General features: G+C 43.1%; 2 protein-coding genes across 4 annotated transcripts in view; both read right to left on the bottom strand.

Annotated features, from left to right (window-relative positions):
* Nucleotides 1–81,350: 81,350 nt before the first annotated feature.
* AUH (AU RNA binding methylglutaconyl-CoA hydratase) lies at nt 81,351–243,018 on the bottom strand. Of its 2 annotated transcripts, XM_055310429.1 has the most exons (10): nt 242,715–243,017; nt 233,070–233,137; nt 232,874–232,961; nt 204,309–204,395; nt 178,349–178,441; nt 176,688–176,744; nt 91,079–91,266; nt 87,626–87,676; nt 86,438–86,485; nt 81,351–81,971 (listed from the first exon to the last, which is right to left on the bottom strand). In XM_055310429.1, exons 1-10 carry the CDS (start codon nt 242,977–242,979, stop codon nt 81,894–81,896), a joined length of 1,023 nt encoding a protein of 340 aa, XP_055166404.1. In that variant the 5' UTR covers nt 242,980–243,017; the 3' UTR covers nt 81,351–81,893. The 2 variants fall into 2 exon arrangements, with proteins under 2 accessions (XP_055166404.1, XP_055166405.1); XM_055310430.1 differs by lacking the exon at nt 204,309–204,395 and having other exon boundaries at nt 242,715–243,018.
* Nucleotides 243,019–280,230: 37,212 nt separating this feature from the next.
* NFIL3 (nuclear factor, interleukin 3 regulated) overlaps nt 280,231–288,358 on the bottom strand; it is a 14,717-nt gene continuing 6,589 nt past the window's right edge. For both annotated transcript variants that reach the window (XM_055310932.1, XM_055310931.1), the window contains exon 2: nt 280,231–282,072. In XM_055310932.1, the coding sequence (XP_055166907.1) occupies nt 280,531–281,919 (1,389 nt within the window). In that variant the 5' untranslated portion in view covers nt 281,920–282,072 and the 3' untranslated portion in view covers nt 280,231–280,530. The remainder of the gene's footprint in view (nt 282,073–288,358) is intronic.

Below are 288,358 nucleotides of genomic sequence, written 5' to 3'. Positions count from 1 at the left end.
ACCGTGGGGTCTGCACACCGGGTCTTCCTCCACCGATTCCTGTCTGGTCCTGGCAGAGGAGCACAGGATGGAGGGATGTGTGGGTCTCACACAGCAGCCGTGACTGCCTGGAGGACAACTGTGCTGGAGGCGCCGGGAGCTGCCCAGAATCCAGAGGGTGGCGGAGGCTCTGAGCCAGCGCTGGTTCAACGCTGAGCAAGGAAGTTAACAGATATGAGAGAGGCCCTCCCAGCACAGGTAAGGAGGTGGCCCGGGCAGGATGCCAGGGACCCACACCCACGGCGGGGGGTGCATCCCAGCCGGTGTCCGTGGTCCCCCCACCTCTCAGCTTCACCCACAACCTTCAGATAATTCAGGATGCCTGGGTCGCTCAGCAGTTGAGCGTCTGCCTTTGGCTCGGGTCGTGATCCCAGGGTCCCAGGATCGAGTCGCATATCGGGCTCCCTGCAGGGAGCCAGCTTCTCCCCCTGCCTGTGTCTCTGCCTCTGTGTGTCTCTCATGAATAAATAAATAAAATATTTTTTTTTAAAAGAAAATTCATGACTCTGTTGTGTGGCAAGAAATGACACCCACTAGGGCAGATAAATATGCATGCTGAGGCTCCCAGGCACACCCGGCAGCGGAGTGTGGGGTGCAGAGGGCCCTAAAGAGGTAGCAGGACGGCAAAAGGCCCCAGGCAGCAGGAAAGGGGAACACGCAGTATTCCCCCAATCCAGAAAATGGAAAAGGAGGAGGGCTATGGAAAATGCCCTCTGCTCCGTCGGGCGGCTCAGCTGCCCTCCCAAAAGCAGAAATAAAAGCTCTTTGAAAAGGCAGTGATTTGCTTAGAAAACATTCATTTAAAAATGTCTTGCAATTATTGACAGTCTCCTTAGACCTGGGCAGGAGCAGGGTCCCCTCGCCTCCCATGTGTGCCTGCCTCGGACAGAGTCACCTCGATTTGGAGGGGAAATAAAACGAGAGTCCAAACACCGGGCTGGAAATGCACGTGACGGGAAGCGGATTGTCCCCAGATTGAGGAAACTCGGAGCCGTATGGTCACCCACCTCGGTGGCCTGCATCCTCCTCTCTCTCTCTCTGTCTCTCTCTCCGTCTCTCTCTCTCTCCCACGCCCCTCCCCATCCCTCGTACACTTGAGCTCAGCTGGGCAGCCGTCCAAATGATTCATATTAAATTCTGGCTATATTCAGCACAAAAGTCATCCAACATCAGAGGATCAAAGTTACATCAACCAACAAGCGCTGGGGAATTGATAAGCAGCTAAAATTAGGTCATCGCATAGCAGCAGCTTTTGATGGATGAAGTGAAATTTAGCCGCAGGTTTGCTATTTAAAGATCCGTTACAGATCTCTTCCTGTAGTGGCGATGAACTCACAACACAGAACCGGGCCTCTGATGAAATGTTTAATCATCCGCGTCCGCCCGCTGACCGTGGCACAGATTTACAGGTTCCTTAGGAGGAGGCTCGGCTCTCCGGCCGAGCGGCGTAAATAAGTGCATTTTCGTTCCCGTGTCCCGATCCTAACAGAGGCGAGGATTCTGCAACGTTATTTTAATCACTTTTAAAAGCCTTCCGTCAAACACTTCAGCCTGCACAGCCTGACCCGGCTCCACGCTTCAAAATTCTTCACCTACTTAAAGCAAACACGGGGCTCGCCGGCCGGCCTTCCTCAACCTGCCTCGGTGGCCTCATTTCTGTTCCCTGACACTTTATTTTTATATATTTATTTATTGCCAAAATGGAACCTTTATTTATTTTATTTTTGGTATTACTATTGTTGGTTTCAGGGGTAGAATTTAGTGATTCATCAGTTGCATGTAACACCCAGAGCTCATCACAAGTGCCCTCCTCCATGCCTGTCACCTGTTACCCCATCCCCCCCACCTCCTCCCCTCCAGCAGCCCTCAGTTTGTTTCCTATGATTAAGAGCCTCTTATGGTTTGCCTCCCTCTCTGATTTCATCTCGTTTTATTTTTCCCTCCCTTCCCCTATGATCCTCTGTTTTGTTTCTTAAATTCCACGAGTGAACTCATATGATATTTGTCTTTGTCTGATTGACTTATTTCACTCAACATAATATCCTTTGGTTTCATCCACGTTGTTGTTGCAAATGGCAAGATTGCATTCTTTTCGGGGTGCCTGGGTCAGTTAGTTGTCTGCCTTCAGCTCAGGTCATGATCTCAGGGTCCTGGGATCGAGCCCCACGTCGGGCTCCCTGCTCAGTGGGGAGTCTGCTTCTGCCTCTCCCTCTGCCCCTCACGCCTGCTCATGCTTTCTCTCCTGCTTGCTCACTCTGCTCTCTCTCAAATAAATAAATAAATAATCTTTTTAAAAAATATTTCATTCTTTCTGATGGCTGAGTAATATTCATATATATGTATATATATATCCCATATATATGGATATATATATATCCCCACATATATATGTCATATATATATATATATATATATATCCCACTTCTTCTTTAGCCATTCATCTCTCAAAACACATCTGGATTCTTTCCATATGTGGGCTATTGTGGACATTGCTGCTATAAACATTGGGGTGCAGGTGCCCCTTCGGGTCACTGTATGTGTATCCTTTGGATAAATACCCAATTGCTGGGTCATAGGGAAGCTCTATTTTTAACTTCTTGAGGAGCCTCCATACTGTTCTTCACAGTGACTGCACCATTTCACATTCCCACCAACAGTGTAAGAGGGTTCCCCTCTCTCCACAGCTTCTCCAACATTTGTTGTTTCCCGTCTTATTAATTTTCCCCATTCTCACTGGTGTGAGGTGGTATCTCATTGTGGTTTTTATGTGTATTTGCCTGATGCCAAGTGATGTAGAGCTTTTCCTCATGTGCTTGTTGGCCATGTGTGGGTCTTCTTTGGAGAAATGTCTGTTCATGTCTTCTGCCCATTTCTTGATTGGATTATTTGTTCTTTGGGTGCTGAGTTTGATAAGTTCTTTATAGATTTGGGATACCAGCCCTCTATCTGATAAGACATTTGGGGAGTCAGCCATTCACAACATGAACACCTGGACCTGGACCTCAGAGTGTTCACTCTTGGCTATGTTACTGTAACAGATTTAGCATGGGTTCCCCCAGAAGCCACCCTTGTATAACATTCTCCTGCAGGCCACATATGTGGAGGCTTGTTCCCAGAGCTGGGGTGGGGGAAGGGCGAGACAAGGAAATGAGAAGGACCAGGAAGGGAAGTATTACTTCCCCAGGATAACTGGACCTAATCCCAGTCAGGATGGGAGGTGGGTGCCAGGGTGGGATGTGGAGGCTGCCCAGGTGTGTACAGGAGATGCAGGTGTGGGAGGCTGGGCATTAGCAGGTACATGCTGCCTGGGAGTAGGGGCATGCAGGGGGCTTGCTGGCAGCCCGAGCCACTACATCCAAGAGTTCACATTAAGGAGTGCTTTTCCAAAGCTTAGAGCTGAGCCCCAGGTCAGGGGAGATGGGACCCCCCCCCCATGCTTGGAGTCTAGGTGGCAGGCACCTGCACACAGCAGGTGCCTCAGGGCATCCCACCAGAGATGGCTTGGCCGTGTGTGGGCCCATCAACCAGAGGGCCTATTGCTTGGGGCCAGTGAGCTGCCACCCTAAAAATTACACCAGGTGTCATTATTAATCACTGTTGCCCACCAGTTAGATTGTATCAGGATGGCTCTGGAAGTCATGGTGGCAGATCATATCTTCCAAAGAGGTGACCCACCCCACCAGCTCTTCCTACGGTGTGACGACAGCTTCCTCTCGAGAGGTGTGACCTAGACTCTCTTCTGGGGTGGGCTGTGTCCCTCCCAAATTCCTCTGTTGAAGCCCTAACTCCCAGGACCTCGGAACGTGACTGTGTTTAGAGACTGGGTCTTGTTTAGATGGGGCTGTTAGGATGAGCCCCAATCCAAGATGACTGGTGTCCTTATAAAGAAAGGAAATTGGGACACAGATAACACGTAGAGAAAAAACCACGTGCAAACACGGGGTGCAGAAGCCACCCACGTGCTGACCGATGAGCCTCAGAAGCAGCCAGCCCTGCTCACGGCCTGTGTCTAAACCTCCAGACTGCAGGCTGGGAGGCGCTGACCGTCCGTGGTTCAAGCTGTCGTCTGAGGCACCCTGACTCGGCCGCGCCAGCACACTCCTCCTCACCCTGGGCAGATCTGTCCCTGCCAGCAGAATGTAGTGCCAGTGACACTGTGTGACTGCAGGCTGTGGGTCAGGCTCTGACTCTCACAGATGCTTGCCTTCCACCCCTGGTCCCCCTGGCTGCATGGGGGACCCCAGCTGGCCAACATGGGGGGACAGCAGAGGGACCAGCTCCAAGCCCCCAGCCAACAGCTGGCACCAATCACCAGATTCACGGGGAGTGAGGCTTTGGGGGGACCCCCCAGGCCCCAGGCTCAGGGTCCTTCAGTTAAGGTTCCAGGCACGGTGGAACAGAGACTAGCCACCCCCCCTGCGCCTTGTCTGAGTCCCCAGCCCTCCTAATCCAGGAGCGTAATGAGCGGCTCCACACTCTATGTTTCTGGGTAACTGTGACAGTCTTGAACAGAAGCTAGTGTTGATCCTTGGTTTATCAATATGAAAACTAAGAGGAAGACAAAGTCAATGACTTCTCAAGGTCGCATCTTGAGAAAATGGTAGACATGGGCAAGTGGCCTCCCTGTGCTGAGCAGGTTACAGGGACAGAAACGCGCTCAGCCATCGGCGGCACAGACACAGCCCGCAGAGGCCCCTGGTGTGTGCACGCAGGGTGTCCACCTGCCACGACGACTTGCCCCCCCCCCCAGACCATGTAAGCAAATCCGTTGGATAAATTCCAAAGGTGTCGTGTTTACTGAAAACATTTCCCCCCAAAGAGATGGCCAGCACCGGTGCTCTGCTAACAGCATCAGACCCCTGTGCCAGCACAGTCTTGGCAATGTTCCGGGGTTTCTGATAACTGGCAACGCTTTTAGACCTTACACAATTATCTTTAAAACCTGATATAATATACTTAAATCAGTATATGCTGAATTATAACTTTGAAGCTTTATCTGTTGTCCTCATGCTGGGAAAGGCAAGAGAAGCAGCATAATTATACCCGTTTCCTTTTTCTTGCTCTCTCTGCATCTCTAAATTCTTGCTAATTATATAATTATCTCTAAATTGTCATGCTGGAGCATTTGCATCCTGCTCCCTATCTGGAATTTCCACACACACACACACACACACACACACACACACACACACGCCGCCTGTGCTTCTATATTTAAGCAGACTCAGTGCCCGCCGCCAGTTCTCAGGACCCAGCTTCCGAGCCCGGTGGCTTGCGCAGGGTCCACCTCCAGCTGCTGGTTGGCAGGGCCCTGGTGTGACATTTTCTCAGTCCTTGTTTGTTTGCTGTTTCCTTGCTACTGACCCGTTGGCAGCCTTGGTACCATCACACCTCGCCTTCGGGTGTTTCCTGCAAAGGACACACGTTTTCTTACCTCCGACTTTTATGGAGATGCACGGGTTGGGGATATTCTTTGGCTTCTAGCAGTTCTGAGTGTGGGTTGTACACCTGTTCTGGGTTTAGCAGAACCTTTGCGGGTTCTCTTTTGATCACTCCGAGTGGCTATGCGGGTGCTGTTGGTGGTGGCCCAGTCGCAGTGGAGGAAGGATGCCGGGAAGGGATGGGCAGTGAAGCAGGAATGTCTGAAGTCTAGGTTTGGCCCCGTGGCCACACACTGCACCCCGGGGTTACTTTACCCAGACGGCAGGGTCACCAGTGCACCGCAAACCTGAGCAGTCTGCTGTGCAGACTGTCCTTGCCTCTCCGTCTCTAGGTCATCCTGAAGTTGGACGGTCGACTCGGAGTCAGGGAAACCCTTCCTGCAGAGGGCCGTGGAGTGGACGGCAAGGACTCACCTGCCAGGCTCCACGTCTCGTGCTGTTTCTGCTCCTGCTGCTGGAACAGCTTGGCTGAAAGCTCTCCAGGGGAAAATCATGTCCTTGTTTCAGTTCTTGCCAGCGACCCACTTAAGGGTCACCGTTTGTCTCCTACGATATAGCAGCTTAGCTCATTAAAAAAGATTAACCTTGGATAGAAACAGACTGCGTGCGTGCAAATTATATGAAACAGTGACTTGTACTGTGGCACAGAGGGCGGCCTAAGGGACTGTGAACAGCTGCACAATCCCCAGGGCCATTCCACCGGGATGAGGCCACTGATGTCTGGGGTCCAGGGCATTTCTGTGGCTCTGGATGCACATTACTACCCCCTGAGCCAACTGCAACCCCAAACAGATCACAGCACGATCTTAGGGCGTGGGACTACTGCTGGAAGTTTCCATAGTTCCCAGAAGATCTCAGTGAGTGGCTCGGGTCTAGAGTCCGGGTCTGGACTGGAACATGTGGCCTTTGGTTGGTGATCAGAGCCTGCTTTCTCCTGGAGTAAATGTGACCATGAATTCAGATCAAGTCAAACATACTTGTCTTCTCTGGCCACAAGTGCTAACAAAAAGTAACAAATCAGGGGAAACATCTTATTTGGGAAGTCTTCAAAAAGCATGTTTTTTCCCCTCTGTGCCCCAGTTGTCTAGGCAATCTTGCATGTTGGCTACTTCTGGACTTACTCTGGGGGCATTAGAACTACACACAGCCCCCATGCCTCAGGCTGACCCAGGTGTGCAAGGACACCTCTGGGTTCCAAGCTGGTTCCAATGGCCCCACCACCCCTTGGTCAGAAGAAACTGTGCACAAGGACCACTCAAAATTCAAAATATTCGTTCATTCAAAGAGTCACTGAGATCATACTCTGTGCCTAGCACCACGTTAGGTACTTAGGACAGGGCTGTACATGTAAGGACATGGTCCTTGCCATCCCGGTCTTTGTTATATCACATCCCATTACACATGACCATTTTATATCTGCACTGTCATATGTTAGCATTATACACGACTATATTGTAGATGATCTTTTATTATATACAACTACCTTATAGTCCATATTATGTATTACATATGACTATATTACAGTCCTTATTATATTATATATGACTATATGAGTCCTTACCAATATCATACTATATTAATTTCATTATATGTGACTATATTATAGTCATTATGTTATATTATATTTGACTTTATAGTCCTTATATTACATTATATATTATATATGACTATATTATAGTCCTTATCATATATTATGTTTTATATGACTATATTCCAGTCCTTATATTATATATTATATATGTCTATATATTATATATGACTACATATGACTATAATAGTCCTTACTAATATTATACTATATTTGTATTATATATGACTATATTATAGTCCTGATTATGTTACATTATATTATATTTGACTGCATTATAGTCCTTATTATATTACATTATCCATTATATATAACTATATTATAGTTCTTATACATTATCCATGACTATATTATAGTCCTTATTAATTATATATTATATGTGATTGTATTACAGTCCTTATATTTTATATGAGACTATATTAGAGTCCTTACTAATATTACATTAGTTTTATCATATATGACTATATCGTAGTCCTCATTCTATTAGTCCTTACTAATTACATACATAGGCCTTACTACATTCTCATAAACATAATAATTGAAAAGAGTAGACATGTTATGAGTGAGACAAACAGGCGGCTAAGACACAAAATGGGGAGGTTACTTTAGAGGAAAGATGGGAGCGGGTGACCTCTGAGCTGACCTGGTAAATCGAAGGCGGCAGGTGACAGTGGTGAGAGGGAGGCTGCTCTCGGGCAGAAGCATCAAGAACAAAGGCGGTAACATCAGATCTTAGGGTAAACCCGACTGCCCCTTGGGGCACACCCCTCATTCTTCTCTGCTTGCCCCTCCACCCCGGGAGGCCAGGCCTGGACCACGAGGGGTCACAGACAGACCCACGTGGCAGGGACGGACGCCCCCAGGCAATGCCGGTGAGGACCTTCCAGGCACCACCACGCCAGCTTGGAAGGTCCCCCCCAACGCTGGCTGACCCTGAGCCTGGGAACCCCCTAAACCACACCTGGGGGCCCAGCCCACAAACTCTCTGAGGCAATAACCGTTCACGCTCAGGCTGCTGCATCTGCTGTTGTGTGCTCTTTGATTTCTGTGATTTGTCCTCCCTGTTCCCTGCAGCCTGGCCCCTCTGGCCCCTGCACGTGTCCCCATCACCTTCCGGGCCCTTGTTTCCTGGCACCACGAGATGCCCCAGCCCCCGGCCTGCACTGAGCCCTGCTGTGCTGGACGATGTGCAGGATGGGTGGCTGGGGCTGGGGTGCTCACTCCTTTGCGGGGGCCCTGCTTCCTGGGTTCCTGGCTTCCCGGGGACCTGCATCCCTGTCTGCTTTCATCCATCCATCTGCACGTGGACCAAAAGCAATGAGTTTTTGCTGACACCTGGGATCCCCTCCTTCACGCCTTGCTGTGTCTGCAAGCCCTCTGGGACCAGTACCCCTGTCCCCAGCTCATGGCCACTTCCTGGGTCCTGTGGTGTAATGGCCCATGGCCCCGGCTGGTGCTCTGGGACAGATGCTCAACCTGCCTGCACCTGCTTGCCCCCTGCCCCTCTTCCTGCCGTCCTGACCTCCTGGGTCCCCAGGCCAGCACATCACCTCAGCAGTGGCCTGTCCTACACAGTCAGTTGGAGAGTCCAGAGGGGCGATCCTGACCAGCCTGTTGGGTTTTCCTTTTTTTTTTTGGTTACTTGAGAAAAAGTATGCATAATATAAAATTCACCATTTTAAGAGAGAGATTGCAAGCAGGAAATGGGCAGAGGTAGAGGGAGAGAGAGAATCCCAAGCAGACTCCCCGCCAAGTGCAGAGCCAGACCTGAGGCTCCACCTCACGATCCTGAGATCATGGCCTGAACTGAAATCAAGAACTGGATCCTTAACCCCCTGAGTCCCCCAGGCACCCCAGTGTTAATTATTGTAAAGTGTACAATTCAGGGGCTTTGCATCTATTTACCATGTTGGGCAACCATCACCATCATCTGATTTCAGAATATTTTCATCACCCAGAAAGGAAAGTCCGTACGCCGTGAGCAGCCCTGCCGCCCTGGAGGTCGGGCTCCCGTGCTCACCCAGAGGCCTCGGGGTGGGGTGGGGCATACACTCAAGTGGGTGACGTGGACTGGCTGCCGTGTCCCACACACACCTGCTAGTCACCTGGGATTCCCCCGTAGCGGATCCTTAAATCTGTCCTTCTGTCCTTATCCACCCACACAGATGTCAATTCCATGGACTCTAGTTGTCAGTAGTTCATCACTGCCCACTTGTTTGAGGTGGGGGGGGGGTTGTAGGGATACCTTGTCACCTGGCTTTGCTGCCCATGCTGTCCACGGGACTCTGAGTTTCCCTGATTGCTCCGTTTTTGAGTCGTTGGGGTGGAGGTGGGTGGGGAGGAGAGGGTGGGAGAGAGCAGAGCCTGCCTTTATGAATCCTCAGTTAAGGCATTTCTGTGACTTTGCATGGTCCCTGAGCCACAGGGCTTGGAGTTCACCTGGCACCTCTCCTGGGAAGTGATTGAAGTCATTAGGAAAAGGTCAAGTTGTTTTTAAAAACTTTTTTCTCTTAAGATTTTATTATTTATTTGAGAGAGAGAGAGTAGGAGGAGGGGCAGAGGGAGAGGGATGAGCAGACTCTACACCGAGCACAGAGCCGGACACAGAGCTCAATCTCAGGCCCCTGAGATCATGACTTGAGCCAAAATCAAGAGCTGAATAACCAACTGAGCCACGCAGGCACTCCAGAAAACTCTTTTTAAGAAGGAAAGAAAAGGTATAATATGGCTCATAAATATTTGTTCTTAAAATGCTTAATTTTTAAAGGCGATGTAATGCTACCTGGAACCTTAATAAATGTGCAACTCTTCAGTATCCAATGACCCGAACAGATGTGGGTATGTGAGCGGGCATGGGTCTACAGCTCTTGGTAGCTCAAATACAGGGCTTGAGAGCTGCTTTTTAAGAATGTCATTTATCAAATAGGAAATTTTATGGTGAGTTGTGTCTTCCCTTGATTGTCAGGACAGAGCCAGCCCTCAGGTTTGTGTGCTAGCAGATAGACAGGCTTCCATGCTTGTAAACGGTTGCTGGCGTTTGAAGCAGAGGCAGTGCACACTTGTCCCAGCTCGCAGGTGACAGGGGGTGAGCGCAGAGCAGGGCTGTGGGCAGGGCAGTAGGTCAGGAACAAGCAGCGCCCCTCCTCTGCTGACAGGACCACAAGATCACCCAGAAAAATGCAGGGGCCCCTGCTCATGTTGTGTTTGGAGTATTGTTAAGATGCCCCCGCTTCTCCTTCCAGTGAGGCTGCATCTCACCTGCCCTTGGGCAGTCCTTCCGCAAACCTTTCTGGTAATGAGCTCTCTTAGCTCAATTAAAGTATGCCACCTTCCCACAAGAGCTTTCGGAGCGAGTACAAATGGATTGGCTCCAAACACTGGACTGTCAAGCCTCATGTTGCCCTCAAATTCTCAGGAGACCTACATTCTTCCTCACAGTTCTGAAATGTCACTGGGCAAAGAGCTCGGGACCTCCAGACAGACTGGACAGCTGATGCAGCCCTCTGTAAATGCAACAGCTCTGAAATCACACCAGAGCTAGTCAAGGGGTGTGTGCACACTGCCCAAGCACAGAGCAGATGGAGGATGTTGCATCTCAGAGAAACTGTGCGTAGAAGACCAGGAGTAAGAGCAGCACAGAGAATGAGGCAAAGCACTCTCAAAAACAGTGAGGTTAATTTTACAGTATGTATGCAGTTTTGGTGTTTACCTCTTTCCCTATTTACTTATATCTGAATTGGAGTGATTTGTGGTAAGGGAATATTTACCTACCGCAAAGAAACCTGTATCAGAGATGGATGACAACAGCCCAAAGAGGCAGACAGACAAGTCACTCCTCAGGGGGATGCAACAGGGTGGGATAGGGGCTTAATCTATGAGCCTGATGTTGTGTCTTATGCACTCACAAATATCTGCTGCCTACACACATTTTGCTAATTCATGGAAAATCAGAGATCTGAGCAGGAAGTATTTGTGAGTATAGTATACTGAAATCTGTAAGATGGATGGATAGATGGATGGATGGATGAATGGATGGATAGCAAGATGAATGAATGGATGAATGGGGATGAATAGAGAGATGGAAGGATGGATGGATGGAGTAATGGTGGATGGATGGGTGGATGGAGTAATGGTAGATGGATAAAGAGATGGATGGATGGATGGATGGATGGATGGATGGATGGACTGACATGTCATAAAGCAGTTGTAGCAAAATGTTAACTGCATAATCTGGGTGGTAAGGATATCAGTGGTCCCCACAGAGTTCTTTCAATTTTTCCATATGTTTGAAATTTTTCATAATGAAGTGTCAGAGAGAAAGCTTGTGGCCGAATGTTCTTCACAGCTTTGTCCTTACCAAACTCAAGGAGCTTGTTAAAAACACACTCCTGAACCCACCAGGCCCACATCTGAGTTTCTGGGAGGGAAGCCAGAGAGACTGCATTTGCACAGCTCTGCTGCAGATCTTGTGAACCTGGGGTGTTAAAAACACTGCAGAGAACTCTCCTCAGGAAAGCTCATCCCAACATAACCAGGCACAGCTCTGCCTCTCACCTCATGAACCTACAGTAGCTGGCTCGAAAGAGTGGCTGCAGGTCTGACACCCTGACTGTCATGCTGGCACCCAGATTGCCAGGATCCAGGACGGCAGAAGCATTCACCTTGAATATTTGGTGGTTTGATGGTGGGACGGCAAAGTAGACCTAAGTTAGCCCCATAGCCACGTGTGTGAATTAACACCATGACCTGGCCCCCAGAAAACATCCTGACAACGCTCAGGCCCCTCACCCAGATCCTGTGGCTGACCCTCCAGAAAAGATGCATAAAGAGACAAAATGCTGGTTTGGGTCTGTATTCAGGAATGTTATCCTGCATCACTCTGAGGATCAGCCGTCTCATGGGCAAGGCCAGGAGCAAAATGGAAATGTGGGGCCTGTTGCTCAAAAATCATTAAGAATTTCAAAATGGTAACAGCAGAATGTGAACACCAGCCTTGGCTGCTTCCAAGCCTAGGGCCCAGAGGCCAGCCCCCATGGTGTATTATGGGAGCTCCAGCCACTAGGCCAGTCACAAGGCTCATAAACGTTTTTGTTTTTGCAGTCAATTATCTGGTTCAAAGTGATCACATATCCCCACTACAATCTCCAGGAATACACCTATTTTTCCTAATTAAGTCTTCAGCTCCATGGAAAGCTTATTTTTCACATCACGTGCGATGAGTGATTTACTCGGGCACTGAAAACATATCTACTGACTATCAAGGATGCTTCTAGGTCCTGGAGCGACAGTGAGAAGAAGCAGAGTCTTCCAGGGAAGTGGACAGAGAAGGAAAGACACAAGTCTGATGAGCAGACAAGTCCTTGTGAGCCATGCAGGGACAGTGGGCGCCCCAGTGGCTGGACGATGGCAGTCTCGAGGGGCCGGCCCCAGGACTTCCCAGCATCTCATGATTCCTGAGCTCTTCCAGCTCATGATTACTGCTGTCACTGCGTTCATTTTATTTTGAAGAGGTTGATACCTGCAGGCAGCACAAAACTTCACGGTAAGCAGACGGTGTCAAGCCCTGGGCTGTAGGATGACCTGGGCGTCTGAGCCACTGTGGTCCCACTGTCATCCCTGTGCCTGAGGGTGCGCCCCATGGCTGAGCCTGGCAGGTTGCTAATCCCAGCTCCCTCTGTCCTCAGGAAGGACACCCCCGAGGTGCTGTCCTCCGCTAGGGTCAGGGATCCGAGGGCAGCGGGCTTCACATGCCCGCAGTGTGGCTGGGGGAGCATGGCCCTGTCTCAGCACCTCGCTGTCTCCCACCTCTCACACCACGGGGTGCTTCTGGAGTCGTTCCTTATGTGAGTACCTGACCAATTGTCATGTCAGGGTCCCCTTATGAGCAAAGTCAGAATCAGAGGGTGTGAGAACAGCACCTGCAGAAAGGAAGTGGGGAAGAGGCCAAGGAGGAACCAACAACAACAAAGGGAAAGCCAAGGGATGATGCCTGGAGGACACCAAGAAAGAGGTGGTCAGCGGTGAGGGGACAGCAGCGAGGGTGACAGTGAGGGTCCCCGTGATCCCTGCCTCAGGTTTATACTAGGGACACCATACGACTGGCAGCAATGAAGTTAAGAATGGGGTCCCGCTGGCCTTCAGAAGAACCCAGACTCCATGAGGACGAGCTCCCCTTGCACACACAAGTGCCAGGCTGCCCTAGAACCTGTGCGTTTCCTCATCAGTCACTGGGGCTGCAAGTGGTGTCACGGCATCTCACACTGTGCGTCTCCCACCTCAGAGTCCAGAGGATGGGAGAGAGCAGCCCCGCAGCCCACAAGCGGATCATGGTCATTTCCATCATCCCTCCCACCAGTGATGCCAACCCCACGGGAGAAGTTCTCCCCAGGACTTCGCAGATGCACCGGTGACCTTGAGCCTTCGTCCTTTCCTTAGACCAGTTTTAATGGGGTGGAGGGAGAGGGAGAAGAGGGATGGGGTGCATTTCTGGCACCAGTAGACAAGGCTGGTTTTCGGATCCTTTCCTTGGCCCGTGGTGCCACTCATCCCTCCGAATTAAGGTTCATGCCGACACCCCTCCCGCTAGCTCTCAGCCTAGAAATGACTTATCCTCACAACACTCAAAAACATATCATTCCACCTTCCCCACCCCGTGCCCCCCACACACTCATCAGGAACACCACAGGAGAGGAAGACAGCTGGATGCCCCCAGCTCACTCAGGATCTCCAGGAATTTAAACCACGTGGGGCAGGTGCGCAAGGTGTGCACTGGTGAGGAACACGGGAGGCACCAAGAGATCTGAATACACAAACCACGTCTGAAAGGCCGCACAATCCTCAGGTAAAGACCTAAGCGTAAGCAGATGAGCTACTGGCAGGTACGGGGGGCGGGAATTACCACCACCGCTGTTAGAAACGCAAAGTGGGGCTGCAGCTGGCTGTGCGCTGCCCACGGTCCATGCTTATCAGGCGGTTCAGGTGAGGTGGTGAGTTAGGGAGGACAGTGGGGGAGGCTGGGAGGCCGCCGGTGGCGTTAGGGAGGACGCGCGTGCTAAGTGACCTGCATTCCCTCTCTGCACCTGCCGCTCCTGGGAGGTGGGAGTGATGGCAACTGGGCAAGTGGGCTTGGCAAGATGCAAAGGGGTCACGTGGTTAACCCACGGTGGGCGGCAGGCCCGGCACCTGGACCAGCGAGGGACCGGCTCTGACCACTGGCTTATCCTCATCCCCGTCCTCCCCCGTCCACAGGAAACAAAGAAGAAAATCATCCATTGCTTTGTGTTCTTTGCAAACACCCACTGACCACGTACATGCTGGAGGAGACTCCCTGTCCGTGCCGGATGGAAAAAGCACTAGCCGTGGAGGCAAGCGTGGCCTCCGTGGAGGACAGAGCGAGTGAGGGAAGGCTCCTGGCACGCCAGCGGCGCCCTTGCTTCCCTGTAGATGCACAGAACCCCCGGCCTCCTTCTCCTCTTTCTAGAACTGCCGACCATCTGCTGCAGAGGAAAACTGCTCCCTCTGCGGATGGCAGAAGGGCATCGAGCTCACCGCAGTGGGTTTTGATAGAGCGTGGAGCCAATTCGTCCTGCAGAGAATCACGCCAAAGCTCCAGGTCGCTCAGCAAGGAGGCTAAACACCGGCAGGGAGCACCTGACACCTGATGACGTCTGTGGAGGGTTCACCCTTGGTTGAGCCCCGGGCTGTACACCTTCCACTTCCAGAAATGGGACTGCCGCTTCCCCTGGGTCACGCTAAGAAAATTGGGGTCTCCGGATGTGACCAACTAAGCCTTTTAGATTGGAGACCACGCCGCACCTGCGCAGCCACATTTCTCAAGACTGGGTGCTGCGCGGAGGTGAAGGGACAGCGGCGTCCCCGTGCAACGCAGACCTCACTGTGGCCCCGTGAGCACTAACACACAGCCCAGGAGCCACTTATTTTGATGCGTAGTCAATGCCTGACATTTTTAGCCCAAAGAAAAGCACTTCTAGTTATCTGGGGGCCGGGGGGGGGGGTAGCCCTCCCAAAGCCAGGCGTGCCGTGGGCAGCGAGTGCCAGGAGTGCCCACCTCCACGGCTCTCCGAGGTGTCCTAGCGAGGGCACGGCCAGGAAGGGCAGGGTGTTGACACCCCAGCCTGAGCCCTGCTCCAGAAAACCCGAAAGTCCCTCTCACCTTCCAGGGTGGTCGAGATTTTGCAAGCTGGAGGATGCGGCGGGGACTCAGGCAGCGGTAAAGTCCGAGGTCGAGACTGGACACACCGCATTTCAGAGCATCCTCCGTGGGAGATGTCCCCCATCTGGGGGCAGGGGGGTGCCGGTGGACACCCCTTACCGTGTGTGCAGCATCTACGTTGGTGAAAGACAAAACTCCACCATGTACATGTGAAAAATCTGATGGGGTTTTGTCAAAGCAAGTTCGCGAACCTGGCCGCATCCCATCCCACAAGCAGCGCGATGGTGTAATGAGTTGTAGGAAGTGAAGGTTTTTATAGGCAGGAGGGGGGTTGGGGGGTGGGGGGCCTGGAAGTTGTTAGCAGGAGTGGAGAAAGCATTGTTTGAGGCCAGGACATCTTTTGGGGGGCCTGGGGGACATGATGCAGAGCTCTTATCATTCAGGTGACCTCATCAGGGCCGCTGGGGCGGGGAAGGATGGATGTCTGATTGTTAAAAGGTCACGTTCCCGGGAGAGCTCGAAACTGTAATCAAGGCCGGGTTCGCCGTCCCAGGGAGCAAATGAGTCCGTTTGAGCTTGTTCCTTCTTGACAACGTGTGTGAGACAAGAGGAAGCTCCTGCCCCGGAAAGAAGGAGGCGTCCGCCAGCTTTGAGGACAGACACTGAGCAGAAAGAAGCGCCCCGACCGCCTCAGCCACGGCCACTGCCGCCTCCAGGCCTTGCCTGGGCAAGAAGCCTGGGAGCAGGTGCACGGGGGCGGGGGGGGGGCATGAGGGGGTCCGCAGATGCACATCCCAGAGACCCCGACCCTGAAGCTGGACTTCCAGCCAGGAGGGGACCCAGGACTGCCCTCCCTGCCAGCAGGAGGCTTCACGAATACAGCTAAAACCACAGCCAAGAACGAAGATCTGATTGTTCCAGTAAGTTCCATGTGTGCATCCTGAGTTCTCTCTCTCTCTCTCCCTCTATACTGTTTTAGACCAGATGGGGGTTCCGCTCTGAAAACAGAGGAGGTGAGGAACAGCGGGGAGGCTCTGGGCTCCGCTGTTCACACACAGTGCACCAGCCATGTCCCACGTGTGTCCGGGGAAGAAACCAGGGCTTTGCAGTGGGAACCTGAGAGCGCGGGACGGGCATGTGATCTCCAGGACACTTCTCACCCAGGGCCAGACACGGGACCATGCGTCAGCGTCCAGAGTCCTCCTGGATGGGGAGAGGCGGTCGCCGTTCCCGCAGACAGCCCTCGTTGGGACCTTCCCCTGCTGCTCGTCACTCGGTGGTGACATTGGCCACTTGTAGATGTAGAGTCTCATGTTCTCCTCCCAGCTGCAAAGATGACTTTCTTTTGTGATGCGCCCCACCTAGAATTCCTCCACGGGGCTCAGTTCACAGTAACACACCCCAGACCCAAGACGAGAAGGCAAATCTGCCGATCGGATTTTCCGACCCCCACGTCCACCTCTCCTCTGATTCGGTGGCTGGAAGGAAGGTGGGTCAGCTATTGCGCCGAGGGCGCTGAGGGCCCTGGGGTGGGGGTCCTTCTCCCTCCTCGAAGGGCACGGGGACGCGGACTCCAACCTCAGTTGCTAGACACCTGCTTCCCTTTCAAATGGGCCCGACGAAGCCCGCCCCCACCCCACCCCGGTGCCGAGAGTGGCTCCCCCGTTGCCACACCGTGTAGGACACCGGGGCCGTCCTGGTGGGGAGGGGGTAAGACCCTCTCGGGCCCCAGCGCTGGCAGCCTCTGCCGGGGCCTGGCTTTTCTAATCTAAATTCTCCTTTCTTATTCTATTTTGAGATGCTCTCTGGGATTTCAGGAATGCTAAGACGTGCCAGTTGTGAAAGGCCGAGTACACGCTGATCACACAGGCGCACGTGGGTGGAAGCCAGTCACGCGTTAGGCCCCCAGGCCTTGGGGCGGACGCCCGGGAGGCCCGGGACGGAGGGCGGTGCGCGGGCGCAGCAGATGGCTGGATGCGGGCTAGCGGGGGAGGCCTTGGGTGACCCGTCATGCCGAGGAAGGTCAGCCTTTAATGAGGGCAGGCCCCCAGGGGTGATAGTAAGTAGGACAAGCAGCCCCGCGAGTGGCAACCAGTGTGTGCTTGGCATCGCCGCAAAGCTACAAAGTGCCACCCTGAGATTTCACAGTCGCTAGTGGCAGCCCCAGGACTGGCCCAGCCGGGTCCCCTCACTAGGAAATTGGTCACAACTCCACACACCCTTACTCTCGAGCTTTTCCACACATTTAGAGATGTTTTGCGTGTTCTTCGGCCTCCCTCCCCGCCATGAGGTTGTGTAGTACATTTCTGGATTCTTCTTAACCTCTCAGCTTGTAGAAAGGCCCTTTCCACCTCTAGTGGCCCAGCCTGGCATGGCTTTGGCATCAGTTTGACTGGGGTGGGGGCAGATTATCAGATTAAAACTGAATTGAGCAACAAAGAAAATGGCATTTTGCGTTTTCTTGGCTTAAGGACAAACAATAAAGTCTGACTGGATAATGTTTGATGACGTTCCAGGTTTACTTGGTCAGACACCAAACAAAGAGGCATGATGGAAGTCCTATCCACGCTCCACTGCCACGAGGGCCACGCAGTGCCAGCCTGGTCCTCGGTGTCCACGTCACGGCGGCCACCCCCTGAGTCCCGGGACAGATAGAGGTGACAGCAGACCGGCCATGTGGCCGCCTGGACTCCCTCGGGCAAGCGGTTAAGAGGGTTTCTCTTCAAAACGTTCGCATGTTGATGAGACAATGAGTCAGGAAGCGATCGGATTCAACTTGCCTGAAGATAAGCTGCTGGAGATTTTCAAATTGGAGTCTGGCACCCTGCGTATATAAAAAAGTCACTGACTTGCGTCTATTCAGAGCTATGAATTTCCATGTTACTAGAGTTTCTTCTTTCTTGACAGAGAAAGTGCTAAATATTTAAAGGCTTAAAGTGGCCAGGAAATTCATAAGCTCACATTCAAAAATAATTTCATTCCGTTCTAAAATTAGAGGTGGAGAAAGTCAAGAGAATCAAAACAAGTTGTTACAATGAGGACTTAACGTTGGATCGAGCCTTGGTGCCCTTTCCTTCCAAATTCGTTTTCATTGATTCTTGATAAGCCCCAGCTTCCCGCCAGAACACAGGTCATAAAGGGGGTCCCAGAGGTGGGACCACTTTCCCAGAATACTTCTCACCGCAGCGGCGGGGAAGGGGCCTGGGCCTCGGAGCCTCTTCCCCCATCGGAATGCAAATTGCCATTCTGGGAATGTCAATTGCTGCGTGGCTGATAATTTTATGCTTTTGCCATTGGAAGAAGCATTCAGGAAATGTGCCTCAGGCATATTTAGTTTGTTGAAAAACTAAGAATGTCACATATATATGGTTTGGCCACCTACTTGGCACTGGGAACTTGATATAGCATTGTTATTTTTCTGCAGAGCCAGAATGCTAAAGAGTTGATAGCTGAATGGTTCTTGGGTATGTTTCAGAAAGAAACAGCTACATTTGATGCTGAACAGCTCTCTAAAGGAACAGCAAAAGCAGAGGAGTTTTCATTTTCTAGAAGGCATAGAAGACCACTCAAAAACAAAACAAAACAAAACACAACTTATAAATAGACCATCATGTCCCAAATTCAAGTAATATACCAGTGTCCTGAGCAAATTTAAAAGGTGTGGTTCCCGGCCCGCCCCGCTGGCCTCTGAGCCATAGTTAGCAACCAGGCGTGTCTGGGCTGGACTGGGCCGGGCTGGGCATTGGCGTGAATCGATGCACGGACTTTATCCATCATGTTCCTCGTGCTTTCTTCACCATGTGTCTTGGAGCTCACTACATGTGTGCACGTATGTTTTTCCTTATGCGAAAGAAATATAATTGATTTAATAATTTTCTCTAGTTGACAAATATTTTGGTTGTTTCCGATCCAAAGGCCCCCAAAACCCAAACTCTCATTTGAATTTGCAATTCCCTGAGACCTGGACATTTTCATACGTGTTTATTATCCACCGGTATTTCAGTGTCTGTGGATCACCTACTTATCTTGCCCATTTTTAAAATTTCACTGCTTGCATTGTTCTGATGATTTTGCAGGCACTCTTTTTGTATTCTGGATACTATTCCTTTGCTTGCTAAATATTTTCTTCCTATCGGTTACTTGTCTTCTCCAAACTTTCCAGAATGTTTCTTCTGCATTTTCCTTTGCACATGGTAGACTTGATATTCAGCTTGCCAATACCAACTCAAAAAATATCTTATCTGGATTCTGGCTGAAACAAGTTTGTGTTATTTGGGAAGAACTGAAATGTTTATGATATTGAGGTATCTCTTCAGAAGAGTCTGTCTCATTATTCAAATTTTTAATGTTTTTCTTCAAGGCTTGCATGTAGACTTCTGATTGATGGCCTCTACCAAGTTAAGGAAATATTTTCTGTTAACTCAATTGCTTACTTAATTAGGAGAGAGTGTTGAATATGTTTTTAAAGATTTATTTATTTATTTGAGAGAGAAGGAGGGAGGGAGGGAGGGTGGGAGGGAGGGAATGCATGTGTGTGCTCGGTGGGGAAGGGTAGAGGAAGAAGGAGAGGGAGAGTCTCAAGCAGACTCTGCACTGAACACAAAGCCTGATTCCAGGCTCGATCTCAGCACCCTGAGATCACAACCTGAGTCAAAACAAAGAGTTGGATGCTCAGCTGATTACACCACCCAGGTGCTTTGGGAGTGTTGAACACTTTTAAGTATTTTTCATATCCATTGAGAGAATAAATGAGTCTGTGATTTTTTTTTCTTGTCTTGTCTCTATCTAGTATGGGATAAAGATTATACTGGCTACCTGCAGTTAGGATGTATGTCTCATTCTCTGTTTGCTGGAGAAAGATACATAAGGTAGGAGTCATCTATTCCTTGAAAGTTTGGCAAAACCCACATGTACCATCTAGGCTTTTGTGTCTTGGTCCGTTTGGGCACCTGTAACATAATAATGCAAATGGGTGGCTTATAAACAGTAGAAATTTGTTGCTTATAGTTCACAGGGCTCAAAGTGGGTGATCAGCCTACCAGCATGTCCAGTGACAGTCTTCTTCTCATTGTATGAACCTCTCATTGTATCTGCACATGGAGGAAGAGGTGAAAGAATTCTGTGGGCTCTCTTCTATAGGGACACTAATCCCTCATGGGGGCTCCACCCTTGCAACCTGATCACCTCCCAAGGCCCCACCTCCTGATACCATTACTTTGGAGGGTAGGATTCCAACATGCAAATCTTGTGGGGATACAAACATCCAGACCATAGCAAGGGGTGCTTTTGAAAGGAGGGTTCTCACAATAAGTGGGGGGCTCTAATAGGCTACTGACTCTGTACTGTCTCCTGCTCTTTTGATTTAAAGTAAAGTTGCCCCTTTAAGAGGACCAGACAAAGTGGAGTCACTAAGATAATGGTTTAGATTTAAATGGGCTTATACGATGGGGGATGATGGGAGATGATGGGCGGGGGCAGAAGTCACACACAGATCCTCAGGACTCAGTGTGGTTCATAGGCCAGTAACACCAGCATCACCTGCAAACCCCTTAGAAATGCTGAGTATCGGGCCCACTCAGACCTACTGAGTCACACTCTGCATTTGAGCAAGATCCTCAACAGATGCTCAGACCCATTAAAGTCTGAGGAGCTCAGATGGGAAAGGTTCCATAGTCAGATCACATGAGCTGTGAACATTCTCACTCTGTACTTTACAAATCGAAACTGGAAAATGTCAATAGAATGATAGGTGTGGTTTATGTACGACAAGATGTAGGCATCCACTCAGCAGACCCATTTTTCAAAGAAAAGACTTTGACCTACATTAAGAGCTGGGTGAGTGAATATACGTTTTTATGTCTTTGATTCAAGTAAAAATGTTTGAGGTCTGTAATGACATTATTTGACGATTCCCAGCTTTGACACACTTCGCCAAACCAACTGCCTACAATCTGGACTGTATCGGGTAAAAGGGATCCTACTCTAATTTATGTTTTCCCAGATTACCATCCTATTTCATCCAGACTCTCAAGAATGTTGACCTAGAGTGGTATTCCATTATAATCTTTTTCAAGACGACAGTAATGGACATGTTACACTTCTGATGTTTTCAGTTGTGTCTTGTTTTTGCGGTTTTGTTTGCTCATTCAGAATAGCCAGACATTTTCTTTCTTTTTTTCTTTTTAAAAAGATTTTATTTATTTATTCATAGAGACACAGAGAGAGAGAGAGGCAGAGACACAGGCAGAGGGAGAAGGAGGCCCCATGCAGGGAGCCCAACATGGGACTCAATCCCCGGTCTCCAGGATCACACCCTGGACCGAAGGCAGCGCTAAACCACTGAGCCACCAGGGCTGCCCTAGCCAGACATTTTCAAAGCACTTTTTCATTTTGATTTTTTTATTTTTTTCTTTCTTTCACTAATATTTAGTTTAGTTTTCATTATTTTCTTACTTCCATTATCTAACCCTTCCAAGGGTTTTTTTTTTTATCCTTGTTCTGTGTTTCCTGTCTTCTGACACTGGCATTGAGAGCTACAAATTTTCCCCTGACAATTGTTTGATATGGTACTCTCACTAACACTCATTCCTAAGTCCATTAAACTTATAAATTTAGTTTTATTTTCTTTTAATTTTAAAGGGTGTTTTTAGATCCTGAAAGAACCACTTTACCAAACTTTCAATGTCAAAGCTAATCTTTATTGTGGCCCATTCCGAGGATGTGGCCTATATAATTTCTGCATTTTGGAATTTGTTAAGATATTCTTTGTGTTCTGCTTCAGCAATAATTTCTGTGAATGTTCTATTTGTGTTTGAAAAGGAGGTGTGGACTCTGTTGGCATAAAAGAAAAATATCTGAGTGCACAGATTTATATCCATATATAATCAGGGCTCTTAATTATGCTACTCCAATCTTCTCTGCCCTTTCTTATTTTGGTCTATGCTGGAATAAATGGGCTCACACAGCCATTTGCCTCCACTTATACTTACTTGTCCACACACCTGAGTTTTGTAGGGCATAGCAATATGGCCAGGCTAGCAGATGAGTCATGATTAAGTCTAGACCAGCACTGGTCAACAGAGGCTTTGACGACATCTTTGCTTCTTCTTGGGATGTTGGTTTAAGAACATAAGATCTAGAGCCATGGCAGCCATTTTTGTGACCATTGGCATCTTTATTCATTTTATAGTTTGTTTGCTCACAACATGTTGTGTCATCTTTATGGTTCTCTCATATTTATTTCTATTTTTCTGATGTATATTTCTTTTTTCAAGAATCCCTCATAGTTGGTCCATGGGTAGGACATTTCTGAGTCCCTGGTGCCCATGCAATGTCTCTTGTTTGCCCATGTTTCACACTGACCTTGGGCCTGAGCTCCCCAAGCCTTTCTGCCTTCACAGCAACTTCTGCCTTTATTTTCCTCCAATTCTGTTTCTCCAGAGGATCTGATCTGTCTGCCCACATTCTGTCTTCCACAAATTGTTCAAAAGCTCTCCTCTGCTTGTGGCACTCTTGCTTTCCTATATTACTAAGGGCCTATTCTTTTAAAAATATCTTTTTTGGTCATTTTATGGGAATTAAGGCTGAAATAAAGGTAGATGCATGAGCTCAGTTATAGTAATTCAGTATCAAAAACTTTAACACGGACATCAATAATTCATTCTTTACAAATTTATAGGCAAATACTGGTCTTGGAATGATCCCATTTGGACCAAGGGATATACTGATTGCAGTTTTGTTTTCCCTTCCCTGGGCTATGTTTTATATTCCTTATGCTGCTGACTCTCCTGTACTATTTAAAATACATGCTTACTTCTAAGTAGATGCCCAACCCCAAACTAAGGAGTCAAGCTTGAATACACATCACATCGAATACACTTGACAGCAGGGCACCCTCGCATCAGCAGCTCTTGGGTGTAGATTTGACTGCAACCCATTGGACACTTGTGTCGATTCTCAGGCAACAGACAAGACTTTGAGGGTCAGGACCCTGAAGAAGCCTCGCTACATGACTTAGGGGCTGGAGTCCACCCTTTCTGTGTCGGCCAGAGCACATTACAAGGCCTCCCCAAGCCTCGTGTCCTTCAATGATGAGGTGACTGGGTAGTGGCATCCACTTCATGGAACTACTATGATGCTTGCACATGCAGTGCTCAGAGCTGTGGCCGTACTCACTGCCTGTCCTCATGACCAGCCTCACAGTCCAAACTAAAGCCTAGAAACTTCCGTGGTCAGCATTCACCAGCCAACCACCTGAGCACCTATGTGAACATAAGTCTTAAAAGCAGCCAAACACAAAAGATACACAAAAGACAGGCAAACACTCATCAAAATACACAAGGGTGTATGCGCATGTGTTCGTGTCTTCATTTATATGTGCTCATGTGTGTGTGTTCATGCGTGTAGATGAAAGTGGATGTGGATGTGTGTATACATGCATGGTCATCTTCTGTGTTGAGGTGCTGGTATATCTGTGCATGTACGTGGGTATGTGTGTACACGGGTGCATGTAAGGGTGCAGCTTGAGCACATGATCCCGTCTGTGCACGCGCACATGTATGTGTTTTTGGAGGACAGTGCACGGACAGCATAGAGCACCTCATTCCTACAGCCCAACCTCAGCCTCACGGAGTTGCTCGGCTTACAGAAATCACTAAAACCCTCTGTCAAGTGCAGCTTTGCTGGCTGGTGCTCACTCACCCAGTGTCCAAAGGGATGCTCCAGCTGCCTTTACAGGGCTCGCATTAGCATAAATATTACATTAGTAGGACCGGTTAGAGTGTGCTTATCTCTCAAGAGACTCTGCAATATGATCTTGAGACACTTAAGTCTGACATGTGTGTCCCACATTTAAATAAAGCCCTAAGACAATTTGGTCATGTGACTGACAGCTGGCAGGGGAGGGGGGATTGGAGGCACAAACAAACATTTCTTCTTAAATAAAAAATTTATCCCTGAAGTATTTATGGATCAGTTTCCTAAATTGCTTTACAGTCGATAGAGGAAATTGTCCTTTTGCCATCTCCCATGATATCAGCATCCTTTTGAAGCCATGATTAACCTTCTTTCCATTCATCTTCCACCAATTTTTCAAGTTGGCATGAGTTATGGATTGTCCCTTCAGATCTCCTCTCTCCTGAAATTATTATAAAATTGAATTATGGTCTCATATTCAGTACTTTCTGTAATTGGAGGAGCTACCCATAGGAAGTCAGACAAAATCCGAGCATTGTGTTTATCGTGTGCTTAGTGGCGTGGGCTTGCTCAGCCAGTGGGCACATCTTCATTCCAAGTGCAACCCAGAGCACCAACAAAGCAGGAAGGCTTACCTGAGATGCTCTCTCTTGTCCGTGTTTCAGTGAAACTGTGTACCTGGTATGCAGACATAGGCTTTCATGCCGATAGAAGGTTCTGGCTTCGTTATCTGGGGCTGTTACAACAAGATGCATCAGATGGGTGGCTTATGTCTCCCAGTTCTGGAGGCTGGAGGTCCAAGCTCACGCAGAGGGGCAAGCAACCACCCTCCTGGCTCTTGGCAGGCGCAGTCCCATCATGGGGGGGTCAAAGCCCCATGACCTCATCTAAGCTAATGACCTCTCAAGCCCCCCCATCCCCATCACTCCGTGTGGGTAGTGTTTCACCACCTGAATTCTGGAGGACACCAGCCTTTGGCCTGTAACAGTTTCCACGTCTGTCGTGGTGTCTGTCCATGTTGCAAAGAGTAGGCTTCGCTGAAGCCCCCTCACATAGGCATGGATGTATGGCAGGGTGGATGGGGAGCCTTCCAGAAGCAAGCTACCTAACCCAGCCTACAAGGGTCTGCTGTCCCCTCCACAGTAGGAACCAGAGCCCCTACCTTATCTGGGAGCCCCAACTGTGGCTCAGGATGCACCACACACATTTGCACAGCAGCAAGACAGACGGCACTCGGCCCATGACCCCGCCACAAGCCAGCGCTGAGCAGGCCGACCTTCACCAACATCACAAGACAGAAGCCTTCCCTGCTGGCCGGCACAACTGAGGGCCGCCTTCACGTCAGCTCCAGCCCTGCAAGGAAGCCCCTGGCATGCTAGGTGTGTGGGCATCTAGGCAAAGTGGGTGGTGGCCTCCCAGCCTCTGCCCTCATGGGGAAGATGATGTGGAGGCCCATGCAAAGCCATCCTACAGACCTGGGTGGCAGCTCGAAGCCACACAGAGGTGCTGCCCCGCAGGGACCACACATGCCTACATGGCTACTAGTGTAACTTCCAGGGCATGGGGCTCACAGCCCTTGGGAACCTGGACTCACAGCCCCATGCAGCAGCTGGTAGCCACAGGTTGCCGGGTGCACCTGAATGGGATGTGCTTTGGGGGGAAATACAGCAGACCCCAAAGCCAGCATGAAACAAAGGGTGCGTAATATCTCAAAAGTAACGTTACAAGTTAAAATGATCATATGTGGGCAACGTGGGGTTACATAGGGTATATATTATTAAAATCGATTTCAAACTGAGGCATAAGAGGTTGGAGAAAATGTAGGGTGGATTCACACAAAGGAAGGAGAGCCTGCTGCACACTGTGACCTGGGTGAGCCTTGAGGACAGTCCACGCGGCGAGACAAGCCATCCATCCCGGGCGGGCGGGTACTGGGTGGGGGCTTTCTCCGGAGGGACTAGAGTCGTCAGCCTCAGAGGCAGGCAGCGGGATGGAGGTTAGTGGGTACAGTGGGGAGATGGGGACTTATCGCTCAGTAGGGACAGAGTTCCGCTTCGGGAAGGTAAAAAGTTCCGGGAACGGCCGGTGGCCGTGTGAAAGCACTTAGGGCCACTGAGCTACACACTGAAAACGGCTCAAATGGTAAATTTTATGTGATGTGTATTTCACCGCAACAAAGCTTTTTAAATCAATTTCACCTGTTTCTTCTATTCACTTGTATGTCTTATCTACTAGAACCCTTTATACATGGAAGTTTACTTAAGATTTTATGGATTTTCTGCTAGAACATTGAAAACGATCAATGTGGCAGCTTATGTGTATCCGACAGCACGGGGCCAGAGGGAACCAGTTATTTAATCAGCAAACATTCAGTGACCAGCTCTGCACAAGTCAGGGTGGCAGGTCTCAATATGTTAAAAAATGAACATAAGGTGCAATCCTAACATAGCTGCAAGGGGCTTACGGTGAGACGGGGAGAGCCGCGTGTGTGCGTGCACACGGGTGTGCATCAGATGTGCGTAGGAAGACTAGAGTTGGCACAACAGAGTGTCCAGTGGCAGAGGCACCCACCAAGTGAGAGAAGAGACCCGCCGCCTGCCCTGAGGCCCCACCGGCCCAGCGGGCGCTCAGCACCTGTGTGTGCGGAGTGGGCGTGGGAGCAGGACAGGTGCAGAGGCCTGTTAGATGTTTGTTGGCCTATGACCTCGAATAGATTTCATCAGAAGGGATAGGATGGTATGTGTGATGCACCCTATATTATGACATGGACTTTTTTTATAATTATAAAGCTATTCTTGTAAAATTTTTAAAAGATTTTATTTATGTATTCATGAGACACAGAGAGAGACGCAGAGACACAGGCAGAGGGAGAAGCAGGCTCCATGCAGGAAGCCCAATGTGGGACTTGATCCCAGGTCTCCAGAATCACGCCCTGGGCTGAAGGCGGCGCTAAACCGCTGAGCCACCCGGGCTGCCCATATACATGGATTTTTATCCATATAACTAAAATAAATAACAGAACACATAAGTAAACAGGGGAGAAGAGATAGGTCGTCTGACAGGAGATTTCTACTTATAAATACAGAAAGAATAAGGAGAATATAAACTTATTATCGAACACCAAAATAATCACATGTTTGTGGAGAACACAGGTATGTGCAGTTTCAAAGTATCTCCCCCCCAGTATTTATTAATTACAAGGGCAAAGAAAGTAATTTTATTCTTTCTTATTTACCTTATATTCTCTAATATTTCTTACGAATATTTATTTACCTTTTAACACTTACTTTATAATACTTGCATTTTTTTTTCTAATTAGGAATTCCAGCAGACACCACCTGAGCCCGATGCTCAAGGTTAACAGCACCAGGAATCATGTATGGTGACATCACGTGCAACTGCCAGGCGGCACCGAGGACACACATCACCTCCCAATCTAATCATCCCGGCAGGCTGACCCAAACTCAGGGACATTTTACCCAATACCAGGCCCAGGCTCTTCAAAGCGTAAAGTTCTGAGGGACAAGGAAATACTGAGGAATTATCACGGCTTGGAGAGAATTAAGAAGAAAAAGCTAGGTGTTTTGTGGGGGAGCGGGGTGCTCGGACAGAAGTTCTGGGACTAGCTCATGCCAGCGTTAGTTCTTACTCCTGACAAAGGCACTGTGTCATGCGAGGTGCAGGGTCACCCTCAGGTATTTCTGCAACGTTTCTGTAAGTCTAAAGTTGTATCAAAATGTAAAAGTTGAGTCAAATACAGAGGCCCGGGCCAGACGCGCCCAGGCCTGCTCTCTGGTCACCTGCTCAAAGCCCGTCGTCATCTGGTCCCTGCATCCCCTGCCCGCCCCCAGGTTGCTGCCCGACGCGGGCCAGAGTCAGGAGCCCGCAGCCACCTCTGGCCCACTGTCAGGAGGGTTGAAAACCTTTGTTTACTTGAGGGCCATCCAGAGAGGTCCTGACTCGGTTTTATTAAATGACAAAAGTAGGGAGTCCTCATTCTAAAAAGTCAAAGAAAGCACGTGAATGAGAGAAACAATAACAAACAGTTCACCTCCACATAAGTCCATCCCAACCCAGAGGCAACCAGGTCCCGATGGGCCGGCAGCTTCTCCACGCTTCTCCGCTAATGTGGTTTTCTTTCCTACCTTTACGAAGAAACAAGGGTCATCCCACAAGTGCAATCTTGAAACTGGCTTTCCTCATTTCACAACTCCTTGTGGGTATTTCTTAGATATATGGCTGTATAACTCGTCCCCAGTGCGCCCAGAGCTGCAGACCATTCCAGCATCCGATCTTATTATGGTTGTACTAGAGTTTACCAGCCCTTCTCCTATGGATAGATTCAGGTCATTTCCAGGGTCCTGCCACATAAGCAATAACTACCTCCTTATCTATCAGCACTCTTGTTTCTGAAGAAGAGTCCCTAAGAGGGATGGCTAGGACGAAGGATACAAGCATTTTTAGTTTAATAAATATCCTTCTATGGATGGTTCTTCCTAGTGGGTTTAGCAGTCCCATCCCCACCAGCCAAGGAGGGGGACTCCATGTGTCAAACCCGCACCTGCATCCATTCATTCAGCAGGAGTTTAGCCCAAGGCCAATATGACCCACTCCATTAAAATGTTTATTTTATTATACATTGTTTATATATATATAAATATGTATATATATGCATATATATGATCTCTCTCGTGTATATATATACAAACACACACACACACACACACACACATATATATATACACACACACACACAGATTTCTGGTCTATTGATTTTTTTTAAGATTTTATTTATTTATTCATGAGAGACACACAGAGAGAGGCAGAGACACAGGCAGAGGGAGAAGCAGGGTCCCTACAGGAAGCCAGATGTGGGACTCGATACCAGGACCCCAGGATCACGACCTGAACCAAAGGCAGACGCTCAACCACTGAGCTACCCAGGTGTCCCCCGTCTATTCATTTATTTCATGTTTTTCCCCCATCACTTCTATTCTGTTTTGGTCCTAGTAGCTTTTTACAAAGCCCTATGGGCAGGGAGAGCACGCAGCCAAAGCCATACTTCCTCCTAAAGTTTTCCTGGCAAGTCTCTCACATTCGTTGCTCTTTAGGAGATTTAAAATAACTTCTGCTAATTCAAATAAAATTCATCTGGAACTGTGTCACATCTATAAAATAAATACATGAAATGCATTAGTGTTTACAGTAGATTAACATATAAATAATGTATACCTACAGAATCTAGCTTTGTGTTAAAATATGTACAGATACACACACACGTATATTTGCTAGAGATTTGTACTTCTGAGTTTTAGACATGCCTCTCCAGAAATATGGGCTGGATATCTCCCTTTATCTGAGAATGAATTTACATTTTACAAAAGGTTTTACAGTTTTCTGCAGGTGTATCTTGAACATTCATAACTTTTTTTTTTTGTCCAGGGATTTTACGTTTTGGGTAATGTTTTATCTCACTCCCAGGAGAACACCAGTCGCTACTTAAAAAAGAGAAGATTTTGTTGATCTTTGTGAGTTAATTTTGCTCCCAGTCACCTCTTTAAATTTTCTGCCATTTATTTTAGCAAAAGCCCTTAGGTTTTCTGAATATAGAATCTCATCATCTGTAATTAAAGATTCAAGTGATTTTTTTAAATGTTTATTTCACTAGGTATAAGCTCCATAAGGGCAAGAATTAGTGTTTTTGTTTTTACATTATATCCACTCTCGGCACACAGTAAGGTCTCAGTAAGTATGATTCACAGGGATGGAAGGGAGGAGGGAGGAAGGGCGAGGGAGAGAGGGTTTAGCATTTCATTGCCAGATGTGATGCTTGCTGTTCTAACAAGTTGTCTTAACAGGATATAGACACTTTATCATTGAGCCATCTCTGGTGTGTGACCTGCGGCTTCAAACCTGGGGGAGCCACGCGACACCTCTGTCACCTGGTTCCTCTGACAGAACTGGATGCTGCCTCCCGATTCCCAGGTGGCATTGCCCCTCTGCAGGGATGAGACAGGAGGGGAGCTGGCACCTGCTGAGCTGCCCCTCTGGGCCCGGCACTGTGCTGAGTTTTCTACCGTGTTCATTCAAGTCTCCCACAAACCAGTGAGGTAGATGCTCAGGTTCTCGGGTATTTCTCACTCTTGCCTCCGGAGACTATTTTTATCAGAATCCACAATCTCTTGTTGGACCCTGGCTCACGGGTGCCAACGTGTCCCTGTGGACGCCCCAGAGACCCAGACCCCAGACAGGCAGATGCAATTAGCAAAAATTCATTGAACGTTTGCGCAAACGGGCTCTCCGCCTCCGAGGAGGAAAAGAGCCCCGATTAGCAATTACAGGTGTCTTTTAAAAGGCAAAAGGAAAGAAACTGCCTAAAGACAAAAGAACCGCGGGAGTCGCGAAGCATCCAGGTTGATTTTGGGGAGGGTCAACATGAACCTATTCAGGGACATTCCAATCAGGGTGTGGGGGGAAATGGTTTTCTTATTGTGAACAGAATGCTTTTAGTTGCTAAAATTTCAGGAAGGCGCTGGATGGGCTGCCTCTGGGTTAGGGCTGGCCCTACTTACAAGGGGGGAGGTTTCTTCACTCTAAAAAGTAAACATCGCTCACTGCCCTGGGGAGCACACACAAAAAAAGAAATCTCATACCTATATGTTACTTTATGAATCATACCCTCCAAATTATCCTTCATTTTATTCACCAGATTTCTTTCGAATGAGGAGTTTATTATTTTTTAAATATTTTATTTATTTATTCATGAGAGACACAGGGAGAGGCAGAGACACAGGCAGAGGGAGAAGCAGGCTCCCTGCGGGGGAGCCCAATGCAGGACTCGATCTCAGGACCCCGGGGTCATAACCTGAGCCAAAGGCAGATGTGCAACCGCTGAGCCACCCAGGTGTTCCAAAAGTAGCATTTTAAAACTGAACATTCCCTCAAAAATCAAACATGGAATTACCATACAATCCAGCAATTCCACTTGTGAGTCTATTTCCCCAAAGAATGAAAAGCAGGGATGCAAACAGGTGCTTGCACACCTGTGTTCATAGCAGCAATATTCACAACAGCTGAAAGGGGGAAGGAGCCTTGGCTGAATGGATGAACAAAACGAGGTCTATCCATACGGTGGAATGTTACTCAGCTCTAAGAAGGAAGGAAATGCTGGCCCTTGCTACAAGGATGAACCACAAGGACATTCTGCTAAATGCAATGAGACAGAAACAAAAGAACAAATACTGTATGACTTGTGAGCATCTATGAGCCACCTGGGGGAGTCAAATACCTAGAGATAGAAAGTAAAGGGGGTTGCCAGGAATGGTGGGTGGGGGAGGGGCATCAGTGTTTAATGGGTTCAGTTTGGGAAGATGGAAAAGCTCGCAGATGGACAGTGGTGCTGGCTGCACAACATGTGAGTGTACTTAATGTCTCTGAACTGTACACTTAAAAATGACATGAATGGTAAATTTAATGTTATATACATTTCATGACAATAAAAAACATTTTAACTGTTTTTTAAAGGTGGCGTGTTGTCTTGCCTCTCCCAATGACTGCTGAAGCTCAGTCCTCATCCATGGGAAAGAAGTACAGAAGAGTACAGTTTCTAGAGGCAGATAGACAGATAGACAGACAGGCTTCCTGTTCTGGCCTTACTGTTTCTCAGCTGTGTGACCTACAAGAAGCTGTCCCCCATTCACAGCACTTTTGACGTCAAATGTGTGGGTTTTCCACACCAAGAAATCCTCCAATTTTCCACGGACACCTGCTGGGTATCCTATAATTTAATTCTGTTCTGACACTAACCACAAAGACTGAATGTTGACCCCATGGGTTAAAGGCTCAGACTCCCAGGACTGCTCCCACTTCAGATGCCACTTGTAAATAGTGGGTCCCTGGTTCACTCACACTTCTACCCAACGTGGCTACAAATTGGGGGTTACCATGACTCCCTCCTTAGGTTTAAGAATTTGCCATGATAGTTGACAAAGAACTCAGGGAAACACTTATGTTTACCAATGTATTATAAATACTATTGCCAATAATACAAATGAACAGCCAGACAAAGGGGTATCGAGGCAAGGTCCAAAAGGTCCTAAGCACAGGAACTTCTATTCCCCTTGGAGTTGGGTGCATCACTCTCCTGTCATGTGGATATGTTTACCAACCCAGCAGCTCCCAGAATCCCACACTTCAGAGATTTTTATGGAGGCTTTATCATGTAGGCATGATAGATCATTAACTCAATCTCCAGCCTCTCTCCTCTCCCCAGAGCTTCGGATGGGGTTGCCAATTCCAAGCTTCTAACCATGACTTGGTCATTCTGGTGACCAGACTCCACCCTGAGGCTATCCAGGAGCCCACTGGGAGTCACCTCATTAGAATAATACTTTTACCACCCATGAAATTTCAAGGGATTTAGGAACTGGGGGCAGAAACCAAATATAGATTTCAAAGGATGTCACAGAACTTAGGAAAGTTACTTCACCTTCTGAATCTTAGGACTGTTGTGTGGAATTTATAAACCAAGGTTTGCAGCAGTTCCTAGCACTATGCCCACCATGTGACAGTCCAATAATAAAGGTAATGAATGCCTGCTGTTGCTGCAGTGAAGACATATATGATAACCACTGGAACTGCAAGTCTGTGGGGGATTACTGCCATTTAATTCTCTAGATAGGAAAAAACTCACTCATCTGATTGTTCTGTAACTAATTTTCTTTATATTTTTAGATACAGTGTCCAAAACAATCTTGGAGGATTCACATTTCTCTTTCATAATGTACTACAAAGCCACTGCAGCCAAGAGACCAAGGTGCTGGCAAAGGCTTGACATACAGGTTCAAGAAATTGAATTTAATCTAGAAATAAATTCTTCCATTTATGTTCAATTCATTTTGACAAGTATGCCAAGACAACTCAGTGGTGGGAAGAATGCTCTTTTCCACAGATGGTGCTGGGACCACCGGATATTCACACGCAAAAGAATGAAGCTGGATCCCTACCTCACATCATACACAAAAATTAACACAAAATGGATCATGGATACAAGTGTAACAACGAAACCCATAAAACTCTCCAGAGAAAAAAAGGCATGAAATCTTTGTGACCTAGGGTTATGCAATAGTTTGTTAAATACAATACTAAAAGCAGAAGTAACAAAAGAGAATATTACAAATTTGGACTTCGTCCAACTGAACATTTCTGTGCTGCAAATAAGACTATCAAGAAAATAAAAAGATGACCCACAGAATGGGGCATGATCATATACATTTATGACTTTTATCCAGAATATATAAAGAACTCTTACAACTCAACAATAAAAAGACAAGTAATCTAATTGGAAAATGAGCAAAGATTTTAATTATACACTCCCCCCCCTCCAAAAACAATACACAATCAGCCAGTAAGCCCATGAAAAAGTGCTCAACATTGCCAATCATTGGGAAAATGCATATATCAAACCCACACCCTTAGTGTGGGCAATAGCAAAGCATTGGTAAGGGACATGGAGAAGTTGGAACCTGCATATATTGAATGTGCTTTAAAGAATGTGAAGTGGTGTAGTCACTTTTTAAAATGACTTGGCAGTTCCTCAGAATGTTAAATATAGGGTGGTCATATGACCCAGCAATTCCACTCCTACATATCTACTCAAGAGAAATGAAAACATCCACAAAAAAACTGCTCATACAGCAATGATTCATAATAGCTAGGAAGGAGATATAATCCAAATCTCCATCACCTGATGAATGGATAAATAAGATATGATATACCTATTCAGGAGGATATATATACACACACACACACATATATATATATATATATGTATGTATGTATATATATATAATCTACATTTATTTGACAATAAAAAGGAATGAGGTACAGGTGCATAAAAAAACATGGATGAATTCTGAGGACATGATGCTAAGTGGAAGCAGCCAATCACAAGGGACTATCTAGTGCATGATTCCATTTATACGACGTGTCTGGAACAGGCAAATCTATAGAGACAGGAACTAGATTAGTGTTAGTGGTGGGAGGGATGGGAAGTGCCTGCTGGTAGAAAGGATACAGGGTTTCTTTTGCAAGGGAACAAAAAGGCAGCACCTTGGTGGGTATTTGACTGAATAGCTGGTACTACCTCGAGCCCGGGGGATGCAGGAAACTACCCATCACAGCCTCTAACCACTTCTCCTGCTTGCTCCCTAAGCCCCAGCCCATCGGATGTTCCAGCCTTCCCTTATGAAGCCTCCTCTTCCTGTCCTTGCTGTCCACACGTGACCAACGCCCCTCCCCATCCTTGGAAACACTTCGCCGCTGCCCCCCCCCGCCCCCCGAGCCTCCTCTCCATCCCTACTCCTGCCAAGTACCCTTGGATGGGCCACGGCAGTGCCAGCCAGGTCAACTGTCCGGTCCTCAGCCCCTGTGACCTGGCTCTGTCCCCACCATGAGGGAAACTGTGGAATCAGCCTCACCTTCAGGTTCCTGTGCCTACAGCTGGACACTTATCATCAGATATTCGTTGCTGCACAAGCATGACCCTCAGGTGGTGAGCTAGGACAAACCTGGTCATTCCCACAAGCCAAACCTCTGACACTTCAGAAGCAAAGATTCTGAAGCTAAAGCAACAATAATCTCCAATGCAATGACTTCATTGTTGAGCCACAAAAACCCCAAAAGGGGAACTCTGGAGACATGCCTGAGCTTAAGCCATTATGAAATGGCATCTGAGCAAAATAATTATCTTTAGAAAGCCAGGTGATTTTTGGACACCCGACATTTAGAAGGCTGAGACCAAGTCAGTAGGTAAGGTATCCTATCATTGCATAGAAACCAACATAACCAGCATTAATACACACAGATCTGTATCCATACGTACATATACCCCCTCCTCCATCTTTGTAGCCATCCCTGCCCTCACTCATCCATTTACCTGCCCATCCATCTATCCTTGCACTCATCTTTCCTTCCATCCATCTATCCATCCATCATCATCCATCCTTCTATCCATCTATCATTATCCACCTATGTACTCCCTCATCCTCTATTCACTCATCCATCCATCTATCCATGCATTCACCCATCCTCTTGTCCATCCGTCCATCCATCCATCCATCCTCACACTCATACCCATCCATCCATCTATCCAGCGGGCCAGCCAGCTAGCCTTCCAGCCAGCCAGCCAGCCATCCATCCATTCATCTATCCATCCATCCATCCTTTTATTTATCTATCATCATCCATCCATGCACTCATCCATTCTGTATCAATCCATCTATCCGTCATCCTTCTGTCTCCCTATCTATGCACAAACATGTCCTTCAGCTCCAGTGTTGTCTTCCCTGCTTGCCAATATAAATAAGGTCTTGATATCCTACTTTGTTGACATACCAGATAAAAACTGTCTGAAGAATCCACATGGTCTGTCCCACAGGCTGGATTTGTCTGTTTTCCTTGGCATCATTTGGTTTGTTTCTTTATTCCCTGAATTTCCTATAAACTGAAAAGTAATTTGGAGTCTCCATGAAATTGAGGTTAAATATTTTTGTTGAGACCACTTCACAGGCAGGCTTTGTATCTCTTCTTCCCAGGGGTACCTGATGCTGATGCTGCTCTCAGTGGCACTAACTTGATCACCTGGACAAGGTGGGGCCTCAAGACCCTTGCCGCAGAGCAGGGCATGCCCTCACAAGTTACAACAGTGGTGGATGTGATTCTGGGCACTGGGTGACCACCAATCTACGTCATTTTTACGAATGGCCTGACACTGATGGTCAAGTTTGCATCGAGGAGGACGAGTGTTCTGCAGTGTGACAGGATGGTGACATGGGTGGAAGCCCCAGGGCCTTCCATCTGATGTGGGACCCTGGTCCAAGCCAGAGTGGGGCAGGGACAGAATGAGGAGGGACAGTACAGAGGCAGAAATGACAGGATCTGGTGAGGGTTTCATGGAAATGGAGGAGTCTGGGTTTGGGTGTGGGCAACCTGCTGGACGGCATGGGCTTCTCTCTGAACCTGAAAGTGCAGGGGGCAAGCAGGAGGACCAGGGGGAGGTGGGCTCAGGTGCAGCCCCTGGGGCATCCGTGGGGCATGTGCGAGGCCGTGCACAGAGGGGCTGGGGCTGGGGGCTCCAGGACTCAGCTGCGGGCCAGGATCAGAGGAGCCTGGAAGGGGAAGGCGGCTCCAGAAGGCACCCAGGAAGCTGGACAGGAGGACTAGGAACTCCAAACATGCTCATTTTTGAAACTGGGAAGGAGACATTTGAGAGAGGGTGAGGCATTAGAGAAAGCGAGACAAGAGCATGTCAGGTAGGCAAAGCCTTGAGACGACGTCCTCCTGAAGTAGGCTTTTTGATGCCATATGACAGGTCCGATGACAGAAAGTGGTAACATTTTAAGACAAAAAAGCTTACCATTAGGTAGTCTGGTTTATTCGTTTGTTTTTTTAAATTCTGCTTTATCTTTTTTCTTCCAAATTGAGATAACATGGACATGCATCGCTGTAGGGGTTCCAGGTGCACAGAGCAATGGCTTCACTTACATACACTGTGGGGTGGCCCCCGTAAGTGTGGTGAACAACCATCAACTCATAGACACAGAGGAAAGAAAAAGAAAAAAAAGTTCCCCCGTGATGACAACACTTAGGATCTACTGTCCTGTGACAGCTTTCCCGGGGAGTCACAGCCGGGGTGCCTGTCGCCTCGGTGCCACCTATCGCATCCCTAGCTCTCGCTCACCTTATACCCGTAGGTCTGTACCTTCTGACCACCGTCCCCCGGTGTCCCCTCCCCACCGCCCCTGCTCCTGAGAACCACACATCTGATCTCTTTTCTATGAATTTGGTTGGTTTTGTTGTAGGGGCTTTGTTTGTTGTTTGAGGCCCCCCAACAAGAGATCACGTGGTCTCCGTCTTCCTCTGACTTATTCACTTAGCATCACGCCCTCAAGCTCCATCCACGGTGTCCCAAATGCCAGAAATTCCCCGTTTTTCCATGGCTGGATAACCCCCAACACGTACATACACTACAACTTCTTTATCCAGCCACCCGTTAGCAGACTTGTTCGTGTCCCCGTCTTGGCTGTGGGAAATAATGCTGCTGCAAACACGGGGTGTAGCTACCTCTCCAAAATGCTGTTTTCTTTCTTTCTTTCTTTCTTTCTTTCTTTCTTTCTTTCTTTCTTTCTTTCTTTCTTTCTTTTCTTTCTTTCTTTCTTCTTTCTTTTTCTTTCTTTCTTCTTTCTTTCTTTCTTTCTTTCTTTCTTTCTTTCTTTCTTTCTTTCTTTCTTTCTTTCTTTCTTTCTTTCTTTTCTTTTTTAGCTGCATTCCCAGAACTGGGATTGCCAGATTGTAGGGGAGCTCCATTCTGAACTTTTGGAGGGGCCTCCACGCCCTCCTCCAGGGCGCCGCACCAGTTTGCATTCCCACCAACCGTGCCCTGCTCCCCCACCCCCTGCCAGGAACTGCTGTCCCGGTGACACTGTTCGAACAGGCACGAAGTGAGAGCTCACTGTGGTTTTGATCTGCGTTTCCCAAATGACTAGTAACATTGAGCGTCTTTTCATGTTCCCGTTGGCCATTCATATATAATCTTCTTTGGAAAAATGTCTACTCAGATCTTTTGCCCCCGCCCCCCCCCGCCTCTTTTTGAAAATGAAAGTCATAACTCATAAATTACTTTCATGGGTCATTAAAGGATCCCAATCCACACTGTGAAAGACTGCACAGTGCTATGTCTCCAGACCACCAGGGAAGGCTGCCTCTGCCCCCGAAGGTCTGTGAGCGTGTGCCCCACGAGGGCAAATCCGCAGAAACAGGCAGGTCAGGTCTCTGGCTGGGTCTGGTGGTGCAGGGAGGGGGCGGGGGACAGGTGCCCAGAGAAAGGGTAGATCCGCGGCCCCCTGCTGCTGTGATTCCAGCTGGCATCGCCAGGTTGTACTATTTCACAGTCAGCAGTGCTCCCCAAGTGGCCCCAACCCCGTCCCCAGTCACTGTGTGAGCCTGTCCACATAGCAGGGACCAGGCACCTGCTCACCGGCCCGAGCCTGACTCCCTTCTCCTGCCTCAGCCCGGCTCAGAGCAGGAGGGGCAGCAGTTTGCCCAAACCTCCTGATATTAAAAAAAAAAACAAAACAAAACAAAAAAAAACAACAACAACAAAAAAACAAGGGGCACTTAAGGGGTTCAGTGAGTTAAGTGTCTGCCTTTGGCTCAGGTCATGATCTCAGGGTCCTGGGATCGAGTCCTGTATCGGGCTCCCTGCTCAGTAGGACACCTGCTTCTCTCTCTCCTGCTCTCCCTGCTTGTGTTTTCTCTTTCTCTCTGTCAGACAAATAAAATCTTGAAACAAAACAAAACCAAAATGGGAGCCTGCATGCTCCTTAACCCCAAGCAAAAGGGGCTCCATCCCACACCGTGCGTAGCTCCCAGAGGCTGCACTGCCCTCCTGCAAAGAAGATCCAGCTGCCTTTGTACCTTTTTGTTTTTGTTTTTGTTTTCCTTTCAAGCTCAGCATTGCTCCACAAGAATGCTTCCGGGAAATGGAGCGCAGCATAGATGCTGGCCTGGTCGTTAACGAGCCCCCACGAGCAGCCTGGGAACCAGTTCAGACACCCTTGTCTCAGGCGAAGAATTGCTCACTGGGCAAGAGATGAATCATTGAGGACTAGAAATGATCACCGAGGATTTTCAGTTAAACTACTTTGCCTTCTGTGGAGGTAAGAGTGTCAGAAGGGTTTACATGTGAATGTACTCGGGCCATCTGGGACGTGTTTCAGCAAAATCCCAAGGATCTGCCCTCCCGACCCCTCTTTGGCTTTTGGGTCCTTTCAGGAAGGAGCATTTGATGCAACCAGGGGGAATGAGGAAGATCTTCTTGCAGGAAGGGGCATTTAGGTTGGGATTTGAAGAATCACCTTCAGTGTGGGGAGTGTCTCAGGCCCAGAGGAAATGTAGGAAGGCAGGAGGATTTAGGGTGACTCCTTTGGAAACCCAGAAGGGTCCTGGGTCACGGCAGGGTGCATGGGAGGGTGGGAAGGTGGCAGAGCCAGGACACAGGCGCTGGCACACAAGCCCCGGGGGAAGCCACAGTCTGCAGGTAGGGGGAGCCGTCGGGAGGTCACGGGGTGGGGTGGGGCGTCGGGAGGTCACCCACAGGGAGCCAGGTAACCGATCTGCTATAAATCACACACAGTGAGACGCTCTGGAGCAGCGGCAGCTGGAGGCGGCCCACGGGAGGCTTCCGCAATTCTGCGAGCAAGGGGTAGGGGCTGGAGTGCGCCCTGTGCCCAGAGACCCTCCGCCGTCTCGGAGCTCCCGTCCCCCGTCACTCGGACAGCCGGGCCCCCGAGGAACAGGGACTGCGGAGAAGGCAGGTGGCCAGGCAGCCCACCTGGGCCCCAGCGACGATGATGTCACCGTGGCCCAGTGGCTGCCACTTCTGACAGTAACTGTCTCATTGTGTTTCTCTTTCCCGCATCCCAGTCCCACGACAACCTGGGAGAGGAAGTGGCGGGGGAGACGGCGTCCTCACCATGACTCCTGCCATCAAAGGCCCTTTCACTCCTCTTGGTGGTGGCACAGTCACCAGGCACGAATCGAGGCCTCGAGATTTCACCCGGTCACCCCCCAGGTTGTGTAGACAGAGGCCTAGGGCCACGGCCTTGCTTCCAATATGATGCTGTTGCACCCTGACATCTCCTCGAAATCTGTCACCAACGTGGAACCTTCCTTCTCCCTCCCCGCAGGAGGACGGCATCTCCAGAGACGCCCAGAGCCCTGCCCCCAGCTGCCCTCTGTGGTCACCCTGGCTTCACCCAAGTAAGAGGGTGCTTTTGTGCTCTTAGGAGTCCTGGGTGACCACGCAGGATGGGGAATCACGGCCTTCCAACCAATCTGGCCCTCGTGCCTGTTTTTGTAAATACACTTTTATTGTAACAAGGCCGTGCCTGTTCATTTGTGGATTGTCTGCAGCTGCTCCTGTCTAGGACAGTAGAGCAGAGAGTGCCCGTGCGGCCACAAGGTGAAAAATGTTGGTGACCTGGCACTTTGCAGAAAAGTTTTCCAAACCCTGATCTAAGGAGTCCATCTCCACATGGAGAGGCCCCGAGGCCACAGCAGGGAGGCCCAGCTATTCCACGTAGCGGCCTTGGGGCCAGGCACGGCCATTTCCTGCCAGGGCGGAGGTCCTGAGGGACACGGGCAGAAGTGCCCCCCGGATCCCAGGTGACCCACAGAGCAGGGGTGAAGAATGACGGCTGTCAGGCAGTGCTGGTCATCTATTACCCAACACCAGATACCTCCTCACCCTCCTCCTCTCCCCCCTCCCCTCCCCCTCCTCTTCCCCCTCCTCCCCTTCCCCTCCTCCCCTCCTCCCCCTCCCTCCTCCCCTCCTCCCCCTCCTCCTCATCTCCCTCCTCCCCTCCCCCTCCTCCCCTCCCCTTCTTCCCCCTCCCCCCTCCTCCCCCTCTTCCTCCTCCTCCTCTCCCCCTCTCATCGCCAGAACAGGCTGCAGCTGGGAAGATGGAGCAAGCCGACAGGGTACCAGGGAAGATGAGATACGCAGCCGAGGCTGAAGCCGCTCCCGCCGCTGCCCAGTAGGAGGATGTCCCCGCAGGCAGAGCTGTTCTGGAGAAACAGCCCAAGTCATCGTGAAACCAGCTCTGCGACCACACACTTCTGTTTCCTCCACCGTGTACGTCACCCCTACACTCAGCAACAGTTTGACCACATTTGAGTTTGTGGGTTTCTGCCTTTTAAATGAATATTATCATTCTGACGGCACTGAGTGCCTGGAGGGTCCCCCGGAATGGGAGCCCCCTGCCCCCGAATATCCACTAGTGGGTTCTTTCAGAGGCACCGAATTCCAGAATGTCTTTTTAAAGAAATGAGCCTGTCATTGAGAGTATCTGGGGCTTCAAAGGGACGGGGAGCACTGTGAACCCTGCTGTGGCCCCCACGGCTCCTTGTCCATCTGTCCTGCACTTGAGCCAAGGTCTGTGTGTCACTAGTGCTCCACTGCATCTGGACAGAAGGCTCGGGGCCCTCTCGCTCTCAGGGTGGCAGCTGCTCCTCACAGGAGACAAAGGGCAGGGCTGTGGCAGGGGGTGCCCGCCCGGAGAGCAGGTCCCCTCCCCAGACAGCGGGTCGGGCAGGGGGCCCCCAAGACTCGTGCACCCCGAGGCTGGACCCACGTTCCCCGGCATGCTTGGCCAGGGCATCTGCAGGTGTGCCCAGGGTGAGAGGCTTTTAAATACAACTGACCTGGGCTTGGGGGCAGGAATGGGGGGGCAAGCCAATCACACCTGCCCCGGGGACCAGAACACCCTTTGTGGCTAGAGACACTGAGCTGGGCCAGGAGGTGGCTTTGGAGACAGCAAGCGAGAGAGGGCTTAGGTTGGGAGAGGCCAGGACAGCATCAGGTGGACAAGCAGGCAGGCGCTGGGCCATGGGGACTGGGGGAGCACTGTCCCTGGAGCACGGCCTGGTCAGCTCCTCTGCTGGCCGTCTCCCCACCCCTTGGTCGGGCTGCAGGAAGGTGCCGCGGCGCCTTCCGTTTCCCATCGTCCCGAGGGTCCCAGGACGTCACCCTGGCTCCGCAGGCACTCGTGCTTCTGGTCCTCACGACGCTGGCTCTGAGGAGTAAGTTAGTCCCCTGAAGGAAAAAGAAGGCACCAGCCCCCCCCTTTCTCTGCACACCTGTCCACCGAAGTGTTGCCTGTCCGCGCTCACCTGTGCTAGAAGTTTCCGTCCTACACCGAGCGTAAAGTTGCAGCGTTTGTTCAGCAGGGTGGCGGCCACACCACCACTGGAAGGCCTGGGCCCTTCGCGCTCCCGAGGTGCCGGCTGTTGTCCCCAGGCAGCCTCGAGCTCCCCGGTGTGTGCCAGTTCTCATCCTTGCAAAGGCCCAGGGAAGTGGGGGCAGGAGGCAACTGGGGCCACAGGACAGTGAACATGGGATTTTACTATTTTAGAAAGCTTTCTGATTTTCCTGAATACCGCACGCTCAGGAAAGGATCCATTCACGCAAGAAAGCCCTTGCACGGAGCAGCAGTGACGCCTAGGGCCGCCCTGCGTGGGCCCAGTCTGAAGCCAGCGGCTCCCATTTGCTCGAATGCAGTTGGTGTCAGGCCGTCTTAGCGCTGCTGGTCCCTGCCCCGCCTGGGGCTGCAGGTGCTCCCGGCCCGGGAGAGCTGGGGAGGAGCCTCCCACCCAGCGGCCCTGGCCTCGGGCGGCCACTGTGGGTGCGCGCACGCCCGGATCCCCCTCTGGGATGCACTGTGGCTTCTGGAGGACTGCTCTGCCCTCGGTGGCCATCACAGAGGTGTTTGGCAGGTGCCCCACGGGGCTGTGTTCCTACCAACAAACCTTGGCTCTCTGCCCACTGACCCCCCCACCCCACGCCCGTTATACCCCAGGTCAAGGCACCTGCTAGTTGGCCTCCCCACCCCACCTGCTGCGGGGATGCTGTAGCCACCTGAGGAATGGCAGGAACCCAGGCCAGGACGGGAGCCTGGCCACCAGGAGGGCCTCGGGCCTCCCTGAGGGTGGGGGTTAGAGTGTCGCCTGCTGGGAGCCGGGAGGGAACAGACTGGCCACAGCCAAACAGGCCCTGAAAGACACTGTGAAGTGCGGACACCCCCAGCCCCGCCGCCCACACACCCAATGAGGCCAGGCCAAGTCTGGGGGGGGGCGGGGCAAGTGGCCCCCAGGCTCAGGCATTGGCCCATCGCTGCCACCCAACGAGGCCCATCATCAGGCCAGGCCACCCAAGGACTGAGGGGGACAAGGGACTCCTTCGGGCACGAGTTCTCCCTATCTGAGCTGGAGGGAAGGGAGAAGGGGAGTGAGCTGGTCCATGCCCTCCCCTCCCCTCATGGGAACCCAGAGAGGACCGAGTCACCCACCCTCACGGGCGGGGGACAGACAGCGGGCCTGGGGTTGAGAGCAGACTCCTGGCCGGCTCCCCCTGGGCCTTTAGCGGCTTCTTGGCTGTGAAATTCAGAGCACAGGTAGGCCAGTAGAGCCTGAGGTCCTCGTCCTCCCCTGCACACTCGTGACACACGGGGACCCTCCAAACCCTCCCAGACCAAGAAACCAGACGTTCTGGGGTGGGGCCTGGGATGCAGAATTTTAAAAACTGCCCGGATGATTTCAAGATGCATAAAGGTGAAGAACACCTGACCAGTGACAGCTTCCAGATGCTGGTGCTGGTGCCTTCTTGGGGGTCCGGTTAATTGCAGGTTCAGATCTAGGGCATTGGCGGGGCCAGGGGCGGGGACGGCATAGGGAATGGGGTGCCGAGCATCCGCCTTTCTAGCTGGCTCCTGGTCCATGCAAGTAGGAGGCAGAGCCGTGTGTCCCAGTCTTTATTTATTTTTGACTCTAGCTCTCCAGTGCTTCATCACGTAAAAAAAATCACATGTCCTCCCTCAATGATACTTGAAAACTGTAGCAGGAAATTAAAAATGATTCTGAGACCAAGTGTCAGTTGCACAAGGACGAAGTCCTGCTGTGCTTTCACATGGACCTCTGTGGCCGGTCACAGGCAGGCCACCCACACCCATACCCACACCCAGGATCTGGGAAAACAGCCTGGTCAGAAGCGACACCAAGGCTCTTGCTCATGCTGGCACCCAGCAGTCGGGTGGCCTGCAGTCCTTGCCCGTCGTGGGGCTTCTGTCCCAGTCACCAAACAAGGGAGCAGCCAGGTGACCTCAAGGGCCTTTCCTATGTGATTGGGACTTTTGATCTCAACTCAGCTTTTGGCTTTCTTTATCACATAACCAAATGCTCTTCAGCTGCCTCTGTGACTTGCAGGAAAGAGGCAGGCCTCCAGCAGTACTCTGCACCCTGGGCATCCACGTGAGAGACTGTGCCACAGAGTTCCAGAAGGATCAATGGCCCAGACCAGGCATCAGAAACTCTACCGAAAAGGGCCTGGTGATAAGTATTTCAGGCCTCCAGGCCTGAAGCTCTCCACGGCCACATTCTCCACCACCAAAGCATAGACAATGTGTAACAAGAGGGTGTGGCTGTGTCCCAGTAAAACTTTATTCACACATCACAGCGGCTCCTGCCTGTCGGTACTGGGCCTGATGTGACTCAGACTTCAACCGCCACGGGTTATCCACGGAGGTGGCAAAACTGAAGATCCTGAGCAAGCAAGCATGAGTGCAAGTCTGTCCATTTATTTTTTTTAAAATGCACTTAAAAATGTCCTGGTAGCAACATTTTTTTTTTAGAAGTTAAAAGAAACAAGGGACATTTGTATGAATAGGATATTTTATTTGAACTAAAATACTCAAAATATTATCATTTCAATGCGGGGCACCGGTCACATTTCTAGTGCCCAACAGCCACATGTGGCCAGTGGCGGGGGTCACGAAGGGCAGAGTTTAGCGTGAGGCCTGAGACTCTGCATTTCCAACAGGCTCCCAGGTGCTGCTGCTGCTGCTGCTGCTGTTGCTGGTTCAGGGACCACGTTCTGCGGCAAGGGCCCGGGGAGCCCTACCTACTACGGACAAGATGACTGCATAGCTTTGGCACAATTCTGTGCAGAAGATTCGGCAAACTGCACACCCACCCTCAAGTGATACGAATGTTTAAGAGCCCATCTGAGGGAACATCCAGCTCCACGTTCACTCATCAGGTCTGTGAATCGCTATCTGTGCATCACTATCAGGTCATCTTCTTTCCAGTGCTCGCTCAGAATCTGCTGCTTTGACACAAAGCCCAGGAAGCGGAGGCCGGGTCTCCTCGTCCTCTGCAAACTGGAGAGCCACGGAAGCCGGTGGTGTGGTTCTCAGAACCGGAGGGTTGGTGGTGCATGTTCCTGCCCAAAGGCAGGAGGAGGATGTCCCGGCTTGGCAGATGAGCAGCGAGGAGCAGGTCCTGTGAGGAGGGCCCACGGAAGAGACCGGTGGAGGACTCCCAGGAGAGACCAGGCCAGGACGGGGAAGAACCACCCAGGGGCCAGGCGCTAGGGTGATGGGGGGACTTTCATCCTGGCCCTCGGGGGACCGCAACAGAGGCAGCACCTGCACAACTCTTGCTGGCCGAGGCCAAGGGCGAGGATGGGCTTGAAGACCAAAACCCCACCCCCTCCCCTGGTGCCTCCTGTGCTCCTTGCCTCCAGCTAATGGGCTTCAGCGGGGGGGGGGGGGGGGGGGGGGGGGGGGGGGGGGGCGCACTTGCGCTCCTCCAACCCCCATGCAGATCGCAGCAGCTGGTGGCTCGTTGGCCTCTGTGGATGTGGCTCCCCGGGGTGCTGATGCCCGCCTGGGCGCCGGGCCCCTTCAGGGGAACTCGGCTTCTCATCATCCGACATCTAACTCAGAGGAGGGGAGGAAAACTGTCCTCCTGGATGGTGGCTCCATGGAAGTAGCAGCAGCCGTGTGATGTCACCCAGAGGGGGGACGGCCATGCAGTCGGGCCGCCTCCCCTCCCCGGCTCTCCTGCAGCACAGGGCTGAAGCCGCAGAAAAGCCACTGTGTGCCCGGGGCTCAGAAGGCCCCGCTGTCCCCGAGGGTAGCCAGCACTGCACCTGCGCCCCATCCCCCCCACACCCCTGCCCTGCCGGGTGGCCGTGGTGACCCCCACCATGTAAATGTGTCACTGTGTTCCTGCCTGCGGGCGTCCTCCTTCCCTGTGCGCAGCTAAGCGGTGGGCCTCAGGGTGCTGGGCGGGACCAGGGGGAGGGGAGGGCACAGGCACAGGCCTACCCCACCTCCGCTGCCTGCAACCACGGGTTATTGAGGCAAAGGAGACGTCCCAAGTGCAGGCGTGGCGGGTGTCACACAGTGGTTCCTCCAGGGACGAACTGGATGGGGAACCTGTGCTGGGGGGGGGGGGGTCAGAACTCCTCTACCTCGTCTGCCTGCCCCCAAATGCTCCCTCCTGCAGGATTCCTAGAGCCCTGGGCTCTTCAGAGCGTCCTCTCCTCCTGCCTTCCTGCTGCGTAAGCAGAAACCACCCTGTGATTTGATCCCTGACCTTCTCCTTTGCCCATCTTGTCTGCGGCCCACCTGGTGTCTCTGTCTACAAGGGTGACAGGGACAGGGGCCTCGCTGGCCACTTCCTGGAGCTCAGGCTTACCCCCAGCCCACCCCCCACAACAGCACCCTCCCTCCCCGGGGCCCAGGCCTCTGGAGCCGTGTCATGGGAGGGCAGGCTTTTCCCTTCTGCCTGGGTCAGCTCCAAGTCCCCTCTCTGGCCACAGAGACCTGGCAGCAGAGTACACCCCGGGGGACCCTCTGCAAGAGGGGGAAGATGCTCAGCAAGCGGGCTGTGCCCAGCAGTGGGCACCTGACGTCCTGCGGGTCCTCCGCCCCTGGCCAAGTCCTCTATCAGACTCATCGGACCTCAGCCCGTCCTGCAGCTTCATGTCGTGCAGGCCGGCGCTGAGAGCGAGCCCACTCGCCTCCCCTAGTGCGCAGTGACCACAAGAGAGGGTACGCGGCACAACATGCCAGCACTGAGAACGGAGGGCAGAAGCCATGCTCTAAAACCACAGCCCTGTTCGAGGAGCTGGGTGGTATATTTAGCAAAGCAGGATGTTTGTGGGTAAATCAACATTTTGCTGTAAATAAAATTTTGAGCTGAGGATTGCAGAAACTTCTCTTGCCTGCATGTTGACAAGAGAGATGGTTTCCTAAAACAAGATCAGTATGACCTTTGTTTCAAAGACGCCCTTCTGGCTGAGGGCTGGGGTGCCTCTGTGATAAGCGGTGTTGTCAGGGGCCAGGGCCAGAGCCTGAGGAGCTTAGAGAAGCTTCTCCCCAGGTAGACCAGCAAGCCACCCCAACTCCAGCTCGTGCCTGTGTGCCATGGCCCCACTGGCTCACTGATGTCTTTTCCTAATAGGCTGCCGCTCCATACAGTTCCATGAATGGGGCTCACAGCTCTTTAAGTCAAGAACTGCCGTGGCCTGCTGACCCCACACTGAATGACTCTGCGTGCACCTCACGCCTTCCATGCACGCACAACATTCACACATCACATGGACAAGGCTACTTTGTCTCCAATCTTGCCTCTCCCCAACTTTTGCCGAATTGTATTTTGACTCATTCCCTCTGTGTCTGGTGGAGAACCATGGTGGGGAGGACATGGGGTCATGTGTCAGGGAGGAAACACCACCTCGCATTCTCTGTGGCTCCTGCCACTAAGAGGTGAGTCCAAACTGCTCCCTTGTATTTGGGCTGGCTGGCACGGCCTGTGTGACCCATGGAAACACAAGATCAGTGGCTTCTGGGAGCTCTACACTGGGTGACAACAAGATTTGAGGCTCCTGCTGTGTCTCCTAGAACTCTTGCCCTCAAGGCTCCAGGCATGGAGAGAGGCCAGGTGCAGGTATTCCAGCCGCAGCCCCACCGGAGCTTCCAGCCAGCCACCAGCACCACCAGCCGGGCGCCACCTTGGATGGCTGGCTCAGTCGAGCCTTCGGATGACCGCACCTGCAGGGCAGACCGTAAGGGAAAGCACCTCACAAGCCCTTCCCAAATTCCTGACCTGTGGAATTGGGAGCAAAACTAAATGGTTGCTCTAAGCCACTGCATTCTGAGTGATTTTGCATTGCAATGGATGACCAAAGTACTAAGGACATGAATCTCAGGGACGCTTCACTGGGAGTCCTGACGGGAAATTCCAAATAAGGCTTCCTGGAAGAAGTAGTATCTCCAGGGGTGAGATGGGGGGCAGTGATTTCTCAGAAAGAGAAACCAGCCCAAGTGCAAGCAGGCTGCCCCACCCCTGAATGCTCCCTCCTGCAGGACTCCTAGAGCCCTGGGCTCTTCAGACCGTCCTCCCCTCCCGCCTTCCTGTTGCATAAGCAGAAACCACCCTGTGATTTGATCCCTGACCTTCTCTTTTGCCCATCTTGCTCTGCGTTCCACCTGGTGTCTCTCTCTACAAGGGTGGGGGACAGGGGCCTGAGAGGCAGTGAGAGAGAGTTCCATTTCCCTGGGGATGAGCAGTCTGTGGGAGGACAGAGGGAAGATGGTGAAGATATTGGCAGAGATAAGCTTCTACCAGAGATGCCCCAGAATCCCCATTGGGCTGACTGCAGTGCGGAGGTGAAGGTGTGCCCAGCTATTGTCCGGGGCCTCTAGGGGGGAAGCAGAAGCACCCTCCATGGTCTCAGAGAAGTCACAGCAGATCTGCTGTCTCAGACTGACAGAGAGAACGGATGTCTACACCAGCAGCTGGCGACTAGTGGACATGCCACTCTCTTCCAAGGAGCTCCTTCGATGCTCATAGCTGCAAGCAGGCAACACTGGACTCCCCTGAGAAGGAGTAGTGAGAGTAGCTGGAGCACGCAGGTCCCACTCCAGTGATGACAAGTGGGCGCCTCAAGGCACAGGTGCTGCTCAGTGCCATGTCAGAGGCACGAGTCCCAGAGGCAGTTTGCAGGCCAAGAGGAGAGCCAACTGGAGTGGAAGTTCCTACATCTGAAACCAGAGACGCAGACTCCGAGGCAGGAGCAGGGCCACCACAATGGGGGAAGGTCTAGATGGCCGACCTGGCCACCTGGTGATACATTAGGTTTAGAACCCATAGGAGCCACACTTCAGGGCAAGGTGGGATACACTTCAGAACCTTCAGTGCCTGGCAGGGGGGTCTACCTGAAACATGCTTTCATGTTGGGGGGCCTGGGAGGCTCCCCAGGACTCTGAGTCCCTAACACGCTTCCAAGTGCTGCCAAGTGCACTGCCACTGGCCCAGGGGCCATACCCAGAGCTGCTGGGATTGACAGGACATCTCTAAGAAGATGAGCCATCATTTTCCCAAACACCAGCAAGAGCTTGGAAACTAGAGGTTTTCCATACCAAAAAAGGAGAGGAAAAAAAAAAAAACAGAAAAAAGAATAATACTCATTGTTTCAGGAAACAGCAATGAAACAGGAGCAAATTAAATGGTTTAGTGCCACAGTCACGGGACCGCCACATCCCTTAGTGTTCTCCCACTCATGACAGTCGCAGACACAGCAGCTTCAGACACTCGTTCACTAGCTCTCAGCTCTGCAGCCCACACGTCCAGGCGGGCGGGCCAGCTGCTCTGCTAGGTGCCTCATAAGGCAAAGTCCAGGTTCTGGTCAGGAGACCCTGGGAAGAACCATTTCCAGGCTCATCCCTGCCTTGCAGCTCTAGACTGGACTCCCTGTTTTCTTGCCAGCTGTCGGGAGGAGAAAGGGGAACTGCTCTAGGGAACTAGAAGCCACTCTCAGGTCCTTGTCCCAAAGCCAACAACAGATACCCCCACCCCCCTCACATCACATCTCTAACATCCCCTTCTGTGACCAGCCAGGGATCTTAAAAGATTGCGATGAGTTTAGGCTCACCCAGATAATCTCCCTATTTTTCAGGTCAACTGATGTAAATCCCTTTGCTGTGCAAAGTGACATAGCCCTGCGAGTGATGTCAGGGGGGATCCAGGCCATGGGACCCTCTTGGATTTCTGTACCACAAACTAAAAATGGTGCCTTAGGAAAAAACAGACAAATTGCAAAGACTTTCTTCAAGGAGTTTTACGTCTATGATCATTTCAAGTTAATTTTGTGTATACAGCAGGGGAAGGGTTGTTTTTCTCCCCCCTATATATATTCAATTGTTTAAAAAACTCATTTCCCTATTGAACTGAGTGGCTGTCTTTGTTAAAAATCGATTGACTCCTTATGTGTGGTTCTTGGTTATGTCCCCTTGATCCGTATATCCACACTTCTTGATTACTGTAGCTTTCAGGAATTCTGGAACTCAAGAAGTGTTTCCTCCAACTTTTTAAAAGTTGCTTTGACTATTCTAGATCCTTTATACAGTTGACCTTCAAACAATGTAGAAGTTGGGGATGCCACCCCCTTTTCAGAAATCCACATAGATAGAACTTTTGACTCCCCCAAAACTTAATTACTAATATCCAACTACTGATCAGAAGTCTTACCAATAACACCAATAAGATTAAGACAATATTGTGTAGGCTAGATGTATTAATACACCGTATTCTTACCATCAAGTAAGCTAAAGAAAAGAAAATGTTATTAAGGAAAATATAAGGAAGAGAAAATATATTTATAGGACTGTCCTGTATTTCTTGGAAAGTAATATGCATCTAAGCAGGCCCATGCAATTCAAACCTGTCTGTTCAAGGCTCAACTGTATTTTCAAAGTATGTTTTAGAACTAGCTTCTCAATTTCTACACAAAACCCTGCTGGAATTTTGATTGGGATTACACTGAATCTAGGACCCAGAGATGAATTTGAGGAGAGCTGGTGTCTCCATGACATTGGGTCTCTCAGTCCAGTAACATGGTACATCTCTCCACGTACTCAGGTCCTTTTAAATGTCTCTGTCAAAAATGTTCTATAGTTTTCCATGAACAGGACTTGAGCATCCTTTATTACATGTGTTTTTCATTATTTCATTTGGCATTATAAACAAAATTATTTAAAAAGTTTCATCTTTCAATTGTTTGCTGCTTCTATATATGTGTACAATTAATTTTTGTATATTAACCTTAAATCGTACAACTTATACTAGCGGCTTTATAGTAGCAGATTCCTTGAGATTTTCCGTGAAATCATGCCATGCTTAAATACGGACAGTTTAACTTCTCCCCTAACAATTTATATCTTTTTCTTGTTTTTAAAGACACAGGTTCTCTGTGAGATGACAGCAAGTGATAAGAGTGAGCATGCTTCCTTATCAGGTTCCTGATCTTAGAGAGAAAGTATTCAATATTTCAACAGTAGATACAGTATTGTGCTAGGTTTTTCACAGATGCCCTTTATCAGATGAAAGAAGTCACTTTTTTGCTTAGTTTTTTAAAAGAAAAAAACCAATTGCACAATCACAGTAAGAGACGTTAACCTTCCTCTCTCAGCAATTTATCAATTAGTTAGAAAAAATCAGTAGACATAGAGGAGCTGAACATCACCATTAACTTTAACCTGTTATTAATACATCATTACATATTCTTTTCAAGTACAAAGAAAAAATTACACATACAAGTCTCAAAAATGTAAAAGATTTGAAAATATATGAAGCAGATTTGCTGGCTGCAACAGAATTAAATTAGAAGTCAATAGCCAAGGATGAAGTGACTGGGTGATGGGCACTAAGGAGGGCACTAGGTGGGATGAGCACTGGGTGTTATACTATATGTTGACAAATTGAATTTAAGTAAAACATTGAAAAAAAAAGGAATCAATAGCCAAATGATATCCAGGAAAAACTCCAATATTTGGAAACTAAATGACACACTTCTAAATAACATATGTTTCAAAAAAGGAAGTTACAAATAATCTAGAAAATATTTCAAACCTAAGTGGGAGTGAAAATACATCATATCCAAATGTGTGGGGTGCAGCTAAGGCAGTGGCTAGAGGAAGAACCATAGCTTCAATGCTTATGATAGAAAAGGGGAATGGTCTGAGGTCAATGATCTCAGGGTCGTTCTCAAGATCCTACAAAAGAAAGTAAGAAAAGTAGGCACAAAGGAAGCAGAAGGAAAGAAATAATGATGAGCAGAAGTTAACAGCACAGAAAACAAACATTACCAAGAAATTCCAAAGCGAAATCCTAGCATTTTCAAAGCAACAAAGTAAGTAAAGTGATACCCAGACGAGTCAAGATCAAAAATCATGACAGGACATAAACCATTGATATCAAGCATGAAAGACTGGTTATCAGACCAGTCTGGGGGTATGAGAGATAGTAAAAGGGCAGCAAGCTAGTTTTATGAACAACTTTATGCCAACCAGCGTGGTTACTTCATGAACTGTACAGATTCCATGAAAAAGATAATTTACCAGTATTTGGACAAGCTGGAAGAGAAAATGTGGGGAGCCCTGTATTCGCTAAAGACCCTGGCTTCATCATCATAAAGCCTCCTACCAGGGAAACTCCAGGCCTACTCAGTTTCACTGGTAAACCCGTCAAATATTCAAAGAAATAATAAGACCAATAATATAGGCAAATCCCTTCAGGAAACAGAGACAGAGGAACACATCCCAACGTGTTTCTGAGACAAGCATAACATCAACACCAAAATATTATAAAACATTACTCCCCTCCCCTTAAAAAAGGGTTGTTTTTAAAGCAGTAAAGTCAACGGGGTAGCATTCATGAAAGTCTCAGAGTCTGCTGGCCCCATGGCAAGAAAAACAACGAACTTCAGCCAATGAGCATGAACTTCAACTCCTGACATCAGAACATTAAACTTCATTCCATGATGCCTCTTCAGAGCTTGCCATGTTTGGTAACAAATCATCTTTTTAAGAGAAAAAAAAATGAAAAACAAAGCTAATTCTGAGTGAAGAAACACAGAAAACCACATTATTGGCTTCGCAGAAATCCAAATATAGTAAGTAGGACCCCAGAAAAGCTGCGTGTCGGGAAGGAAACTGTAGGACGGCATGGAGGAGTTCAAGAGGGGAATGGGCCTGCGCTCCCCGTAACTGGCCTGCGGCGCAGAGTGTTTTTTTTAATGCGTGGAAGAGAACTCTGTGAAGAAAGCATTGCAAGTTCTATTTTGACAGACGCTCTCAGTGTGGTTTCCACTGTGTAGCTAAGCGACCTTCTGGCTCCGGAGATCCACGATAGTGACACACAAGAATCTTCTCCACCGGTTATTCAGAAGCAGGGTGTTACGTGGCACACAGGGCTCGGCTGCGCCAGAGACTTCCACTGCGTGAACGTTGTCCCTGCCTTCCTGGGAGTCACTGTGCCGAACCTCCCTGGGGTCACCCTCTTAGGAGCCTGCAGCCAGAGACAGGGACACGACGGTTGCCAAAAACCAATAGTGACCACATTTCTTTTTTTTTTTTTTTAATTTTTATTTATTTATGATAGTCACACAGAGAGAGAGAGAGAGGCAGAGACACAGGCAGAGGGAGAAGCAGGCTCCATGCACCGGGAGCCCGACGTGGGATTCGATCCCGGGTCTCCAGGATCGCGCCCTGGGCCAAAGGCAGGCGCTAAACCGCTGCGCCACCCAGGGTTCCGTGACCACATTTCTTATCGGGAATCTGGGACCCGGGCTCTGAGAGAGGACTGTGTGGCCGGCAGTGTGACAGCACCGGCGGCTCATGAGAACCTGACCAGGTCCGTCCACGCAGCGGGGAGCTGCCCACACCGTCACGGCGGGGTGCAGGGTTGGAGGCCCGGGTTGCCCACTGCGTGTCCTGAGTGTCCTGCGTGTCCTAGTGGAGATGAGGTTGGGAAGCCTGGCGGCCACCTGATGCCACTGCAACCACCCGGTGCAGGCACAGCTTTAGTAATTCAGGTTTAGGATGTTTTACCCGGATTCTAGTCCAAATGGGTCCCTCCGCACAGACCGAGTGCGATGCTCTGCTGTGGGACGGGTTCTGGGGGAAGAGTAGGTAACGGACTACCGATGACACGGGGGGTATCTAGAACAGACGTGAGTGGATGCGTCCCTGCGTGTGCACGCCCCACTGCCCACACCCCGTGCTCTCCCAGGACGCCGAGGGTCTGGGGTCTCAGGACGTCATGCCAGGTGTGGGGGCATGGGCAGGTGACCCACCGCCACCTCATCCCTGGAGTGATGACAGAGCAGCCCAAGTGTTCCACGGGTGATGAGGGAGAGTGGGGGAGCTCCCACAGCACCCGGCGTGGGGGGGGGTCGGGGGCAGTTGCGGGGTCCTCGGCGGGAGGCGGGAGCAGGGAGGCTCTGGCTCACCTCAAATCTTACAAGAGCACCTGGAGCTAGTTTGTTGTTCCCAGTCGGCCTCAAGCGCCACTTAAATGTGGTTGTGGGGACAACTGGATCTGACGTGGCTCTTTCTTCTCCACACCATCTCCGTGGGGAGCGCGGGGACACAGAGCCACGGGCAAGCGCCTCTGTTTTCCGCCTGCTGCGTGGTCTTGTTTTACAAAGGTAACAGACTGCCACCTGTGCCCGCTGCCCTGAGCCCCGGCGACCCTCTGTCCCTCTCATTTCCCAGGGTGACCCCATACCAGGCGGACTTCAGCGTGATGTTTGATCTCCTGATAGATAAGCAGTTCAGGGCTCGGCAAGGCTGGCTGCAGGTGTGTCTGCCAGGAAATGAGCCGGGTAGGATTTCTGTGGTTTGCAGGGAAATTTCCAAGCTGGGCAGATTGGGGAAGCAGGGAACCAAACTCGGGTGGAATGAGGAAGGACGCCAAAGGCCGACCTGGGCTCACGCAGGCCAGCAGAGCACGGGCAGTCACTGGGGCCCGGCCTGGGACGACCCTGGAGCCCGCTAGGTGGCCCCCTGGCCGAGGCCCCGGCTGCATGGCTCTGGCCTCAGTGGCCCCTGCTCCCTCCACCCTGGGCTAAACGGCCCCCAAGGAAGGGAGAACCAGGCCGTTCAGGGTGAAAGTGGACAGGACTGGGGGGCAGGGACACTGGCCTGTGTCCAGGGGACCCACACCAGCAACCTGCCCTTTAGCCCTCCATCATGCGATGGGCCTCTGGGACCTGCCGGGGCCTCAGGGGGGCATGGGGACACGCCACGGTGGCGTTTCAGGAGAGGCAGCCAGTCCCTGCCGCTGCCCAGGGTGTGTGGACGGCAGAGCTGTCCACAGGGCCGGCCTGTTTGCGACGGAGGGACGGCAGGGCGCATCGCTGTGAAATCTGCACTGTGGATGTAAAGCTACGCAGATCCAATGAGCCGCCGAGTGGACAATCCATGGTCACTCCCGTGTCCAGGCTGGGGCGTCTCCGGCCTCCTGGCACTGTCTGAGAAGCCCTGTGCTGTGCCCCGTGGCAGGGGCAGCCCCGTCCCTCACGCTGCCCCTCTGGCCGCTGCCTGCCTGCACCGAGCAGGTGGGGCAAGCCTGTGGCGGTGGGGACGCCGCAGGTGGACAGAGACAAGGGGGTGTCCAGCCGTGGTCCCCACGGAGCGTGGCAGGGAAACCATGTCCTGCCAGTGGACGCAGAGTGGGCGGGGAGGAAGGGCCGGGAGAGAAGACAGCCGGGCAGGCTGAGCCCCCATGGCCCGCTGGGGACTCGACACGGACTGGGGGTCCAGGGTCAGGCTGCTTCTGCGGAGCGTGAAGTGCACTCTGGAAGGAGCCGGGGCGACCTGGGCCGGGCCGGCCGTGGGTCAGGAGCTGGACTCGTGGGTGGTGAGTGCTGCGCTCTCCGCCTGGAGCACCCCGCCCCACCCAGCACCCGGCCCGGGGTGTCCTCGCAGGGGCTTCCGTCCTGCGGTCGGCCGGATAGGCCCCCGAAGACATCCACGTCCTAACCTCCGAGTCTGGCGGGGTCACCTCATCTGGCAAAGGGGGCTTTGCTGATGTGATGAGATTGAGGGTCATCTGAGGGGGCATCCTTACAGCGGGGAACTTACGGCGGAAAGCGAGAAGGGGGTGCGAGGAAGGTGGATCCTGGGAGCAGGGCCCACAGCCTGTGTGTAGATGACCGGGGGGCGGAGCCCCTGGCCGAGGACCAGGGCAGCCTCCGGGGTCTGGGGAAGGAAGGACGTGGATCCTGCCTCGCCCCCTCCAGAAGGAACTCGCCCTGCAGACACCTTGACTTCAACCCAGAGGGACTGACCCCAGGCTTCTGGCCACAAGACCAGCACCGTGCACCGCCTCCCTCAGAGGCCCAGGCACTCCCCCAGCAGCCCCAGCAGCACAGGCTCTGTGACAGAAGGACTGGGACTCGCCATGCCCAGGATTGGTGGCCCTATAGGCCACAGTGGCCACTGCTGTGCTGGGTATCGCTGGCACCTGTGCGTTTCTTTCATGTCTGGGGGGATGAGGGGAGGACGTCCCGAGGATGATCACGTCCCTTCCCCAGCCAATGTGTATGGCGACAGCTCCATAGGTTGAGATGGCCCTGCCCGTGACCAGAGGGCCCAGGGATGAGGGCCTTCTCCTGGCCACAGTGGCTGGGGGCAGAGGCGTGGGCCTCCGCCAGGGATGAGCCACCGCAGTCCTTTCCGCTGCGAGTCCAGAGCCCAGGGCCAGCCCTGGGTGGCTTGCGAACTTGCCAGCTAAGGCCCAGGTCCCCGGGGCGGCCTGCTCGCCCTGGTCACACTCAGTAGGCTAAAGGATGCTGGCTGCATGTGCACACCTTCAGACAAGCATGTGATGAGCGGGTGCCAGGCCAGGTGCCCCACACATCACCCTCAGAGCCGCCCTCAGCAAGGCCAGGGGGTCAGGGCAGGTGTGCATCAGGGCAGGTGTGCATCAGGAGCTGGGCAGCCCCTTCGGGCTACATTTCCCACCTGCGTGGAGAAGAGGTCGGGTGCCTTGAGACACGGTCAGCCCCATGGCCATCAGGAGGCCAGGTCCTTGGCCGGGTCTGAGGCCCAGCCCCGTGTGTCCTCCATTAGGGCCCCACCCCCATGGCCCATCCTCGGCTCCGGCCCAGAGTGGTCACCTTGGGCCCCACAGCCCTTATCCCAGCTTCCTCATCAGTCAGGATAGATCACCAACTCCACACAGCAGGATCGTTAAAAATTTGTTTTCTGATGTAATCACAAAGCGGAAAAACACCGGCCCTCCTGTGATAGGTGTTTGGTGACCGCTTGGTGGATGAATGACTTCATACTTGATTATTTGTCAACTGAGCACTTCACAAATATCACTGTTGGCAATGATATTAAGCTTCCAAGTTCAGACCTCTTCTTTACATCACGTGTGCTAATCTGGCAAATTTTAGGTTTGAGTAGGTTGTAGATCATCCATAGGTGGATTTTTTTTTCCTGTTTAAAAAAAAGGGGGGGGGGAACTGCTGTAAAAAAAAAACTGCGAAGGCCAAAGAATATGCTGACATTGCTCACAACAGTGCTCGCATGTTGCACAAGATAAAGGAGAGGCCGTCACACAAATAATAATTGCAGAAATGCAAAATAAAACCAGGGCAGCACCTTTCTCAATGACAAGGCTAGCAGAGGGCCGGGGCGCATCACCCCCCGTGGGGAGCTGGAGGAATCGATGCCCTACGGCCAGGGGGAAGGCGGCCTGGCACGAATCAGAGCAGGCCGTCGGCAGCATCCGGGAGATTCAGCAGTGTGCATCCTCCACCCGGGGCCAGCCACGTGCGGCCGCGAAACCTCGCAACAACCAACACGTCCCCCAGGAGAGCACCGGCTACGAGGAAGGGCAGCCCCGCGAGGAAGGCTATGTTGCCGACTGGGGAAAACGTGCATGATTATTCTGAGGTGCCGGGGAGCCAGCCACAGGCCCGTCTGGAGTGCACGACACTATTGTTTCTGGAGAAAAAGGTGTGTGTGTGAGTGTCCAAGTGCACACGTGTGGGTATGCGAGTGTGCGAGTCTGCCGCAGGTGGGCGTGCGCGTGTGTGCTCTGGGAGCACGGGGAGCAGTCGGGGGTGATCGTGAGGGTGACGCAGGTACATATCCGGACAGCACTGCTGGATGTGCTCCATCCTCACCACGCTCCTGCCAGGGGGTGACTGCTATTCTCTCTGCTCCTCGGATCAGGAAACCGAGGCAGCGAGTAGCCAAGCGACCTCCCCACCTAAGGTCCCTGGGCCAGGAGGCAGCAAATCCGAATCCAGAGGACCCGCTTCCGAAACCCACAGCGCCATCATCCTGGCCGGGCACCCAGCCCAAAACGCGAGGGGCAAGGCTGCCGTCCAACACTTCAAATGGCCGAGCATGGACGTTTCGGACTTTCTTTTTTGTCTTTTTAGAAGTAGTTCTACGTTTCAAGTGACTACTTCAGAAACTGGAGGAAGTGACGCCTTTCCCTCAAGGGTGAAGCCGGGGCTGTGGGAGGTCTCCTGCCCCCGTGTCCCCCCACCCCTGCCCTCCGAGGGGTGACGTAAGCGGGCCCTAGGGAGGAGCGGCGGGAACCTCGCCCTTACACAACCGGGCCGCCTTTCATACGAATTACAGCGCCCCCGGGGACACTGACAAAATCCTCGGCCAAGAGCTGTCAAACGCAGATTTCAAACGCAGAAGGAAGACACCCGGCCCATGCCCTGATTAAAATTAGGAAAAAGGCACATCTGCCTGGTTGCGCGGCGTCCGCTGTCCGCCTGGAGCCTATGGTCTGGCCTCTCTCCGGCTGCCTCTCCTCGTCCCTTGGGGCTCTGGCTCCCAGGATGTTGGGCCTCCTACTTTCCGGTGCTGCCACCAAAATGGGAATGCGAGTGCCTTCTGCATAATTCATGAGATTTACTGAGCGTCCAAGTGCTACTACGGTGTCAGAGCCACAAACGTAAGCACAGGCGTGGGGACAGCTGCTCCGCCTCGCCGCCCGGCCAGCCAACGGCGTCTCAAATTCAACCCAGAACACCTGCCCGCCCGCCGTCCCAGCCTCAGATGCTGCGTTACGTAATCGATTGGAGGAATGCACGCTTGTTCGTCTCGTGGCTAAATAAATGTGAACTGTCTGGGCCGGGGCAGGGGCCCTGGGACGCCCTCTGGTAGCGCCAGTTCCAGGGTGCTTGGCTCTTGCATCACCAGCAGTGGCCGAGAGCCCAGGTCGAGGGCTGCCTCCATATCGGGGAGCCCTGGGATGCGCCCACAGAAACAGAGGGCAGTGCTGGGGTGTGGGGGGTGGGTGTCAGGTCTTCAGGCAATCAACGGAAAGACAACGCTCCCTGCTCAGAAAATGAGGAGCACATGGGGGCCACAGCAAAGAGAAAGAGGTTAGCTCCCCCCTGGGGAGCCCTGGAGGCCATGTGGCCTCAGAACCTTTAAGAACTAGCAGGTGTACAGGTTCTGACATCAACCCCTACTCCAGCCGCTTGGAGGCCCTTGTGTTCTCAGGCGGGGGGGCAACCTTGGGTCCCAGCACGCCAGGGACACGGCACAAGGGTCACCCCCAGCAGCTACGCAGTGACAAGGCAGCCCTGCATCAGCCTAGACTGCACACCTGAGCAAGGTCACCTGTGCACACCTGTGGGGGGTGGGGCGGGGCAGGGAGCAGCCCACCTAGGCTGGACCCAGACAGCGGTCCATACAGACTGAACCTCTCTGGGGGAGTCGAGGGCCCTGAACAACTTAGGGGCGGGATCTGCCTTCTTCAGACTGTGGGGTGTGGCCTGGGTCGTTGTTTCTAGGTTTCAAAGGACCAAGGGGCCTGGCGCGCCTTGCACATGGTGCACGCCCTGCCTCTGCACCTGTCAGCATGCCAGGTGCAGGCTTCCCAGGCAGGCATACACGAGGGGGCCACCGAGGACCAGAGGCGGCCCCAGCTGGGGACACAGCCACCAGACCGTCAGCATGTGCTACGTCCAGGTGTGGTCTTGGCGAGTCCCTGGTCTGGCTCACAGGGCCTAGTGCCTACTTCCTCCCTGCTTCAAACTGGCTCTTCCGAGACTCTTGTGCCCGGTCCGTATGAGGCTCTGGGAATCTACCTTCCCCCACACCACCTGGAGGGCCGGGCTGGACATGTGACAGATCGGGGGCCCCCAGGGACAGGCCCTGGGGACGGCAGAGGACCCCATGGCCCCACTGAGCACCATCCAAGTCCTGATCCATAGAACCACAAGGAGAACAGGTGGTGGTGTCGTGAGCACCCAGTTTGGGGACAGCTTGTTACATGGCATTAACGGAACTGCACTCGGGCTACCTCATCCTACCCGGTCAATCGGGAAGATAGAAATGGAAAAACCACAGTATGAAATGACAGATAATGAGTGAATTGCTGTGCATTTAGAACGAACGCCAAGAACCAGACAATGGGTTATGGGAGTGAACGGGAGTCAGTAAAGCCGGAAGGAAAAAGCCAACACAGTGCCCAGAACTCTTCTTGGCTGGTTACGCGCAGAAGCACGTTGCTGTGAGAAGAATATCGGCCCCTTGAAGATGTCCGAGTCCTCACCCTCTGGAACCTGTCAATACACCAGGCTTCTGACCCGGGGGGGCTGGGGTAGCAGAGGAAGGTAATTAGGAGGAAGGGAAAACTGCTAATTGGCCTTAAAATGGAGAGAGGAATTTCAGAGAGCCTGAGTGCGTGCGGTGTGGCCACAGGTCCCTGCTGGGGGTGAGGGCAGAGGAGCAGGGTGGGCAGAGAGCTGGGGCTGTGGTTGCTGCTCTGCAGGTGGACATGCAGGTGAACATGGGGATGTGGGGACATGGGGATGTGGGGACATGGGGACGTGGGGACATGGGGACATGGTGCGGGGATGTGGGGACATGAGGATGTGGGGACATGGGGATGTAGGGACATGGGGACGTGGGGATGTGGGGACACGGGGCCATGGGGACATGGGGATGTGGGGACACAGGGACATGAGGATGTGGGGATGTGGAGACTTGGGGACATGGGGACATGGGGACATGGGGTCATGGGGATGCAAGGACATGGGAACATGGGGATGTGGGGATGTGGGGACATGGAGAAATGAGGATGTGGGTATGTGGGGACACAGGAACATGGGGACATGGGGACGTGGGGACATGGGGATGCAGGGACATGGGACACAGGACGCAGGAGGCCTCCAGCAGCTGGAAGGGCAGGGATGGGATCCTCCTCTGGTACCTCCAGGAGGCAACAGCCCTGCTGACACCCTGACTTAGCCCTGGGAGACCCAGGCCAGCCCCCCGAGTGCCCGAGCTGTAAGACAACAAGCCCGTGTCCTGCAGGCTACGGCGCTGTGGCTGACCCAACTGTAGGAAAATTCGAGACGACATATGTGTTCCAGGCACGCCCCTTGACAGCAGGGCGCCCCGCTTTTCCAGGCACACAGCACGTCTCCCTGCCAGCTCCATGCCCGCTGCGGACCGCGTGTCCCCCCGCCTTCCTCGGCCGTCTGTTTCGACGCGCGGGGTAGCTTCTCGGGGTGAATCGCTACGCCTGAAGGTGCTTTGCCGAAGGACAGAAGCTCCCTCTTCTCCTGTGGTTTTAACCTCTTCCGCCGGGTGCCCTGCACCCTCCTGGCGCGGGGCGGGCGCGCCGGCCTCACCACGTCCCGGCCTCTGTGCTCGGCGCCCGGCACTCCGTCTCGGGGTGCGGGGGCGCTGGCTGCGGGGCTGTGCGGACAGCCCGGGGAACCCGACCTCACCCGCCGCCCCCGGCACTCTCTCCCCTGCTCTATTCCGTTTTGTCTACTGTGTCCTTTGCGTTCAAGACTTCCTTTCCTTTAAGGGCCATGCACTTGGGAGCCTGACTGGTCGAGGGCATCCCTTTAAATTGTTTTGAAATATTTTAAGAGCTTTGATCCCTCGATGCGCCTTTGGCCGTAAGCACTGCTACGTGGGGTCAGGACACAAGCAGAAGCTCACCGTGGTCTTTTTCCAGGGTCACCTGCCGGAAGCGGGGGGCACAGGCTACCATCCCCCCCCAGAGCCTGGAGGCTCCCCGGGGTGGGCTTCTGTCCCAGCTCAGCCTCTGGGAAAGCCCGAGTGGCGAACCGAACACCCCCTCAGCACAAACAGGTTAAACTGAGTTCATTCACCAGCGAACGAGAGCCCGTGATTCACGGAGCCTCCGACCCTCCCGACGTGGGCCTGGTCGGCTGGCGGCACTACCTGACTCCACTTTGCAGGCCGCCTGGACTAGGCCCGGCCTTGCTCTGCCCCTGCCCTCCTGCCCCTGGGCGTCTCCCTCGTCCCTTTGTGTCTTCGTGTTACCCACCCCGTCCCAGGAGAAAGCACACTTCTCGGCACACTGTGTGTGTGCGCGTGTGGGTGGGTGTACGGGGTGTGTATGTGTGTACAGACATATGCGGCATGAGTATTTGGGGGTGTGGGGGATGTATGCATGTGTGGTGTGCATGCATGTGTGGTCTGTGTGGGGTGTATGTTATACGTGGATGGTGTGCGTTTGGGTGTGTATGTGGGAGGGAGTATGCGTGTGGGGTCTGTATGTGTGTGGTGTGTGGTATATGTGTGTGTGTGCTTGGTGTGTGTATGTGTGCATGGTGGGTGTTTGGGTGTGCGTGCGTGTGTGTGTGTGTGTGTGTGCATGGGGTGGCATGCCTGCATGGGGTGAGCCCTGGAGCAGTTTCCATTATTCCAAGACAGCACACAGGTTAGGCGCAGTAGGAACCGAGGGGAGTCCGTTTCTGAGAACCAGGCCAGCAGGTGAAAACCAGAGTTCGGGGTGCCCGATGCGGGGCAGGCTCGCCAGGCAGGCAGGGCTCGGGGAGGGCCCTTGTGCTGCGCTGGCCGGACCCTGTGCCACTCGGGGTCCGCTTCGCTTGCTTGTGGCCTAGATGGTCCCAGAGGGGCCAGGGCCTGCGCCCTGACACAGCCCCGAGAGGTTCCGTCCCCCAGACACAGAGTCCAGCCTCCTCAGACGGGTCCAGGGTCCACCCACCGGGAGCATGCAGGTCACCTCACAGACATCTGATGGCACCAGGTACCTTGGCCAGGAGGCCCTGTGCTCCCCAAAGCCCAGCCCGCGTCACAACAGGTGTCAGAGCAGGGGAGCCCCCCCAGCCGGGCCTCATGTCCCCTGCCGCGGAGGAGCAGGGTCTTCACAGGGCGGACCTGCCGCTGCTGCACCTGCCCCTGCCAGCCCCCCCCCCCCCCCCCCCCCCCCCCCCCCCGAGGCAAGGAGCGGCCTCATCACTTCGAGCCTCTAGAACAACAGATGGTAATGTGTTGACACTGAGAGATTTAAGGGGACTCAGTTACGGTCTTACTGAAAAAGCTTCCTCTAAAATAAGAAAGCACACAGATTCCTCAACTCCCAGAAATTGCTGACAGCTTTGTTTTCAGCCCAGCAGGAGTAAAAAGAAGCTGACAACTTATTTTTGCAGGTTATGCTCATTCAAGTCTATTTTTAGATCTTTTTCCTAAGTAAGTGCACCAGAATAGCACTCGGTTTGAGAATCACCATCTGTTCCGAGCGGCGAGCTCCGGCTCACAGGGTCCGGGGTGGGCGCGCCCAGCCGCCGCTGTCCCCCGCGGCCGGGAACAAAGGGGGCAGTCTGCGCCTCCCCCGTGTGACGGGGCGCCCCCGCGGCGTCACAGGCGGGGAGCACCCCGAGCGTCCATCAAACAACCGTTAGAATACATTTTATTTATAACCTGAGCACCACCGGCACATGCCCTTGGCTTTAAAACAAAACAAAACAAACAAAAAAAAAAAAAACCAAAAAAAAAAAGGAGCTCAAATAATCCGTTGTATTGAAATAGATTTCTTATAAAAAGGCCATCCGACCTTATCTTGGTTGTTAAGATAAAAATTAACCTATGGAAACAGAAAGCCACCACCGAAAGCTATAAAAGGCCTGCTCTCTTGCTTTCGGGTTTATGGCAGCCGCTCCTTCCCTCTGCAGCCCGCTCCTTCTCGAAGCTCAGAGGCCCCGCTGGCTGGTGACTCACACTCTTCTATGGAAATGCAGTTGGTGCATGACGTACCTTCTGAGAGAGGGGACCTGACATATGAGTAACGAGCTGCCCAGCACCTTCTGGAAACCAGTGCTCGCATGGGGGGCCCTGGGAGGCCCGGGTGCCACTGGCAGCCCTGAGCCCACAGACCTGACCCGCCCTGCTGCCCGGCTATTTTTAACCTCCACTAAACTTAGCTTGTTCCACCCTCTGGAATAACCTAGATCTAAATACCACCTTTCTCCTGCGGGTCCCAAGAACCTTTGCAAGGAAAACTGTGGGTTAGGTGGTCAGTGACAGGCATGCAAGATGCTACGGCTAAGATAATAAGCCTGTCCCGGTGGGGGGAGGACGTGGCAGGAGATTTGGGGACTGGGGGCACCAGGCACTGACTGAACTGCCCGTGTGCCTATCCCGGGGGTGGTGTCCATCTATTGAGACCATGTGACCCAGCCAGGGCACGGCAAGGAAGCCTCCCCACCCCATGGTCACTCTTTCCAGCCTCTCTGAGTGTTTTCTAAAATAATTACCAAAAGGAAATCACGCTTGCTCACATAGACACGCACACACTCTGTCTCTCCTTCCCCAGTACAGAGTCCTTGGGGACACGGGGGCTTGGGGACTCGCGGTGGAGTTCACTTAAAACCCAGTGCCAACACGCCCCCTCTCATCAGCGCCCCATCCCAGGAAGGAGCTCCACAGGGGTCAGTGCCCTTTCCAGAGCCGCCCGCACGTAAGCAGCATCAGCCAGCCTGGGGGCCTGCTTCCTGGGCCTCTGCACCGACTCCAGGACGGCTCCAAAGTCAATGTTTACCCACTGCACTGGCCTTCGGGGAAGCCAGAGTCTAGGAGGTGAGTGGGGACAGGATCCCGAACGCTGAGCAGTGAAGCCAAGACGAGAAGGGGCCGTCCTGGAAGAGGTCCCATCAGAGCACAGCAGTGGCCTGAATCACACCTGCCTGGAGGTGCGGTCACAGTAATCTAAAGTACCAAGGGAACCGGTCACTAGAAGGTCTCCTCTTCAGTGGGAGCCAGAACCCAGGGTGTTAGAAGATGGTGTGTCAGTGGTGGGGGGGTCCCACACCCCTCCTCTTCTCCTTTCTCCTTTTGCTGTTCAGGGCACCATCTGGTAGCGCTGTCGGTGAACTGATCCGGCCTCACTTACATACATATAGACCTATGTCATTCAGAGAAAAAGAAAACCAAGTGCCTCCTTCTTCAGAAGTGTCGTTTAGGGGATGGGATGCATTATTTAGGAAAGGTCCCCTTGTGTTAGTTACCTGGCCATCCAGCAGGAGAAAACTGTGGAGCTGCTCTGCGTGCAAGAGACACAGTGGCTCCTAAGTGGCCCTGCGTGAAAGTAACTGGACATTTCTTATCCTCTGAGTGAACAAATAAAATGATAAATAGCTAACATGGATTAGGAGGCTATCGAGGGGACCAGCACTATTAAACACAAGGTCAAGGGCAGCCCGGGTGGCTCAGCGGTTTAGCGTTGCCTTCAGTCCAGGGCGTGATCCTGGAGACCCAGGATCGAGTCCCATGTTGGGCTCCCTGCATGGAGCCTGCATCTCTGAGACACAGGCCTGTGTCTCTGCCTCTCTCTCTGTATCTCTCATGAATGAATAAATAAAATCTTTAAAAAAATAAACACAAGGTTGACAAAATTGGGAAAATCCAAGCCACACACATAGGGATACCTGCCCAGCGCTGTCTGTTGTCTTTACAAACTAAATGTAGAGGACTTGTCTTGCCTTGTCTCTCCACTCCAAGCATGGAGTCCTCTCCCCCAGCTCCAGGCCCAAGTCCTCCCCAGATACCTCCAGGTGGAGTGGAAGTCACATTACCCTGCTGCCTAGTGGCAAGGTTGGAAGATGGCAAGTGGGCCCTCCTGCACGGAGAAGCTGGCTGGCGGGGGAGAGGGGGTTGTGGGAGAAGACGGGACAACCGGGCTAGGTGTCCCAGAAGCTGGCTGCTCAGTCGATTCTCTCTTGTGGTCTAGTGTACTTCAAGTTGGGTGTGTGTTACTTGCCACATAAGAAGATCCAACACACACCTTGGAGTCTTGCCCTGACCACACCGCTCCATCAGATGATCCCCTTCCCTGTAAGTGTGTTGCATTCCCTACATCTCTGGCTAATGTAAGGTCCTTGCTGACAGGGCCACATGCTGGGGTGCATTAGGAACCTCTCTAAGCCCTCTATGTCCCGTTGCTCAAAGGCAGATGCCACTAAGCTGAGGTCTAAAGATTGCAAAGAGGTGAAGCCTGTAGATTCTTCCCAGTCCAGGTTCAAAACTGATTTGAATCATGGTATTGGTTGGACAATGCACCGCCTCCCCTACACTAGCCCCGTGAAAAGCCAAGTAGGGTTCTAAGGAGATCCTTAGCCCATGACAAGTTCCAGGACCCTCTACAACGGCACCAAGAAAAGTGAACCAATGAGGGATATGAAGATGCCCACAAACAGGTTCTCTCCACTGATCCTTTGGGGGAAACCCATCAGCAGGAGACTGGGTGGCTAGACTGGCAAAGGCAGATGGGTCAACCAAGGATATCTGACATCCACAGGTCCTGTCACATCCTTTTGCCTGACACAGAATATTTGGGAGCCAGAGAGCTCACTGTGCTTCATCTCCGTTTATAAACACTTCCCTCCCTTGTTGACACAGTGTGCTGAGATGGCTGAACAGCATGGAGGCCAGACCCTCCCTGACTGCGGAGTGATACTTGGCCTCAAGATCAGTGGATGAAACTGGAGGGATGGGGTTAGGGATGGGCGTGGCTGCTGGGCAGAACTCTGCAGTGTCTCCAAGCAAACATCTGCATCTGTGGACTGCAGGGATGGGTGCTGTAGGGCAAGCAAGTGGGCATCTGGGGGCAAGGATAACTGGTTGGGTCCAGGTTGGCCATCATGGCTGCCATGATTTTGGGGGCCAGAACAGCAGCCTGCCTTCTGTTAGAAAAGTCACCGTCCAGGCATAGCACCTACTCCCACAGCCACAGGGAGGACATGTGATCTACTTCAGCCCAGCAGAGGCCTCTCTGGGAAGGAAGTTCTGAGATGGAGCCAAGTGAGAAGAATCCCCCTTTTTCCCCAATGGGGAGCCCGGCGGCTGCGAGCTGCCACGGGGTGGAGCCAGTCTATAAGACCAGTCCCATGGATGAAGTTGCATGGCAGAGAACATGTCAAAGAGCGGATCGTGTCCCTGCAGCCCTGACACCCTAGCTCCAGTGGTGTCCAAGGATGCTGCTCCCCTGTCCCATCTGTGTTCCATGCTGAGAGTCACAAGGCTCCCTTTCACATAAGCTACTTAGCTTCATTTCCTGCCACTCACGACAAAAGTCCTACTGCACCAGCATTTCAGACTGCACTCAACTGGTAAGATTTGCAAATATTTAACATGACACAGAATTTTAATGTACCTTTTTAGTCATATGAAATCAGTAATAACTGTCACACTGTCCGTCCATCATGCATGGGAATATGACAGTTCTATCTCCATGGCCCCAAAAATGTTTAATACAACCAACAGCATCGTCAACATTTAGGTCATGAGACAGAGCACTGTAAAATAGATCTGCATTTTTGTCACAGCAAATTAGAATAAGGTAAAGGTAAGATTAAAATATGGTAGAAGAGTGTATGCGCATGAACCAATCTCAGAAATTCCTACTCCTAAAAAAAAAAAAAACAAAAAAAAAACAAAAAAAAAAACACACAAAACCCAAAACCAAAAAACAAACGAAAAACCTCTCACCTAGGTTTCTCTGTTTCACTCAGTGGCTTTAAAACAGTTGTTAATCACGTACACATAAAGAAGCCAAAACACATTTGGTTATTTCTGAAACACATTGTTTTGAAGCTCTGTTTTTATCTTTCATATTTGTGTGTCGAGAGTTATGTCACAAAGTTAATCATTCCCAGGATGCTTGCATTTGGGGTAATGAAAAACTTCTTGTGCAAGTGGCCATGAATCAGGGAGTGCAACATTGCATAATGTGCTCTGAAGCACATGTCAGGGGATCAGAGCCCAGCATTTCTGCCTCTTGCTGACCTTTTCTGAAGCAGAACTAGAGCCACGTGATGCATGCTTCCTGCCAACAGTCACTTATTGCCAATTATTAAGTTGGATAATGTGGAGAAATAGAAATAGAAATTTCAGTTCCTTCAGAGTTCTAAAAAGAACACTCTTTGAAGTCCCTGGCTTCTGGCACAGTGCTGTGGCTGACTTGAATGTGTTACTCTTGATCATTATGAGAACTACCCATTAAAATTGAAATAAAATATTTTGCTAAGTGGTTCCTGGCATTTGTGTTAGAAACAATAGCCATAGCCCCACAATAAGATTATTTTATACGTAAGAAAGGAGAAGCAAAAAATCAAAGACACTAGGAGCCAACGACGTACGCATAATACATCAAATCTCAGCCCGTCGTGTTTGATGTTCTTGAGCAAGAATGTTAGCGAGAAACTATTACTTAATCTTGCCAGTATTATCCAAAGAGAACACTTGCGAAATACTCAAGACAAATATGCTGTAATTATTACATGAATAAAGAGCTTGTGTAGCAGAAACTGCATTTGTAATATCCACACAGACTTGAGTGGAGCAGACTGGTAATTAGCCACATCAACAACAATGGCCACTGTGTCTGAGGAGCTCTGGGAGTGCACTGTGCCAACCTGCCGTTTTCAATGACACCTTAACCAGAAAACTCTTCTGAAACTTAACCAAGGGTTTATTATACATTCTAGTAGCCTATTAGAATATATCTGGTTCTCTGGCATATATTAGAAATAATAAATCATCAAATTGCATCTAGATTATTTTCATTTTATTTTTTTCTTTTTTGTTGTTGTTTTAGAAAAGGACTCTTTCTTTTAAAAATAAAAAGTTTTTAAAAAGAAAAGAAAAGAAAAGGACTCTTTCTTGGATTCCATCACTAGTGAACTCTTACTGTACTTGAAATCCTGTCCAAGATCTGACAAGTTCAAATTAATAAACTGTTTTGTCATCATAGCTTTAATGTCCAACAGTGGAACATGAATTTAATAGCATGGAAGGAAACTTTATACTCCTCCTAAAACACAAAACACGTAAATGCCAGGACTTCAATAATTAACTCTTGGGTTTTTTTTACTACGTGAATTCTGCATTTATGTATTGATTGGCTCTGATTTATGGCTATTAGCTTCACCACTGGTGGTTGAGTGAACACAAATCCTCCACAGACCAAGCCAACCTCATGACTAGGCAGGGGCAGCCACAGCTGGAACAGCAATTTTTTGTTTCCTGGGCCTATCCTCAGAGCACACGTTTAAAAGACAACACCACAGTAAACCTTACACTTCTTTGACTGTAATAGATTCAACATTTGGGGGATGCCTGGGTGGCTCAGGGGTTGAGCATCTATCTGCCTTTTGCTCAGGTTGTGATCCCAGGTCCGAGGATCGAGTCCCACACTGGGTTCCCTGAGAGGACCCTGCTTCTTCCTCTATGCCTCTGCCTCTCTCTCTGTGTCTCTCATGAATAAATCAAATTTTTAAAAAAATAAAAAAAAATTTAACATTTGGGCAATAAAGTATATTTAGTATTTAAGGCTATAATAACAGCAACAATAAATATGAATATGAATAATTAATATATATTAGTATTAATGATTAATATACTATTATAATTATATTATTATTCAATAAATATCAGTTTATTCAATAAACATCAGTTTTGGTGTACCAGAAGTCAGATGGCTACTCTGAACACCTTATTTATTAATAACATCCATGATCCACGTGGTTGCATTAGAATAGTCTGCATGGGAATTATGTAAGTGGGAATGGTGCAATGAGAATCTCCAAAAATCTGTTTCTCCGTATAAGCAGTAATTTTCAAGATCAACTTTTACAAGACCTGGAAATTAACCAAAAGCTTGCAATAACCTAATGAACATTTATTCCGGAAAAATGGCTGCATCTCAGTAAGAACATCAAGCTTTGTGGCATTTTAACTCGCCAAATATCCAGTCTGCTTTTCCTAACTCCTTGAAAACTAATGCCCTCAAGGTCAGGGTAGCTGTGACCTGACCACCATTGTGGCTGTAACCTACCCAAAGCTCTTTTCTTAAGAATCTGTCATTTTCTGACCTGTCTGCCTGCTCTCTGGAAGATCAATTACTGAGGAAAACCCCAACTCATAGGCCTTGCTTTTATTAGATCTGACTTGAAGCCCCTTCATTGTAAATAGTTTTTTCCATAGGGTATTTGTGGAGAAAAATCAGTGGCAACTGTTTAGCATCAAAGTTACCTAAGGCAATGACAGCCGCTGGGACAAATAAGAAACTGGCCAGAAAACTTAAAAGGAGAAAATGGGGAATGAGATATCCATTCAGGGCTGTAAAATGCTCTGACATGTTCCTAGGAATCTAGAAGGCAGTGTGCATGTGCAGGGCTGTGTGCACCCTCAGGAAAGACCTGAGAAGGCCCTAACTCTCATCCCTAGCCAACCTTGAGGCTCTGCACAGAAAGGAAGTGAAGGCTAAAGCAAGGTTCCTAATTACCTGGCAAAGCATTTAAGGCATGCCCCAACATGCACACAGTGCCCCTCTGCAAGACCTGGAGACTTACTGCTTCAAGGCATTTATAGGAATCCCAGCCGAATCATTAGCTGATCACTAAACTAAGTACAGACTCCAGGGACCACAGACAACAAACAACAGAATTATGTCAGATAAGTCAATACGCAAACAAACTGCAACATAACAAACAGCAACCACAAATATGGGGGAGGGGAGACAAGGACCCAATTTCCAAAGTTGCCATATTATATTATTTATTTTTTGACATAGTATATTATTTTAAATACCCATTTTCAACAACATATTGTAAGACATGTAAAGAAACAAGCAAGTGTGACCCCATACAAAGAAAAGAAGCAATCAACAGAAACTGTTTCTGAAAAAACCAAGGCACTGAATGTACTAGAAATGGTTTTTTTAAAAAAAAAGAAATGGTTTTAAGTCATTTTAAATATCTTTAAAAAACTAAAGAAAAGCATGAGAATAATGTCTCACCAAACAAGAAATATTAGTTAAAAAAAAATTGCAAAATAGATCCAAAGACCAATTCTAAAGTCAAAAATATAATAACTAAAACAAAAAAAAATCAGTAGTAGTATCAAGAGCAGATTTGACATGGTAGAGGAATCAATAAACTTGAACACATATCTATAGAAATCATCAAATCTGAAGAGCAGAGGAAAAAATGTTCAAAGGCCTCAGAGGCCTGTGGGATACTATCAAGTGTACTAACATATGCATAATGGGAGTTCTGAAAGAAGAGAGAAAGGAGTAGAAAGAGTATCTAAAGAGGTAATGGCCAAAGACTTCCAAAATTTGAAAAAAGATACGATCTACACATCCAAAAATCTCAGTGAAATCTAAGCAGAAAGAAGACAGTGACCCATACCAAGACACATCATAAACTGCCAAAAGCCAAAGCTGAAGAATCTTGAAAGCAGCAAGAGAGAAATGATTTGTCATTCACAAAGGGCCCCCAAAAGATTAGCAGCCTATTTCTCATCAGAAACCACACTGGCCAGAAGACAGTGAGATGACACATTCACAGTGCTGAAATAAAAAGACTCAACCAAGAAGCAGATATCTAACAAAAGTGTCCTTCAAAAATTAAGAAAAAATTGAGACATTTTAAGAGAAACAAAAACAGAGAATTTGTCACTAGCATTACTTCCCTACAATACATTCTATAAAGGGAGTCCTTTGGGTTGAAATGAAGGGACACTAGGCATTAATTCAAATCCACTAGAAAAAATTATGTGTACTGATAAAGATAACAACACACACATTAAAAAAAAGAAAGAAAGAAAAACCCAAAACAGTATAAACGTGTTTTTTATTCTTTAAGTTATTTTCCTTTAATAAGAATTAAAAGACAGCTGTGTAAAACAATAGTTATAAAGCTGTTCTCGTGGACTTATAATGCATATGGATTTAATTTATCTGACAATAGCACAGAGGAAGTGGAAAGGTACAAAACCACACTGGAGCAAAGTTTTCGTGTGCCACTGGAATTAGTTGGTATTAATCCAAAACAGACTTTATAAGTTAAGATGGTAGTTGTGATTCCCAAGAAAGCAAGTCAACAAAAATATAGCAAATGAGATGATAAGGAAATTAAAGTCATACACTATAAAATACCTATTAAACACAGAAAACCAGTAATACAGGAAGAGAGGGAATAAGAGACATGCCACAGAAAACAAAGAGTGAAGTGGCAGATGTAAATCTTACCTTATCAATAATTACATTAAATGTAAATGGTCAACCACTCTAATCAAAAGGCAGAATGGGAAGAATTAATTTAAAAATATGATCCTGCAACTCCTGGGTGGCTCAGCAGTTGAGCTTCTGCCTTTGGGTGTGATCCCAGATCCAGGGATCGAGTCCCACATTGGGCTCCCTGCAAGGAACCTGCTTCTCTCTCTGCCTATGTCTCTTCCTCTCTCTCTCTCTCATGAATAAATAAATAAATCCTTAAAAGTTTTTTAATAAAATAAAATAAAATAGAAATAAAAATATGATCCAACTTTATGCTGTCTACAAAAAATACACTTTAGATTCAAAAATGTAAATAGGTTGAAAACAAAAAGATAGACAAAATATATCATGAAAAAGCAACCAAGAGAACAGGAGTGGCTACACTAATATCAGACAAGACAGACTTTAAGATAAAAACAGCTACTATGGACAAAGAAGCACATTTTATAATGACAAAAGGATTAATTCATCAAGAAGACATAATAATAATGAATACATATGAATAACAACAGAGTCCCAAAATACATGAAGCAAAACCTGACAGAACTGAAGGGAGAAATAGACAATTCAACAATAGTGGTCTCAGACTTCACTATCTCACTTTAAATAATGGATAGAACAAGTAGAAGACCAATGAGGAAATAAAAGAATGAAACAAGACTATGAATGAACTAGACCTAATAGAACGCTGCATACAGCAAAAGAGGAATACATATTTTTCTCATATGCACATGGGATTTCTCCAGGACAGAGTCTATTTCAGGTCATAAATTCTCATTAAAATTTGCCAAGGACTGAAATTATACAATGACGGGATTGAGGTACATTTCTAACCACAATGGAATTAAATTCAAAATCAACAATATAAGGAAATTTGGGATAGTCACAAATATGTGTAAATTAAGGAACACAATCCTAAAAGACAAAAAGGACAAAGAAAAAAAACACAAGAGAAATTTAAAAATTCTTTGAGATGAATGAAAACAAAACCACATGCGTTGGGGTCCCCAAAACTCCTTCACGTTTGGTAATTCACTGGGAAGCCTCAGAGTACTAAGCATATAGTCTATTTATGACTATGACATAGTATATAATCAAAAGGACACCAAGCAAAAGCAGCAAAGGAAAAGGTATAGAGGCAAATATTGGAGGAGACCAGTTGCAAGCTTCCAAGTTCCTCTCCCAGTGGAGTTACACACAAGTTTAATTCCTCCAGTGACAAAGTATAACCGGATGTGTAAAATGCTGCCAACACCTTATCAGAGACTCAGAGCCCAGGGTTTCTGCTGGGGCTAGACATGCAGGCACACTCTGCTGACAGATACCAAATTCCATATCCCAAAAAGGAGAGCATAAACCATATTGTTTGTCTAGTGCAGGCATGATTCAATCAATTCTGGAAATGGTGGGAATGTCCCCAAGTATAAGTTTCCAAATGAAGGCCAAGGACCAGGAACTTCCCCAAATATAAGGCAAGGGACCAATCTTGCAGCCAGTCCTTCACAAGAACAATAGTCAGACCTGTTGTGTTAACTCTTTTCCACAAACATAGCAGAACTCATGGGATGCAAATAAAGCATACTTATAGAGATATGTATAGTTGTAAATGCCCATATTAAAAGGATCTCAAATCAAATAACCTAACATTCTACCTCAAGAAATTACAAAAATAAGAGCAAACTATAGACAAAGTAAGTAGAGGGAAGGAAATAATAAAGACTAGAATAGAAATAAATGAAAAAGAGGACAGAAAAAGAGAACAAAAAACCCCAACAAAATGAAAAGTTGACTCTTTGAAAAGCAACAAGACAGGCAAACCTAGCTGGATGGGCGAAGAAAAAAGAGAGAAGCCTGAAATACTAAAATCAGGAATGAAAGAGGGGAAAAGTATTGCTGATCTTATAGAAATAAGGACTGAATAATTGTATGTGAAATTACATAACCAAGATGAAACTTAAAATTCCTAAAAAGAAACAAAGTATTGACACTGACTCAAGAAGAAATAGAAGATCTGTACAGAGGTAAAATGAGAATGAATGAACAGAGTATTTCCAACACAAAAAAAAGCCCAGGTCCAAATGGTTTTACTGATAAATTTTATGAAATGATTATAGAATTTGCACCAATCCTACACAGACTTGTTTTCTTAAAAAAAAAAAAAAAAAGAAGGGAACACTTCCTACATCATTCTATGAAATCAGTATTATCAGTATTACCCTGATACCAAATCAAAGAAAGATATCACAAGAAAGGAAACTACATAGTAATATTCCTTTTAAATACAAACCTGTAAATCTGGAACATGATATTAGCAAGCCACAACCAGCAAAAAAAAAAAAAAAAAAAAAAAAAAAAAAATTATACACCACAACCAAAGCAATTTATCTCAGGAATTCAAGGTTGGTCTAATATCTGAGAATCAATTAATGTAATAACATATCGGAGGTATAAAAAATAACCACTGCATGATCAAATCAACAGATGCTGACAAAAGGTAGACAGTGGAGTAGAATTAAGAGTTTAGAAATTAACCTTTTTGACAAGGTTACCAAGACAATACAATAGAAGAAAGAATGGTCTTTTCAATAAATAGTGCTGGGACAACTGGGTATCAACATGCAAAAAGAAGTAAATTGATTATACCTTTCACCATATATAAAAATAAACCAAAATGAATAAAAAATCTAAATGTAAAAGTGAAACTATAGAACACTTGGACAAAGACACATCTTTATCACTTTGGGTTAGGCAATGGTTTCTTAGGTATGACACCAAAAGCACAATGGAAAAAAAAGATAAACTTCACCAAAATCTAAAACTTTAGTGCTTCAAGGGACACCATCAAAGAACTGAAAAGACAACTCACAGGAGAAAAGATTTATAAATCATATATCCAATAAGATACTCATAACCAGAATGACTTGTATCCAGAATATATAAGGAAGAGTTACAACTTGATAAATAATAATAGTAATAATAATAATAATAAATGGCAACCCAATTAAAAATGGGTTTAAAGAGTTTGAATGGGTATTTTTCAAAAAAAAAAAAAACAAAAAGATATACAAATGACTGACATGCGTATGTGAGGATCTTCAACATCATTCGTCATTAGGGAAATGCAAATTGAAAGCACAATAAGGTGCCACTTCACAACTACTGGACAGCTATAATCAAAATAAGAGTTAATGCAGGTGTTGGTGAGGATGTGGAGAAATTAGAACCTTCATATGCTGCTGATGGGATTGTAAAATGGTGCATCCCCTTTGGAAACCAGTTTTGCAGTTCCTCGAAAAGTTATACATAAAGTGGTTGTATGACCCAGTAAGTCCACTTCTGGGTGAACATCTGAGTGAAATGGTATATGTACCCACACAAATACTGCACGTGCATGTCCATAGCAGCATCATATATAAGAGCCCCAAAGTAGAAACCACCCAAAAGATGGCCAACTGATGAATAGGTAAATAAACGGGGTATGTACATACAATGGAATATTTTCGGCCATAAAAAGGATAACATGCTGATGTAAACTATACCATGGAGAACCCTGAAAACATTACAGTGAGTGGAAAAAGCCGGCCATAAAAGGTTACCTATTGTATAAACCTATTTACACAAAATGTCTAAAACAGGCAAGTCCAGAGATAGAAAGTAGATTAGTAGTTGCCAGCGGTCGGTAGGAAGGAGCAATTGGGAGAGACTGCTAATGACTACAGGGCTTCTTTTGGGGCTGATGAAAATATTGTAGAATTAAACGATGGTCATGGCTGTACAGCTCTGTGAATATGCTGAGACCACTGAACTGTAGAGTTTAACGGGTAACTTCTATGGTATGTAAATTATGTATTAAATAAATAAATAAAACAAAAATATCCACAAAAATCACAAAGGTAAGTCTTCTTCAATTCTGACGGTGGGGCTGCAAACTCAGAATCAATTCAAACATTATGAAATACAGCCTCAAAATGCATCCTAAACATAACTTCTCCAGGTGCCAGCAGCTTTGGGGAACTGTTCTCACGGGAGACAAATAGACAAGATGAGGTCTTTTTCCTTATGGATGTGGCCCTGGTTCTGCATCTGCTGGAGGCCACAGAGCAAGAGAGGTAGGACCTGTCCCAGGCCAGGACGTAGCTTCTCCTCTCAGCTCCCTTCACCAGGACACTCCTCTTCCTCATGTTCACTTTCCAAGACTGGCTTCTCCCTGGGGGAAACCAGATACAATAAAAAAAAAATGTTGGTTTTGTTGAGTTTCATGGGAAAGTCAACACAAATGTTCCTAGCTACATGTGCAAATGTGTTTAAATACGTGTGAGAGGTCACACGCTCTGCCTAGACTCAGGAGGACAGCACAGTGGACAGGCCAGTGGACAGGGTAAAACTGTCAGTCGTTTTATAAGAGTGGTTTGAGGGATGCCTGGGGGGGCTCAGTGGTTGAGTGTCTGCCTTCGGCTCAGGTTGTGATCCTGGGGTCCTGGGATCGAGTCCTGAATCTGGCTCCCCGCAGGAAGCCTGCTTCTCCCTCTGCCTATGTTTCTGCCTCTCCCTGTGTCTCTCGGGAATAAATAGATAAAATCTTAAAAAAAAAAAAAAATAGTGGTTTGATGGTCACAGGCCATGCACACGCTCCCACAAAGACCAGAGGGAGAAAGTACGTTTTCACGTTGGGTGCAGACCTGCCCTGCTGTGCCAGCATCCAGGAGGGCCACCCACCACTGCGGCAACTACAGCTCTCTGGTAATCCGGGGATCCTGCCACCAAGTCAGATGTGGGCTGTCACTTCCGGTCTTCTATGTTATGTCACCCAACTCTTGTATTTTCAAAACGCTCAAATTAGGGCCACTTGTGAGCGAGTGCTAAGCTTCATAAAAAGGGTGTGTTTCAGGAAAGTGTTAATAGACAACTCAAGAGAAATGTGACTCAATCCAAGAGAGGCTGAACTTCTCGGGCCTGCCAACCCGCTCTTCACTTTCTGTAAACGCACAAAGGTCTCATTCAACTCGGCTCCAGGGCTGGAAGTGAAAGTGATCTGACTATTTTTGAAAAGGTCAGGAGAGTACACTTGCCCATCTTCAGATTCCTGTGAATCCTCTGCCTGTAGACGTCACGGCGACGGGCGTCCAGCCCCGAGCTGCCAGGGATGCCACCGCGATCCCACTACTGCTCTCGTCAGCGGCGGACAATCCCACTCGGCGACATGGGCTCACCGCGTCCGAGGAGCGTGCCACAGGGCGGCTTCCGGGCCGCGCATCAGGGCTGCACCTCGGTCCCTGCAGGGAAGCCTGCCCCGCTCCCGGGCGGCCGGAGTCCCCGGCATCTCCTCTGTGGCAGCCACACGACAGCCACTGGGGCCCGGGAACGGGCTGCTCGTCTCAGGGCAACGCCCCTCCCCAGCCCCCCGGGCCGGTACTGTGGACCTGGCATTTGGGCATGAGGCTCAACTTTCTTGAGATCCCCCGGGGACTGCTGCTTGGGGGCCAGCGTAGTTCTGAACCACGCTCCGTTCGGGGGTACGGGGACATGTACCTGCGCTGACCGGGCCCACCAGCGCCCAGGCCCTGCCCTGACGGCCCACCTTCCACGTCAGCCTCAGCGGCTTCCCCTACTGACTGTCCTCAGGTGTGTGCGTGGACAGCGCAGGGCGGCCAGTGGCAGTGGCACCGGGCCAGGGGCAGGCCCCAGCACCACATGCGGATCTGCCTTGAGACAGCGCCCAGCTGCCCCACTCCCTTTCCCGGGGTCAAAGCCAGGTTTCTGAACGCACCCGAGCCACCTTCCCCCTGACAAACCAAGTGAACGCGGCACCACCACACCTGTGGAAGACGGTTCTCCTGCCCACAGAGCCCGTCTGCACGGACGTGTCCCCTCTGTCTTTGCAACTGATCATGAGCAACAGCCGGATTCCCTGACAGGGGCTCAAACAGGCTCAGAGGGGTGAGCTGCTTAGCCCGGGGTGGGTCTCATCACCGATTCCAGAAGAAATCTGGCCGAAGAACTCCTGTGTGCTTTCCAGAGCAGCAGAGCGAATCCCCGACCAAACTGGGACTGAAGGCAAGCCTCGGGCTGAGTCCGCCTCTGGCCGAAGAGAGCAAGGAGTTCCCAATGCGGCCCCCACAGGACAGGGTGCTCTCAGCCACATCGGCTTCCTTCTTCAATGAGTAGCACCACTGACCTCAAACTCACACTCTGGTAGTTGCTTATGGGAGGTGATGCGTGGCTCGCGGCTGCCAGGGTGGCCCTGCGGACCCCACGGTGCAGGGATGAGACACCGGGGCTCGGAACGCAACGCCTCCACGGTCCAGCCGCCGACAGACCCATTCACTGGCCTTTGAGTACTGGACGTGGGCAGGCGGCCCGGCTGCGGGGAGGCAGCGCTGGGCGGGCAGCCTGCGCCGTCAGACCGTTTGATAGGCACAGGTTCAGTATCTCCCCAGTCTCGAGGACACCATGGGCCCAATCAGGCAGGAGGACACACATGCACGCACACACACACACGCATGCACAAGCACGCACACCCCAGCCGCCTCGGGCTGTCGCTCGGCTGTTTGCAGTGACCAGTAACTGCTCGCCAAGCGCCAGAGCCTCTCCCTTTGCGGCGCTGGGAGGAGCACACACTACAGTGCGTGGGAACAGCCGGGGGTGTTTGGGGCCTCACACACGGTACAAGCCCCAGGTCTCTCATCGCATCCACATCCATACCTTCCGTGATCTCGTCAGTGTCCCCCTGAACCAAAATGGACTGCAGAATAGTGTTTTCTGTATATTTTAAAAGGGATAAAAAAAAGGGGGGGGATGGACGCGCTGCCTTGCGCAGCCCCCCAGGGAACAGTTGGCTGAGGACGGCTGCCCTCCTACCTTGCCTCCTTAGGCTGGCGCTGCGGGGGCGGGTGCCACGAGGGCTGGCCCCCACCACCCATGGTACGGGTCTTGGGCTGTCCTTGGCATCGATTCTCCCCATCAGGTGCCCTGCTCTCACACGGCCTTGAGCATCACCTGAACAATAAAGGCTGCACGCCAGGTGCTTGAGGACTGGGAGCCCTCCCTCTAAGGGGCAGCTGCATTTCGGAAGGCTCCCGAAGGACTCTGAAAGTCCAAAGGATGGTATGGGGGATGGTGGGTTTTTAGGGCCTGAGACCCACAGGTCTTTTAAGCAGAGGGTTCAATCCCCAACATGCCAAACACAATCTGTAGCCTGTGTCACCTATGCAGAAAAGTGGCTCTCTGACCCGGTAACTTTAAAATGCTGTTATTTTTTCGCTTGCTACAAATGTATAATTATTCTTTGATACAAGAAAACAATTTCTTCACCGTTTTGATAAAGCCCAATAATGTTGACAGACACAAACATTAAATATTTAACTCGGTGGGTGACGAAGAAATAGCAGCATGATTAAATATTAGAGTGCCTTCCTGTCAGGATTTCTGGACCCCAGATCAGACCAATGACAGGACCTACCACCAGAAGGGAGAGAGTTGTGGTCAAGTGAGATAAAAGATCAACGGCCGGGCCAGCGGGGGGCAAGCCCACGACAAACCTAAGTGTCTGCCGTTGAGCACAACACCTGCGAGTGATACCCTACTGTTTCAGGTCCACCTAGAGAGTTCTCATCTGAGTGTGGCCAGGAAAGTGACCCTTAGTGACAAGCCAAGTTTTTGACAGAAGAGAGGGGGATAAAAAAAAAGGACCAAGGAAAAACATCTTTTTTAAAGAAGATTTTATTTATTCATGAGAGACACACAGAGAGAGGCAGAGACACAGGCAGAGGGAGAAGCAAACTTCCTGTGGGGAGTCAGATGTGGAACTCGATCCCAGGACCCCGGGACCCCGCCCTGAGCTGAAGGCAGACACTCCACCGCTGAGCCACCCAGGCGTCCCAAACCATCTATTTTTTTTTTTTTTAACACAATATGAACTTGAAATGATCCTCTAAATAACACAAATGACTCAAGACAATCTGAGTTTTCTCTATAGGCAATTATCACCCTTCTCGTCTGAGCGGCTATGGCTTGCACCCCTTCTTTCAAAGAAGTTACACATTAACGAGTGCTATGTGTTGCAGGACCAGCAGGTCCCCTGCTCTGACATGATGTGAAATGCTTTTCCCCTTACCTGGAACTGCGCTTGGTTAAGCATCTTCCCTCCAGGTCTTCTCCAACGTAATCGGGACACGTGGGGATCGCCACCGCGTTGCCAGCTTGCATCAGCTTCCTGTGGCTTCTGTGTGAAGACGGGCAAATGTGCAGCATGTAGGAGGTCAACTTGGGCAGCTGCTCTGCCCACGGGTGCAGTCCCCTCCCAGAGGACCCACAGGAACAGGTCCAGCGTCAGGACCACCCCAGCAAGGCTGCTGTGCCCAAGGAAAGACCCCGGCAAAGGCCAACGTCTACATAGACAACTGGGCAGATGCTTTCCCCTCGTCCTAATACAAAAAAGTCCATATGCTCTCAAGTCACAATGGGAAGATGTCTTTGCTTTTGGACACACTCCAGTGACTTAATCAGAACTTGCAGGAAATTCACCGGCACTCAATCAGCAACAGACTGCGTCCGTGAGAAGAGAGAAGTCATTCAGCACACACTTAATATTTTCCCCATTAACATAATTATTTCCCATGTGGTGAAAATCATGTGGCGTTTGGATGTGTCGCAGACAGAACGAAATGGCTCTGAAATCTTTAAAGCGCTATGAAAACAAGGGCCAGCACTTTACTTGCAAATTATCCTGCACAAAACAAAAGGCACGAGTTTTATCAGGTAACCAAGCATGCACCTCACTAAGATACAATCAGCAGAGCCGGACGTGGACTCTCATAAACTGCGTCCACAGGAGGCCACTCAGCTGCGCGCTGACCATAAAACTGCAGGGTCTGCTGAGAAGGTGACGCCAACTCTGCCCTCCCCCACCCCCCGCGGCCGGGCACAGTGGGCATCAGCAGACAGCAAATCCATGCTCATCTCTTGTAACGTGTTTCAAATGTAATGGAGAGTTCAATTTCCCAAAGCAGAAAACAACCAACAACAAAAAAACCCCTCAAAGTTTCAACGATTTTAAAAATTCAGTCTGTGTGCTTTCCAAGAGCAAGGAAGCTCCGGCACTGAGCGTGGGAATGCACACAACAGGCAGTCACCCACAAGCCGAGTGTCATTTCACGGCAACAAAGCAATGGTGTACTGTTGGGAGGGCAGTGGACACCCCCACCGTCTACAAGCAAGGAGGAGCACGTCTCACAAAAGTGGGGCTTCCCCAGTGCTGCCAAACTCAGCCCCGGACACAGCCTCAGAAGGTGGTATGGTCTGATAAAATAAAGCTAGCTCGATCGGTTCAGATAGAGAGCTATCAAGTTCTCCCCACTGCACACTGATCCTACGGCTGTGTCCCACACACTTCGTATCTGTCCCCTTCCCAGGCGGGGCTATCAGCTCAGACATGCCCCCGAGCCCCTTCCTTTCTAGTCACTTTGCCTGGCCAGGGGTTACAACAGGGAGACAGGGTGGCCGTGTTCACCTCCTGTCCTTACTGAAACCAGGGGCAAAAGCTAGGCAGCAGGAGACACTCCAGGCTCCACTCCACTCTTTATCCACAACCCTGAGCTGTTAGACCCTGGGCTGGGCCACCTGCTGGGTGGTCTTACATGCACACCCCTTCCAAGCAGGCCTGCGCTTGGCCTCCTGAGGCCTTGGGCCCCAGGCTCTGACTGGGCTCATTTCCCAACATTCACACTGTATTCTAAGACCACAGAGGTCACCTGATACAATGCAAAGGGGGTAGGTATCTCCTCAAATCCAACATGCAATGATTTATTCAGTTCAAAGGGAACGGGGTAAGAGAAAAATATCCAAGTTTTCTTTTCACCAATTTTATTTATATTTGGTAATTTTCACTCAGAGAATCTATCAGTTCCTTCTTCAGTTTGAGATGTATGTATATATGGACGTATGTATGTATGTATGTATGATCCCTTAGAAACTTTATTTGGTATAACTTCACATTTTTGGTATATAGAAATAATTTTATTTCGTTATCGCAGCACAGTAGACATACAATCAATATTATTTCCTAGAGTGTGCAATATATAAATTATTCACATTAAAAAATTAAGAACAGAAAGCCTCATATGCAGGAAATATTTAAAAATGTGTATGTAAGTTTGAATCTGTTTTTGACAGTATACACTACTAGCTTTATAAATCTGAATGGATATGATGTGATGCACGTTCGAACAAAGTACACAGAGGGGTCCACTCGAGATGCTCAATTCACTATACAGAGAACTCGCTCTTCACTTTGGTTATTGGGATTCCAGGTGCTGAGGCATACGTGGATCTGAAAGATACTTCCAGAAGTATATTTATTACACTGGCATTGGAAAGATTTCTGTGTCTTCTATTCTCCTTTATAGCGAGGGGGTCTTTTCTCTTTAAAAGCAAGAAGACCTTCAAGTCTGTCTTTTGTTGGAATAGTCTAGAGAAACAAAACATTATGTTACCTATGCCAAAAAGTAAAAACTTTAACAAACTTTATGCAAGAAGAACTGATCTAAAATTTTGAAATCTAATCATCATTTGAATAATTCTCTTACCAAATTCACCATTCTGACTCCAAGTACACTTTTCCCCCTATTTCAAATGTACTTTAAAAAACCAACAGACTTTATTTTTTTAGACAATTTTAGGTTTACAAATAATTGAGCAGAAAGTTCAGAGTTCCCATAGATCCCCTCGAACCTCCCAAGATCCCCCCCACACACTTATTAACATCTTGCATCAGTGCAGTATGTTTGTTACAACTGATAAATCAGTATTATCAATAATTATTACCCAAGCCTACTGTTCACATAGGACTCACTATGTCGTATATATCATGGATTTGATTTTGATAAATGTATAATGTCATCTATCCACTACTACAGAATCATACGCAATAGCTTCCTTGTCCTAAGCATCCTTTATGCTCCATTGACTCATCCTGTCCCCTGCTGCCTTTTCTAGAATCTGTTTTTGACAGTATACACTACTAGCTTTATAGTTGGAATCCTATAGTACATAACTTTTTAGATGAAAACCCTTCACTTTGCAGTATGCTCTGGAGGTTCTTTCATGTCTTTCTGTGGCAGGAGAGCTCATTTCCTTTTATCACTGAATGTGCCTCCCTTGTATGTGCCTCATTTTATCCATTCACCTATACTTCTTGGTTGCTTCCAAGTTTGGCAAATATGAATAGAGTTGCTAAAAAAACATGTGCAGATTTTTGTGTAGACATAAGTTTCCAACACATTTGGGTAAATACACAGAAGTACAACTGCTGGATCACGTGCTAAGATTATGCTTAGCTTTGTAGGAAATGAGCAAATTGGTATCTTGTTTGTGTTTGCATTTCTTAATGATGTATGATGTGGAGCATCTTTTCTATGCTTACTTGTCATCTGTGTTTCTAGGTTGGTGAGGTGTCTGTTTTACCAGTCCCTGGTCTTTTTTGGATATAAATCCTTTATCAGATGCATACTGCAAAGATCCTCTCCCAGCCTGTGGCTTCCCCACAATGTCTTTTGCAGAGTGGAAGTTGTTAATTTTAATGAAGTGAAACATCATTTTTTTTTCTTTCATAGATTATACTTTTGGTGTTATATCTTAAAGAAGTCATCGCCAAACCCAAGGATGCTGACATTTTCTATGTGATCTTCAAGAAGTTTTATAGTTTTTCATTTTTACATTAGGTCTGTGGCCCAGCTAGAGTTAAGTTTTTATGAAGGGTGTAACATCAGTGTCCAAGTTCACTTTTTTGTCGCTGAATGCCCATATGCTTCTGTACTACTTGTTTTCAAGACTATCTTTTCTCCACCAAATTGCCTTTGCTTCTATGTCAAGGACCATTTTATTTTCTGTGGGTCTACTTATATGACTATTTTATATGAATCTACTTCTGGGTTCCCTATTCAGTTCCACTGATGCATTTGTTTGTTCTTCTGTCCATTCCACAGTTTCAATTACTGTAGCTCTACAATAAGTCTTGAAGTTGGGTAGTGTCAATCTTCCAACTTTGTTCTTCAATGCTAGATTGGCTAATTCTAAGTCTCTGAACTTCCCATATGAACTTCAGAACTGGTTTGTCCATATAGATCAAGTAACATGCTGAGATTTTTACTGGGGTTGTATTGATTCTCTAAGTAAAACTGGGAAGAAGTGACTCTTTAGTAATATTGAGCCTTACTATCCATGAACATGGTATATCTGTCCGTTTACTTACATCTTGATTTCTTTCACCAGTTTTGTAGTTTTCCTCTTATAAGTCTTGTATTTTTTTTTGATTTATACTTAAGCATTCTACATTTTTTTTGTACTAATGAAAATCCTGTTATGTTTTTAATTTTAAATTCCAATTCTTCATTGCTGGCATATTAATCTTGTATCATGCAATCTGGCTCTAATTGCTGCTTAGTGGGTTGTTTGTTGTTGATACTTTGGGATTTTCATGGACAGTCATGTCTTCTAGGAAGTTTTAGTTCTTTTTTCCCAATCTTTTATTTATTTTTTCTTGTCTTACTACATTAGCTAAGATTTCTAGCAGATGCTGAAAAAGAGAAATGAGAGGAGATGTCCTTGCCTTGTTCTTGGTCATTAAGTATGATGCTAGCTGTGGGCTCTTTTATAGAAGTTCTTATCAAGTAAGGAATTGTCCGTTTAATCATAGTTTGCTGAGTTCTTATTATGAATGGGCATTGGATTTTGTTAAATGCTTTTTCCAGATCTACTGATACGATCACCTGATTTTTCTGTTTAACCTGTTGATGTGATGGATTTACAGTGATTTCTGAGTGCTAAACCTGGCTTGCAAATCTATAAAACAATCCCATTTGGTTCTCTTTAAATACTGTATACCTACATTTTATACATTTTCAAACAATTGAAATTGTTTTTATACATTGTTGGATTTGATTTGCTAATATTTTGCTGAGAATTTTTTACATCTACATTTATGACAGATAATGGTCTGTGGTCTTTCCTAAAATGTTGGGTTTTGGTATCAGGGTAATAGTGGCCTCAGAATAAGTTAGGAAGGGTTCACTTTGCTTCTCTTTTCTGGAAAACATCACTAAAAATTGATATAATTTCTTCCTTAAATGTTTGGTAGAATTCACCAGAGAAACCATCAGGGTCTGGTGCTTCCTATTTTGGAAGTTTATTAATTATCTATTTAATTTCTTTAACAGACATAGGGTTATCCAGATTATCTATTTGTCCTTGTGTGTCCTTTGGTATGTTGTGTCTTCCAAAGAATCAGTCTATTTCTTCTAGGTTATCAAATCTGTGGGCAGAGTTGTTTATGGTATCCGTTTATCATTCTCTCAATGTCCTTGGGAGCATTAGGGATGGGCTTTCTTGTATAACTGATATTGGTGATTTTTACCTGTCTTTTCTTTGGTTAGCCTGTGAAGTCTGTCAACTTTACAGATCTTACAGAGTCAATTATTTTGTTTTGTTGGTTTTTTTTCCCTTTTTTTATTCTATTTCCAATTTCATTGGTTTCTGTTCTAAATCTTATTTTGTCAGCAGTAGTGACTTTGAATTCTATTTGCTTTCTTTTTTCCACCTTTTTTTTTTTAATATTTTATTTATTTATTCATGAGAGAGAGGCAGAGACACAGGCAGAGGGAGAAGCAGGCTCCATACAGGGAGCCTGATGTGGGACTCGATCCCGGGTCTCCAGGGTCACGCCCTGGGCTGAAGGTGGAGCTAAACCGCTGAGCCACCCAGGCTGCCCCTTTTTCTACTTTCTTAAAGTGGAAACTTATGATTGACTTTAGATCTTTCTTCTCTCATATATGTATTCAGTGCTAAAAGGCTGTTCTAAGCAGTGCTTTCAATAAATTTCTACAAATTTTGAGAGCTGATTTTAATTTTGGCTTAAAAACACTGAATTCCTCTTAAGCCATCCTCTTTGAAAACATGTGTCATGTACAAATACGTTGCTTAACCTGAATTAAAAAGACTAATCCCACCATTAATAGGTGTGATTTCCCAGCTATCCTTCTGTTTTGATCTCTAGTTTAATCCCACTATGGTCTGACAGGATGCTCATCATCACTGTTCCTTTACATTTCATATGGTGTGATTTATGGCCAAATATACTTCTAATTTTTTTCTTTGGAGTCTACGGCTGCCCACTGGTAAGAAGTGCATAATTTACTTCATTCGTGGCATGTGCTCATCAATGACAGGTGGCAATTTATACATACAGACCAGCCGCAGGGAGCACTCTAGCCGTCCCTCCTAACTAATGACACTGCTGTACTTAAATGGGAGCTGAAGTACTTTCCAATATTCACAAAAGGTAGGACAAAATTCTCTTGCTACTTTGGATGCCCTAAACGAAGTTACATTTTTTAGAAAACAAGGGAGGAAAGAAAAATGGGAGATTTGTTCCTCTATACAAAGTCCTACTAATTTGTGTAAAACACGAATTTTTCTGTAAAACAGAAAACTGTATACACTGTTAGGGAACTTTCAGTGAGCAGGAGGAAGGCTCAGAACCAATGAGTCTCAAATATGGATGGTCCCACAGCAGGCCCACGTTTACCCTACTGCCCTCCTCCCTTCTGTCTACACTGGAGTGAAGGTTCAGACTGACACCCATAAAATACAACATGAGCTAGAGATAGCTACAGCACGAATGGTACTAACTTAATAGTTCTTTAAATTATTCAGACAAGAGACATTCCTATATGGAAGAGAATCAGTGATAAGAGCTGGTAATAGTCAAATAGCAAAAACAACTCATTTCAACCCATTTGTATGATTTTAGGAGAGGCATGAGCATAATCTTGCTCAGATATATATATATATATATATATATAATTCATTTGACTTGTACAAAAGGTAAACATAATTTATAAGAGGTACCCTCACTAAATTTGTGGCTGCATTACATACCTGAGCATAACAAGCTTCTTCTATGGCTAATCCTGTTACTAAATCAACCTGCGGATAAAAGCATAATTAAATTTCAGCAGGAAATGCTTTTTAAAATATGGAATACTCAATATAAATTCAAAGTAGTAATGCTTCTCTCCAAAGCACAGTAACACTTCTCCAAAAACACACAATTCCTTGATCTGATACAGCAAATTGGAAGTATGACCAGCATGAGAATTCTGGAACTGGGCTGCCGGGTTCAAATTCTGCCTCTACCACTTGAGCGCTGTGTAACTTTGGGTAAGTTAGTTACACAATCTTTGCCTGAGAGAACAAATGGGGGTAAACTAGGTAAAGCCTTTATAAAGCATCTATATACGGCCTGGCATGTGGTACAGATCATTTAAGGCATTTGCTGTTAGTATTGTTATGATTATGTGAGAATTTTTAAAAACCATTCAACTACTTTGTAAATTTTTAAAACTGTGTTTATTGCTAACAAATTCAATCTCTTTTTATTGCTATGAAGCCCATGAAGATATGGTGGCCTCTGGTATGTAAGGAAGAAGTATCTTTCTTCAAAATTCCATATCTAACCAATGTAACTGCTGTAATGAAAGCTCAATATACAGAGGTGTCTGCATTGCTTCCTTGCCCTGCCTACTTCTCTCCTGGCTCAGGGCCTCCACTCCTCAGAAGCCAGCTCTCCAGGGTAACCCGAGGATACCCTAAAGACCTGCGTTATTTAATGCAGGCTCCCTGCATAAAGCACATTGAGACATTAAAGGTAGAGAGAGGGCCTGGCTCAGCTCTGAGCCTGAAAGTTCTCCTCAGAATGTTTTTTTAATAACACAATACTGGTGTTGAGAATACACAGAACGACCTTTTCTTCTGGTTTTCTATGAACTATTACCCAATAAATCTGTCTATAGCTGAATGGCAAAAACAGCGAGCATGTCATAAGCTGCAGGACATGAGTGAAATTCCCAAGTTCTGTGATTAAGATCCTGATTCAACAATAGCTTAAGCAGAATGAAATCAATAGTGTAGCTAAAAACGAAACAAAACAAATAAAAAAAACCCTAAGCCTCAGTAGCCTGTAGTAATAGTAACATTGGAACAGATGGATTTTAGAGCATTAAAAAATAAATTAAATTAAATCTCCACTATCTCCTCCAACATGAACTCAAGCATTAAGGCACTCACCTCCATCCCTTGATTAATTGCTAATTTTGCCACTCTCACTGCAACGGGTCCCTAAAATTCAATTAAAGAAATAGATTTTAGTTACTATTTATGCAAATTATGTTGTATGTCTCAGTAAAATTCAGAAATTCCCATTGCTGGAATCATGGCAAAGAAGCAACAAAAACTGTAAGACAGTTAATGGGAAATTTCTTTCTGGCCTTGCAAAGTCTACACAACACTTGGAAGAACTCTACTGGACTAGTAACTCCACATGCTTGCAGGTCAGCAGATGGGTGTGCCAGGAGAGGGCCGACCATTTTTCAGCAGATCTCCCTGGAAGTGAAGTAGGGAAAAGAAAAGGAGATGATGACACAATGCCACATGGAAGTGAAGGCGGAAAAACAAAAGACGATGACATGACACCACAACCACAAATGGCCTGACAGGAACCTGGGCTGGCGATGAGGTGAACGTTCCTGTCAGGGTCTGTTTCACACTCTGGCTCTGCACCTGTCCTCCTCGGGCTTCCATAACTAAGCACGATGAGGATGTATGGGGAAAAAGGTGCCCTCCAAGCAGTGCTCCGACACCACACAAAAGCTTGCAGCCCAAGTAAGTCCTTCAAGATACGTGAGGGTCACAGGGGAAAAAACTGGGTGTCTGCCGTGAAAATATTACTTTTGTCGACTTTAAAAAGCAAAATGCTCCAGATGGAATTTAGCTGTTTGCCCACATTTTAAATTCCTAAAAACTGTTTATGGGTCATGAAGTTAGCATTCAATGGTATCCTTTCAAGTGTCTTTTGGATTAGAATGCAAAATAGGCTCTAAATAGCAGAAGCACCAGAGGACTCCAATAAATAATGAGTAAATGCCTGATGGCAGGAAAAATACCATTCTTCCCAGGCAGAGGTTTCATTCATCAACTTTAACCCGTCAGAATTCTCTAAGTCAGACACTTATTAAAAATCTTCCTCAGAAGCCACAAGTTTGTGAGGCTCATACAAGTATCTTTGTCAGAATTCTTGAAAATGTGATCTGCAATATGTGCAACACACACTAGAACCATGCTTTTAAGATCATCAAGCCTTTCCTTTTTTGTTTTTTGTTTGTTTTTTGTTTTTTTTTAAACAGACTGCTCCTGTCAGTGAGAGTCTTCTCTATCCCCCTGCATCCACCAGCTGACCCAGACCAGGTGGTTGTCCAACTCCTGTGTGTGCGTGAATGGATGGAACAGGTATGGGAGCCGCTCCTGAGGGACATGTGGGCCGCAGGGACAGCAAAGTTTATGAAACTGGGAAAACAGGAAAACAGAAATGCTGGAAGATGCAATGTTCACTCAATGGGCCTCTTTCAAAATATAAAAGCAACAAAACCTCTTCTTCGGGACATTTTTTTTCCTTGAACAGAAAAATGGAAGTAACATCCAATACAGAAATCAGAAACACTGATTTTATAGAAGTTTTCTAGTATCTAAAAGAATCATCATTCAGTGACAGAAACTAGAAATAAAGAGTATCACCCTCAAATTTTGTTCTGTAACTTCTGCATATGTACAGCCACACATCTTCTGAACCATAAGCATCTCCCTTGCCCTGGGGAAAAGGTTTAGTGGTTAATGTTCTCAGACGCACGTCCTCCAGATAAAAGGGACAGGACATAAGGACACCTGTTTTGCCACCTTGTGGAGTGCAGCTGGCTGTCAGATGGCAGGTGGGGAGGCATGGGTACTGAGAGCCACAGGAGAAAGTACGATGAGGTACAGAGGTGCCCAGGGGTACAGACTGCAGGAGGGAGCTGAGTCATCAGTCCAAAGGACCAGGAGAGGCTGCAACGATCAGAACTGGAAGGATGCCATGTCTCTTCTTAAACACCTCCCTCATTTCAATGCAGATGTGCACTGGCCTTAGAGTTTTAAGCAAAAGGAAGTCATTAAGCCAATACTTAGTTAAACTTCTGCTTCTCCTGCTACATGTACCTTTAACTTCTCTTTAGGCAGACATTACCCTAATGTTTTGGGGAAATATTAATACCAAAGTTTCAGTGAGAGCCTTTTTGTTTTTCCCTAAAGCACCAAAAATCTTTTCTATTTGCTGTCTCCATCAATTGAGAGCATAGAGCTCTTGTCACTTACATGGGGAATGAATCATGTAAGGATGTAAGCGCCGTGTCCTAAAAGAGCACACAGCTAGCTAAGTGAGAAGGACTGAAGTATCAACACCCGGCAGCGTGGTTCTAGAAACTGACTCCACCGTGAGGCCCCACCTGTCAGCAATCAGGGGACAAGCGGGGCCCAGCAGACCTGAGCCCCTGTCTGCCGACTGGGAACTCCTAACAACACCTTCTGAAACATGATGCAAAGCCCTAAACAAATGTGAAGGGCAATAAGCATTTCTCTAGAGGGAGGTTTCATGAGACTCCCAGAAGGATCTGTAGCCCCCAAAAGGGTTATGAGTCCTGTTGGCATCAAACGGTGGAGGTGGAGAGGAAGTAACTCTGATTCCACTACTGGGGAGTTATAAAACCTGAAACTCCACTAGGGATCAAGACAAATTGCTAATTGCTCACAAAGCAAAAGTCCTCTTATCTGTGATTTTAGAAGAAAGGAATATCCGGAAAATACACCAGAAAGAAAGAACAAAGAACACCTAGACCTGGCCTCATGATGCACCGCTGTTAACATTACTCATAAGAACTGTTGTTTGTGAGCAAATGCACCGTGTATTCCAGATTCAAAAGTCTTGAGGCGGGGAAGAATACTGTGTGCAGAAGGGTGAAGACAGTGCCTACAACATCACAGAAACACAAGCAGGGGCATCTGGGTGGCTCTGTCGGTGAGGCGTCTGCCAGGGTCCTGGGAGGGAGCCCCCGTGTTGTGTCGGCCTCCCCGCTCAGTGGGGGAAGTCAGCTGCCTTCTCTGCCCCTCCCCAACTCATGTGCTCTCTCTCTCTCTCTCTCTCTCAAATAAAAGACAAAAAAAACAAAAATCAGACACAAGGAGACACATGGTGGCTGTGGTGCGGGCAGGTCACTTCAAACCAAGCTGCGGCAACCAAGGCCTGTGCTGGGATGCTGGCTGTGGTCTTCCCAGCATGGATGCTTCAACGGGGCTTCAGCTTGGGGGTGACTCAGCGTGACAGCCCATCTGTGGCTCTCTCTCTGTGTGTAAGCTCAGGTCAGAAGGGTCAGGGGGCTAGTGAGGGAAGTTGCTAGGAAGCTGTCATACGTCAGTATGCACGCCACGCGTTATCAGAGCACGGCTACCGCGTGGGCCCCACATTATCTCCAAATCTTAAATTTTAATTCTGAAGGTCCTTCATGTTAATCTAATTTATGACTGCTTCCAGTTTTAGGGCTACCACATACTTTTCTATTTGGAAAACATCTCACATTGGTATGTGAGAGGACTGTCTTGTCAATTTGCTGTAAAGTTATTTAAAAAGAGGAAAAAAGGAAATGCAATCAGAAATACCTGAGGTAAAAACTCTCTTGCTAGGTCCAAGGCCTTTCGGTAGGCAGCATCCCCCTCCTGGTTCTGTTCTAGAACATGGCTGATCAAGCCCACAGCTTTGGCCTCTTGACCATCGAGCACACGTGCAGAGAAGATGAGCTCTTTGGCCAGGGACATCCCAATAGCACGTGGCAGGCGCTGTGTCCCCCCTGCAGAGAGAATGGGGCAAATGCAGGCAATGAGTTCATACCTTTAGTCTTAACATTTCAATGTTTCACTTCTTGGCTTAAATAAACAAGGGCCAGAAGTTTATATGTCAAGATTAGTAACTGGCAAACTACTTCAAAGCAGAATCTAATTAGTTTATCAAATTAATAATGCCCCCCAAAACCATGTGAGTACCTTCTGCAATTGTTAAGGGGTTCTGGCTCTCTTTATTCCTTGCAACACAGCTGGTGTGTCCCCAAATTGAATCCACAGTCATTACCACAGCAAGAGCATGTGGCACACAGGGTGGGCAAGCCACACTGTCCCTGAGCCCATTCACTGGATGCTGGGCACCTCATTTTTGGTTTAGACAAAACTTGTCAGGACCCGAGAATTCAACTCACCACGTGCTCTTTAAAGAATTGCTGATGGTAAATGAATTGCAGACTAATAAAAGAAGGAAACCAGGTAGTTACAGGTGAAAACAGGTTCTGTCCTCCTGGTGGCGCTTATGCTTTTGGCGCAAGCACGAATCACCCATCTCTCCTCCCCGTTATGTTCTAGTGACAAGGCCAGGATTTCGTTAAAGAGAAAGCTAGACAAAAGCAGGTAATATTCTTATCTGGTGGCCTCCATTATTACCAATAAGAATACGGAAGCAGCTACAGTGTTAGGCTTTTTTATTACTTTTTTAAAAATTTAAATTCAATTTGCCAACATACAGTATAACACCCAGGGCTCATCCCATCAAGTGCCCTCCTCCGTGCCCATCACTCAGTAGTTACCCCAGCCCCCCGCCCCTACATCCCCTTCCACAACCCTGTTTGTTTCCCAGAGTTAGGAGTCTCTCATGATTTGTCTCCTTAATTTTCCCCCCAAATCTCATCCTTAGGGCAGCTGAGGGGCTGCCCCAAGGCACTGGTGGCCAGGAAAGCACACTGGCGACCCGTCATCCAAACAAGCTCACTGGGTTTTGTTTGGTCCACACGTCCCAGTCAAAAGTGGCGAAGTGAAAAATAACGACCACAGGTTCCAGAAAGCGTATTTCCCTTCAGTGATGAAATATATTCCTACATTTTGAACAAATAAAGCTAGCACGCCTGCATTGGTATTAAGCAGATGCATTTAAGAACCATGAGAAGCCATTTAGGAAACATGGGGGATTCAGAAAAACAAACATACACAAAACTCAGTGAGTTGGAAAGGACTGATACTTTCAATTGGGACTGGGTTTGAACACAAATGAGTACTGCTTCTATAAAATACAATTTATTAAGTGTTTACACTGCCTCAGCAGTAAGAGATGGTGAATTTATAAGTGTTTTACTTGATGTGGCAGAAAAACGTGTGTTGGAACAAAATGAAGCATTGACAAATTTAAATCTAACTGTAAACGGTGATGTTGCTCGGTGTGGGAAAGATGGGTCTAAGAACTTATGGGACAAGCTGCAGGGAAAAGACAAGTTATTTATGGTGCTCCCAATGGCAGCTGATTAGAACAGAGATATAAATACAACCCATACAGCTCTATTTCCTCATGGAGCTGATGAGAATTTTCACGAGACGGACCAACTTATGGAGACAGTATTCATGATAAGCACATTAGGAGATGATTCTCTTTTGTGTTCTGTGAAAAGTCTGATGTAGACTGGTCAAAATCAGCCGATGTGACCCTCAACAATCCCTGTTAATGTCATACTTTCTATTCAACTGGGACCATGGAGTCTTGCAAGTCCATAGAGCTTACACCCATTCATCCTATCATTTCATTCATAGTTATTCTCCAGGAATGAGGATTTTGTAGAAGTTAAAGAAAGAACGGTGATGAAACAGAGGCCACAAAACACATCCATTCCCTGAGCTGAACAGCATATAACTCAAGTCCTGCTTGGTGAAATGGATGCATACCAGAAGAGTCTGCTGGAGGACATGACCTCCTGCTCAAGAGAGCTTCCTGGTTTTGTTGAAAACAATCCTCACCAGAGGATCTAGGAAAATCCTCACCTTGGCTCACCAACTAACACTGCATCTAAGACTCAGCCTATAGGGTGACATCACAAGCCATCCACCCTAGGAACCTCATGTAAGTGGGCCCATACAGTGCTCATCCTTCTGTGTCTGATATATCACACTAAGCATATTGTCCTCTGGGTTCGTCCGGTTGTAGGGAGTCAGCATTTCCTCCCTTCATGAGGCTGAATAATATTCCATTGTATAAATACCAAGTTTTATATATTCACTGACCCAGTAATGGTCACTTGGGTTGCTTCTACCTTTCAGCTATTAAGAATAATGCTGCCATGCATGTGGGAACAAATATCTCTGAGACTCTACTTTCTGTCCTTTTGGGTAGATATCCAGAGACAGAGTTGTTAGATCATACAGAAAAATTTGAGTTTAATTTTCCTGAAGAATAGCCGCACTTTTTGCTACTAGCTGCTCATTTTACATTCTTATCAACAGGGCACAAGGATTCTAATTCCACATTCTCACTAATAAGCATTCTTCTCTGTAGTATTTTATTTGCAGGGGGAGGGGCGGGGGGGAAGGGGAGGAAGAGGAGGGTTTGATGGTAACCTTCTTGATGGGTGTGAAGTGGTATCTCACTGTGGTTTATGATTTCCCTAACAACTAGTCACACTGAATTTCTTTTCACTTGCTTATTGGCCATTTGTGTATTTTCTTCCAGAAAAAAAACATCTATTTAAGTCCTTTGCCTATATTCTAATTGGGTTGCTTTTTGGAGATGATTATAGGGGTTCTGTATATATTCTGGATAGTAATCACTTATCGGATATATGATCTGCAAATATTTCTTCCCGTTCTGTGGATTGCCTTTTTCCTCTGTCCTTTAAAGCACAAAAAGTTTTTAATTTTGATGAAATCCATTTTTTTTCTTATATTGCCTGTGCTTTTGGTGTAATATCCAAAAAATCATTGCCAAATCCAAGGTCACAAAGTTCTTCTACTGTTTTCTTCTAAGATATTTTTATAGTTTCAATTCTTACATTTAAGGTCTTTGATCCTTTTTTTAAAAAATTATTTATTTATTTATTTATTCATGAGAGACACAGAGAGAGAGAGAGGCAGAGACAAAGGCAGAGGGAGAAGCAGGCTCCCCACAGGGAGCCTGATGTGGGATTCGATCCCAGGACCCGGGATCACACTCTGAGTGGAAGGCAGGTGCTCAAGTGCTGAGCCACCCAGGTGCCCCTCTTTGATCCATTTCAAACTAATTTTTATTTATGGTGTAAGGTAAGGGTCCAACTTCATTCTTTCACATGTGGAAGTCAGTTTTCCTAACACCATTTGTTGAAAGGGGCATTCTTGAATAGTCACACTAATACGTTATTTAAGTTGCTCATTCCTACTGAAATTTTATCTTTAGGAAACCTGTCTGGTGACAAATCATCTGGCCAGTTTTTCTGTGCTGCAACCAGTCTGCAGAAATCAAAGTTCGACAGAACTAGAGGTAACTGCCTCCCTACTCCCTCAGTCATATAAAATTTGTGACTTCCAAGTTTATAAAAATGATGTGACCTGTTCAGTTTGCCTTCCTCAATTAACACTGATAGTGTGAGCAAGAGCCATACAAATGGAAGTTACTAAACCACAGGGCATCACGATACAAAAAACTAGATACAATTGATGAGGAATCTAAGATTTCCACCAGTATCTCACAAATAGTAACCCTAGATAGAAAATACCTTTTTTAAAGGTTTTTTTTTTTTCATTTATTTATTCATGAGAGACACATAGAAAGGCAGAGACACAGGCAGAGGGAGAAGCAGGCTCCCTATAGGGAGCCTGATGTGGGACTCGATCCCAGGACCCCAGGATCACGACCTGAGGCCAAGGCAGGTGCTCAACCTCTGAGCCACCCAGGCGTCCCAACAGAAAATATTTTTATGTCAACATTCTACTCCAGCTTGGAAGTGCTTCTGTTTGTGAATAGCAATTTTCCATTATAAAACGAAACAAAACACGAGTGCCTGTTAGGAGAGTCAAGGCTCGGTGCAGCACCGACCCCATCCTGCAACCAGAGAGACAAGAAGCGCCACCGAGACCTGATATGAGGGAAAAGGCGTCTGATTTCAGTTCCAAATGCAAAGAGGATTATTAGAGAGAATTTACTTCAGTTCATCTTTCATCAATTCTTTCTGAATATTCAATTCCACTATCAGTTTAGCCTTAAGTAAAAACAAAGACACCATGTCCTATTTGTCCGCTGCTTCTCTTATACCAGGCTCACCCACTAGATCACACAACCTGCTTACTTCCCATAGGACTGGAGTTTAGGATGATAAAATGCCACCTCTCCATACAGCCTCGAGGACTGACAAGACTAAACAGTGGGACCAAACCTGAGGTGGTCCCCAGTGGAATGCAACCTGTTCCGCTCTGGCAGCAGCCCTAATACGTCAAGATCTCAGAGTTCTGCCAGCCTCTCCCCAGAACTTACGCTACTGTCTGTCCCAAGAGCTTCCGACCTGGAGCCCTGACTCCTGGTCATGCCCTGCTCTGAGGCTCAGAGAGTTTTAACAGTTTGCCCAAAGTCAGAAAGTTAGGTTGCAGAAACAGGATTCAAACTTACCTCTGACTGATTCTTATCTACTATGTGGTAAAAAAATACAAAGAGCGACTTATGAAAAGAACTGATGGCTTCTTGTAGGAAATAAGAGGTGTGTGTATGGTATGCATCAGTATGTAATAATGTAAGCAGGCATACACATACCGAACCTGCCTAGAAAGTTGTCTCTGTGGAGTCAGATGATAGCTCTTTTTTTTTTTTATTCTGCCTTCCTGTGTTTCCAAAAAAATCTGCAATGTATAGGTAATATGATACTGTAATAGCGTCATTTCCAACATGGTAACACAATGTTCACGCGTTCAACAAGTACTTATTGCGGCTTCCTGCCCCAGGCACATAGATACGGTTGTGTAATAAACACCCCCCCCCACCCGTCTGGATCTTACGCTCTCATAGAGAAGCCCACAACGAGCCAACGAAGACATACTGTCAGGCAGCAGAACAGTAGAGTGTCGGGGTGTGGAGTGCACACAGCATAAGACAGGATGACCAGGGAGGGGCTCTCAGGAGGTGACACTGGAGCTGAGACCAGGAGAAAGCAGGGAGTGCCCCAGTGCTCAGGTCTTGTGGAGACCGTGTCTGATTCATGGAGGAACACAGGGAAACCGGAGTGACTAGAGCACAGAGCAGGGATATGCAGGTGGCAGCAAACACAGCCCAAGAGGAGCAGGGCCAGATACTGTGGGCCCCCTGCACGGTCCTAGGGTTTACTGAGGGTGACAGGAAGCCACTGAGCATCTGACAGCAACCTCAGAAAGCAGTGGTGTGGGATCATCATTCTATAGTGAAGATTTGGGTTTGAAGATCAGCTATAGTCATGATGAGCCAGGAAGACAAAGGTAGGTAGGCTCACACTATGTGTAGGAGGGTCCCAACAGATTTGGAAAGAAATTTCAAAACAAGGTCCCAATTTGCTTTCAGTAGTATCTATGTTTGGCTGCCTTCATTAAAATCTTGGTCTTGCTTCTGGAGACCCCCTACTGGTAGGTGGCTTGGGACAGTCAGTAGATCTTCCAATGGAGGCCAAGGGGCTAGAACCTCCTTCTCTCAGCCCTAGCCCAGTTGGGCAGGCAACCAAGAGGTCTGGTCCATGGGATGTGATTTCTCAGGACCAGGCATCCTGAATGGGTGACCTTGTGACAACACAGGGGCAGGGGGATGTACAGACCCGATGATCCTTGTGTTTATACTGTGATCCTGGCCACGCTCTGCCAGCCAGTGCGGGCTATCTCATTCCAGGGCTCCTAGGTTCCACTTTGTGTTCTAAGCCCTGTTATCTACCCATCTATTAATTCTGGAAACCTTACAATAAATTTCCTTTTCTTTTAGGATAGTCTGAGTCAATTTCTATTGGATGTTTTCTACGTCATGAAGGACACAAACAATGTAACTAGTAGTTTTGTCTTTGTCTTTCTCAAAAATAGATGAAGCCAAATGGGAGTGTATCTATTGTATTTTTTTGCAAATAAAATCCATGTGTTCAATCTCTTAATTTATTGGTTTAGTGACCTACTGTGTGCCAGATGCTGTCCCGGGTGCTGAACACACAGTAGTAAACCAGATAGATTCTCCAATCTTAAAAAGCTCATTACATCTTAGAGGCAGAGAGGAAAGAAGAAGAGCAATTAACAAGCACAGGAACAAGACAGAACAAGTGCCATGGAGAGAATTTAAGGCAGAGGAACAGGCTGTGAGATAACCGCTATATGTCTGATTTAGATTGAGTGGCTGGGGAAGAGCCCTGGTGGATAAATGTGAAACCTGTGCCTGAATGCTAACAAGGCAGCCACACGAAGATGGGTGAGGACACCAGCTACGTGAAGGCCTACAGTGAAGCCTGGCTCAGCATATTTGGGAAGGAGATTACTGTAGGAACACAGGGGGAAGGAATGTGAGGGGAGTAGAAGGAAGGGAGTGGGACAGGCAGGTTCAGATCACACAAACGCAGTGCAGTTTCCATCTTACTCTACGGGTGACGCAAAGACGCTGGAGGTTCTGAGCATAAGGTGACATAATTTGATTTGTGTTTTAAGAGATCCTTTGTAAGTCTGGCAGAGAACACGTTACAGGGGTGCCCAGCAGGAGGCTGCTGGTGTCATCCAAGTGCCACATGACGGTGGCTGGAATGGAAGTAGGGTAGCACACGGTGGGGGGGTCAGGGAGGGGAATTTGGTGTAACTGTCCAAAACTAGTGAAAAAGATATGAGGAGACTGGGAAATTAATCCATAAACCGGTTTTCTGACTAGAGCACAGGAATGGTAGGGGGCATTTTCTCTGACACGGGGAAGACAGGAGGCAGTGGGGTGTGCTCAGGCCATGTTAAGCTCCACACAGAAGTGGAGCAGGCAAGGATGTGACCGGATATGCTGTCTAATGCTTATTCATGATGACCATCACACACATGGCATTCAGAGCCAAGGGCCTGCATGAGACCACCTCGGGACACTGGTTAGAATAGAAAGGAGCAGAGAGACTCAATGAGACCCTGGGAGGTGCCCAGTTGCGTGAGTGAGGTGGAATAAATGCAGGAAGGTGGTGCTCAGCCGCAGCCAATCACTCCTGGGCGTCTGCCCCCTACTGCTCACTCCAGTCTTCTTCTAGGAAGCCTGCAAGGATCTTCTGGGAGAGTCTGTCCTCACAGGAATCAAGGCATCCAGGAATAAAGAGGTGTTTTCCTAGGTGTGACCACATCCACACATGACCCCTGGAGCAAGGACAGCCACCTCATGACCATGATGGAAGCAGCAAGGGCAGAGTCTTCCAAATAAAGATGGCACAGCACAAAGACTTCACTGGGCTGCCAAACTCAGCAGTCCCCAAACTGCCTTACTTGGAGACTTTCTGTGATTACTTGGCACTTTCTTAGAGATCCAGCTCCTGAAGTAGGGTTTTCTGTTATTAGTACCAACAATGTCTGTGAGTGTAGATGGACCAAGGAAAGTGAGCTGAACACATATTTTGGGGAGTGGGAAGTAAACATGTGAGGGAAGTGTGGGGGAACTGCTGGGCAAAGCAGATGACATATCCAAGATCTGTGGTCACAAGACGAGTTAGCATGGTCATCTGCTCCTTCCCAGCAACTGGTGGCCATCTGGGTGCAGGCACAGCAAAGGCAGAGATAAGCTGGACAAGTACACAGAGAGGGAGGCAGAAAAGGAAGAGCAAGAGGGGACACTGACCGAGCAGACCCCAGGCAATGACATTATGTGAGCAGTCCTGAGCGTTTCCTATCTGTGAACTAACTCATGTTGGCCTCCCGACTTCCCTGTGAGGCTGGTGTGAAGAGAGATAAGGTTACTTGTAAGGAAGTCATTCTGACGAAGGACCATGAGACCAAGGCTGGGTGCCAGAGCAGGGATGTGCTGAGATGAAAAGGGCCACAGATACAGTGATTTGGTGAGGTCCAAGGAGGCCTGGACAGTGGGGATGCTGTAGACCCACACACAGGAAATCTCAATAAGGAACGCAGCCAGTGGTGATGGCATGGAAGTCACGGGTATGACCCTGGTGGTGCGGGACGGTAAGGAGAATAAGACATGAGTGGCTGCAATCACGGACCCAGAACTGACACTCATTCTGGGGATAGGAGGGGGTAATGTACACAAGATGCCGATTATCACAACTCCTGAAACAGGCTTTCTTTGTTTTAAAACCTGTGGAATAGCAAACATTGGGATACTGGAAACCTACTACTCTAAATCGGAAAAATAGTAATACTTCCTTGGTCCTTTCAAAAGCACCAACTCATTTCCCCAACTACTAATAAAAGAGCTGGAAAAACTCTCTTAAACTGCCAGGTAACAACAGTTGACCACAATTTCTGCATATATTTAGCATTTCTAAATACCAATTACCTAATTATTTAACACATATTGAATTCACTGAGGGAGTATGTTTGGTTGCAGAAAACAAATCCATCAAGTATGAATTATATTTCCTCCCTCATGCCATTAAACATATGATGAAAATAAACAATTTCAGAACTGTCAGAGGGCTCATTCATGTCCAAATCTAACATGCTCTTGGCACTCACATTCTGGAAGCAGGTAGCTCTGAACCACTGTCAGAAGCCAGGGACAAAACAAAAACAAAAACAAAAACAAAAACAGGATACAAATACTTAAAATGGATGTCTGTCGTTTTTGCTTGAAATCTATCAATAACAAAAATGAGTTTGTAACTGCAGTTTTTCCATGGTTGATTCTTTTCCTTCATTTACTAATTTTCAGGATTAACAATGTGGCTCCCTAAAATCTGTCAAAGGTGACAAGTTTCTAGTCTCTGAGAACCTTCACAGGCTTACAGATTTTCACATTATCTGATGGATGCATTAGCATGCACCAGGTTCATCTGTACTGAGGTTCCAACTGGCCCATCTTTGGCCAGTGGGAACAGACTTAGACTGCCTCTAGTGACCTTCTGATATGACCTTAATAGTCTCTGATAACTTCTCATTGCCCTAGGATCACAAAATATTCCAAGCTCATCTAGTACATCTCCTACCCAGACCCTGAATGGGCCACTTTCCCCGAACCCTGGTTTCTTTCCACAGGGCAGCATTTAATCCAGCATCCATACAAGAGCCATGACTTTGGATGCATATCGAAGATGTAGGACCTTTCCCAAAAGTCATATTCTCTCAGTGATTCTGGGCTGAGTTTCGAGGCTCCGTTCTTCTAAAAGATGAGCATGGAGGACGGGTGCCAACAAAATGCACGTGGGGAACAAGTCTTTGGCAGTCAGGCTTCGCTGTGTGATGCTGCCACATCTCCAACCTTTTCACTGTCCACTCTATTAAATCCAGCCTCTTTCACAGGACCTACAATTTTATTACTCTGATTCGACCACTTCCTTGAAACCTTTGAAGTCAACCACAAAATTTAGGAGAATTTTCTCAAGGCTGCATCAATATCACAAACGGCAAAGAAGTCAGAGCACAAGCTCTTGTCTTCCTCCTTTGCTGTCCTTGACCTGCATACTCTGTCCTCCAGGTTATCTCCTGGTTCAAAAAGGCTGAAGTCTTGTCATCATGTGTGCAAACTAAGGAGAAGGAAAGGCAAGAGTGCTGTGCTTTCAGAGGCACTGATTAAGCCCTAGCCAACACCCCTGTTTCCACCTCACTGGGTAGAACTTGGTCACGTGGTTGCAGGTGGCGGGAAAGGTTACCGTCTTGTCTTGTATTTTGCCATAAATAGGGAATGAACCTGGGCTCTTATCACTAAGGGAAAATGGAAACAAGTAAGCAATGAGCAGTTGCTACCCTGCTTGGTGAAACTGTTTAAATCATGTAACAAAATGTTCTCATGTTTACTTACCATGTGGATAGAATGAAAATATATTTGAAATTTTATGTTCCTGTTAAAAATTTCCCAGAATTTAACATCTGTTATTTTAAGAAGGCATCAAGGATTGTTCTATGTAATCTCTCCTCAGATTATGCCACTCAAATTTACTTTAAAGTAGCAACTTTAGATGAGCAATAGCTTAAACACAGCAAGCTTGTTTTTGCCAGCAAAGGGAAGAGGTCAAGATTTTCACATTATTTGGCGATGTCCCCCACTGCTCTGTATTCCTCACAGCCTCGTGGGCTTGCTGGCCCAACCTGGGACTCCCAGACTAAAGTCCTAAACTGAAAGTCTAAAATAAACCAAACACAGATGTTACCTTCATTTTGTTATATTGACATTATTTAAACAGTTTAAAGCAAGCTTATTGACAATTCACAATCAGTTATAATGTAATATATAAATAACTGCCACAGCTTATGGATCACAAATTATGTTTCAGTAACATTTACAAGGTAGAAAATGCCATATTCTCTGTTTCTGTTTTTTAAGCTTCTTTTTTAGCCTTTACCTTTTCCCTTCTTTTACAACTTCATGAAAAAAGAAGCCACAGTAATACAGAGAACACTGCTAACAAATTCACCAAGTTGAAAAGTTATGTAGCTACCACATTAATGGCATCTGCTGCCATAATGAGAAAGGATCTCTGACTTCTAGAACTGAGTATCGCTTTTGAATTATGTCTAAATCCCCTCTCATAAATAGAAAGCCAATTAAAGTTACTTTTTCCTTGAATTGTGGAAGGAAAATGTTAGTTTTGGATTATAATGCCTGTTGCAACTGATCACTGTGAAACTCTGTCACAAGGCTTTAGGCAAGAGCTTTCTTGATAGATCTGGCCCAGATGTTTACAAAACCAACTTCCTTTTGCTTTTATAATGAAACATCGAGGTCAAAGAGGAATGCACAATGTGAACAAACATGGCGTGTTTACTGGTCTCATGATAGATCATGTCACAATCATACAAAAACCATAAAAATATTTATCCTTCAATTTGTGACCAATGCTTGAAGTGTTGTAATACTTTCTGTTCCCCAAGGATTTTTAGCATGTTGTAAAGTAGTGAGAGAAAACACACATGGGCATACAGAAAGAAATAACACAGGGATGAGTGGGAAGAAAAACCTACCCAGCTAAACTCCAGCAGAATCTAACAGAAATACATCAGTTTGAGCTCTATGTGGTATATTCTAAAGGAGCCTTGTTAATAAAAGCTAAAAAATTTTCAGAACTGGGGCAGAGGAAAAAAGGTTAGACATCAAAAATATTTTTTCCAGAGCAAATTAAGCTGCCAAAAAAAAAAAAAAAAATCAAAACCTTTGTGACTTAGTTTTCATTAAAATGTACTCTAGAAAGCTTTCTTGACCAGTCTCCCATTCACTGTCAGAGGAAATAAGTATGCAAAGGTTTTATTCATTAAGAAAAAAAAATGTATTTCCTTTAAAATATTTATGTATAATTTCTACAACAAATACTTGAAGCCCTGTTATATTTATTTTGACTTTTGAAAAAAGAGACTGTTATATACCAGATGAAATACACATAGTTTTTAAAACCACTGTGAAGACTGCCAGGGTAGACGTGTGCCTATTCCGGGCCGCCCCGTGTCCTCCACCATACTGCCCCGCACTGCCCTCCGCCACCCTTCGGAGCTGCAGAGGCTCTGCACTCAGTGGCCCGAGGACTGCCAGACGCTTCCGCCGGGACCTCTCTCCCGCCCCAGCACAGACAAGCCACAGGCAGATGACACTCTCCTACAGTCTGAATCATGCACGGAGCGAGGGCAGAATTAAGGGAGCAGTTAGCTTCACCAACTCAAGCATTGGATTTTAGGCAAGTCTGGCTAATGCCGTGCTGCCACACAAAACGTTCTGTGATGGGGGAAAAGGTGTGCATGTGAGCCATCCAATACAGGAGTCATTAGCCACAGAGTGCTGCCCTGCACTTGAAATGTGCTGAGTGTGGCTCATGTTTTCACCTTAGTTCATCTTAATCAATTTAAACAGACATGTGGTCTGTAGCCACAGCACTGGACCGCGCAGGTCAGTCTCCTGTCCCTTCAGCCTCCTGTGAGCTCCTTTTTGGCTGCAATGTTTGTTTCTGTTGCAAAACCAAAGAAACTCTGATAAGATCTACAGTTCATTTTAACATGTACAGCACCTTAATCCATAAGCAGCTAAGGTGCACGACATACCCCTAGCTCATCTATCCAGCAGGAAAGTGCTTTGCACAAAGGGAGAAGGAGGCAGTGCATGTTCTACAGTCTGTATAACCTTTGTCATGCCCACATGAGAAGGGAGAATGTCAGAAACCATACAGTTCGCCTGTTCTTATACTACCGTGGAGGCCACAGCCCTATGCTGTGTCTAGGTTGCCTCTTGGCTTCTTGCCTCTGCAACTCCGCCCCATGAGCCACTCCATAGGGCTGCCTCTTGACCTGGCAAGTGGCTCCCTACGGTGAGCAATGTACCAATACAGACCTGGGAGTGATTTCCCGTCTCCTGCCACATTCTTTTGGCAGTCTGTATGCCCAGGCCTCATGAGGGAAGAGGCCCCACATGGTGTGGACATTGAGAGCCTGCCAAGCACAAAGACTGGGTAGTGGACTGCCCATGCTCTAAAAGCCATCTCTTCTTCTGCTCACCTGTACTTTACCGAAAGCAGTTTTTCTAGGGCACATTCACACGGTATTTTCTAAAACTTCAAAATCATCCTCCAGTCTTTCAAAATTAAGGAAGAGATGAACAGAACATGTTAACCATTATCTTTAAAAAGTAACAGGGGAAGATGGGGAGAGTATAATACAGAAGATGTTCCTTCTGCAAAGCTCATCCTATGAAAAACATAGTCTTTGTCAACTATCACATCAGTGGTGCTTCTAGCCTTTCTAAAATGTATTAATTTAACTATAACAATAAAGAGTGGACCCTTTGGTGCTTCATAAAAACTGGACCCAACTCTTCCGTTAAATGAGGGGTCTAGGAAAGGACTAAAGACACATGTGAAGACTTATCGATACGCACATATTTTCTCCCTGGATATCACAGACATCTGCATAAGCATAGTCACTGTAAGGTATTATTGATAAATGAAACAATACACACAAACATGTGACAAAATGACTAAACAGTGGAGTGGACATGAAGATCTGAATACTCTTTTTCCTTATCAAAAGCAGGTCACATGATAAAAAATTTGAAGATTCTGGCACAGCAGAGCCATTATTAATAGATAAATAGCAACCATTATGTACTATGTCATTTAACACCCTATTTCTTATACTTTTTGTGCGAATGCTTTGGGGCTGCTTACTATCATTAGTCCTCATTTCACACATCAGAGGATCGAAGGCTCAGAGAGGTCACCTGTTCCCATCAGGTAAACCAGGGGGTGAAGGAGGGGAGTCTGATTCTGCAGCCCACCTGCTTCTCCTAACAGCAAGCCACCTCCCTCTAGAAGACAGAAGAGGCATGGCTTCCCAAACAGTTACCCTTCTGTTGTTAGAACGAAGTCTTAGTGGGAGTTAGCGTAGGAACAAAACTGGAACAAAGGATAGGTGGATTATCAGTATCAGGGCAGTGCAAAATGGCAGAAAGCTTCACAAGAGCACACAGTGGTCAATTCCTACGGGCAACATGTTTTTGCAGAGAAATGTATTTCAATGCAATGTCCACAAGACAGAAGACCCGCACACTCGTGTCCACCTCCCATTCTGGGGGCAGATCTTCCTCCCCCTTACTCTCTGTGGCTGATGCAGGCCTGCCTCTACCTCATCCTATGGTTCTTAGGGCTCCTAATGCAGGAAAAGGCCAGAGGCACAGAAGAGGTGGAGCCGAAGACCAGGCGCAACCCCCCCCCACCCCCACCGCCCCCAGGAGGGTGCGGGCCAGGGTGGCCAGCTCACTTTTCTTTGTTTCAACTGTGAACAGAAAACAAAGAGCAAAATGAGCAAAATAAAATGAGCATGGCATTTCACAGTGGCTGAAACTACAAAGATGAACTAATCAGCATTGCTCCTGATTGGGACAAGTGCCAACTAGCCGGTGAAATGACAGTATGAGGCTCTGTTATTTAGGGGAATAGTCAACAACTGTTTCATATTAGTGGAGAGAATGAGCCACTCTTCAGAGCATATCCAAGCAAGATGAAGCAACTCTTAACTTACTGGAAACAAATTATTTCTGTAAGATACATCCAACACCCAGTCAGTTTTTCATAACTCTTAACTCATGCTGCAAGAAGAAAACCTGTCAAAAACAAGTAACCTTCTCCCCACATCCAAAATGAAATAAAACAAACACATACTCTCCATCAATTCCAACCTCTTCCTGAACCAGCAGCTCCCACAACACACAACACACACGAGTTCTCCCACAGCTTTTGCCTATTCAAGCTCAGCTGGCTAATTTATAACAATTATCTGATATGTATTTTTCAAATGTTCATTGTATAGTATTAACAGAAATCATTTAAAATGACAAAACTCTCACAATAAAATGGTGGGGTAAAACCCCAAACACTGTACCTGTAGACTTCCCAGTTACTCATTTTGCTCCTACTTACTCAGCTTGCTCATAAATGCACAGAAACTTCAGATGCAGGCTTAATAAAGATGTTTTCATATATTTATATTAGGATTTCGTATTTCAAACTACCTTAAGGCACAGATGGATATAAAATATATGTGAAATTACCTTGGGTAAATGCTAATGCTCTTTCCTTTTCTCCCCAAATCTCACAGCTCACCTCTTGTATATGCTGCTGAGGATAAGGACAAAGGCCCGGAGGGGACAGACTAGCCTCTCCCTTGTTCCCCTTCACCCACTCCCAGAGTCCTGCTGATCACACAGCACACATAGGAGGCTCCGGAGAGGTAATCCCTATCTTCCCCCTGTTCTAGGAGGACATCTGAATGGAACTTTCAGAGGCGACAACTATTAATTACTGCCATCCTAGTAAGAACAATAAAAGTTCTTTTACCCTCATTGTGCAAAATGTGGTGGCTGATGTTAACAATGGATTGACAAAGATGTTCCTTTGAAAAATTAAGTTTGAGATGCAAATATTAAAATTAAGCCATACTCTCAGTATTTGAAATGGAAAATTCTTTAAACACTGGAAACATAATATGCATCAATTAGAGATTTAACATGTATACCACAGATTTTTGTAGGACAGATCCTCAGCTAGTTCACTGCTAATTCCTAGTCTTTTTCTTTAACAATTAACAACAATTAGTTGAAAACTCAATGTGGGAGAGGAAATAAAAGGTGGGGAACAGCAAGGAGAGAGAAGTGCCACAATCCTATGGCATAATTGTAGAAAATCAGGCCAGGAAACACACATGACAGATTTGAAGGTCAGGCCACATGGAGCAAAGCTGGTGTGTGGGCAAGACCTGTGTCGGGGCTACCACAACCCATCTCTTATGTGAGGACAAAGAGTGTGAAGGCATCCCCATGACAAATTTTAAAAACGAAGCACTTTTCGAGAGACAGGCCTTTCTCCTCATGTGCTGTCCCACACAGAATGGTCAGATGCCATTTCGGCTTTTATCTGATGAGAGGAAATCTGGACAAGGAAGGCAGAAAGGATCATGATTATCTAATGACTGCCAAAGATCAGCAAGAATTGAGTGACGAGGAAGGCAAAAATGATCTTATGGAAGAAAGATCACAGGGATCAAGGGTAACTGAGGGGGAGAAGTGCCCAAGCAGGTGGCTTACAAACACCTACTGGGGGGAGCAGACATCTGCTGGGAGCAGCGAACTGGCCCCACTTGACTCACAAGCATTAGCCCCTCTGCTCCTCCCAACCCCCTTATGATGCAGGACCACCGGTGCCCTTCATGTAGACAGGGAAACAGAGGCCCCATGTCAAGGTCAGTCAGGCATGGGGCCAACACGCAAACCAGGCCACTCCTCCTGCTGCTCTCTCATTCCTCCTGGGACGCCCCCCCTCCCTGGGATGCACACCCGCCCCCCCCCCCCCCCCACCAAACAGGCACACACCTGGATTTCGCTAAGCCTTCCTATCTCAAGCTGCCAGCAGTGTTACAGGGGTTGGAGGTGGGAGTCTGGGGCAGGCGCAGAGCCCTGCTGTTCTCAGAGTCCCAGCCCCTGTCCCTAGCTGGGGAACAGGTTGTACAAGGGTGTATCTCATGGGAAACAAGTATGGCCCTGATGAGGCAGAAGGAGCCTGGGGCAAGGCTTCTGCACAGCTGCACCACAAGGCTGCTTCCAGTGCCCAAGGGATGAGTCCTGCTCCTCCTGTTCCCTCTTCCCATCCCCTCAGATGACAGGAACACAGGCAGTATGCAGCCCTCAACCCAAAGTTCACGCACTGTGTAGCAGAACAGTAGTCCCGACAGAGGCTCACGATAAAGAAGCATGTGGGTGATGAAAGCACACCGGCACGGTGGCTCCCCCAAATTACGCTGGCCTCCTCACTCCTCTGGGCAGACCACACAAGATACCCACAGGGCCCAGCGACAGCACACGTGTGCCAGGGACACTGATCTTCACTGAGGGAGCGCCATGCAAGGACTAATGCAAAGCTCCTGTGATACAGAGGGACATGAAATCGATATGCGAGAGGCAAGGGCAATGATAAATCAAAACTGAGACGTGAAGAAGACTGCAGAGCTAAGAAAACCACTAAGAGCCCAAATAATACTGCTACAGAACTAATAAATGAAGTTGAAACAGCATCTCATCAAAGAAATGAGGCAAAAGACACCATGCTTATGGCAAAATACTTGCAAAAGAAGGCACTCCGTGCACACTAGTAGGTTAGAAGCTAAGCAAACACACAGGACGACTGTTTAACAATGGAACCTGCTGCTCCTTGTGGAGCCTAAGCCCATAGGCTGTGAACGAAAAGACTCATGATGAGGATGGCAAAGTGTAAGGCTGGGAGGAGTCTGGGTCCCTCCCTGTCCACAGCAGCAACTGGCTCCCAGAATCCTCAGCAGACACACCCAGGGCCCGTTCTGCCCAAGCTGGCCCAGATCAGCACCCCCAGCTCCTCCTGTCCAACCTCCCCAATCCTCAGCCCCGTCCTCCGCATCCCCCACCTGCACTCTAGTCTTCCTACTGTTGCAAGTCTTCCACCATGCTCGGGCCAGGACCAGGAACCTTAAATCTCTTTGATCTTGCCCTTCCCTTCAGTGTTCATTGCATGCAACCGGCAACCAGCAACCCATGCACAAAGCTGCCCTTTCCCCTGCTCTCTGATTCTGCATTGGGACAGCACTGCATGGCTGCAGGAAGTCCTGAGATCTATGGAATGATGCCACCCAGAGTTCAGCACCCAATGCTGACAACCCAGGTCAAAGGAAGCCCTGGTGAGCACTGAACTCTCCAGCAACCCCCACAGTGAGCCCATGTGACACCGCTCCTGTACCCTATCTCCAAAAGCATCTCTCTTCTCCCCAGTCACACAGGCTCTCTGCAGGGTCTCTCGCATCCCCTCTGTCCCTGTGGATATCCGCCTTGGCCACACATACGCATGCAACACCTTGATTCCCAACTTCTGCATCTCCACAGGTGCTGTCTGCTGCCTGCGCCCTTCCGCATCCACCACACCTTCTCCAGTTCAAAAGGAATCCCCCTGATTTCTGCCAGGATCCAAGACCTTTGGCACCATATTGTTTTCGTCCTTTCTGTACTCAAACCTGGGTCTACTTTACCCAACTGTGGTTGTAAGCATGCTCCCTTCATTCCCACGGGTAAAGCTTCACTAACACATTGGCCTTCAGTTACAGAGCACCTGGCAGATGCTTAAAATACAGTGGCACAGAGGCAGCACTTCAGAAATAAGCTTTGCTTGTCTATAGCCACAGTATCACATATTTTCTACTTTCCTTCCACTCTCCCCCGCTCCCGCAACTCGGCTTTACTATTTTTCTTCATTGAAGTCCTTGACAGGCAATATTATACCACTTTCAGGTGTACCACATCATGACTCAACATTTATATATATTATGAAACAATCCCCACAATAGGTCTAGCAACTACTCGGTACCATACATAATTATTACAATATTATCGGCTGTCTTCTCTGTGCTGAACTTCAAATCCCATGACTATTTATAATTGGGAGTTTACACATCCGAATCCCCTTCGCCTATTTTAGCCTTCCTCCCTGCTCCCCTCCAGGAACCACTAGTTTGTTCTCTGTCTTCAGGAGTCTGTTTCTCTTTTGTTTTGTTTGTTAATTTGTTTTGTGTCTTACATTCCACACCTAAGTAAAAGGCATGCATCCTTCTCTGACTTTTATCGCTTGGTATAACGATACTCTCTAGGTTCATGTACGCTGCCACACATCACAAGAGCTCATTTCTTTTTATGGGTGAGTAATATTCCAGTGTGTATGTGTATCACATCTTTATTCACTCTTCTACCGAAAGACACTTGAGTTGCTTCCATATCCTGGCTATTGTAAATAATGCTACGATAAACATGGGGGTACAGAAGTCTTTTCAAATTACTGTTTTCATTTTCTTTGAATAGCCAGGAGTGGGATTGCTAGATCATATGGTAATTTTTAATTTTTTGAGGAACTTCCATACCATTTTCTATACTGGCTATATCAACTTCCATTCCCACCAACAGTGTATGAGGGTTCCCTTCTCTCTGCATCTTTGCCAACACTTGCTTTATCATCCTTTTTGATACTTACCATTGTGACGGGGAGGTGGTAGAGCTCATTTTGGTTCTGATCTACACTTCCCTGATGATGAGAGTGATGTTGAGGTTATCTGTATGTATGTCTACTTTGAAAAAACATCTACTCAGGGGTGCCTGGGTGGCACAGTAAATTGAGTGGCCAACTCTTGATTTTCGCTCATGATTGCAGGGTCAGGAGATTGAGCCCCACAACAGCTCCACATGGAGCAGAATCTGTTTCAGTTTCTCTCCTTCTCCCTCTGCCCCTGCCCTGCTTACACACTCCCCCTTCCAAATAAATAAATAAATAAATAAATAAATAAATAAATAAATAAATAAATAAATAAATAAATAAATCATTCATTCATTCATTCCATGAAAAAAAGAAAAATGTCTACTCAGGTCTGTTGCCCATTTCTTTTTTTTAAAGGTCGTATTTACAAATCAAAACCACAATGAGATACCACCTCACACCAGTGAGAATGGGGAAAATTAACAAGGCAGGAAACCACAAATGTTGGAGAGGATGTGGAGAAATGGGAACCCTCCTGCACTGTTGGTTGGAATGTGAACTGGTGCAGCCACTCTGGAAAACTGTGTAGAGGTTCCTCAAAGAGTTAAAAATAGATCTGCCCTACGACCCAGCAATTGCACTGCTGGGGATTTACCCCAAAGATACAGATGCAGTGAAACGCCAGGACACCTGCACCCCGATGTTTATAGCAGCAATGTCCACAATAGCTAAACTGTGGAAGGAGCCTTGGTGTCCATCAAAAGATGAATGTATAAAGAAGATGTGGTTTATGTATACAACGGAATATTACTCAGCCATTAGAAACAACAAATACCCACCATTTGCTTCGACATGGATGGGACTGGAGGGTATTATGCTGAGTGAAATAAGTCAATCAGAGAAGAACAAACATTATATGGTCTCATTCATTTGGGGAATATAAAAAATAGTGACAGGGAATAAAGGGGAAAGGAGAAAAAATGAGTGGGAAATATCAGAAAGGGAGACAACATGAGAGACTCCTAACTCTGGGAAATGAACTAGGGGTGGGGGAAGGGGAGGTGGGCGGGGAGTGGGGGTGACTGGGTAATGGGCACTGAGGAGGGCACTTGATGGGATGAGCACTGGGTGTTATTCTATATGTTGGCAAATTGAACACCAATAAATTTACAAAAAAAATAAAGGTCGTATTTAGGAGATTTTTTTTCAAGACTTTATTTATTCATGAGAGACACAGAGACACAGAGAGAGAGAGAGAGAGAGAGAAGCAGAGACACAGGCAGAGGGACTCGATCCCTGCTCCATGCAGGGAACCCAACGTGGGACTCGATCCCAGGTCTCCAGGACCACAACCTGGGCCAAAGGCGGCGCCAAACCACTGAGCCACCTGGTCTGTCCTGCTGTACATTTTTATTTTTATTATTTATTATTTTTTAAAAATTTATTTATTTATGATAGTCACAGAGAGAGAGAGAGAGGCAGAGACACAGGCAGAGGGAGAAGCAGGCTCCATGCACTGGGAGCCCGATGTGGGATTCGATCCCGGGTCTCCAGGATCGCGCCCTGGGCCAAAGGCAGGCGCCAAACCACTGCGCCACCCAGGGATCCCTGCTGTACATTTTTAAATTGAATTGTTTGTTGTTTTGTTCTTGAGTTCTATGAGTTCTTTATATTTTGGATATTGACCCCTTAGAATACATTATCTGCAATTATCTTCTTCCATTTGGTAGGTTGGTTGCCTTTTTGTTTTGTTGGTTTCCTTAACTATGCAAAAGCTTATGCAAAATAGACATAGTCCCAATTGTTTATTTTTGCTTTTTTGGTGCCTATGCCTGAGGAGAAAGATCCAAAAACATATTACTGAGACTGATACCCAAGAATTTAGGGCCTGTGTTTCCTTTTAGGAGTTTTAGAGTTTCAGGTCTTACACTTAGATTATTCTGCCTTGAGCTTATTCTTTGTATGGTGGAAGAAAATGGTCCAGTTTCAGGGATGCCTGGGTGGCTCAGTGATTGAACGTCTGTCTTTGGCTCAGGGTGTGATCTGGAGGTAGTGGGATCAAGTCCCACATCGGGCTCCCTGCAAGAAGCCTTCTTCTCCCTCTGGCTATGTCTCTGCCTCTCTCTGTGTGTCTCTCATGAATAAATAATCTCTTAAAAAAAAAAAGGAAAAATGGTCCAGTTTCACTCTTGCATGTAGCTATCCAGTTTTCTCAACACCATTTTTTTAAGAGACTGTCTTCTCTGTTGTATATTGTCCTAGGTTAATTGACTATATAGGTGTGGGTTTGTTCTGAGGTCTTTAGGAAGTTCCACTATGTGTCTGGTTTTCTTACCTGTACCACACTGTTTTGATAACTGTAACTTTGTAATGTATCTTGAAATCAGGGAGTATGATGTCTCCAGCTTTGTTCTTTCTCAAAATTGCTTTCACAATTAGGGGTCTTTTCTGGTTTCACACAAATTTTAAGACTATTCTAGTTCTGTGAAAAAAGCTGTTGGTATTTTAATAGAGATTGCATTAAATCTGTAGATTGCATTGGGTAGCATGAACATTTTAACAGTATTAATTCTTCCAACCCATAAACAGGGTATATTTTTCCATTTATTTGTATCATTTTCAATTTCTTTCATCAATGCCTTAGAGTTTTCAGAGTACAGGTCTTTCACCTCCTTGGGTAAATTTATTCCCAGGTTATTTTATTCTTTTTGATGCGCTTGTCAACGGAATTGTTTTCTTGATTTTTCTTTATACTGGTTTGTATATATTTACAACATATTTCTGTATATTAGTTTTGTATGTACATTACTGAATTCATCTGGAACATTGTGTTTTCATTTTCATTTGTCTCAAGGTATTTTTTAAGTCCTCTTTGATTTGTCGATTTGATGTTGTTTCGCCTCCATGTGCTTGTGTTCCTTCTACATTCTCCTATAACTGATTTCTAGTTTCATACTGCTGTGCTCTGAAAAGGACCTGCCCTTGATAGGATTCCAATCCTGAATTTATGGAGACTTGTTTTGTGGCCTAACATGCAATTTATCCTAAAGAATGTTCCATGTGCACTAAAATTTTATGTATTCTGCTGATTCTGGATGGGATGTTTTACATATACCTACGAAGTCAATGAGGTAAAAGTGTTGTTCAAAGCCACTCTTCTCTCATCTTCTGTCTGGAAGACTGATGTAAGTGGGCTATGAAACCCTCTTACTGTTTCTGTATTGCTGCCATTTTCTTCCTCTATGTCTGTAACAGCTGCTTTGTATATGTAGATGGTGTGTTGAATACATAGATATTTACAATTGTTACATCTACTCGATCCCTTCCCTTCAGCTTTGTAATGTTCTTTTTGTCTCTTATTACAGTTTTTGTTGTAAAATATGTTCTGACACACATATTGCTACCCAAGCCTTTCTTTTCATTTCCATTTGCATGGAGGACCTTTTTCTAACCCCTCACTTTCTGCCTGTCTTTAGGTCTGAAGTGAGTAACCTGTAGGCAACATCTGATGGGTCTTCTTTTTTTATCCATTCAGTCACCCTAGTTCTTTTTGTTTTCTGCCTGTATCTTTTGATTGTAGCAGTTAATTTTTTTAAAGTAATTATTGATTGGATACACTTACTGCCATTTTGCTCATTGCTTTCTGGTTGTTTTATAGTACTCCATTCGTTTCTTGTTCTCTTGCTTTCTTCCCTTACAATTTGATGACATTCTTCAGTGTTATGTTTAGATTCTTCTCTCTTTGTGTATCGATGATCAGTTTCTAGTTTGTGGTTACATGAGGTTCATGTAACACCCTATGTATATAGCATCTGTTTTAAGTTGAGGGGGCTTCAGTTAGAACAAACACACTAAAAAAAAAAAAAAAAAAAAAAAAAAAAGAACAAACACACTACATTTTTACTCCACGTCTGTGATATTCTTCCTTCTTGTGGATTGCAGTGCCTGGAAGTGGGTCTCGATCAGATCACATCTCTGCCTCTCCTATCATTATCAATGTGCCTTTTCCTTTATACCTTTAGCCATGGAAAACCTGTTCTCCTAGTCTTCAGGTCCTTCTCAAAGAGAGATGTTCTACATGTTGTTGCAGTCTCGGTGTGTCCATGGGAGGAGGTGAATTCAAGATCCTCGTATGCCATCTTGGCTGAGAATCTCACACATTTTCACCTAAGTAAGCTGATTTCAGAAAAACTAAGTTTGTACGTTTTATTATTTTTATTTTAGTAAATGGTCTGTCATTATAGTAAAACACATGAGATACTTCAGGCTGAAAAAAACATTCAATTTAGGGAAAGGAAAAAATTTGCTATAAAATGTGTTTGTTTTTTAATTTTAAACTTACATTTCTCAAATAATTCTGAAAAGTTTCTCTCAAAACAAAGTAATACATCAATTTGGGACTAAAACCAAGAATGGTATAAAAATTTTTTTTGATAGCAGGTGTCCAAGAAAAAGAACAGATGATATTTTGCTGTCCTCAATGGCTGAGTGAGTGCAAGTACTATGCTGTTCCTCCCAACCCCCAGGCAAGGGCAGCCATGTAAAGTTTATCAGCCAAGGGTGCAAAGGGCAGGGGCTCCACCAACACCTACAGGTCTCTTTCACCTACACTCAGAGCACGCCAGAACCACCCAGCATGCAGAAGGAGGAAGGATGGGAAAAGGCGGAATCATACTAGCTGTCCCAAGGGGTCCATCATGGACCAGCCGCGTGGGCCAGCTACCGAGCAGGACTAGGCCTGCTTGATGGATCCAGACTAAATCACTCCTGCATAAGCACGAGAGCTAAATAGATGCTTATTGTTTTCAGCCAGTAACTCTAGGAGTGGATTGTTAAACAGTAATATTGTGGCAACAGACAGCTGGAACATAGACAAAATCCCTTACAGGGAATAAGGACTAGAAATAGACACAACTGTACTGATTTTTTCTGAAACATGTTCTGAGAATACAGACAGTAAATACACAACAAGCAAGGGAAGTTTTGATCTGCTCTATGAGAATCCAGTACATGAAACAGAAGGACACTATAAGGACAAGCACAGAGGCCTATCCATCTGTTGCCTGTTTTGAAAATGAAGTCCTACCAGGATGCTATCACACCCACCTTGGTGTATGGTCTATGGCAGACCCACACAATGGCAGTTGAGATAAGGAGTCGGCCCCCACCACTAATGGCCCCCATGGCCTGACAGGTTTACCACCTGGTCTTTTATAGAAAGTTTCCCCACCACTGATATTGATACAAATAACAAGTATGATCTAAAGAACCCTGCACCCCATCTTCCTGTCAAATATATAGGTAACATGCATGAAAACTCACTGTATCCTAGGTCAGAGAGAAACTCCTACCAATGACAAAGTAATTTATACTAGATAATCTGTATACTAGTTTGTCTATAACGTAATGAAGATCACATATCAAACACAGTCTCCAAAGCTAAGTATGCTTCCACATTAAAAACATACAAATCAGTTAAATGACAGGTGAATATGATAAATAAGACAGTTAAAAACCAGATGAAATTTCTGTAAGTGACTTATGAGAAAGTACCTAATATAGTAAATATCTTAATCCTAAAATTTATCTATATGAACCAACAGAAACAATGAAGGGAGTAAAAAGACTGACACAGAGCAAAAGCAAAAATAAATTTACCATATGTAAATGAGTGATAAATATATTTGCAGGAAACATAAAACTAGAAGAAGTGATACAGAGATTTAAAAATGAACTAAACAGAAATTTCTAGAAACGGAAAACACAGTAACTAAAATTAAACACTTCACAGATATATTCAGCAGCAGGTTAAACACAGTGTAAGTAACCTAGAAGTATCCCAAATCCAGCACACAGAGAAGGAAATTCAGTGATCAGGTCTTGTTAAATATGATCAGAGTCTGAGAAGAAAGGGAAGAAGGAACAGACAGAAACAATATTTAAAGAGGTGCTGGCTGGATATTTCCAAAACAATGAAGGGCACCAATTAGCCTACAAAGAGTGCCAGTGAATTAGCAAGATAAATAAGATGAAATGCATATCTTAATAAATAAAATAGTAATCCAGTCAGAGAGGAAGAAAAATTTTTAAAGGAAGCAGGCAAATAAAACAAAACAAAATAAAAAGAAAGAAAGAGAAGAGAAGATGAGCCTCAACAGATTATCTTCAAAGAAACAAAAGCTACACTACAGCCAACTTCTCTGGCATATAGAAGCCAGGAGAGAGAGACGGAGATCTCCTTACAGGGCTGAAAGAAAATACAAACCAACCCTAGGATGTGAACTCAAGAAAAGACAGGCTCCAAATGGAGTCAGTTGTGCTAAACCCAAACTGGGCAGACCAAGACCTAACCCCTAACACAACTGCACTTTCAGCCTCTCCCAGGAATGTGACCTTTACCTGGTCCATTTGCAGTTGCCTGGCTGGCACTAGTGAGTTCACTGACAGACCCCCACCTTCCCTTAAAGGAAGGTGACCATGCAGGGATTGATCCTTTTATAGACAAGAGACTCCCATTTTGGACAGCACCTACACAGAGCTACTTTCTGTCAGCCAGGATGGGATGCTTGTCATGAGTTGCTCAACAAAGCCGATTATATCTTCAAATTAACTCCGCTGAATTTTGTTTAACAGAGTCGGAGACAGTGGTGGGATCAAAGGAAATTTCCATCAGCTTTGAAGACCAGGAGAAATGCAGGCATGGCACCCAGGAACCCTTTCCAAATCTCTTCTTGTCTTTTCTGAGGGCCTGGGAACGTTCCTCTCCATCTGACCTCTGATCTCTTTGCATGAAGTTCTCAATCTAATGGGCTCTATAGTTCACAGGTCAGCTGGAGACAACAGGCAGGTCCACCAGGAATCCATGGGATGAGTGACTGCTTTAGACCACAATCCCCCATGTGACTGGAAAACCCCAAGCCCTAGTTCTGTCCCTGGATCCCACAGTGGGAACTGCTGGCAGTTTGGTCTGTAGGACCCATTTGTTTGGAATCCTTCCCTAGATTCCACTTTGGGAACAGCCAGCAGCTGCCATTCTCTACTTGCCTGGAATCAGTCCACAATTCCCATTTCTGGGGGTCTGCTGTTCTGTCCTTTCCCCATCCAAGGTTCTGTAGGAATTGGTAGTGGTATACACAAGGGCCTTCCCTTGGCCTGGCCACAATAACCTCTCTTAGTAACTGCTGGTATGCTACAGGACACATGTGTATCTGTCTTCTGTTGTGTAGTAAGGGCCATTGCTAATGAGAATCTCAGAAGTAAAAAGCCATGAACACTAGTGGGCCCAGGTTGAACATTTAATAGTTATTATAGAACTCATCACGCAAGTTAAAAACTCACGTTGGGGTAAGTTGTTCATGGAAGAGGTTAGACTGACAAGTTACCAGTCAACCTCAAGAAGACTTACGTAACCAGGTAAACGGTAAAACATCACATACTTCCCCACCCAGCAGTACAACCCTTTCAGGTACTGGTGTGGCTTAGCTAAAAATAACTGAACTAAACTAATTAATAAGAATGGATCCTTAAATCCAAAGAGTTGAGCAAGTCACTTTCCAGCACTGAAAACAACCTAGAATTACAACAGCCATTATGGGAACCATTCTAGTTAGACGAGATCACTTAAAAGATGCCCTTCAGGAGGAGCCCTGGTGGCTCAGCGGTTTAGTGCCGCCTTCAGCCCAGGGCGTGATCCTGGAGACCCGGGATCCAGTCCCATCTCAGGCTCCTTCCATGGAGCCTGCTTCTCCCTCTGCCTGCGTCTCTGCCTCCCTCTCTCTGTCTCTCTTGAATAAATAAATAAAATCTTAAAATAAAAAATAAAATAAATAAATAAAAAGTGCCCTTGAAACCAAGGGGTTCCCAAAACAAATGGAATACCTATTTTTATCGGTATACTGGAACTTTAAAAAGGCTTCAAAATTCCAAAATAGCTTCATTAAAAAAGTCACTGCACAAGGGTAATAAAAATTTAAAAAATCTAGATCATAAACAAAAGTCCACCAAACTGTTAGCCTTACAGTGACAAGGCCAGGAACCTCAATCATACCTGGGCCTCTGCCTCATCCCTCCCTAGGGCTCCATCATTGAAACACTGGCCCGGGGTCAGTATCCTTGTTGTAATCAACTGAGTCAGGTCCTTAAAGGGCCTGCGCAAACTTCTCCACACCAACTGGAATGCCCTCCTCTCTACCCTCACAGAAGGGCCCCCCTATCGCTCCCTCCTGGAGTTGACAGACTCCATGGGCTTCTCAGATAAACTGCTACTTCCCTTCAAACAGTAAAAGGGAAACTAAAATTAAAATCAGTGAAAAAACTGGCCAGACTCTGGTAGATACTGGAGCTATACTCTGTATGTACCTCAAACCTCACCTGGAGCCCGCAGATGGGATCCTGGAAAAACGAAGAGGCTGGCTTGAGAATTCCTCCCAGGGTCAGCATCCCCATCTCTCTGGGTACCCAACAGACGTAAAATGCCCTACTGTCCTTTCCTTCCCAAATCTAGGCCACTGGCTATTGATCCTTGGGGGGTTTACTACTGGCCGAAATATTTACAGTTCGTCCCGGCTAAAAATCGTAAGACATTCAAAAGCATTTAACAATATGATCAGAAATCTGGCCACACTGGAAGCTAATACTCAGAGCCTAGTAGGAAGTTTTTATCAGCCTTGTCCTTTGAGCTAAATGTAGCAGAGAGAAAGAAAAACACCCCAGCATAGGTGAATGGGCATGCCGGTCCTGTGATACTATACAAACCACAGCCCAATTAGAAGCAACTACCCTGATCCAATATATCTTTGTGAGACCAGAAACGTGGCTCTAGAAACAACTCAAAGTCCACCTCTTCTTTCTACCAATCAAAAAAACTTTTTAAGTATTATAAAAATTCTGGCTTTAGGGAACAAAAGTTGGGTTCTTTTCCTGTGCCTTTGAGGTGTGACTGTTCTAGCAGGGCTTCTCCAGGACATCTCATCTAGGGTGACTCTTTCAAGTACAAATGTCAAGGAAGAAGAAAAAGAAAAAAAAAAAAAAACAAAACAAATGTCAAGGAAGTAATTCATTATCAGAAGGAAAACAAAAGGGGGAAAGTTTATTTTGAAACTTAGGCGAACGAGGGATGCCTGGGTGGCTCAGCGGTTGAGCATCTGCCTTTGGCCCAGGGCGTGATCCTGGATTCCCGGGATTGAGTCCCACATTGGGCTCCCTGCATGGAGCCTGCTTCTCCCTCTGCCTGTGTCTCTGCTTCTCTCTGTGTCTCTCATGAATAAATAAAATCTTTAAAAAAAAAAAAAAAACAAAAAGAAAAAGAAACTTAGGCGAATGAAAAAAAATCTTAAGTCTCTTTTCCATAAATGTTATAGAAAATAGAAATTCAAATAGAAAAACCTTTAGCCATCTGAACAGGTAAAGTTAACTTATTCCAACTATTCTTGTATAAACCAGTGAGCTTTGCATTCTAATAGCCATCTCATGACTAAAATTTTAGAACAAAAGCTATAAGTCTTTGAATACATCAGCCTGTATGTTTATGTATCTACATATATGTACTGTAGATATGTAGCATTTTTTTACCTCTGGATAGTACTGCCAACCGAAGCTAACTCATAAAAGAGCTCTGTTTAACTGGCTTAAAGAAAATTAAGAGGGATCCCTGGGTGGTGCAGCGGTTTGGCGCCTGCCTTTGGCCCAGGGCGCGATCCTGGAGACCCAGGATCGAATCCCACGTCGGGCTCCGGTGCATGGAGCCTGCTTCTCCCTCTGCCTGTGTCTCTGCCTCTCTCTCTCTGTGACTATCATAAATAAATAAAAATTTTAAAAAAAGTAAAAAAGTAAAAAAAAAAGAAAATTAAGAGATTTGTATGAATTAAGTATCAGTAAAATTCTCAGAAATATAACAGAAACTAACCCAAATGCTTGTTAGGTTCATATGATCTGAGGAAATATTTGCTATTAAAGCTTGTTTAAGTTTGGTTTAATTGAAAGAGTTATGTCTTCAGAGTTATCAATATTAGATACAATACAGACACGCAACTTTTATTCTACCTGGGTGTGGTAATCAAAAAAGTTCATGTTACCTCCATTACAGAACTTATCAGGCAGAAAAATAACTTCAGATGATGACTGACTTTGTCTAATGTCTAACGAACTTATTGTAGGTAATCTAAACAAAACTGTTATGAACAAATGACCTAGTTTTTGAGGTACCTCCATACTGTTTTCCAGAGTGGCTGCACCAGTTTGCATTCTCACCAACAGAACACAGAATTCCCCTTTCTCGGCATCCCTGCTAACACCTGTTGTTTCTTATGCTGTTGATTTTAGCCATTCTGACAGGAGTAAGGTTATATTTCATTGTGGTGTCAGTTTGCATTTTTCTGATGAATGATGTTGAGCATCTTTTCATGTGTCTGTTGGCGATCTGGATGTCTTCTTTGGAAAAATGTCTATTCATGTCTTCTGCCCATTTTTTGATTGGATTATTCTTTTTCTAATGTTGAGTTTTATAAGTTCTTTATATATTTTGGATACTAATCCTTTATCAGATATGTCATTTGCAAATATCTTCTCCCATGCCACAGACTGCCTTTTAGTTTTGTAGACTGTTTCCTTTACTGTGCAGAAGCTTTTTATTTTGATGAAATCTCAATAGTCTATTTTTGCTTTTGTTTCCCTTACCTCAGGAAACATATCTAGAAAGAAGCTGCTACAGTCAGTGTCAAAGAGGATACTGTGTTCTCTACCAGGACTTTTATGGTTTCAGGCCAGAGAAGATAAATATATAATTTCACTCATATGTGGAATTTAAGAAACGAAACAAATAAGGGGAAAAGAAGAGAGAGAGAAAAACCAGGAAACAGACTTAACTACAGAGAACACATTGATGGTCACCAGTGGGGAGGTGGGTAGGGAGAATGGATGAACTACATGATGGGGATTAAGGAATGCAATGCTGTGATGAGCACCGAGTGCTATACGGAAGTGTTGAATCACTATACTGTAGACTTGAAACTATTATTACACTGTATGTTAACTAACTGGAATTTGAATAAAAACTTAATAACAAATTATTTAAATAGATTTAAATGGAGGACGCCTGGGTGGCTCAGCAGTTGAGCATCTGCCTTTGGCTCAGGTCATGATCCCACGGTCCCAGGATCAAGTTCCACATAGGGCTCCCTGCGGGAGCCTGCTTCTCCCTCTGCCTATGTCTCTGCCTCTCTCTCTCTGCCTCTCATGAATAAACATATAAAATCTTAAAAAAAAAAATATTTACATGGGAAAATAGTTTCAAGGTGAACTTCTTAGCAAGTAGTTTCCAAAATCTTCTGGTTACTTGAAACCTTAAAGTTTTGATAAGTTAAATGATGAATTAAATTAAATTCATGGACAACCTAGGTCATCTCCAAATAAAATAAAATAAAATAATAAAATAAAATAAAATAAAATACTTAAACATACCAAAACTAGGTTTATCCACTTTTGGCTTTCCTTACTGATGAACTAAAGACATTCTGGTCTAACACTAAACATGTTTCGTGTCACACTGGAAAATTTGGTACAAGGAAAATATACATTTAAGAATTATAAAATGTATTCATAATTTGCTAGTAACAGGCTGTTCATAATTATTTAAAGCTACTAGAAATAATAAAGGAAGCATCTCTGTATGTAAGGAAAGTAGGGTATGTGTTTCCATGAGAGAAGGTATGAAGAAAGGAGATACATTTTTTATTGAAGGAAAAGAAAGTCATTTTGCTGTGAAGGGAAGCTACTTATTTCAGAATGGAAAAAGGGAAAAACACAGCACAAAACATAAATTCAAAGAAAAAGTGACAGATTCATAGAAAAGGAATCTTGAGAAAGAAATTTTATCTGTGATCAAGCTGGCTAAGTTTGAAATGGATCTAATTAAGTTTAAAAGAAGAATTTTATTATCAAAACTACACCGGTACAAAATTATAATTGGTTTTCTTTCTGTCAAAAGGACAAAGTTTTCTTAGATTATTGGTTTGCTCCTGATAAGAGACTGTGAACAGTTTTATCTTTTAAAGTAATCTTCCTAGAAAGCAAAGAGTCTGTTTTCATTGAAATAAATTTCTCTACTTCATGTTGTCACAATCACTTCTTTGATTTTTTTTTTACTTCTTTGATTTCTTTAAATAACTGAATCTTCTTAATTAAAAGAGCCAAGATTTATTTTTTACAATTTAACTTTCTGTATTTGCCTAAGTTTTTAACTGTCGCTATGGTTAAATACATAACTACTGTTTCATAGCAACCTGTGATCCTATCTGACCACATATTTTAAAGTCTTTAGGTATTTCTGACAAACTTCCCCAGATTAAATTATGAAGGTTTTTTTGACCTCAAACTAGCTTTGGGATTTTCCAAAGGGCCAAACATCTCAAGAGACTTGTTCTTCTCCTTATAAAAAAAACAGAGATGTTAAACTAATCAGGTTAATTTACTATGTTAAATGACACGGGAAGCACTGTCAAATAAGAATTAATACAAAGCCCCCTCAGCCCCGGTGGTGCTGCGGTTTAGCACCGCCTGCAGCCCGGGGTGTGATCCTGGAGACCCAGGATCGAGTCCTGCGTTGGGCTCCCTGCATGGAGTCTGCTTCTCTCTCTGCCTGTGTCTCTGTGCCCCCGCGACTCTCTATGAATAAATAAAATCTTTAAAAATATAAAAAAATAATAATACAAAGCCCTCTTTATGTTGTATGTATCTTAAGATATTGTATATTACAGAAATAACTACATTTCCTTAAAATTTTTTTTAAAGATTTTATTTGTTTATTCATGAGAGACACACAGAGAGAGGCAGAGACACAGGCAGAGGGAGGAGCAGGCTCCCTGTAGGGAGTCTGACGTGGGACTCGATCCCAGGACCTTGGGATCATGACTTGAGCTGAAGGCAGACACTCAACCACTGAACCACCCAGGCATCCCAATAACTACATTTCCTTATCAGATGAACTCTCGTTCAATCTTTAGCAATGGGCATTTTAAGTTTTTGTCATTTACGGAGTATTCTGCTTTTTTTTTTTTTTTAAATTTATGATAGTCACACAGAGAGAGAGAGAGGCAGAGACATAGGCAGAGGGAGAAGCAGGCTCCATGCACCGGGAGCCCGACATGGGATTCGATCCCGCGTCTCCAGGATCGCGCCCTGGGCCAAAGGCAGGCGCTAAACTGCTGCGCCACCCAGGGTTTCCCGGAGTATTCTGCTTTTATAAAAGTGTTCCTGCAAACGTGCTTCATCTTCAAGGAGATGACAACAATAGGTTTCTGATAATTTTAAGATGACAAAACTAAGTTCTGGCTAAGAATTTCTAGAACTAACAGAAACACTGCACTCAAGAAAACAAAGATTAATTACATAGGACTGAATGAACTTATTAAGAGGATGATAATTTTTTTTAATGCAACAATTTAATAAAGTATATCTTTGTAAACAAAGATAAAACATTTACTTTTCTCCCTCTCTGGCCCACCCAGATTTCAAAAACTCTTGAGTATTCTTTTCATGGCAACATATTTAGTTATTTGCCTCAGTTCAACAGTAATCTGTTCCCCTTATAACTCAACAAAATTGGGAACACTGGCTGTATTACCATGGCTTTGACTGGAATGATATCTGCAAGGAAAACTTGATGGTGAGTCCTTGGCATGGCTTCCTGGCCTCAGGGACTTTGAAAGGTTCCATCTGAGATTCCTCACAAATGTTTTCAGCAAAGTAGTCCCAAATATGAGCTATATGGTCAAATTCTATGCTTGCACTTAATTAAGCAAAGAATCCGGCCAAGTCGAATGTAAATAAATTAAGTTTCACTGTGATCAGTTATCTTTAGTAAAAAGTGGGGGTGACCATAGGAAAAAAAATTACTTTTGTACCTTTGTAAATATCAGATTTTAGTCCTGTTAAATGTCTTTATGGTTTTGTTATATACCTGTAAACCGGCCTGGATCCTGAATTCTTGTGATTTCCTCAAATATCTGAGTGTGACTTTTCAAACTACTATTTCCCATGTTCTTTGGAATGACTTAGAAGAACAAAGACTGCCCTTGAATCCCCTTGGAAGATCTTGCCAGGTGCCCTCCTTACCACTCAGATGGCAGCCAAACGTAGACCTGAACCTTGGGTACACATCTACTAGCTGAAGAAAGACCATCTGACATTTGGTCCTATGTGGATGCCAGAGATGCCCCCTCCCCCAAACAAAACTGACTAGGAAGTAAGTAGTTGACATTGAAGGAAACTGCTTTCTCCCAAGATATCAGATCAAGACATCATACTTTAAACAAGAAAAGCTATCTTCTCCTTTCCTTACTGTGGCACTGGCCTATAAGGATCATGCCATCAGTCATATCTCCCAAGCCACTGCTAGAAATGAATTAACCTTTCAATTTGCTGGATTTGGAATCAAAACCCTCTGATCTGTCCACAATGCTCTATTCCATTAACAGTGCCACTTCAGTGGGCAGGGTGTATGACCTGACATGATTTATCTTTGTCTGTGGCAGTCATCATTCTCCTTGGACCTGTGAATGCCTAGAAGGCTGGCACATAACTGGGCAATGCCTCTTATCTAACTGCACCCCTGACCACAAACAAACTGAGACATCTGACAGGTCAACTCTCCAGGATTTACATCATCGAGTTAAAAAGGATCTCCCAACCCCTTTCATAATCCTCTGGCAGGCCTCTACTTCCCTGGTGAGGAGTACATGTAAACAAGGCTGTGATTGGGAACCTCTCCTTAACCCCTGGAAATCCTACAGAATCCAAAGCTAAGACAGCTGCCCAACAAAAACCCTGAGACTCTCTGGCCAAGGTTGTTCTTGAAAACAGAAGGGTCCCGGATTTTCTTTCAGCTCAGCAAGGAGGTGTCCATGTTGTGGCCAATACTACTCGCTGTACCTGGATTAACACTTTTGGGGAAGTTGAAACTCAGCTATACAAGATCACTGAGAGGTCCATTTGGCTTAAGAAAATTACTCCTTCAAAGGGGTCTTTCTTTGACTTACTTGAATTTTAGTGGTTTGGGTGTTAGGGACTTGTGTCTGGTTATTTTTGGCACAAGTTTCTTTGCCATAGACATCCTTGCCACAAACATCTGTGCCACAAACATTTTTGCCACATAACCAATTGGCCATAAAGCAATTTGCCATAAAAGAGAAAGTAACCTAAAAGAGGGACATTCAGGACACCTGGGTGGCTAGCAGTTGAGTGTCTGCCTCTGGCTCAGGGTGTGATCCTGGTTCCGGGATCGAGTCCCACATTGGGCTCCATGCGAGAAGCCTGCCTCTCCCTCTGTCTATGTCTCTGCCTCTCTTTCTGTGTCTCTCATGAATAAATAAATAAAATCTTTAAAAAAAAACGAAGAAGAACATTCTTTAAAAAGAACATAATGAAGCATGAAAAATAACAAAATTAAAAAGATTTTATCATGAAATAAAAAATATTTATTACATTTAAAATGTGTGTAAGATTTATGGCAATACTGCACATATAGCATTTTATTTTGTTGACTGTACCTAAGCACTTGTCTTTAAACTCCTTTGTTCCAAATTCTAGCATGCATATTTGTAACTGAGCTTTGTGTTGCATTATGAAAGCCTTCCACCACACTGTTGTTTGTTCTTGGCATCCTGTCACATGTCCACTGACAGACGTTCCAAAGTTCTGTGGGAAACCTGGGTTCAATTCTGTGCCTTCGAGTCCCTCAGTTTTTCTCCTCCGGTGCAGTGTTTAAACATAAGAAACCAATGCTTGTGGTAAATCATCATCATCTGTTAGCTCAATAAAGTCATCCATAATGTTGCTAACTGGAAGAAATGTTAACAACATAATGCATTTAATTCTTCTGTTAAATGTAGCATCTGTTAAATGGTACAACTTCTGTCTGATACCAGTTATTTTGTGATAGGTGTTTTCTGCCACCTGAAACAAACAGTAGGTTATAGTTTTATCCAGGTGTAAGTTAAGAAAAGAAACAATACTTCTGGGGATTGCTGGGTGGCTCAGCGGTTTAGCGCCTGCCTTTGGCCCAGGGCATGATTCTGGAGATCCAGGATCGAGTCCCCCGTCAGGCTCCCAGCATGGAACCTGTTTCTCCCTCTGCCTGTGTCTCTGCCTCTCTCTTCTCTCTCTCTCTCTCTCTCTCTCTCTCGAATGAAAAATAAATAATCTTTATAAAAAAAAAGAAAAGAAAAGAAACAATACTTCTATCCTCAAAGTCATTTATTAGGGATCCAGGATTTATGTTGGATGTAAGTGCTTTACGATATTTTAAAAAATCTCTGTAAATCTCTTCAGATTTCCCTGGAGATAAAATGAATAGATTAGAAAGGCTGCTACTACTTCCCATGATGTGTAACATATATAGCTGGCAGTATACCTCTGGACTACACTGGTACGTACGCTCCATCTAAGCCACATTCTCTGTATATACCTTAATTCTGTCTATATCATGCTCTCCATTATCAAACAGTAAAACATTTTCAACATTTTCAAAAAATTCATCAGGAATCACGCAAATGTTTCCTTCTAGGAGTTAAGAGGGATTGCATTCTTCTTTTGCTCCAACTATGAATATTGCTGGGTAAACCGGTAAAGACAGCATTGGAGAACAAGCAATTGTATCTAAATTAGGTAAAAAGTCCGTAATCCATGCTAAGACTGCTCTGACTTACCAGCCGCTTCAACAACTGCTCACCCAGGGTCTGCAGACTAATACACTAACACTCCATAAGGCAGTGTGCAGTTGGGCTGAGCTCCCAGCAAGGCTTACCGGCCTATGTTCAAGTGGATAGACATGGCTGTTGTCACCCACCATCCTGGGACCCTCATATCAACCATCACTGTATGGACCACTACGAGGTCTAAGACTTATAAGACATAAAAATGATAGTACCGAGTTGATGGAGAAATCAAACTTAACTGTCAACCAGTAATTTTTTCTATGTTTTATGGCAAATGTGCCTTACAAGCAACTAGTTAACGTGGCAAAAATGTCCGTGGCACAAATGCTTGCAGCAAAGGTGTCTACAGCAAACATACCTAGAACCTTGGGCACCAGTGCTCCTAAGTATACTCCAGATACTGAGAATTATCCTGCTTATAATAATCACAGCACTCTCCCTGGCACCCTGTATTCCCTGAAAAGCTGGAAGTGCACATTTGCAGCCACCAAACACCAAGCAAATGATCTCCCTAAGACTAGGACACCAGGAGAGAAATGAGAAAAATAACCACCTAAGAAATTGTGAACCTGAAGTTGTGACCTAGGAATACCACAGAGAGTCAGTCAAAGCAAAAAACAAAAACCCACCATGACCCCTGAATGTCACAGGAAGGATCCCTAAAAGCTGCAAGTACAGAGCAGTAGTAGCCAAGAGTGGCGCTAGTACCTTAAGTTTTTATCACATCTTTCACTTACACTGAGAGTCTAATCAAAAGGGAGGAATTGTTTAAAAAAGAAACAATTGGCCCCACATGGGGGTCGCTTGTGCCAAGCCCCACATGAACCAACCAAGACTTAATACCTAGGCTTAGTGCAGCTTTGACCTCTCCCAAATACGTCACCTTTAACCAATCAATTTGGAATTGCTTGGTAAGCACTAGTGAAGCAATCTGCCTGACAGACCTCCCTTCTTCCCCCAAAGGAACATGACCTTGCCTAAAACAACCCGCTCTTTGCCAGAAACTTCCTTTTTCAGTCCCCTTCTGGCTGTAAAACCTTCCATTTTGTACAGCTCCTTGGAGTACTGTTCTATTTGCTAAAATGGGATGCTGCCCGATTCATGAGTCATTAAATCAAGCCAATTAGATCTCTAAATTTGCTCAGTTGTGTTTTCTTTTCAACAGACTCTACATCCAATGAACCTATTCTTCAAGAATGAAGGTAAAAATAAGAAAGAATAAAACTCCACTTCTCACAGCACATACCAGGTTAAATTCCAAACAGCTTGAGGTCTAAAAGTAAAAAAATAAAGTCATTTAAAAACAAACACATAAATATACAAAAAAGAGATGAATTCTTAATCACCTGGGCCTATATCTCAAGATGCACAGGTAAAAAAGATGAATGCATTTTAAGAAGACTTTTACACAGAGAGGCTAAGCAAACTTTAAAGACAAATTAGTAAAGAGGGAAATTGGTAGAGGGGGGAAAAATGGGCAACTGAGGAAAAAAAAGACACAAAGAACTAATTCTTAATACATAACAAACCACTAATTTGAGACTGATAAAGCAATTTCATAATAACAGAGAGAGCAAAAGCTACACACAGACCATGGAGAATTCATTCCAACAGTCTGCAGGAGACCAGGCGATGTTACTCCAAAACAGCCACATTGGCTTGAGGACTATTTGAGCTGAAGACGACTAAGAAAAAGCAAAAGAAAAGTTCCAGAAATCGATCCAGGAGTTTTTCTGTTGTCAAAGTTGCGTCCACCAAGGAAATCTCCATCTGTACAGGTGTCTCCGTCTCCAGTCCCAGGGAGAGGAGGTCGACGTCTCACAGTTCCCATCAGTGGAGGACGCGCTAACTTAAGTCTGCATCACAAACCATACTGAACAACCCATTCCCCACACTTTTCCATGACCCACCTCCCAAGAGAAACCCCAACCCACTAAGATGGCGCATGAGCCCTCGAGTCCTAGCTACCTCCTGCACTGACTCATCACTGAGTCTTCTCACACGCAGGTGCACACTGTACGTGCCAACACACTGTTCTTCTCGCTTATCTGTCTCGTCAGCGCGACTGCCAGGGCCCCAGGCAGAGGCCTGGAGGGCAGAGGAAAAGTGTTCAACCTCTCCTACAGGCCTTTGGAAACACAGAAACTACGAACTGAGAAATGAAGTTCTACCAACTCAAACTGCCCTTCCTCACCGTCACATTAGTAAGCGTGCCAATGACCAGCAACTGTGTTAGTGGGGTGTGTGGGGCACACAGGTTTACAATCCCTGGCAGGAAGCCTAGCAGTACCTGGGAAGAGTACCCTGAGCCTCAGCCATCTCACTCCAAGGCCCTCGACTCCAAGATGGACTAGTGAAAACATCTGCAAAATGAAAATAATATGAAACAGGCAAAAATGTTTAACTTGTGACTTTGTCTTACAAAAGAACAAAAACAAGGGTCTATCAGCAGGGGACAGGCTGAGGGGATGACAACACATCTGCATAACAGAAAAAGAGAAATCAAGAAGACATCCTCACAGTTGCCAGGTATGAGTGCTCAAGCTCCACGCACTGCCGTCGAGTATCCCCATATGCCTGCCATATGGCTCGGATGGAAGGTGTATGGTTAACTTCTTAAAAAATGACACAATGTTTGCTAACATTGGTTGTACCACTCTACATTATTGCATGTGGTATGTGCGAGTTCCAGATGCCACATTCCTGTCGGCATTTGGAACAGTCCTCTTAACCTTAGCCACTCCCCTGGGTGTTCAGGGGTGTGCCAGCGTGGGCTGAGCAGGACCTTCCCTTTTGATGCTGGACATCTTTTCATGAACTTACTTTTTAGTCACACATCTCTGGTGAAATGTCTTCTCCAATCTCTTGATTAGTTTTTAAGGCATTTTTTCCCTCTTACTACTGATGATGACAGTTCCTGACACACACATAAAGGATGTAGGTCCTTCGTCAGGTCTGTGATCTGCACAGATTTTGCCCCATCTTGGACTCTCTGTATATTCTCCCAACAGGGATAAGAAATAGCTTTCATTTTGATCAAGCCCAATATTTACAGTTCCTTCTCACATAGATTGTGCTTTTAACATCTAGGAGATCTTAACTTTCTACCCCAAGAGCACAAAGACTGTTTTTCTAAATTCTGTGTAGAAGTTTTATACTTTTAGGTGTCATGATTACATCTATGATCCATTTTGAGCTCATTTCTACATGTGGTGGGAAATACAGATCAAAGTTAGTTTCTGTAGATAACCAATTGTCTTTCCCCAATATTCTGCCTTTTTATTTTAAATATTTACATCTGTATTATTTTTGTCTTTAAGAGGCCTACTGAACATGTCTTCAAAATAAAGTATATTCTTTTTTCCTAAAAATATCTAAAAGTAGGGGCACCTGGGTTGGCTCAGTTGGTTAAGTGACTAACTCTTGATTTTGGCTCAGGTCATGATGTCAGGGTCATGAGACTGAGTCTGCGCTGGGCACCACACTTAGCGTAAAGGCTACTTGTCCTTCTACCTCTGTTCTTCCCCTGGTCTTTCTCTCTCAAATAAAAAAAAAAAAAAAAAAAAAGTAAAAAAAAAAATCCTTAAAAATACACCTAAAAGTATTAAGGATATAACAAAGAAATACTAAAGGCATGGATTCTTAACAATGTTGGATTTTTGACAAAAGATGCCCTGGCCTAAAGGCTGTAAGAAAGCCCAAGGGAGGGGGAGTGGCTCCAGTGGCAGTGGGCACACAGCTCAGGACGCTGTCAGGGCTACAGGCTAGGGCACAGAAATTGCAAGAGTTAGCAGATGAGCCTTCACTCTGACCAGCTCTCACTTACAGGATACTAATGTTTGCCCTTACTGTTTCTCACTAAGATGTAGTTACACACACACACACACACACACACAAGCACAAATTAGAGCACTGCTATAATGAGCAGGCTGGCCTAACAGCATTTTCTGCCCATGGTCAATAGTATAACAGATGTCTATGTCTGCAAGATGGAGCTCCACTGTAAGTGACAAAAGAGGAAAAAAAGAAGTAAGTAATGAAAACAGTATTTCTAAACACTGGCCTAGAGTTCTATAAACGCTCTGGTGGCTCTGTGACACACGAAGGAAACAGTATCTCACAAACCACTGTGTCAACCCCACTTTCCTGTTACCTCACCCCTGCAGCTGTTCTTTTAGCTGATTACACAAAAGTTGTCTCTTCAGATTTTTTTGTAGCAGTAACATAAAATCAACAATGTAACAGATACACTAATATACACTTTAACGATCAAATACATCTGCCTTTGCTCATAATCATGAATGTGACATAAAAAGTATAAAGACCATGTCCAAAATGTTTATCAACCACTCTTTTTCTTAATTCTAAATTAAAATTTTTAAAATTAAAAAAACTCAGAGGTCCTTTGCAAACTGTAGTCACTAACATCTTGTTTTGGAAACAGAAAACTGGAGAAATAAAAAAAGAGCAGAGAAGTTCTAAAGGGACGAGCCTGTACCTGAAAAGATGGGCAGCGTGTGGCTGCTGTGCCACAGATGACCCAGGGTGTCCTATGAAAGTCAAGCACCCTGCTGGCCCCTCCACCCTACATACCTCAAGACTCGCTCACCCCAGCTTGTCCTGGTGTGTACATCTCGCTCACCCCTCTGGAAAGTTATTTTCATACCATAGTCTTATCAAACCATTCTGCAAAGGGCCATAAAGGTCACTGTATCATTTAGCAAATATTTACTGTTTCCAAAGTTCTCATTCTCTACCAGGTCTGGTGTAAAGCTTGGGTGTAACAAGAACCCCCCCCCCCCCCAGTATACAGCTGAGTCTTCTGCACCCCAGGGAGCTGCAAGACACGAAACCCACTAGCTGAAGTCACATGCTTAGTGAGTATTAGATTCTCAATCAGTAATTAAAAACCTTAAAAAAATGTTGAAGGCATATTCATTATGTTTTCTTCTCATTGGAAAATAGTACCCGTCATTTTAATCTCATTAAATATAAGAGAATTTAAAGTCTGCAGGATCTAATGAATCATGGGCATTCTCTTGCAGTCGCCTCCCCATCCAGCCTCCTATGGGACTGTGGACTGATGACTCGCTATCAGGGGCTCTGTGTCCTCCCACTCAGAAAGGTGCCCATGTTTCCCTTCTGGAGGACTCCTATGTCACCCAGATGGACACCCTTCTGGGAGCACTGGAGGCAAACAAGGGCCCAAGGAAGAGAAGGGATTACATGTGACAAACTGGCAACTTCCCTCAGTGTGCAGAGAAGCCGTGAGCCGGTGGACATCTCTGCTGTGGCCTAAGAGAAAGGGTGATGCCCTGGGAGTCTGGGGAGCTGAGGCTGCAGGGTCCCCATAGGGAGGATCTTTGGGAGTCAGTCTTATCATTTTATAGGAGAGAAAGAGGATGACCTTGCCACTGGAACCCCTCAGCAAGATCAAGCATGGAGCCTCTGGCCAGTCCCTCTGCATGGCAGAAGGGCCCCCGAAGTTTGGGATACACCAAAATACATCTGTCTGCATGCTGGGATCCCTCCCCACCCTCCAACTCCACCACAGAATTGTCTCCTCTCACGGGGTTTCAACAGTGCAGGTGTGCCTGGTCAGCAGTGGGAGTACTCATACATCCAACCTGTTGGGTCTGTACTACTTACAAAATAGCTGAGTTTCTGAGAGGAGTCACTGGGCAGTGGAAAATACAAGTCAGTCACTGGCTGATCGTGTGTTCACTACAAAAGCCAGAAGCTGTGGTTGCCTCTGAGATAAGCTCCCAATGAGCCTGTAAAAGAAAAAGGGAAAGGGAGCCGAGTGTTGCCACAGGTCAGGATGGAGGGGGCATCCCCTGCATTCCTGCTCCTGCTCCATACTCCTTCACTGAGAAGCCTCCAGCCTGCAAGCACTCTGTCCAGCAAACACTGTGATAAACCTTCTCTGATCAAGCACACACCACTGCACATCACCCCTCAGTGCTGTGATCCTTCAACTGTACCGGGTGGGGTGGGGGGGAGAGGGGGCGGCCCGGCTTACGTCAATACTATCACCATCTCGGCTCCTGCATGTTTGTCCCCTCTGCCCTTAAATAGTTTTCTGTGTCCAGCTGAGCCACCAGAGCTGTTAAGGAAATCCATCCATGTCTTGTCTTTTCTCTCTTTCTTTCTCTCTCTGTTTTTGAGGGGTGGGGATGCGGGAGAGAAGCAGAGGCCATTTCTGAAAACTTTAACATATGATCAAGGAAGAGCTACATGACAACTGAGGTGCTTGTAAAAAAGCGTACAGCAAAAAGTGAGCAAGGGATGTTTATCTAGCGCTCCATTCATGCCAGGTCCTGCTCTCAGTGCTTTATAAGCTCACCCCTCATTCTCACACCCGCTCTGAGGGGCGGTGCCCTAACTCCCACTCTAGGCCCCAGAGGGAAGCATGAGCAGTGCTGGGTGTTCGTATGTGGGCGTCACTACTTTGCAAGACTGTGAGGTTGACCTCACAGAAACCCAGACTCCCCACGGGCTGCATGAGCACAACGGGTGGGGGACACTTAGGTTAGCAAGGGGGTCAGGTATTAGAAAGAAAGAGCAAAAGAACTTGAAGTCAACCTATTAGGGTAAGATACCACTGGATGTGGATATAACACATGTTTGGACTACACTGGAACAAAGTTACCACGAAACCCTCACGGCAAAGAAACAGTATCACTGAAATTGACCTTTTAATATGGAAGTACCAGAAAAATCTTCTAATTTTCACATTTGTACTACTGGACTATAATCTTATAGAGTAGATGAATATTTAATGAGTAGGAAAACTTTGTTTCTATACCAGTTATTACTTGTATGGTTTTAATTTACCATTTCTTTTAAATCCAATTTATGAGTTATACTTCTTTTTTAAAGATTTATTTATTTATTTACTTATTCATGATAGACACAGAGAGAGAGAGAGAGAGAGAGAGAGAGAGAGAGAGAGAGAAGCAGAGACACAGGCAGAGGGAGAAGCAGGCTCTATGCTGGGAGCCCAACACGGAACTCGATCCCAGGACCCCAGGATCGTACCCCAGGCCAAAGGCAGGTGCCAAACCACCAAGCCACCCAGGGATCCCCTGAGTTATACTTTTTAAAAGTCAACTAGGGTCTATTACTCTTTAGAAAATAATCCATCATACAATTTCTTAAATAAGGAATTCTCAACTGCTTGAAATGCATTTAAAGCAAAGCTGTATCGAATGAACATTACAACCTTGGACTACATGTAAAGGATTTCTTTCTTATCCAAGAGAAATTTCGAAAAATTAGGTTTGTGGCCACCATTCTCATGTTTAATAGAATGCACAGGCTAGGGGCCCTCTATCTATATGACGTAATGTGAAGTGAATGAAACACAACTCTTGGCCTTAGCAGATACCCCGATTTCAGATTTCCAAAGCTATCAATAAATTATGACATATCCTGAAAACGAAGCCTCCTGTATCTTCCTTCATATTACACTAAGTTCATAAATACATTTCACAGACCCTCTGTGAAGGCAGAAACTAAACTATGGCCTATGATCTAAGACTCGAGAAACACGTGCAAGACTGCTACCAGAACAGAGGTGGCCCTGCCTGCCTCGCCACCCAGAACAGCCATCTCCCTGCTTCCACTGAAGGAGAGGCCTGTCCTGTGCAGTGAGGCCCTGGCGCCCGTGGCTTTGTGGCTTTTCTGTGATTCTAAACCTCAGGGTCTGTGTAGCCGCAAGGACTGTAGGCAGCTGCAGCTCTGTCACTGGCTCCCTAAAGTGGTTTCCTCAACCCCATGTGGCTCCTTGAGGACCAACACTACAGAACCTTTGTCCTGACTGGTCGGTCAAGGTTATCTAACCATGTCTCTTGGCAGTAGATAATCTCTGTATTCCTTAAAGGTGTTAAGACAAGTAATTCTCCTGCATATAAACCATATTTCAATGGTACTAAATAGAGTGTGATTCAAGGAAACAAACTAAAAGTATGTGACAAATTAGCATAACAAAGTCAAGTAAGAGAAGAGTGGAAAGAATTATATTTCAAAGTAACTAAAATGGCAAGAAAACTACTGTCCATTTGGGCAAATTTAAAGATCCATATCCAAACAAAATAATAGAACGAATGTGACAAATCAACGTGGACTGTCTTGAATGTACAGGCTAACGTCAGAGACCAGGCAGAAGGAAAGCTGCCAAGGTGTCAAGAGAGGGTAATTTCTGGAAGGTGTGTGTACCTCGATTTCTTAGACTTTGGATTTGGGGCTACAGCTGCAAGGTACTTAAGTGGTGTAACGAAGCGCCACGCTGGGCTCTGGTAAAGTCTTCCAGGAGGAAGGAAGGGCAAGGGCAGCATGGGGGGGGGGGGGGAGACAGCGGCCCTCCACCTGCAGCTCAGCTCAGGGCCCGAGAGTAACAGGAAAGGTCTCCAAAGGCTGAGATGGGGCACAGATATTGAGATGCAAAGGGCAACACTGGTAAGCAAAACTCAAGCCTTCAATCCCAGGACGAGCTTATGCTTTCTCCGGGGAGCAATGTAAGTTATGGAAGGTTCTGGAGTAAAATTAATTTGGCAATCATCGTATGGACATAAATGTACCAAGGAGAGAGCATGACCCTAGAGCCTAATTATAAGACGCTAGATGAGCTCAGGCAGCAGGTAATGGAAGCCTGGATTAACAGAGTGGCTGAAGAAACAAAGACGAATTCTAACGTAAGAAATGATTAATGTCAAACACCAATTGCCCAAGCATCTCCTCAGTTAATTCAAAAAGTAAACACTGTCCATGTGAGCAACCACGTACGTGCAGTCAGTGCAGTGTTTACAAGTGAAGATTACTTTCCTAATGCCAGAGCACTTCTATTAACTAACAACAATCCCAAATGGCAGAGTGGGGCAAGCAAAACATCTAGTAGGATCAAATATCCTCAGTTAGCTATGGGACCCTGGAGGAAGCCAGGTCCCAAAGACTTGATTCCCACATCTGGGATATGGGAGTAACCTACCTCTTAAACCTCAAGGAGAAACATGAGACAACGAGGTAAGGCCCATCACACGGTACCTCACACACACAACAAACTCAAAGGTCAACTGAAAATGTTTCAGCCTGTCACAGAAAAGGGGCAGTGAGATTTAAGTATGGATGTATATAAGGTTATATATTCTGTAAGTTCCCATTTGGGTCATGAGTTTGGAAATGTAGACTTCTGACAGTCTTATAAACTCACTAAACATATACAACACCAACATATAGGCATTTCTCAGCATTAGGGCAAACTAATTAAATGCTGGCATGCTATTTACCCTCAGGGTAGTAAATATAGTCAAAGCTAAACTCAGCATAAGAAGTTTCATATTCAAAAGCCTAAGAATGATAATCCACATTACTGATTATATCCTTCATCATAGTTGAAAAAATTTTAATATTTCCATTTTAAATGGTCTCAAAAGAGCAGTTTTTCCATGAAGGTATCATGAAATACAGTGACATCATATATTTTATCTAGTTCTACAGTTTACTTGCTTTTAATTTGCTGCCCAAATGTGTAAGATGTGAGTGATGGCAGTGCTACAAAAGAATGTAATTTTTAAAAGAAAAAGCTTTGCACAGCTGCTTGTAATAAAATAACCAAACCTCGCAGCAAAGGCTGATTAGATAAAGATAAATATAGTAACACATGCATAAGTCTGAAATAGATCTAAGAAAAACTGTCACAGAGGACATTTCCATGACTGTCCTGACAAGCAATTTTTAATAATTAAATGTGCCTATGCATGTATGGTTTTATAGAAAAGCTATTTATAATGCCCCTTACAACTTCGCAGCATCATAAAACTGCATATTTTTTTAAACTCTCAAATACTAACTTGGTACACAGTAACTGTTTACAAATGACCTGTATTATTTAAAGTAAAAAGCATAATGTGAATTAATTTAGAAAATGTCTTAATTTTCAAAAACGCACTAATTGCTCACAAAGTGAGGCACTATAAATTATGTGGCTCCATTTTAGACATAGATAAAGAACAAGTTCTAAGTTCTGGCATGTTATCCTCTATTTACAGGAATTAAATACAATTAAATTTAAATAACGTCGTAAGAACATTTTATTTCAGCTTCATCTTATTTTAGAAACACCAGAGACTGATCATACATAATATATGGAAGTATTTGAAGTTGGTTTTGGCTAGTCTATTAAAATCAGTTAGTGAGGCTAAACTGTAAAACAAATACACATCTACCCAGATTGTGCCAATTAAGTTTATGCTTTACTTAGTGGCATAAAATAACACTTCATATAACTTACCCTAAAATAACATCTGCTAATAAAACTATGACCTAGATTATTGTGAAATTCTGACACTTCTTGCAAGGATACAAGGAGGGCTTCCTTTGCTGCCCTCTCCCTGACCCGTGCTCCCTGACCTTACATGCTCAAGACCATTTCCCTGGGTCTGTTCTCGCACCAGCATCGCAGTGTCTTGGCACCTTTACCTTTACACTGTGTCTTAAAATAAGGCAGTGTAATTCAGCCAACCTTGTTCCTTGAATCTCCATTTAAGTTTTAGAATCATTTTCCCATTTCATACAAAAAAGGCTGTTAGGGTTTAAACTAAGATTGCACTGAATCTTTTGACCAATTTGGGAAGAATGGACTTCATAGTAGCTCATCTTCTGACACATGAGCATGTTATGTGTCTCTATTTATTTCAGTCTTCTTTCATTTCTCTCTGCCATATTTGATAGTTTTCAATGCAGAGATTTTGCACATATTGACCAAATATCCCATATTTTTAGCACTATTATATGAGTTAGTTAAAATTTCATTTTGCGGGACATCTGAGTGGCTCAGGGGTTAAGTGCACCTGCCTTCGGCTCAGGGCGTGATCCTGGAGTTCTGGGATCAAGTCTCACATCAGGCTCCCTGCATGGAGCCTCCTTCTCCCTTTGCCTATGTCTCTGCCTCTCTTTCTGCACCTCTCATGAATAAATAAATAAAAATCTTTAAAAAAATAAAATAAAATTTCATTTTGCAATATACAGAAGTATAATTGATTTTTATGTATGATCTTGCATCCAGAGGCTCTGCTGGATTCACTGACTAATTGAAACAGTTTTTGGTGAGATTCCTCTGAACATGATCATATCACCTGTGAAAACACAATTTTAATTCTTCTTTCCAATCAGCATGCCTTTTATTTCTTCTACTTGCCTTATCCCACTGGGTACAGCCTATGGTACGGTGTTAAGTAGAAGTGATCAGAAGAAGAAGTCAGGACCTATTCTCTCCTCTTGTGTTTTCTGAAAGGATTTAGGTAGATTGCTAATATTTCTTCCTTGAAAGGTTGATAGATTCCACCAGTGAAGCCACCTGGGTCCATGGTTTTGTTTGAGAAAAAAAATTTTTTTTAATTACAAAGTCACAATCTCTTAAAATACATTAGTATTCAGATTTTCTATTTCTTCTAGTATCAGTTTTGGTTCTTATAGGTCATTCCAGTTGGTGAATTTCCTAGCATAAAATTATACATAATAGTCTCTTAGAATCGTGTAATATCTATATAATTTGTTGTGGTGGCCTAGCCATATTGTTCGTGCAGAGTCCTTTTTCACTAATTCCCTGCTCTTAAAAGCAGAGGTTTAAGTTCACTGATCCCAGATCTTTCATTTTTTCTAACGTAGCCTTTTAAAAACTGTAATGTCTCTCTAAGCACTGCTTTAACTACATCCCACAAAATTTAATCTTATTTTCATTTTCACTAAGTTCAAATATTTCCTATTTCTCTTGTGATTTCTTCACTGACCCATGGATGTACTTTGAAGTGTATTCTTTTATTTCTAAGGATCTGGAAACTTTCATATATTTTTCAGTTACTCATTTTTAATTCAACTCTGTTGGGGGTCAGAGAATATAGTCTGCATTATTTCAATCTTTTAAATTTATTAACACTTATTGAGATTTACTTTATGCATTTAACACCCATCTTTCTGTTTCAATGAATATTCCATGTACAACTTCAAAAGAATGTGTGTTCTATTGTTGTTGGGTAGAGTTCTCTGAAAAAATCAATTAGGTCAAAGTTATTTCACAGTGACATTCAAGTTTTCTATATCCCCAAGTGCTTTCCATTTGCTCCATCAGTTATGTAATCTCTGGCAAAACAGATTTCTTTATTTTTCCTTTTATTTTGGGGGAAATTTTGCTTTGTGTATTTTTAACTTCTTGCATGCATTCTTGGGATTCTAAAACCATGTTGGTGAATGCACTCTTGCGTTATTATGAAATGTCTCTATGACTAGTCAGATTCCTGTCCTGAAACCTAGTTTCCTGGTATTAATATAGTTATTAAGCTCTCTTATCTATTGTTAGCATGCCATATCTTCTTCCACCCTTTAAACTATCTGTATCTTTACAGTTAAAGAGTGTCTCCTACAAAGAGCATATAATTGAGTCTTACTTTTCCAATCAGTCTGACAGTCTCTGCTTTTTAATTGCACCTTTCAGAAAAATTTACATTAAATATAATTATCAATATGGTTTTAAATTTACCATCTTGATTTTTGTTTTCCATTTTTCTCATCTGACTTTTATTACTTTTCTTGTCTTTGGGATTGATCATTTTTAAGTGTTCCATTTTATCTTCACTATTGGCTTATTATTAGTCTTAAAAACTTTTTAGTGGTTGATCTACAGTAAAGTAGCCCTTCTCAAACAGTTTTGTGAGAATGAAGCTAACAGGAAATGGTATGACTATTTGTAAATCTCCCAGTGACAGTACGTAGCTCCTAGGTGCACAGGACAGAAGGTACAATAAAGAGCTTTCACTGGCATCAAATTTGAAAACACTTTAGCCATTATGTTTTCAAGTATTTCTTCTTTCTCAATCTCCACTCCTAGCATACAGACCCCAAGTATAACATGTTACACCACTTGGTCACTGAGCCTGAGCCTCACAGGTCACTGAGACTCTATTCATTTTTTTAAAAGTTTTATTTATTTTAGTAATTTCTACACCCAATGTGGGGCTCAAACTCAACCCCAAGATCAAGAGTCACAGGTTCTTACAGATTGAGCCAGATGGTGTCCCTAAAGTTTTTTTTTTTTTTCCTTCGTGTGCTTCGGTTTTGATTTTCTACCTCTGGGTCTTCATATTCACTAAACTCTTCTTCTGCAATATCTAGTCTGTTAATCTTGCCCTTTTTTCATTTCAGAGACTGTAATTCTTAGTCCTTTCAATTCTGTATTGTTCCATTTTATAATAAACCTTATAATTCTCTCGATTATGCTCATTTTCCTTTTACATAAATATACATAAATATAAACAGCTACTTTGAGTCCTTTTCTGCAAATTGTATCATCTCTCTTGTATCTATTTCTTTCTGTTCACGGTTTACTCTTCAGGGTCACATTTTTCTGTTTCATCCTGTCTACTAATTTTTGATTGGTTATGAGACATTACTTGACTATGTCCTGTGCTACATTTCTTGTTTTCTTTTAAAGCATATTGGGCTTTGAACCATAGGCAATTAAATTCTTTGAAGAGAAGGTGGTCCTTCTGAGGTAAGTTTTTAAGCTTTGTTAGGGCAGGTTTAGAGAACTGGTTAAGTTAAGGCTGGTACAGCCCTCCTAGAGAGAGCATAATCCTTCTGGGTATGTACTTAATTCACAGTGTGTCCTATAAAGCCTCTCTACTCAGAATGTGAAACTTTTCCAGTCTCTCTTTGTAAAGTCTGGGAGTTGTTTTTCTTACAGTTACCCGGTCATTCTCTGGACAATGGAAGCACATCGTAGTGTTCAGCAACAAACTCAAGGTCACCCCTGTGCAAGTTTCTGGAACTATTCTTTGTTGTAACTCCTTCTCTTCTGTACTGTTTCCTACACATTTAATCCACTTCAGCTTCCCATGGGACCATCTCAGATGGCTTGGATTCTACTTTCTTGTCCTGTAGTCTAGAAAATGCCTCTAGGAGGAAAACCATAGTGATTTGGGAGTTTTCCTTGATTAACTGTTTTGTCTCAGGACCACGGATATGTACTATCTATATACAGTTGTTTCATATATTTGTCCAGTTTTCTAGTTATTTAAGGTAGAAGGTAAGTCTGGTCTCTGTTACTTCAGCATGGCTAGAAACAGAACAAGGATATATACCTCTGAATTGGATATAAGATGGAAGATTTGAACTGGACTAAACAGGGGAGTGTTTCTCTCTTAAGTAACAAAAAGTGACCAGAATTTTATTGACTCAATCAAAACCTCATTAACAGATGAAAAAGATTCTTTAAAGTTTAGGTGAAGGCAGTAGGTAAGAAAAATAAAAGCGTATCACATTTATATTCCACTTAATTCACAGTTTTCACTAAACTATTTAGTTCTCTAAATATATATTTTGCAAAATGTTGTCCAAATACATTCGAGTTATCAAAAACATCTTTAAAGGGTGACTTGTATTCTTTACTGCCTGCAAACCTTAAATTCACATTAGTTGTATTCCTATAAAATTTAGTGCAATTTGGATTCAATCTATTTTCCAACAGCAACACTTTAATGTAGATTATATTACTAACCATAGAGAGATTACTTGAGGATAGGAGGATCCTTTATAAGAAGTAGCAAAGACCAGGGCCAGTTGCCATGGTCCCCCTCCTCCCCTCAAACACAGTTAATTAGACAGTAGTATTTCCAGTGAACATAAATGTGGCCTCTAGAACTCTTGCCATGGTAAGTCAGCACACGAAAGTAAACTTAATGGCCACTCATACCCTATTTCAAATTTGAGCTAAACTGAAGGGGCAGTTGCATGGCCCAGGCACTATTGTCAACTACCTAACAAATGTTACCTCATTTAATTCTCACAAAACTATGTGGCATTGGTACTTCCACTATCTTCAGTTAATGATGAGAAAACTGAGTAACATAAATAGTAGGCAAGCCAAGAATCAAATCTAGGTAGTCAGTCTAGTTCTAGAGTCCAGAGTCCATGTATCAGAGACTGGCAAACTATGGCCTGTGGGCCAGCTGCCTATTTTGTAAGTAAGAAGTTGTTTCTGCCAGGATGAGGGAATACAACTTTTGGAAACAGCGACAAAGTAAAAAGCCCCCAATGAGAAATTTGCTTAGAGAGGAAAAAATGAGAATCATTAATCTTACTTACAAGGATCATAAAAATAAAGAGCCATGGCAACAGGTGTCTTTCTGGAGGCCATTCGGTTGTGCTGATATTGCTGGGCAATTTGTCTGTGTTTTGAAGTAATATATACATTTTCTTTCTAGCTAATTCTATATAAGGTTTATCTTCAGAATAGAAAATGACTATCACAGGACTGCAACAGATCTTCCTTTTTGAGTCAACTTGAAATGACCAAATGGAAGACACTGTTGGAAAGGATCTTGTGGCCCATCCTCACTCCAGTATCATGGTTTACTATACAGGAAATTATTTGTGTCATCAATGTACTCTGTCTACCAGATTCAGGCCTGAAACTGAAATCTATGAAAATAAAACAGAACTAAATTCACTTATACTCTTTCCACATAATTGACAGTACAAAAACACAAATGTTTTTAGGGGGAATAATTTTTAGATTTAATAAATAAATAATAGTTACTCATTTAATTTGTTGTTGTTATTGTTGTTCAATGTGATGGGTAGGTACAAAAAGCCAAGAGCAAAGAGAAAGTTTTCATATTACTTTTTTTCCCTAAGGCCATTATCACACTAATTCAGGCAATTACTTAAACTGTTAAGTCTCTTAGTTAAAACTTCATTATAGGTTTGGATTAGTGAAACACTTGATTAGGAAATATTGAATTTTTTTTGTCACAATATGCACATATAAAACAAATATAATACAGAAGAATTTATGTGTGTCCACCTTTCCTGCCCACCTTAAGTCCCATTCTCCAGAAAAAAAAATTTTTTTTTACTTTTTTTGTTCCTCTCATAGTTCCCTCTACACATCAAAATCATAAGCATAGTTAGGTTTCCAGATTTAATAGCCTTACACAAGGTCTAAAGGTTTTCCTAGATTTAAAAATCAGAATTTAACTCATCAGTCTTCAACTATCTGTCTCAATTTTTAGCCCTTCTACTAATTGTGATTGTTAAGTATATAGAGTATAATTAAATTTCCTATTACACTAAGGTGGCATTGTGTCTCAGTTCCTCACTGATACTGGAGTCATAACACACTTTCCTCTGATAATGTCAAGACTGTAAACATTTGCACCTTGAAGTGAACAGCAACCAAACCTTCTTTATTATAGTCTTGTTCTGAATGTTGGAAACCAAGAGCTAGCATCTACATTATGATATGTAAATATGATTTAATGCCAAGCCAAGAGGATTGTTAAAATTACATTCAATCCTTTACAAATCCAATGTTAGGATCTCCTGACCACTCCAAGGACAGAAGAATCCTAGTTTTAGGATTGAAGGGACCCACTTTTCCCATGGAGTACTTAAAACCAAGTACTTAAAACCTTTCCTCCTACCTTTGGCCATGTCAGGAATTTTTCCTAAGGTTTCTAATTGCTTCTTTCAGGGAAGGTAGAGTTGAAGGAGAACAGAGGCCATTCCCAAGGTGTTGATCCTTGTGTTCTTCCTCAGTTTGGAATGGCTGTCGTTTGAACCTGCTTTACAGCCAATATTCATTCTTCCTGCAGTTGCTTTGGCTGCCCAATCAGGTTGACTACTCTGCTTCCCGGGGTCAATTGTCTCTTCTTGTTTACTCTCCTGTTTTGCTGCTGTACACGTTCAACTCTTTTCTTAATAAGGGAACTGGGGAAAGCTAACTTTTCTAGTCCTCAGACATCTCAATGTCTTTTTGCTGCTGTTGTAACTGAAAGTATTTTGCCAGATACTGAATTCTGAGTTAAAAAAAAGTATGTTTACCTTTGGATTTTGTTGGCAATACATATAGTATCCAGCATTACTGATGAAAACTTTGATGCCAGTTGGACATTTCTTCCACATGTGGAACTTGTTTTTCCTCCTCTCTGAAAATTTTTGCAATCTTACCTTCACCTTTAAGGTACTGAAATTTTACAAATACATACCTATGAGTGACTTGCTTTTACTAATTGTGCTGGGTCTCATTGGGTCCTTTTAATATAAAAAACACAACTCTTTCCTATAGAAATTATCTTCCTTTGCTTTTTTGTTTTCATTTTATTTATTTATTCACGAGAGACAGACAGAGAGAGATAGAGACAGAGACACAGGCAGAGGGAGAAGCAGGGTCCATGCAGGGAGCCTGACGTGGGACTCGATCCCGGGTCTCCAGGATCAGGCCCTTGCCTGAAGGCAGTGCTAAACCGCTGAGTCACTCGGGCTGCCCCCTTTGCTTTTTTTTTTTTTTGATAATTTTCTCTCCTCTCTTTCCCTTTAGTTGCATGGCTGCAACTAAAGGGATCAGCACGTTCAAATGCCAGGTCCAGTTCTTGCTATTGTCAGTGTCTCACATTGGAGACACTCAGTTGCCTTGCTACTGTACATCATCTCCCCTTTCCCTACTCTGTGAATGCTGTCCTCTTCCTCCTAAGGTTACTACCACCTTTCCCATACAATGGAAAATAAGGACAACAGTGTGTTGGCTGGTTCCGGCCCCACCCAAATATCACACTCCTGCCCAGAATCCCTATTCCTGGACTCACACGTCCCCCAGTTTCAGCTACACAGTCCTGGTCATCAGACATCAACTCCAGGTGACTCTGAGGATGCCTTCCAGGAAGGTAAAATGAAGACTGGACTAAATGTCAATGGAGTCAAACCCTCCTCACAACAACATTACCATTGAAAGTTTACTCATACAACACTTTTCTTTTCTGTTATACTTGAAAGCAGAAAGTACTTCATCCAAAGTTTGAAGCAGTTTGGCTTTAGTACTATCCCACAGGCCTCTTCATCCTATGTAACATTTCTATAATGAGAACATCCTCTGGGTTAAATTCCTTCCAACATAACTCACCCCTGTTTTGGAAAGCACACAAAATGTAGTGTCTACAAACCTTAAAAATGTGCAAAGAGCATATACACATATACACATTTACACTGAGAAAAATGAGACACTTCATTAAAATCCCAAGCTTCTATTTTTGTGCTAATACACCAGGTACCACTGTTGCACAGTCTTCTGTGGAAAGGTGGGATGCCTCTCCAGCACAACCTCTGCTCTATCTCGGTCTTCTGAAAAAAAATCCATATACACTTCATCATGAGGAGTCTACCTATATCCAGAGATACCGTGCATAATACAACATAGAAGCACAGAAAATAAAACAGAAGCGTATATTTAATGGAAATGTGAACAAGATGCTCTTTTGGTTACTCTTCCACCAGGTTTATCTTAGAGGTGACACGATTCAGACAATCAACTCTCCCTAAATGTTTGAGAAACTGTTCTTCTGAACTCCCTCGTGAGAGATGGATTAGCTACAGAAATATGTATCTGCCCAGAAGGCCACATCCAGATATTATAGAGTCAGACAGCGATCTAATGCTAACCCAGGTAGTTGACAGATCTAAATATAAATACTCAAAAGTTTCCATTTCACTAGTTCATAATGATTGAAAAAAAGTTATTCCATTTCTTTTCAATACATAATTCTTCCAGCAATATTTTAATTTTAGTAAGGCATAAATGCCTCTCATGACAAAAGTATATTTTATTCTGTGTAAGTGAATTTTAAAATATAACACTTCAAATTTAGTCACTTAATATGTCTAACCCTAAAACTCACTTCAAAATTCAAAGAGGGGGGCAGCCCGGGTGGCTCAGCGGTTTAGTGCCACCTTCAGCCCAGGGCCTGATCCTGGAGACCTAGGATCGAGTCTCACGTCGGGCTCCGTGCATGGAGCCTGCTTCTCCTTCTGCCTGTATCTCTGCTTCTCTCTCTTTGTGTGTGTCTCTCATGAATAAATAATAAAATTAAATATAAATTAATTAATTAAATTCCAAGAGGGAAAGTGAAGTACTTCCTGTGCTTATTTTTTGAAAATTACATTTTATAGAAATTCAGTGGAAACAATATTTTATTTTGGCTACCCCGTTACAGCACACACCATCCAATAACTAACTGGCTTTAAATACTAGGGCACTGGGAAGCATTCCTAAAATTTTGCGTACAATACGGCAAACAGAAAAACACTGCCAAGTCCCTCTATGGTCTGCTATCCAGACCAGCACAAACCATGTCTTTAATGGCCAACTATAAACAGAAACAAAGTGACTGCCTGGCAGAGTCCACAGCATTTGTGGAAGGATTCAGAGCATCATATGAGCCACCAGGACACTTCTACTAAAATTAAGATTTCACGTTAGCCAATTGAAGTTCTTGCAAAAACGATAAGCAGATAAAATTGACTCTGATTAGCACAAAGACAAGAGGGATTTCTGGAAGACTCTCGGAGAATCAAAGGGGGCTCTGGAAGATGACAGGCAGACATCAGGCACACCCATCCAGCAATGACAGGGTTGTGCTGTAGGAGCTCTATCATCTCCACCAGGGAGCCCAAGGTTCCTATGGGAGAGCCAGAGGAGGGGTCTGCTCTAGCTCCCTGCCTGGTGCAAACATGCTCAGTGTTCTCACAGGAACTGGGGTGTTTTCAGCAAAGGGAATGGGCACTAGGCAGCCAAAAAGCAACAAATATCTACTGCAGACGATCAACAGTCTAGCAATAATGAAGTATTTCTCAGTGTGAGTAAATGGATGCATTTAAGCATATTCACGAGGCCATGGCTCTCAAAGGACTCAAGCTAGATCCTTCCTGTAGGGCAGTAAAGGAATAAACACCTTCGGTTTCGGCTCTACCTAGAATCCTTCTTCAATTCAGACTGTGATCCATATGAACAAAGAATCAATCTGTCACAGACTCAGGTGTGGCCTACTGGGCGCCATATGTAGTTAACTGTCAAATCAAACATTGTACTTATTAACCCAGGAAAATAAACTTGTACACAATCCAAATAAATCTGCAAACTGATAATCATCACTTTGATATAGAGAACAGGTTTATCTCAAAGCTTTTTAAAAGATCTAAACTTTATGAAGATCAAATATTATTATAGAAAACACAATCTTTCCAACTAAAAAGGATGAAAAAGAGAGTAAAAGTAAACATTCTAATATGATCAAGCTACCTTATTAAAAAAATTACTAATGTATAAATTAGAATTTATTTAGAAAAAGTTAAATATTAATAGTTCAATATATATATATATGTCTTTATTATAAAGATGTTTCAAACTACTTCTTTAAAATATTAACATTTCTAAGTTCCCTACCTCCAAATACTCAGTATTACAAAATCTGAAAACACTGCTTACTTATACAGGGATACTTAGGATTTAACTGAAAGGACTTCTGTTTGCTGGAAATGATGCCAAAAGTAAATCTGAACTTACAGCAGCCTCCATCCAAACCCTATCATAAAGTGCTTTACAACAAATTAAATACAAAAGAGCATGCTTCCAAGCGGTGGCTTCGGAATGTGCATTTGCTCATGGAGACATGAGTGCGCGCAGCTGGCGCTAACCTTCTCAACGTTTCAATCAAAGCCTGACAGCTACCAGTTTTATTTCACATGGAGTAATTATAGCAAACGGCAGTTAGGCTTAATGTTCTGCTATTTCTTTTCTTTCTGGAATGTAATCAACAAGATATTAAGATTGCTTCTGCTTAGCTTTTCTTTAATCTTCACACCGACAAAAATAAAAATTCAATCAGCAGGCACTGAGTGAAAAGTGCAGGTGAGGGAAGGAGACCTGATGGCTGGAAGGATTTTCTCTGGACCACCATTCCAACACTGGAGGTCTTCACAGCTTTCTGCAAATAACATCTACTTGTCCTCTCATGACGCAATACAAAATCTTCACTAGGCTTCTCATTTGTTACAATTCCTGGACTTTTTGACATATATCGTGGCAGCATATGTGGATCACTGTGAAATGCTTTTGTACGTTCAATAAGGAGAGCCCTGAGCAGCAGCTCCCCAGAGGTTATGCTACTCTGAAACCTGGTGCCCCTACACATGCTTTGTGTACAGCAGGACAACTGAAGCAGACTGCAGGATAGAGAGCAGATGGTCCAGATTTAACAGACCATGTGCTTAAATTCTTAAAGTAGTAAAATGTTACTCTCATATCCTTGTGTAAAATGTACAAATGCACGTATTTTTAATCTTCTTACACCTCTACTTGCTGAAGTGAATTTAGGCTGCTCTTTTAAATTCCTGCCTCCCCATACACACTGTCACTGTCCTGGACCACCCAGCATATCTCCAGAATCCCAGGATCGGGAAGCTGTGAGAGCTCTGGGGAGCCTTACTCTGTCCTAGGCCTCCAGACTGTCCCACAGGCTCCAGCACTTGTCCCCACTCAGTCATGAGGCCAGCAGGACGACTCAGCCGTCCTCCAGGGTCATCTCTCACCCCTGACTCCAGTGGCCTTTAGCTCAGCACTTCTCCTGTGCTTCATTCATGCTGTCATCACATTTATCACCATCCAACATAACTCCATATTTTATTTGTTTGTCAGTCCGCCTCCTCAAATGTATGCTCCATGAAAGCAGCAGTTTGGTCTCCTATTTACTAATATATTTTTCAAGCCCCTACAAGTCCTGATACACAGTAAGTTCTCAGTAAAATACCTAAAAAACAGATAAATACACCTCACAGGCTTATAAATCAAAGGGAATGGATCACAGGAAAAATCAGGTCAGACACTGTAGGCATAGATAATGCTCCAAAGAAAAAGAAAGCAAAATACTGAGTACAAAATATTTGCACTTGAACATGATCTGACTATGCTTCACAGATGTGGAGGCTGATGGATAGAATAAATGGTCAGTTGTATCAGGCTCTGTGGCTGTTGCTGAGAAAACTCAACTTTGGCTGATTTATACACAAAAAAAGAAATTTACTGAAAGGTTTCTGGGTGACTCCAAGAATTACCAGGAATGCTGAATGTTGAAAAAACCAGGTAGGAACCGAAAGTCACCCCAACTAAGGATGACGGCCCCCCACACCAGAGAGGCCCCCTCTAGCAAGAAACCTGCTGACCAGGACTTGGACAAAGCCCTCAGCATCAGAAGGAAACCTCCATCCACTGTCCCTACTTCTGAGGTCACGTTTCGACACAAAATCCTGAGCAGAAAATCTCAACTAGCATCCACCCACTTGGACCTATACACAGGGACCCACAGCCTTGGAAGGAGGGGCTCAGATGCTGGAAAAGCCAAAAAAACAAAAAACAAAAAACACCAGCAAAAAAGGTTTATGGGGACAGAGGTGTAAATAACACACACTTCCCTTAGTATAAACAGCAAAGAGAAAGTTCTCAGTACAAAGGACTCGACTATACTTGATTAGTAATGTATTAGTGAAGTGGCTGTTATTAGCACTGTGAGAACAGTTTAAGAATAATATGCTCAACTTCACATATTTGAACAGCAATTTAGTTTTCTGCAATATTAACTGGCATGAGAAATGTTACACAGGGGCGCCGGGGTGGCTCAGTCAATTGAGTATCCGTCGGGCTCTTGATTTCAGCTCAGGCATGATCTCAGGGTCCTGAGATGGAGTTCTGCCTTCCGGCTCCAGCTGAGTGTAGAGCCTGCTGGATATTTTCTCTCTCCCTCTCCCTCTAACCAGACCCCCCTCCCTCTCTAAAAGAAAGGATGGAAAGAAGGAAGGAGAGAGGGCGGAAGGAAGGAAGGTTACATTTATTTAAGGTTAAGGTACCACTGAAATATTTTAAACCTTGTCTTTATAACACAACAGAAATGTTTTTCAAGGCATCAGCAATAAGACAAATATGTGTACATTCATGTAGCAAATCAGCAACAAATAATTACACAGTGACCCAAATAACAAGGATTGGGAGGAGGTGAGTGCTCCAGTTACAGAGCAATCACTGACTCATGAAAATTCAGTTGTTTGCATTTAAAAAGAGTCTGAGCTCTCTAACACTCTTTGCAGCTTTAATTTTGTGCAGCCACAAAATACAAATAACTCCCAAATCTAAATCTACTTTCTTTTCTCTCTTCTCAGAAGTATGAAAAGGCTGGCCAGGTATGCTTGAGTTTAAGAGAAACCATCTGTTCCTTTCTTCTTCAGTCTCCTTATACTCAAATGATGTGCACACAAAGCCCTCTCCAGGTCCGCCATAGGCAGAGTAGGGAAACAGTTTTTACATGTTCCCTGGAATTTCAAGAATGTGTCCCCAAGGGCACTGAAATATGCCTACTTAAAAACAAACTATACCAAGGAAAGAAAAAGAAACAGAATACAAGTGTGCTAAAACTAACCCAAAGAACATGTAAACATAATTTCTGGGTATGCCTCCTAAAATTCATAGGAAATATAATATGGAAAAAAAAACAGAAAATAAACAAAAAGACCCCCATTAGCTTCATTCAAGGAACACTTACTAAACACCTATCATTTAACCAACACTGGACTAGATGCTGCCAGGAGCCAACCAAAAGGACCAGTTCCTTTCCTGGCTGCATGCAAACTGAGGAGGATACGTGGAGGACAAAATCATACCAGCAGAGGTGCAATTTGTTAAATTTAGTAAACAAGGAGGCCTTCAGACTGACTAATGCCTAAGTAAGCAAACCAAACTTTAACCCTGTCAATGCCTCAAGATAATAAAATCAAAACACTAAGAACAGCCAATCCCAAACAGCCATCTAGGCTTTCAACCATAGCCAATCAATAATTTCCTAACTTTGTTTCTAGCTTTTTCTCTACAAAGTCTCTCCCCACACTCCTTTTTTTTTTTCCTTAAGATTTTTATTTATTTATTTATGAGGGACAGAGGGAGAGAGAGAATGAGAGAGAGAGGCAGAGACACAGGCAGAGGGAGAAGCCAGCTCCCTGTACAGAGCCTGATGTGGGACTCGATCCCGGATCCTGGGATCAGGCCCTGAGCTGAAGGCAGACGCTCAACTGCTGAGCCATCCAGGCATCCATCTCCCCACACTCAGGTTGGTGGAGTGCTCCTAACCATGCGCTGCTTGGCGCTGCCTGATGCAAACTGATTTTTGATCAAATAAACTCTTAACATATGCCTTAGCTCATCTTTTAACAAAATACAACCAAGAGGGTAGGACGTTATAAAGTTCTTATTTCAATATCTAATGATATGATCTTAATATGGTTAAATTAAAAAAAATCATTTCAGATTTTTATAATACATATTTTCCAATGATTTTCTCAATAGCTGTGAAACTTGTGAATGAAAAATTTAACAAAAACTTTATAATTGCAACATGGAATGTATGAAAACTAAGGGAGAAGGAGTAAATATTAGAGTGGCAACTCGACATCATTTAGGTTTCTGACAAATAAAGGAACATAATTTATATTAAATAAATCTCTACATAAATTAACAGTAAGATGGAAGTAGACTTCAGATAATGCAGAGAAGAAAAACATCTGGTAAACAAACAAATGCTGGCAACAGAAGCACGGAAAATACCGTTGCCAAACTTTACCCTGCAATTCTCCAGGTTGGGAAAACTGTTCCACGAGTTCAGGCTGGGAGGTTCACCCTAGCAGAATGTGCTTCCAAAGCTGGCTGAGTGATGAGATTTCCCAGTGATTCCCAAGACATGCCATCCCGGGGGACTTAAGCACGACTGGGAACCCCTCAGCACACAGAAGACACTGAGGGTGGAGTAGCCCAGGATGGGGCAAGGGCCACAGAAGAGAAAAAACGACATTGATAAAGACAAACACACTACACAATGACACTGCTAACAACAAGTGTATCCCTATACATCCTGGTGCCTATGATCAGAACCCCCCCTTTTTTTTTTCAAGGCTGCCTTTGGTTTTATTGATTTTTTTCTATAAAAGTTTTCAATTTCATTGATTTTTTTTAAAAAGTAAACTCTACTCTCAATATGGGGCTTGAATCCATGACCCCAAGATTAAGAGTTGCATGCTCTACCAACTGAGCCAGCCAGGTGCCCCCAGAGCCCTTTCAATGTGCCACCATGATCCCTTCCATCCTCACAATGCAGGCACCAAGTAGTTGTGACTGGCATCACACTTTATACATTAGGAGACAGAGGCACAGAGAAGCAAATCATTTTCCCAAGGCCACAGAGCAAGGATTCAATCCACTCCAGGGCCACACTTGGCGAGGTTAGTGGTTTTACAATAGATCATATTTTCTCTATCTCTTTCTGAAACCCTGATTTAATATATGGCTAATTTCAAAGTAGCTGGTTTTAACTGTCAGATATTTTAGTATCTACAGATCATTAACTTTAGAGGACTGTGAGAGTTATTCCCTATTTTTTCAAGTACCTGCTTCTGGCTGTGAATGAATAGGGAACTTCCCTGATCATGTTTAAAGTTGTCTACAGGGGCAGCCCCGGTGGCGGTGGCGCAGCGGTTTAGCACCGTCTGCAGCTTAGGGCGTGATCCTAGAGACCCTGGATCGAGTCCTGCGTCGGGCTCTCTGCATGGAGCCTGCTTCTCCCTCTGCCTGTGTCTCTGCCTCTCATTCTCTCTCTGTGTCTCTATGAGTAAATAAATAAAATCTTTAAAAAAATAAAATAAAATAAAATAGTCTACAGTAAGATGCAGTTCAAAAGTATATATATTAGACACATATTCTCAACCACCTGAGCCAATGGATCCTATCGTGGCATCAGGAAAAAGTTTGCTTACTAAACAGCTTCTTGGTTTTCCTAAGACATTCTGACAGGCCAAACCTCCAAGCTGAACAGAAACCCCACCATGTAGCAACCAGCAGGGTGACAATGACCATTTCTAGATGCTTCTTCTGCCTCTGAAATGCTCATGACCAAGTGTAATTATTAACAGGTCAAGGAATAAATTAATTCCAGGGCATTGGAAATTATGTTCATGAAATGAGAAGTGGCCTTGCTGACATTGCATCACTATTTCTAGACAGCACACTTGAACATCAAATAAATCTCGCATCATGGAGACGTGCCAAAAGCTAGTGACCTAGTTTCATTAGGGTGGGAAAGAACAGCAATCTGTCCTTTGAGACAAGAACCAAAATAGCTTCCTACAGCCTAGCTTCATGCTTCCAAAAAGTTTTAAATAATTTTTCCAGGCAAGAGCAAAAATAATACTTAGAGTCAGTATCAAATATGAATTTCCTTCATGTAACCCCATGAGTTAATGCTAGCTCTCATGATGTTATCTCTATTTTCAAATTTTGGAAAAAATGAAGGATGAGCAGAATTAAATAAGAAAGTATTTCCAACATCTAACAATTGCCACACTAGCATACCAAGATTATTTTTGAGAAACTCCAAAGGTAATTAGCTAACTATGACAACTTCAAAGAAAAATACAAGTAATAAAACTTTTTTAAAAAGTATATGACATGTACATAAAAATAGGGCATCCCGAGTGGCTCAGAGGTTTGGCGCCTGCCTTCGGCCTGGGGCATGATCCTGGAGTGCCAGGATCGAGTCCCGCATTGGGCTCCCTGCGTGGAGCCTGCTTCTCCCTCTACCTGTGTCTCTGCCTCTCTCTCTGTGTGTGTGTGTGTGTCTCATGAATAAATAAAATCTTAATCTTATAGAGAACTACTGAACCTGCATACAGCACAACAGAAACAAAGCTTGGCACTCAACATAAACTGGCAGGAGCCAGGAACAACTACTTTTAGAAGAAACAGGAAGGGCAGGAAGCCAGTCTGAAGACCCCAGGACTATGAAACACATTTACTATGAGGTCTTTCTGAAATTAAAGCATGTGAACTTAGGATAAAATTGCCTCTAAGAATTCACTTTATAACATCTACAAACTGTATAACGTCTATAAGACACATACTTGTAACAAAGCAACTCAAAGGTAGGAAACATAAGGTTGGGTAAGACACCTCAGGTGAGTGCAGGTAAGTGACGCTAAAATTATTAAGGGTTCATATTCATCACAGTTGGGTAAGAGAGAATTCAAGGTAAAGAAACTTCATGGGAAAACAGGGGCATGTCATACTGACAGAGTGGTATAACCACAATGAAGACATATATGATCTCTTTAGGTCCTCAAAACACATGAAACTGAAAAATATTCAAGAAAATATGTGACAGACTTTTAAAATAGAAAAACAAAAACAAAACACCTGTGAAGTGTATGTATACACAATAAACTGAGAAAAGAAAATATGTGAGAGAGGCGCCTGGATGGCTCAACTGGTTAAGTATTTGCCTTTGGCTCAGGTCATGATCTTGGGGTCCTGGGATCAAGCCCCACATTGGGCTCCTTGCTCAGCGGGGAGTCTGACTCTCCCCTTCTCAAATACATTAATAAGAATCTTAAAAAAAAAAAAAAAAGGAAAACCTGCTAGAAAAATGAGACATTGACAGAAATATAATAATATTAGATACCTTAACATACATCTTTCCAATTTTACGGATCAAATACAGAAAAACTAAAATATATATACATATAATTAATAAAACATTCTATAACTATGTCTATACTTCACAAACAAAAAGAAATACTTTCTTTTCAAATGCCATGAAATATCTTAACAAAGTGGTCAGTTATTACACAAAATCAAACCACAATCACTTCTCAAAGGTAATGCTACAAAAAACGATATCTGAACATGTTACAATGAAACTAGAAATTATTAATAGAAAACACAAGAAATGACTTGGAAACTAAAATACAAATAAACAAAAAAACCCAAAAACATTTCTCTAAGCAATTCTTCAGTTAAACTTAATTAAGAATATAAATGCAAATCTGGAAAATAATAAAAGTGTTATCTGAAAATAATGGTAAACAGCTCATATTAGCTTAAAAATATAGTCAAACTCTGATGTAATGAATTAATTAAATTTCTGAATTGTTAAGTTAAAAAGGTGCAATGAAGGGCTCTGGGTGGTCCACTAGACTAAGCACTCGATTCTTGGTTTTGGCCCAGTTCATGATCTCAGGATCCTGAAATGGAGCCCCTGCATCAGGCTTTGTGCTCAGTGGGGAATCTACTTGGGATTCTCTCTCTCCCTCTAGAATCCAGAACTATCATTAAGCACGAAAGAATAACAGAACAGTTCATTCCAATAAAGCTAGAACCTCTCACCAATAGAAAATCTACCTAAATATTTCAAGCACCAAAAAAATTCAACACTATTTGTGTGTCATATTTCCTCCGTAAGATTATGGACATATAATCTCAAAATAAAGAGTAGGAGAATGCTTTATGGTGAAACACCAAAGTTCTTCTCCAGAGGTATAAATAAGACAAGCTGAGATATCTAAAATGTACTGTTAAATCAAAAACAGCCATAACAATGGTGAACCTGTTTCAAAGAAAAGGTAGTCCTTTGAAACACTCCTGCCAAGTACATTTTAAGATTGGTGCTCTTAAGATTTCAACTTTGTAGGAAACAGATTCTGGAAGGCGTTTGGTGAGATCTCAGTGAATGGAAAAATCTCAAGAAGTCTGTATGTATACATTAAGAGAACTTTTCTGATTAAACTATCAATCATTTAATAAAAATAATGCAACAGGGCTCCAGGTCAAACTAGTGAAATACAAGACCCTGAACTGACCTCCTCCCATGGACACATCAAATCTATGGCTAAATATACAACAATTTCCTATGAAAGACATCCAAAAGCTAGCTGAGCAATCCCTACACATTGGGTGAATGAGAAAAAAACCCACGTTGAATAGAAGAGGCTAAGAGACAAGCTCACCATAAACCCCACCCCAGCACGGCATCCCATGACCAGGAGTGAACTCACAACTCCAAGACTCTCCCTGAGGAACAAGGGATGTGAACTTCACCCAAATTTTATGCCCTGCACCTGAAAGATGAAAACGTAAAATGTCTCATTTTGAAAGTCCTCAGGATTCATGCCAGAAGAACCACAAGGCTAGTGACTGAGAACAAGACTTCACCTGGCTGCTCTCCAGGGCTCAGCACAGAAGCAGACAACTGAAAAGCACTCAGTCTTCCTGTGAGAGGCTGATTTGTCTATTTTGAAGCTCCATACTATAGGGGAGGTATCTCATTCAATATACACCTAGGGCCGTACTGAAATACTCTTCAAAGCCTACAGAGTCTGGTGAGCACCATGTATGCACTCTCCCCCGCCTCACTCCAGGTCACCAGTGTCTCCCAGAAATGAGCCTGTGCACAGGTGTGGCATCCCGATTGCTGTAGCTGACACTCCTCGATCACCTGGCTCCGGTGGCAAGTCTTATATTTATGGGTTCCACACAACTCTGACCGTGCAGAGGCAGCCACCAGAGAGGCCCAGGTTCTGGTGATAGCACCTATCCGCTTATCTTCACAGCTGTGGCCCATGGGGCCACACTTTAGGGAGCTCACTACAATCTCCACTAGAGACAGAGACATCAGCAGGCACCACCTGTGAGCTCTCCACCTGCCCCGGCTCAGGTCAGTGAAAAAGGACCTTGGGCATATCTGGCACCCCAGCTTTTGTGGCCGCCATCCAGACAGCCTGGATCTGGTGGACAGCTGGGACATGTTAACAGGTACAAGAGGACAGCAACAAACGAAGACACAGTTATTAACTGGCTCTTGCGTCAGGGATCAGAATACAGGAAATAGACAGAAACGCCCATGTCCCAGTCATCCCCCCACAGGTCTGTCTGCAGACTTTAAAAGCTACTGCTTCACTGTGTGGCTTCCAATCTGCCTGAACCCAGATGCTGACGGAGATCCTCCCCTCTGGCACTGACAGGTCTGCCCACACCCTCAAATACTGCGAGTCCCCAAGTGTGAAACAAGCTGCTAGGACAAAAACAAAGTTTTGAGAGACATCCAATGGCTGTGCGGGCAAGTGAATGACAAGGTTCACTTCCAAGACTGGGCAAGGTGGCTGTTCCATCTAATGCATAAGAAGCCAACACAGGCTCAAGGAAAATGAAGAACCACAAGATATATTCCAAACAAAAAGACCAAGACAACACCTCAGAAAAAGACCTTAATGAAATGGGTCAAAATGAGGACCATAAATACGTTCATTGAAGACAAGAGAAGAATCCATGAACAAAGCAGAAATTTCAACAAAGAGAAAATATGAAGTCACAGCCTTGAAAAATAGGACAGCTGAACTGTAACATACAAAAGGGGGTAAAAGACAGAGTGGATGAGGGCAGCCCAGGTGGCTCAGCAGTTTAGTGCTGCCTTCAGCCCGGGGCCTGATCCTGGAGACCCAGGATCAAGTCCCACATCGGGCTCCCTTCATGGAGCCTGCTTCTCTCTCTGCCTGTGTCTCTGTCTCTCTCTCTCTCTGTGTCTCTCATGAATAAATGAATAAAATCTTAAAAAACAAAAAAACAAAAAGAGTGGATGAAGCAGAAGAAAAAAACAATGAGCTCAAAGACCACTGGAACTCCTGTAAGCAAAGTCGAAACAAAAACAAAACAAAACAAAAAAGGATATGGGAAGACAACAAATAATGAAGAAATCTTAAGAGATTCATCAGATACCATGAAGAAAGCCAACACCTGCATTACAGAGGCCCCAGGAGGAGAAAAGAGAAAGGAGTATAACAGTTTTTGAGGAAATAATGGCTAAAAATGTCCCTAACCTGGGGAATTAAGGACATGAGGTTCCAGGAAGTCCAGAGGGTTTCCACACAAGAAAAACCCATAGAAACCCACATCAAGACATACAATTAGAGTGTCAAAAGTTAAAGGCTAAGGACAGACTCTCAAAAGCAGCAAGACAAATACAACTTGTTAGAAACAAGGAACCTTCCACAAGACTATGAGCACATTTTTCAGCAGAAACTCTAGGCCAGGATGGAGGGGCACAGTGTGGTCAAAGTGCTCAAAGAGAGAGGCTTCTAGCCGAGAATACCAGGCAAAATCGTCCTTCACTGAAGGCGAGAGTTTCCTAAAATCACCACCAGATTAGCCTTCCAGAAAAATATTAAAGAAATGGCTTTAAGCCAAAATGAAAGGCTGCTAATTGGTAACAGGAAAACATATGAAAGTATAAATGTCCTGGTCAAAGTCAATATATAGTAAAATCCAGATTAACTTAATGTTGTGAAGGCAGTGGGTTCATCACTTACATAGCTAACATGACGGCTGTAAGAAAAAAGTAGTGGAAGTGACTGTTACTACAATTTAATACATCACAAAAAGATGTAAATAAAATGTGGCATCAAAAACACTCAATGTGGAGGACAGAATAAAAATGCAGGATGCGTCGGAACTTCACCTGACGTTTACAAGTGGAAGCTCTGTGATATCTGTGATATAAGCTTCATGGTAACCACATGCACAAATCTACAGTCGATACACAGAAGATAAAGAGCAAGGGAACTAAGCTCACCACTAAAAAAAGCCATCAAACCACAAAGGAAAAGAACAAAACACGGGAAAAAGGAATTACAAAACAGCAAAGAAAACAATTAGCAAAATGGCAGTAAATACATACTTATCAGTAACTACTCTAAATGTAAAACAATGAGATCCCTTCAAAAGGCACAGAGGGCTGAATGGATTAAAAAAACCAAACAAATGCTATGTAGGAAAGACACATTTCAGATCAAAGGACACATGCAGACTCAAAGTGAAGAGGTGGGAAAGGGTAGTCCACTCAAATGGAAACCAAAAGAAGGATAGCTACACTTTTACCAGATGAAATAAAACTTTAAGACAAACACTGTAATAAAAGACAAAGAGAGGGGCGCCTGCTTGTCTCAGTTGGTGAAGCATCTGCCTTTGGCTCAGGTCCTGATCTCAGGGTCCTAGAATCAAGCCCTGCATCAGGCTCCCTGCTCAGCAGGGAATTTGCTTCTCCCTCTGCCTCTGCTGCTCTCCTCTCTCGGTCTCTCTCTCTCTCTCTCTCTCTCTCTCTCTCTCTCAAATAAATAAAATTAAAAAAAAAAGACACAGAAGGTTGTTAGATAATGATAATAGTCAATCCAACAAGAGAAAAGCACATTTATGGGATCCCTGGGTGGCTCAGCAGTTTAGCATCTGCCTTTGGCCCAGGGCGTGATCCTGGAGTTCCAGGATTGAGTCCCGCATGGGGCTCCCTGCATGGAGCCTGCTTCTCCCTCTGCCTATGTCTCTGCCTCTCTCTCTCTCTCTCTCTGTGTCTCTCATGAATAAATAAAATATTTAAAAAGAGAGAGAGAGAATAGCACATTTATAAATATGTATAGATAGATAGATATAAACCAAACATTAACAAAACTTAAAGGGAAAAGCAAACACCAGTACAACAATAGTGAGGACTTTAACACCCAACTACATCAATGGGTAGACAACGAAGACAAAAAATCAACAATGAAACACTACCTTAAATGACACATTAGACCAGATGGACTCAAGTCATTTACAGAACATTCCACCCTTAAGCAAGAACTTTCTTCTCAAGTACATATGGGAGATTCTCCAAGATAAATCATATGTTAGGCCATAAAAATGGTCATTAAATCAAAAACTGAAATCAGATCAAGCATCTTTCAGACCACAATACTATGAAATCATCAATCAATTAAAGAAGAAAACTGGAAATTGAACATCCAATGGATCAGAGAAGCTTCAAAAGAATTAAAAAGATCTTGAGACACCAGAGAGTGGGGTAAGCTAGTGGAGCAGGATGCTGAGCTCACCTCCTGACATGGACACACCAAGATAATAACTGTATGTAAAGCAATGAGCTTTAAAACATTCTGAAGATTAGCAGAACAGATCGTTCACAACTAATGACATTTTAAAAGAAGAAGATTACAATAGGAAAAAATGTCACTGATAAAAGCGAACACATAGTATAGGTAGTAAATCAATCCCTTCTATGGATAGTATGAAGGTTAAATGATAAAAATAGTAAAATCAACTATAGCTACAAAAACTAAGGAATAAAAGAGAGAAAAGGGGGTGTCTGGGTAGCTTGGTCACTAAGCATCTGCCTTTGGCTCAGGTCATGATCCCAGGGTCCTGGGATTGAGCCCTGCATCTGGGCTCCCTGCTCCATGAGGAGTCTGCTTCTCCCTCTCCCTCTGTGTGAGCACACTTTGTCTCTCAAATAAATATATAAATAATTTTTCTTAAAGACAGATAAAAATATTTAAAATATGACTTCATATACATAAAATGTAAAGGTGGGAATAAAAATGTAGTGCTTCTGGAAGGTGTTCAATATAAGTAAACATCAAATTAATATAAATTGATATATGCATATAAGATGCCATATACGGACCTCCTGGTAACCAGAGAAGTCAGAGAGGAAATTAAGAAATATCTGAGGAAAAATAAAAATGGAAGCATGACAGTTCAAAATCTTTGAGACAGAGCAAAGCGGTTCTAAGAGGGAATATTTATAGCAATATGGGCCTACCTCATAAAACAAGAAAGAAAATTTCAAATAAACAATCTTAACATTACACCTAAAGGAAATGGAAAACAAAGAACAAACAAAGCCCAATGTTAACAGAAGGAAGAAAAATAATAAGAATATGAGTGGAAAAATATTAACTAAGAAATAAAAAATATAAAAGATGAATGACCAACAGCTAAGTTTTTGAAAATGTAAACAAAGTTGATAAACCATTAGCTGGACTAATCAAGAGAAAAAAGAAAGGATTCAAATAAAATCAAAGAGAAAGAAAAATTAAAACCAACCCCCACAGAATACAAAGAATTATAAGAGACTACTATGGAAACCTGTATGTCAACAAATTGATGAACTTAGAAAAAAATTGGTAAATACCTAGAAACACACAATTTTCTAAGACCTAATCAGAAAGAAATAGAAAATCTGAAGAGAACAAGTACTAGTAATGAAACAGAATGAAATCGAAGCAACAAAAAAAAACTACCAACAAACAAAATCCACAGACAGATGGGTTCACAGATGAATTATACAAAACATGTTAAAGAAGTAATACCTATCTTTCAGTCAAACACTGAAAATTATTCCCCTATGTTCAGAAATCAGACATGGACCTTGATTCTTGCTATACAGTACTGGAAGTCCTAACCAGAGCAACTAAGCAAGGAAAATAAAATCCAAATCTACAAGAAAAAAAATGGAGTGAAACTGTCATTATTTGCATATGATATATTGCATATAAAATATCCTATATAATCCACCACAGAAATGTTAGAAGTAATCAATGAATTCAACAAAGCTGCAGGATAGCAATCTAATGATTTAATGCAATCCCTATCAATTTTTCCAATGGCATTTTACACAGAAGTAGTCTATGTCATGTATAGTCTTTCACAGAAGTACTGTGAAGCCACTAAAGAACCACCCAATAACCCAACAATACAAAGATGGAGGCATCATGCTTCTTGATTTCACATTTTTTACAAAGCTTCAGTATTCAAAACAATATGGTTTGGGCATGAAAAGAGACATACATACCAGAGAACAGAACAGAAAGCCCAGAAATAAACCCATGCATATATGGTCAATTAAGGTGACAAAGGAGCCAAGAATATAACAATGGGGGAAAGGGCAGCCTTTTCAGGAAATGGTGTTGGGAAAACTCCACAGTCATAGGCAACAGAATGAAACTATTCCAGTTTCTTGTACCATACACAAAACCAAGTCAAAATGGATTAAAGACTTGAATATAATACCTATAAACATAAATCTTCTAAAGGAAAAACAGGCTGTAAGGTCTTTCACACTAGTCTCAGTGATGACTTTTTGGATTTAACACTAAAAGCAAAGGCAACAAAAGCAAAACTAAACAGTGGAACAACATCAAACTAAATCTTCTGCACAGCAAATGAAATCATCAACAAAATGAAAAGGCAACCTACAAAATTAGAAGAAAATACTTGAAAATCATATATCTGATAAGGGAATGATATCCAAAAATTAGAATTCATACGATATCCAAAAAGTAGAATTCATACGATTCAACACCAAAAAAACAAATAGGTTACAAAATGGGCAAAGGATCTAAATAGACATTTTTCCAAGGGATGCATCCAGGGTCACTAGGAGGTGCTCAACATCACTAATCATGAGGGGAATGCAAATGAAAAAAGGAAATGAGGTATCACATCACCCTTGTTGGGATGGTTATTATAAAAAGACAATAGATAACAAGTGTTTGTTGAGGATAATCAAGAAAAGGGAATCCTTGTGCGCCGTTGGTGAGAAGGTAAATTGGTGCAGCCTCTATGGAAAATACTATGGAGGTTCCTCAAAAAGGTAAAAATAGAGCTACCCTATGACCAAGCAACTCCACTCTGGGTAGTTATCTGAAGGAAATAAAAACACCAACTTGAAAAGAAATACATACTGCAGCATTAATTAGGGTAGCCAAAACAGGGGAAGCTGGGTGGTTCAGTGGTAAAGCATTTGCCTTCGGCTCAGGTCGTGATCCTGGGGTCCTGGGCTTGAGTTCTCCATCAGGCTCCCCCCCCCCCCCGCCCCAGGGAGCCTGCTTCTCCCTCTGCCTGTGTCTTTTTCTGTGTCTCTCATGAATAAAAAAATAAAATATTTAACAACAACAACAAAAGAATAGCCAAAACATGACAGCAACCTAGGTGTCCAGTAACAGATGAATGGATAAACGCAGCTGTGGTGTATATACTACAATGGAATATTATTTAACCATAAAAAGAAGGAAATCTTGACATTTGCCCAACATCGATGGACCTTAAGGGCATTATGCTAAATAAAATATGTCAGACAAAGAAAGACAAGAGTTGATTATCTCATTTATATGCAGAACCTTAAAAAAAGAAAAAACACCCCCCAAAAAATCACAAATACAGAAAACCAATTGGGGGCTTCCAGAGGTGGGGGCTGGGCAAAATGGTAAAGATGGTCAAAAGGTCCAACTTCCAATTATAAAATAAATAAACCCTGAAGATGTAATGAACATCATGGTGACTACAGTTAATAACACTGTACTGCATATTTAAAAGTTGCTATAAGTGAATCACAAAAGTTCCCATCAGAAGAAACATTTTGTAACTGTGTGTGGTAATGGAAGCTAACCAGATTTATTGTGGTGACCACTGTGCAACTTATATTCCATATAAGTATATAGGGTTAGGGTTAGGGTTATAACTTATAACCTAAGTTATAAGTTGTAAGTTATAACCCTAACATGCTTGTATGGAATTATTATATCATACACCTGAAACTAATATGTTACAACTCAACTGCATCTCAGTAAAAATAAATAAATAATAAACAGTGCAATTAATGGATGCCTGAAGATGTATTCATTTAAGAAATCATAGCTCTTCCTCTTCTAGCCACAATAAGGTAGCTAAGACTGGATTTACTGTCTTCCTGATATAGCCAAAACTGACTTTTCATGACACTGGACACAAGGCAATATGGGACAGTGATGACAGGAAAAACAAGCAAGGTGAGCCCTACCTCTGCACAAGCTTATCCAGAAGGAGCTGCCGAGATGTGGAGCAAAGCCAAGCCCAGTGCACCCTCAGTAAAAGAGAAGCTGGGAGCTCAGAGGGACACAGGTAATAGTGTGCAAGACATAGGTAAGACTGCAGAAATTTGAAGAGTCCCTCCTGAGTATCCATCAGAGTACTAAGCACTCTACACATGTGAAGAAACTCCCCAAGGCCAAGGAAAGAACCACCTTTTAAAAGGAGGAAAGAGTCAAGGCATTCAATAAACACCAAGCAAAATGCCAATGAAGAAAACTATACCAAGGAACACCATAATTCAAAGCTGCACGCAACCAGTGATAAGGAGAAAATCATAAAGCAGCTCTAGAAAAACAACATGCTGCGGTAAAACAACAAAGATAATGACAGTAGATCCCTCGCAAGAAAAAAAAAAAATTCAGCCAAGACGACAGTGTTGCAACATCTTTAATGTAGTGAAAGATAAATAATGCCAACCTGGGATTCTATACCGAGCAAAAATATTTTCAAATACAGAGTTGTATCACCAGCCAAAGGAGCTTATCAGCAGAGGACATGAATTACAGAAATGTTAAAGGATAATGGATATTGGTAACAAATCCAAGTATGTGTCTACAAAAAGGAATAAATGAAGTGGAAACAGCTACAGAAATAAATTTATGCCATTTTTCTAATTACTTAAACCTCTTTTAAGAATAATATCTTTTGGGGGGCGCCCAGGTAGCTCAAAGCATCTGTTTCTTGATTTCAGCTCAGGTCTTGTTCTCAAAGTCATGAGTTCAAGCCCTGCGCTGGGCTCCACATTGGGTGTGGAGCCTACTTAAAAAAAGAACAATAGATTTTTTTTAACAAAATTAATTATGAAGCATGGGTTTTAAAGCATACACAAAAGTTAAAAGTGCATAACAATAGCACAAAGACCAGAGAAAAATAATAAAAGTACTTAATATAACATTCTTGTATATGAAATGTTTTATTCATGTGATAGTAGTTTGATAAGGAAAGTTACACAGTTCCCACCCTAAAGCAATCAATAAAATAAAGAATAAAAGTGAATAGTCAAAGAAATAAAATAGAATCATAAACAATATTCAATTATGTCAAACAATGGCAAAAAAAAGTGAAACAAACGAGAATAGAGAAATAGAGAATAAGAAAACAAGAGATTTTTAAATATCAATAATCATATTAAAGGTAAACAGTCTGAATATTCCAATTGAAGGCAGCCATTAAGATGAAAAAGCAAGATCCAACAATATGCTGCCTTACTAGAAAAACGTTTTAAATAAACAAACATAAATAGCTTAAGAATAAAAAGACAGGAAAGAATAGATTATGCTAACACCAATCCAAAGTAAACTGGAGTAGTTATATAAATAGCAGGCATAACAGAATTCATAGCAAAGAATATTACCAGGGATAAAAAAAAAAAGACTATTTTAAGATAATAGAGAGCAGTCCATCATGAGACATGACAAAATTAAATATTTCTGCACTTCACAACAGGGCCTCAAAATACTTGAAACAAATGCTAACAGAACTGAAAAGAAAAATAGAAAAATTCACAATTATCCTTAACTCACATTTAAAGAATTTTCCACTAAACAACAGAACATAAAATTTGATAAAGAAAAAATGACGACCTAACAAAATACAGAGCTACATGGTGTTCGTGGGTCTAAAGAGTCAATAATGCCAAGATCAAATCTCTACAAATGGATCTACAAACTGAATAAAATCTCAATCAAAATCCTAGCAGGATTTTTGTAGAAATTAACATGTTGATTCATATAGAAATGCAAAGGATCTAGATGAGACAAAACAACTTTGACAAATAAATATGATGACTAACAATACCTATTTACATTAATGTGACAATACTCAAGACAGTATGGCATTGGTCTCAAGATAGACAAACACATTAATGGAACAGAAAACACTCCAGATATAAGCCTACACATACATGAACATTTCATTTCTGACAAAGGTGCAAAGGTAAATAAATAAGAGGAAAGGACATTCTTTTCAACAAATGGTGCCTGGACAATCAGATATCTATGTACAAACGTTTATGAGTCCATACATCACATTACACACAAAATGGATCACTGACCTAAGAGTAAACCAAAACTATGGAAGTTCTGGAACAAAACTTAGAAGAAAATCATGTGTGACTCTGGTTTAGGGGAAGATTCTGTACACACCAAAGTCACAATCCATGAAAGAACAAGCTGATAAACTAAACTTCATCAATATTAAAATTTTGTTCTTTCAAGAACTGCTGAGAATAAGAAGTCAATTCACAGATGGAAAGAAAATATTTGCAAAGCATACATCAGAAAAAGGTCTTGTATCTATAATAATAGTAAGAAAACACAATAATAAAAATTCAAAACTCAGTAATAAAACCCAATTAAAAATGGGTAAAAGAGGGGTGCCTGGGTGGCTCAGTAGTTTAAGTGTCCAACTTTTGGTTTCAGCTCTGATCATAATATCAGGGTCCTGAAATCAAGCCCTATATCAGGCTCCACACTCAGTGCAGCGTGTGCTTGTCCCTATCCCTCTCCACGCTTGCTCTCTCTCTTTCTCAAATAAATAAAAATCTTCTTTAAAAATGTGTAAAGGATCTGAAGAGATACATCACAAAAGAAGAAACAGAGATGTCAAGTGAGCACATGAGATCATTAGACATTAAGGAACTGCAAATCACATCCACAAGTTCGTGCCAAGCCTTTGGTGAAGATGCAAAAGAAAAAGGAATTCTCATTACTTCTGGTGGGAACTCTTATATATGCTGGTCCAGCCAATGGGACATCAGTTTGGCCGTTTAACAAAAAATGTAAATAGATACTTATCATATGAAGCCATTCCAGTCCTAACCATTTACCCAAGGTAACTGAAAGCATATGTCCATGCCAAGGCTTCTATGCAAATATGTACAGCAGCTTCACTCCTAAGTCCCCCAAAACCAGAAATAAGCCAGTATCTATCCAAATACCAACAGATTATCAAACTCTGGCATACCCATACAATGTAATAGTATTCAGCCATAAAAAGGAAGTACTGAAATTCACTACAAAATAAATAAATATCAAAATAATTATGCTGAATACAGAAGCCAGGCAAAGGAAAAATTACACAGAACATTTATGCACAGTTCTAGAAAATGAAAACTAATCTAGAGTGACAGTGTGGTTCAGTGGTTGCATGAAAAAGCTTTTGGGGGTGAAGATATATCCATTATACTGGCTGTTTAAGGTTTCACAGGTATAGACATGTCAAAGCTCACCAATTTTTTTTTTCCTAAAAAAACATGCATTTTATTGTACATCAATTATAACATAGAGCAGCTGTTAAAGGTACCTTAAAAAGAAGATACATTACAATAAACCACGTCTCAGGAACAACACAAATCACAACAGAGTGCGTGTCCGTACCACCAACGTGCTGGACAGTGTCATGTCCACACAGACCTTCCTCACCGACTATCTTACAACAGTCATGTGGTACAGATGTTATTATTTTCATTTCACAACAGAAGAAACTGAGATACAAAGTTCAGAAGGAAACTTGCCTAATGAAATACAATGTAGTGAGGGAGGCTCAGCCCAGGGCTTCTCCCTTGATCCATGACTCTGCCTACTGGTAGGGATGGCTGCTCACCATTCAACCAAGAATGCCACTGATTGATAGGGGTACCTGGGGGGTTCAGTCAGTTGTCTGCCTTCAGGTCAGGTCACGATCTCAAGGTCCTGGGATCCAGTCCAGCATCGACCTCCCTGCTTGGCGGGCAATCTCTTTCTCCCTCTGCCCCTCCTCCTGCTTGCTCGTTTTCTCTCTCTCTCTCACTCTCACATGGTCTCTCAAATAAGTAAATAAAATCATAAAAAAAAAAAGAATGCCATCAATGAGTGAATAAATGTGCTCTGAGCACATAAGTAAAAAGAATGACATCTTGACTCCATGGTTCCCAGTAAGTGTTCTTATTGTTAAGACAGCAGACGTGTCTGCTGAAAGAGAAAATGCTCGGGGACTCGCACCGAGGGTGCGTCCAAATGGTTTACACCTTCGATTGCACACTACAGGCTTTAGAGATTCAAAATCCAGTTACCAAAATGGGTATTTTGTGAAAAGCAAATTCAGTTTTACTTTTAAAAGACGGGAGAAATGGACTGCCACTCTTCCTAATTTACACAGGCAGAATTAACTTCCCGTCCTTTATGAACATCTTACATATTGTATTTAATTGCTCTTGGACATCTGCTCTCTACAGTTTAAATGTGATCCCTAAAAGCTACTTACTTAAGTTGATACATAAACATAACAGAATATTCAGATGCAAAGGAAGCTTTATTATAGCTAGACAACAGGAAAGTAACATGCTGCTTACAAAATGAGTAATCGGGTTTCCTAAAATACCAAGTTACTACTTATTTAAAAATATAAGAAAAAATAAAACAAAGATGAGAACAATAGGCACTAACATCACTCTGAGGTCAGAAGCAGGAAATTACTTAGAATCAAAATCGCTGATTAATTCTATATCTTTACTTATATAATTCGGACATATAAGACAAAAAAACCAATTTTATTAAAGTAATACATGCAGTTGAAGGAAATGAAATATTCCTGTAATAGTAATTCTCCAACTCACTGTGTGTAACCACTCTTGGATGTTAATTTCAGTCTAACTCCTCCCCAGAACTGTAGCTCACACATTTAGTAATGTTCACTGAGTGCCTAGCAACCTGAGGGGTCAAACTCCAGGAGTAAGATTTGTATGCTTTTACATTTTATATTTAAGACATGATTTTGAGTTAATTTCTGTACAGTGAGATTTAGGTCAAAGTTCTTTTTTTTTTTCTTTTTTACTTTACTTCTTGCATATGGATGTGCAACTTTTCTAGTATCACACTTTCTGCCCCGAATTATCTGTGCTCCTGTGTCAAATACCATCTGGCCACACTGGACGGGTCTATTTCCAGGTTCTGTTGTGTTCACTGATCAACAGGTTTATCCTTTCACCAATACCACACTGGATCTGCAGGAAACAAATTATCTTGGTTTTCCTTAATCCAAGCATGTCCTTATTTCTTGCATTCTTAAAGGACATTTTTCTCCAAATACAGAAGTTTCTCAGTTGACAAGTCTTTCTTTTCATCCTTTAGTAATGTTGTTCCACTTATTTCTGGATTTCCTTGCTTCTGATGAGAAATCTAATTCATTCAAGTCATTGTCTCCCTATAAACAATGTGCTATTTTCCTCTGACTTTCAAGGGATTTTTTTGTTGGTTGGGTGGTCTTGGGTTTGTGATTTTAAGCAGTGTCTGATGTGCCTGGTCATGGATCTTTTTGGGCTTATCTTGTGTGGGCTCCCTCAGCTTCTGAAATCCTTCTGTTTACGTCTCTCACCATATTTACAAAGTCTTCATCCATTATTCCTCCAAATACTTCTTTTTTCCGAACCACACTTTCTCTTTTCCTTTTGATATCCTTCTGACACAAATGCTAACTAAACACTTCAGCCTGTCCCATAGGTCCCTGAGGTTCAGTTCATTCACTCAGGCTGGTTTCTCTGTTATTCAGACAAAATAGTTGCTAGTGATCCATCCTCAAGTTCACTCTCTCTTTCTTCTGTCATCTTTATTCTGTCTTTAGTTCATCCACCCTCCTTCTTATTTTGGCTAATATATTTTCCAGTCCTAAAATGGGATACTCTATACCTTTTATATCTTTTCTGAAACTTGCTATGTTTCCATTTGTTCACACAGTGAAGGCCTGAAATTAAGGCCCAATATCACATGCTTTCTAACATCTAGGGAAACCAGGTGAACCACAAATGGCCTGACCACAAGCTCCCCTCCCCTCTCTGTTCGCAGGGATAAGTCCCCTAGACAAACAACCCTCCTCACTGAAGAGACCAGGCAGGGCTCCTACATATCTCTGAGGAGTGGGTTCTCCAGGGTCAGACTGCAGAATTATTGAAACAAGCCCATCAGGGCACCTGGTTGGCTCAGTCGGTAGAGCATGCAACTCTTGATATCTCAGGCTCCTGAGATTAAAAAAAAAATTAAAGAGAAAACAACAACAACAACAACAACAACAACAAAGTCCATTACATCCTCCTGTGGGACCCAGGGGGCAGCCCACCTTCCTATCACTCTAAAGCTTGCCTCTCACGGTCATGCTGGATCACTCTGCTCCAGATCACACCCTCTATGTGGTCCTGTGGATGTCTGCAGTGTCCTCCTACTTTGGAATAGGAGTTTCATATGACTAAGAAACTGCTACCAATCACATCTATCTGTGGTCAGGTGTCAAGTGTCTAGTCATCCCAAGAAACCTAGAACAGGATTCTCTCCTGCATTAACCACATGAAGAGCAGGAAAATGAAATGGTTCACCCTTAATTCTTGGGAGCACTTTTACAGCAGCCGCTTTAAAATCTGTCTCAGATAATTCTAACATCTATTATCTTAGATGGCATCTGTTGAATGTCTTCTCCCATGCAAGCTGAGATTGTCGGGTTCTTTATATGCTGAGTAATTCTGTCCTGGACATTTTTGTTTCAGCAGTCAATGCTAAATGTATTCAGGATACACATTCCAACCAGCTTTCTGTGGATTTGGTTTCAGTGTTGCTATGTTTGTGAAGACTCTGGCCAGTTTCGGATCTGGGCAGTGGTCCATCTCTTGGTTCAAATTCTCAGTGTCTGATATGCTGTTTAGTATCAGAGCCCACATGCACATCCCCAGAGTGAGTCAGGAGCTTACAAACGACCTTATGGGATCACCTTGCTTTGTCCCCTCCTCTTTACTGTCTCTTGGTACTTTCTAGTACCCTGGGGCTTCCCATGTTGGACCTCCATTCAGAACACTGGGGTTGTTCCATCTTTCACTTCCAACAACTACAGATATGTCCATGGCCAAATGCAGATGGACAGAGAAAAGAAAAGCAGAACTTGCCCCCCACCCCCTTAATGACTGAGGAAGGTTCTCTTCCCCAAGATTCCTGATGTTTTGGGTCCTAGCTGCTCACTACAGGAGGTTCATCTCTCATTTCCCAAACCTGAATATGAGAGAGACTCCTGAAGTTCTCTCTGGCTGTGCCAATGTCCCTTTCTGGGATTTTTTTTTTTAGACCAGGCCAGTGGATGCCAAGAAAAAAACTGAATTCATATTTTTATTTTCAGCCCAGACCACTCTCCTAAACTGCTTAATTAACACGGCACTTGGATGTTTAACAATTATTTTTAACCAACCACTATTCCTGTCTCTTCTGAATGCACTCTGTCCACAGCTTTCCACATCTCTGCTGAAGGGAACTTCTCAATCTCTCCAGCCAGAATACCTGGAGTCCTTCTCTATACTCCTCTGATCTGTCAGGAGATTCTCCAGGGCCCATCACCCTCCATCTGGACTATAGCCATAGGCTCCTGGCAGGGAGGGGCTCCTGCCTCTCACTTGGGCCTCCTGATACGTACTCTCAACATAGAGATCAGACAGATCTTTAAAAGCCCAAGATCGCATGGCCCTCTGCTGAGAAACTGTTGTGAGCCCTTCTCATTCAGGGTAAAAGTGGTAACAACCCCACTGGGACTCCCCTACTGCTTCTCACACAGGACATCCCATCACTCCCCTCCTGACTGGAATGGGGGCAGTGACGGGGAATGTCGCAAGCATAAATGTCTTCTACTATCTGCATGATTAATCTCCTCAATTCCAATCAGTCATCACTCCAATGTCACCTTCTCAATGAGGTTTCTTCTGATGCCCTATTCTGAGTGCAAGCCCCTCCCCCTGCTCAGGCCCCTTCCCCTACTGCTTTTTCTAGAGCACTCTAGACTTCCACCATAATTCACAATGTATTACTTGCCATGCCAGCCACCCCTCTGCTGCAGTATCACCTGGATGGCGGCAGTGATCTCTCCTTATTTGTTCACAGCTGCACGCCCAGTGTCTAACCAGTGCACGGCTCAACAAATATTTACTGTGTGAGGAGAATAAATATCCCTAGAACACAGTGTGTGGGCAAAGCACACAGCAGGACAGGAGGTTAAGGAAGCGCCGACAACCCACCTTGTAGGCCTTGTAAACTGAGATGGAGAGCTGAGGGAATCCAAGCTATTTTCTCAAATTCACAATGCCCAGGTGTAAATTGCCTTATTCTTGTTCAATTCCAATAATTTTCTAATAGGGCAGTTATGATACTTGCAGATTTTCTCTCTCCTACCAGATTTTACATGAGCAATTCAAAGGGAATGCTGCTGATTCATACATATGTGTGTGTTTCCTCCACAGCAGCTAACAGGTCAACGGTATAAAGTCAACAAATAACCTCCCCAACACTGTAAGTAGAAGTGGTCACCGAATTACACTTCAAAGTACAAAGAAATGAGAGTCTGCAGTGTGAGAAGCATGTTCATAAATAAATCTAACTTCAGAGAGCGGAAGGAGTGCAGGTCTCTGCAGAGGTCAGCAGAAAGCAGTCCACTAAGCCTGGTGGTGCTGTCCATTGCTCACCACACAGGTAAATGTCTGACACTATACTAGCCTCTTGAGAAAAGCAGTCTTATTTTTGTTATTACACTTTTCTTCCTCCTGAAATAGTCTGACCTTATTAATCAGATTTGGCACCGAAAGGTCTTTTGCTATTTATGAAAATCAAGTTCACTCTCATAGGATAAAGATGAGTCACTATTAAGGATATTCAAAAGAATGAAGCTCACATTCTGATGCAAACTCTAAGATGATTTCAGCAAAGGTTATAAACAAAACTTTCCAAAATGACTACAGTGTTCAGGACAACATGCACGCAGGATCTAAAAATCCGTATTACTTCACAGACACACCTTAAATAGAGTTCCTGGTCACTTTGCCAAGAAACTGCCTTACTGAGAAGCACAGCCTAGATTCAGATGAACAGGGACACTTCCCACCCTGTTCCCATGACACCTGAGTGCTCTCATTTCCTTCCTCTCATTTTTAATTTGGGGAATGGTCAATCCAAATAAAAGTTATTAAAGATTATTTTCCTGAAAAGTTTCTAAAAAAATAATGTTAAAAGTGTACTAGTAGTTAGTCACCAAATGAAGCAAGTGATCAGAATTACCATCACCCAAAGTGAGACAACCACTGTATAAAATGAAAATGAAAAAGAGTATGGCCCATTATTTTTGGCTAAATATTCTAACCTACATCTAAATTTGAGGAAATGACTCAGTCATATCCAGAATGTGTAAACCTCAGTAAGATAATTTGCCTGAATAGTGCTATAAAAAACAAAGAGATGGAAGACTTGTCTAGATTTAAAAAACAAAACAAAACAAAACAAAAAACCCATAGATCTAACCAAATGCAATATATGACATTTAACTAGATCCTGAATTGAAAAAGCAAAGCCAAGAGTCACCACCAACATTTTGAAACATGTGGGGAATCTGAAATTAATGCTAATATTGTTAGGTATAGTACTAGTTTAGTGGTTATGTAAGAGTTTGTTCTTCCTCCTAGGAAAGGTACGCTGGTCCAGCGAAGGTTCACCTGGTCATTTTGAAATGGCTCAGCAAGAACAAATAGAGGAGGGAAGTGAGAGGAGAGGTGTACGGGGATGGGCAGATCTTGGTGAGGTGCATAAAGAAGTTCATTTTTTCTGCCTTTCAAATTTTCTGGTTTGATTATTCCCAAAATAAAAAGCTGGATGAAATAAAAGAGAACCACGGAGCAGTGGAAGTACTACACATCCTGTCCATAGTGATGTATGCCCAAGCAAGAAGCCCTAACAGTTATTTTAATTACAATAAGGTTTCTTGACACAAACCCCAAATCATCTAGAAGAGGCAAGAAACAAAGGCCAGGAATGAGGCAATCAGTCACCATTTTCTGCGCACACTTAAAAGAAATTCCCTAAACTGTCAAAAGAATCCTAATCCTCGAAACTTGTTTTACTTGGTTCTTACAAATGTATTAAAGGATGGTATCATTTGAGGAGCTACTTCTAAGAGGGAATTTTATTTAAAACTATTGGAACATTCTCCCAATGAGACAAACATAGGAGGTGGAGCTTTCTTTAAGGTGAAAAGGCTAGAGAATAAAGTAGAGCTCTGTAGTGTACAAAGATTCCCAATTTCGGACATTGCAGGAAGGTCCTATGGTAATAATCTTAATTGTTTTTAAATTGGCTAGTGCTTTCAATCATCAACATTGTATTTTATATTTTATAGTATCTAAAATCAAATATATATATATATATATATATATATATACATATTACAAGTAAAAGTACTGGTTTAAGTATAGGACAGTTGGTTACATTAAATTTTTCTAATTACATCTGATATAATACTATTTAAAGAATACTATTTAAAGAATTCGTATCCAATATGTTTCTATAATCCTCTTCATTAACTATATACTTTTAATAGTCATCACTGAACAATCTCTTTTCTCAAAAACACGAAAATTTAGAATACCCATCTAAGAATCACATTATAGTAATGGTCTACTAATACTCATGTTCACTAGGAATATTACTTTCTCCAAAACAATCATTTTTAATTTAACGTGTTTTAAGAAACTTTATAAAATATACCTTAAAAAAGTTCAAGTAAAAAAAGAAAAAAACCCAAAGAAAGCTAAACGCTGGGTTTTGATCAATTTTCTCTGTAAAGTATCATCACAAAAGGACAGAAGTGACGCTGACTAGGACAGCCAGGGGCATCCAAATGGGGAGGTGGGGAGGTACAGCCTCCTCTGGACCACCCAGCGCTAAACCTCGCGCTCAGGCCTGTAAGAGCTCGGAAGGGCAGGACTTGCCAGACCTCCCGCACTACAGCTTCTAGTCTGCAGGTAGCTCAGACATTCTACCCTGAGGAATTTACTGCAATCTTCATAGTACTAGGAAAGCACCACATTTATTGTTTCCACAACTCTCCCCCCTCCTCCATTTTCTACCCCCATGTGGCTGTCCACAGCTGCTCCTGTGTGAAGCGGATGAGAGGCGGGGCTGCTGACAGTGACAAGGGTTGTGGGCCACACTGCTCAAGGAGCATCTACAATAGGAAGCAAACTTAGCATCTTTTAGCTGAAAGAGGTCTACCAATAAGGGAGACAGAAACTAAGAATGGTCTACTACGTCGATTCTAAGAAGCTCTTACAGTAGTTCATACCCAAAAAGAGGACATCCCAGGGACCACATTAGCCATGGCAAATCCATCAATTTAAAACCAATTTTAAGGGGGGAAAAAGTGGTATTTTCATGAGGATCATCTACTATAAGAAAGGGAAGAGAAGTGATATGGTGAAAATATCTGGATCAAAATATCCAGAAGAGGATTTTGCTCCACAGAAATGTCAGAAACCACTCCTTCAGATAATACGCTAAACAAACCTTAAAGAAATTGCACTGTTGTATTAAAAAAACAAACAAAAAACCTAGACCCAACTGAGGGTGCATCAGTAACCATTGCACAAATGTGAAAGTGAACCAAATTGTCTGTGTCTTTCTTCTTCAAAGTATGAACGTGGCCTCACGGAGAATTCAACTCCATAGAAAGTGAGACATGACAGAGCTATACGTATATGAGCAATGAACCTGAAAACAACTGAAATACATTTCCTCAGACTCACTTAGGAAGAAAGACAAAGACAGAAAACGATCCTTTATAAGTAGACAGGAAAATGTCGAAGCATTCTGAATTTTATGACAAATAAATTCATTTAATAAAAATTTTAGAAATAATTACAATCATGAGAATACATGGTCCAAAATGAATTAAATTTACAAGTAGTTTCTAATTAGCGGGTCCCTGATTGAGGAAGACCCTAAAGAACTTCAGTACTCTGGAAAGAAAATGCTAATTCCTAGACCTCAAAAGGCAGGGACAGCTCATGAGTGAACAGGGAAAGAGCTAATGTGACCACTCCTGTTTCTGCAGGACAGTCAACTAGGCTTCTTTCATCTAGCCAATGCCAACAGTGCTCTCATGCAACTGTTCTACCTTCTTGTGGTTTAAATGCAAAACCATTTCATCTTCAAGATCTGATAAATACCCAAATTACCAAGTTCATCTTTCTCCTACCCCCTATCGCTGCCATCCACTAACTCCCCATCCAAAAAAATTACTGACACATTAAAAACCACTGTATTAATCTCTAAGGGCTGCTACAACAAATTATCATAAACTTGCTGGCTTTAGGAGCACAAAAATCTTCCCATCTCACAGTTCTGGAGGACAGAAGTACAAAATCAAGATGCTGGCAGGGGTGGGACTGGGAGGGTTCCTTCTGGAGGCTTCTGGCTTCTGGTGGCTGCCAGAGATCCCTGGCCTTCCTGGACTCGCGAAGGCCTCTCTCCAATCTCTGTCTTCACAGGACCTTCTCCTGCTTCTCCTCTTCTTATAAAGACACTTGTTTTAAGATTCATTCAGATAATCCAGAATGAGGTCATCTCAAGATCCTTATCACTTTATCTGCAAAGACCCTTTATCCAAATAAAGTCACACTCACAGGTTTCAGGCTGACCTATCTGCAGGGGGTTGGAGGTAGGGAGAAGGTCATTCCACCAGTCACCGTCTTTCTAGGGTTAGTTATATCCTAATTACCAATAAGTGCTTGCTTCTTTAAAGAATTTCAGAAACACACCACACCATCCTTTTTCTGAACCTTGCTTTATTTCCAATATTATTTATTTGACAATTCTTTTCAACTGGATCCATTTCCACAGAAATCCTTCTTTGAGTGCTTTTCATTAGTCACTGTGAACAAGACTGGCATGGTAAAACAGGCAGGTATCAAGTGCTTTTGCCTGCAAGTAGAGCATTTTTGTGGACTACCAAAGTAGAAGCTTTTTCCTGAGTCTTACACATTGACCCAGGTAGTCACCAGTTTCACTGAATTGTATTTTGAGTTCTCCTTATCCATCCTCATCAGGATAAACATTCTTATAAAGACAAGGTTAAACATACAATTTTAACCTGTCCAGGCACAAACGTGCCTGAAGTGTTCACACACTGCTTTTCACTTTTACATTGTCCCTGTTATTTAATTCATAAAACTAATAAGTTATCAACATGCACATCTGAAATGAACCCTACTTTCTGAAACAAAGACCTCATGAATTAGGAATACTTCTAAATTCTCTCATCATACAAAAGAACCAAAGTTTCAGACTGATTGGTTGAGGCAAGGTTTCATTATCAATGTCAGGGAAAGGCTTTCTTAAGAGAGTCTTTCCAAAAAAGCAGCTCACATACCTTTTTTGTAGTGACAGATAAAACATCTCAGCTCTATATTCAGGCCACCCACTAACCCCAACCTTTGTCCTGCTTCCCAGACACACACCCAGCTAACATGAAGCCTGGGAAGCCCTGCCCACTCCTCCCATGGGGTCTGACCACATGCCCGTGCTCTTTGTGGGTGTGCACAATTATACAACCACATAAAAGTTTTAAAGTATCAGTGCAATCCTTCAAGAAAAAATGTGACTGATAGAATAATGTAAAAATTAAGAATTGATACAAAAAAGCAAGGAGACACCAGAACAAGAGAGCAACAGGCGGCAAACCCAGCATCTTCTCTACCTAAGCTAAAAAAGCACATTTTGAATACAGACTTTGCTACCAAAGCAAACAACACAGTATCAGTCTCTTTATCCAAAATGCTGCCTTTTCAATTAACACCCTTTTGCCTTATGCCCTGTAGTTGAGAATAAATCAAGATGAGTGAGAAGAGTTCATACCTCCACCAGGAATAATTGCCAACTTTGTTTCAACCAAGCCCATTTTTGCAGAGGAAGCTAAAAAGGAAAGAATAAAATTAAGTAAAATGCACATCATCAGATTCCAACATTAAGACTTGAAAAAGTTAAGTAAAATCAGCTAGAAATATTCTGTTTACTAATTAAACCTGTGTCACAAATCTTTTTAAAAGTCACTTCAGAAGGAATTCAGTTATGGAAATTAGTAAACACTATCTAAATGATGTATATTAAGACATTCACATAACATTTCCCATTAAAAACTGCTCAGCAGTGAATGAATTTTCGATGCAGAAAAACTAAGGTTATAACTACATAATTTGACCTGATAGTGCCAACTCATGTTTGAAGGCTGAGCCCCCATTAATTATTCAGGACGGGGAGAGAGACTGTGTCTGACAAACAGGAATCTTTAGCTGTCTGAAGAGTCCTCCAAATCAAACAGCTTAATATAACATATCAGATATGGCAGCTTTTCAGGACCAAATCTCTAGTTACTTTTGACAAATGTTTTACTGTTCTGACAGCTGGACAGGGATCCTCTTTCCACGTTGTGTTTTTATGGCTACTTTAAAATATCTTAATTATTTCTTTACTTGCATATCAAGATGTTCTTGGACCACCTCCCATATCCTAATTCCCAGAATCTGTACTCTTTCAGAAATGGACTACATGTACCTTAGCTTTTCCATTTAAAACTCATGATTTCAGACAAGTAAGTAGAGATCTGAAATAAAGTGGAAAGCGGGGAGAGTCCACAAGGATTAGCAGCTACAAATCCCAGGAAACCGTCAAAAACTATTGAAAACACAATTATATTGGCTCTATTTTTAACAGGCAGCTGCTTCAGGAGTGATGGTGTGAGCCAGGGGAAGAATGGCAACAAGTATGCTGCCTGCTTTATCCAGTCCTTGGTCCCAGGGCCCCTTAGGTCACCCCAATGTGACCATATGGTGGCAGCGGACAGGGCTCTGCCAGGGTAATAGGAGTGGAGGCCAATGTGCCAGCATGCCTGGGTTCAAATCCCAGCTCAGCCCCTGATTCTGGGCCATCAGGCCTCCTCTCTGTGCCCCAGCTCCCTCAAGCACCCCACAGAGTGCCTCGCACAGAGGGCTCTGAGGCCAACTGTGTGATGTAATACATGTCAGGGGCTTAGAGCAGGGCTGGGCACCGGGTCAGCACTCAGCACATGGCCAGCACTGTTCTCATTATTGTTCTCATTATTATTTTCATAATCGCCTCATCCAACTCACAGGAAACCAAGCAAGAAGTAAGTGAGCCTCAGAGAGATTAAGTTATCATTACTGTAGCTGACAAGAATTAAGTACTTGGACTGGGCACAGGCCACAGATTAGCTCCTGTTGTTTCCCTCATCTCAGAGGAGGAAATGGATCTGAAGAGGACAGAGCCAACGAGTCAAATTCACTTCTGTCTGATCCAATTCCTCTTCTCCTCCCCGCCTGCGAAGGCTAACACGAGACTATCAAATTGTTTTCTTAACTGGGAATCTTCAATATTTCATTAAGCCCAACCAAAGGGTGACTTCTACTAAACATTCTATTCAAAAACAGGAAAAGAATAAAATATTTGGAATTATCTGAAGAGTAAGCACAAACTTCATTTCTCAAAGGATTACTTCTCACCTGCTACACGTATATCACATGCTAGTGCCAGTTCAAGGCCGCCACCCAAAGCAAGTCCATCTATTGCTGCAATTGTTGGCACTGGAAGATTAGCTGAAATAGAAGGAAAGAGTTTATGTTTCTTCAAGATCGTTACCTTACTATGTGATTTATTTTAGACCTTTTTGTGTGAATTTATTTTTATTTTTTTTGTAAGATTTTATTTATTCATGAAAGACAGAGAGTGGCAGAGACACGGGAAGAGGGAGAAGCAGGCTCCCTGTGGGGAGCCCAATACAAGACTCTATCCCAGGATCCGGGATCATGCCCTGAGCCAAAGGCAGATGCTCAACCACTGAGCCACCCAGGTGTCCCGTGAATTTATTTTTAAATGGGATACTATATACAGACTTTTGTAGCCCTTTTGCCTTTAACAAAACAGCCATTTCCTTTGTTATTAGTCTTCAAAAACATGCAATGATTGTGTAGAGTTCCACCAAATAAATATGCAATAATGTCTTTAAATCTTCCGATATTGCTGAAATACCTGCATAAATATTTTTTGTTAAATTAGCACAATCACAGTTCTGATTTTGTCATCTTAGGACCTAAAGTCTTTTATGAAATGTGTGGTTCATACAAATTTCTACATGAAATGACTTAGGTATAAACTGCAAAACTCATGATCCTTTATGGGTCACTGTGGTACTCAGAATGACAATCTCATTCTTCTCAAACAACACAAAAGCTGACCAAGGGGCTTCTGGGGTACCGCCCACTAGTTCTATCACTGAGAACAAGGACAACAGGCCAGGCCACAGCTAGAAAATAATCCAACTTTATCAAATAGCCCACTTCAGATGGAAGAGGCTTTGAGAAGGTCCTGAGAACCAGTCCAAAAGCATGCCTGGAAAGGCATCAGCCAGCCAGAGCTCCAACCAGACTTTCTTAAGCCCAGAATATTATTTTAATGAGATTCTGTAAATTAGAAGACATAGATTTCATTTTTAAAAGTGGTTCAAAAACTGACTGGTTAATTATTCTGTGAAGCAGACTCCTCCTTATTAGCTTTATTTTTGACAATGGGAATGTGAAGCAAGGCTGGCCAAACTTACTACAGTATAAACAGAACTGGCACCATCTCTTAATTGTTCTGATAAAAAATAAGTAATAATCACGTGGCATGACGTACTGTAGCATACCCCAATGCTATGAGGGTAATCATACTGTAACATATAAATATAGCAAATCAATACGTTACATACCTTAAACTTACACAATGATATATGGTAATTACATCTCAATTTTTAAAAATAAAATATAAATTAGTAAATAGATAGAGTCATCCCTAAAAATCTCTTTCTTCAACAGGTATTCTAAAATAGGAAATTCCAGTCAGAGAGGTTCACCCTTTGACTCCTTTTAAAATACACAAATTTGTTGAAGTGCATGGAGTTTTATTCACACATGAAGGAATTTATCAGACTTATCTTAGGTACAAAGTCTGAAAAGGCTGGGAGGGAACACGTACACATACTGCCGCAGAAGACAAAAGCATTCCCAGAAAAGCAGGGGTGACGGGGCTATGGGACTGTCTGTACCTGCCCAAACATTCTGGGGGAGGTGAGGGCTTGAGAGGCCAGGCCTGACTCAAAGGTGCTCTGGGAGTGCACCTGACAGCACACCTGGTGAAAAAATAAACAGATCGCCACATTAGGGTCTACTGTCAGGAAATAAATTTAATGAAAAAATGGTATCTGGTTAACTTTATCTGACAAAAAAAAAAAAAAAAACAAAGATAATAAAGGAATATAATGGCAAGTTCATCTGAGAGGCTTCCAAGATCATCTCAAACCACAAGTCAAATGGAGTTACTCTGCTACCCACTCTCAATCCTTTCTTTCTAAGAACCTAGCAATGAAATGATGGTATTTCTAGACTCCTATGGTCTCCTGCCTCCCCAGTCTCATGTCTCTCCCATCAGAACCTCTCCCAAGGCTTCCTTTCAGCCTCGGCTCCCATCCTTCTAGGACAAGCTTTCTGAAGGAGAAGAAAGGAGAGACTGCCACTCACCCTGACCACAGAGCTCCAGCTCCACCCATCTCTCCCAGGCTGCTCTGGCTCTGCTTTCAGTGACACTGGGAGGCTAGCCCGTAACCAATGGCCACCACCCAGTCCCTGTTAAACTTGCTGCCTTTGATGATCAGACATTAGTGCCGGACACTCATCCATGAATTCCTCTTCATGTGTCTGGGGAATCCCTCTGTCAACTTTCCTGTCTTTCTTTCCACTTTCAGTTTATTTTTCAGCATTCCTCCCCTTCTAACAGAAGCTCTGCCAGGAATTCTCTCATTCCCACCCAGAACTTTCACCATATATAATACCAAGGATGTCCAAATCTCTGCCTCAAACAGAAACTTCACTCTCCACTGCATCTCTTTGACTCCCTGCTTATTTGGACATCTCCACTTAAATGCTTTGATGAGTTGATGTTCAAATCAACTTCCTGTCAGTCCTTCTATATTCTATTTCACACTCAGTAGTATCTCCTCCACCAAGTTACCCAAGATAGATGACCCAGAGTCATCCCAGATGTCCTCCTTTCCACAGGTCACAAATCTGCAAGCCCCCCTCCCTTTCCAACAGCCAGTCCTGGGGTCTTTCCTCATCAGCAAGAAGTCTCTACCAGACCTTCACCCTCGACTGGCCCCTTCCAATGCATCTTCCATATATCCTATAGGATAATCTTTCTAAAATGCAAATGGAATCCTGCCACTGCCCTCATTTACAAGTGTACAATGATTTATTCCACACCCAGGATAAAAATGGAGAAAACAATCAACATGGCACAGGAGACCCCCAAAAACTAGGTTCTGTCCACTCGCCTGACTTCTTCTCCAATCTCAGGCACGTACTCTATGTCCTAGCCCCCAACCACTTAAAGCACCTCCAGTTACTCTTCCATCCATGCCTGTGGATGAACTGCCCTCTGCCTGGCATGCCTAGCTAGCACCTAATTATCTTTCAAGGCACTGCTCCAAGTCCCTTCCTTTGCACTTCCATGGCACTCTGTACATGCTTTTCTATCAGAACATTTGCCACACATTCTGAAACAGAGATTAACACCACATCAGTGCTGGTCAGTAACATCCTTCTTACTACCCTGGGGCTGCTTCTTCTGTCCCTATTACATTAAACCTCATATCCTCCCTGCTTTTCTTTTTATTATGAACTTCTTTCACTTAATACTTTAAAGAAATAACATCAATGTATGTAGCCCAATGGAGCTACAGAAAAGATAAAGTATTAAGGGTTTCTGAGCAGGAGAGAACAGGAAGAGGATGGAGTTCTCTCCTTGCCATGGGAAAATGCAGAAGGCACTCACCAGCTACCTGCAGGAAGCCGGCTCTTCAGAGAGAAAAACCACAAAGGTGAGTTTAAGGATCTCTAAAATCTAACCCAGGTCTGAAACATAGACACTACTGAGGTCCAGTTTCTGAAAATTTCAACTCCTACCTAATACAGGTTGTCTCAAATTCTTTAGATTTTTTTCCTCTAAAATAAGAACAGATTTATAAAATGTCATTAAAAGAAAAAAAAGAGTTAATGCAGATAAAAAACACAAAATTGATTAGTAAATATACCCTCCCTTTCACTGCAAGAGGCGCTATAAACAGAGATTATGTTGATAAAATAAAATGATTGGGGACAGGGCATGCGCAACAAGCAGGTTTCAATTCCACCTGACCTGGAGAACAAGGCAGGACCTAAGGAGAAATAAACAAATCCAAACAAGCTGATCTGGGAGATGGGGGTGGAGGTGAAAGCTGTCCCATGCTCAAATTTTCTTAATCCTGAAGGTGAAGAATAAACACTTGCCCCCTATATGCTTATATTCTCTGGAAATAATGAGAATTATTTTTAAATTTGATAGTTAAAAACTTAAGAAACTTTCTCAAGGTGCTAGGTTTTTTAACATTACATCTTATGCAAAAAATATAAAATAAAATGACATGGAATGTAGGTTCCTTATATAAAATAAGAACAAGGAAAATAAGGTATCAATACTCTCAAATCATTATGCAGGTAAATTACTTGCTCCTTTCAAAGGCTGATTAACATAAATTAGCATCCATAAAGCAGTCTATAAAATTTTTCCTACTAAAAAATTATGTAAGCAGAACAGCTTAATTAGCATTCAATGAGTAATTAAATTTCAGCCATTTTACAATATTGTATATTCTGAAGTTCTAGTATGTCAACTGTATACTTCGATCAAAAAACATTTTTAAGGGCAGGCTGGGTGGCTCAGTGGTTTAGCGCCACCTTTGGCTCAGGGCATGATCCTGGAGACCTGGGACAGAGTACCACGTCGGGCTCCCTACATGGAGCCTGCTTCTCCCTCTGCCTGTGTCTCTGCCTGTCTCTCTGTTTCTCATGAATAAATAAAAAAAATCTTAAAAAAAAAACAAAACTTTTTTAATTAAATTTTTTTTTATCTTAAATTTTACGTAATCTCAAGCTTTCCCTGAAAGACGTTCTCTCTCTTAGCAAATTTTCTTCGGGAAAAGATGAGTCATCCCAAAGTATAAGCTAATTTCACAGTTACCTCATATGCTTGTTTTCACTTCCAGTACTTTTTCTGCTTGGTAGCACTTAATAATCTTAGTGGACTCAATATAACACACTTCAGAAGGGCAGATTATCCATCGCAAAGAACTGAGAAATATCAAAACGGCAGTTGTGTAAGATTGTGGCTGGATGACATGGGAGCTGCCAGGAGCAGAGGTTATTCCCAACAGCAAAAGGAAGAAATTATGACTCGGCATGTTACACAACCAACAGGATCAGATACTATTTTGAGTTTAGTACCAGGAAATGGGCCAGGTATGACAAAGAAGATAATAATCCTTTGAAATGCTCCTAAAAATATAATTAAAGCAAACAATTAAAGTTTTGCTATTTCAAGAGAAAAATAAAGGAGCTGCCTGGGAAGGCTCTGGTCTGCCTCAGTAGTCTGCAGGGGAACACCCCGTGATGGAGGGGCACTGGAGTCAGGAGACCATGAATGAGGGGAAAGGGGAACAGGCCTACTTTTAGCTCTGAGAGAGATACCACATGTAACAGGTTTTCAAATGTTTCCAAAAAATATAAATTAAATCATTAAGGAAAAATGCCAGTGCAGTGTGATTTTTAAATATGGCTTTGACTGAAGAATCATATTCTTATACAAAACAGAGAAATATTTCAAAGAAATGCTCACAGAGCATACTAGAAGTTTGACTTTATTGAAGTCATTCAAAAAGGATAGAAATAAAATAAGAGTTAACTGAAAATTATAATAAATTCCTAATTATAACTAATTCCAACTCAAACTTTCATCTTCATGTATCCTCTCCTATTCCCCTCATCAAATTTCAAAGGAACTACAGAAACAAAATAAAACTGCTCCTGCCCAAAGCCTGCAGGTGGCTGTGCCTCTGCAGGCCCAGCTGTAGTTCGGAGCAAGGATCCAGCCTGGATGCCAATAAATACTCACACCTCATCACACAGTAGGGCTGGAGGCTTATAAATGGGAGCCACCTTCCCAGGAGTCAGGGGGCAACCACTCTGCAATCTGAGAAAAGATACTTGATTTTTCTAAACTGATCTCTTATCTTCCTATCTTTTTAACTTTCCATATAGTTACGTATCAATCTAGTACATATGATAAAGTGCTTACCATGTGGGGTCACTGTCCTTAGCACCTTATGAATATTACATAAACCTCCTACCAGCCTCATAACATCAGAACTGCTATGACCTTCACCACTAATGGGAGCACAGGGCAGGGGAGCTGCCATCACTTGCCTGGTACAGCCACAATTCAAGTACAGATGGCCTGACTTCAGGGATTTGCTCATCATCATTAGTGCCCCTCACCAGTTCCCACAGCCTGGACTCAAGAGCCCATGGACATGAGCAAGGACTCAGCACTGCAAGGCAACATCCCATCCTTCCTCAAGGGCCTGTGACCATGAGCCTGAAGAAAGGGAAATGATGAGACCCCTGGGGAAGCCTGACAAGCACAGTGGCTCTGAGCTCTGGTAACTCCTGGAGCCCTTAGAACACCACGAAGTTCAAGCGATCTAACAGAGGGAAAGCAGGGGAACTGTCGGTTGCCTGGAACAGAATTCTGACTTGAGATTTTCCTACAAACCTCCAACCCAGACTGTCCCCAGTGTAGGATCACAGGTTACTAGACAAAGGCCAACACCAGAGTATCCCTTTCCTACCACAATTCCAAAACAAATAAAGCCTCCCTGGGGAAACAGAGAAAAGGTAAGCAAGGGTAAGCCCCCACACACCTCCACAGCCTTGTCTGGAGGATCATACGTAATAAACAGAACTGACTGATAACCTCCACAGTCAACAGCTGCTCCAGGTGTTCACTACAGTGGGATGTGGTGGGGGAGGGGGAGAGAGGGAGAGAAAAAGGAAGGAGGGGAGAAGGGAGGGAAGGGCAGAGAGAGAGGAAGGAAGGAAGGAGGGAGGGAGGGAGGGAGGGAGGGAGGGAGGGAGGGAGGGAGGGAGGGAAAGGAAGAGTGAGCTCTTGGCATATCAAATGCTGCTTGACATGACACATGTAGTTATTTCCATTTCTGACGAAAACATAACAGTTTTACTTTTACCTGGTAGGAAAAAAATACCCCATTCCTGCCTTGCTTCACCCTCAGGGGGTTTTGCTGGCCCTCAGTCTGTGGACCAGCAGTACTGGTATCCCGGGGAAGCCTGATGAAATATATGACCCCCCCGGGGTCCCACCCCAGAACTACCCAGCCAGGAGAGGAGCTGCATTTTAACAAAACCTACAGGTGAAGCTCCAGATACTCAACTAATCCACAGGGGCCCTGATCAACTCAGCATCCTGCAGGATAACATACTGACCACTGCAGTCAGACAAAGCAGTAAGAGCCCTCACTCTTTGGGAAAGACCCAAATGTTCGTACCAGCTTTATGTGTTCCATCCAGACAATGGAGCACTGCTCAGCAGTAAAGAGGAACCAACTACTGATTGATGCAAACATCACTGAATCACAAAAAAATATGCTGAAAGATGACATGCAAATTAACACATACTGTGTGCCGTTTATTCAAAATTCTAAAAAAGAAAATGAGTCTCCAGTGATGGGAAGTAGCTCAGCAATTATCTGGGGACAGGTAGAGAATGGGAAGGGGCAGAGGAAAGGGTCATTGAGGGTCACGAAGAAACTTTGGGGGTGACGGACATGTTCACTATCTTGACTATAGTGATGTTTCCACAAGTCAAAGTCAACACATGATGCACGTACGACTAAAACTTCTATGACTTGAATAATAAGAAAATGATAAATCCAACAGGATAAAGCATACTAGTTTCCTGATCTTTTATAAACAGAGGTTAATTAGATACATAATTTATATTTATTTTTATATGGATGTAAGTTAAAATCAAGTAACAGGTATGAATCAATTTAAAATTATAAAGAAAATATTAAGAAAAACTGATGAGAAAAGTAAAAGGGAAGAATCTGGTTCTGTTAACTGAAATATAACTGACATATATATTAGCTTCAGGTGTATAAAATAGTGATTTGACAATTCTATCCATTACTCAAGTGCTCACCAAGGTAAGTCTAGTCACCATCTGTCCCCAACCAACATTATTACAATATCTTTTATTATTTCTGGTGCTATACTTTTCATCTCCATGACTTACGTATTTTATAACCAGAAGTTTGTACCTCTTAATCTCCTGTATCTATTTTACCCATCTGCCCCACCTTCTGACAATCCTAGTTTGCTCTCCGTATTTAAGCATCTGGTTTTCTGTTTGCTTATTTGTTTTTTAGATTGTACATGTAAGAGAAATTACATGGTATTTGTCTTTCTCTGATTTATTTCACTTAGCATGATACCTTCTAACTCTATACATGTTGTTGCAAATGGGAAGATCTCATTCTTTTCTATGGCTGAGTATTCCACTGTGAGTGTGTGTGTGTGTGTGTGCGTGCGTGTGTGTACATGTATACCACATCTTCTTTATCCATCCATCCATCAATGGACAGTTAGGTTGTTTCCAAATCTTGACTATTATAAATAACATTGCAATAAACAGGGTTACAGACATCTTTTCAAGTGTCTTTTAGTGTTTTCGTTTTCTTTGGGTAAATACCCAGTATTTACTGGATCGTATGGTAGTTCTATTTTCAATTTTTTGAGGAATCTCCATACTATTTCCCATAATGGCTGCACTAATTTCAATTCTCACCAATTGTACACAAGGGTTTCTTTTTTACCACATCTTCATCAAAACTTACTACTTCTTGTCTTTGATACTAGCCATTCTGACAGATAAAAGTTGTTATCTCATTGTGGTTTTGATTTGCATTTCCCAGGTGATAAGTGATATGGAGCATCTTTTCACTTATCTGTTGGCCATGTGCATGTCTTCTTTGGAAAAATGTCTATTTAGGTCTTTTGCCCATTTTCTAATCAGATTGGTTTTTTGGTGTTGAGTTGTAGTTCTTTATACATTTTGGGTATTAACTCCATATCAGATATATCATTTGCAAACATCTTTTCCCATTCACCAGGTTACCTTTTTGTTTTGTCAATGGTTTCCTTTGCTGTGCAAAACTTTTTTGTTTTGTTGTAGTATCAACAGTTTAATTTTGCTTGTTTCCCTTGCCTGACGAGACATGTCCATAAATATGTTGCTCAAAGCAACAGGGAGGGAAGAATTTAAAACTGGAAATATACCAATTCTGTCACTGCTCATAGTAAGAAGTCAACAGAACTTTCCAAAGGAAAGGATCAAGTATACTATGTAAAGTTGTAATAAAAACAGCAGCTGAGGGGCACCTGGGTGGCTCAGTGGGTTAAGCATTTAACTCTAGATTATGGCTCAGGTCATGATCTCAGAGTCAGGAAACAGAGACCGGAGTTGGGGGGTGGGGGGGCTGTCTGAGCTCAGCAGGGAGTCTACTTGAGATTTTCTGCACCCCCCACTCTACCCCTCCCCCTGCAGCATACACTATCACTCTCTTCCTCTCTCTAAAATAAATAAATCTTAAAAAAGAAACCCACAAACACAACCAAAAACAACCACCACCACATAGCATATTTAATATTTTTTAAATGTCAAATAACCAAAATCAGAAGGCACAGGAAATCACAACAGGCGTTAACAACCAAACATATCAATACATTTAAAGAAGCTGTACTCATCTAGTAAGAGAAAGACTCCAAATGGATCATTCAGCAAAACCCAATTACAAGTAGAACATCAGAGAAATGAAACATCTACAAAAAGAGAGAAAATAAAGTTCTAAAAATTCGAAGTATGGTGTACTCAGAGTCAAATACAAAGGAAATATCTCATAATCTTAGTATGTAATGAGCAACATTTGAGTAAAAGCATTAAATGGGCAAAGGAGAAGCACTTGGTTAGGCTTAACAAAGGAAAAGTGCACAATGAAGATCTAGAAAGAATAAAATTCATACAGAATAACACTGCAGCAGCATCCACAAGGCAAATACCCAATAAACAACAAATTGAACACAGCACAAATGTGACAGCCACTCTCTGGCCATTATACAATAATTAAACTTAGAAAATTACAACAAAACACTAGCTAATTGGGGACAGACAAATAGGGACGGCCTGAAGGCACAGTTTCTTCCCTATTGAGTAGCAGAGAGAGGGGGTTCCATATGTGAGGATCAACTCAGGGGAAGTGCAGGCTCCAGCCACCTGCCTCCAGAGGCAGTTTCCAACAAGGCCACTTCCCCGACTGGGAAGTGTCCATGGCTGTACAGATGTTCTCTTCCTCTCTGAAATGCTCAATACATACAGCATGACAGAATGGGTCCCAAGTTCCTAGAACTACGGACCCTAAATTTCCTCTACCCCAACAAACTATTTACTTAAATGGGTAATATAAAAAATAATAAACGAGCTTCTCCTTAGCTCAGTTATGCTCTCCTTCTTTCTCAAACACAGGTTCTCCTCCACGCCTACAAGAAAAGTGCCCTGTGGGTTACGTAATGTTGGCGCCGGGCCATCTGTCACAGGATGCAGCCGGTGCCAACCCAGTGTAGCTGTGACATGGAAGCTGGCCTGACGTGGGAGAGCCAAATGAACAAATCTCCTCATCAACCTTCAACGTAGCTAATATCAGGAACTAAGAGAATATTTTGCCCGTCTCTACACTTTATTTTTTAATTTATTCCAAACCTTAGACAGAAGGAGGATTTCTATTTATTAAGGCTCCCTCAGACACTATATGATATGTATGATGTTTTCTGCACTGTTGTCTGTCAAAGTAAAAAACTAAAAACTACCTAAATGTCCATCAATGAAGGAAGAATTATATATGTTATGGTATGTGTATAACAAATAATACAACGAAACAATTTTTTTTTTCTAAAATGCAGTGGTAAAAAATCCCACTCTGGAGAAAACTAGACTCCAGACTATTCCCACAAATAATTTTTCAAATACAATGTCTATCACACAGCCAAAGGATAACCAAGAAAACAAGATATATTAAGAACAAGTAGGAAGAAACGTTAAGAAAACATCCATACAAAACTGAGATCCATAACCTTCATGTGCTGACTTTCAAATAAAGACATGAAGCCAAGCATGAAACTGTGAACGATAAAAAGTGACACAACTGATTTTTAAAAGAACCAAAAACTATTTTAAAATGAAATAAAAAACTCAATGTTTATAACAAATTAGGGGCAGCTTATGAGAAAATCAGTGAAGCTGTAAACTATTCAGAGAGAGATAAAGAGGGACAAACATGGAAACGATGAAGAGGAGACACAGACACACAGTATGGTTGGTTGGATATGAGCCAAAGTGGCAGAAAATAGGTGAAACAAGCATCCCTCGTCCTGGGTTTAAGAGAAAGCAGCAAATGTAACTTGAAGAAAAAAAAAATTAATGAAAATCAGGATGGAAGTTAATAGAACAGACTCAAGAGAGAGAATTACCAACACCCAAACCAGATTTCTGAAACGTAAACTAGAAATGGTGAAGCTATGGAAAGGCAGATGGTAGAGGAAAAGAGGACAAGGACAATAGGCTGTATCAGGAGCAAGGGGACAACCCGCTGCCTTGTCAGAGACACTAAGACGATGTTATCAATGACTTCACACTAATGCATTTGAAAATCTGTATGAAATGGATAAATTCCTAGAAAAGTATTAATTTCCAGAAATAAAATTTAAAAAGACAGCTTGTTTATGTGGTTATTTTCATCTCTATATTTGTATATAATCTAAATCAATGTATGGATATAAATACATATTCATGTAAAAGCCAAGAAAAGGCCTAAAAATATTAAAATCATTGAATATTAAAATATTAAATCAGGGCACCAGCAATAATTACTTAGTGGACAGAAAGGAAGTGGGGAAAAGTTGCTAAAAGTTCTAATTTTTTACGTTAAACACACATTCACATGTTCCTTATGGAATTAAAAGCTAACAAACATCAAAAGCCAACAAAGAACAGAAGTGATTTCCCCTTTTGATCTTGTCAAATTCTAAACTATTCCAGGGTAATATCTTAAAGCAAGTGATAAGAGCTTGGTTGATAAGCCCATTTCTTTGGCTATATTTAGCAAAACAGTGTAATTTCCACACAACCATCCAAAATCATAATGTGATTGATACCCAGTGGAAGTCAGCAAAGGCAATAAAATTCCAAAAAGGGAAGGAGAGAGATCCTAAGTTGCAAAGGGAAGTGTAAGTCTATTCGAAACTATGATTCAGTAGGTGGGGGATGTTAACACTTCTAAGGGAAAATGACTACTAGCTATTTGTGTCAGCTTTCTGTCATTGCTGACAAAAGGACAAAGAAAACAGAAATCGGGATCTGGAAGTTACACACAGAAAACTAGTAACTACAGTTAGCGAGAGTTTTTAATCAGTCAATCTTTCATATACTGTAATTGAGCACTTCCAATTTCTAGTTATTACATCAAATTAAAGGGAAAAATGTAGTAATACATGCTAGAATGCATCCAATTCAACAAAATTAACTAGTTATTTAAAAAAATCTCCTTGACCTTCAAACAAACAAAAAAACGCAGTGAACATAAACATTTTGGGTCAACCTGGCAGACTGACAAACAATTCTACCAACTTCAAAAATGTTCTTTACTAAACAATTTAGATGTATTAAGATACATCTAAAATCAGAGGATAGCAAAGAAAATGTAACAAGTACACAACCTTTCAAATTGTAATGTGACAGCAGTCACTGGCACTAATTAAGTATTTTTACAATAAGCTTTATTTCAGATAAAGTAAAACACAAATGAAGTATCTGAAAAATCTCTGAATAGTAATAATGATGATAAACTACCAAACTCTAAAAAAAAAAAAAAAAAAAAAAATCAACCACAATTCATAGCAGCTCACCGCATTTTGGTAATTGATAAATTTAAGTTTTCTGCAGTAAAATAAACATCTTTTGGCAACTTCTTTGGGAAAAATGAGAAGCTGAGCCAATGTCTGATTTTTTGTGAATAAGTATCAGATGTCTCTAAATCAAATGGAACGCTTAAAAGGGATATATCTGGCATTTATGCAAACCCTTTTACACTCATCACTCAAGAACCTCTAAATATTAAAATGGGATGCTAGAGAGTTTTATGTGGACTCATACCTTCACAAAGCACAGGCCTTAGTATAGTGTGTTATGTAATTAAAAAGAATATGATTAAATGTACAAAGTGACAAATACAACACTTTTTAACCTTTAGTAAAATGTCATCATACCTTATTTATATTTAAAAGCTCTGTATCTTACTTCAGAGATTATTATTAAGCTATGGTAAATCAGACTTTATGCTTCAAAGGAAGATAGCTACAAATTTTTGACAAAAAACTTTCTAAATACTCTCACCTATAGTTATTTATAAGAAACCAAATCATGGGTTGTTTTTATACATAAACAGGGTAAGTTACAGATAACTAGTTGTTTCTACATCGACCTACACCAGAATGCCCCACAGTCAGACTAAGGCCTTCCAAAATCATCCAAGGAATGGAGCTTTTCCGTCATGGCCAGCCCCGGGAGCAGGTGCCCACAGCCCCAAAGCCCATCTCCAGGAGGGTACCTGTCAAAGGCACCAGTGACAAGTGTACTACCAAATTTAGCCATCCATTCTTTCCATGCACCCTCCTGGACACGGCAGCAGCGTGTGACCGAGGCCTCCCACACAAAAGACTTTCTTCACTTGGCTCTCAGAGTACTGTTTCCTTTTTATGTCTCTACCCTGGCACATCTTTCTGAGTCTCCTTTCTGGTTCTTTTTTCATTCCAGTCTTGCAACATTAAAATGCTTCAGCTGGAGGGCAGCCTAGGTGGCTCAGCAGTTTAGCGCCTGCCTTCAGCCCGGGGTGTGATCCTGGAGTCCTGGGATCGAGTCCCACGTCAGGCTCCCTGCATGGAGCCTGCTTCTCCTTTTACCTGTGTCTCTGCCTCTCTCTCTGTGTCTCTCATGAATAAAATCTTAAAAAAAAAAAAATGCTTCAGCTGGAAATGCTTGGTATTTTAAAGGATTACTACAGATTATCATTTTCAAAAAAATCATCCACATCAAACTAGATTCCAACTGAAAATTCTGGTGAGAACCTACTTCAATTATTTTTTTATCATTAGATGACAATTCTTTGAGACGGAAGTCGACTTGCGCCCACAGAGAGAGAATTCCAAAAGGTTTTCTTAGCTCTTCATGAAATACCACCTGATGAGGCAAGACTGGCCATCAGGAGGGAAGTAACACTTCTGCTCCCATTTTCCATATCATAACTCTGCACAGTGAGGATCCCAAGAGTGGCATGCTATCGTCACCAGTGAAAACAGGAAGGACAGTGCATAGCATGCACCTAGGGGGGGCAGGTAAGTTAAAAATCAGCAGCTTTAGCAGATCCAGATAATTTCATATCTGTGCATCTGTGATGTCTTGCTCAGGCCTAAGATTTCAAAATAACCCATTACTGCTTTCAACCTAGGCATCCCAGACCTGAAAGGGGGAGAGAACTTGAAACAATGATTAACCTTCTAGGTATCCAGGAATTCACCATTTCTTTAGAACAGAACATCTCAAAAATAGACTTTTTTTTCTTTGAAAAGAGCAAAAGAACTAAATTTTGTTCTGGAACTTTGGAGTTACTTTTTTTTTTAATATTTTATTTATTTATTTATGAAAGACAGAGAGAGGCAGAGACATAGGCAGAGGGAGGAGCAGGCTCCATGCAGGAAGTCCAAGTGGGAGTCGATCCCAGACTCCAGGATTACAGCCCAGACCAAAGGCAGACACTCAACCACTGAGCCACCAGGCGTCCCTGGAGTTACTTTTTAAGAAGAGCCTTTCTAGGAAGCTAGAATAGTAAAGTATGGAATTTAGTGACTCGGAATAAAATACAGAACTTTCTGATCTCTATTTTAATAACACAGAATAGCTTTCAAATGAGCGCAGTACCTCTAAGTTCCTTATAGATAGACTCTTTTAATAAAGATAAGAAAAGCATGGTAGTCACCATGGCCAAGAAAAGGTCCATGGCTCTTGAGACCCCAGAGAAAGATCCTCTAGGTGTGGAAAATGCAAATTAACAGGGGGCATGAGGAAAACTTGGTATTAGACAGGCAGGATATTATACTCTGATTTATACCATTACTGATAGTGCCACAATGGTTCTAATAACGAGCTCACAAAATTCCTGAAAAGTTAACAATTATCTTGAGCCTCTATGAACAGGCATCAGCACATCTGTGTATGAAACAGCTCCATGAGTGCAATGCAGGGTCCTCACCTACCGCATCCACTCACATCCTCCAGCTAAGACACCCAGGCGGCTCAGTGGGTAAAACATCTGCCTTTGGCTCAGGTCATGACCCCAGGGTCCTGGGATTGAGTCCAGTGTCACGATCCCTGCTCATCGTGGAGTCTGCTTTTGCCCCTCCCTCTGCTCCTTCTCTCTCTCTCTCTCGCTCACTCTCTCAAATAAAGGTTAAAAAAGAGAGAGAGAGTGAGAGCAAGAGCAATCTCCTATGGACACAATCCCCCCTGGAAGCCCTGCTCTACAGAAAATGAACGGACTATGTCAGAAGACCCAGTGCATAAGGACCAATAAGAAACCTGGAGGCTTATGTGTGGAATCTGGTCCATAAACCAATTTCATCTGACATTCAAAGGGCTTTTTCCTTTCCTTTGAAAAACCTTAAAACCAGGAGATAATTTCTAAAAAGTCTAGAATTTTGGCTTCTCTTGAAAATAAGAACCAAGGCAGAAAATGAAGAAAATTATTCAAGATTTAACATTAGAAACGTTTGCAGAATTCAAGATAAATGAGTATTTTTAAAACTGATCTAATTAGGTAAATATACAGAATGTATGTAGCTTACACACACATAAGGAAGCAGAGTAATAACAAACTTCCTTAAGATGATCGAAGTACCAACTATGTCAGAACCCATACCCTGTCCACCCATGTGTTCCTCACCTACTTTTCTACCTGCCTCCCCAAACCCAAAGGTTTGAATTCTGTTCATCACTCTATTTTTCATGTGTGTGTGTGTATGTGAGTAAATGTGATTTCAGTATACACACATTTCTAAATTATATGCTGTTTTGTATGTGTTTAGAAGAAACATATTGTTTTAATTAAATGTTTCAAAGTTTTATCCATGTTGTTACACATGTAGTTATTCACGTATGCACAATGTTATCTACAGTACAAATACACAAAACCATTCATCCATTCTCCAGTCACTAAAATTTGTTTGTCTTCAGCTTATTATTAATAAATAATAATGCTACTATAAAATCTTTTTCTTATACCATGATATAAGCTTCCCTAGGACACATGCACAAAATGCCTGTAGAATAGTGTATTTTCAAACTCCCAAGTAGCAACATACCCACTGGGTCAAAATCAGGTATTTTAAAAAATAAAATAGCATAGTATCCACACGCAGTGCATAAAGAAAGGTTATTATCTTCATGAACCTCTGATGCCCACCCTCTGTGTTTACTGGGATACACTATGGATATGATTCGCCATGGGTCCAGTAAAAACAGTACTAAAGGGCTTACCCTCTAGGTAAATGCCTCCTAAAAAAGTAAACTTCCGAGTCTTATGGAAATTGAATGTTCAACTTTGTAAGATAACACCAAACTGTTTTCCTAAGCAGTTACATCAATTTGTACGCTCATTAGAAGTGAGTCAATCTGCCTGGTGATCCACTTCCTCACTAACTCTCAGTAACTTCAGGCATAAGAATATGTGGCTAATCTGACAGACGTGTGAAACATGACTCTCTGCTATATTGTCTTACAGACTCCCAGGCTGCATGCATGCATGTATGTGTTGATTCATGTGTGCGTGTGCGTGTGTGTGTGTGTATGAATGATTTGGCAGCTCTGTGTTTCAAGTATTTCTTCCCAGCTTTTGGCTTTTCTTTCTTTCTTTATAGCACCTTTTAATGAACAAATGTTCTTAAGTTTAATTTGGTAGAATTTACAAACCTTTCCTTTTATGGGCTGTATTTTCTGTTTAACAATTTTACTCTGTCAAGACCATAAAAGTTCATTTTCTTTCATGAATGCAGTCAAGCTTTTTACCATCCCCAGCAAATGCTTCCTCTCTCCTGTGGCAGTCCCCCTATTTATATGTGCCTTCTGTATTCCACTCCATGGTCCATTTGTTTATCCCAAGGCCAGTAACATACTATCATAATTTACAAATCTTTAAAATAAGTCTTGAGTGCTGAGAAGAAGGCAAAACCCCTTATTTTCTTCTTTAGGAATGTTTGGCTATTCTGGGGGCTTCGTTATGCTCACCAAATTCCTCACAAAATTAATGCCGAATATGTAAGTGTAATTACACTTTATCTGTACATGTTGAATCATTTGTAAGAATCATCTTCATGATACTGAATCCTCCTATTCAAGAATGTAATGTGTCTCCATTTAATTTTTTTAATGTCTTATGATAATGTTTCATAATTTTTCCCTATAGCTTACATATATTTCTAGTTCCACTTTTGTTCCTGTTGTCAGTAGTATCCTTTCTTGACTGACATTTCTTGGCTGCTGATAGTACAAAGAACAATTGATTATTTTTAAATATGGGTATTACATTTGGCTTTCTTGAGAAACTCATTCCTAATAATCTGATGATCCTTGTAGATCTCAGTGGAGATAATCATACCACTTGAGAGAGGCAGTGTTATACTTCTGTTTTGTATCATTATTTTACCTCTATTTCCTGTCTTTACACAGGATTTTCAGAACACTGCTGAACAGAGGTGGTGAGACTGGGCCTTTTGTGTTTTCCTGATTTTAGGAGACTACTCTTAGGTTTTACTACTAAGAAACAGATACTTTGCATCAGCCTAAGGAAGTTTCCTTCTATTTCTAGTCTGCCTTGACCTTTCTCTATGAATAGATTTGACATCTCTCAAATTCTCGTCATCAATCTATTAAGGAAGAACATGATTTTATTTTAAAGGACTAATGTCACAAATTTTTAAGATTTTCAAATGGGAAGCTCCTCCTCCCCCTTGTATTCCTGGGAAAATCCAACTTGGGTCTTTTTTTAAAACCTACAGGATTTCATCCATGCTCTTAAAGCAAGACTGGCTCCTCTTACTTTTTGCCCTATTGTTTTTGTCACATGTACATGTGAAAGTCATACTAATCAGCAATACTGAATTTAGGATTAAATGCTCACTGTATTGTTCTATGGAGGAGGTTTGTGTGTGTGTGTGTGTGTGTGTGTGTATGTGTGTGTGTGTGTGTGTAGGAGTTTATATAAGATTGCAAGGATCTGTTCCTTATATGCCACTGAAACACCAGAAGGTAAATCATTTAACATGTAAAAACGAGCCCAACGCTTTCTCTGTGAAGAAACTTTCAACTACTACTCAATCCCTCCAGGGATAATAGGGTTATTCCAGAATACAATTTCTTCTTGAGACACAAATTTCATATTTATTGGCATAAAGATTTTCACAGTATTTCTTACAAGCTTTATAATCTCTGCCCTATCTACAATCAGATCCCTCATCTGTAACATCTCCTGTTTACCCTTTAGTCCTTTGTCCAGAGGCTTGGTCTCGTGCAGATTCTCCCACTGCAACTCCAGCTTCTATCTCATTAATTTCTGATCTTTGTATTATTGCCTTCCTTCAACTTTCTTTGGATTCATAAATTTTTAAGGCACTGCTTAGCTACTTACTGCCAGTGGTTTTCCCTTGTTAACATAGGCATTTAAGGTTATCACTTCTCCTCAAACTATCACTTTCATCAAATCAAGTTTGGATATGTAATAACTTTATATTCATTCAGTCCTAGTACTTTTTCCCATAATAGTTCCTCCTTTGACCAATGAGTTTCTTAACAGTTTTTTTTAATTTACAAATATATGGTTTTTAAATCTCTATATTAACTGTATTTTTATTTCTAACACAGTTGCATTATTCATAAGGAACATGGTCTCTATGTGTGAATCTTCCAGAACTTAACAGAATTTAGGGCCCACCACATGATTATTTTTGTAAATGTTTCATATGCTCATGACAAGTGTACATGTTCTCCAATTTGGGGTTAAGAGTCTCGTTAGTCAATTCTGATACCCATGTTGTTCAAATCTATAGTTTAAACTTTTGCCTTTCACTCTCATGATAAATTGGGAGAGATGAACTGAAGTCATCACAATGATGAAGGATTTGCCAATTTACCATGTATATATCCAATATAACTTTATCTGTAACTTTCAGATGTTTTCCAGAACATGTTTAGTCTTATGAAAAATTTAACATTTTGATACATGCAGTGTTCTTCTCCTAATAATGGTTTTTGTCTTACAGAGTATGATTCAATAATCTCCTAGTATGAAGAAAGCTACAACAGAAGTGGCTACTATTAACAATACATAGTTGATTTAAGTTTCTTAATCAAATCTGAATACCCATGTCTTTAACAAGTTTAGTCAACTAACATTAATAGTAATTACTAGACTTATTTCATCATCTCATTATTTAATTTATCCTAAGGTTGGCACTCTCTTGTCCTCTTACAATTTTGTTAGGATTTGACTTTTTTTTTGGTTTTTGTTTTGTTTTTCTTATTCTGCTCTCCTCTCCCCACCCTCCAACTCATTTGTAGACTTAGCTCCATTCCTGTTCTTTGAATAATAACTTAAACTCCCAGCAAAGGATACAAAGACATTAAAACCGTTAAGTCTCCAAAATGTAAAAACTGAAAAGGCCTAACTCAAATATGGAGCAAGCTGTCCAAATCAGAACCAAAAGTCAGCAGATTTCTTAAAATATAAGTAAAAAGAACAGAAGACTCTAATTAATTTCAAAAGACAAGAAAATAAAGAAGACAAGACATCTGAGGTGGATGAATGTGATGGACAGATGGAAAGAAGGGTGGGAAGGAGGAAGAGAAGGCAGGAAATCAGATGCAGTGCTTGTTCTAGTAAAACCTGTAAGCTAATGTGGTTTCCTAAACAGCTGGAAAAAAAAAAAAAAGGAAACATTAAATATACTGTTTCGTAACACATGGAAACTACTTAAAACTCTAAAACTTAAATTTCATGTGCATACAGTTTTATCGGAACAGAGAAACACACGTTTACATTTTGTCTGTGGCTGCCTCAGCACAATACGTCAAAATTGAGGACCTCGTACAAAGCAAGGATGTCTCCTCTCACTAGTTCTTTTCAACATCATACTAAAAATCTTTGCAAATGTTACTGAACAAAAAAAAAAAAAAAAAGAAATAAAAAGTAATACAGATTGAGAAAGAAGACATCCAACTGTCTTTACCTGCAAATGACATGATTGTCTACAATGCAGAAGATATGAAGGAATTAACAAAAACTTCCTGGAACAAATACACAATTATACCAAGGGTGCAAGACACCAAGTAAATATACAAAAGTCAATCACTTTTCCACATACCAAAAATGACTTGAGTGGAATTTGAAATTAAAACAACAATAACACACTATCATCTCTCAAAACAAAATACTTAGGTATAAACCTGACAAAATACATACAAGCTCTATATGAGAAAAGCTATAAAACTTATGTATGAAATCAAAGAACTAAATAAATAGTCCATGTTCATGGATAGGAAGACTCAGTATTGTCAAGATGTCAGTTTTTCTTAATTTGATGTACAGATTCAATGCAATCCCAATCAAAATCCCTGCAAATTATTTTGTGGCTATCAATAAACTAATTCTCAAATTTATATGTAGTGGCAAAAGACCCAGAATAGTCAATACAATATTAAAGGACAAGAACAAAGTTGTGGTACTGACACTACCCAATATCTAGACTTACCATTAAGCTATGGTAATCAAGGCAATGTGGTTATTGGCAAAATAACAGAAAAACAGACCAAGGAATAGAACAGAAAGCCCAAAAACAGACTCCCATAAATCAACCAATCTTTGACAAAGGGAAAAAGGCAATACAATGGAGCAAAGATAGTCTTTTCAACAAATGGTGCTGAAACAGTAAGTAACATTCTCAAGCAAAATCAGGAATCTAGACGTAAACAGGCCTTACAACCATCACAAAAATGAACTCAAAATAGATCACAGATCTAACTGTAAAGCACAAAACCATAAAACTCCTAGAAGATAACATGAGAAAACCTAGATGACCAATAACTTTTTAGATATAACACGAAAAGCACAATCCATCAAAGGAATAATAAACTAGACTTTATTAAAATGGAAAACATATTACAAAAGATAATGTCAAGAGAATGAGAAGACAAGCTACAAGCTGGGAGAAAGTATTTACAGAATATTCTGATATTTGATAAAGAACTATTATCTAACATATTTGAAGAACTCCTAAACTTAACAACAAGAAACACAAACAACTCAATTAAAAACTGGGCCAAAATCTCAACAGACAATTCACCATGGATGTACAGATAGGAAATAAGCATGTAAAAAGATGCTCCACATCATATCATCACAGAAATACAAACGAAAACAAGATACCACTACACACCTTTTAGAATGGCTAAAATCTGAAACACTGACATCAAATGCTGACAAGGATGTGGAGCTACAGAAATTCTCATTCACTGCTGAGAAAGCAAAATGGCACAGCCACTTTGGAAGAGAGTAAGGCAGGTTTTTTTACTTTTGCCATATGATTCAGCAATTATGCTCCTTGGTATTTTCCCAAAAGAGCTGAAAACCTGTTTCCACCCCAACCCTACATATATATACTTCTAGCAGCTTTATTCATAACTGCTAAAATTTGGAAGTAACCAACAGGTCCTTCAGTAGGTAAATAGATAAAAAAAACTGTGGTACATCCAAACATGGAGTACTATTCAGCATCAGAAACACATAATAGCACTAGAAACATATAAGATATCAAGGCATATATAAAGGGAAAAAACTTTAATGTGTCCTACTAAGTGAAAGAAATCAATCTGAAAAGGATACATACTATGTGATTCCAATTATATGACATTCCAGAAATGGAAAACTAGGGAGACAATAAAAACAGACTGTCAGAGAGGAGTGAAAGGAGAACACACTGAGACAGATAATTTTTAGGGCACTGAAAAGAGTCTGTATATTACTGTAACGATGGATGCATGTCATTATATATTTATCAAAATCCCCAGAATGTACAACACCAAGCGCGAACCCCATTGTAAACTATGAACTTTGGATGGTTGTGATTTGTCAATGGAGGTTCATCAGCTGTAATAAATGTCCCATTCTAGTGAGGGATGTTGATAACAGGAGAGACCATGCTTATGTGGTGACAGGGAGTATAAATCTCTGTACTTTCCCCTCAGTTTTGATGTGAACCTTTAAGTGCTCTAGAAAATTAGTCTTAAAAATAATAAAAAGTTGAGTAGCTACAAAAGAGATCATACAAAGCGTAAGATATTATCTGTCCCTTTAAGAAAAAGTTTGCCTGCCCTGGTTTAATATATTAAATGAGTAGATCAGATCAAGATACTTAATTTCTATCTGCCTTTCAAAATCTCTGTAAGTCACCACAAAAGACAACTTCAAAATTTTATGTTCACTGTAATGTAATAAAAGGTATCATTAACAAATATTGGGGAACTCATGGTATAGAAAAGAGTAGACTGGATTAAAATCCACAATAGAAATGCTACAGCTAGAATCACTGAAAAGAAAATGCCACTGCAAAAATAGAAACAGGTTGTTGTTTTTTTTTTAAGTCTCAGAAAAATTCTAATTTCAAAATCAGTAAAATGAAAAGAGGCTTGGAAGAAACACCAAGGTGATGTTTACAACTAGACCAGTCTCAGCCACTCTTCCTCCCATTCATATAAAGTTAAAGATAGGGCAGCCCCAGTGGCTCAGCAGTTTAGCGCCGCCTTCAGCCCAAAGTATGATCCTGGAGACCCCCGATCAAGTCCCACATCAGGCTCCCTGCCATGGAGCCTGCTTCTCCCTTGCCTGTGTCTCTGCTTCTCTCTCCCTGTGTCTCTCATGAATAAATAAATAAAATCTTAAAAAAAAAAAAAAGTCAAAGACAACATCAACATCTACTTCCAAGATTGTGCTCTCTGACCAATATGGAAACCAAGTCCATGCTCTGCCTCAGGAGACATCTGATCTGACCATGAGGCCGAAGCTGAAGACAGAAGCAAAGGAGAGCCACTGAGAACAGCAGCATGGGATTTTAAAAAGATAAAAAGGTGACAATGACCATTCCCGGAATCAAAACAAATATATTCTAAAACTTAGCTCTAAAAAACAAACACAAAAAACAAACAAACAAACAAACAAAAAAAACAATAACAAAACCACACAAGGCTCCAAAGATGCCACATGGTCAAATTCTACTAAACTTTGTTTTTTTTTTTTTAACTTTTTTTTTTTTTTTTTTTTTTTTATGATAGTCACAGAGAGAGAGAGAGAGAGAGAGGCAGAGACACAGGCAGAGGGAGAAGCAGGCTCCATGCACTGGGAGCCTGACGTGGGATTCGATCCTGGGCCTCCATGATCGCGCCCTGGGCCAAAGGCAGGCGCCAAACCGCTGCGCCACCCTGGGATCCCTCTACTAAACTTTGAAATAACAGATGATTTCCCTGTATAACAGAGAAAAAGATAGAAAGCTTTTCACCTCATTCTATGAAGCTTACAATCCTGATGCCAAAACAGAAAACGGGGGTGCCTGGGTGGCTCAGTTGAGTGTCTGTCTGCCTTAGGCTCAGGGCATGATCCCGGGGTCCTGGGACCAAGTCCCACATCAGTCTCCCCACAGGGAGCCTGCTTCTCCTTCTGCCTATATCTCTGCCTCTCTGTGTATCTCTCAGGAATAAATAAATAAAATCTTAAAAAAAAAAAAAAAACCTAAGACCATAGAAAACAGTAACACAAAAAGAACTAGAAGAATGATCTCATTTATGATTATAGCAAAACATACAAAAATCGAATCCAGTAGTTTATATTAAAAACCACAATAACCAGTAACAATGACCAGGTAGGGTTTATTCTAGTAACACAAAGCCAGTACAACATTAATAACTCTATTAATACAATTTATTATACTAAAGGCTAAATGAGATAAATGAGACAAATTCTAATATATACCAATTATAGTTGATGCTTGAACAACACAGGTTTGAATTGTGCAGGTCCATGGATATGCAGATTTTCTTCAGTAAATACAGGGCAGTACTTGAAATGTATTTTCTCTTCTTTATGATATCCTTAATAACATTTTATTTTCTCTAGCTTACTTTATTCTAAGGATATTATTTTATTAATATTAGAAGTATTACTATTATTAAAGTATTACTGCTTTATTGTAAAAATATACTATATAACACATATAACATACAAGATATGTGTTAATCAACCGCTTCTGTTATCAGTAAGGCTTCTGGTCAACAGTGGGCTACTGCAGTTATTAAGTTTTTGGGAGAATCAAAAATAATACACAGATTTTCAAGTGTGTAGGGATCAGCAGCCCTAACCCCCATATTGTTGAAGGGTCAATTGTATAAATACTGACATACATCAAAAAAGAATTTGACAAACTTTAACATGCATCCCTGATTAAAAAACAGTAACAAATTCCTAACAAGGTGTAATAGAAGAAAACTCCCTGAACTTGCTAATTACTGGCAAAATATTAAAAGCATTAATCCAAGTCAAATAAAGATAAGGAAGACAGGGATGAACACACTCCAAAAACTGAATAGCGTACCAAGAGGCTTAGCCAATGTAAAACTGCATGAAAAATAGGTAAGATTAAAACACTGGGAAAAGCAAAAATAAAAATAGCATCATTTATATATAATGAACTTTTATCTGGAAAACACAAGATAATTAACTGAGAAATAACAACAGGAAATAAAAGTAATTATCAAGTCGATGTGATACAAAACAAGCACTTAAAACATAATAACTTTCCTACAGAACTATAATAACCAGACTTCAACAGAAACAGAAGAAAAAGATCCCATTCAAAGGAATAAATGCTACAAAATAGCAAGAATAAATCTGAGCCAGAAAAAAGATGGAAGACCAAGCAAGGCAAATATGAAGAAAACTTTCTTGAAGGATATAAAAATATTGGATGACCCTGCCCCACCTCCCCCGAATGAAACCCATACACATCATGGATGGAAAGGTTCAGTATCACAAAAATGTCAATTCTTTCTAAATAAGATTTAGAGGAATTCCAATCACAGTCCTGTGATAATACATTTCCTTCTTGCTTTAAAAACCAGTAATTCCAAGTTAATTTGGAAGAACTGATATGTGGGAATTACCAAAGAAAATCTTCAAGGAGAAACAAAAAAAAAAAAAAAATAAGAGAACTTCATACCCTCCAGATACTCAACATTTTCAATTTAAATACTGGAATTGAATGAAGGGGGCACATTAGGAGACAGTATCTGTAGTACATTTAACAACAAAAGACCACTACTAAGTGGCCCTTACATAAATAAGCAGTTGTTACCGAAAAGAGGAGGAAGGATGTGAAAATGCAATCTGCAGAAGAGGAAACGCAAGTCTAATGTGAAAAGGTAAAATATCACACAAGCATCTGGGGAAAAGCACATTAAAATGCAAAGATGTCAAAAAATAAATTAATTAATTAAAATAAGATAAAATGCTAAGAGCTCTTCTTTGTTAACCTTGGCAAATTTGAAAAGCAACACTAAGTGTTGGCAGAAATAAGAGGAAACCAGTATTGGTGCATAACTGATGGGAATGTAAATTATTACAACCTTCTTGGAATATAATCTGGTAAAAATTATTAAAATGTAAAATGAATACATGATGCTGAGAACTGCAGTTCCATGTTCAGGAATCTATCTTAAAAGTACACATATTAATGCTCTGAAAGACCTGATACAAAGATATTCACTGCTTTATTATAAAGAACAAAAATGGGAAAAAGTCCATAAACATTAATGAAGTAATTTAAAATTTTGGAGAAGACCATGCTATGGGTTACTATACCGCAATATACTAAAAAGTATCAATAATAAAATAAGTTGATATATACTAAGACATAAAGATTATCCAGAAGTCTATAATTCTAAGGAAATAGTATGATCCTATTTATACAAACAAAACAACTCTGAATCTATAAATACGTGTGCATGCAATTATCTGGGCAACATTTCTCTTTGTTTGCTAATAACTACCTTCATATACCATGTCATCATATATAGGAGGTATCTTTAATTATAAAATATTTTTTCACAACTTTTCAAATTAAATGTATTACATGCATCTCCACAGCAACCGTTTACAGATCATGATTATCTAATTACATAAGAATTTTAGCCAAAGTTTATATATAAGGACAGTGTGCAACTTTCCAAATCTGACATTCAAGGTCATGTTCAGCATGCTAGAAGGAGTGTAATTGAGCTTACCAATTTCATCAATCACTGCTCTTATTTTGGAGACAAAAGGACCAACTTCACTGGGATTCATTTTGACTCTCTCCTTAAGGTCAGCACCTGCAAAGTATTTTATTTACAAATATAATCTAGTTATAAACAAGATCTTAAGGCAATGAATTGAAAATTTACTTAAGATTCATATGTAAATTGAATATCAACTGAATATATCCATTAAAGGAATTATACTACTTAGGTTTTTCTTCTCAAAGACCAGCAGAAGGAAAAATAAAATGTCTGTTCATACACCTACCATGTGCCTAAAGCAGTGGTTCTCAAACTTTGTTGCCTCAGGGACCCCTTACACTCTTAGAGGAAGAGACTTATTTTAGATTCTATCTAGCAATAGGTGCTCTATTAAAAACTAAAACTATCAAATTTTTAAAATATTTATTCATTAATTTAGTAATACAAATAAACCCATTCATATTAACATAAATGACTACAGATTGATGCCACTTCCTTGGCTCTTACAGGGATGCTGGCAGTTTTACCCACCACTGCTTTCACACTATCAGTGCAAACGTCAACCCAGTAAAAAGGGCAAATCACCAAACATCAGTTTGATTCCATGGATGCCTGCGCCATGGTGGCTGCAGATCATGTTTCAAAAAATCACTGGCTTTCACATATGAACAAACGGACAGTTTCATTATTATGAGTTTATCACAGAATCATAAACTTGGAACAGAGAAAAATAAGAAATTCTTAAGGAATCACTCTGTGGCTCAACAAAGGCATTCTTTTTAATAAAATTATATGAGAAAAGGAAGGCTCCCATTTAAATGAACAAATACAAACAAAGCAAAATTACAGCAAAGAAGGTATACACTCAGCTCCTTGCTCTCTTCTTAATCCATTATAAAGTAATCAAGACTAGACATAATATCAAGTGCCAGCCAAGGCTGGAACATTCTGAGCCCATATACTTCCTACAGGAATGAGAACTACAACTGACAGAGCACATACCCTACAATCCATCAGTTCCTAGCTAAATATACCTTAGACAATCTCAAACATATGCCCAAGGAAATATGTACAGTAGCATTCAATACAACATATATGTAATAGCAAAAAGATTAGAAATAACCTAAATATCTCTAAGAAGCACTTTTAATAGCACTAAGATATATTTATACAACAGAAGAGTACATGTTCAGCATGAAAATGAAGGAACTAAAACATAAAGATAGATAAATTTAAATGTTGAAGAACATATAATTATGTACATTTATTATATATTAATATATAACATATTAATACATATTTATATATTTAATAACAACATATTATCATATTTACAGAAACATACACAGGATAATAACCCTTTACATAACTTTTTTTAAAAAGAATGCTCTTTGGGGGGCAGCTGGCTGGCTCAGTCAGCAGAGCACGTGACTTTTGAGTTCAGGATTGTGAGTTCAAGCCCCACACTGGGTGTACAGCTTACTAAATAAATAATTTTTTTTAAAAAGCTTTTTAAAGGTATAAAATACACATGGAAGTGATAAATATCAAATTCAATTAGTAGTGACCTCTGTGGGAAGGGATTCAGATGTGATTGGCAATGGTCACAAAGAACTTCAATCTTATTTGTAACACTGTAATGCTTGAGTTAGGTGATGGGTAATCAGTATATCAGTCTTTAAACATATGTCTTCATAATTAATTTTTTCCATGAAAAATATTTGTAGGACCAAAAAAATTCTAAGCCATTTGTTTAAAAAAAAAAAAAAACAACTGTCCAACTCACTGTCGACTTAACCCTGAGAATATCATTTGAGAATATAAAGTGTTGCTTAGTGCATGTTGGCTAATACATATTGGCTAATAAAAGTAGCTACATGCAGTGCCATATGGAGGGGAGGGTGGATAGATGAAGAGCCAAAGCAAGCATAAGTGACACACAGGGACTCTGCATGAGGTGGTCCTGAAGGAGCCCCAGGAACCTGCATCACATCCTCCAACCTAGTGTGGATTACAGCACGAGGGTGCCCTGTAACATGTCAACTAGTAACTAGTGCTCCAAAGGGGGCTTTCACCGACATCCACACCCAGGTTAAAGAGACTAGCTATTGGAAGCCATGCGGGGGAGCAAATAATGGGGGTTCGCTCTGGACAAGTACAGCCCATTCACACACACCAGTGCCAGAAGAGGTAGCTGGGTCTAAGTGCAGCCCTAACCCACACAACCATGAGAGACTTCCATGGGATTCATGGATTATTTTAGAAAAAATTACCTTTCTCCATGGGATGTTAAACATTTGTGACCTTAAGACTACTTTTTAAAAATCTTAATACCCTTTTTGTTTTTACTTTTGAAACAAACCCTGCAATTCTCCAACATTCAGAACCCAAAAGTACAGAGTTGCTTCTATCCCTCCAGATTATAAATTTCTTATTTGATAATATCACAGTTTTATTTGCAGTCTGGCGTGTTTTACTTTTTAAACCCAAGTCCATGATGATTCACCTCAGGCAGCAATTGCTGCCAGGCAATCCTATCGCGTTCACCCTGGTACTCATCTACAGACCATTTCCTAACTCCTCCCTCTCCTCAGACCTCAAGCCTCCTACTCAAACCTGACACCAACTTACTAAGAAAACAGATGCATTCAGAAGAAAAATTTCACCAACACCCACCACCAAACCTACCTATCTAGCAGGATGGAACTCTTACACTCTGCCCTCCCTTCTGCTACTACAGATGAACTAGCTCAACTTGTGCACTAAATCCCACCCCTTCTTTCTTTAGTGCCATCACTCTAGCAATTATCCTTTTCTGGTTGGCATCATCAACAGTATCCCTCTCTTGAGAACCATTCTCATCAGCTACAGGAACACTGTAATACTGCTCATCTTTAAAAAAAGAAAATGATGTTGGTCCTTTTGTCTGCCAGCTTTAATAGAATAGCTTATTATCAAACCAATTCTTTCATGAAACTCTACATAAAAAACATAGAGCAGCTATTTTGAGGGCAATGGAGAACAACGAAGACAATGAGAATGTATGAGAACTTCAAGGCAAACGTTAGTTTCTGAACAATCTCACAGAAATGGGGAAAAAATTGGAGCTCAGAGCTTGCCAAAGAGGAATGCCACAGGCTTTCATTCAGGACCTCTTAAGATTAAATATAAAACAGGGTAAACACAAAGAAAACCATACCAAGACCAACTGCTAAAAAGAAAGGACCCCCCCCCCCAACAAAAAAATAAAGAAGCTGCCAAAAAGAATAAGACTAGCAGCTGACTTCTCAACAGAAAGTGAGTGACATCTCCAAAGTGGGGAAAGACAGTAACTACCCATCTAGAATCCTTCGAAAATGATGGGGAAATGAAGACATTTGACACATATACACACGCATGGTTCATCACCAAAAGGCCCACACCACCAAAAGAGACACCACACAGAATTCTTCAAGCAGAGATTTTAAGAGTAGAGTTAAAAATCTTATTTTATACTGCTCATGAGAGATATACCTGAAAAGATAAGGGCACAGACTAAACAGTAAAAAGGTAAAAACCATGCAAACACTAACCAAAAAGAAACTTGTGAAGTCATCCCCACAGCTGACAAAGGAGATCTCAAGCAAACTATAATCTCTCAAACTAGAGGGTCATTTTACAATAAGTATGATGATCCACTAAAAGTCTTCGGATTTCTTAAACTAGAATATATAAAATAAGACAGCCCCAAAATATATAAAACAAAAACTAATGAACCAAAATAAAAACTGACAAATCTACAACCACAGTGGATTTAAACAAATCTCCCACAGTAACCAACAAAGCAAGTAAGTAAATATCTTTACTTGCTTTATTAAAGTAAATATCTGTAATAAATCTTGGTTCTTTCATACCAAGAAATGGACAATAGATAAAGATTAACCCCCACAGTAGAAGAAATAATAAAAACTGGAGCAAAACTTTTTTTAAAAAAAAGAAAACAAATACACAGAAGAAAAACATCAAAGAAGCTGCTCTTTTGAAAAAATACTAAAACAAATGATAGGCCTTTTAGCAAGACTAATCATGGAAAAAAATCAAAGGTGGCACAAATCCCAATAGCAACATTGAAAGGAGGATACTACTATGGATTTTAAATACATTAAAACAAGAAGAAAATATTACTAATAACCTTGGCCCTATACATTTGAAAAGGACATGAAATGGACACATTTCGAGAAAAACATAACTTCTTAAAACTGACAAAGGGAAAATCTGAAAACACAAATACACATGAAAGAAATTGAATAAATTAATTTAAAACTTGTCTACACAGGAAACTGATGCTGATATGGCTTCAACAGCAAATTCTTCCAAACATATAATGAAAAAACTTGGGGGTGCCTGCCTGGCTCAGGCATAGGGCAGGCAACTCTTGATCTTGGGGCTGTTAGTTCAAGCTCCACGTTGGGTAAAGAGATTACTTAAAAAATAAAATAAAATCTTAAAAAAACAACATGAATCTTACATGGAGAACTGCAAAACGAAAAATTGATTAAGAACACTTTAAGAAAAAACATGACAGTGTTTCTCATAAACACTGTCTCCAAATATCCTCAACAAAGTATTAGTAATTCATACCTAATGGTAACATAAATAAAATACAATACAGGAAGACAAAATTACATTTGGTCTAAGATTCAAGACTAGTTAAATATTGGGGATCCCTGGGTGGCTCAGCGGTTTAGCGCCTGCCTTTGGCCCAGGGATGATCCTGGAGTCCTAGGATCGAGTCCCACATCAGGCTCCCTGCATAGAGCCTGCTTCTCCTTCTGCCTGTGTCTCTGCCCCTCTCTCTCTCTCTCTCTCTCTCTCTCTCGAATAAATAAATAAAATCTTTAAAAAAAGACTAGTTTAATATTAAGTGTTTTAATTTATAAAAATAATAACATAAAGGTGAAAATCATAAAATTTTCAGTAGGCATAGCAAGAGTAGTTAAAATTCATCTCATACTTTAACATCTTGAGGTAGAATTTACATAATATAAAATTCAGTCATTTTAAGTATACAATTCAGTAACTAAGTAAATTTGCAGAGTTGCACAACCATCATCACCATACAATTTTAGAACACTTCCACTTTCATAAAAAGATCCCTCACACTCACCTGGAGGCACTCCATGTTCCTGCCTCCAACCCTCCATTTCCCTAAAATGATGCCTTCTCTGGACATTTCATACAAATAAACACATGCAACCCACCATCTTCTGTGTCCTTCTTCCACATAGCAAGTATAGTGTTTTTCAGGTTTACACATGTTATAAGAATGAATCAGTACTTTTTTGTTTTTATTACCAAATAGTATCCCACCAGAGGGACAGAGACACATTTTGTTTATCCATTCATCCACTGATGGATATATCTGCATTGTTTCCACTTTCTGGCTATTATGAAAAGTATTACTATGAACATACACACACAGGTTTTTGTGTAGACAAATGTTTTTATTTGTCCTGGGTAGACATACAGGAACAGAATTGCTGGGTCATATCGTAAATTTCTATTTAATGACAAGAAAAAACCCTACCCTTGCTGTTTTTCCACCATCCTATCAGCAATGCCTACAGGTCCCTGTCACCCTTGCACGGCCACCAACACTAGTCTGCCATTTTTTAAATACCATTTTAGTGGGTATGAGATGGTATCTATTATGGTTTTATATGTGCATTTCCCTAATGACTAATGAGGTTAAGTATCTTTTCATGTGCTGATTAGCCATTCATACAGGTCTTCGGTGAAATGTCATTTCAAATCTTTTGCTCAATTTTTTTTTTTTACTGGACAATATGTCTTCTTATTGATTTTAAGAGTAATATCTTGGATACGAGTCTTTTCTCAGAAATATGATTTGTAAATATTTTCTCCCCATCTGTGGCTCATCTTTTCATTTTCTTCATGTCTTTTTGAAATTTTAATTTCAGTGAAGTTCAATTTATCAATCTGTGAATCACATGTGCTTTTGGTGTCATATCTAATCAACAGTCATTCTTAATTAAAAGATCATACCAAACTAGGAAAACAGAATCTTTTTGAGTCTGATAAAGAGAAATCATAAATATCTTTAACATCATCTTTACAGGTCAATTACTGTAAGCTTCCTTCCAGAGATCAAGAATGATATAAGGGTATCCTTTATCATTTCTAAAGACAGTAAAAGATATACTAGTCAGTGTAATAAGAAAAAAAAATTAAATTACATCGATCAGAAGGGAAAAATAAAACTGTCATTATTAGCAAATGACTAAATTATACATGAGGAACACCCAAAAGAATTTAGAAATCAAGAAAACAAGTGAATTTAAGGTTGCTGAATACAAGTTTAATAAACAAAAATCAAGTATTTTTATATATACTAGCAAAAGAAATTTGTGAAATTTTAAAAAGACACCATTTCCAATAACATTCAAAAATCAAGGAGCCAAGGAATAACTCTAACAAAAGATGAATAAGATCTTGACACAAAAACCTACAAAAATCTTAGATAAATTAAAGAACTAAATAAATGGAGGACTACATCACGCTCATGTGTTAGAAGACATCATACTGAAAGGTGTAAATTCTCTCCAAATTAACAATGTGGTTCCAATCAAAATCCCAATGCTTTTGGAAAATGATAAGCTGAAAATGAAGGGCATTTCAATACCTCTTGCAGAAGATACTCTTGCAGAAGAAAGAATTGGAGAATTTATACTAAAATAGGAAGACGTTATTATAAAGCTAATATATTTAAGAAAATGTAACACAGCCTCAAAGATAGAGAAAAACACCAAATGGAACAAAATAGCAACTCCAAAAAAGACCCACTTGATTTATGACAATGATGGCACTGCGGGAGCTAAGACCAGATGTACATTCTGATAAATGAGGCTGGAACCACTGAATGCACATGTGAGAAGAAAAACAATTCTTAGCTCTTCACACCATACACACACACACACACACAAAATCAACTCGTGATAAATTATAACCTAAATGTGAAAAGTAAAACAATCAAACTTCTAAATGAAAACCAAAAATATCTTCAAGACTTTGATATACACAAAATTTTATAAAGACTTCTCCAAAGACTTAGGAAAACACTGGACTTTGTTAAAATTAAAAACTTCTTTTCATCAAAAGACATCACTAAGAGAACGAATATGCACATGAAAGAGTGGGAGAAGAATGCCTGAAATGGAAGTCCTGCACGTATAAAGCACTTAAATAGCAGAAAGTAAAAGCTAAATAACCCACATACAAAAAGCAGGCTAAAAATCAGAAACTTCCAGAAAGAGGACACCCAGCTGACTAACAGATGAAAAGGAACACAACATGATTAATTATCAAGCAAACACAAATTAAAAACACAGCTTTAAATAAATAAATAAATAAATAAATAAATAAATAAATAAATAAATAAATAAAATAAAAACACAGCTTTATAAACAATACACAGCTAAAGTGTTGGTGACAGTACAGAGAAATGGGTACTTTGATTTAATGCTATTGGGAGTAAGAATCACTTTTGGAAGTAATTCCACCCCAAGTGTATATGTCCATATCTGAAATAAATGATATGTAGAATAAAAGCATATTCACCAAAGTGTCATTCACAACAGCTAAAACCTGGCAAGACCCCGAACATCCACGGACAGTAGAACGGATAAATTTTAAAACAGTCCCACAACACATGATTATACTACTCCTAGAGGAACAGGATAAGCCAAATCCCACAGACATGGTTAAGTAGTTAACCTTAAAAGAGCACATGCTAGATAATACCAGTTACATAAAGTTTGAAAACAAGCAAAATTAATAATTGCTGATAAAAATCAGAACAATCTCCAATAGCTTTGGGTGAAGGGAAGTTAATGATAGAAAGAGTCGGGGGAAAAAAAAAAAAAAAAAAAGAAAGTCGGGGATCCCTGGGTGGCGCAGCGGTTTGGCGCCTGCCTTTGGCCCAGGGCGCGATCCTGGAGACCCGGGATCGAATCCCACGTCGGGCTCCCGGTGCATGGAGCCTGCTTCTCCCTCTGCCTGTGTCTCTGCCTCTCTCTCTCTCTCTCTCTGTGTGACTATCATAAATAAATTTAAAAAAAAATTTAAAAAAAAATTTAAATGATAGAAAGAGGCATGTGTTGGTAATGGCATTGTTCATTTCTTAAATTGGGTGGTAATGGCACAGGTTAGTTCTTTTCATAGAGATGTATTACACACTTAAGAACTGTACAATTAAAAAAAAGAACTGTACAATTTTTGACACGTATAATGTAATTAAAAATGTTTAAAGAAACTTCCTAACTCCAAAAAAAAAAAAAAAAGAAAAAAAAGAAACTTCCTGACTCCATACTGCTCTACCCCCTCCAGCTATCACAAATTTCTCTCCCCTTTGTGAAAGTCAAACTCCTCCGAAGGGCTGCTCTTTCTGTCTCTCACCCTCTCCTCTTAAATTGTGTCTTTTAAGCAAGGGAGACAAAAAGACAATTTAAAAAAAAATTAATGTAATAACCAACAACGGAAGTGGTGTTTTGGGTGAAAAAAAGAACAGGCAAGTGTCGACCTAAAGTGCAGGGGGGTTGGTAAGGGTGTGGACCACATTACAGTACTGAATAGTGCAATCATACTGAGGTCACTGAGAAAGTAGAATGAAATTCAGTAAGATCTGCTTTTCATGTTTCTGAAAATTTAGTATTTGGTTCTAAGTTACATATTTTTCATCACTTACATTTGCCTTTGCAGTCCTTCTCTACTGCAAACTCACTCCATCTAAATACATAGTTAGATGTGTAATATACCAAATAGATGATGCATGGAGTTATTATATTATATTAAGTGAAATATCTATTCTACTTAAATACTGCCCACTAAAGTGGTCCTCTCCTAAAATTCTTAGGCTTATTGTTTTATATAAGTTCCTTCTTTTAAATATGCTTTAAGATTACTATGTGTTAAATCTCTACTCATTGATATTTGCAGTGGACTAGTCCAGCGGGACTTTACAAAAGTTATGAGAAACAGCAATATTCTTTGTCACATATTGCAGGATGCCTAGCTTCCCTGGCCCCTAATAATCAAATCAGTAAAGCCCTTCAATTGCTGTGCCAACCAAAGAACTCCTGCCCAATTCCAATATGCTGCTACCCAATGAGTGTGGTCATCCCCCTTGAGAGCCACTGCTTTCTCAATGATCTCCAATTGCTTTTGTTCCCCATGCTGCTAAAAAGAATTCTGAAAAGTAGGCTGTCTTGAAAATTTTCATATGACATCTAAAAATGTTCATTACTTAGGTTTAAGCAGTGACAAAGACTGCAGCGCATTCATAATCACTGTCAGTATATCCAGTTCAACCTAACATCCCACGGTGATGATTCACAAAATCATCCGCCTCTAAAACATACAAACAAATCCTTGCTTAACAGTAAAAACGGGATCCCTGGGTGGCGTAGTGGTTTAGCGCCTGCCTTTGGCCCAGGGCGCGATCCTGGAGATGCAGGATCAAATCCCACAGCCTGCTTCTCCCTCTGCCTATGTCTCTGCCTCTCTCTCTCTGTGTGTGTGACTATCATAAATAAATAAAAATTAAAAAAAAAACAGTAAAAAACATTACAGCATTTCTTTTCTGTATGAACTGCTATTTCTGCACCACTTTCCTAGAACTATTTTTTCTGATGTAATCACTATTTATGCATTAAAAAACCTTTTGATTCCTCTATCACAAGCCTTTGCAATGAAATATGTATATGGATTGAATTAATTTTTATTAAATTTCCTGTAACTATGGTAAAACACTAACTTTAAAACTCCTCTGGACTGACTTCATTACAAGTATTAACTATTGCACAACTGATTAAAGCATAAATGGAATGCACAACTGATAACTATCAGATATTAAAAGCAAACTTGTATTGGAAACGTATCCCAATGAGATCCCTGGAACTATCTCCCCTCCTTCCACACATCTACATATGCAAAGCATTTTTGCGAATGAGGCAGGGTTCATTATCAAGGTTAGTAACATGGAGAAAATCTTCTCTCATAAAGGAGTTCTACTTCAGCAACATCACCCAATTTTTTCAGTTCCTTTGGAGCCAACTCTTCAAAAATCATACAACAACCAAGAAGCATTTAATAATTCCATATGAGCTTTATTAAGCAAAGAATTGGAAACTGCCAGAATAAGAACAGGATTCCAGTTATAATTCTCAACATTCATTATTTTCAAAAATCCTCTTGTTGGCAATTCAGAAGCTTTTGTTTTCCTCCCTGGTGCAAGGAAGCACGTAAGATCTGGACTGATTTGTGAAATGCAAGGACAGCTATGACAGGGAAGATGGCAAAGAGTAACTATAACCCACAGACCGGCCTGAGAAGTCTCATGAAAGAACATCTACGTATGTAAACCGTGTATCAACAAGATGCTTCAAAAACTAGCTGTTCCTCCTGAATGCCTAGAAATATCCCTACCGCAGTCTGGCGAATCACTGTGTTAAGTCATCCTCCTTGGACTGTAGTGGCCGGATCATATGGATGGAGACGGCAGTCTTTACAAGTGACTACCAAACTGTTTTTCCAAAGTACTTCTACTCCACACATTGCCAGCAGCAGTGCACTGCTCTACTTCATTCCGTGGGACTGGCGCTGCTAAGTTCTGCCCATCTAATGAATAAGAAATGGTAGCTTTAAGTTGCCTTTTGCTCCACAGTAAAAGAAGAAATGCCTCAGGATCTGTAGAGCTCATATGATTGTGTACTGATCAAAGTCAACACTTCTGAATTGTGCCAGTGTCCGTACATCTGCTGTCAATCCAAACCACCTGGGTCTTTCTTGCTCCTACCCTCAGAAGGGTTTGTATCACCCCCACTCAACCCAAACAGCAGCTCAAGATAACTAAGGATTTCCAGGCAGCTCAGTCTGCGGTGCCAGATGGAGCAGATGCTCCCAGTGTCCCGGGCAGATGTCCATCTAGACCAGGAGACCAGTCTGCTTTTCCTTTCCTGTACTGCTCCAGTGTGGTACTGGTACTGAAGTTAGCCTAGCCTCACAACAGGTGTGTGGCCAAGGGTCCTTCTTTTGTCATTTTCTCAAAGACCGTGTATGAGATTGGAATGATCTGTTCCATTCATCTGTGTAGAACATCTTTCTGCCATCTCTGGCCAGGTGTTTTCACTGTTCTGGGATTAGTCAATTTTTTATTTCTTAGGTCAGTTTTTGTTAACTTTTATTTTGCAACAATTTAGCTATTTCACCTAAAAATTTCAAATTTATTGGTATTATTGACAAACCTTATCTAACCAGTTTAATGTCTGTGGAATTGATAACTATGGCCTCTTTTTTCAATCTGAGCATTGTTAGTCTGTTTTTCCACCCTTGATTTAATTTTACCAGAAGTGTGACCATTTGAATTTTCAGAGAACCAGCTTTGGGCTTTATTATCCTCCCTACGTACTATGTGTTTTCTGCATCATAAGCATATGCTCACCTTCGTTTCCTTCCTTCTGGCCTATTTAAATTTAGCCTGTAGCTATCTGTGTCATTTCTTAAGCTGGATTCTCAGTTTATTCATATCAAGCCTTTACTCTTTCCTTAAGATATTACACAATATTTAAAGTATTTTGTTAGAATGTAATTCTGAACATGCTCTAATTTACATCAAGATTCCCTAGATGAGCTCTAAGTTATTTAGAAGTTATTTTAAATTTCCCAATGTATGGAGACTTATCCTAATTACCTTTTTTGTAAATGACTTCTATCTTAACTGCTTGCAGTCACAGAACACAGCCCTTAAAATCTGTAGAGGTTTTACAACCAAGCAGATGGTTAATTTTCATGAATATTCCATGTGTTTCTTGAAAGGAACGCATAAATGTCGACTGCTGAGGGCAATGATCCACTCAGGTACATTACCTTAACCCTCAGCAGAACAAGAGAAATTACCAACACCCTTTATCAGCTAAGGCCAATAAACCCTTTGTATTTTATTTAGTATTTAGGTCATTTTATAAATAATTTTCAGAAAAATAGAAGAAAAATGAAAAAGAAAATTTGAAATTTTAGTCAAAATGTAAATATACCAAACCCATATTTTTACATTTTCCTAGTATGTGCATATATGTGGATACACACACACGCTACAAATACATACATATGTATGGATATACACTCAAATACACACACATGAGAAGGGGTACATCACTTAACAAAACTGTCATTCAACTGACACTTATGGACCTGGAACATATACATAGTTTTATAAAAACTGACACCAGATTTCAAATATATCTCTAGTAGATGATCATTATTTGGAGTTCTTTTTGAACTTGCATTGTGGAAATGCAGGGCTTTTGAAAATTTTGACAGCTCACAATTTTGTTACGACAGCCATATTCTTTGTACTTGATTGTAAAATACTTTCACTTTTAGATGTATAAATCTTAAAATGACAAAGTCAATGATTTGTTTTCATTTCCACACCATCTATTCCCTTCCTATCACCTCTGTACACACACTAGTCTTCAACACTTTCCCCTTACAAGCTTTATCAAGTAAAAGATCATGCACAAACATTACGTGAAATACAAGAATACTGACACCCATTCTTTTAGCAAAATAGGATATCCAAGTACTTGTCACAAACTATTGCATAAGGAAGTCTGTCCTACCAAGTAACAAACTGAATGCAAATTCCACATTTCCTTTATATAAATCACAGAAATAAACTGTTCAGTCATTGGTTCTTGATTTTGAGAAATTTCATCTAGGATATTGTCATCTGATAACTCACAGTCTACAATTTCACGTATATGTTCAACTGCACCTTTAGGTTTAGAAGTGATGGTCTCTTTCGATGGTTATTTTATTCATCTGATAACTATGAAATATCTTCCTCAAAAATAAATAAATAAAAGAAATATCTTCCTCTGTCAACTTTCTACTCCTGACCATTACAGGTAGAGAATTAAAAATTCTAAACACTTAAATGTGTTCAATAAAAGCTTTAAGAAAGACTAGAAAGATGGTGCCTCCAGATTTCATTTATATTTTTAAAAGATGATGCAATTCTTGAGGCAATGCAATCAAAAAGCAATGATCAGACTACTCCATCATTTTTCTGTGCAGTTCCATCATTCTTCCATTTTCTTACAATAGTCATTCTCAGTATAGCTGGGAATCAGTGGTAAGTAATAATAAAACCATTTCTAGATGATGAAATTATTAATATAAGTAGTAATATGAAACAAGAACCCACAATGATTCTCAGATTCAGAAAAAAGGTTCAATGAACCCTCACAGTAATTGCAAGAGAACATGAGTTTTAATCTTCTTTTTCAAAGTAAATTATACACCACAACTAAGTGGGATTTATCCTAGGTATGCAAAGCTATTCAGCATTCAAACATCAATCAAAGTAATCTACCATATCAGCAGCTAAAAAAAGCAAAAAATATCACATGGCCCTATTAATAGATGCAGGAAAAAGCATACAACCAAATTCAAAACCCATTCATGATATACATTCTTGATAAGCTAGAAATAGATGGGTATTTTCTCATCTTTATGAAGAATATCCATAAAATGTCTACAGTTAATATAACTAATGGTGAGAAACTCAAAAGTTTTCCCATTATGATCAAGCAAAAGGCACGTTTTCCTATTATGATATCCCTCTCACCACACCTTTTTGGCCCCATACTAGAAATCTTTATTAATACAATAAGGCGAGAAAAAAAAGTAAAAAATAATATAGACTGGGAAGGAAAATAAAAAAATAAAAAAGTGGCAGTTTTATTAACAGATGACATGATTGTCTACTATGTAGAAAGTCCAAGAGCCAACAAAAAAAATTCCTGGAATAAGCAATTGGAAGATGCAAGTTCATATATAAAAGTCAATCACTTTTCAATATATTAACAAGGGACAAGTGGGATTTGAAAATAAAAACACAGGACGCCTGGGTGGCTCAGCGGTTGAGCATCTGCCTTTGGCTCAGGGCATGATCCTGGAGTCCCACATCGGGCTCCTGCAGAGGGCCTGCTTCTCTCTCTATGTCGCTGCCTCTCTCTCTCTGTGTCTCATGAATAAATAAATAAAATCTTAAAAAAAAAAAAGAAAAACATAGTATCACTTACATTAGCACCTCCAAAACTGAAATACTTAGGTATAAATCTAACAAAATTCATAAAATATCTATAAAAGAACATTACAAAACTGATGAACAAAATCAAAGAACTACACAGTTGGAGAGATAGTCCATATGCATGAATAGGAAGACTCCATATTGTCAAGATGTCAGTTCTTCCCAACTTAGTCTAGATCCAAGTACATATCTAACATCAAAGTCATGATCCATGAAAGACATGATGAATAAGCTGGACTGATTTAATTAAAACTTGTGTTCTGTAAATAACGTCAAGACAATGAAAAGACAAGCCACAGACGGAAAAAAATACTGGCAAAAGACATACCTGATAAAGAACTATTAACTAAAATATACAAAGAACTCTTAAAACTCAGCAAGTATAAAAAGGCAATTCAATTAAAAACTGGGCCAAATGGGACCTCTGGGTGGCTCAGTTTGTTAGGCATCTGACTCCTGATCTCAGCTCAGGTCTTGATCTCAGGGTCTTGAGTTTAAGCCCCATGTTGGGCTCCAGGCTGGGCGTGGAGCTTACTTAAAAACAAAACAAAAACTGGACCAAAGACCTTAACAGACACTTTACCAAAGATATCCAGACTGGAAAAGAACATATGAAAGATGCTCTACATCACATGTCATCGTGGAAATGCAAATTAAAACAAGGAAACACCACCATATACCTATTAGAATGGCCAAAATCTGAAACACTGACACCATCAAATGCTGACAAAAACACAGAACAACAGAATCTCTTATTCATTGCTGGTGGGAATGCAAAATGAGATACCCTCTCTAGAAGACAGTTTAGCAAGTTCTTATAAAACTAAACATACTCTTAACACACAAGCCAGATATCCTTGGTATTTATTTATCCAAAAGAGCTGAAAACTTGTGTCTGCTTAAAAATCTGTATACAGCCTTTATATTTACAGCAGCTTTATCCGTAACTGCCAACACTAGGAAGCTACCAAGATGTCTTAGTAGGTGAATGAATAAACTGTGGTACATCTATAAAGTAGAATATTATTCAGCAATAAAAAGAAATAAGCTATCATGCTATGGAAAGACATGAAGGAATCCTCAATGCATATTATTAAATGAAAGAAGCCAATCTGAAAAGGCTATACAGTGTATAACATTCTGAAAAAGGTAAAACTATGGACACAGTAAAAAAGATCACTGATTGCCAGGGGGTTGGAGGAAGCATTGATAGGTAGGGCACAGAGGATTTTCAGGGCTGTAAAACTATTCTGCATGATGCTGTAATGGTAGAATACATATCATTATATAAATACAAACACTGATGGGAGTTTATACACATATGTAATGGAATATATAATTCATTTATCTAAGCAGCTCTTAGTTCTATCTGGTAAAAGGACCTAGAGACAAAAACACCAAGGGATACTGAACACGGTTAGCACCCAGATCCTGGTTCTTAAACACCATTTCCCACGAAAGGGAAATGAAAACTTCGAGCTCTGACTATGATGGAGTGACTATGCATTAGCCCTTCTTCCTTCTAATATTTGAAACTTCTTTCAGATGCTGATCAACAGGTAGTGACAGACTCAATGGGAGCCCACTGACTGGCCCAGCTTTCTAAGGGTGCTTTACAGGATGGGGTGCAAGGCAGGGGGGCCTAAACAGAGCCAGTAGAATGGTCTGGCTGATAGATGGGGATGAGAGTTCAAGGACGGTGGGTGGATGGAATTTGTAGAAAAGGAAACCAGGGAGGAATCACTCAGAGAAAGAGCTCCCCTATCTGTACTGGGCTCCCTTAAGCTTTAAACTGAACTGCCCATTCATAGGCAGTTATCAACAAAAGAACATCAACAGGGAGCTGCGGTGTGAACAACTACTGGTGTTCACCTTATGACCAGCAGGAACTGAGAAAATGTACAGAACACTCTGGGCACTCAGTAAAGATATCAGAAGCTTTAAAAATAAGCTTCAAAAGGGTCAGGCGGATCCTCCAGGAGCATGATCACCTGCTAGAACAAACACCACTTTAAGAAAAACACCACGTAGGGGTGGTCATATCTGTTACAAATATAACCAACCACAGATAATTTCATGCAATTAAAGAGAAGAAAATCACCAAGAGTTTATAGTGAGGAAGACAAAACAACTGAAAGTACATGATATTTTTATAAGTGTTTTAGTGAATACATTATATTGATATTTAATTTATTAATCATGTGGCCTTTACTTTTATTTTAGAGAATATGAAAATACTATCTCCATCTCTCAAATCTTATTTTGCCCTGAAAGTCCTAAGTTATTCAAACGGAAATTCTAATTAGGGGGCTTCCAGGGACAGAAGATGATCCTAACTGACAGTGGCCCCAAATGCCACTCTCACTACACATAGCATTTGTACAACTGCAAGTTGTAGAGCTTTCTGCAGGATCACTCATCAACTGCATACAAAAAAAACGGCACTTTCACTGTATGTTTAGAGACATAGTCTCCATGGGCCAGGCATCTAGCATCTTCCTGTGGAGCTCAACGGAACTCAGCCTGGCTTCTCTAGCTGCAGGTTGAAAGGCCAGGTCCCAGGGAACAGACCTGGACCAGCAAAAAGGAAAAAGAAATCACATCTGGACCAGGAGTAAGCCTGCAGGCCAGTCTGCACCCAGTGGTCCCCAAGCTAAAATTGATCATTATTTCTAAAGCTTTTTACAAAACTAGATAGATAGATAGATAGATAGATAGATAGATAGATAGATAGATAGATAGACAGACAGACAGACATGATAGAGACTGTAAGAGGTCCAGAAAGCCTAAAATATCTGGCCCTTTTACTGAAAAAGTCTGCTAAACTTTAGTCTAGACTAACTCTGGTTCCCAAGGGAACCTTTCAAAAAGCAAGCTGTGCTGCTAAATATCAACCGCCAGGAGCAGAGTGATAAACATTTGATTTGCTCCTAAGTGCTGGAGCTCCAAGGACCCTGACCCAGGTCACAGGCTGAATTACAACCCCTGGCGTCCTGTAGCCATGTAACGGGGCTTTCCACATGGAGGAACTTTTCTGGCCTCTAGCGCCCTCCATCCCACTGAAGGCAGCATGACCTCACTAAGCAGGCCTGGTGAGGGGCCCTGAGAGACAAGAGCCCAGGCCAGCCACCTCTGGCTGAGCTGCCCACCTCTGGAGGGGCCCATTCTCTCCCCTCTCCAAAAGAGGCAGCTCTGCTCCTCTGGACATGTCTGCAGCTTAGAAGGGTCCGTTTAACAAGGGACAGTGAGAGGACAGAACCTGAACGAGTCACTCTCCTCTACCCACAAGCCACCACACGTGCACTGTGGCAAAATACAAGCTTATTTCACTTAACCAAGACACTCAACACATGTCACTTCCTCAACAGCCAAAACCTTTCCATTCCTTGTCCCACGATTACTGGTTCAGTACCTTCAAAGTTTCAGGCACTGTTTTGTTTTCATTTTTAAGATTTTATTTATTTATTCAGGAGAGACACAGAGAGACAGGCAGATACATAGGCAGTGGGAGAAGGAGGCTCCATGCAGGGAGCCTGATGTGGGACTCAATCCCAGGACTCCAGGATCACGCCCTGGGCGGAAGGGAGGTGTTCAACCACTGAGCCACCCAGGGATCCCAAGCACTGTTCTGAAGAGGGGCCCCTGCCCTAATTCCCGGGAATCAGCACATCTGCAGGAGAAGCAGACTGATCACAAAATCACAAGTAAAAAATAAATTTGGGAACTGAAAAGTGCCGAGAAGAAGCTAAAATAGCAAACTGTGGCGGGGGTGGGGGGAGCAAGGCTAAAATGACAAGGCAGCAGCTCTCCAAGGAGATGACATTTGTGCAGAGGTCCCTCCAAGCTAAGGAAACCCAGTCTGAGAGGAGAATGAGCTCTGCCTTGAGGAGATGAAGGTGGAGCTGACGAGAGGGAGGAAGGTGGGAGATGGGGTGGGAGATCTTATGCACTTGGTACCTGCTGGCCACGTGGGGTCTTCCTCCAGGTCTAGGTCAGAAGTGTAAACTGGAGGCTCCAAGAGGGTGAGGTGCCGTGCCTTTCCCAACTCCCTGAGGCTGTCCACACACTGTGGCTCATGTCCACACGCCGTGGCTCACAGCCACTCCCCACACCACTATGACCTTCCCATCACCCTCTGCCTCCTAGATTTCAGCCCTCCTTCTTCCCCCTTATACACACACACCCTTGTCTTTATGCTGGGTCCACGAAATGATCCAGGATAATCTCACCAGCTCGAGATCTCTAACTTATTCAGATGTCTGACATCCCTTGTGGCATGTAAGGTCACAGTTATAGGTTCTGGAGATTAGGACATGGACAACTTTGGGGGGAGGCATTATTCATCCACCATGCAATTGATTTCTGAGGAGTGGCTGAAGAAGGGGAGTGAGGTGATCCTTCAGGTTAATCAACTGGGCTACTCTGCAAGACACATGCTACAGAGGGGCAAGGCAAAGGGTAAGTCAGCAGTTTACTACTAATATGTACTTCCTATTTCTTAAAAAGAAAACAATACTTATAGAGCATGAAATATTACTTAGGAAATATTTTTTTAAAGATGTATTTATTTTAGAGAGAGAGAGAGGCAGAGAGCAAGGGGAGGGGCAGAGGGAGAGAGAGAATCTCCAGCAGACTCCCTGCTGACTGTAGAGCCCAATGTGGGGCTCAATCCCAGGACCCTGAGAGCACCACATAAGCCAAAATCAAGAGCAGATGTTCAACCAACTGAGGCACCCAGGTGCCCCTTACATAAGAAATTTATTTAATGGAAATAGGGTTAGAAATGAATTAGCAACAACCAATAATTATTACTTCCTCAGAAAGGCCATGAGTACTCTGGGTTCTTTTTAATGGTATCTCTGGCACATCCAAATGAAAAAATTAAAATGGGCAGCCCAAATGGCTCAGCGGTTTAGCGCCACCTTCAGCCCAGGGTGTGATTCTGGAGACTCTGTATCAAGTCCCACGTTGGGCTCCCCGCATGGAGCCTGCTTCTCCCTCTGCCCATGTCTCTGCCTCTCTCCTCTCTCTCTGTGTGTGTGTGTGTGTGTCTCTCATGAATTAAATAAATAAAATATTTTTTAAAAAATTAAAATTAATTATAATATTAAAAATTCATATTAGGAAAGAAAAAAGGTTTAACATCAATGATCTAAGCTTCCACCTTAAGAAGCTAGAAAATAAGGAATAAATTAATACCAAAACAGAGGAAAGAAAAAATGAACCAATGAAACCAAAAGCCACTTCTTTGAAAAGATCAGGAAAAGTAATAAATGTTTTACCTGAATTTATGAAAAAGATACAAATTATCAATATCAAAAATGAATGCTATCTCTATAAAATCAGTCAGTCTTAGATAAGTGAATATTATTAACTTTATCCCAATAAATTTGAAGACTTAGATAAAACAGATAATCTCCTTAAAAGATACCAATTACATAAACTTAAGAAATGGATAATTTGAATAGCCCTGTATCTACTAAAGAGATTAAATTCATAGTTAAAAATCTTCCCACAGAGAAAACTGGACCAGATGGCTTTGTTGGTGAATTTTACTAAGCAACTACATAAGAAATAATACCAATTCTATACAACCTCTTCAGCAGAATAGAAGAAACAAAACTGGAACACTTTCTGATTCATTTCATGAGGCAGCAATGCCCTGACACCAATACCAGACACCAACATTGTAAGACAACTATACCTCAGTTTCCCTCATGAACAGTTGCAAAATTCCTCCACCAAATGTTAACATATCAAATCTAGCAATAGGTAAAAAGTAACAAATCAATGACCAAGAAGCTTTCCTTACAAGAATACAAGGTTGTTCAACAGCTGAAAATCAATTGATAATTACCATTTTTAAAGAGATTGAAAAAAAAAGATCATCTTAATAGACACAAAAGAGATTTGACAAAATTCAACACCTATTTGTAATAAAAAAAAATACTCAGCAAACTAGGAACAGAACCTTTTCAACCTAATAAAAGCACATTTCTGAGAAAACCACAGCGAACAGTATACTAATTGGTGAAAAGACTAAACGTCTTCTCTCTCCGGCTGAGAGAAGGCTGGGATGGACATTCTCACTAGCTTTATTCAACATGTAATGAAGGTCCCAACTGATATAATAAGAAACAATAAAAGGCCAACATACCAAAAAGGAAGAAGTAAAACTGTCTAGAAATGACTACTTATGTAGAAAAATCCCAAGGAATCTACAAAAAAAAAAAAAAAAAAAAAAAAGATTCTCAGAACTAAAAAGTGAGTTTTTAATAAGGCTGCAGGATATATGGTCAGTATATGAAAATCAATTGTATTTCCACATGCTAGCAATAAAAAAATCAAAAGTCTAAATTAGGAAATGTCACTTAGGATCAAAAAACTATGAAATAATTAGGAATAAATTTCACCAAATATTTCCAAGATTTGTATAAATTGAGACTAAACAGCATAGATAGCCTGGGTATAACACATATATACAGTAACTGATTTTTTAGAAAGTCCTAAGATAATTTGATGGAGGGAAAGTTAATCTTTTCAATCACTGGAACTAGAAAAAGTGGATATGCATATGCAAAAAAATATTTTTTAAAACCTGTGATAAAATACAAAATACATTTGGTCCTTTTCACAGGATCCTGGCACAGAGCTCTAATAATCCTTGAAATATTCAGAGCGATAGAAGTGTTTTCTATTTTCATTCATAACGAGCCCCTCAATCATACCTGAGTTTATGCTAATGAGATGATTGTTGGAGGGCCTCTGAATAGCTTCAGGATGGAGGCTGCTCACCAGAAAGACCAAGTCATGATTAGAGGGTTGGACTTTTCAGCCACACCCCTCAACCTCTGGGACAGGATGGGGACAGAGATGGACTTCAACCACCAAAGACCAATGTTTTAATCAATCAATCATGACTATGTCATGGAACCTCCATAAAAACCCATAAACAATAGGGTTCATGGGAGTTTTCAGGGATGCCTGGGTGGTTCAGCAGTTTGGCGCCTGCCTTCGGCTCAGGGCATGATCCTAGAGACCCAGGATCGAGTCCCATGTCAGATTCCCTGCATGGATCCTGCTTCTCGCTCTCTGCCTCTCTCTCTGCCTGTGTTTCTGCCTCTCTCTCTGTATCTCTCATGAATGAATGAATGAATGAATGAATGAATAAATAAATAAATAAATAAATAAATAAATAAATAAATAAATCTTTAAAAAAAAAAAAAGGTAGTTTTCAGGTTGTTGGACACATGCATTAGGAGTGGTATGCCAAAAGGGCATGGAAGCTCAGTAGCACCCCCCACAACACTCTTGCCCTATGCATTCTACCATTTGGCTGCTCCTGGATTCTAACTTTTGTAATAAACCAGTAACAGTAAGTAAAGCACCTTCCTGAGTCTGTGAGTCAATCTAACAAATCCTACTCCTGATATCAGATTGAGGCAGGCAGGGGCGGGATAGGGTTCCAAGGGGTTCCACACCAGTTCTCCAATTATCCACACCAAAATGGTGCCCAATAATTTAATTCAATCCTGATGCTAACTCCTGAAGTTAGCACAGACCCTACAGGTTAAGAGCCCAGGCCCATGAGCCTGCTTTCACTTCAGATGCTGATCACTAGTCTCAGTAGGTACCCAAAGTTCTAACTGACCAGCTGTAAATTCAAGAGTTTCCACAAAGTCCTCATCAGGTTTGATAATTCATTAGAATGACTCACAGAACTTAGGAAAACACTTTACTTATATTTACCAGGTTTATTTTATTTATTAGAGAGAGAGAGAGAGAGAACAAGAGCAGGGGAGGGTCAGAAAGAGAAGCAGACTCTCCACTGAGCAGGGAGCCCGACACAGGGCTCGATCCCAGGGCCCTGGGATCATGACCTGAGCCAAGGGCAGATGCTCAATGGACTGAGCAACCCAGGCGCCCCCTATTTACCAGTTTATTAAAAGGATATGACTCAGGCAGAATCAGCCAAATTGAAGAGATATATAGAGCAAGGTAAGAGGGAGGGGGCACACGGAGCTTACATGACCTCTCTGGACACAGCACCTTCCGAAAACATTGATGTGTTCACCAATCGAGAAACTCCCCATTGTTTATGGGTTCTTACAGAGTTTTCATTACACAGGCACCAAATCCTTTGGTGACTGAACTCAACCCCCAGCTCCTCTCCCCTCCTGAGGCTGGGAGAGTGGCACTGAAAGTTCTAACCCTTTAATCCCATGATAGATTCTTCTGGCAACCAGGCCCCACCCTAAAGCGATCTAGGGACCCCTGGACCCCCAGTCTTGAGCCAACTCTTTAGTATACAAAAGGCACTCTTACTCAGGAAATTCCCTGAGTTTTAGGAGTTCTGTGCCAAGAATCTGGGGCAAAGACCACACACATATTTTATCATACCACAACACCTAAGTCCACATCTTGTAACATACACAAAAATTAAGTTAGAATGCATTAAAGGTCTATGTGTAAAACATAACTAAAAACCTTCTAGAAGACAACATAGTTTGAGAGAGTCTCTGTGCTCCAGAGTAAGATAATAGTTCTGAATTCACAAAATAAGTACAAACCCCATAAAAGAATACAAATGGATAAATACAACTTCAAATAAAAACTTACATTCTTCAAAACAAACTGTTAGAAAAAGGCTAGTCATAGAATGGGAGAAAATACTTACAAAACATTTATCAGATAAAGGCTTTGCACAAGGAATGTGTAAAGAAGTCTACAATTCAGTAAGAAGACATCTGATAAAAACATAGGGAAAAGACCTGAATAAACACACACAAAAAAGTGACAGTAAAAGCACCAGGAAAGATGCTCAAAACCACTAGCCATTAGACAAATGTAAACCCACTCAGCATGTAAAATGAGTACTCAGCAAACAACACTACTGAACCATGTAACATAGTGAACCTGAAAGCATTATGCTAAATGAAAGAAGCCAAATACAACAGATCACCTATAGTAGGATTCCATTTAGAAGACCTTTTTTTTTTTTTTTTAAGTTTTATTTAAGTAATCTCCACACCCAACATTTGGGGCTCAAACTCACAACCTCGAGCTCAAGAGTCACATGCTCTTCTGACTGAGCCAGGCAGGTGCCCCAAAAAACATTTCAGAAGAGGAAAAACTATAGTAAGAGCAAGAGAATGAGCTGTTTAAGGGGTCATAGTAAGGAAAGAGATTAACTACAAATGGGCACAAGAAAGCTTTTTAAGTGATGAACATATTCTAGAGATCAATATTGTGATCATGGTCTAAATGTCAACACTTAGCAATTATATACTTAGAATTGGTACTTTTTCTTTAAGTTTTTATTTTATTTAAGTAATCTCCTCATCCAACATGGGACCCAATCAAACTCACAGTCCTAAGATGAGGAGTCACATGGTCCTCACTCTGACCCAGTCGGGTGCCCCAAGAATTGGTACATTTTATTACAAGTAATTCATACCTCAATAGATTATTTTAAATAAAAAATGATATACAATAAAAGAACCCTATGCTCAACTATTACGAATTTGTGTATATCTATCCTTTCACTTTATTTATCAAACTTCCTAAGGGACTAGCATTTAAATACATAACTACAACTTAACCTGAGATTCTGAAACAAAATTGAATCAGATAACTTCATCAGTCAGCAGCCCCCACATGTCTACGTCATGATATCTGTCTCCATTTGAACACTACACACAACATTCAATACAGCATGTTGACAATTTTAGTGAGAAGTTTTTAGTGAAATCATAATTTACTAGAATTCAAAAGCAGAAGCAAAACTACATTTACTTTCAAAAAAACCCCACACTATTATGTATAATTCGGTGAAATACTCAATTTAGAGTTCATCATACAAGAATCAATTACCAAGAATTGTTTATAATCTATTTTAGTAATTTCAAAGGAAAGAAATCTTTATTCTCAGTAATTTCTCATAAAATTTCATTTCAAAAAATTTATGGTAAAAACAATATATATGGCCTTTGCTACTTAGTGTTGGAACACCAGGGAACAAAACTAAATGATTAGGGTTACACATTTACATCTACTTCAGTAGCCCAGCCAAAAGACTTTTTCATAATTTCATTACAGACAATACCTTAAAATTGTGAAGTAGAATTATTTCAGGTTTCCTTTGTGTGTGAATATGAGTGTGTCTGTACGTGTGTAAGAAACAAGATAAAAGTTTTAAATGTATATATAATACCTAGATCATGCAGGGAAGACAACATAGACTTTAGCCAATCTCTGATATGATCTATGTAGCCAGTGTTTCATGATGAGCTTTGACTATGAAAATGACATGTCTCAATATTCTAAGAGAAGTACAGGCAGGCCATGAACCCAAAGTAATGTCTAACCTACAAGAAAGAGTACACTTTGGGAATTCACAACCTGGAGTCATGCCTAGGGTATGGCATGGTATCTGACAATATCTGAAAACAGTGTACAGGAAACACTGTGTACATTCATAATTATGGTTTTCTTTTCTGTATCTAAATATCATTGTTAGTAACAGAAAATTCACTTAAATACACTATACATAGAATGGCATTCTGACATTACATATCCTCTCAATCAAGTATGATGTGTAAGTACATGAAATTTTCAGAATTTAAAAAGGAGACCTCATATTCCTAAAGATTACACATCATGGTACAGTTAAGAAACAAAACAAAACAACCCTGCTCTAGGAAGTCAGGAGAAGTAGTTCCAACTAAGTCATCCTCTTCAACAAGGCCCTTAACCTCACAGGGCTTCTGTAAAATGAAAGTATCTGAACAAGATCTTCTGATTCTAAAGATTTTCCTCTCAGATGTTGTAACAATTCAGAAACTCAGTCAATTGTCACAATTTTAGGTGCCTGGGATTTTTTTTCAAATTTATTTTGAATATAATTGGTTACTGTAATTCATTAATGTAAGATAATTATTTCACAGAGGGGACAAGAGAGTAACGCTGGGAATCCCTGGTACTCCTGGGGAGCGCACAGCCCTAGTCCGGGGCCCCACACTGTACACACAGCCCTGTCCCACAGCACCAGCTTCCCACACCACAGCACGTGCTGTGCTCTCCCTCTTGTCCCCAAGTAGTCCCTGAATGCTGGACTGGGTGCCTCTGTGCATCAGTGTGCATATTTGTATACATCTCTACCATTAAATACTGGAAGGATAAAAAAGAATCTAGTCAAAATGTCTATTTTTATTAGAAGACTTAGCAGAGGTAAGAGCAGGACTTCTCTCTTTGTATACATTTCATACATTTTAACCTACCACCTATTTTTTTTAAATAAAATTTTATTTTAAATATTTAAATGTAACTGGAATATGGTTATAAATTTTAAATAGTATAGTTAAAGGAGAAGTCGGAAATCACTTTACACACTAGGGATCACTTTAATAGTGCTTCATCATCTGTTTTCTGGCATATCAGAAAAAGGACGTAAAAAGAATGAACCAAAGTCAGGAACCAGAGACACTATCAGTGAATAGGAGGGTGATCTGAGACAACTGAGGGAAGCTGTGGACACATCCCAACAATCCCCAAATCACAGCCATTGAAAGGCTGATTAATTTCAGCAACTACATGCTGAGTCTCCACTGAGGCTATGTTCCCAGAATACAAAAGATGACTTTCAAAGAAGGAAAAAAGAAATTCCCATCCTCAAGACATTTGAGGCCAGACCACTGTATAAGCTTTAAGTTTCAGGAAACAACCAAGGTGCCCCAGGAATCCAGATGGATGGAGAAAAGGAACCTTTGCGGGGTAGGAAGGGAAGAGGGAAACGAGTAACTTGCAGGGTTAGGGAAGTAAGAGAAAAAACAGTAAATGAAGACACTGTTTCTGAGCATTTTGTGTTTGAATACTGCTACTTCAGAATAGAAATTAAAGCTCTAATTATGTAAAAGTCTGTATTCTTCAACAATAATAAATAAGCCTAACTAAATTCAGATTTTTATACTGGTATAAACTATGAAAAACTTATGTGTTCATTATAACTCTGCAAAGAGATTTTATTAACTGGCTTATAGTTAATGTGTACATACTAATAATGACTGCCTCCTTCAAATATATGTAAGGAAAAAAAAAACTTTCAGAAAAATTTTAAAGAATGGTTCCATTATATACACCAAGTTACTAAAATAAATGACTTGCCCCAATTTTTCTTTTTTTTTTTTAAACCTTCTTTTTTTTTTTTTTAATTTTTATTTATTTTATGATAGTTACACACAGAGAGAGAGAGAGAGGCGCAGAGACACAGGCAGAGGGAGAAGCAGGCTCCATGCACCGGGAGCCCGACGTGGGATTCGATCCCGGGTCTCCAGAATCGCGCCCTGGGCCAAAGGCAGGCGCCAAACCGCTGCGTCACCCAGGGATCCCTGCCCCAATTTTTCTATAATTCAAACAATGATTTTTTTAACAAAATACGGTAACAAATCTCATGAGTTAAATATAGCAGAAGATTATCCTGATCATGCAGAAATTAGAAAGCACATACAGCAAAGAAAATAAATGTGATTAACACTCAGGAAAACAGTAATCAAGGCCAATGTGTTAATCTGGTAAAAAAGCATTTACTTAATATTTTCCCAAGAAGGCAACCCATAAAAAAAGAGCTGTAAACTGTTCTAAAGCATTAAAGGCTTTTTCAGAGTACTAATAACATGAAGATGCAAAACCAATGGACAGCCAAACTCTTCCAGTAATTAGTGTTATGGTCACCAAGCCTGTGGCCAACAGAAAGACAGAGATGCCTGTTGCCTCAGTAAGTAACACTGAATGTTGAACTGCTGCTCTGCCCTGAAGACATCACGGTCACTCCTCAAAAGATTCAAGTCTCTGGGCCTTCCTTAAAGGCCTCCAAACTGCTCCTGGCCTTTCTTCCCAAGAAGCCTCCAAGCAGCCCTCCGGGGATCTACGTGTTGGACTCAGTCACCCAGTCCAAACACATCCAAGAATTCCGTTCTCTCACGGTAAATTCTCCATACTGTAAAGCCTGACAGAAATTATTAATGGCCACCATTTATTGGCTCACTGCGCGGTATTCCACAAGCACTCAAGGTGCCCAACAACCAGAATGGGCGATGGCCTTACCTGCCTGCAATGTGTAAAAAGCAGAAGCTAGACTGCAAAAGGCCCTCACCCCGGCAGCTAAGGATAATAATCCTGCTCTCTCCCATCACCCAACTGGAGTTAAAACTAATCTTTTTAGGTATGCCACGATGCATTGACACCCAAAATAGAATTCATTTACGCTGAATGTTTCCTAAAATACCACAAAATTCTGCAGTATTTTAGGGTGGAAGCCACAGAGGTTGAATGAACCCTGCCTGAGGACTCTTAAGAACGAAACTGAGGCCTATCAGCCACAACAAAGACCTCTGCAAACTTTCCAGAGTTCCCAGCATTGCTCTGGGTACACTCTCAATTTTTAATAGATGCTTGTTTAATAAATAAAATGCTCTATGTCATTCCTTCAAATGGTTAATTGCCCAAAACAGATTATCTCATATTTTTACCAAAAAAAATTTTTTTAGGCCTCAGCCAACAACTTTCACTTGTAAATGGCAATGATATTGCATGTTATCAGCATTTACCTTCATCATCTACATTTACTAGTTTTACTATTTTACTAGTTGACATGGATTTATTCAATTTCATGGCATAGAAATAACAAATACGGAAAGAATAAGACAACCTAATCTTTAGCTTTAGGTAATACAGTACAATTGGCTGGACAAAATCTTAATTTTTGCTGCCATGGATGCCAATTTAAAAATACAATCCATGGGGCAGCCCGGGTGGCTCAGTGGTTGAGCAGCTGCCTTCTGCTCAGGGCGTGATCCTGGAGACCCGGGATGGCATTCCGGGTAGGACTCCCTGCATGGAGCCTGTTTCTCCCTCTGCCTGTGTCTCTGCAGCCCCCCACCCCCCCCCCCGGTCTCTCATAAATAAATAAATAAAATCTTAAAAAAAAAAAGTACAATCCATGGACACAAACTTAAGTAGGTGCCACTATAAACAATGTCCAAAGCAAATGTCTATACTTAACACCTTTTACTGGGATAGCTACTGCTACTTAAAGAAAGTATTTTTTAAGCAACAAATAAACACAGAGCACACTGTTATAGGTAGGAGACTCAACTCTTCCTTCCCAGTTGATCTTTCATATATATTACACATGCATTACAAATATTTTAATGGTTCGAATTATCTTAACAACTTCCAAAACAACACGTTGCAAAAGTTTCTTAATACAAAGCATTTTTTGTCTTGTAAAACAGTAAAAAACAGACAAAGAAAATGTCCATAATAGAATTCTACTCACAAACACTTTATAATGGAAAAATGGGATATCGCTGAGGAAAAGTTAGACTATGGTTCAGTGTCATAATAAAATTTATTTACATACCAGCACAGAATATTCCTGGGACTTCACTCCGGACTATTATGGTCCGCACTTTCTTATCAGATTTTAAAGCATCCACAGCTTTTGAGAGCTAAACAGATACAGGGAGGGTAAGGAGAAAAAAAGGAAAAATCACTTTCAGAATGATGTCAACATGTATCTTAATACTAGAAGCAAACAGCTTAATCTTTACACTCACCATTTTTATCAGACTTTTACTGAATGTATTTTTGGCATAAGCTCTGTTTATTCCAAGCACCACAATTCCTAGTCAAGAAAAAACAGCACAAGCATCTGAGTTAGTGAGTATTCGTGGTACAGACTCCCACACACACAGCTAATTAACTTGGAACTTAGGAAATCTGCCCTTTCCTTCAGGTTCACACCAACAGCTTTGTCCTTATTTGAGTCTACTCTCCTTTACAAGATAAGCCTATTTTTAAAGAATGTGGTATATGTAATATATCTATTAAGATCAATATAGTACTTAATATGCACCTCTTTTCTTCTATTACATAAGAACTTTATTAACATCATGTCCCTTTCAATTTCTCTCTTAAGCACCACCAAGGTAATATGGCACATTTTACTAAATGTACTTATTAGTGAAAATTCTCAATTACAGAGTACTATTTAAAATGTGGTGTCATCACCTTCAAGTACATACAGAAGTAACAGCTAAGCAATCCTTGTCACAGCATGCCTTGTGGGATCAGGTTTTTGCTAGTGTATCAGGACTTTGTATCATTCCATTTACTCTTTTTGTCATATTACATGGTTCTCAGTATTTCTACCCCAAGTTTCTCTCCTGACTCTGTTCCACGTACTTCACCTGAAGATGCTTCCATTTGGATACAGTCCAACAAGTAATTCAACCTCAATCTATAAAAGCAAAGTTCATTCTTTCTCCCACGAAGCCCAGCTCACCCTCCTAACTTGTCTTATCAGAAACCCACCATCCCGTTCCAAGTGCTTCAGTCCAATCAATTTTCCAAAAACCATTATGCACAGAATCTACCTCCTCCTTAAAATTCTTTGTCTCCAAAACATCTGCATTCAAAGACCTTATCTGATATTCAAAGTCCTATACAACCTGTACTTGACCTTGCTTGACCTCTGAGTAAGCACAAATTTTCCTTGTATAGGAAAATGCCTTCCACCTCCTTGGGGGTGGAGTGAATAGGATCCTTCTTTGTAATGGAGTTAAACTGAAGACAAATGTACACATGCCTTCCCTATGCAAGAAACCACAAACCTATTTGAATAAGAAAGTACAAAGATAATCTTCAGCTCACAGAATAAATTTTCAAGAATCCCAAACAATCTCAGCATGGAGAAAATCATGAAGAACTGGTATCTAGGGTCGGCTCTGCATGAAACCTCCCATTGAGCTGGGTAGGTCCCCTGACTCAGGACAACGGCTGTCACTACTTGAGCACTGTAGTGCATTCTGGACACCGTTCCCAGGGCTCTATGCTCATGAAGCCATGTGACCCCCACAGTAACCTAAGAGGGAGACAGTATTTTTATCCTATTGAAAAGATGGAAGCAACTGGGAAGCGGAGAAGCTAGAAGTGGCGACAAACTCCACACTTGAACCAATGACGTTGCTGCACTGTTCAAGCCTCTGCAACCTCGTGAACAAAACCAACTGGGTAAGACCAGATGTGTCAGACTCAACTGTCCTGAGGACACATCATAGTGCTCAGCTCTCAAGGTACTAGAGTCTGGGAAGAAACAACAAACGGTAATAAAATAATCATTCAAAATGGTGCTCCAATAACCTGTAAGCAGAAACTGATAAGACTGGGAGATTGCAGACCAGCAGGTATGGCAGAGCTCAACAGAGTGAGGAACACAGTGAAGGCAATTAGGAGTCACTCAAGAAGTAAAATCTGGATTGACTGGACTGAGGACTAACTGCATCGAAAGGTATTAGGAGTGGCTACCACGGTTTCACATCAACTGGATGACAGATGATATTTAAGAGACAGAACCATAAAAAAATAACAAGAACCAAGGTGAGGATGGAAGGGGCTAGAGTTTATGAATTTGGTTTTGAATGAAAGTGAACCTAAAGTGCCTTTGAGGTGCCCCACATCAATTATCAACTCTAAGGGTACTAAGAGGCTTAGAATGCAGGTTCTGACGTCTAATTACTGGAGTCAAAATCCCAGTCCAACACTTACTAGCTGTGTGACTTTGGGTAAGTTACTTAACCTCTTTGGTCTTCAGTTTCCTACTCTGTTCCAATACTAGTATTTTCCAACTCCATGGAACTGTTGTGAGAATCAATGATAAAATATACATAAAGTTTACAACATAAGCATTCAACTGTTACTGTTCCTTCTAACACACTCTGATGCAATAAATAAAGTATTATCATTATCTGTTGGTATGTACTTTCCAGAAAATGCCATTACATACAGAAATAAAGAATAGTGTACTACAGCTTTGGTTGTTGTTGATATTTGCCACAAACGGGATTGTATTTTCTGTTGGTGCTGGTCTACATAAATAGGTCATACATATTTCCTTTATCTACTTAATTCAGCCTTAAAGATATTTATCAAGACATTCTTCTTAATGAGTAATAGTCAGTGAATTTCCATTATTTATTTATCTTTTGATGAGTATTTAAATTGTACCTAAATTTTCCTTAAAAAAAGAAAACTGAGGGATCCCTAGGTGGCGCAGCAGTTTAGCGCCTGCCTTTGGCCCAGCGCGCGATCCTGGAAACCCAGAATCGAATCCCACGTCGGGCTCCCGGTGCATGGAGCCTGCTTCTCCCTCTGCCTGTGTCTCTGCCTCTCTCTCTGTGTGTGTGACTATCATAAATAAATAAATAAAATAAAATAAATAAATAAAATAAAATAAATAAAATAAATAAATAAAAAATAAATAAATAAAATAAATAAATAAAATAAATAAAATAATAAAATAAAATTAAATAAAATTAAATAAAATTAAATAAAATAAAATAAAAACTGAAAAAAATAAGAAATAAACTTTTTTTAAAAGATTTTATCTATTTACTCATGAGAGACACAGAGAGAAAGGGAAAGGGAGAGAGAGAGACAGAGAGACAGAGAGAAAGCAGAGACACAGGCAGAGGGAGAAGCAGGCTCCATGCAGGGAGCTCAGTGCGGGACTCAATCCCGGGACCCCGGGATCACACTCTGAGCCAAAGGCAAACACACAACCGCTGAGCCACCCAGGCATCCCAGAAATAAACTGTTTTAAATTTTTCTAAATATTTCAATGCTGCAATGAACATTCCTGAAGGTTTCTTTTCTACAGATGTGTACTTCTGACAGGAGGTATCAAGAAGTAGAATTTCTAGGCCTAACAGAATGTGCATTCTTTTTTTTAAAAAAAAAAAAAAGATGTATTTATTTAGAGACGCCTGGGTGACTCTGGTTGAGCATCTGCCTTCAGCTCAGGGTGTGATCCTCCAGTCTGAGGACTGAGTCCCACATCATCAGGCTCCCCTCCAGGGAGCCTGCTTCTCCCTCTGCTTATGTCTGTCTGCGTCTCTCTCTCTCTGTGTATTTCATGAATAAATACAATCTTTAAAAAAAAGGACAGAGAAGGACAAGGAGAGAAAGTCTCAAGCAGACTCCATGCAGAGTACGGAGTCCAGCACAGGGCTTGATCACACCACCCTGAGACCATGACGTGAGCCAAAACCAAGAGTTGGATGCCACCCAAGTGGCCTGAGAATGTGCATTCTTAATTTTAACAAATATGTCTAAAAAAATATTATCTCATTAACTGCCCAGCCAAAACACTATTTGTTCACAAGAGCAGACCTCAATGGGATGAAAAACATCTTAGAAGATATTTGGAAAACTTCAAGAAACATCTTGAAACTATCACCAGGTAGAATCTAGGCTTTGCAGGCCCTAAAGCTTATAAAATTTAGGGAGTCCTTGTAAGGAAAAGAATACAAAATTATACACATAGAATTAGAGACAGATGTAAATATTAAAACATTCAGAATTTTAAAAACTTGAGAACTACTATATTTTCTTTTCAAATATATATATGAAGTACACTTCCTTCTCTATATTCTTGAATTTTTATTTATCAATAATTCTGAAAAAATATACAAAGCTAATCAAATGCAACTGTAAGGAACCTCAAGTAGTCAAAACAATCTTAAAAAAGAAAAAGGAATTAAAGAATTAAATAAATAAATTATTTTTAAAAAGAAAAAGTAAGTTGAAAGTCTTAGTTGAAGGACTTAATCAGGACACTTCCTAATTTCAAAACTTACTACAAAGCTACATTGAAAACAAATGGTGCAGTACTGGTATAAAGATAGACATAGAGATCAACGGAATTGAAATAAGAGTCCAGAAATAAACACCTACACTCATGGTCCTGTTTTTTGAAAAAGATATTGTGACCATTCGGTGTTAAAAAGAACAGTCTTTCCAACTAATAGTGGTGGACAACTAGATATTAACCCACCAAAGAATGAAATTCGACCTTCTCCTCACATGTTATCTCAAAATGGGGAGCCTAGGTGGCTCAGTCCATTAAGCATCTGCCTTCGGCTCAGGTCACAATCCCGAGGTCCAGGGATCTGGTCCCATGTCCACCTCCCTGCTCAGCGGGGAGTCTGCTTCTCCAATGACCTGCTGCTCCCTCAGCTCATGTGCTCACGCTCTCTCTCTCTTCCTCTCTCTCTCAAATAAATAAATAAAATCTTTAAAAAAGAATTATCTCAAAATGGATCTGAGAACACTGTGAGAGCTAAAAATTACAGCTCTCTCAGAAGGAAACAAGTATAAATCTTCATGACCCTGGATTAGGCAACAGTGTCTTAAATATGGAAACAAAAGAAAAAACATAACTCACCAAAACTATCAAGAAAAAGTGAAAAAAAATAACCCACAGAATAGAAAATATTTGCAAATCATACATCTGACACAGGGTTAATAACCAGATTATAAAAGAATTTTTACTACTCATAACAAAAAGACAAACGATCAGACTGAAAAATGAGCAGAAGTTTAAACAGATATATATCTTCAAAGGAGATATATAAATGGCCAACAAGCACATGAAATGATGCTCAACATCATTTGTTATTAGGGAAATACAACCAACACCAGTATGAGGCATCACCTCACAGCCAGTAGGAGGGCTAGAATGAACAACAAACGGAAACAAGCGTTGGCGAGCATGTGGGGAAACAGAAACCCTTGTGTACTATTGGTGAAGATATTAAAATGGTGCAGCTGCTGTGGAAACTAGTTTGGTGATTCCTCCAAAAACCAAACATAAAGTCACCATATGACCCACAGATTTTACTCCTAAGTATCTACCCAAGAGAAATGAACAGATATGTTCAAATAAAAAACTGTACACAGTGTTCAGGAGCATGATTCATAAGATCCAAAATGTAGAAACAAAATGTGGTAATCCATACAGTGGAATAAAAAACAAGAACAGTGAATAAAATTACCATTCACAGCAAGAACTCAAGAGATGTTTAAAGTCTTGACTTTTGATGGCAGGGCCTAAAAATGAACAGGTGGCACCCTTCCACAGTGCTTTTTTTTGTTTAATTTTACCATGTGCATATATAATATTTTTACTTTAGAAATTCCGTAAACTTCAATAATTATTATTACTAAAAACTGACATGTGATATGCAAAGTACTGAAAAGCAAGAACAGAAAGAGTATCTCCAATAAACCACATACAGACCTAGGTTCTTCAAAATACATCATTAAAAAACTGAATGCATAACTCACAAAATAGTAGGAAATTTTTTTGCAAATCATGTATTTGATAAGGGGCTTGTATCCAGAATATACAAAAACTCTTACAATTCAACAATAAAAAGACAAACAACTCAGTTAAAAAAATGGGCAAAGGCTTTGAGAAGACATTTCAGTAAAGAAGATACACACATGGCCAATAAACATGAAGAGATATGAGATACATCATTAACCATTAGGGAACTCCAAAACAAAGCCAGGAGATGCCACTTCACATGCACCAAGATGACTATAATCAAAAACACAAACGATAACAAGTATTGGTCAGGATGTACAAAAATTGGAGCTTTCAAACCTCGCTGGTGGGAATGTAAAATGCTGCAGCCACTTTGGAAAAGTTTGGTAGTTCCTCAAAATGTTAATACTCATAGAATTATCATGTGACCCAGCAATTCCACTAAATGGAAGTGAAAAGAAATGTCCACAAAAATTTACATGAATGCTCTAAATAACAATATTCACAATATTCAAAAAATAGAAACAACCTACATGTGTATGAATGATGAATAAACGAAATGTGGCCTGATCTATTCAAACAATGGAAATGTTATCCAACCATAAAAAATGAAGTACTGACACTCACTACAGCACGGATGAATCTTGCAAACATAATGCTGAGTGAAAAAAGCCACAGAAGACTATATATACTACTTCTCAGATGAAGTGTCCAACATAGACAAAGCTATTGAGACAGAAAACAGATAAATGGGTCCTATTTAGGGGGAGGACTGCATGAGAATGGGGAGTCACGGCTAAAGAAAAAGGTTTCTTTTTGGATTGAAAGACATTCCAAAGTTGGAGTTGGTGGCACAACTCTCTATATATACTAAAATCAATTATACATTTTGAATTTTATGGTATGTGAATTCTACATCAATAAAGATTTAATAAATAAATAAATAAATAAATATTAAAAAATATATACATCTTGCAGCACCTGGGTGGCTCAGCTGCTTAAGAGTCTGACTTCAGCTCAGGTTATGATCCCAGGGTCCTCCAATGGGACTCTGCTTGTCCGTCTCCCTTCCCCTCTCCCCTGCTCGTACTCTCTAGTACACGCTCTCTCCCTCTCTCTGTTCCATATAAGTAAATAAAATATTAAACATATATATATATATATACACACATCTTAATATATTTGTATAAATATAATTCCCATGCCATAAAATTATGAAAATACACTTTTAAAAATAAACCAATAAATAAATGAAAATTAAAACATAAGCAAAATATATCAAGGAAATCAATCTGCTGAAAACAAAAAGCAAGTAGATGTAGGAAGACCAGCCGGCAGACCCAGGGAAAGCGCCCTTGGGAGACGTTGCTGGCTTGGACAAGAGCGGTGTTGGTAAAGAAGAATGCAGAGAAACTGGAAAGACGTCAGAGACACTCAGGAAGTCTTGATAACCTGGATGTGAACAGTAAGCAGCAGATATCAAGAAAGACTTGCATGATGCACTTGATTATTTGCTCTATTTCTGCCAACAATATTTCCAACATGGTTCTCAAAGATAAGCTTTGAAATGGGTCACAATTATGAGTAGAAGCTTGGCAGACTGGGAGAAGTTTGATAAGGGGAAGAGAAGTCATTCTTTTGTATGCAGTCTGAGAACCGCACGCAAAAGCACAAATAAAAGGGAGCAAAGGCAAAGCTTAGGCTCCAGGAGCAGGGGAGATTGGGGACTCTGCCTGCAGGCATCTGGGAGCCACTAGAAGTTTCTAACGGAGCAGTCATTCTTGACCCTGAAAAGAGGTAACCCCAGGACAAGTATGAGCAATAAACTGGGAAGGAGAATGACTAGTGAGCAGCCAACCTATAAAGGACAGACCTTGAGGAACCAGGGCGAGGACTGCTGCTCTGACCCCGAGTAGGTCAGACAACAAAGCAAAAAATAACTGCTAGGGAAACCTGGTCATACAACTGCGCGTCCTCAACAAATTGCAGATATGGAACCCAGACAACAGATGAGTGCTGGTGCATTCTGCACTGAAGCACCTTCACCAGCCTACAGAGGCCTAGAGGGTGAAGAGCGGTTTGGGGCTCCTCAGACCTCACCTCTGGGAGAACTCTCATTCTCTTATTCCTTGCAGGCTGTTGAGTCCCTCAGATTTTGGACTGGTCTCTATGAGAAGCAAAGGCATTGGGACACTCCTTTACCTGCAGATTCCTTGACCTCACTCATGTTTTCCTTTGCACTGCTTACTGCTGGTTTGCTAGTAAAGCAAAGCATGTATAATGTTAGCCAAGCCTGAGCTGTCATTCAAAGGAAGCTGGGTCAACTTTCTTAAGAAACTATAACTTCCCAAAAGCAGATTTTTATGTTTCAGGTAACTGCAAACATCTGAACTTATGCACTTGTCTTGTATGCTTTGATTTCTTCTCTTTGATCCATCTGGATCCTAACTTAAGGGCTTTCCAGACATTTCCATGTCATTTCCAGACACTTCCAGAATTTCCATGAAATTCTACTTGCTATTTGCATTCATATAAGTCAAAAGGACAAAACAAACAAACAAACAAAAAAAAAACAAAATATGGTGCACATTACTCGCTGCACCTGCAATCTCCATGTCTAAGGTACCGTTTGGACATCTAAGGTAACCGAAATCCCAGTAAGGCCAAGCTTAACCAAAAAGGCTCTAATCACTCCAGCCCCAAATCTACTTTCCCGCTGAAATTCTCAATACTCCGCATGTCATGCCACACTACAGGCACACATGCCCTGCTGTACTTCCCGAAAACATAACATGTTTGGATTCCATGCCTTTGACCATGCTCAGGTCTCTGTCTGGGATAATAAACAAATGATAGATTAAATAACTCCTCATACTGCACTAGGAGCTAGATACTCAGGGGCAATTTGTATTGACATTCTCATCTAATTTTCACGGCAGCCATACAATGTTGGTGTTATTTTTCCCATTACACACCAAAGTTGAGGCACGGAGACAGTTTGCCTAAAAACCCTCACCACTCCCAAATTCTCCTGCCTAGTCAGGATTGCCTGGGAACCTAGTTCATCTGGCCAAAGCCTAAATCGACCCTCAGAATCCCCCTGTCAAGTCCTCCAACCTCCCCAAATACAAATGATCATAGCCCTTTTGGGGGGTAGTACAGCCCTTCACCCTCACCAAGCCTTTCAAGGTAGCAGAGCCTTTTTTTGCCAGTATCGCCCTCACTCTGTCAGAATATGCTTTATTAAAGACAGCAATCATGCCTTAACTCCTTTTGCACTTCTGCTTCACAGATGACAGGTGCTCAGTAACAACCTGTCTGTCCAAATTAAATGACAGGTTCTCTGGCAAACTGCTCTAGCACGTTCCCCCCGACCCCAAGGGGCTCGAGAAAGGAACTGGGCTCCACCCCTCACCCCTCCGAGAGGCAGGTTCCTCCCTCCTCCACAGCCCCCGCCCCCGCGGCATTGTATTGCTAATGCATCCGTCTCCTCCAGCGCAGGTAGCTCAAGGGCAAGATCCCTATCACCCGCCGCTGGGTCCCCGGAGCTTTAGCGCGGCACCCGGAAGGCAAAAACGTGCTCAAAAATGGTCTCAACAAACTGGAATTCAGTCACCCAAACTAACTTTAACTTTCTACAATAAACAAGGAGGGGGGCGGGGGGGGAGGGAGAGAAACTGTAGCGGCTGCACGGCTTTACGTGGGAGATTGTTCAGAACGAGGTGCATTCTCACTGCAGCTTCTGAAACTCCACCCCCGGGGGACCCCGATATCTGAGTGCACAGAAAGCAATTACACAGCAAGCACAAAACCTGCAAGCAAGTATCACACACCCGGTTTATTGACCTTGGCTCGTCTAGAGATGAGGGCGTAAGCTGCATGTCTGTCTTCGGCGCTGAGTGGGGCCGCTTTTACAGGTAGGCCGCTCCGGAGTACACCTTTAGGCACTCACAGCACCTCAAGGGTGCAAGGCTGGGGTGGGGGAGGGGAGGGGTCTCGACCCGGGCCGCTCAGCGGACGCTGACGTCAGCCGGGACACTTGACCTTGCGACCCCTTCCCGGGACCCGCGGCTGCCGGCGCCGCGCCCCTCACCTCGGTTCTCCTCCTCCAGGTACCGCACCCGCAACTCGTCCTCCGTCTTCACCTCGGAGCTGTAGCCCCTCCGCGGGGCCGAGCCTCCTCCGGCCGCGGGCGTCCAGCCCCGGGCCCAGACCGCCGGAGCGACGCGCGGGCCAGTCACGGAGCCACGCAGCCTCCACCCGGGGCCAAGCCGCGCACAGCAAGCGGCCACCAAGCGTGCGCGGCCGGCCTGCAAGGTGCCCAAGGCCCCAGGCACCGCCGCCGCCGCTGCCGCCATCTTGTCTGTTTACGGCGTGGGCCTGCGGCTGCGGCCCCGCCCACGCCGCGCGCACGCCGCCGCGCACCCGCCGCCGGGCACGCCCCCGCCCCGCCCCCGGAGCCTCCCCCTGGCGCAGGGCCACGCCCCTCGCAGCCTCGCCCCGCCCCCAGGGCGTCTCTCTGGCGCCGGGCCCCGCCCACCGCCTCGCCCCGCCACCCGGAGCCTCTCGGGGGCGCCAGGCCACGCCCCTCGCAGCCTCGCCCCGCCCCTAGGGCGTCTCCCTGGCGCCGGGCCCCGCCCACCGCCTCGCCCCGCCACCCGGAGCCTCTCGGGGGCGCCAGGCCACGCCCCTCGCAGCCTCGCCCCGCCCCCAGGGCGTCTCCCTGGCGCCGGGCCCCGCCCACCGCCTCGCCCCGCCTCCCGGAGCCTCTCGGGGGCGCCAGGCCACGCCCCTCGCAGCCACGCCCCGCCCAGGCCCGGTGACGCCTCGCTCCGGGGGCCGCTAACCCGGGTCTCCCCTCCCTGGCGCGCGAGTTGCAGGCTTGCCCCGCAGAGGCAGGGTGAAGGCGCTTTCCCAGGCTGTGGAATGGTTTAGGGAAGCATGTCCTATAGAACTCCCCTCTCTCCCAGGGATACGCTCTGGGGTCCTGTGTTAGCTGCAAAGGTGAGCTGAGATGCTCGGTCTCAGGCTTGGCTGGCTGGGTAGCAGCTCTGCGTGGGCCTCTGCTTTATCCAGGCATGCAAGAGCCACAGGTTAGCAGGTAACGTGCCTGTGAACATGCGCAGTGCTTGCTGTGCGGAGTTCAGGACGCGGGTGAGAACAGCCACTGCAGCCGGCGACCTCAGCCCGCCACTCAAGCAGGTGCAATAGAGTCCTGCTAAGCCACCCTCTCGTCTTGGCAAAAATGGGCTCGGCAAAACCGTATGCTGAGGCGGCATTGACAGCGTGTGGCTCTCACCTCCGCCACAAACGCAGAGGATCGATTTAGTGCATAGGGGTTCATCAAAGCAGTTTGAAATTTTCTCCCATCTAGTTTTTATCACAGCTTAGCCCGACCAAAGGTGTGCCTAGGAATTCTGTTGGAAAAGTATCCTGCTGTGAGCATACTCCCACTGCCATGCAAATTTCTGCTGTACATCCACATTTTTGATTCCTAAGCAAAACTTTCCTCAATATTACGCCCGCACCTCTGTCCAAAGTGGAAAGAAAAAGCCAGATGGGTTTCGTGAGCGCGTCTGCTGTGGGAATGTTTCTGAGGGCACTTTTATTCTATCTTCTGTAGAGAGCCACTTGTGCAATTTCTCTTGAAGTTTAGGAGATGGAAAAACTTGGCTTCCTTTTGTATCGTTTCCCTTTTTCTGACACTCATGTTCACTTTGATGCTAGGAAAGTCAAGAATTCTGTTTATAGCTCACCTGTTACAATTATTGCAACTAATTATTGTTCACTTTATTAATTGCTAATTATTTTGCTCTGTTTACATTGGCTCATCAACGGGTTATAAATTCAAACACAGGAGTTCCAGAACACCTGACACAGTGCTATTTAAAGTAAAAAAAAACCTCATACAAACTTCCAGTTGTAAAATCAATAAATCGCGAAAAGTACAGCATGAGAAGGATAGTCAACAATATTGTAGTAACATTGTATAGCTACAGATGGCAACTGCACTTATTGTGGTGAGCTTTTGTGATTCATGTAATTGCTGAATAACTATGTTTTACACCTGAAATGAATGTGACATTTTTAAAAGACGGATAAAAAGACGGATAAAAATGTTTTTGAGTGCTGTGACTCTTAAGATATTATTAAAGAAAGAAGCAAGTGGATAAGAAATGCTATTTGGTTGCTTTAAAAAGCTATGTAACCTATCTTTTACCACAATAATTGAATCCAATTATAGTGATAATCTAAAAGATCTTTATCGTAGAGCCAGGAATGTTATACACTGAAATGGCCACAACCACATAGCATAAGGAATATAGCCAATGCTACTGCAATAGGTTTGTATGGAGATGTATAATAGCTACACTTGTGGTGGGCAGGGCATAAGGTATACAGGAGGTAACTCACGATGTTGCACACCTGAAACTAATATAACATTGTGTGTCATCTATACTCAAAAAAAATTTTATATAAAAAATAAAATGGACACAATTTATTTTTTTAAATGGACACAATTTAAATTTGAAAATACATTCAACTGTTTATGAAAACTTCTAAATTGCCTATAGTACACATATACTAAGTTTTTAATAGGGTCAGAAAAGAGATGTTCAGAAATATGTTCAGGAAACATCAAAAAACAAAGAATGTCAGAAAAATACAAATGACCTGTAAAGTGCCAAAGTTTCACATTTTAACAAAATGAAAAAGGTAAACGAAAAGTAATACAGCCTCAGAAAATACTTGCGATTGATTAGGAAAACTGCAGAAAAAAAATCCTAGATTGTTAGAAATCTGATTAAGACGGACAGCGCATGGTTTTGATGGGATGGAGCCTGACTGGAAAATACAACATAGAGACACTTGCTCCTTCCTTAGTAATTTTAACTCCGATCCTTATTAAAAGCAGTCATGAGGGTATCCCAGTCTGTGAAATTGATTCTTAAAAGTTAATGCAGATAGCAAATATGACCATGACCGTTACAACATGTCAGATCAGACAGACTCGGCCTTGGAGCCCAGCTTGATAATTGCTTTACTTTGATCCATGAGCTATGTAAATACTCCCTGTTTCCATTTCTCCATTGGCAAGAGAGCTAGTACGATATCTATTTCACTTCACGAGTTCTTTAACCTCAATTTCTTCTACAAAATGGCAGGGATTGTGCCCATGGTATAGGGTTGATGAAATAAGCATATAACACACTTGGCACCAGGAAATGAGAACGGAATAGATGATACTAGCCACAGTTTACCAACTTCCTTCTCAGTCCATTCCAGACATTTGAATAAGTTGCTTTACATCCTATCCAGACAACTTTGAAGTTGGTATTATTATCCCATTTTGCAGATGACAGCACTAAGTTACTTAATCAAACTCTGCAGCTAGTCCGTCATGAAGCTGGAATTTGAACTTTATATATCTGACTCCAATCCGCATGTTCTTAATCACTGTTGTGCACAGCCTCTCCATAAATGGTAAGAGGTCCCCTAAAATTTGATTCCCTTTTCTTTTCTACTTTTCAGCAGAAGACATATGCTAGGAGCAGAGTGTGAGCTGGGAACAATGAATATCAGTTTGGGAGAGGAAGGTATGGCTGGTGTTTGGGGGTATTCTATTGCTATTACTACCATCTGTTTATATATAGATTGAGACCTTTGCATCCAGGCAGCTCTCAGTTAACTCTCTTTTCAATATGCCACACCCCTAACACTTGTCTAATGCTTACTTCTATATAATATTAAATGTGTGCAATACAGGATGGCCAGCCCTGAACTCCTGGAATACAGTCAGCCCTGAATGGCAGAAGCCATCCCTCCAAGAACAAAGCATGTAGGGGAACATAGGTGCCCTGGGTAAAATAAAACACTCACCGGCATGTTACCAGCCACAAGTGGAGAGACAAAACTAGTTTAGCAAATACTGTGTAAAGATGGCATTCATCTCTCTGTCTATAGTGGCTGCTCCCTGCCGCCAACAGGACAGAGGAGTGGAGTACCCAGCCCTAAAAATGGCACCTGTCCCTCCTACTGTTCCTTCAGGTTACACCAGGCAGCAAAGTGAGCCTTAAAATGTATCATTGTGCTTGGCAACTGCATACCCAGCTATGATTCTATTACTACATACAAAGAGGATTACTGATTGTCAGGAACATGATCTGCCACAGACTCCTGATGTTTTTACTTTTGAATCAAAATTTTCGTGAATCCTGAGATAAAGATTCACAGCCCCCCCCCCCCCCCAGAAAAAATGTGATAGGTTTCACAAGAAACCGCTGACACTGGAAATTGAAGACATCTTTCAACATGAGCTTCCTGGAAATAACTGCTATTATATCTTCAGAATTGAAGATTAACTCAAGTATAAGATAAAGGATAACTATAAGGATAAAAGATAAGTATAAGAAATTGTGCATACAATCACAATCATGTTAAACCTGCAAGGATCTACCAGTACCGTGAGACACAGAGATGCCTGTCATCTGCATGTTTTACAATATAAAACTATGAGAAACTATTTCAGAATGATGTGTGGTACAGATAATGATAAGAAAATGTTAGAAAGTATATATATAACTGTGTTCAGGGTGAGATATTCGTGTGACTTTAAAACTTTTTAAATATTACATAGGCACTTTGCATATTTATTACTTTAAAGTACAAAAAAATGGTCCACAGTACATTCCAAGAGGAGTGCAAAGCTTTATTCATGCTTTAGTCCCAAAATAAGAATCAAAAACACCAACACCTTTGAAATTATTTGGGTCCCTTTTTGGTGTTTTTAAATAGTCTTCTCTTTCAAGTGTTCTCTAAGTCTCCAGAGTGGACTTCCTCTCCAGAATCTCTCCCTTGCCCACTATCCTGAATACTCACCTCCAAGAGGGAGGGATTGAATAGCAAACCTGGAAAACCCCATGTCAAGAGTCTTGGAAGTTTCCAGTAAGCCTGAACCAAAGACATTATCCCCACAGAAAAAGTGTGACAGAGGACACCCTCTATAGAGGCCTGAGTGGACACTGCAATCCACCCCCTGCCAACATTTTGTAGGTTCCATTTATAAGTACCGACCATGAACACATATGCCTGTGAACTCCCTTTACCTACAAGGTAAAAGATAAGTGTTGCACATATAGGGAAACCGAGGCTTTAAATTAGAGTTACATCGCTATACATTACAGAGCAAAGATTCAAACACTTGACTTTAGAATCTGAGTCATTATTTCTCTGTATTGTCTCCTTTTTTCAAGTGGACATCAGGGCTCTGCTGTACCCATTGCCAGCCCCATTCCCAGCTATGGGGAACTTAACCACTCTTCTCTGTTATCCTCTCATTTGGAAACTTCACCCTCTGTATTAGATCCTATGTGGTCATGATTTCCCAGATACTGCCAACCTTCTCTTCATCCTGTCAGCCCCATAGTTGCCAATAAGTATGCACTCATACACACAAACATACATGCACACATACACTAGTCTCTGAAGATACATGCCACCACTGTCTAGGATAGGAGGGAGGGACATCTAAGGACATTGAGGGATGATAGGTAGAGAATATGTGGCTTCATGTGGGGTGATGGAGACATCCTCAAATCCACTAGTGATATTTGTATACCTCTGAGAATATACTAAAAGCCATTGAATTGTATATTTTAAACAGATGAATTGTATGATGTGTAGAACTATATTTCAATAAAAAGAGAAGGTTGATTAGCGCTTCAAGAAGATATGACTGATTCTCTATCTGAGACAGAAAAAATGCAAGGCAAGTCCAGAATATTTTGTACCAGAACACAATGAGGTGCTCAAAGACTAACAGAGGTGAGAAAGACACAGATTGAAAGAGATCTCTCTGGCCAAATCTGAGACAAGTGGAGCATCAATAGGAATGATGCCAGTAATGAATACTAACACTTTTGCTACATTTAGATTATTTTTAAGTCAGTGAACAATTACGTGAACGTCTGGCAGAGGGAGGAGGCCAGTTTCTCCCTGTTGGAGTGGGAGAATACAGATAAGCCAGCCAAGGGAGGTCCTATGATTACGTGTGATGAGGGAATAGCATTGGAGACATCCATATAAACTCATGTTTAGTTTAGTATGGATGCAGATGATTCTGTATAGAAGTATCTAGATAAACAAATATTCATTAGTTAGTATGTACAATATGTGTCCTTGCTCTCAGCTGAGATGCCCCAGAAGCAATGGTAGTCTAGTAGCAATGAGCACACTTAGTGCCCAGATCCTGGTTTCTAATACCATTCTTGCAGAAAAGTGCTCCTTGGAGAAATAGCTGATTTTAGGACTTTTGGGATACTTTAGAAAATATAGGAGATGAGCCAGAAGGATGTTGTAGAGTCAGAAAGTAAGAAAGTGTTAAAAACAAAAAGAAAAAAAAACCCACAATGGAGAAACCCACAATCATGGGAGTATATTAGCAGAAAATAAGTATCCACATATCCCACTGATATAAAGTAAATAATTGGATAAATAAATGGGAGAGAAGCGACAAGTCTCCCAAGCAGAAGAATTCCAAATGACTTATGTAGACTTTCTGCCCTCAAAGAGGAGGAGCATAACTACTATTTAAGCATGGGCGGCTGCACACCTCCTCTCCATTCTGCTATTAATCCCATCTAGTGAATTTTTTTTATTTTCTGGGCTGGAGATGGCTGAGGTTTCTTATTTGATCATTTATTCTGAGCACATTTCCATTTAAAGTTTTGAACATATTTACAATAGCTGCTTGTCTGCTAATTCAAACATCTGGGTCATCTTGAGGTCTCTCTCCATAGTTTACATTTTCTCTTGTGCAGAAGCTCTGAAAGTATGGTGTGCAGACTCCTGGGGTTCCCCAACATGCTTTCTGGGAGACTGCAAGGTCAAAACTATTTTCATAATAATACTAAGATGTTGTTTTCCTATTTCAATATGTTGACATTTGCAGTGATGTGCAAAAGCAGTTGTCAATTAAACTGCTGACATGTTAACATGAATCGAGACAGTATCTTTACTGTACCACTGTACTGCTGGCTGGCTACTTAAGAATTTCTTTGATAAACCCAGATAAACTATTAGTTTCTTTAAATTTCAATTTTGAGTGTACTCTTTTTAATATTTCATGCAACAAGATGTGACTCATGCACAAGTCACTTTTGCTACATAATGAAGCACATAGAAAAAGTACTGGTCGATTCAGCAGAACTAGCAGATTCTTTCATGAAACACCATTTCTAATTGAAAGAACAATAGGTGGTCACAGTGGTTCCTCAGAATTTAGTATTTGATAGATATTTTCTTTAAAAAAAAATCCTGTGACTGTGTAATTTCAAAGAAAGTGCCAGTATTTTTGGCCCACAATGATATTTGAAATTTCAAGTGAAAATTGAAATTTTGAAAAACCTGTATCCACCATCATGATTGTAAGTTTCCTGATGTTTAAGGTTTACCTGGTGAGATCAGTAATGATATTAATGACTGTTTTTTTTAAAAAAATATTGAACAATGAAGTGTGCCAACATTTGAAAGGTCTACATAACTCAGTGAGTCAGTATTTTGTAAATGACCAAAGCTAATGTTGTACATCGTGCATGAATAAAAGATCCATTCAAAGTGCAATATAAAATGATGGATTTTAATATAATAGAATGTGAAACACAACAGACTATAATATAGTTTCAAATTCCACATTGCAACAAAGCTTTGAGGAACTAGCACTCGTTTTAAATTTTAGTATACTGCGAAAGAAGAATATCCATAGTTATCTGGAAAGGCTACTAAAATATTCCTATCTTTTGAACTATGGGAGACTGCATTATCTTCACAACCCAAACCAAACCAAAATATTGCAATAGATGGAATGCAGAAGCAAATATGAGAATCTTGCTAACTTTCCATAAAACTAGACATCAAAGAGATTTGAAAAAATATTAAAAAATGCCACTCTTCTCATTAATTGTTCTGTTTTGGAAAATATAGTTATTTCTCATGAACCTGGGTTATTGATGTTAAGATGTATGAAGTTTATTCTTTTAATTACTCAATATTTTTAGATTTTGTCAGTTTTGATTTCTAATAAGGTAATAGGTATAATATGCATAACAAAATTCTGGTAAGGAACCTCAGTAATTGTTGAGTGTAAAAGGTTCCTCAGTTCAAAAAGTTTGAGAGATACTGCTTTTAATTTGGGTCATATTTTTCTGTTTATTCATGTATCTAATAATTTCGGATTGTATTCAGACATCATATAATAGATTATAGCCTGGATTCCATTGTTCACCTGAATAGTATTGATTATTTTGTGTTAGCAGATAGTTAACTTATCTGAACACAAACTCTGCCTCTCTTACAGTAGGCAGTAGCAGAGATCTCTCGTTAGCCTTAATTAGCTGTGTTGCTTGGAATTTGCCATGCTTGTGCATCATTCAGGGGCGAGTCAGAGATTTGGGCAGCATTTACACACATCATTTGGAGCACTTGCTCTGTAGCTCCATCCTTCCTGAGATTTCTCCCCTTTATTTTCCAGCTTTTGTGGTTGCCCAAAAGTTTCTCCTCTGATACCTCAACCAGTATATCTGCAGATTTTTGAGTCTTAGCCACCACGAATAGTACTAACTGAGGCTTGTCCTCAGGCGAAACGTTGTAAAAGCAGGAGACTCACCAGTTCTGCACTTCCTTTCCAAGTGCCAACTCCCCTCCTGTTTCTTCCTGCTTTTCTCTCAGCTAGTTGCTTTTAAATTTTGTCCAATATGAGTTACTGTGCCATTACAAGAACAGAACTCCAAACAAAGGCAAAAATAACTTAGTTCTACTTCTGAGGAAAAAAATGTTTACTATGTTTGATATCACAATACCGAGGATTGTTCAGCAAGTTACTTAGAAAGTACAGTCAGAAGGGAAGGGAGACTTTTGCCATTCCTCTTGTACATTTTTTTTACCATTTACATTTTTAACACCATATTCATATGTTACTTGAAAATTTTAGACATGTAACGGAAGAAAAAAGGAAGAGAAGTTAAAAATATATTGCAGAAACTCATCGCTTTTTCAGGTAACAGCATGGCAAAATCATGGCCATGGGATTCAAACTACATAAATTTCAGTGAAAGGGATGCCTCTTTTAGAAGCATGAGCTTGAGCACTGGACTTTCATCCATAAGATGGAGAAAATAGTATTATTTGCTCTCTACAGTTGTTGGAGGATCAAGTGAGATAATATATGTAAAGCACGTAGTACAGTACAGATATAACAAACACACTATAAATGCTATAGCTATTATTTTTATTATAGTATAATTTACTACATGTAACATATTATATTACTATTATTTGTCATATTACAGTTATTACTATTACTATTAAGAAACAGTAATTTTAACATTGAGCAATGATCTCCAAAACAATATACATTAAGACTTATGCTTATGTTTTATCCCTTCCCATAACTGTTATCTGTGCATGTTTATATGGACACACATGAAATTATATGCTTACCATTTTTACCCTATTCTTGATAGTGCGTGTGATTTTTTTTTAAATTGAAGACTATTGGCTCAAAGATTCGATCAAAACCCAGAAGCATATTTATATTCTCCCAGAAGCATTTTCATTCTCAAAATGAAGCTTCTTTTATGCAGACCACAAAATATTTTTAAATCATTAATTAATTATTTTAAGCTTGCCGACCTGTCCTGGGGGATGGGAATATTCCCACTGTGGACTCTGGTCCAAAAAGCCAGGATTCTACATTATCTACAACCCCAAGCAGTCAATGAAAATTCCTTTGTCAAACCCCCAGATCAAGAGCAGTGGGTTGCCTTGGATACTTAGTTTATATTAAGCAACTGAATTTATAAATAATTCAGGAAATGAGACAGACCTTGTTTTAATCAGCAGCATTCCTATAGATATGTCCTATTGCAAAACTATGTATGTCATCTCATCTAAAATCACTTGATAGTTACACATCTCCGAATTAGAAAATTGGGGCTTGGGAGACATAGAAGGAAGAACTCTTGACTTTTAATTTCCCACCAGTCAGCAATGATGCCGACCCTCTGTGTTTCGCCACACGTTTGTCCTGTGTTACGTTTGCAAGTGGCTACCACTCAGGAAGTTGACGCAGAGTACATGCCATGGTGGAGCCTCTGCCTTTTTTCTAAAAAGGAGTAGTGGTAGTAGTAGTTCAGGAGAAAAGAGACAATGTTAAAGTTTTGCTGGAGAGAATAATCACATAGAAAGAGAAGGAGAAAGACCAAGAATAATAAATTTACCAGATTATTTTTTAAACAAGTGAGATGTCTCCTTCAAGTATGAGAGGTGTTGGGATATAGAGCCCAAGGGAGGGACAGAACAGTCTGGTGTTGTGATTGATATCAGCTACAGGACAGTTAATCATAACCCAGCAAATGCTCTGGAATCTTCTGGCTTTTAGAGCCAAAAGTCATTTTCAGCTCCAAAGAGAAAGCCAACTTTGTTTCCCATTAAATATGAGAATAAGAATGTGTTTTTTCACAGGCACATCCCTGTAATGTTACTGGTGCATAGGTCAATTTGGGAATATGTAATAACCCAGAGCCACATGTCAAGTTTTGCTGTTTGGGGTTGACTACTCCTCTTTTTCAAGTCTGTAGGCCAGGACTGATTTCTAAATTATGTTGATAAATGTCTGTGGCTCTTTTGTATACTCTCAGGATCCACACCTAATTCCTGCTAGATTGTAAAATCCTGAAGAACAGCTCATTGTACATCATACTAGCCATAGACCCCAGGGACCTCTGCAATGCCTGAAGCAAATTAGATACTTGAAAATATTTGTTCTTGGGGCACCTGGGTGGCTCAGTCGGTTAAGCATCTGACTTTGGCTCAGGTCATGATCTCAGGGCCCTGAGATGGAGTCCCTGGGATTGAGCTCCATATCAGGTTCCACACTTAGCACAGAGTCTGCTTATCCCTCTGCCACTCCCTGCTGCTGGTGCTCTCTCTGTCTCTCTCTCAAATAAATGAATAAAATCTTTACAAAAGAAAAGGAAAAGGAAAAAAATGTTCTTTTTGTTGAATAAATGAAAATAAGGTCTGTGGCTTTCCATGAAGTCAGAACTGGGACTAAAACCCCCCAAAGTTACTTCTTAATTTTAGATGTACCTCAAGACCCAACATGTGGCTTTTAAACTAGAATTGTAAAGTAAGCAGTGCTAATCTGGTACTGTTGTACTAATTCTCACGGAATAAATAATTAAATTGTCATTTCTGTAGTTATAACATTTTTAAACATTTCATTCTTCAAGGGGTTCATGAATTAAATGACAATATTTAAAGATATTTTTAGATGTTAAGATATCTACGCATTTTAAGCTATTTCTTTAGTGAAGAGGTTATTTTAAATTTTTACTTTAAATATCACAGATTGTTGTAGTAATGTCTGACAAACTTAAATTCTCGATCAAATATTCTTCTGCATGCAGTGTAGTGTTGATTTAATACTGCGAATCTTCATGATAAGATTGAGTTGCCCAGAAAGTTCTGCTAGAACTCTGTTACTAGAAAATGCAAAGCCTAATCATCTTGACATTGTGTGTGCAGGCCGAGCACAGGGCTCTTGTGCTCTGGTGCAGATGGGCTCCACATTTGGGAGCTCCAACAGCTCAGAACACCACTTATACCATCAATATTAGGAATGGTTTTCCACTCTCAAGTATTGGGTGAGTTTGCAAAACTGATGAGCAATTCACATGTTATGTCACTGGTTCTCAGCCCCTAGCTGACCAATAGAATTACTTAGGAAGCTTACCTAATAATAATAATAATAATAATAATAATAATAATAATAATACACATGTCTATGGAGTCATCTCTTCCTAAATGGAATACTGGAAATCCTAATTTTCCTTTGGGAGGTCTCTTTGGTATCTGGTACCATTTTGTATTGAGGTCCTTTTTCTTCCCGCTTCTAGAAACCCCTGTTTCTGATGTGTCATTTATGAAACTTCCTGTAAGTGATAAGACTGAACAGGTCTGACTAGTCCATGGTATTTAATCAGAACAGAGGAGAGTGGAATCCCCTCTTTGGGTATATTTATTTAGTCAATGATAATCCAGAGGGGAGGAAGATATTGACAAGTGTCCAGAGCCTTTGGTTTCTTTGGTCAAGTATGTATCTGAGTTGCCAGCAAATTACTATCCATTCGTTTCTAAGAATAAACATCAGTTCTTGAACAGTATTGCCTTAATCGTTTGCACAAACCCACGTATGTTCTGCTCAACCTGAAAAGCAATTATTGATGACATTTTCTCACCACATAATTAATCACTTTCTCTTTTTTGGGTCTGCCAGTTTTGTTTTCATTGTGGACCTAGATCAGGAAAAGGAAATATCAAGAGTCATCAAACATTTAATCACATCAAGATATGAACATATGTCCTAGTTTTCTAAAGACAAGAAACTATTAAAGCCAGAAAAGCAAGGTTTAAATTAAGCATAAATAGATACAGTGTTTTAGACATGAGGAACTTTTGTTTAAAATGATTTAAGAGGGGCGCCTGGGTGGCCCAGTCTGTTGAGCGTCTGCCTTTGGCTCAGGTCATGATCTCATGGTCCTGGGATCTGTCCTGGGATCAAGCCCCACGTGGGGCTCCCTGCTCAGTGGGAAGTCTGCTTCTCCCTCTGCCCCTCCCCATGACTCATGCTTGCTCTCTTGCTCTCTCTCTCTGAAATAAATAAAATCTTTAAAAATCAAATAAATAAAATTATTCCAGAAATCAGTACAAAGGTACAAACAAGGAACAGCCTCCCGAAAGTTCTACCCTTCAGGAGATAAGAGTTAAGTGTGTGGTTCTGTCCTCCACAGTAGACAAGGAACTTTTCTGTTGTTTCCTGGTTTGTTTGTTTGTTTGTTTGTTTGTTTAGAAAACACTGTATACTCAAAGACCAAAATAATATTTACCTGAACTATTCCTTCTCCTCTTTATCATTCATAAGCGTTTTCAGTTAAACACATTTTTACATGCATGTTTATTTTTTAAATACACACAAATGTGGGACACCTGGGTGGCTCAGTGGTTGAGCATCTGCCTTCGGCTCAGGTCATGATCCCGGGGTCCTGGGATCAGGTCCCACAATGGGGTTCCCGCAGGGAGCCTACTTCTCCCTCTGCCTGTGTCTCTGACTCTCTGTGTCTCTCATGAATGAAGGAGTAGAATCTTTAAAAAAAAGAGCACACATGCACAAATGGCACGCACGTAGTTGGATAAAAACTTAAAGTCTTAATTTCAGCCTTTTAAAACAAGTTAACCGTATCAATGTAGTGTCATAGGCAATATATATCCTGCATACATTCATCATCTTAATTGGAAATTCACAAAAAAGCAGGTATGTATTAATAGAGTGATGGATTATTTTTATACTCTGTCTTTATGCACTTTAATCCCCAAAGATTTCAGGTGACAATGTTACTCACTAACTTGATTTAATATTGGTCCCAGGTGTTAAAATCAAAAGATCTCAGAAATTATATTTAAAGTGTAATAAAATCATCAGTTTTAAAAACAAAGGGATGACATTTAAAAATTGCATGCAGAGAGGAGAAGTGAAATAACCGAGTTAAAGGGATTTGCACCAGTTTTTGGAGTTTATTAAAACCAATCATATATTAAATGACAGTTATTCTTTAGTTAAGTACATGTGTTTATATTTCCATGCCCTAAAATATTTTGTGTAAAGAATAATTTATCTGACCCATAAAATCAACAAAAGAAATTGAGAAGGTTTAAAATAACGAGGTTAGAGAGAAGATATACAGCTACTTTTTAATTCAGAATTGCCAAAATAATACAATTTGTCTAAGGATTCATGTTAAATAGCAATATTACTCCTGCCATTTTTAATACAATATATACAACTCTGTACTTACCAACAGAATTTTTGAGCTTAAGTTATGTCTAATAGTATATTGATTTTTTAAGGTATTTTTTCTGCATTTTGGTCAATCCAAGTAAGAAGCTTAGTTATTGTTGCAGATTTCCTTTTGGCCACTTTTGTGAGAGAAGGATTTGTCTTGAAACATCGGCATGGCTAAGAATTCAGAAGTTTATTTTGTTGTGCGCCCTATTTTTTGTTTTTGAGCTCTGACCTGCTTTTTAATGTATTTTTAAGCTCTTTAAAAAATTTTATTTATACTTGAAGTATAGTTGACATATCTTATATTAGCTTCAGGTGTACAACATGGAGACTTGACAATTCTGTATATTACTGAGTGTTCACCAAGGTTAAGTGTAGTAACCATACATCTGTCACCATACAAGGTTGTTACAAATATTATTGACTATATTCCTTATGCTGTATTTTCATCTCTATGACTTATTTATTTTATAACTGGAAATTCATTCTTATTCCCTTTATTTTGCCCTATACCCTATACACCTCTGGCAACCACCAGTTTGTTCCCTATATTTATGGGTCTCTTTCTCCTTTGTTTATTTTGATTTTTAGATTCTGTGTATAAGTGAAATCATATGGTATTTGTCTTTCTCTGCCTGGCTTATTTCATTTAGTGTAATAGCCTCTAGGTCCATCCATGTTTCACAAATGTCAAGATATCTTTGTTTTCTATGGCTGAGTAATACTATATAGTGCGTGCGTGCGTGGACAAACACGCCACCTCTTCTTCAACCATTCATCTGTTGACGGACATCTGGTTGCTTCCGTATCTTGCCTATTGTGAATAATGTCACAATAAGCATAAGGATGTCATACATCTTTTGAATTAATGTTTTCATTCTCTTCTAGTAGATGCCCCGCCAGTGGAATTACTGAATCATATGGTAATTCTATTTTTAATTTTCTAAGTAACCTCCACTGTGTTTTCCACAGTGTTTGCACTGGTTTACATTTCCACCTATTTTTAATGGGTGCTTCTTAATTCTCTATAGGCCAACTGAGTCAAAGGAACTTTGCATACTTGCAGCCTAGAGAGAAGGAGAAGCGGGAGCCTCTCTCTCCCATGTGCAGGAGCCCAGTGGGTGCTGTCACTGCAGGGGGTGTCTGGAGAGCGGCTGCTAACCGTGAGTTTGTACCGCTGTCAGCAAGACAGTGTTCCTTCCCTCTGTGGGATAGCTGCCTGCAACCCGCACATCATCTCTGGTTCCATTTATGTCGTGATTCTGTTTCTCTGCTGATGGATAGAAGGCTCGCTCCCTTGGGCAGCTGCTAATAGGGCTTGCTTGGTCAGGGAATGTGTCTGTTGAGCCCTCATTATCAAAGGATTTCTTCCACAGTGTTCTAAGGTTTCAGGAGCATCATTTGCTATCTTCTGTGAGATAATGCATCTTGTCCAACTGGTGTATTTGTTTCCTTTCTGAGCTACTTCACCCATAGCCTCCTGTGTTACAGCTCCTATGTTTCCCTGAAGGTGTTCCTGGAAACGTTGTGACTTTAATTGTAATGCTCTACCCTATTGCCAACAACATCTCAGTATAGTCCATCAATATGCAGACCACATATCATACCACTTGGTGTTGTAAAATACATTGCAAAATATGCTGTGATTATGTGTTCAACTGTAGCTTGTCATTGAGCCAACTTAGTAAATCTCCCCAACCTTTGGTCGACTGTGGTCTTGCAGTGGCAGGTAAAGGATAAGGACTTCCAGGCAACACAGGTATCGACCCAGCACCAGGTGAGGGAGGGACCAAGGCCCAGGGGCTTCTCCATCCAAGTTTGTCAACACCAGCAAGCCCCCTGGCAGGGAGGTTGTAGCCTCACACAGGAATGGTGCACCATGGGTTCTGGTTCAGGCCATGCTGTGCTCTTCACTGGATAGGAGTTGAGAGTCTGGGGTCCCATCGAGTCTAGACAGGGGTCCACGTAGCCCACTGTACTAGTGGTTATCAGTGTTTCTCACTGTTTTCCAGTTAGTGTCTCAGTTTGTTGTAAGACCCGGCATACTGTCAGAGCACACACATGCGTGTGTGTCTGCGTGTGAGTATGTGAAATTAGTGTCTGTGAAGATTCAGACTGGGACAGACTTTTAGCCCCAAAGCCTACTTGCCGACATGGAACAGAGATAAGAAAGTGGGTTATCCAAAACTGACTTCTAGCTAAAGGGATGGATTGTGAGAGCAAAGGGCTTGCACTGCTCACTCACAGGATGATTTGCTGTTGTGAGAGTCCTCGTTCTAGGTTCCTGGGTCTTTCTGCACCTCACAGAGGGGTTGCCGGAGGTGAGAATACATATCCCCAACACCTGAATGAACCATTGGTTTTATGTGGTCTTCCTGTCAAAGAGAGAGCACCGTTATTTTTTCTTTAAGATTTTATTTATTCATGAGAGACAGAGAGAGAGAGGCAGAGACACAGGCAGAGGGAGAAGCAGGCTCCAGGCGGGGAGCCCGATGCGAGACTTGATCCCAGGACCCCGGGATCACGACCTGAGCCAAAGGCAGATGCTCAACTACTGAGCCATCCAGGTGCCCTGAGTGCCATTATATTTCCTATGTAACATCTGTTCCTAAAACTGTTCTGATGATGTCTGAAACTTCTGTTGTCCTTCAGCTGTTCAGATTTCTCCTCCTCAACCACTTTCCAAATTTTTTCCTCCAGGTATATAGTAAGTGGCAGAGCTTTGGGGTTTTTTTGTTGTTGTTGTTGTTTGCTCATTTTTAGAATCAATGAATCTCCAAAGTTTCCCAAGAAAGAGCAAAAAAAATAATAATAAGGAAACACAACACACTTATTAGGATGATTAAAATGGAAAACACTGACAATACCAAGTGCTGACAAGGATACAGACTAATTAGACAGTGCACATCACTCAGGGTTGCCAGATGGGGCACACGCCCCAGGGAGGGCTTGAGAGTGTCCCACCGGGTTCAACATACACTTACTAGATGGCCTGGCAGTCCCCCTCCTGGGATCTTACCCTCAAGAAATAAGTGTTCTTTTCACGTAGAAACTTGCACAAGCTTTACCTGTAATCGTCAAAAGCTGGACACAGCCCAGATGTCCTTTGGCAGGTGAGAAGATGAACAGACGGTGGGATAACCGCGCCCCTGGATTCTGCTCCGCAACAAGAAAGGACACATGAGTGACACACAAGGCCCCTGGAGTCCATCTCGGGGACATGATGCAGAAAGAAAGAAGCCCAGCTTGGGATGATTCCATTTGTAAGATGTTCTTGGAAAGACAAAGCCACAGTGGCAGAGTGGCTCAGGGCAGAGGCTTTTTCCCCTCTCACTGTTAACTCATTATGTTTCGTAAGACGTGATCAGATTCTTTACCCCTTTAAGTCTGACCTGGTGTAAGTTCCTTGTTGTTGTGACGAGGTGACTGGGCCCCGGGCAGTCTTTCTGGGTTTTTGGATCACGCTCTGCACCACTGACCATAGTGGTCTTCTCTCTGCCACTAGGCAGACTGGGGAGCTGGGGTGTCCAGAGCCCTCCGGGGTCAGCTCGCAGAGAGGTGGGCACTCTCCGGCTGGACGTCTGCCCCACCCTGGCTTGCCCTCGCTCCTCACAGTCCACCAACCCCGAGTACATCGCCTTTGGCTTTCTGGGGGTTTTGTTCTCAATAGAGGTTTTCTGGGGGTTTTCTGTTCTCAATAGATTTAATCAGGCCTCTGCTGAGTTTTGACCTGGATTTATTCCCTAACCTGTTGCTTTAATGTCTTTTTAATGCATAGACTAGTCAGGTTTTCAGAGTCTCCTAGGCTGAAGGTTTTCTTCCTAAATATGGCTTTAATTTCACAGAGCATTTCTGCAGTGCGATCTGGTTCTTCTGTGCACCTAGGTGGGATCCATCCCATATTCATCGCCAGTGAGACACCATCAGTCAAGTGATCCCAGACGCCCCAGGACAGAAGGTCTCATTGGCCAAATGAAGCTGCTGTAAGCACTGCAATTGTTAAATCAGGTAAAACACATGGTGAGGAGCAAAGGGAAAGAAATAGGGCTCATTAGTGGACTCAAGGCAGGGCAGTGGGATTCATTCCCTAAATCCTGGTTATACTGAATTAATGTCACCTGTGTGTCTGTTTGTCTGTCTCTGCCAATGAAGCATCCCAGCCCTGTTGTTACAAGGACCAGATTGACATTTCGGCAAGGAGGCCAGGTCAGAGGAGGCACCCCAGTCAGGCCTCTGTGTCCCCATCACTACTGCCAGCTAGCCCACACACCAGCATGGGGTCATATTTGCGTTTCTCAGCCTGAGGACACAGAAGGCGACAAAGGGTGGTTGAAGGAGAACCTTATGAATATTTAGAGTCACAGATTGCAGGCCCCTCTTCATCTTTCCGTTCCCTCTCTGACCGTGTTAAACACACACATGCTCTTGCATGTGCACTTCTATCTACTGAAACTATCTAGGGACGCTGCCGATGGCTTTCAGTCCACCACTGACATGCACCTAACTTACGTCTTTCCCCTTTCTTGTTTTCTCATCTTTGACACCAGCATTGGAAATTAACACACAAGACAAAAAAAAAAAAAATTTACATTACCCTACACAACCCCCACCCCAATCTGCCAAGGAAAGTGTCGAGGGTGGGAGAGTCAGGTACATGTTTGTGTTATCAAGGGGTTTCCTCTCTTACTCTGGACATGGTCAGGGCTATTAGCAAATGTGGTTTTTCCTTCTGTAGCCAAATGGGCTTGCTAGTATCAGGCCCAGAGCACCCTGGGGAGTCAATGCAGATGATGAGATGCTTGCCCTTGACGTACCTCATTACTGCTGCTCATGTTCCATTGGCACATTGGCAGATCTGATGACCTGGCCACTAGGGTGCTAACTTCGGAAATGTGCTGGGCGTGGGGGGGGGGGGGGCGGGGGGGATCATGGGGTTGGTGGGGTTGGTGGGGAGGGGTGGAATTCCCCAGGCCAACAGAAAGTAGGGAGAACCACATGTCAGTAAACATCAGTAATGTCTAGTTCTGCTCTATTTGCTTAATTTGTGTGTGTGAAATATTTTAATGTACACTCTATAGACATGACATAAACATTGTGTTGTGTATCTCTTTAAAATAAAGACATCCCCCCACCAAATAAAATAAAATAAAATAAAATAAAATAAAATAAAATAAAATAAAAAAATAAAATAAAGACATTCCTTCCCTGCATTTTTCTGCAATATGGGTGAGTCATACATGTTATGACAATTCACCTTGAAATACTTCGGTATGCACTTCTTTTTTTTTAATTAATTAATTTATTTATTTATGATAGTCACAGAGAGAGAGAGAGAGAGAGAGAGAGGCAGAGACACAGGCAGAGGGAGAAGCAGGCTCCATGCACCGGGAGCCCGACGTGGGATTCGATCCCGGGTCTCCAGGATTGCGCCCTGGGCCAAAGGCAGGTGCCAAACTGCTGCGCCACCCAGGAATCCCTGCATTTCTTTTTTTAAAAGAAGAAACTTTTACTTTATAATCACATGATCATTATCATACCTACCCAAATTAATAATGCCCCAGTTTCTCCAATATCAAGTCATAGCTAAGTTTCCCAATTATTTCAGAACTTACTTTTCTGTGTACACACCAGGCTCCAGGTAAGGACTATAACCTGCATTACTATGTCTAGTATAATCTGTCTTGATAAAACATCGTCCCCTCCTGGGCTCCCCCAAGCCCCTGTTATAGGACCCTGACTTTCTGAAGGGACAGTTATACTGTACACTGAGTACAATTGTAGTGTGAATGTCCTACCTCCTGATTTGATCTGTTTGTTTCAATGTGTGGCTACTTCCCTTGCTCCTTTATCCTGGTTTTATCTATAACCCAGAAGGCAGCTAGAAAGGCTTCATTCAAGCCAGGCTAACCCTTTTGCACAAGGACACTTCCTAAGCGCTGGCATAAAGTTCACATTGTTCCAGGAAGGAGGAGCCGTGATCTGATTCCCCACTCTCAGTACTGCTAACACACAGATCACGCCCAGTCCTCCCATTGTGGGCTGCATTCCACCCCCCACCCTGCCCCTGCCAGCAACAAGTGGTCCGTGCGGCAATATTTTGGCACCATGTAAGCCCCCCCACTAAGCCTCAAAGAAAAATATTTTAAGAAGCAATATCCATTTCCATGTGCAACTCTCCCAGGCAGTGACATTTCAGATAAATATAGAGAAGCTACGAAAATGAAGCAAGTCAGCGTAGAAAATTGGCAGTTTGAATGTCCGAAGTTAGCAAGGGGAATGTCCAAATCCTAGTTAAAAATGCCTCTCCTTCCACTTTTCTCCTGTGGTCCCTGCTCTGGGTTCTGTGACACCAGGGCCACCAGGGTTTGCTCCTCCCCCTTTGGCTTCTCCTTCAGAGTATTGTTTGCAGACCCTTCCTGCTCCTGAGTGTGGATGGGTGCTGTCCTAGGTGCTGTCCTCTCTGCCCGTGACGTGCCCTCTTGGGATTATACCACCCACATCCATGGTTTCAACTGCAATCTGCACGTATGAGTCATAAACATCACTGTATTAGGGTTCTCCAGAGAAACAGAAGCAGAACCTGTAGGATATTTACGTACTTAGAGATACGTACATGAGTCTATATGCATGACATACACGTATCTCCGGTATAGGAGAGAGATTTATTATTATGAGGATTGGCTTGTGCAATTATGGAGACTGGGAAGCCCCAACGTCTGCTGTATGAAGGCTGGAGACCTCAGAGTGTGTAGTTGTACATTCCAGTCTAAGTCCACAGGCCTGAGAGTCAGGGGAGCTGATGGTATAACTTCCAGCCCAAGGAGAGGAGACCATGTCCCAGGCCTTCAGTGGACTGGCGAAGGCCTACCCACATTGGGGAGGGCAATCTGCTTTTTTAGGTCAATTATTCAGATGTTAATCGATGCAGAAACATCCTCACAGACACACTCAGAAATCATGTTTAGCCAAATGCCTGGGGAACCCTGTGATCCAGTCCACTTGACACAAGGAGTTAAGCAGGACACTCAGTGTACCTGGCCACTCAGCTAATGTGGGGGGGCCCTCCCTCCTCAGCATGCTGAAAAAAACATCACATTGCAACACTTAGCTCACTCTACAACCCAGCTCTTGCCAAAAATAGCTCCTTTAAATTCTGATAACTACTCCCGTGTTTCTCTCAAGCTTCATTCTGCTATTAGGAAAAACACGAAAAATAAGATATACTTCCTGTTAAACTTAGCCTGAACAGTACTTCTAGGCCTCTTGGACGATCTTGTCCTCCTTCCTCCATAACTGGCGTCCCAGAGGAGGACAAGTGTCCAGAAGTCACGGCAGAAGAAAGCATGAGGGTGGCTGTGGCTCCCCAGTTTCTCCCGGCGTTTGTAGCAGACTCCCCGCGCACCTGCAGCTTCTACTTCATTCTATCTGGATGCCCCGCCACAGACTTCCTAAGCTCCTTCTTGGGGAAAAAGATGGTATTGAGCACGAAACAGAACGTAATCCTAGCAGGAGCAGCCATAGCCGCACAACTCTGCATGGTTCTGGGCTACCCCACCTTCTCTGAAATATAGTGAAATTGAAGAGAAAAAGGCTGGGGTAAAAAAGAAACAAAAACACAAAACCTAAAGAAGAGTGATCCAGATGCATGCCAAAGGGCTGCAGTAACAGGCTTGATGTATTTTCCTATTTTCTCAGTATTTTTAGCACCTAAAATCTAATCAAGAGTTGGCCAGTTTTTGTTTTAAATAAAACGCATTTGAGGCAGACATCCTCTATCTTATCTGCGTCCCATTCTCCTCCCTGCCAAAGAGAACATCTTTGCAATTTACATATGAAGGTAAAAATTCTTACTCAGTTCGGCGCACCTCTTTTTAACACAGTATGACCTAGTGCAGAATGTTCTATGTGTATCCACTCAGATTTTAATAATTTAAAAAAAAAGGGCAACCGGTCATGCAGCAGAATCATTATTTTGACTTCTGGGCACCCCACAAGAAGACTTGTAAAGTACGTCTGGATCATTGTAACAGGGGCCAGGTGCCTCTCTGCAGCCCGGGTGACTGTGTATTTTAATCATCATCGATGATAAAGAAGCGGAAATGTGGACAGTTACAAGGAAAAACTTGCCCAACGTCCTGCAGCTAGTGGGGGGCAGGCCGGTGCTCGAGTGCTGACCTGCTTCCAACCTGTGAACCTCCTTAGTGCCATTTTCCAAGAGGACGCTGTTCTGTGGCCCCCTGTGTTCTCTCTTCATGGGAGAGTCTCCGCTTTTCTGTCCACGTGTCTGGGATTTGCTCTCACTCTCTCCCTGGCCCTTTATCAAAGCTACTTGCCCATGTCTTTGTTTCTTTGCATTTTGCAGCTTTCTATCCCATTTCTCGGGATTTCCCTGAACTCAGCGTTCAGAGGTTAGAGGGTAGAATGACACCGTAGATTTCACCACGTGACATATTTGTGGAACAGCGTGTTTTGGTCCCTATCACTCCAAAATAAAATTTATTTTTAAAACTATGTTTTGTTTTTCATTATGCAGTGCTTAGAGGTTCTTCTTCCTAAAATTCTTTTTGAGAAATTTTAAATCTATAGAAAACTTGAAAGAAGAGTACAACAGACACCTATATATCTTCTACCAATTTGTTAACTGGTAAAAGGTACACTCATCAGTTGTTAACATTTGTTTTTCTAAGGAAGTTGCAGACATCATGACATTTCACCCCCCACGTGTTTAAATACGTATTTCTTAAGAATGAGGAAATTGCCCTGTGTGATATTATCACACCAAACACCTGATAAGTATTCCACAAAATCACCTATACTTAGAATTTCCTGGTAGACCTTCTGTAGCCTTTTTTTCTATTTAAAATTCACACATTGCACTTGGTTAGGTTGGTTTTGATCTAGAACAGTCCCTACTTTCTTTCTTTTTTTTTTTTTTTCATCCGAAAAGATTCACTTTCTTTGAAGAGTCCTCCGGGCCAGTGGTCCCGTAGAATATTTGGACTCCAGGTTTCCCTGGTTATTTCCTTATAGTCAGGCTGAGGCTGCGTTTTTGGTCAGGAGCACTGACTCTCATCAGGACTGCGGTCTGGGGGCTCTGTTTTTGAAGCATCATCTCCATCTGCTCCACTCTGGGTGCTGCTGTTTGATCACTGGATTATGCAGGCTTTGTACTTGCTTGTGTCTCATCCCTGCTAGATTGGATCTCCTTTGATGGTTGTTACAAACACCAGGATGTCAAGACAACAAAACTGGGGATGTCCCACAGGGACAGAGACACAGCAGGTGTGGCTGGGCCTTGAGACTGAGGCTCTGGGCTGGGGGCTCTGACCCAGAGGCTAGGTTTGCTGCCAGAAACCGCAGTTCCATTCTCAGCTCTTGCCTGCCCTTCATTCCACATCCAGCTGATCACTGAGATCCTGCAGACTCTCACTTCATCCTCCTGGTGATGCTCCTACCCTGGACAGGATGCTGCAGTGGCCCTGGACACAGTCCTCTTCTTCTCTTTCTGTACTATTGCTGCTGCCCCCTGACTGCTCTTCCTACCCACCTCTTCCCCTCACGACTGCCCAGTGAATCCTGTGCACCAGTACAGCCCACCGCACCACTCTCCTGCTTAAAAATCTTCACACACACACACAAAAATCTTCACCAGCTCCCCGTTTCCTCTTTTTTAAGATTTTATTTATTAGAGAGAGAGAGAAAGAGAGAGAGAGAGCACAAGTGGGGCAGAGGGAGAGGGAGAAACAGACTCCCTGCCAAGCAGGGAGCCCGATGCAGGGCTTGATCCCAGGACCCTGAGATCACGACCTGAGCCGAAGGCATACACTCAACCAACTGAGCCACCCAGGCACCCCCAGATCCCCATTTCTTAAGGAGAAAGTTCAAATGCTTCGCCTGAGACACAGACTTCCCCTCCTCCATTGTTAAGCACAATTTCTTTACCCAGAAACGGTATTGGTTATAGTATAAAACAGGCACAGAAAATACGGAATAATAATTGCACAGCTGGATTGGTCTTTACACAGTGAACCCTGCCAGGTCAGGATACAGAGCACTGCTGTTACCCAGGAGCGTCCTCATCCCCTCTCCCCATTGCTACATCTCCTTTTTCCCCCAAAACCACCACTTTCCTGACTTCTAACACCATATAGGAGTTTTACCCTTTAAAAAAAAAATTATATAGGGACGCCTGGGCAGCTCAGCAGTTGAGCATCTGCCTTTGGCTCAGGACATGATCCCTGGTCCAGGGATCGAGTCCCACATCAGGCTCCCTTAGAGGAGCCTGCTTCTCCCTCTGCCTGTGTCTCTGCCTCTCTGTGTGTCTCTCATTAATAAATAAATAAAATCTTTAAAAACTATATAAATATCTATAAATAGATAGCATGTATTCCTTTAAGTATGGCTTTTTTTTTTGGGCAATGTTGTGTTTGTAAGATTTATTGAGGTTGTTCATGCCTCTTCTGACTGCTCATGTGTTGTACATTACTTCCCTATGTGAGAATACCAGGATTAATTGATCTCTTTCACCATTGATGGATACTTGGGTTATTTCCAGGTTTTAGCTATGAATAATGTTGCTCTCAACACTCATACAGGTTTTTGTGTGGATGTATGTCTGCAAAATTGCTGGGTTACAGGATTTGCATATATGCCCATCCTTAGTAGATACTGACAAATCATTTTTGAATTTATTATACCGATTTACATTCCTACCAACAAGGTATGAAAAGTTCGCTTGCTCCTTATCATTGTCAACACTTGGTATTTTAAGCCTTTTGATTTTAGGCATTCTAGTGAGTGAGTGGTAGATCTCATCGTGATTTTCATTTGCATTTCTCTGATATCTAAGAAAGTTGGGCACTCTTTCATATGCTAATTAGCCAGTTGGATATCCTCTCTAGGGAAGCGTACCCCTTTTCTTATGGACTGGTAGGAGTTCTTAGCAGAATCTGATTATGACTCTCTTGTTAGTGATAGGCATTGGTGGAAAATCTTCCAGTCTATGGACTGACAATTCATCCACCTAATGGTGTATTTTGATGAATAAAAGTCCCTGATTTCAACATGGTCCAGAGAAGAGCACTGTAGACACCTTCCCTTCTATCAGGAGAGATAGATCTTTCTCAGAAGCTAGAGCTGATGTCCTTTCCATTCCACTGACAAAGCAGATTGCAACTCCACCCCTCACTGCAAGGGAGTCTAGGAGAGTGGACATTTCTTTTGTTCCTGCCTCTCTATCAGAGGACAGGGCACAGAACATAGTGGTCAAGTGGCTAACCAGAGGTGTCTGTGCTAGAAAGAAATCCACCAGGACTTCCTGCTGTGATCAGCAAGTGGAAGGTGTGTTACATGCCCCTCACCACACTGAGACGTGTTGATGATATGTAATGTTGAGCTACTAAATACACTTCCACTGAAATTACATCATGAAACTGAGATATTGGGATGGATTACTGATAAAAGTGAAATGGGTGTGAAAATACCTCCATATGGAGCCCCATATGTGTGTGTGTCTGTGTCTGTTTTCATATACAGGCATATTTAATATGGGAAAATATACACTACTGGTTTGCTTAACACTGGTCATTTGACAAGGATCAGATCGGAGAAGTGGAAGCCTTAAAATTTTCTTCATATACTTTCATACTATGTTTCATACTATGTTTCTTTAATATCTTTATAACTTGAAGAATACTACAGACATGTCTTTATCTATTGGAGTCAAATCCCACTTAGGAGGGTGAACTGCTCTGGTTCACCATTGCTAATTTAAAGGTGTCTGCATTTCTGAGGTGACCTATTGTTGGAAAGTGTTGGAAATCATAACAGCTGGACACCTGGGTGGCTCAGGAGTTGAATGTCTGCCTTTGGCTCAGGGCGTGATCCCAGGGTCCTGGGATGGAGTCCCACATCAGGCTCCCTGCAAGGAGCCTGCTTCTCCCTCTGCCCATGTCTCTGCCTCTCTGTGTGTTTCTCACGAATAAATAAATAAAATCTTTTAAAAAAGGAAACCATAACAACTGGCTGCATTTGTAGAGTAGATAACCCATGTAGGAGGCATCCTAGCTTTATAAAAAACTCCACCAAATACTATGCTAAATTAAATAGATCACTTATGGACTGAATTGTGTCCTCTCCAAATGCATATGTTGAAGCCCTCAACCCCCTCCCACCCAGACCTCAGAGTGAAGGCAGGGTCTTTGCAGAGGTAATAGAGTTAAAATGAGTTCATTAGGGTGGGCACTAATCCAATAGAACTGGTGCCCTCATATGAAAAGGAGATTAGGATACAGACACACACAGAGGGAGGACCATGTGGGACCCAGGGAGAAGGTGGCCATCCACAAGCCAGAAGAGAGCCCTCAAGAGAAACCAGCCTTGACCTAGAACCTCCAATATCCAGAACCCAGAGAAATAAATACCTGTCATCTAAGCCACACAGGCCACGGTGCTTTGTTGTGACAGCCTTAGCATGCTAACAGTTACCTACTACTCATATATTGTATACCTTCATTCTTCTCCTCCTCTACTTTTATGGAGGTATAACTGGCAAAACTGTAACATAAAGTGCATGATATGGGGGATCCTTGGGTAGCTCAGCGGTTTAGTGCCTGCCTTTGGCCCAGGGCGCGGTCCTGGGGTCCCGGGATCGAGTCCCGTGTCGGGCTTCCGGCGTGGAGCCTGCTTCTCCCTCTGCCTGTGTCTCTGCCTCTCTCTCTCTCTCTATGTCTATTGTAAATAAATAAATAAATCTTTAAAAAAAATAAAGTTCATGATATGATGATGTGATGTACATATATATTGTGAGAGGATTCCCCCAACGAGTTACTTATTACATCATTCACATTGCATACTTTTTTTTTTTTTTTGGTAAGAATATTTAAGTTCTCCTCTCTCAACAAATTTTTTTAAAGATTTTATTTATTTATTCATGAGAGACACCGAGAGAGAGACAGAGACACAGGCAGGGGAGAAGCAGACTCCCTGTGGGGAGGCCGATGTGGGACTCAATCTCTGGACCCTGGAATCACGCCCTGAGCCAAAGGCAGATCCTCAAACACTGAGCCACCCAGGCGTCCCCTCTCTCAGCAGATTTCAATTTCACAATACAGTGTCATCGACTGTAGTCACTGTGTTTTATATCAGATCCTCAGACCTCATTCATCTTTCAGCTGGAAGTGTATGCATCTCTTTACCAGACTTTCCCCATTTCCGCAGCCCCTGGCCGCTGCCATTCTGCTGTCCATTCCTGTGCATTCAGCTTGGTTATGTGTTCACGCTAATGGCACTCATCTTTACACCAAAGCATTTGCTTAATGCTTCAGCTTTAACTTTTAAAAATTCTTCCATAATTCTTTCCTCTTCACGGGCAGGAAGGTGAAGTGAGGTAAATCAGGTATTCCTGCCGAAGGGATATGGAAACCGAGGCACCAAGGGATTCAGGGACATGCCCAAAGTCACATGGCAAATGAGAGGCAAACCAGGAGCAGATTTGCTCTCCTGGATCAGGAGATTTTCTGTTGGCCAACTATCAAATGGAGCATTTAATGACAGCTGCCTTGGATGGTGCTTCTTTACAAATATATACAGTGCATCCAGCTACTACTTCCTGAGGGTGTGTGTGTGTGTGTGTGTGTGTGTTTGTGTGTGTGTAAGCCTTTAAGGAGTTGAGGAGACAGCAATGGAGACGTGACATCTGCTTCTTTTTTTTTTTTTTTTTGTGACATCTACTTCAAAGGAGCACGCAGTCCAGGTGTGGTGGTAAACATGCAATATTTCATGCAATGTGATCATGCAATATTTCATGCAATGTGAAAAGTAATGTGGCAAGACCACTCAGAAGGACTTCACAGGTGTGGTGGAAATTGAGCTGGGGTTGGCAGTGAAGGAGCTTGTCAGAGACTGGGATTTGCAGCAGAAGGAGCTTCAGGTATGAAGCCCAGTCAGAGACCAGAGCGTGGTGGTGGGAGAACAGACTGGAGGATGATGGCAGGCCGGGTGGGAGACAGTTCCAGAGAGCCTTCCATGCACACGAGGGAACTGGGCCTTTGTTCCATATTCTAGACCTTCCCAGGCCTTTGTGTGTCTCTTCTCAGGTAAGTAAAAATTAATAGAAATCTGATACCCAACTGCTGAATTTTTATTTTACCAAGTGAAAAACCAAACTACCATCATCTGTAATTCAACATCATTTTGTACAAGGAGCACCAGTGAGAATGTGGGAGGGGCCTAACTTTCTAGGAAAAAAAAAAAACCCAAACAGTTGAATACATTTGTTTAGCTTTATGAAAAACTCACTATACTCACTGTTCTCCACTAATTTCACCAAGGCAGAATTTGGGGAACCACTCCTATAGATCACATTTCTCAAACTTCAATAAGGAAATATGAATCTTGTTGGAATGCCATTCTGATTTCAGGTGGGGCCCAAGATTCTATGTTGCTAGAAGCTTGTGTCAGGTTCTCACTGCTGGAGCTCAGACTACACCTTCATGAGCAAAACTGAGTCTCCACCAGAAGAAACCAGGAGACTGGCTTTGATCATATTTGTAGCTTAAATAGTTAACCAGGTACATGAAAAAATGTTCCACATCCCTTGACATCAGGGAGATATAAATCAAAACCACAATGAGATACCACCTCACACCTGTCAGAGTGGCTAAAATTACCAACACAGGAAACAACAAATATCAATGAGTATGTGGAGAAGGGGAACCCTCTTGCACTGTGGGTGGGATGCAAACTGGTGCAGCCTCTCTGGAGAACAGTAAGGAGGTTCCTCAAGAAGTTAAAAATAGAGCTACCCTATGACCCAGCAATTGCACTACTGAGTATTTACCCCAAGGACACAGATGTAGTGAAACGCCGGGACACCTGCACCCCGATGTTCACAGCAGCAGTGTACACAATAGCCAAACTGTGAAAGAAGCCATGACGTTCTCCGACAGATGAATGGATAAAGAAGATGTGGCCTGTATATACAATGGAATATTTCTCAGTCATCAAAAAGGATGAATACCTACCATTTACATCGACAAGGATGGAACTGGAGATCTTAAGCTGAGTGAAAAAAGTCAATTGGAGAAAGATAATCATCATATGGTCTCACTCATGTGGAATACAAGAAATAGTGAAAGGGACCACAAGAGAAGAAGGGAAACTGAGGAAAAATCAGAGAGGAAGACAAACCATGAGAGATTCCTGACTCTGGGAAACAAACAAAGGGTTGCTGGAGGGGAGGTGGGTGTGGGGATGGGGTCACTGGGTGATGATGGGCGCTGAAGAGGGCACTTGATGGGATGAGCACTGGGTGTTATACTATATGTTGGCAAATTCAATCTAAATTAATAAATAAAAAGTTAACCAGGAAGCCACGCGTAAAATTGGTTGTAAGTGAAATGCTCTTATAGTTGATCACATGACAAAAGCTCTGCAGATATGTATCTTGTGGGTTATGCAAGATTACTTCAAGCTAGCACTCTGATCCTCCGAGTCAATGCAGGAACCCCTCAAATGGCAAGAACACCTCAAAGATTCACAATAAATGCATTTCTTGAATTGACCGTGTGTATCTCTTCCTGACTTAATCTTTAGCCGTAGTAATAGAGACAGAATATTGGTGGAATTCTTGTAAGTAAGTACTATGTGTCAAGAACAGACTATCTACTGCCAAAAATAAAATGACTTAAAAATAGTGTAAATCAAACCAGCAGTAGTTGATTTGGTGCCATCGCTTCTCAGGGACTTGAGCAATGATTGAATCCTGTACATTGAGAACAGACTGTTCCAGGCCAGGCCTTTGGAAGTTAACTTCAAAGCAGATGTTCTGGAAGCTTCTGTTACCATTACAGACAAGCTGTTCTCATTTTATAGAAAAACAAATACATGATAATAAATTATCATACTTACCTTAATGGCTTCACAAGGATTCATCAGGAAACATTCATAAAAGAGGGGATGAGAAGCTTTAAAATGTTCTTTTTAAAATAATATTTTTAGTACATCAGAAGCCCAGGACATAGTGGGCAATAACAGATGGCGAATCTTACAAATATCTTACAAATACGGGACAGGCTACCGGAACCCAAGGCAGAAAAATAACAAAATAGAATGACTTTGGGGTCAGTAATAATTTTAAAGAAGCTCTAAGTTCAGTTTCGAGGGTATTCTTTAAAAGATTAATCCAGAGGGGCACCCGGGTGACTCAGTAGTTGAGTATTTGCCTTTGGCCCAGGGTGTGATCCCAAGGTCCTGGGATTGAATCCCACATCGGGCTCCCTGTGTGGAGCCTGCTTCTCCCTCTGCCTGAGTCTCTGCCTCTCTCTGTGTGTGTCTCTCATGAATAAAAAAAAAAAAAATCAATCCAGACATACTCCCTACAAAAACTTTAATAGGTGATTGTTTCCCTGAGGCCTATTTGAACACTAGCCCTTAAAGGACTTGCTACTTTTTAAGAGGCTCTTATATTCATTGGCCTTTTATTCCATAAGGGGGTGTCTGACACCCGGCTCACACAGTATTCCTGATGGATCGAAGCCCAACTTCAATAGTTTCCTGTTGTCATTAGACTTCGCTCGCTGGCATGCAGGGCAGCCTTTCCCTGGCCACTGGAAGACACCCGGGCAGACCCATGACTGTCCTGCCCGCTTTGGTAACAGGCAGGTCTTCAGACACCTTATGAAGCCCAGCCTCACTGCCGAGACAGCAGAGGTGTCAAACACAGTTCAAAACTGCAAAACACCAGCAATGCTATATTACCTACTAAAACCCAGGCTGGCGAAAAGAAATAGGGGAAGAATAAATAGGAATGTGTATATATGTATATATATACATATCTCTAAACTTCAGAAATGTCTGAGAGCTTTGAGCAGAGGTCCTCAAATACACCTTTGAAAAAAATGTTTAAAAGAGATCCCTAGTTTATCAAGTGTACAAAGAGCTGTTAGCCCTCTGCCTCTGAGCCCCCTGCCACAGAGCTGTGGTTGTTAAGTGGAGTCACAACGCCCAGGATGTTTACAAGCTGTGAGGACAGTACTAGAAATTCTTTTGACATTTATTTGTCCAAAAATGTGATACATTAACCTTTACTAGTATCTCATGTTTATTTATTTATTTATTTATTTATTTATTTATTTATTTATTTATTTATTTATTTAAAATAAAAATACAGGGTGCCCAGATTAAGCATGATTCTGGGAGTGTTTGTCCTCACAGACCCTTTCTGGACACAGTTAGCATTTGAATCAGTGGACTAAGGGAAGCAGACCAATGTGGTGGGCCTCATCGAATCTGGTGAGGGCACAAATAGAATAAAAAGGTGGAGGAAAGGGGGAAATCCCTCCCTTCCTGACTGCCTGAGCTGGGACACCTCATCTCACCATCTCCTGCCCTCAACTGGGATGCATGCCATTGGCTCCCCTAGTTCTCAGGCCTTGGGATATGGGCTGAGTCATACAGCAGGCTTGACTCTCCTGGGCCTGCAGCTTCCAGACAATAGATCGTGGGACTTGTCAGCTCCCACAGTTGCATAAGGCACTCACTCATCACTGACCTCAGTCTCTCTCTATATCTACAGATATCCTCATGTCCCATTGCTTCTGTTTCTCTGGAGAACCCTGACTAATATGGCACAGTAACTTCACAAGTCCACAGTGGACACAGGAGGAGCTCCCAAAAGGATAGCTATTGTTGGTGGCATCGTGCAGAAGTCCAGAGCACCAGACAGCCTCGTGCACGAGTGCTCACTGGAGAGTCTGACCACGTCCCGCTGCACTCCCAAGGCAAAACAACTCCCCTTAGTTCAGGCAGAAAACTCTTGAGTGCAGCTTCGGGATCTGCTGTCCCCGCAGGTAACTGCTGCTTGTGTGTCTATGCACAGCATCCTTCCCACGGTCACACACCAGCCATGCACCCCTCCCAGAATTACCCCACCCTTCCCCACAGGGGGGTCACGAGACGACATTTCCTACAGCCGTTCCCCAAGCGATTCCGGGCAACTTCTGCAGCCTGGGATTTGAAGTCTTTGGGCCACCAGTCCCATGTTTACTTTTGAATTTTGTCTCCTCAATCCTCTAAATGAATTTACTTCGCCAGGGATGCAGCACCCCTTTGTGCTTCTCCCACGGTGGGAAGACCGCTGCCCTCCACTCTTGCTGTTGGCCCGAGCTCTGTCCCTGCCCCAGCCAGCTTCTCCCCTTGCTGAGACACCTCCCAGGTCTGCATGGTGACTGACTGCCATGTGTCCTCTGAGCTTCTTTCTTAGCCAGCTCTTTCTGTGCAGTCTACCTCTCCGCAGTGTCTATGGGCTGTTTCCACATTCAGAGTTTTAGTCTTTCCTTGTTGAGAAAATTCAAAACTCAAAAGGAGTTACCGTACCTTTATGTAATGTTTTCCTCACGGCTTGCAGCACAAAACTGGGTACCCAGAGGCAATTCGTGTTTACTGATGATTAGTGGGGCCTCCCTAACCCCCAAGCCCAGCTGAGGCTCAAGGTGGCCTCTGAGCCTCAGCTGCCTGGGTGGTCAAGGTCCACGACCCCTTCCAGATTCTGCAGGATCCTCAGGGCATCGGCCTTCACCATCCCCTTTGGTGCCTGCTCCCAGGTGAGCTGCCTGGCTGTGCAGAATGCTGACCCAGACATAAAGTCCAGCAAACAAACAATCAACTCGCACAAAGCATGGGAAAGCCTGTAGGGCTTTGTGACAATCGCAGGAGGTCATGCCACATGTTGATCAGTGGCCAATTGGGCCTCCATCCCTTCCTTCCTTTCTCTTTATTTCCTACCCCACTTCCTGTCAAAAGCAACCCCCCAGACTCTCACCCCCATCTCCTCGCACTTTCTCTGCAAAGCACCTGCCTCTTTTTCTCACTGTCCTGGACCTGAAATATCACTGTTTTTAGGGCACTCCTGTGACCCCAGCAGCAAACCAGAAGTTATTTTCTCATAGAGAAAGTCCTCTCCCTCTCTCCTGGGAAATCGGGCATTGCTGTTAGGGAAAACATTTTTCTTTTGTTTTGTTTGTAACCTTGTTGCATTGAACTATATGCTTTTGTCAGGGGTGGTCCCTTTTGGGGCTTGTCCTTCCTCATCCCTCTTACTGGGCACCCTGATCACAGCACCTTGCTGTCCCCTGTCCCATCCTCAGGGTTTCGTCCACGTGCATTTCCAAAGGAGGCTGGCTCTGGACTCCCCAGAACCTTGGGCTTTATTCGAGCACTCTCCCCACAGTACCCTTTTCCTTCCCGAGGGGGTTAAGATTCAGCAAATGGGAGACAGCACACATGGCAGCGGGTTACTGAGCTTAATTTAGTAAGTCAACATCACCATCACTCCTTGGTGGCTGCTAGCATGACGACGCAGAGGCGGTCAGGGCGTGCTCTCCTGACTACTTAAGCAGTGTTCTCCGTCAGCTAACGTCATCCGCTCTCCCTTGCCCAGACTTCTACCGCTTACTTAGCTCCACTAGCTCTCCACATACCCTTTGTGCGGGTATGTGCGGGCCAGTAGGAGCTAGCTCCATGGAAAATACTGCCAACACCTTTAAACCAGTAGTATCTTGGGGCCCCTGGGTGGCTAGTGGTTGAGCATCTGCCTCTGGCTCAGGTCATGATCCCTGGGCCCTGGGATCGAGTCCTGTATTGGGCTTCACATCACTTCCCAATTATGTAGATCAAGAAATTCAGATCAAGGGATGCCTGGCTGGCTCAGTGATTGAGCATCTGCCTTTGGCTCAGGTCATGATCCGGGGTCCTGGGATTGAGTCCCCCATTGGGCTCAATGATCAGTGCTTCTCCCTGAGGGAGCCTGCTTCTCCCTCTGCCTGTGTCTCTGCCTCTCTGTCTCTCATGAATAAATAAAATCTTTTTAAAAAATAAAATAAAAAATAAACCAGTCGTATCTTACCGTACCTGCCTGTAAGACAAGCCCATTCACATTCGTCTAATGAGACAACAGTACATGACTGTGTTATTTGCTCTTATTTCTCTGCCCTCCCGGGCCCATCGAGTACCCAAACGTCACAACCTTGGCAAGATTTTTCCTCTTTACATTTTTCTGGTGCGAATAGCCTGGAGGGCCCTATTCAAACCTGAACAACCCCTGACCCCTGTCCTGAAAATCACACAAAAACAAAAACCAAGAGGGTGCTGCCAATGATTCTTATTTCTGAGGGATAATTTCTAGTTTTCAAAAAGAGGTTTAATAGCTACCAGATTTAAAAAAAAAAAAATCTAACATGATTTTTAAATGAAAATGTTTTTTAAGATTTCATTTATTTGAGAGAGAGAGGAAGCACAGGCAGGGGGAAGGGCAGAGGAAGAGGGAGAAGCAGGCTCCTCACTGAGCAGGGAGCCCAATGTGGGAGCTGATCCCAAGACCCTGAGATCATGACCTGAGCTGAAGGCAGATGCCTACCTGACTGTGCCACCCAGGTGCCCCTAAAATAAGTTTTTAATGAATAATAACTGTGTCACAAGGTGACTGGACTTCAGAAGAGGTCATGTGTGGAACACCAACATGAAGATGGAAGAGCAAGTCAGATATTAGCTGCTTTTATGTGGGAATATTTGCCCCTGGAAGGTGAACAAAATAGTTATCACGCAACTATCACACGGCAGAAAAGTAGATGCTTCCACGGCAGCCTTCCTAAGTCACAGATGAAGCCACTTCTAAGATCTCAGATTCCCCGCTTTGCTCCTGTGGTCAGAGATGCTCCAGCTCAACCCCCCCATCCCCACAGGGGCAGGAACTGAAGACGGGGTCGCCCAGCCACCTCTGCAGTATTCTCCTTCCTACAATGGGCATAGGAAGTAATAAGATAGTGTCGCAGTCGGCAGGGGAAGGGGATGTGCTGCTGGCTGGGCCACGTGGGGGACACATATACCTGCCTCCTTGTCCAGGCCACACCCTGCCCATGGATCCTCCTCCTGGGTGGGTGGAGGGGAAGGGGGCTGCTCCTACGGCCGTGTCCCCATGAACCCCAGGCCTGCCAGCAGGCTCCCCTCCTGCTCCTGACCCCAGGGCTGCGGTGGGGCCTCTGGGCTTTTGCAGCTTTCTCTCCATCAAGCCCTACCGGACAGCTGTCTTTCTGGGAATTCTCAGGAATTTGGTGTTCTGTGCCTTCTGACTCCTAACGTTTTGAGTACAGTAACAGATTTATTTGGCACACAGGCACTTTACAGGATTTTGTGGAACGCTGTTGGGAGAGGCAGTCGCATTTCCCCCCACACAATGACGAAGTGTCATGGTGTCTTTACGCTACATTGCTCTGGTTCTTAGTGAGTGTGGATTTGCTTGTTCCTGCCATTCTTTTATTTTTAAGGAGTAACATTCTACACACCATTCCGAGATCCTTGAAATTGTAAGGCAAAATCACGGAGGGAAAAGACATCCAATTGTGTTTAAATCCAAGTATTGACCCTGACAGCTCATATTAGCAATTAACATGGAAGGTGCCATGGCCTCAGGCTTCCTCACTGCTCTGACAGAGGTCTACTTCTTCCGTAAAATAACTCAGATTTACCTTTCTTTTTAAAATAAGTATCTTGTAAGTTTATTTATTTAAATGCATTCTACCCCCATCACAGGGCTGGAACTCATGATCCAGAGACCAAGAGTTGCATGCTGTTCTGAACCAGATGCCCTTGATTTACCTTTCTTGCTATCATCTACTTGTTCTTTTTTTTTTTTTTAAGATTTTATTTATTTATTCAATTATTCAGATTATTCATTATTTTTTTTCAGACTATTCATTATTTATTCAGAGAGAGGCAGAGACACGGGCAGAGGGAGAAGCAGGCTCCCTGCAGGGAGCCCGATGTGGGACTCGATCCCAGGACCCCAGGATCATGACTCGGGATAAAGGCAGACCCTCAACCATGGAGCCACCCAGGCAACCCCATCTACTTGTTCTTAATCTCCCTCCCAATACCACACTTTATAGATGGTTCACCTCTTTTGGGGACAATGTGTCAAGGTTTCTTAGTACCTCCTATTTCACAGCTGTGAGAGGTGTCACATCTAGGTTCCTTTGAAGTGTTTACTCTGCACTGAAGAGCTCACAATTACCCAGTGCAACAAGACAGTTGTCCTCGTGTTTGGACACTGTATGAACACAACTGACATCTCCTGGGAGCTGACTCAGAGTAAGCTGGAGGAAACTAAAGCCCCCACTCCCACCCCTACAATATGTACTTATTGTATTATTTTTCTCCCAATTGTGAACTTGCAAAGCTTTTATTTTTTATTTTTTTATTTTGTTTAACACAGGAATCTGACCTTACAAGGTATCCCTACTATACCCATGTTGGGTTCATTGCATCCATTCCAGGTTGTCAAATGCTTTGGGATCCTGGCCCCCTTGCAATATTTGAGTCCCCCACCCTCCCACCCCATGCTTTGTATAACATTTGAAATGAGATGAGTTTGCTTCGGTGGCCTCACCCAGTCACTGATAAAATATGAAGAAGGCCAAGGGCTGAGAAGAACCACATTTCTCTAAGAGCCAGGAGATTTCAGAGAGAAAACAAGTCACTGTGGCCAAAAGGACAGAGTGGATACCGTGCACGCGCACTATTAGCACCTTTAGTTCCAAGAGCCACTTTAAAAAATATAGAGGAGTGAGCTTTTACTCAGAAACTAGTCCGCCAAGGAGACTGCAGCCCCATAAACGGCATGTCTGGGGTGGCACCATGACACATGGGCAGCAAACCGGGTGAGGGCTGAGTCACTCTGTACACCCTCTGGGAGCCCCGAGTCCCTGCACTCCCCGCAGAACAGCAAGGAGGTCAATGTGGGAAGAGTTGGACCTGGAGACAGCTTTCATGAGGACCACAGCCCTGGAGAAGCCTGGCCTTGACCAGCTTGTGCCCACCCCTCCCACTGCACCCAGAGGACCCAAACTGCTGACCCCACTGCCTCCCACAGGCGACTGCAGATCCTATTCAAATCATCAGTAACCGTCTCACCATCAATCGACTCAGAACGATGTTTTCTCCCGGGCGTCTACGTTATAGTTTCTACTACGGAGCTACTATTTATAGTCATCACTGGCAAACTGGAAAAAAATAAAACAAGTCATTATGTATCCTCAGACTCTACGTGTTGGACTGGGATAGCCGATGTGTTCTGTGAAATTTTGGAAATGAAGTAAAAATGGAATTTCACTAGCTTAATTCCCTAGACTATTGCAGTCGAGAACTGTTTAGATTTAGAATAACATAAAAGTGACTTCATCCTTAGTCTTTAGACACTCTTAAAAGAACTTCTAATTAATAAAGTGGGTCAGTGACTCAACTATCCACATGAGTGTGTCATACTCAAAAAAAAAAAAAAAGGCCCATGAGGGGCTGATGCCAGACAACTTGGATTTTTCTACTCAAAACAACAACAACAAAAAACACGGAAAACTTAAGCCTAATGAAAAATAGATAATGGGAAGTAATTTAGTAAATTAGTCTCAAATGTAAGAGAAGTCATTGTTATTTCCTTGCCCTCCCTCTTCTGGAAAGTTTCCAAACTTATTATTGCCCAGGGCCAAACCAGAAGAAAAACAAATTATGTGCTGAACTTCCATTTCGGTTTTGCCGTAATTCAGGGAAGAAAAGTCCCCCAAGTGAGTAAAATACGGACTATTTTAATGTCCACTTCGGGAACTTAAATGGTTTCCCGCCCCCCCTCTCTTCTATAAAATCAAGTGCAAGGAAGCAGAAGTTCTGTGTTTGTCACCAATCCTTTATTGAAACTGGTAACCGACACGCTTTATAATAGAACAACAAAAATAATGTTCAATATATACAGCCTTTGCATGGACTATCTGACTATACACAAGGCAGAGTGATAACACGATCTAACTTCCATAATCATTTGTGCACAAAAAGACACCCAGCAGACATGTGGACATTACAGTGGAATGACATCACGGTCCAGTGAAAATTCAGCCTAATACAAAAAACGAACTCGTCTATCGCAAATGACAGCTCTCTCAACGCCCAGAGCTTCTCAGTAGTTAATTCACCCGGAGTCCGAAGCAGAGATTTGGTGTGTGGCTATGAGTCTCTTCAGTGAGACCACCTCTGTGGATAAGTTTGCTATGCCCTGCTTCAGAAACAAATTCTCCGGGTCAGACACTTTGTAGCCACTGTCTTGCATTTCTACAACTCCCGTTTTGAAGCTGTTCTGGGTTTTGCCATGAAGTTCTTTTTGGTGCCAGTGTTCTGATTTGAGAGACCAATCTTGAATGTTGGTCACCTGCACTGAGAAAGGGGTGAGGGAAGAATGTACCATCCCAGGGCCCGGGTGCTTCTCGAGTTCGAAATGTCTCTTAGGCGCCCCGTCGACAGGCGAGGACGGTTTCTGCGTGGCGTCGAACTCGTGGTCGAAGGCCTCCACCTTGATCTGCATGGCTTTGGCTTTTATGCGAAGCTTGTGCGGCAAGGCCGAGGAGTTCGCTTCTGGAACCTTAACCACGGTGGCGTGGACGCGCTGAAGCTCCACGGGAGAGTGGATGGGGCCCTTGGGCACCTGCTGCTCGTCCTCGCCGTCCGAGGACTTGCCCACGGCACCGTCGTCTGTCTCCGAGGTCCGGGGGGAGTTGCTGGAGGAGCGGGCCACCTGCAGCAGAGGGGGAGAGTGCGAGTAGCCGGGGAAGGCGGTCCCCATGAGGTTCTGGTACACGGAGGCCCGGTAGGCGCCCCGCTCGTCGCCAGGCTCCCTCGCGTAGCTCTCCAGTTCCACCGGCTCCTGCTTGATGGCCTGGAACTTGCCCTCGGGGCTCCCGCAGCCACCCCGCGCTGCCCCGTCCTGCGAATGTTCCAGCGAGGACACTTCGGAGACGTCAGACAGGGAGGCCTGCGGGGAGTGCTTGATGACCGAAATGCAGCCGCTTGTCACCATCGAGGGCTCGTGCTCATCCACAAAGGGGCTGGCGCTGGCTTTGGACGCCTGGTAGTCTTGGAAGTACACGGCCGTGGAGTGACTGAGTTTCTGAATCTCTTGGGTGTAGGCCGTAGAGCTAATTAAACCAAACTTTAATTTTAGGGACAGCAGCTCGGCTTTCAGAGTAGCATTTTCTTCTCCCAAGGCGATCAGCTTGTTCTCCAAAACCAGGTCATTCAGCCGACGCTTCTCCCGGGACCTCTTGGCAGCTTCGTTATTTTTCCGCCTCTTTTCCCAATACATGGCATCCTTCTTCTCGTCGGGAATGAACTCCCGTTTCCTCCGACACGCGGAAGACTTGCTTTTCCCCACGCTGCCTTCGTTCAACAGCAGCTCTTCGCCCGCCGTCAGGTCTTCCGAGACCTCGGTGAGCGTGGGGTTGAGCACCATCATCTTGTCCACACCGCTGCCAGCATCCAGGGATGCCTGCTCCTTCTTGATGGTCTGCATTTTCCTCAGCTGCATCAGAATCAGGACGGATGACTCCCCCAGTATTCACAAATGCTTTACAAGCTGCAGCGTGCAAGCCATCAACACGCGCCCTCCCGTCCTGCGGTCCGGAACAAAGCTCTCCGGCTCCTCTCACTGAAGGGAGTAGGGGTCGTCCTTCTAGGTTCCCTGCAATACAGGAAAAGAACGTTATCCACCGGCCAAATACCTATTGCCAACTATGCACCAGGAGTGACGCGAAGCACACAGGGCACACAGGTCTGCACAAGACGCAGGCCTTTCCTTCAAAGAGGCTGCCATCTGGAAAAGGAGATGGGGCCCACATGCCTATGCTGTCAGGCGGAGAGGACAGCTCTCCAGCGAGACCCTCAGCAGAGTGCTGCGTGGCCCAGGACAGTGGCAGCAAAAACGCAGGTGCCCAGGGAGAAACAAGAGGAAGGCTGTTCCAGGAGCAGAAACGGGGGAGGAGGGCATGTGGAGACGGGACATCCCAGGAAGGAAATGATGGACTGCCTCTGGGTGGTTAAGTTTTTATTTCTTTTTAAAAGATTTTATTTATTCATGAGAGACACAGAGAGAGAGAGGCAGAGACACAGGCAGAGGGAGAAGCAGGCTCCCTGCGGAGAGCCCCATGTGGACTCCATCCCAGGACTCTGGGATCACACCCTGAGCCAAAGGCTCATCCACTGAGCCACCCAGGAGTCCCTGTTTGGTTAAGTTTTTAAACGGCACTTGCATATTGCGGTGCTTCTGAATAATCTTAGACGAATTTACATCACTACGAAGCAAACAAGCTCACCCCTTCCAAGGAAGTTCCCCAGGTAAACGCTCACACCCGAGCACAAATTCTCAAGTACGTGGAATAGAGTATCACTGGTGCTAAATCTGTTTTTTCACCAAAAATGAATATAAAAGCCACACCAATGACTTGAGTTGTAGTTGTCTGGATTGACCCTTGCATGGCCACGAACCTGTCCATCACACCCCCAACCACATTCTGGCAGGTGGCCCAGCACACCTGGACGAATGAGACTCCCCTCAATAAAGCTGTCTCTTCTGACGCATCATTCTTTTTTCTGGTTCCTTCAAATTGATTTCTCCAACATCTACTTAAGATTGAAGCACCTAACATGCTTTTCTTTCTTTTTTTTTTTTTGTCCTGAAAAGTCTGCCTCAATAGATTTCATTTATACAGCAGTTTGGGACTAAAATAGTTACTACTACTACTAATAATAATAATAATTACATAAAATAAACAGTTACTATTCAAAGGGACTTTTTTATTTTTTATTTTTTTAGGTACAGTGCATTCTTGAAACAAAATTATTTTAAACCGAGAGAATGTAATTATGGAAAGAATTTCTTTCCATTTTACTAATTAGTCTCAAACAAAATATTTTTAAAAAATCCTCTAAAATAGAACCAACAGCTAGCTTCCTTTTTCACCGATGAGATATTTATAATCTGAATTTGGCTTGACAGGAGGTAATAAACCCATATTAGATTCCAATGACAATCTTTGTGTGGTGGTTTTGGGATCCAACTGTATTTCTAGACAGGGTTTCTCTGCCTGATTTCCCAGTAGGTGATACTTTCCTACAGGAGACCCCGTTCCTTCACTGCTATTTGCATATGGTACTCTCTCCTGCCACATTAAAAAGATTTAATGTTTTTGTTTTACGTCACTCCCTTTCTTGTGCATAGTTTTGTAATGACTAATGAAATGAAGTTTAATTTTATCATCTGGAAAAGCCTGCCAGCTTCTTGCGCCTTTTCCAGAAAGAACAGAAGAAATGATGTAATAATTTCAGGATCATAAAGAATAAGGCTTAATGCCACATTTTTGTCCATCAAGCTGGGCCAACAGGGAAACAGTCAGTTGCAATGTAGCGAACCCCACGATTAATAATAACCAAGACTCTGCTTGTTTTTGATAACACAGCAGGAGGCAAGGAGTCTGCATGGCAGGCAGTGATGATGGTGCCAAAAGGAGATCTTCCTAGTGATGACTTAGCGCAACAACACTGCTTTCTATAGTTCCACTCAGGTTCCGTCTTCTGACGTGAAAACCCATTCTTCCTCTACATGTTCATCGGGCTCTTCCCTATTACTGAAGATTTCTGTTCCCCAGCTCGGTCAAGTCCCCACCACTAAAGTTAACTGAGTGTTGAGGCAAATCCAAACTTCCAGCAGCAGATGGGACAACTGCACTGATCTTTTCTGGAGATCTTTTGATCTTTTTTGATCTTTTTTTGCACCTATTCTTCAAACCTTCACTGGATCCTCGGGCACTACTGTTCTTTTTTTAAACATCATATGGTTCCTTGAACACTATCATTCTGGATATATTTTCCACTGGAGACTCACTCTCTCCCCTGCATTTTAAAATGTATCCCTTCCTGGGACACCTGGGTGGCTCTGTGGTTGAGCGTCTGCCTTCAGCTAGGGGCGTGATTCCGGGGTCCTGGGATTGCGTCCCGCATTAGGCTCCCCGCAGGAAGCCTGCTTCCCCCTCTGCCTATGTCTTTGCCTTTCTCTGTCTCTCCTGAGTAAAGAAATAAAAAAAATCTTAAAAAAAACCTTCTTTTTTTTAAAAAAATTCACATTCCTTCTACATCTGCTTCCCCAGTGAGTATTCCCAGTTAATGCTTTTGAAATGCCCCGCCATTCTGCCTTCGTTACTCTTCCTAAACTTTTGCTCATTTCATATTTCTTACCCATTTTCATCATCCCAAATCTACCAAGGGGGTTGGGGCTTTGCAGCCTCCTGTCCAAAGGCTGCATGTGCCAGGAGCCGGGGAGAGCGGGGCAGGCAGCCCTCACCACACCGTATTAAGGACACCACCCCATGTCCACTTACTAAAAGTATTCCCCTTGGCTTAGCACCTCTTTGACCCCTCTCTTCTTGCCGTCTAAGCACTCTGTGTCCACTCTGTCATCTCTAGAACTTCGTCAGTACGTCCAAAACCTACAAGAATTGTTCGTTCTTTTTAATCATCTTGCTGTGTGAATTTTACTACATGTATTAGAATCTGGGACTCTTCCTTCATCTTCAAATATTAATTGTCTCTCTGACTCATCGGCAAATCACTATACCTACTATCTCAGAGGATCTTCTGTAATATTTTTTATCAAATAATCTTGCAGCGTTGGAAAAAAGTTTATCATGCGCTTGAGATCATGCAGAGAGCGGTGCCGATTTTCTACACCGTATCTACAGGTTTGTTTCCTATGACCAACTAGTCTGCAGTTGTTTTCAGGGTGCAAAGTATCGTCTCTTGTGTCCAAGCAACAAACTGAACAGAGAGGTGTCCAATATTGGATTGACGGTCCCTCCTTTGCCTCAGCTATGATAGTTTTGTAAATGAAACACTTTCTGATAGTATTTTTTAAGCCGAATATTATCATGCAAATTCTAAGCAAGACATTTGAAATACTTGTTAACAGAGAGCTGCTCTCATTCATGAATTGATTTGTTCAACACATACGGAGCGCCTACTGTGGACCAGGCACAGAGCCAGATGTGGGGGCAGGGGGGAAACCAAACCCAAGAGTCAAGGAGCTCCTAGTCTTCTGCAGGAGGCAGAGTGAAGAACCCAGGGCCAAGGAAGGCACGCACAACGGGGGGCACCGTCTACACGGGGACCTGGTGCACACGGCACATCCTCCCCAGCCCCACTGCTTGTTTGTGGGGGTGGTGACAACAACACAAGCAATCCTACAGGTGCCATTAACTGAACGCTTACTACACAGGAGACACCGGGAGCCCAGCCTCTCATGGGTTTGTTCCCCTCACCGTAATGGTTTTCAAAACAGAAAAGGCTCAGAGAAGTTCAGTGCCCGGCCCAGTGCCGCACAGCTGGTCAAGCAGCAGAGCTCAGACCTCAGCCCACATCCCAGTCCCATTCCCCTACCAGGACCCAGTCCGACACCTGCACGGGGTTGTTCTGGTGCGCGTCCAGTTCCGTTTCTGGATCACCCACATTTCTGAGTAATACGCACCAGCTTACTAACGTACTTTGGGACACGAGTAGATGCTGCCAGAACGTCCTTAAGATGACAAAGGTGCCACCTGGAGCTTCTCTCCAGCCTCTCTGGAGTTGTTTGGTCGATACTCCTGAGAGTATCTAATGAACTGAGAAAACTTTCCGAAGGTTCATCTCTGCTAAAATTTTAATCTCCTGGCAATTGTATATGCTAAAATAGGAGAAAAGAAAAACTGTAGCCAGGGGCATTGTCACCTCTGATTTTCTTGTACAAAACCAAAATGTGCCCATTTTCAACATGGAGGGGAGGAGGGTAGTTGAGACACAGAGAGACTGAGTGACTTTCCCAAGATCACACAGCACTGGAGGGCAGCGGTGGGCCTTAGAATCTATCTGCCTCTCGACAGGAACTTACAGGGAGTGCTAAGGTGGTTTATGAGCCGTCTAACGCATCCACGTTTATGCTCAATTAGTGACTTTATTTCAAACTCCAGTGTTCTCCCTTGGGATTGATGCCCATGTCACCTCTGTGTCATGTAGGCGGGTCACCACCAGCACTGTGCTGCAGGCACCCCTTCGATTTCCTTTTTCGAGTAACTGTTACTTAACTGCCAGTTCTGTGACGCTGGCCGGTTCCGCGCGACCAGCCTCATCAGCACACCCCTTAGATAATAGGGCTTGCTTCACGAGGACACGAATAAAAAGAGAAACCGAAGAGCAGGAGGCAGGGCCTTCCAGCCGGTGGCCTCCCATCCGTCCTGCGGGCCTGCGGGCCTGCCGTCTCTAATGAACGCTGCTTCCTAGCCTATTATGCTATTTCCACAGGCGGGAGTTGTGTTTTGCACACTCCGAGCTGTATGTAATGTCTGTTGCCGTCAGATGACCTAAGCACCGTCTTTAATTAAGATCAAAATTTGGTTCAAAAAATTTCTCCAAAAGAGTAAAAGTTCACAACATGAAGTGTCCACCAAATTTTCCCTCAAGGAGCGACGTCATTGCTGACGTTTACACAGACAGCCCTGCACCTGCCCCGGAGCCTCTTTCGCAAGAACCATGGATGGCAATTCAAACTTTTATGAAACGAGAAGGCTTTCATTTCAAGCCTCTAAAATCCTTCCCATAGTTTAGACATTATTCTACTATGAGAAAAGTTTGTTATTAATGCTCTCTTGAAGGGGGAAGTCTTACTGCAAATAGATGTATTACATATTTTGATTTAAAAATTCTGTCTATACAAAATGAAATACTATCTGATATACGCTATTTTTAGAAGCGCCTTTTTAAAAATAGAACTATCTCATTGTCCTCCACTTGCTGGATGTGCCATTTATTCCCTCAGAGGCATAGTATAGATACCATTAAAGAAAAAAAATTTTTTACGTGAAATTGTAAGCTCTCTCTCCACGAAGCAGGCAGCTGCTTGTTTTCGAGATAACGTGTGACTTCGGTGAAAAGTTAATAAATAAAGTTCATCAATTCACAGCTCCTTAAGCTATTAAAACTAGCAAAATGTTAACCTACGTTTCTTGTGGTAGATTAACAGTCAATGACACAATTGTTTCAACAGAATGCTTTTACTTCTTTTCATGGATAGGAATAAAATCCAGTACTTGAAAGCAGAGATAAAACAGGGAAAGGATACACATGTGCAGTCTAGGGGGGAGTGGGGAGTGAAAAAAACTCGGAGTATTGAAGTTGCAAGGGGGATTTCTAATCAGGCTGAAAAATAAAAGGCTTTTATTTTTTAAAGTCATCTCTACACCCAACGTGGGGCTTGAACTCATGACCCCAAGATCAAGAGTCGCATGCTCTATGGGCTGAGCCAGCCAGGCATTCCAATGTCTTTTTAAATCAATGTTAAATTTTAACATTGTTAGGCCTCTCTAATTGGCATTGAAGTGCCTCCCATTCAGTATTATGAACCCTAGTGCTAGAGAGAAATGTGTATGCGATCTAGATACGAACACAAAGTGACGCTCACGCTTTGCCAAAATCTGTCCTATCATAGAAATGAACTAACCTACTTTTCCTATTTGGGCACGTTTGTAAATAAATGTGTTAAAACCCGATGAGAGTTTATGCTATGTGAAAATATTTCGAGTTTCTTGCTCTCTCATCCTCCACGAAGGGCCACTTAAAAATGAGACTGAACCTTAACAAATAGGATAAAGCTGCATTTTATGATGGCACTGACATAACGTAAGGAATTGAAGTACAGAGCAGTACAACTTGACACTCTTTTATACAAGAGGCCAGTGTCTGCAACCTACAGCACACAATGGAAATACTCCGAAGACCATGCGGGAAGCGCATAGATGCTAACTCACACAAAGACTGCATGACTGCAGAATCAAAGACAAAACAACACCCTCGCTGAAGGGGGACAGGGATGGGGTGGGTGTGGAATAACAGTAAAGCATTTTTTTTAAAGATTTTTATTTATTTATTCATTCACGAGAGACAGAGAG

This window comes from Nyctereutes procyonoides, unplaced genomic scaffold, assembly GCF_905146905.1.
Source record: "Nyctereutes procyonoides isolate TBG_1078 unplaced genomic scaffold, NYPRO_anot_genome, whole genome shotgun sequence".
In the NCBI taxonomy this organism is placed as follows: domain Eukaryota; kingdom Metazoa; phylum Chordata; class Mammalia; order Carnivora; family Canidae; genus Nyctereutes; species Nyctereutes procyonoides.
The sequence above is the reverse complement of the archived record's forward strand: the minus strand, read 5'-3'. Positions and strand labels throughout refer to the sequence as shown.

Bases quoted from the DNA above. Each gene is read 5' to 3' on its own strand.
- AUH (XM_055310429.1), bottom strand. From the start codon at position 242,979: ATGGCGGCAGCGGCGGCGGCGGTGCCTGGGGCCTTGGGCACCTTGCAG. The intron at 233,138-242,714 runs GTGAGGGGCGCG...TTTCTTGACTAG, and splicing joins CCTGGAGGAGGAGAACCGAG to GAATTGTGGTGCTTGGAATA. The intron at 86,486-87,625 runs GTGAGTGCCTTA...TTTTATCCGCAG, and splicing joins CAATTAATCAAGGGATGGAG to GTTGATTTAGTAACAGGATT.